The sequence below is a fragment of the Lonchura striata genome, chromosome 1A, assembly GCF_050655825.1.
Source record: "Lonchura striata isolate lonStrDom1 chromosome 1A, ASM5065582v1, whole genome shotgun sequence".
NCBI classification, from domain to species: domain Eukaryota; kingdom Metazoa; phylum Chordata; class Aves; order Passeriformes; family Estrildidae; genus Lonchura; species Lonchura striata.
The window spans coordinates 72,099,016-72,342,808 of NC_140741.1; the positions used below are offsets into that span (position 1 = coordinate 72,099,016).

Here is a 243,793-nt window from a genome sequence, read left to right on the forward strand (position 1 = left end):
CTCCTCATTAATTAAAAAGCAAATATTTGGATTTTGAAAGGGAGACATCACTCTGTCCTCAGTCTGAAGTTTCCATGTAGATCCTAATAAGTGCCCAACCAAATTTCTTCTTTAGATAGACAAATATGAGACAGAAAAAAGAAATAAAAGAGGGGGGAAACTGTGGGTGAAAATAGTCCAAAAACACATCCTCAGCTGATGTAAATCTGCTTGGTGCTAATGAAGTGTGCAGGGTTACATCAGCTGAGGGATTAATCCAGGTCTCACACTGAAGGAAAATTGAAAGCTGAGAAATGCCAAATACCATCATGATATGAACACATTGAGAAAATAAAAAGGTAACCTGAAATAATGAGGGAAATCAAGGCTCCACATTGAACAAGGTCCCATCACACACTCAGTAAAATCCAAGCCAAATAATAGATTCCAACACAGCTTGTTAGGAGCACAACAGTTTTCCAAACATTTACATTCATATTTTACTGGACAATGTATGGCCTGAGTTCCTATTAAGCCATTATTACATTTTGCAGACATCATTTTGACACATTTTTGAGCAGGCTGGAAGCCCTTGTTTATTCAGCTTTCCCCTTGGGCACTTCAAGAAGTTATTCTCCTGTAATTCCAGTTCTGCTTTGCCTAGGTACACCTTTTACAGTCATAGTTGTGTTATTAACTCAATGACTGACTGACAGAAGTGACTGGATTTTGAAACCTTGCCATCAAAGCCACTCCATCCACACAGCGGTGACATAAGAGCCCATAGAAGGGAAACATAAAGGGAACAAAAGACGTTTTAAGCAAGGGAGAAAATTTGCCCAGACCTTCAAAACTGACTTCTTGTCAAGAAAACAAAAAAAAAAAGTTGTAGATATACTACCAAAAATCCCATCAACTATGGTTGTTCCCACATAAACCATACATTTTCTCCCCTTGGTGCTTCTTTGTGCCTCTAAGGTAGAGACAGACAGACCATCAATGAACATCTGACTTCCACAGACCTCAGTCAGATTAGAATTCATGGTGCTTCAAGCATTGATAGTCATCCAGAGGATTTACTGCCATCAGTAATAGCTCAGAGAGACTTAAAGTCCAAGCACGCTGTCTGGAATGGATGAAGACAAAATAATGTGTCATTTCGGGTTATAAGATTTTAACTAATTTCAGCATGCGTACACAAGGCAAAAGTCTTGTTGAAGGCAAAGCCATGGCCATGGAATAAAAATGGCTGTGTCTTGTGAAACCCAAGGTCTAGCTGGCATTAACCCTGTCTCCAGCAAAGTTCAACTGGAAGTGCCAAGCAAAAGGCAGGAGCAAGGAAAAGTGAGACCTACATTCTTAGAGGACTTTTTCTATCCTTCTATCAAACTGGTTCAAGGCCCTCCCTGGTTAGAACTAAACAACCTCAGAAGAACTTTGATGGGTTTTTGAATCTACCATCTGCAAGATCCTGTGGAGGACACTCTCAAGGTTCAGCAACATGTTCTAAGAGTAACCTTTTATTTTTGTTTTTGTTGTAGTTGGCACTAACTTGTTTTATTTTACACAGTCTGCTTATTTTATTGGGAAAAAAAAATATATAAAAAATCCCCTATTTTCCTTCTCTAAAAATGGAGAAGTAACCTCTGTTATGTCAGCTCTTTTGAAGGATGAACAGTTTTCATCTAGTTATTCTAGTCATTCTATTTTCATTTTTTAGTTCTGTCATATCTTCTTTGAAATGAGGAAAACCACCACTGCACACAATATTCAAAGTGTGAGAGCCAGACTGGCTCAAGGCCAGGCTGGAGAAAGCCCTGAGCAACATGATCTTGTGAGTGGCATCCCTGGCCATGACAAGGGGTGAGATCCAGATGATTTTTGAGGTTTCTTCCAACCCAAATCATTATATGATTTTATTCCATGATTTTATGATTATAGATTTATTCAGAGACATACTGATGTTTTCTAGCTTATTCTCTGTTGTTTTCTTAGGAGGTATCAAAAGCTAAATTACTTTTTGACATCTATCAAGCTTTGATCTGATATTTTCATTGAAATACAGCTCCATATTCAGTATTTCTGAGTAACAAAAAATCAGTCTCAGGGTGGAACCTGAATATAAATTCTCAGCATACCCCAAAATCTGGGTCTTAATACAACTCTGAATTTCTCAGAGGAAGCATCATCACCTCCAGAGACAGAAAACCAAAATCCTAGATACAAAATTCAACAAATTAGTGACCAAATGCAAGATCTGCAGAGCTCCAGGTCTCAGTTTAAAGGCTCTTATCAATATTTTAAGAATATTGCTGCTGTCCTGTTGAAAACTAAGACACAATAGTAATAGTCAACTAAGGACTGGCAAAATGTATATTTCTCCTCAAAAGCGTATAAGCAGAAACTACCTAAAGTTTCAGAGTGAACAATTGACTTTTTACCTATATTTGTAATCCTCTCTGAGAAAAGTCATAGAAAGAATCTTCTGACTGACCTTCTTCCACAAGAAGTTTCCATTTTCCAGAAGGAATCATTAAAGACTATTCCCCACTATGCTAAAAACTCTGGGCTCAGTTATATTCACACTATGTCCTTTTTGATCTATGTCTGCAAGAAGACCTTGGAAGAGGTATAAACCTAGTGGAATATTTTCCTTTCAGACTGAAGACTATGCAAGACAGAACTTAAGAGCATCTAAAATAGGATTTTTTAATGTTTTCTGTTTTTTTTTTTTCTGATGTACCTAGCAATACTTATAAAACACTTTTATTTTTGTACCATCGAACCTATTCAGAAGCATGTGTAAAATTTTCCTTACCATTGCTTAAAGAGATTAGAAAGAAACTTGTTCCTTATGTTATGATACATTTTCCTGGCTGAAGTGGAACAGTCTTAGAACTGGAACTATCCTGGATGGTGCATATTCATCTTGATATCAAGGCAGAAAGATATGATGGCAAAGAATACTAAAACATTTATTAAAAGGTCTATGATGAGAATTAGTCTTCATGTGGCCAAAAGCAAATGTTTACAACAGAGGAATCTACAGCTCATCTAGAGAGTGTTTAGACTCCCTGGTAAATCAGTGAAGAGAATTAGGCACTTCCAGGCTGAAATTCATTGCATCATCTAAACAAGGAATCTAAAATTAGTGCTATGAATCATGCTCTAAAAATTAATATTTTTTTTCTCCAGTCTATATAAAGAATCTGAGAGAGATGAGCTCAGATGAGGGCCTCTACACAGGAAATACTTCAAGTAAGCTGGGATGATTTCAGTTCCTCTTTCCTTGCTAACTTAAAACATTTTAGATTGGCAGGATCCTGATTTAAAGAGTCGCACAAAATATTTGTGACAGATGATGTAATGGCATCTAAGTGATTGGAATTGCTGTCATTGACTTTAAAGGCACGAGTTTCTCCCTCCTCAGTGTAGCTGAATAGAAGTTCAATATTAAGCAAAACTAATTGAGATCCTTGTGAAGTCAATGGAGAAGCACAACCCTGATTCTGGTCACTCTGTATTGAAAAGCTGTCCAAGGAATGTGTGATGAATATAAAACTGCTGGTGCCCATGTCTCCCAGCAAGAATAGCAGAAATCCAGAGGACTAGTTTATATCAGACTCCTAAATTTTAGAAAGATAAATTCATTTGTGATTAATCCATACCTAGTCTCTGTTTTAGTCACTGAATTTCTTCTATTTCTTGTTTTAGAGAAAATACTGTAATAATAGTTGTAATATTTAGAAAGGAATGGAGTCATAAAATCACAGAATGGTTTGGGTTGGAAGAGACTTTATAGCTCATCTTCTTCCATCGTCCTGCTGTGGGCAGGGACTCCTTCCACTATCCCAGGTTGCTCCAAGCCCCGTCCAGCCTGGCCTTGGATACTTCCAAGGATGGTGTTTCCACAACTTCTCTGGGCATCTTGTTCCATTGCCTCACGTCCCTCACAATAAAGATTTTTTTTTCTTAATATCTAATCTGAAATTACTCCTGTCTTTCAGATTGCAGCCATCCTCCCCTGTCCTGTCGCTACATGCTCTTGTATTGGGAAAATGTTTCTCTTTTTTTTCACTAAGTTAAAATGTCTGAAACTGAAAGTCTCTGTAACTGCTAATTTATGCCATGTTTCCCACTGGGCTAGAATGTCACCCATCAAAGATACTCTCTCGTTCCAAGTGACCTTTAAAACTCTTTGTCATAAATAACATCCCAGCCCAGTGCAGCGACTGGTTCAGAAAGCTTGATTAGACATGTACACCTCTACAAATCACTTCATCTTCTTCCCTACGTCATGAACACATTTGAAGAGCTCTACTTCCTAAAGAAGTCATTCCAAGCTGAAAGATAGGTCTTCCATTATTTTTTTTTTTATTATCAGCCTGGTTTTTATTTTTTTCCTGTGTAAGTTTGGAGCACAGCCTGGAGGGCAACATACACTAGATGTAATATTCAGTCATTTTGTCTTCTCCTCTCACAGATAATATATTCAGCAAGGCATTTCTTCCCTCTGTCTCTTATAGATCAATATTTTCACTAATGCTAGAATTATTTTTTTCCCTAAATTCAGTAGCAAAGCTAAAGGTCCCTCAGGATTTCTTGGGATACTTTGAATTTTTTATTACTGTTATATTATCAATATACTTAATTTATTGTGCTGACATATTTCAAGATAAATGCCAAGATTTACTACAGGGGAGAAGAGAGGAGTATCAATGTAGGAGTTCAGTTTTTAATGAGAAAATATATTTTGGGTTTATTTATTTAGAAGGATTGTCTGTCCTTTGTAAAGACTGTTAATCTAAATTCTTAGGAAATATTTTAAGGGGTGTCAATTTGATTTCTTTAAGCTCCTTAAGAGGAAAGTTAAGACCAAGAAAAAAAAAATCAAAGATTTCAACAAGAGGCAATACATAAATGATGAGCAAATTTAGCTCCACAATTCCATAAGAAAGTTGTAGCATCAACCCAGAAAGCTGAGTATGAAGGGTTCATTTTCACACTCACCACAGACATTTTTGTGTCCAAATATCTTGCCTGTCTTTCTATAAAATGAAGATAAATATGCTTTGGTCCTTCTTGGAACCTGGAGTTAGCAGTTTTATCAAGTATTGTAATTAATGTATGAGGCACTTGGATATTTCTCACTCAACCAGCTTCAACACAGCAGACATTTGTTTTAAACTTCTCCACATAAGACAGATGGTTTATTTGCCATTCTTGGTTAGTGGCTGTCCTTTAGTTAAGATAATCCAGAAAAGACCCTCTTATAGCTGGGATGACCAGAGACATCAAAAATCCTTTCAACAGATGCAGAGTTAGAATAACACTTCTCCAGATTTTTAAGGGTAAGCAACTGGAATGTCCCTGCTAAGTGGGTATTGATGGAAGTGGTAGAAACATTTCCTTTGGGCAGATCCCATGAAGTCTCCAGTACAATGCAAGCAGCTGCTTCTCCCTGAAACTTCCCATGTTCAAGATAAAGACTGAAGCATCACAGCAAAACAGTTCCATGTTAAAACCACAGGACCACCTCTATAGTTCCTACAGACTGGAAACACACCAGGTCAAATGTTCCCATTTGCCTTGTTTTATTACAGCCAGTGGAGTAAATCCAAAATGTGAATTTGGCCTAGGAACCAAAGCATATGGCATTGTTCTATTACACTTGCACAAATCACTGGATGTTATTACTGAGAACATACCAGGCCCTTATTTGAGTGCTGGAGGAGAAAGGGTTTGAGCACAGGGCTATGAGCCAAAAATTCCTGAGTTCAGTGCTGGGGTCTATCAAACAAGCCACACAACTGCTTGTATTTCCTTGTGTGTGAAATACAGGGGTAGGAGGACAAGAATATCCAAATTATTCACATTCATTATTTTGGCCTAGAAAAACCATCACCCTGGGTGTTTTCCATAGTCTTTGCAGAAAGACAGCCTCCACCATAGCAGGCCTCATAGAAATTACCAGGTGTTGATATACCCTCAGTGATCAAAAGAAAGGATCCCATAAAGGAACATATTTGTCCTATCTGGCTAACTTTGAAAACTGATAGCATTCATGTTCAAAGAGCCAGAATGGCAGGATTTATATACCAGCACATTTCCACCTTAGCTTAAAGCTGGAATTGCTGTGAGAATGTGTAGGTGATCTTGCTAGCAGAGTCAGTATGAAAGTTCAGTTGAAATTTGTACAGCTCTTGAAAGACTGGAGACATTACTCAGTGTCAGAATTACTGTAGCCACATGTAGAATATTCATAGAGATCACGTAGGATAGTGCATGCTGGAGCATCAGCCAACATATTCAAGAGGTTTCCTAGTGCTTAAGGCCAGGCAGAACCACTAGAAGGGCTTGTGGAATCTCATTTCTTGAATCTTTCTCAGTTTTTTACAGTTGCCCATAATTAAGGCAAACAGATTCCAGCCTAGAGGGCTAAATGATGCTGTGGGTTACATTTCATGCAACCAGCCAGTGAATGTCATGTTTGACTCACAGGTCGGATTCCCCATTGCTCTCAGTGTCTGTCGTGGCAAAGTTCAGGGATGGCAAAGGAAGCAGCTGAAATTTCCAGCCTCAGACACCTGCACAGCCCCAGCCCCAGCACAATCTGTAGTAGCTCCAACGTGGTGTGGGTGGAATAATAAATAGGAGGAGAGAAGGGGGTGAGGCAGCATCTGCTGAATTTAGGAGTATTTTATTTGAGCAGGCCTGGACACCTACCCCAGGAGTCTGACAGGAACAAGCTAAAGAACTTTTTGAAGTATTACTGTTATTTTTTAGGAATTCTGAAAAAACTACAGAGGCTTGGATAGCTGGAAATGTAGCTCTAACATCCTTTAGAAGATCTAGCATTTTTGTACATAAGACAGTAAGAAATTTTCTGGCAGAGGCTCAAAGGCTCCTTTTTGCAGGTGTCAAGGGAAAAGTCATTCCATGAAGCCCCCCCAAAAAAATCCTCTTCCTTTATGCATCTTATGCAGTGTCAAATTCTGTTCTTTGTCCTCAATCCTCAACGTTTTAAACAGATTTGAAGGTGACGACAAGGTAAAGAATCAATGTGCAGAACTTCAGTTAGCTGACTTAAATAGTCATGAAGAATCAAAATCGCCACCTTTTTCCTCCTTCACTTAGGATGGATTGGAAAAGTTCTCTTCTGAAAATATCTATCTTTCTGAAAATAAATAATCCAGGTGTAGACAGCTCATCCACAGGCCAGTCAAGTCAGGTGCCAGGACAACCATCATTTTGCCATGCTGGCATGTGCCCAGGTCTCCTCTACCATTCTTCAAGGCACATTGGCTGCAGAAAATTATCCAGTTATTGAGGATGAATAAAATGGAAGCAAAATTCCTTGCAAAGTCTGAGCAGGGATGTGCTGACATACAGCAAAGGAAGCATTTGTGCACATTTCAGCAAACAGTTTTGCATTCAGCAGCCTGGACATTGCTGATGTGGGCCAAACATGCCCAACAAATGCTGCAGATGATGGTTCTCCAGTGCTGAGGAGTCATTTGTTTTATTTACAAGAGAATCATAGAATTGTCAAGGTTGGGAAAAGACCTCTAAGGTACTCAAGTCCAATCACGATCACAGCACTGCCAGGTCCAACATTAAACAATGCTCCCAGGCGCTACATGTATGTATGTTTTCTGAACATTTCCAGAAATGGTGGTTTCACCACCCCCCTGGGCAGTGTTTTCCATTGTTTGATCACCCTTTCAATGAAGAAATTTTTCACAGTATCCAATCTAACCTTTCCCTGGCAGAACTTGAGGCCAAAGATTTCTGCATGCAGTGTGCAAGGACAGCATTAGGGGAAACAAAGAGGCGCTCCAGGTTTATAACCAGGTTTATAACCAGGTTTATAATCCAGGGATCCTCTCCTATTTACCTCACCTCTGCCTGTTCATTTGAGGCTTTAGACCTGCTCAGAGTGAGGGACTGGCTACTGGGCCAGCCATGAGGGCAGCACAGGGCAAGTCAGGAGCAGAAACAGGTAGCAACCTGAAACACCAGCTGGTTTTGTTACAAGATACAGGCTCACTTTCATCCTGGGAGAAGATTCAATTCACCCTAACTCAAACCACACACACCTGGCAAGCTCCCAGCTGGTCTTCACCCGGATACCCCCAGCTCCCACAATATGCCTTACTAGGCAGTTTCACTGCTGCAAAATATCTGATAAGCCTTCCTGATCTTCCCACATGCTCCCTCACAGCTTCTGGTCCAACAGGCAGCTGCTGATGTGCTCCATCTGCCCTCCATGGCTCACTGCCTGCTCCAAGGAGGATCTGCAGGGAGCAGGTAGAGCCTGGAGTAGCTGTGGATGGGAAGAAATCCTTGCATCATTACTTCTGTTATTCCTAGACCACCGTGCCCTCCCCACAGATAACCCTCAGGCCGCTCTCCAGCTCAGTCTCCTCCAGCTCATGTGCCTCTTCTCCAGTTGTGTTGTGTCTGTGTATTTGAAGGGCTTGGGAAATTCAAACCTTTGAGATTTCTCAGGTGGGTGACTTGCAGCTTACCCTACCAGGAGCACAGCAGCACCGTGACCTTCCCACTGCTCTCTCCAGCATCTCCCCCACTGCCCACCCTGTCCACCAGACTCACTCCAAATCCAGGGAAAATTCCTGCTGAAGCTAACAGGTACATCACCCTAGCAAGGGCTACAGGGCTCAATTAATTATTTGTTAATTGCTGTGGAAGGCACTGGAGTGACAGATAACTATCCATTAGTGGGATGCAGGTTGCATTTTTTCCCCTAGTCTTCCACAGCTTTGTGAGACAGCCCAGATGCCCTGAATGTCAGCCTAGCCTCCAACAATGGGATTTGCGAGATCCCTTTGTTGTCTAAATTCCCTTAAGTGGAAATATGTTTTCTAACAGCACAGAAACTCTCCCCAAGGCTTCTGTTGTACCAGGTTAATCAACCATACATGACAGCAGAATTAGAGGTGCTAGTATTTTATGTTCTGCATCTAAAGTATGTTTCTTCGTGTGTACTTAACAGGCTTTAATTTTATAAAACATTGCGCAACAAGGCACCTTGGGGAAGAGCAATTAACTCAGATTATGTTTTCGTTTCAGTGAATACCAAATGAGAAACTCAAATACTGATTTATGTAGCCACAAAGTCAAATCATGCTCCTTAATACTGCCTGATTTTTCAGTGTGGCCGTCTTTGGTCACAGACAACCCTTTTAGTGCTGACATGCAATTAAGAAGTTGCTTAAACTGAACTCTCCCTTAAAAATATATCAAGATATTTTATAATCACGATACAGACAACCAGTCCTGTTTGAAGTTAATTATGAGACTCCTATCATCTTCAGTGAGAGCAGGAATAAACCTACTGAGGACATTTTGGTATAATTTTCCTGTTGATGACTATCACAGCCAGTTTATGTTAATTATGGATAGGGATAGGCACTGCTAAACAATTTGAAGGATGAAGGTACTAATTTAGGATCCAATCTAGCTCTCATTAAAGTCAATGGAAAGATTCCTATTGACTCCAATGGAAGCTGGTTCAAGCCCATAAAGACCGAATGAGCTCATGTGAACCTTCTCATCCAATTTCTCACTGCAGAAAAGAAATGATGCATCAGCACCCTTGAACCACTATTCATGCAAAGGGCTTAATTTGGTCACCTTGAGTCACACACAGCAGCTCCTTAATGCACTGGCCATTCCCTTGGGATTAAGAGGTCTGTGGACAGCATGCAGGGATTTGGGCTGATTTAGGATCCTGCTGTCTAAAGGATTTTTGATTGAAAATGCTCTATTGTGACTTGCAACAAGGCAGGAAAAGGAAAAGGAAAAGGAAAAGGAAAAGGAAAAGGAAAAGGAAAAGGAAAAGGAGGAAAAGGAAAAAAGTAAAGAAGTAAAAGGAAAATAGGAAAATAGGAAAAAGGGAATTTCTATCATAAACCCAGAAACAGCCTCAGTCACCATTCTCACATCTTCCAGGTGAGATGCAAGGAGCAAGCTCCTGATATTATTTTTCCCAGGGCACCAGGTGCATTCCTCCCCAGCTCAGCTGTGGGAAACCAACCTGATCCCAGCAGCCCAGCAGGAGGGGGTTCATGGACCCCACTTTTCTTTCATCTCCTGGCCAAGGCAGTCCAGCTGTGCTCCTAAGCACTGATTCCTCTGCTCCTCACTGGCAGCTGCCTGCCTGGCAGCCTGAACTGGGGAGGCCAACCTGAGGTTGAGGTCAGCAAAGCAGAAAACAGAGAATCCTGCCTCCCTGCCTGCAAGGTTTCTCTCAAAAGCCAAGCAGCCAGCAAGCCAGAAACTTTCATTCAATTCTCCCAAAATGGGGTATATTAGAAAATTGCTTTTCATGCAAAAGACATCCTTTTTTTCTTTTTCCTATGTTATAAATCCTATGAAGTAGGTTTTACTTTTTCTCTTCACATGATCCACAATACCAAGAATACCATCATCACTAAGAAAAATTTATTAATGAGGTATGTTCTTATCCTACAGTAGAAAAATAATTAATTCTTTCTGGCCAAATCAGTTGGAAAATGTCATTTGGTGTAAATAAGGTTGTCATTACTGCTTACTAAGAGATAGGGTTTCTTCAGACACAAATATATTTAGTCCGTGAAAAGTTCATAAAAATTGAAATGTGATTCCATCAAACAGAAGTCAAGATATATTTTCATAGCCTTTTCCAGGACACCTAATTCTTATGCATGTCCTTCTGTGACATATATCTCTTTAATAATGACACCGTATTACCTGTGTTCATTGCTCTAAATTTGTTGGGTTTTTTTCCCTTTTGCCTACCACACTCATTAATAAATGTCTTACTACTTTTAGTTTGAATGCCAGTGTGAGCACAGCCAGGAAAAAGAAGCTGGATTGCCATCTGTCTGCTGTATTTACAGAGGAATCATTAACTAATTTCCAGCTACCTAATTTCCAAATTTCTACCTACTGATAATGTTCCAGCCACAAGGAAATAAGATTGAATTTATGAATCCAGCCTGGTAATAATCATGATAAAACAAAATAACATTTTTGATACCAAGCAGTTCTGTTGTATTCTTTATAATATAAAATAATTGTTTCGTTTTAGGCTCTTGCAGGGCAGAGCTGATGGTTAAGCACAAAATGGAGAATTTGTTGGGCTTTCCCATTCCAGGTGCCAAAAAAGAAAAAAAAAAAAAAAAAAAAAGAAAGCTGCTATATCATGAGTACTTACTTCTCTGCGACAGGATATTAACTGTCAGCCAAGCAGCCCATCAGATAGCTTGGCTTGCCGTCTCTGGGCCAGGAATTAAGATTCCTATGGCCCTTAGTCAGCATTGCTACCAGGGAAGGCAGAGAGAGCCCTCCCCCTTGCCAAGAGAGTAGCAGTGCTGGTGAGCTCGTCCCTGACAGAAGTCACTCTTTGCATATCTTCCACCCATCAGTCTGGGAATTAAGAGATAAGGAGCATTTCCGTACATAAATAACCTCTGAGCTGTCTTTGAAAATAGAGCTCGGCGTTTTTCAGCTTACCACTGGAGATGGCATTCCTGCTTATGCAAGACTTGTTCATCACAGCCGTGACTCAACCTTGCAAGAAGAATGAAGGCCACCCCCGACCCCTGTACTGCCAGGGCGACTGGATCCCCAGGGCAGAAACCTGCCCCGCTCCTCCCTCTCCCAGCAAAATGCAGAAAAGTCTGAATTTTCTGCCTTTCCCAGGGGGCTGCTCTCTAATTCCAGCTGTGGGATCAGTTTCAGCTCTGTGCATGCTGGCTGAAGAAAATCTCCACTCTCATCTGCCATGTCACAGCTCTCCCTGTCCTGTGTTTCCTTCTTCCATTGCCTGGCTGCAGACACCCTGGTCTGCTCCAGCCTGAAAAACACCTGCTGTTTGAGCTGCCTACACCCACCTCGCTCCAGCGTGGATGGTTTGGCCAGCAGATCATATGGAGCTGTCATCAAAGAGAGCAGGACAAAGAAATGGCAGCCTGCTGTACCCTTGCAGCTGCCTGCATCCGTGAGGATCCCTCCTGAGATGCTGGGGGAGCCCTGGGGTGCTCTGTGGAGTGAGGAAGGGATGGATGGAGGGAAAAGAACAATGTCTGCTGCAGGTTTGAGTGTGCAGTGGTCACACTATGGCAGCATGATGAAGACCCATGAGATATTTTTGCACAGAGGGTGCCAAACCCCTCTTCCATGGCCCTCCTATAAACCCTCTTTCCTTCCCCTGCTGCACATCCCGAGATTCCTTTTCGGGATGTAGAGAAGCAAAAGCAAAGGGAGGATTCCAGCATATTTTGTTTCAGTTAGCATATCCTCCTGTATGTGGAAAAATGTTGTGTACTTAGAGCACTGTTCCACCTCCTCCTTATCACAGCCCTGTGGCACTTGCACAGAGAACCAGGGAGAGAGACCAGAGAAAAGGACCTAATCTGCAATTCTGCAAACTGGCTCAGGACAATGGTCAGAGAGACACAGATATCTTATCTCTCTCTGATTCCCCCCTGGCTGTTTCCAGGATGTCACTCACAAAGTAGCTGTTACCCCAAAATTGCTGGAGGACATATTCTGATCTCTGTTTTTTCTCATCTACACCAGCTCTGCTGGCTGGGAGGCAGATGGTCCCACATTGTGATGAGAGCAGCACACCAAATCCCCTGACACCGCCAGCCAGGTCACACAGTCCTTCCAATTACTGTGTGCCCACAATTCCTTCCATATAAACCTTTTTTTTTTTTTATCTCTGGACAGATACAATAATATCTCTTGTTTTTTGTTCTCCCCTGCTCTGCACTCTGGGCAAATGTGGGCTCTTCGGTTGCATCATACTCTCCAGGCGCTCCATCAACTCACACTCTCCAGGAAGGTTTAGGTTGAATATTAGGAAAAAAATTTTCACTGAAAGAATAATAAAATGCTGGAATTGTCTTCCTAGGGAGGTGGTGGAATCACCATCTCTGGATGTGTTTAAAAAAAGACTGGACTTGGCATTGGTGCTATAGTCTAGTTGTGGTGTTGGGGCATAGGTTGGACTTGATGATCTTTGAGGTCTCTTCCAACCTCATTATTCTGGGATTCTGTGATTCTCCAAGGATTTTCCTCTCACTGAGGTGGCCTTCATTTCCTGAGAAATATGGGTCTTACCATGCCACCACAGGCCTTATCTCGTGTAAAGCAGGTGTGGAAAAAATGAAATGCTTCCTCTGCTTTTTCTTTTTCTCAGCCCCTTCTCAAGCCTCACTGAGCTACTCCAGGGCATTGATTTTCTGTCCTCTCCCCTTCCCAATGTGTTCTGAATGGTCATTTCTGTCTAGAAAGGCCAACATACATTAGAGAACCATAGAAACTGCTCAAAACACCCACAATAATGAAAAACTAGAGCTGATCTTAGGGCAGTATATTGGGCCAAAGATAAATAATAGACCTTAAGCACTACAGAAATCTTATAAAATATTCTCATATTCAAAGAAATCCCAAGAAAAATGGGAATATCAACCCTCCTGCACTCCTGTGCTATGCCCAAAGAGAATTTTTACTCCTGACCTAAGCAGTACCTCTTTCCTCCCTGCCTCACCCTCACTCAGCCATGTTTTCCTATGCCCTCTGTTATTCTTTAGGGCAGAAGATAGATAGATAGAGGAGCACTCTAACCCAGGTGCATCCCATTCAATTTCCATGTCCTAAGAGAGATACCTCCATGAGGAACAAGAGAGGGAGTTCCCACTAGAGGAAGGTTGAGATCTTAGTTTTATTGACTTGACTCTTTCAATTCAAGACAATGAAAGGATCAGAAGATAAACTACCACCTCAGTGGGTATTTTGTTTTCATGGCTGAAGGCACTCCAAGATCATGATGAATAATGATGAATTTCTGGTTTTTATTTTGGTGAGCAAGGGAAATTTGCAATTCTATTCCAAGCAAAAAATTATATAAATAACCATTATCAGTAAAATAGGCAAAATTCAGGGTGCAAAATGCAGAAGCGTTCATTATCTGAATTTAGACTCCACTTCTAGCACTTCAAGGTAGAACCAATACCAATACTCTACCTCTCCCACCCACTTCTCTGAAATCCCATTACTTCAGCGAGTACTTACAGCACAAGGTGAGGTAAATTTTGGGTATTGTTAAAAGAAGACAAAAAAACTTTTGCTCTTAAAGTGCCCCAGTGAGGCATTCGCTTTCTTTGATGCAACACTCCTTGTCACAGATTTTGTTCTCCACAGTTTCCATCCCACAGAACCCAGCATTCCCAGCATAGCTGAGGAACTGGACTTGGCCATGCAGGCAAAGCTATAACTATACTTATGGTGTGTTCCCAGCTAAGAACAGAAACAACATTTAGGCTTTAAAGCAATCTTGTCAGAGAGGCAGATCAAATAATGATGGCTAACACAGCAACATCTTTGCCCACAAGACACACAACACACAGCGAGTGTTTTTGAAAAGATTTCCCACTGACTCCCAGAGATATGCATCATCACAGCCAGAGCATGGGTGGGGTGAGAAGGACAAGCCACATGAGGGTAAATATGTCCAAACGTGCTATCTATCTCTTAATACCACCAACAGCCATGATAAAAGAGCTGGAATCATGGAGGAGGAGGAGGAGGAGGCTGCAAAATCCTGGTGAGAAAGATAGAGAATTAGGGAGACAGGCAAGATGACTGATAGACACTTTTCATTGTTGTTCTGCACATTTTTAGCTGGAAGTCTCCAACCTGCACTGGGGCTTTCTGTTCTTTCACAGTCCCTGAAGGGTTTTGACAGGAGGGCTTTCCCTGAGTTTTCTGTCCTTCAGATCACACCAGGAACACGAGTGGGCACATACATATCTCCATCACACTCCAGTGTGGAAAGAATAAACATCTCAAAACCACCGGCAGAGTGGGAAAGATACCAGAGGTCAATCAGCCAAGGAAACAGGTTACAATGGAAACATTAACTCATGAGTTGCATGACACAGCGAAGGACCTTCATAACTTCCCCAGAAAGAATTTCATCACCTTCAACTGCAAAATATTAATGGCAACACCATTTGCTTTCCTACCAATGTGCACAGTTTCAGTTTTCTTGGGTCATTTCTCTCTACAGCCACCAACAAAAACGCCCTGGAGGAGGCCTTCATCAGCAAATGGGCACTCAGGACAGGAACTCAGAAGGTCTGGTGGACTTCCTCAGAAGGTCTGGTTTAGCTCTGGTCCTAATGAATCACTGAGAATCACTGCCAGTACATTTGATAGTGGAGTTCAGCCAACACTGAGCTCTTTGGAAAATCCCAACCCAAAACACTCTAAAGGGAGAGAGGGATGGGCTGAGAGCAGATCAAGTGGCTCCTCCTGAAAAGTCATCTTCAGCCATGACATTGGGAGATACCTCTTAGTGATCTGCTTTAGGAAGTCAGGTAATTTTTCATAATTTTTCACATACTTGTGAACATCAGTTACACCCACATGCCATGACAATATTCACTACATGGTGTTGAGAGACACCTAAACAAAACTCTGAAGTTTCTGCTGTAGATTATGATAGTGAAGTTTGACATTTTTTCTGCTGACAAATATGGCATTCCATATCCAAAATCTTGAAAGTTCTCAGGGTCAAGAAATCTCCATGGAGAAGAAAAGTAAGGACTTTTTGTTATTTTTATCCATTTCTAAAGAGGGATGCATGATCCTAAATTTAGGCCCCCACTTGAAAACAAAATTCCTGATTCAAGTGGTTTCACAAACACATTCGCATAAGAAGCCTGGGGGGGAAACAAAGTAATGCAGACCCACACTGGAATCAGGAGATGGCCATTCCACACTTTTGTTTTGCAATCTTTACTTGTGGCTGAAAGCAAAGCCAATTAAAGTAAGCAGGAATCTAGAATCTGTTGTTGACACCAAGGCCTTGGAACAAGAATTTCAGACAAAACTTTATAATGAATCAACATATCAAGGCCTATTTCAGTGAAATAAAATAATAATAATAATAATAAAACAACTTTTAAAAATTAAAGGAGGGGGGAAAAAAGATTATAAAAAGAGGGAAATTCTTAACTTGTGTGGCCAACCAGATTCAGTAAAGCAAGCATGAACGTGTGGTGGCTCAAATCAATCCCAGCAACAAATTCTGGAAACAAAGCATCTCCATCTCTGTCTTGACTGGATTGTCACAAGCTCTTCTCATAATCAAACTCGTAGTGGACACTTCCAATACAAGCTGGAGTGCTCCATTTGAATGTACTTCTACTTCTGAACTGATCAAAGATTAGGGCATTTTCAGATCAACTCTAACAAGTAACTTATTTTCAGCATCCAAGCCCCTTCTATGCTTTAATCTGCCCCTTCTAACTTTAATCTAGTTAAAAACAGAGTTACTATGCCTATATGGCTTTTTTGTCTGAATTAACTAACTTAAGAGCAAGAAGCACTTCATGTAATCCTACCTCAGCTTTATCAAAGTATTTACATATGCTCCTGTCTTTAAGCTCAACTATGAGTGTATTTATGTGCTTTCAGGAACTGAGACATACGGTTTTAATGACATGAAATCAGAGACTTCTTCCTATCTGAAACAGCACCTCTACCTTCCCCTGAGCATTACAGTTTAAACAGTAAATGACTTTGATCTCTGCTACCCTTTATTTTGGTTGTGGAGTTGCAAAATGAAAACCCACATGACAAGGCTATGCCAAACAAATTAACACACTGCTCTGCCCGTCTGTGCCGAACCCCCAGCCTGTGAATATGAGACAGAGATTTACTCTAAGTTCTACTTAAAGTTAAAATACATTAAATGGATCAGAATATCACACAACTAGGACTAGTGAGGCTTTTTTCTGTGTTTTGGTCCTTTACAAGGACATGCAGGCAGAAGAGGGTGTGGGAGATTTCTAAGACTGTTTTCCAAAAGAATTGGTGGAAAAGATCCCATGTTCTTCAGTACTACCCAAAATAAAATACAGCATAGTCTCCTGTTCAGAAGAAGTAACAAAAACAACCATAAAGGTAAAACTCATAGAAATCAAGTGTGAAATTGTGTTGAGGAGATCTTCCTCTGACTTTGTTTTTTATCAATTCCCTTCACTGTAGCAAAATGGAACATGACATGCTCCACTCCTGGTTTCCAAGCCCGATGCACAGCCTGGCATTTCAAGTACAGGTTTTTAAGTATGTCAGGCATCTGATAGATACTAACTGTCCTGCACACAACTGGAAGGTGGGTTGGAGGTAGGTCTTCAGCACAGTGTGCTCCATGACACCAGCAATTTTCTGTTGACTGTGTACAATGAAAAGGACTGCCTCAGCCACATCCATGGCCTCCTCTCATTCCCATCATCTCCCTCTGACTGAAAGAGGATCTCATGTTGACACAATGCTGAAAAAAAATTGAGGCTTTAGCGTTTTTTATTTGGTTTTTTTTCTATTTGTTTGTTTCTCATTTTTGCCCAGCTGAGTTTACGGCCAGATCAGTTCCCTGATCTGTATCACCATGCAGATCCATGAACATTACTGTAAGCACAAAGGGAATGAGTGGCTCTAGGGAAAAGGCAACTCAAAGGACACTTCCAGTAACTCTTTCCAGGAGATTTTTCAAGAACTATGCCAGATTAAAGCAATGACTTAATCACAGCATTAAATAGTCAGCCTTTACTCAGGCAAATTTTCCATTATCAAAGGACCGTTTATGTTAGTGGGAAAAATTCCTATTCTCAAAGGACTCTGGAAGTGCAATGACAAGAGAAGTGCAAGTATTTTTAACAGTTATCCCAGAATTTGGTTTGTACTGAAAAATATGACAAGTTTCATCTTGATTTAAGACCCCAGACCTTTCACCTGTGTTTTATGTACCATTCTTAGAGCAGGAAATCTACTCATCCCTGAAGGCTTTCCCAGGGCTGCTATGTACTGGGCCATCATGGAGAAAATAATCAGACCCAGAAAAACCTGTCACATGCTGCTGACCATCCGAGCTTCACCCTCCAAAAGGCTCCCAGCCCATCAAACATGGAGCCAGCAGAAATGGGAAAGTGGCTTTTCCTCACACTCCCAGTGAAGGGTTTTGTGCCATCCCTGACAAGCTGTGTTGTGTGTAATCCCAGGGCAAGCGTGTGTCATGGGACAGGAGGCTGTTTATGCCCCAGGACCATACGCGCTCAACTCAACCAAGGGGAAACTTCCCCACAACACAGGCAGCTTTTTTGTGGAAACAACAAAACAAAAGGGAGTGCTGGGACCGGCTGCCCCCTCAATTGGAGGAGTGGAGGATGTTGTTTCCAGCAATCCACCTGCGTGTTCATATCTGTCTCATTTGCATGCGTTTGTTTAAGCTTTTTAATTAGCAGAAGGCCAGATCCTGATTACATATACTCAATTGATCCTGACGCTGGCCCATCTTGCTGACCTTACAAACCATCTACCAACACCTTTCATTCAGCCCAGAGACAGAAGACACGTATCAGGCACATCAGAGAGTGAAGGGAGGGAGAGCAGCAGGAGTGGTTCGCCGAGGAGATAACAACAGCTCTTCTCCGTCTCTCTGCACCACTGTGGGATGGGATGGGGCTGGGCATGACCTGGCAAGTCCTGCTGATTTGCTTCATCCCACAGATTACCCAGCAGCCCAGCATCGCTGCAGTCCCACTGCCGATCACATGATATCACCCAGCATAAATGCACTTCAATTGCTCAAGAGCCATATGCAGCCCAAGAGCCCCCATGGGTATAAGGTATCTCGCTTTCCCATGCTGTGAGATCAGAATCAGGAGCAGCATTGGGTTAGGGAGCGGCAATAGTTGTTCCATAATTAACTCTGAAACCAGGTTCTCATTAGACCTTGCTTTTCATAAATACCCTTCCCTCCACACATGCCTAATTTCCTACTACTCATCAGGGAGGTTAATAGGGACTGAAGTCAGTCGTAAAACTCCCATGGGCTCCACTAAAGTAGATTCACACCCACACAAGAAAGGGCAGTGAACTGGGTGCATCTCTTTAACTATCTTCTTTTTTTCCTAGATATATGCACAGCACCTTGCTGTGTGTGAAGAGCAAGCCGGGCTGCTGCTGCCAATGAATGTTAAATACGTGTCACAGTGACACTCTGAAAGGGCAGGATATTATATCACCCTCCACATTGTGCAGAGTGTTTGCTCAGTGTCAGCTCTATTCAAAACTACTGTCACATCTCTCTTGGATTTTTTTTTATTGCCACTCAGTGCTGTTGTTCCTGGGGCACATGCATGCTCCCTCATTTATTCATGGTGCCCTGTATCTGCAAAACAATAAATGTGGGCAGGTGTCTTGTCCCATACAGAGCAGACAGACCTTTCTTATGTGTCAGGATCAGGCCCATCTTATCTTGCTCTGGGAGCTTTGCCAAAGCAAAGAGACTGAGATGGACAGATGCAGCTAAAGTGGAGGTGAGAAAGTGGGAGAAATGAGGATAGGATGCAGAGTAGAGCTCCTCTCCAGGAAGATAACTCCAGCTCCAGTTCCTCTTAGGGTGTGGGATTCATGTCACTGTTGAAGAAAAGACAAGCACTTCATTTGTCACCCAGTGCACCTGAACTGAGTGGACCTTAGCCCCTTGTTACAACAGGATGCTCTTCTCCATGAGGTGCCTGTTCCTCCCATCTGCCTGGGGAAGGTCCTACAACCCATCTGTTTTACCTCAGGTGTCTAAAATCAACCTGCTCAACATTAGGCAAACTGCATCCCACCCCTGGTGCCTGCCCAGTCGCAGGGTGCTTCCCACAGGCAGGGAGGAGCAGCAGTCAAGGAGATCACAGTTATGTTCCCAGTGCCTCTCCCCCTCCATCCAGACAGCAAACACACCCTGCTCACCAAGGGGGTGATTATATTTTTGAGCCTCCTGAAAATTAATTAACCCTCTACAAACTGAGCAAGTTTTACTTGAGGGATGGCTTCTTAGCTGATTTCCAGCCTAAGAACCAGTGAAGAGGGTCAACAAAGAGTTTGAGAGCTTGGCACAAAGCAGGAATGTCCTGATGAATGGAAATGGATATCCAAGGCCACCTTTCCAAGTTCTTTTGTCACCCATCTCATAGTCCCAGAAGAGGAAAGATCTTTGCCTCACTGTCATCACCTATAATGTATCTCCACTAACTAGTTTTTGGGACTTGTAGATGATTCCATCTTTCATTTTCCCATCTTGTGAGAAGCCTTTCTCCTGCTCCATCTCTGCTGTTCTCCACCTTAGCCCCTCTCCTCTCCAGCTGTCTCCTGCCCATTGGCCTGAAAATTGACCACAAAAATGTGAGAATTTCTCTGCATGGTGATGAGCAGCACAGCTGAGCGATTTCCTGGCTGTGGAGGGTAAAATGCCATTGGAGAGAGGTTTTCCCATTCCTCCTGCCAAAAGAGAAAAATTCAAGGGCAAGCTCAGAGAAATTATGTCCTCTGTCCAGTTTCAGCAGACATCAGCAACTGGGGAAGGCATCATCCCAAATGGGAATGTGACAGAGGTGAAAGAGCCTCTTTGGCCAGGGGTCCAATGTGTAAAGGGATGATGATCACCTTCTCAAAACAATGTACTCAGCAAGGACAGAGCGGAAGGAAAACCAGAGGTGAAATGACATGCCCCAAGCCATATGGGGAGCAAATGGCAGAGCCCAGCAAAGTGCCAGGAGCTGCTGTACAGTCACTTCAAGTCTCCCTGACACCCTCCAGGAAGTGAACTGGGGAATTCCCAGGAGTGCTGTCCCTGCAGTCTTCTCCCAGCCCCAGTACCTCACTGTGAGATGCTGCAGCAGCCATGAGCAGGTGTGGTTGTTTTGGGCACAGTTTCTGTCTCAGGATATCTCCAAATTATTCAGTGAAGCAAGGATGGCAGAACTCTTTGCACTTACAAGGAAATAACTGAGGTATTTAACTTCTGATGAGAACAATTGTTTGGCAAGAAGAGATTCCCCTTTTTTGTTGAACCAGACCTAAGGGGCTTCATTAGCTGTGCTCCACGGATCCAGGACAAGCGTTTTGGAGAACTGGTGGACTTGGGAAAGAGTCCTAGCATGTCTGTGAGGATTCCTTTGGACTAGGAGTCTCTAGCTGGGGAGTAGACCCATAGTCAGCTGCCTGCCAGCCCCTGCCAGCTCTCACCTGCCTTGGCAGCAAAGCCTGTCATGAAATGCCACAATTTCCAGCCGGTATCACACCCAAAAGGCCATCAGAACTAGCCAGGGCAAGTCCGAGCAGCCCTAAGGCTGTTTGATGGCATGTTTGCTAAGTCTCTCCACAGTGCAAAGGCACCAGCAGGCACCAGGGTGATTTAAAGCAGTAGTGGCTGACTCCAGACTGTGGCAAGGAGTGTGTGCACACATGTGTGTGTGTGAGTGAATGTATCAATGTGAAATATGGCTGATATGTGTGAATGAGTTTGGAGCCAACATTACAGCTTCGGGGGAGCCAATCCAGCATTGTTATTCATCTAATTCCAAAGAGCAGTTATTCCTTTTAGTCTAAGTTTTATTTTTATTTCAAATGTGATGTGGTTACAAACTCATTCCCTTGTATAATTTTGCTTTCCAAGTTAATTACAAGATGTTCTAATTAATTATATTTAATGATTAACGTACAAACTCACAAGGAATGAACATAGCTTAGAGAACATTTGCTCTCAAAAGATATGTCTAGACTAGTTTGGTTTATCAGGAAAAGGTTGAAAAAATTAAAATGAGCGAGAGCCAGGGAGACAGAGAGAGAGAGAGAGAGAGAGAGAGAGAGAGAGAGCAAGCAAGTAAAAATACACTGTGGAAGAAAAAATAACAATTAAAAAAATCAAATTATGTCCAAACAAGAGCATATTTTTCTTTGGAGTTCAAACACCACCTTTAACCATCTCCCCACCCAGGATCTGATTACTTTTAATGGGACTCCGCTTGTGATTTAAGTTGTTGTTCATTTGTACAGTAATTAAGTTGAGTTGAGTTGGTGTCTATTACATCATGGTTTATATTATGAATTCACACTGCAATTATGTACGTGTGTGCAAGGGTAAGTGAGCAGAAAAAGGACCTTCTAGTTAAGATCACAACTGATAACTCCATCAGGCTGGGCTTAGCTAAGCTCTCCCGATCTCTTCTTCTTCAGCCTTAACCATGTCACCTCCAGACACCCAAATGATACATACAGCAGTGAGGACTCTGCCTCCAGACACCCTAGTAACCAGAGAGAAATGCCCATCAGGAAGCAGGATCCTGAGAAGAAGCTGTGAGGCTGATCCTTCACCCCTTGGGCCAGATGATTGCTGACACCTGGGCACTCATCACTGAGCAGCCACATGTCTAAGCCCAGCAGGACCACGGTTTTAAACAGGGTCTCCATTGCCCCAGCAATCAGGTGATGTATCCACCAGTGATCAAAAATACACACACACATCTATTACACACACCTCTGTTTGTAATGCACTCACACACATCACATGCCATGTATACAGACACCTAATTTCTAAGGCAAGAAACTTAAAATTTATATAGGCAGAAATCTGCATGAAATAAAAATCAGAAATCTGAGTCAAAATAAGTTCCAAAGTCAGAATTTAAAAGCTGCCTTTTTTTTTTTTTCTTTTCTTTCTCTAGTACTTTGTCCAATTCAGCAAATTACCAATGGGCTGAGAAACTCCTCTAAAGGTTAAGGTCGAGAGGATTGCAGTGAAGATTTTTGAGCACAGATCCCCAATTTGAAGCATGTGGATGCTCTGTGGGGCTCAGTGCCTGTGGTGTCACATTGCTTGGTGAGCTGGCTGGGGACAAGGACACCACTCCACGAGGTGCTGCACAAACACAGGCTCCATTGTTCACCCAGGAAGTTGAGTGCTCGTGGCAAGGGATACCAATATACCAACTTTGATTTCATGCTGTGAGAATGAGCCAGTGTCATCTCCCCAGATTTATTCCCACCAGCACCACTGAAGTCTTATTATGACCTTCCACCCAATATTGCACTGGAGCAGATTGGAGGGAGTGAAAAATCTTGTTTCACCAAGTCATGACAGAGGCATCAAACACTCCTGACAAGAGCCTGAAGGAAAACACCAGAACACCTTGTTCCAGCTGAAAAATTCACTTCCATTCCACTATTAAATAACCCTGATTTGCTACCCCAGTTGTCTACATTCATACTGTTTTATGTCTACCTTCATGACTTTCATACTGTTTTATCTGGGAAGTGGCCACATGTGGATTATGATTGTACAAGAAAACAGCAGCAGCAGAAAAGGGCAATAAGAAATCTGATCCCTTTTAGGATTTCTAGAAATGAAGCTGTGCACAGCAAGTCCGTAGGAAAGAACTGGTTAATATTTGGAAAAACCAATCACCACTTTTATCCACTTTTTTTTTTTTTTTTCCCAGCACTACGATCCCATCCATGCTCTCAAGTCCCTATTTGGCATCTCAGGCTACATTCTTGGAAGCATTTAACTTCATCTATTGTAGTAAATAAGACATGCATGGGGCTGTTCTCTGGCCCAGAGGCCAATTGGCACAGCCCAGTTCTCGTCCGTGCTGATAAGCGCCTCTGCTTCCAAAACTGGGGGGCTGCATCTGAACCGCCTGTGGTGATGCTCCTTGGCCCAGGCTGTCCCTGGACCGTGCCCAGGCATTGTCTGGGAGAGTGCTAGTTGGAACAGGACAAAACCATCACCAGGGACGGTGCTAAAGGTTGGATATTTTGGGAGATCATGTGCCAGATCCTGGGCTTGAGCCCTGGCCCTATCAGCACAGCCATAGCTTTAGGTGTTTAAGTGCAATTATACAGGGACCTGATTGCCATGGATCTCCCTGTAGAATCCACCTAAAAACAGGTTTCATAGCAGTCTGTCTGCATGTGGTCAGGATCCTGCCTAAATTAGCCAATAGAGAATGCCAAGGGGGAAAGATAAAGAAATTGAATGTTTTAAGTCCTGTCTCACTGTAGGGTACAGGTACCATATTCTGGGCAGCAAGGGGACATCGCCCTTACCAGGTAATTCACAGCCCTGAGTCCTCTCCCAGAGATAAGCAAAGATTTTTCTCTGAGAAACCCAAGGAAAGGACATTCACTTTCCTCTTTTCCTCCTCTTTTATCTTTCTTCTGAAGGACTTGACAATAGGTGTGTAAGTATTGGGTGAGCTCACTTCTTCTGAAAGGAATTGAACTGCATTTCCAGGATAGTACATTAAAAAAAAAAGTGCAAGGAGGAAGTTCTGGGAAGATGAAGGAAGAGGACAAATAGAAAATGTTGAGAAGCACTAGCCAGGAGGGGTTCTTATTGACATGTAAGATTTTTTTATTAATTAATTAGGAGCAGGAGGGAGAAAAAATAAAGAGATTGGAAGAGAATCTAAAATACTGTAGTAAAAAAAAAAACAAAACCAACTTTGTTTTACTGCTAATCCCACTGAAGTCTCTAGCCTGGTGTTGTCTCAGCAGAACATATTCTGTGAGCAACTTGGGAAGCAATTTGAGTGTCTCTGAAGTCTTTCATTGGCTCATCCAGTATTAAATCATCTGGCAATGAAGAAAAGTGTTTAAAGTTAACTTCCATACAGAACAAATTCCTCTGGAAAACTCTTGTCATTCAGCCCAGTTTACCCAAAGTCTGGTAGCATTGATTAGACTGGGGCTGGGTTTGAAATTTTTTATGTGTTTTCATTTTTTTCTATTTTAAAAAAACGCATTTTAAAAAAAGAGTGCTGCAAACTTCTATGGACTTAGCCACTGAGTGAGAAACTTAGAAGACAAATCTGAGAAGACAAGTCTGAGTTGGGGAAGAGAAAGTTTGTGATATGCTTGTCTGTAACCCCTGGACAATGATAGTGTTATTGCACCTTCTCTGGGACACTGGGGATTAAAACCCTTGTGTAGGTGAGTCTGTAGACCCAGGGAAGCAAGGACCATCCCTTCTTGCTACTGCCTGCTAACCAATGGCTTTGCAACTCAGAGCCAGGGAAAAAAGCATCCTGGTACCCCCACTCAGGGGTGGTCTAGCGAGACTCATCCAGCTCTAATTCCACACATGGGGATTTTGCATCCACGCTTTTCTTCTCTACTTTTCTTCTTTTCTTCTCTACTTTTCTTCTTTTCTTCTCTACTTTTTAAATTTTTAAATTCCAGGGAGGCAGTGAAACCGTTGATATTCCCAGGAGTCCTGCCTCAGTGTCTTTATCTGCACACACCCACCAGCACCCAGCCAGCCCAAGGAGCTCCTCAGCTGCAGGCTGCGTGGTGTGTCCTCCCAAAGGGCCAGCTCTGCATCTCCACCTGGTCCCAGCTGGTCCCCTAAGGGGCTTGACACTTGCCATTTGTTCCCAGCTGCCTCAATCCACTTTAATGCCTCTCCAGCATTTTTTCACTTGTTTCCAACCCAATTCCCCAGTCTCACTAGCTATGCTGACAGTCCTGCTCACCTCTTCCTACCCGCAGGCTTGGGAAGCTGAAACACCCCATCAAGTAACACACCTAGTTAACTGTGTAATGCTGTACCTATGGGGCAATTCCATCCCAGCACCTGCAGGGATCCTGATTACACCCTAAAACATGGTATTTCAATTTCATTATCTGATTGGGCATTAGCAACGAGCACCACTAATGAGTATATTAGTCAGTTCCTTTATTAAACTAGCGGCAGCATTTGATGCAATGACCTCCTGATGTAGCTCTTTGATGCCATGTGATTTGATTTTTATTTCTTCTTTTTTTTTTTTCCTTTTAATTGAGAAAGATACAGCAAAGCAAATAGAAAAACTGTGAGGAGCAGAATTAGCACATTGGCAATGCAGGCAAATACATGTTCAGCAAGGAGAATAAATTTTATTGTAACTGCAGAAGAGACAAGTGGCGAGCTCCAGCTAGCTAACATTTGAATATAACCATTCATTATTCCTGCCATCATTATTATGAATTTGTTGTTGTTATTCTATTACACAGCCAGTCCTGAGGACTGGTTTTGCCATCTGTAACCTGGCGATCTTTCACCCTTAGCAATTGTTGTTTGGCCGTGTTGCCACAGGGCTCATTGTGCAAGAGGCTGCACAAGCCCTGAACAAAGAGGGGACACCAGCCCCAGGGCATTTCCAGTGTAAGTGACAGATGAGTGACAACAGGCAGATACTGATGGACAGAGGAGCATGAGGAAACAGGGTCACACATGTGGCTGAATCCAGGGTGAAGTTTTGGAGCAAGCTTCAGGTTCAGCCAGCTACCAACTCCACCAGTGAAACATTGCACTCAGGCACTTAAATTCCTTTGTCCTGGCAAAACTCCAGCCTGTGGAATAATACAGAATATCCTACCAAAACTGCCATTATTGTTTTCACTAGAGAAATCATCACAATTTTCCTTCCAAGAAACTCTGATACCGCAGTCACAGCCCTGGATGACTCCTGCAAGCTTTCCCAAACATGACTGCATTTTCAAAGATTTCATCTCAGGTCCAGTTCTAACCTGATATTTAATCATGAGAGTGTTCAGGACTCCTTCAGATAATTACTGGAGGCATTAAGCCATCCCAAACTGAAGCATCAGGTGCTCTGCACCCATGCAAATGGCTTGCATGGGCTTACATAAGAAGCATTTGCACTGGCCATAGATCATTTGTGGCCCTGCTGTGGCACGTTGTCCTGTTGAATACCATCATCCTATCCACCTGGCTTTGGGACTTTGAGGCCAGCCCACTCAAGCTGCTGGAAATAATATGGGAAGTACACAGGAGATTTTAACAGAATTATTTCTGCAGTCATTTTTCTTCAGGAATCCAAGAGCCAAAAGACTGAGAACATGGGGACAGAAAAAATATCTCTGTTGGTGTGGTAAGTGTTGGAAGGCCCAACCTGCTTACTTCCTGCATTATCTTGTATCCAACAAGGTTAAAATATTATTGCCTCTGTGCCAAGTATGTCTAAACCTAATAGTCATGTGCCACCGAGCTGTTGTCTTCTTCCCCACCAGTAGTAAACTTGATCCCCACTGCTATGGAGGATGTGCCTGCACTGGCTCTACTTAGAGTAACCAGAGGTGGGTTTCTGCTGGGTCCAGAGGGCTGATTCAGATTTCTCTTCAAGGGAAAGGGGGCCTGACATCAAGGTTCAGGATCAAAATGCTGCCCAGAAATAATGCCAAATCCTCAACAACTCAAGCAATACTTCCATGACTTCCCTTAACCAGGATTGTCAAGTGAGCCCTCACCACCCATCTTCACAGTAGCTGGGAACTGTGAGTTTCTGGGGGATTCCTACAGAAGACCAAAGAGGAGCTGGGGATCCCCCTACTCCCAGTATACTGGAGTAGCTCAGGCAAACTGGGCCCTGTTGTGCCTTTTCAAGCAGACCCTCTGCTGCAAATCTCTCACCTGAGCTGTGTGTCCACACATCCCTGGCAGGGCTCCCAGCATACCCGGGTCTGTAATGGGCCTGCCTCCGACTGCCCAGTTAACATCCTCCTGCTGCCTCCTTAATTATAATCCCTTTATTTTATCTAACCCCAATTGTAGCAGTTGGTGAGTCACCCGGCTCCATAACAAGATGATCAGGACACATTTCATATTACACTGCAGTTTTCATTCCAGGGCGTGGGCTGAAGGCGTTGTTTATTTATTTTAATTTGGTTCAGTTTGGGGTTTTCTCACAGGTGATGGAGTACAGAGATTTAAGCAAGGGGGTAGAAGAGTGGAAGGGGTAAAAAACAAAAACAACCTCAATCCATCTGGATCAATTAAATCTTGTTGAAAAGTTTTCAACCTCAGGGTTGCCTGAGGTAGGTCTAATAGTCACACTCTTTGGCATTTAATGAAAATGCTAATGATTTCTCCTTTGGAATATATTTTCACTTCTAGTTTGAACAAGATGCATCTCTCCTCCAATCAATTCCACAAGCTCTTAATTTTTTTCCTCCCCATTTATGCGCGTGTCCCTTCAGGGCAAATTAAGAAATTATTGCCTCTATCCAAAAAGTAGCTGAAATGTGCAGCCTTATGCTTCACGTCACAAGGGTGGGGAGGAAAAAATCTGTACATGGGAGCAACAATCCCGTTTGTATTTGACTTGTGTAGGAAAAATGTGGCATCAAACCTTTCTCATCCTGGTTCTACAGCTGTGGGCACAGGTCTCAGCCAGTGAAAATCACCACTGATCCAATAAAGCTGCATCTGGATTGAAGACCTCACCTAAAACATTCCATTTTCTTGATAGTAGTTCATTGAAGTGAGAATAAGAGTAAGCAAATAGAGAAGGTTGTTTAAATACAGGATGAGACTTTTCTCCCCCAGTTTCTAAGGGATCAGAATGGTGATGAGTGCTTCAGGACATCCATCAGCTCTGGAGAGAGACAGGTTCACCCCCATCCCAAAGCTGACACTGATATTTTTAATGGCTGAAATATGATGGCTGAAACAAAGGCATCAAGTGGAAGAATTGCCACAAGTCAAACTCACTTAGAATTTGCAAAGGAAATTCAAACAAATCACAAGTTTCCAGTAAAGGATGAGAATGCTGAACACAGGCTTAGAGGCACAAAGGCTAATGGAAAAGAGGGAGTATGAAGTATTTTCTTAAAACTGCCATTAGCTCAAGGGAAAACTAAGCAATCTCCCTGCAGAGGTCTGAGAAAAGGCACAAAGAATGATTAGTTTTGCCTAAACTAGCATATTAAATGAGGCCAGGGCATGTGATTGCCCTGCTCTTAGCTCTGTCCCTAGCATGCTTTGTCCTGTGGCACCTGACATGCTGAAGCATGGTTGAGAAGACATCATGTGCATTATTCCCAGCACAGAGTACCTATTTTTTTTTTTTGGTGGGAAGTTGGAATTTCAAGTGTAAGCATACCATCTCAGGCCAAGCCCTGCCATGATTTTTGGGATCAGAGAATGAACCCTGGAACATTTTATTTACTTGTCTGAATATAGGCACAAAATCTGACTGTGAATAACTTTAAAAGGCCTACAAATCCCTAAGTTGAAAGAGTTAAACTGGAAGACGTGGGCTGGCATCAGCAGTAAGTCAGATTATGGAACACATTCAACAATAAACAATAATTAAAGGCATGGATGCAAATGAAAATTGCAATAAAACACGTATTTTAGCAAAGATAGATCACTTTCAACTAGCTTAATAATTTCTTTTGATATATATCACTGATTTTCTAATGAAGAAAATGTAGCAAGTCTAATCTCTCTGGACTTCAGTAAAGCATTTGATATAGTACATCATGAGAAATTATTAAGTGGTAGAATATGGAGATCAGGAGAGGAATTTTATGATGGAAAGGGGAGTCACTATGTCAGAAATTACAAGAGGCATGTTGAGAGAGGATGTACTGAACGAGAAGGAAATTATGACTGCAGTTCAGAAACCGGTTTAGGGACTGAGTTTATTTGTGAAAAGTGGGATGCATGGACTATAGAATCATAGAATAATTTCATTTGGAAGAGACCTTTTAGATCACTGAATCCAACCATTAACGCAGCTCTGCCAAGGCCACCACTAAATCGTATCTCCACATGCTACATCTACATGCCTTGTAAATTCCTCCAGGAATGGTGATTCCACTGCTTGCCTGAGCAAACTATTCAACTCCTGAAGACACTGATGAAGACATTTTTCCTCACATTCAATCTAAACCTTCACTGGCATGACTTGAGGACATTTCCTCTTGCTCTGTCACTTGTTATCTAGGGAAAAAATCAACCCCCACCTCACTACAGCCACCTTCCAGGCAGTTGTAGAAGGCAATAAGGGACGCCCTAATTCTCCTTTCTTCCAGACTAAACAACCCTAGTTCTCCTAGCTGCTCCTTATGTGACTTACTCTCTAGACCCTTCACCAGCTTCTTTTTTCTTCTCTGGACGTGCTCCAGCACCTCAATGTCTTTCTTTATAGATTTACAGAGTAGTTTACCTTGGAAGAGACCTTTAAAGTTCATCTAATCCAGGAGCCCAAAACTTAACACAGGACTTGAGGTGGGGAGTTCAGGGGGACAATCACTGCCCTGGTCCTGCTGGCCACATTATTTTTGATCCAAGCCAGGATGTCATTGACCTTCTTGGCCACCTGGGCACAGCTGGCTCATCCAGCTGTCAGCCAACATCTCCAGGTCCTGTTCAGACACTCTTCCTCAAGCCTGTAGCACTGGAAGGGGTTCTTGTGACCCAAGGACAGGACCTGCCTCTTTGCCTTGTTGAACCTCATTCAATTGTCCTCAGCCCATGGATCCTGTCCAGATCCCTCTGAGCCTGTCTTCAGATCCCTCCAGACTGTCCAGATCCCTCTGAGCTTCCCACCCTCCAGCTGATCATCACTCTCACCCGACTTAGTGACATCTGTGAACTTACTGAGGATGCACTCATCCCCTCAGTGTTAAACAGAATTGGACCAAGTATTAAAAGAGTGACATGGTTACCAAAAATGTGCCTCATAAAGTATTTCCCATAAGAAGAGGGGAATTTCACTCTTGATCTGCACAAAACGCATGGAGGACAACCTCCAAAGCAACAAAACAGATCCTAGTTACCTGTACTTGGAAGAGATGATCTCATGGTACAAAGCTACAGTGTTGAGATGTGTCAGGAAATGGTGAACCCATGACATAGAAAAGGTAGATATATCTTGACTTATTTAGCTGAACAAATCAAAAACTGGGACAACAGTGCTGATTTATATATAAATACATCAGGAGAGCAAACAGAGAGAAAAAAAGATCTATTTAAACTAAAAGATAGCATGAACACAACAAATGGCATAAACTGAAACTAAATAAATACACATCAGTTGAAGAAAGACTAGGGTGAAAGACCTGAAGAACTTCCAGTTAGTGCAATGAGAGAAAAAACACACCAAGAAACGTCCTTCCACATGAACCATTTTCAGCTTATGGAAGAGTTTAAAAGAGAGAAGAGATGCAATTTGGAGAATCAAGAGATGTCCTCTAGTTTTGCTCATCTGTATGTGAGAAAGAAAAAGTAAACTTCTTGAAGACAGAAAAACCTGTCTGGTATGCTACACCAAAAACTGCCTTGTCCTTTTAGCACCTGGCACTTCCTTTTTCTCACCAGGCTGCTGGTGTTTCACTTGTAACAATACACTAATTGAATAGCACACTGACAGATTTGCATGCCACAGTCCTCCCGCTTCTGATTTCTTTGTTGTATTTGTGTACATCTAAGCCCAGAAAAAAGAAAAGGGAAAAAAACCCAACAACAACTAGCAAGAGAAACAAAGCAAACACACATGCACACAGCACTTCCAAACTGGTCTTGACAGCAAACAATAGTAGAAAGGGATAACTACCACTCTCAGGGCTCTCAGATGATCAGGTCAGCAAAGAAGACACAAGGAAAGGGGATTTCGAGAAACAAATAATACCTGTGTCTGAAATGGGATCTTTGCTGTAAAGAGAAAAGAAACATATGCTTTTCAGCTGGAGTGGATTTCTTATGTTGCTCAGAAGTGACTGGCTCATCCTCAGTGTAAAGGACCGGTGTTGTATTAACTGTTCTGTATCAGTTTCCCTCTCGAGTCCCCTGCCTGAGCCGCTGGGTTATTTCATTTCTGGCAGGCAGCACAAACAGGAGCCTGGGGTAACTCAAGTCCCTGATGGTGCTGAGCAGACATCCATCTGTGCTTCCTGGGACGCATATCTATACCCTGTCAGGGCTGGATTGGCTGGGCAGCGTTGGTCAGGAGCTGGGACAAGTGGTGACAGTGGACTGACAAATGCAAGGCCTTAGTGTTGACAGGGTACCACATCAGCTGGAGATTCTTCATAGGATCCCTGATCCCTTCTTCTCTGTGAGCTGACCATGCCCAAAAGGGAACAACAGAGTCTCAGCATCCTGCTCATTGAGGGCAGAAAGTCCCCTGGGAGCACATGGGCCTCAGGAAGCCCTGTGAGAGCCCTGGTTGTCAGAGCACAGGCAAAATATGTGCTCTGCAAGTAGTTTAACAAATTTTGGGTCCATCATCATTCTCCCTGTTCTCATGTGGTATTGTTTATGCTTAAGCCAGCATTCTGAAACAGGCACTGCCAGGTTCTGCATCATGACGGCAACAGAGCTGGCTCCTTTATTATGTATCCATTCCTAACTGAAAATAAGGCATTTGCCCCTGGGGAAGAGGGAGGTGAGCTACTGTCTGAGTTTTTCTCTGTACCACCCTCTACCTCACATGGTTTCAGAGCCAACATACACAAAGTTTCCTTTGCCTTCAACCTACGTACCTGAACACAGTCCCACTCCCAACTATTCCCTCCCTGCAGTTGTTTGCCCACTTCTCGGAATTGTGTTTCAGCTGTCTATGGCCCAGATCCAGTAGGGAAAAAAAAAAAATATCTCCCAACACCAGAGCTGTTATTTGCCTAGACCTAGATTCTTTTAGTACAGGAGCATTTGCTTCCTTGAAAGACCAAGACTCACAGCTGAAAGGTAGGAGATTTTCCTGAAACTAGAGCTGGGAATTATCCCCAAACCCTACATTTAAGTAGAATAACGTCAGGGGAGTCTGGACCTGCTTTGATCTTTATAGCATCAGCCCCTCTTTCTCCAAGCTCAAAGCAAAGCAGATTGGGACTTGCCATCTTGGCCCAAATGAACATCAAGATAGATGCTGAAGGCTTCTTTGTTCCTTGAATGTCAACTGTAAGTGTGAGTCATTGTGGCTTCAGGAAGGAGGGAACCTCTCAGACAAGGTCTTTCTGAGGGAGATGGGAATTGATAGCTGATGCAGAAGATCCAGCTTTAAAGATACGAAGCTGGATTCTCAAGGGCACTTGTCTCCCATTGATTCCTAAGTGCCTTATAACATCCAGTCATAATGACTGAATCTGAAAATAATTTCAAGGGAATATGAGTGCATCGTTCCACTTTGTTGCAGTGCTTAATAAAACTAAATATCCATGTATCACCCAGATAACACCTAAAAGCTCAGTTGTACTCTCCCGATAAACCTTTCTCCACAACCAGATCCACTTTCTTGGGCTGCAGGTGTGATCATTCCCCTCTCTGTACAGCTCTGTATTTTCTTCTCATTAAGTGAATTCATTGGGATTTCTTACATGAGGGTGGAGCAACTTAACAATGAACAACTTGGCAAAATTGGGCTTTATGTAATTACTTGAGGATTTGGCCCAACATACTGGTACAACATGAGATGTATCTCATGATCTTTCACTTGCGTAACCTCTTCCTCTTGTTGTTTATTGTCATCCTTTGCTGGGTTAGTTCCTTGGGGCAGAGACCTTTTATTTAATTAGTCTGGAAAGAGCCTGGCACACCTACAGAGCCATATTAATAATGAGAAACAGCAGTAACCTACCCACAAGAAGATATGAGCTTCCTTGCAAGATATGTGACAGGGTACAACCACAGTGATCAGTCACACTCTGACCAATAGGGCTCACCTTGGTTTGTCTTGGGTGGGAAACTTATCACTGCCATGTCCCCAGGCTTTTTTCTCCTCTTATATTCGGAGAAATGTCATTATGACAGATCATCTGCTGATTAGATTTACCTCAAATAATAAGCTAATAAGTGTTTCTTACACCTTCTGGAACTCCCTTTCCAAGCATTAGAAGAGGCAAAAATAGTAGGTGGACAGCAGGTCTCATGGAGCTCATGTCCAAGTGATTTTTATCTGCTGGTTGACTGACTTCTAACAGGGTAGCACTAAGGTTGAAGCAGGAAATCCCTTATTAGTGGAAAAAAAAAAGTGAGTGAGATATTAAGAGTGAGACAGAGACAGAGACAGAAAAGAAAGAAAAGAAAGAAAAGAAAGAAAAGAGAGGAAAAGAAAGAAAAGAAAGAAAAGAGAGGAAAAGAAAGAAAAGAAAGAAAAGAAAGAAAAGAGAGGGAAGGAAGGAAGGAAGGAAGGAAGGAAGGAAGGAAGGAAGGAAGGAAGGAAGGAAGGAAGGAAGGAAGGAAGGAAGGAAGGAAGGAAGGAAGGAAGGAAGGAAGGAAGGAAAGAAAGAAAGAAAGAAAGAAAGAAAGAGAAGAGAAGAGAAGAGAAGAGAAGAGAAGAGAAGAGAAGAGAAGAGAAGAGAAGAGAAGAGAAGAGAAGAGAAGAGAAGAGAAGAGAAGAGAAGAGAAGAGAAGAGAAGAGAAGAGAAAAATGAAAGAAAGCTTATGCATGTGTTTGTGACTTATTATGTGCCACAGACAAAACAGAAGCAGGCAGTTGTTTCTGTGGTATCTGATAGGGCATGAACCAATTAAAGGTGTTCCTACAGGTAGGGCATTCAAAATAATCCTTCCTGTATGGATTCTTTAATGTCTAACAAGGGTGGACCTAACATTGTTGTCTTTCTTCCAACAAAATCTCCAGCTCCAGTACTGTACTGTTTTCCAACAGCTCACAGGAGCTGCATATCTTTAAATCTACAGTCCTGCTGTCAAATGTGATTGAATTTGGTTAATGGCTTCCAAAGTTACCAGGCAGACAGACACACAGACATGTACACACATCCTGCCACATAGCATCATCTCATGAACCAAATTTCCATCAAAAAGGAAGCTTATGGAAAGCAACATGATCAACTCCCCCTTGATCACACCTCAGGTGTGAAACACTTGTCTGCACCCACATGGAAGGCCAAACTTTGCCAAGAGCCAGCGACAGTCGGCCCAGCAGCCTTCATTTATCTGTGCATCATGCTGTGCCAAAAGCAGCATGTTTTCTTTTGTCACTGCTTAAGGAAGAGTCTGCAGGTGTCATTGACTTTCCCTTTTTGTCCCATCCAGCAAAGCCAGCATGGCAAAACAAAACTGGAAGAGCACGCTACATGTGTGGTTTTTTGTTGTACCTATGGCACAGCCTGAATTTCAGAGGGCATGTTTGGGAGGCTTTCTCTACTCTCAGCACCTCGGAAAAGCAATTTGTGTGTTACATGAACTAAACACAGGTTTTTCGGTCGAATGTCAGAAGGAAGAAGAGTTGAATCCTGCTCAGAATGCAGGGGTTTGGGAGTTGGGGTTTTTTAAGCTGAAGAGAGACCCAAAGTTGTCAGACCTTCCCACCTGTCCTCAGTTCATCTGATTCTTTTGATAGCTCCCAGGCTGTGGATGTCAGCTTTTATCAGAGACAGAAGATAATCATAATGGCAACAAAACTATGCTGAGAATAAAACTGAAGTCTATTTAAAAATTTTAAAAAAACAGGAGGAGAAGAAAAAAACAACAATGCACACTAAAATATTCCATATGCTCTTATGGTGGGTTGCCCTCGGCACATAGAGAGAGATTGTAACTAGGCACAATCTGATAAGGCAGAATGCAACTGTGAGCTACTAGGCAACCACTAAAAAAAGACGAAGAAAAAGGACAGAATCAGCATATATACAAAAAAGAATAGGGTGGAAGACAGAGGTGAAACTGATTTTCTGTGCATAAAATATCACTGTTCGTGGAGGACCAGATGTTAATAAAACTTTGCAGAGGTTTCCAAGTGAGGCCATGACTGAGGCTGCAGTCTGGATGCTGCACAACAATGTCTGTTGTAGTCTAGCTGGTTTTCTTTCCCTTTTCCTTGCATGGTGGAGAAACACACGCCAACCACATAATCACAAGGCACCCTCAGCACCTCCTTCTCCTTCTCTTTGTAGGTCTCACCCTACTGTCAAGCCTTGTCATTAATAGAAGCCTTGATCCTGCAGCATGAAGCACGCGCAGGATGGCCGGTTCTCACACGGGGACCTTCTCCTTGCATGGAGAACAGCTTTTCACTGGGATGCCAAGGAAGGGTGTTGCACTGCAAAGATGTCAGCCAAGGTCTGCAAAGCCAGTTTTGTTCCCGTTTTATGGCTTCCCAATAAAACTCACGTGTGTTAGCACGTAATTAGAAGTTAAGCACTGGTGGATCTAGAGCTGAGATTGTGAAGGACAATTGTTGTTTCCTAGCACAATAGGTCTGGTTGCTGATTAGGAATTTGATGTTCTACTGCAATAGTAATAATAATAATAGGAATAATAACAATAATAATAATAACAAAACAATAATAATAATAATAATAATAATAATAATAATAATAATAATAATAATAATAAAATTAATAATAATTTACTAGATCAAGGCTTGCATCTCTGTTTCAAACAGAATTCTTACTGAAATTAAGCTGGCTTCCACACATCCTGAGAAAGTGTGTCTCCTTACAAAAGGGAAATGTGATCCTGCAGTCCTACGCTATGGTAGCAGTCAGGCCCAGGAACAGCGCCAAAAAGCTCAGCAAGATGAGCCTGTACAAGGGCCATTTTACATAAAGCAGGAGTAATCATGGAAACATGGCTCTCTGGATTGGAACCAAGCCCCTGAGTCACGAACCGGGACCCCCCTGTTGTAGTTTCTGTAAAAACACAAAGCAACGTGGGAACACAGCCTCATTTGAAGAGACAAAGGGCAAAATCCCTTATTCTGGATTTTTAAGGCAAGCGCTTTCACACCAACCTGCTCTTTGGCTTTGAGCAAATCACTTTGCTTGCTTAAGTTTGTTGTTTTTTTAAATTAGTACTGAAAATGGGTTTCGACACATTTTTCCTCACGGGAGTGTTGGGAGGCTGAGTTAATAAATGCTTGCCAAGCAGTAGGAGATTCTCAGATGAATCTCACTTCCCCTGGATGTGTACCATGCTCATTGTGGCCATGTCTGAACACTTACGCATGTATAATTAAGAAGGACCATGATAACAGAAAGTGCAAAGTGCTGCTCCTTTCTCACTGCATAATCATGTCTTGGAGGTGGGTGGCCCAAGAGGGAAGCATTGCATCAGGTGCAACAGAGCTTGCTGCTGAGGTATGTTCTGAGAACAGTGAGTTTTTGTCTTTCACCAAACTGGGGCTCGCTACAACCTTTAGATTTTTCACTATATGCTAATTAAACCTTCCCTGGGCACTCAGCTATTCCCTCCAGCCCCTGCTTGCTTTTTGTGCACAAACCCTCTACAAGCCTACACAAGCACCCATCAGCTTTCATTATAATTTACCTGCAAAATCCACACACTCCTGCTTTCATGTAAAAAAAAAACACTAAAAAAAAAAAAACCTAAGATATAAAAACCATCGTGAAAGCCAGTGAAATAATCTGTTGCCTACAAATCAGGACTGTGATGGTAGGAATTAGACCTCCCACATCACATTAGCTTGGAGGGCTCTCCCTTCCCCTTAGCCTGCAGTGGAATTCCCGTTCCTACCGCCATGGTGGAAGCCAGCCCTGGCCCGGTGTCTGCATACCACCCGTCCTGTAGCTGCAGCATGTTTACTTCAGAATTAAAAAATCAGGAGTGGGGGAATGGCTGTGAACTAACAGCAGTCTCTTTGTCATGTGTGGCAGAGTCAGGGCAGGTGGAAGAATCCCACCTTGGTCGGAGGCCAGGCTGCATGGCCTCCCCATCTATTGTCACTAGGAGCTGGGTGACCTGAGGTGAGGGCACGTTACAAAGAAGGAAAAGGCAGGTTGTGTAAGGCCATCCAACAAGGTGGGATTAATGCATCATTGGCCTTAAATACTCTATATTAAATATATTCCCACTTTTCTGTAACAACTGCTCCGCTGTCCCTGAGGCCTCACAGCAAAGAAGGCTCCATAATGAGTTATTATAATATATAGCTGTGACGCGGTATCCTCTCAGTGATGCTGGTTCCACGTTTTGCATTGACAAAGATAACCCCACACACGTGTAGACCGCTCATGACATAGTTATCATGTCAGTTATCATGATATACTTGCAAAGTGGGGACATCTCCCAGCCAAGTGGTACAATTCAAACCCACAATGTCCTCTCAGAGATGAGGGCCTTGCATGGGCCAGTGGCCGTCCCAAAGCTATGAGGAGCACGGGGTTGCTCTTGCAACATGGGTGTTTTTTCCTTTTCCTCATTCATGTCACCAAGATGGTCACCATCCCAAAGGCTCCCACCAGCATCCTCTGCCCTCATGCACCAGCCTCCTGAAGGATGAGGGGAAGGAGGAAAAAGACCATGAGCAGAATCAGTGCTCCAGGTTCTACCATTTGCAAAAATGAGGGCTTGAAAATACTGACTCAAGTCAGAGGGTGCCAATTCACCAAAGCCTGTGCCACACCCTCTCTTTTTGGCATACCTGTAGCAAACACTGAGGAGCCTTCAAAATGAGGGCTGTGCAATCATTAGGACCTAAGAAATGGCTTGCAGGACTCTGCCAAACTGGGTACTGCAGCAAGAGCTTGGAGAAGGCTGAAGTCAGCAAAGCGTTTTTGGAGAAAAGGTGCAGTAGGATCTCAGATATTTGGGCATTTCACACACTGAACTTCCTAGGGCGTCTGGCATGGAGTAGGTGGATGCCAGACCCATATGAACTCATTGCCCCCTGCACATTCATTGACCACAGATACAGCTTTGCAACAAAATCCCAAGACAGGTTTTCAGTGGTGAAGCTAATTAACCCCCCAGTATCCCTACTGCAAACACTTCCCTGAATACGCAGCCACTTAGATTGCACAGCAAATTCAGTAGTAGCTTTCCTGCTAGAATCTTCCTGAGGAAAGGAAGAAAGACTGAGAAAAGAAGAGCAGGAGCACAGAAAGAAGGATAAATGATTCCCTTTAAGAAGTGAAATGGTGTGCAGAAAATCCAGTGAAGGAATCGTTTAATCAGATTCAGGCTCCCTGAGGGGGACCCACTTCAATCAGGAGCAGACCATGCAGGGACACAGGCTCCCATCCAGAGCCATCTAGGATTTTCCTAGGGGCTGGAAGGGAATCTTGGAGAACATGCTACAAAAGGGGTTACAAATCTCCCGAGCCCTATTGTGTTCATTAGTGCAGTAGTTAATTAAGGAAATGTTTTGAAGAATCCCAAATACTTTCAACAGGACATCAGTATACCAAAATCAGTCAATTTACACTTTCCCACTGCACACGTTCACATCATGGGAAGGAGGACAGTGTCGCTATTGGACACGAAGTAAGTACACAAAAGCCTGGCATGTTCAAGGCCAAAAAAGAGAAGATTTTATTCGAGCATCTGATATTTATAGAATTCCAGAAGTGAGCGTAGATTGGAGAGTAGAATTACCACCTCTTCAGACACATTGGTCAAACCAACAGTCCATCAATTCTCTCCTCCCACAAAGAAGAATGCAAAACAATTATTATTTACATGAACAGTGCATAAGAACTCCAGTAGAAATATGTAAACAGATCAGAAGGCTGAAAAGGTTTTATGAGAACTTTAAGACTTTCAAAAGAACTATACAAGAAAACTTAACACTTTTAAAAATCAGGGCAACAAGGACAGTACACACCACTATATCCAGGAGAAAAGCAAATGGACGGATCTCCTCTCCTTGGAAACTCCTGGGCAGAGAGGATATACCGAACATGACCATGTGGAAAGTCACTTATGAAACAGGCACTTGTGTCTCATGAATATAATAGGCCTGCAAGGGCAAAAATGCCTGTTAGCTTTTTGTGCATAGCTAATTAATTTGGTAAATGATTATGAAGAGTCAAAAGCAGTATTCATAGACCTGTTGACATGGCAATGTTTTATAGTTCCTCCCATTAAAGATCCAAGTCCTCACTTGGCCTCACATTCAGAGTTCATATCTCATGGTCTCATTGGATATTCCATAGGGTAGGAGGTCAGAGGGCTGCCAGTGCCCAGCGGAAAAGCAGCAACCCCAGCAACGTACCCAGGTTCATGAACCCCTTGGACAGCTGCATGTTTTTCCCTTGTGGTTTGCCAGCAAAGGAGATAACTTCTCTGTGATTCCCAGCTATGAAATGGTTGGCAGTTCCCTGACAAATCAAGCTTCTTGCTTATAATCCTCCCCTTTTCAGTTATCCAAAAGTCAGATCATTATTTTCCATAATGGGTAATGGCTTGCCCGAGGGGCAACTTGTGATCTCCTGGGATTGCCATGTAACTAATAAGTAATTGGTGGTTTAGGGATACTATTAAGTATTCTGTTTTTCCTGGGAGCCATCAGACAAGACAAGAGAAATTACTTCTAATGGTGAGTGTATTAATACTGAAAGAGGAGATTTTAAGAAGTGCTGACAAATATCAACCTGTAAAGAGAAGAGCTGAACCTGTCTTCAGACACCTCAAGGAGTGAAGGATTCACTTCCCTCACCCATGAAGCTCCTTCTCATATTATTTTCATTTTCTGCATTTTTTTCAGGAAAATATTATACTTCCTTCCATTCTGCTCTCTACAGAGAGAGAGGTGAGGTGGTCCCTGTACCACCTCCCGCTGAAGGTGTTCAGACAGCTTTCAGTAACTCTGGGAGGACCATGACTAGTGTTTTGAGCCAGCAGCAAGCCAAAGGCAGGCAGCAAAGGCAGCTGCCTTCATAGATACCCAGCTCAGCAACCTGGGGGGCTCCCATAACCTGCAGCTGGAAACACTGCAATGCTTCTGAGCCACCCAGGACCTCGTCTGCAGGGACGGGCTTGCTACAGGTTTGCTGCGGTCTCTTGCCACCTCGCCGTACATAAATCAAACATAATTAAAGACATAATCAAACAGATTCCTGAAAACAAGCCCTGACTGTAAAGTTTTGTTACAACCCCTAACACACCTGCTGGTGCAGCTATCGCCCGGCTGTGCGCTATCAAAGGTGTAATAACACGGCCGTATCCTGCAAAAGCTCCAGGGAAAAGCTTGAACAGAAAAGCCTTCATAGTCTTAAGGCAAGGAAAATATTATTGCACTTCCACAAAGCAGCTTCCCTTCCTCCAGAATAACCACCTCAGGACTTTCATCTCAGTGAGCTCTTGGCATTTATTATCTTAGAGCTTTTTTGCATCGGGAAATGATTATTTTCTTTCTTGCTCCGAGATCACTCTTTATTGTTAGTTAAATAAATAAAATTGATGGAGAAAATAGCAAATGCTTAGCAAAAGTGTGTTTCATCAAACTGTCTGATCCTGGGGATCCCAGGTATTCATTTGACATGGAAAACCTACTCAGCTGGATTTATATATATATTATACACACACATATAAATGCACTCTTATATACCTCATAAGTGTGTGTACATTCATGTGATGGCTAATATCAAGTCTCTCTCTGTCCACTGCTGAATGTGATCATGTTTCTTGAGTACAGACCTAAAGTCTGTCTCTTTCATAGGTAACAAAGAGGGAAAGTCCCAGAGACTTCCATTGATTTCATTTCCCTTGAGAAATTTAAGTTTTGTCTGCAAGAGTGGCAAGCACTTCACTGGGAAAGGAAAGGAAATGAGATCATGTTCCCATCTGCCTCACTCTGTGCTTCTCAAGCAAAACTTCTCTGACAAACTCTGGGGAGATTTACATGGCTCTGGCAAAAAATAATGAACCTAGGTTTCACAAGAACTTAGAATAATCCCACACACATCCCTAGGTATGCCATCACTTCTGGAGCATCCTTTCATGCCAGGTGGCTCCCTGGTGCCTTTCAAACCCAAGGACTGCAGTTTAATGGAGCAGATGAATATTTGTTTTTTATTCACCCTTTGATCAAGACCAGCTCCAGCAGCAGCAGGCAGTGGGTTCTGACAGCTTTCCTTTTGGATCTGACCCATTTTGGGTACTGGTTTCTGCAGTAACTATCCATGCACGCTTTAAGGCATGTTTTTGTTCTTCATCTATCTATTCACTCAACAAATTAGCACAGTCTAGTCTTATGCAAATCAGAGGTTCGATTTCCTTGTGTACATTGAAACTCTTCCTCTGCCTCTACCAGTCAATGCACAGCTACTGTTATTTCCCTGCTCAGATGGGTTTTCATGGCTCGCTGCAGGCTGTAGAAATTAATACATGGGAACACAATCCAAGTAAGCTAAGCATGTGTTTTACCACATACAGAGAGTAAAACATGGGGACAACAAAGAGACAGGAGATGGGGGGAGAAGAGAAAGGGTCAGACTCATTTACGTTCAGGTGACAGAAAGCAAAACATAAATAAAAAATAAAAAATGTGATAGTTGGAGAGGAGAGGGTACAACCAATTACCCACACCTAAATTAAAATATAAAATGACAGCTCCACACTTGATGCCCTTAAACAGAAATGGAGGGTACCCTTCACATGCGAGAGCAGAGTAGGGGAAAAACAATTTATAATTTCCTTTCAGTAGCACCTAGAGATTGTAGAATGATATAGGTTGGAAAACACCTTTAGAATCATCAAGTCCAATGACTGCCATTCCCACAAAACCATGTCCCTCCATAAGGGTCACATCTACATGTGCCAAAGAGCCCATGGGTCAATTTTCTGGGCAAAAACAGAAACCTGTTTACAGCGCTGACAGAAGGCCTGAAGAGATTAGAAATTAGAAAACATAAGTGAAGGAAAACTTTATGAGGGCAAAAGAAGGATTACAAGGAGACAATCCAACAACAGACTTGATCCTAGCCCTGTAGTTCATCTCCAGACTCTGATCACTGGACGATAAAACCTGCTGCCCAACTTCTGTTTTCACTTGATTTCAGTCAAGGTAAACTGGAGCCTGACTTCCATGAAACTGTAATTGTGTCAAGGGAATTGTAATGTGTCCTTTGCCAGCAGAGTTAAAACACCCGAACAGATGTTATTCTGATGACAGACATCAAAATAAGTAGATAGATTAACTGACAGACAGAAAGAGATTGAAATAAAGAAAATACATACAGGGAGGGAGAGAGATGGATAGATAGATGAGCAGGAAGAGCTGGGAATATAAAAGATTATATAGATAGATAGACAGATCTTGGCATAAAGCACTCACATCAAGGTGCAGTTGGCAGCCCTGATTTAATGCATCATTTGCTCAAAGTGCTCATCTCCCTCCCTCTGAGTAAAACGAGGTTGTTTGTTATGTGTTACGGAACAAACCCGTGTGTGGGCTCCCTCGGGGTCATAGGATTGCATGAGGTGAAGGGCCTGATCCTGCCAAGTTCCCAGCACCCTCTCTCCCCTCTGAAGCACAGGGTGAAAAGATGATGCTCAGCATCAGCACCCAAAATGCCAAACACCCTGAGAGCCCTGGCCAGTGCTGGAGTAAGCACCAGGACACAGGGAGGAAGGAAGGAGGGTGGATCATGACTTACCCACATCATCTCATAACCTGCCTCAAGATGTATTCAAATTATAAATAAGTAGTAAGATTCCTTCTGTCAACACATTTCAATTTAGGACTTCTGGTTTGGCAAACAGTTTCACAAGAAAGCTTCTTACAATACCCAGGATGGTGTGAACACAGAGGACTCATGGCCACTCTTCTGCATCACAGAGCATCCTTTCCAATTTCACCTGAGAAATATTTCTTGTAATTTGTTTAAACTTTGAGGCTCTCAGGAGGCTGCCTACCCTTGATTTTCATTTAAAGCAACTATACCTAGTTTTTGCACTGCATTAAACCCCTGCATTAAGGTCTTTTTGCCAATCTGAGTCTGAAGTCTAACACAATGTTTTAACAAAGAAAGCTTTATGCAAAGCTTGGAGCTGGGGAAAAGAAACAATGCAAATAAAAGACTGTAATTCTCTTATTAAATAATTTTGGTTTATTCTCCCTGACTCCTCCGCTGTTGGTCCCTATCTGTTGGCTCACCTCTGCTTTGTTTTAAGATTGGTGTAAAATTTACCCTGTTTCAATGAGAACAGAAATTTTTGCATCCTCAATAAAAACTTGGCCAGGACTGAACTAACAGTAGTTCCTCATCCAGAGAGTGGTTGGGCACTGGAACAAGAAAGTGGTCATGGTCCCAAGGCTGCCAGAGCCCAAGGAGCTTTTGGAAAATGTTCTCAAGCACATGGTGGGGTTCATGGGGCTGTCCTGGGCAAGGCCAGGAATCTGATTTGATGGTCCTTGTGGGTCCCTTCCAACTCAGGATATTCTATGATTTTGCAGTTCTATTTAGGAATGAAGATTTTATTTTGCCCTCTTTGTATCCATAAACTAGACCCACTCTCAGTCACCCACAGCAAAGATCCAGTCTTTACACTTAGGGTGGCGAGGCTGGGGGAAGGTTTGCACTCAGGAGAAAGGTCCCACCTCCAAACCCACTCATGAACAAGAGCCATCCTGAGCCCTGCAAAAATGTGCTGGAAACCTCCTCAGACCAGGTCCTTTGTGGCATTTCAGCACATCCTGCTTCTTGTCCTACCTTGGAGGAGTGAAAATGAAAATATGAATATATTTTCCAAAACCTCAACATAGTTTTGGTGCAAGGGTGGAGAAGACAAAGCTGTGGTTTTGTTTGCATTTTGCATCCACAGAAAGTTCAGCTGGGTTGGGTTTTCTTTCCTTTATTTTTGCACCAGTGCATGATTACCCACTGTGAAATGTCCCAGACAAGGCAACACTGTGGCTTGGAGAGTATAATTTTTCCATATTAAAAAAATCATATTTTCTAAGCCATAGTTACTTGTGGCTGCATTCCTGACCGCTTTACATGGACAGACAACCCCAACAGTGGTGCAGAATCACCTATTGTGGTTTGAGGAGGAAACGCTCCAAGAATTTCAATTTTACTCCTTGCTTGGAAAAAATTACGGTCCTGATATCTCCAACAGGGTCACATAAAATCCTGCTTTCATTTTATGGTAATAGCTTTCTTCCCTTGGCACTGTGTGGCAATGCTTAATTAACAAATGCTCAGACCTGAAGAAAGATGTGAAAGATTGGAGATATTTGAGGTGTATCACCAAAACTATTTTCAAAGAGGTCACCAGTGGTGAATCACTTCAGAGAATTACTGCATTTTCCAGCAGCAGGGCCAAGCATAATAAATGCAGAGGAAAAAAAATGCAAGAGTCAAAGCAAAGCAAAACGGGAAGTTTGAAGGTTTTCATTTGGTTTTAATGAAACAAACAACAACAACAAAAATCGTTTGAGTCAGCTCAAAACATTTTCTCCATCAGAAAATGAAATGTTGAGTACCATTTGGAAGTCATTTAAAAGTTTTCTTTCTTATCTCTTTCTTTTGATGTAAATTAGGTCAATCCTTCAAGGAAAATGCCATTTGGAAATGAAGAATGCAAAAAGCTTCAAATAGTTATTTTACCCTAAAAATACCCATGTTCCATGATTTTTGAACACTTCCCTTATTTATTTTGGTGACAAATTTCTTCAGCAAATTCAATCAGTGTTTAGTCCCTGGTAAAAATATTCTGTTTATTAAAACATATATATTGCCCTCCACACCGTAGATTACAAAGTGCTAATTGCTTGTCACCAAAAGCTGAATTCAGTAAGTGAGCATGAAACAAGACAGTGTTCCAAATCATCACCAGTGCTCTGGAAAAAATACCCAGCACGTGACAGGCTCTGTATCAAACCAGACCAGAACCAGAGCGTGTTTTGTGGCCATTATCCTTGGGAAGGGGGTTATAGACAGCGTGATGAACGAATTCAGGCAGGAGTTCAGGTTCACCACTGAGTTTGTGCAGGTCTACAATAACATCTGCATGCTGAAAAGCTGGTCAAGTGTCAAGAGAAGGCTACAGCCCATGTCCCTCACTTTTTCTCTGGTGGTTCTCATAGCAGTAAGGGCCAGAGGGATGGAACTCCTCTCCTACAAGGAAAGATTTAGACAACTGAGTTTGTTCAGACTGGAGAAGAGGAGACTCCTGGGTGACCTTATTGCAGCCTTTTAATACCTGAAGGGGCTACAAGAGCTGAAGAAGAGCTGTTTACAAGGGCATGGAGTGGAAATGGCTTTAAATTGACAGAGGGAAGGTTTAGATATTAGGAGGTAGAAATTCTCTGCTGTGAGGGTGGTGAGACTCTGGCAAGGGCTGCCCAAAGATGTTGTAGCAGCCCCATACCTGGAAGTGTCCAAGGCCAGGTTGGACAGGGCTTGGAACAATTTGCTTTAGTGAAAAGTGGAAAGTGCCCCTGCCTATTTCAGGGAGACTGGAACTATACAACCTTTAAGAACCTTTCCAGCGCAAACCAATCTATGAATGTTTGGGAATGTGGCAAAAAAATCTCTTGTCCAATGGTCATATGGACATTTCTCATAATAGAAGCATCTCTCGGCTTAGCAACTGGGTATTTGCCTACCTGAAAAAGTGGTGATTGGTATGGGAAGTATTGGAGTGTTCAGGGGTTTTATCTTTTATCTTGAAACTTTGGTGTCAAATCATGCCTGTCCCACTTCTGAATCTATGCCATGAATTTTTTTTTTTTTTTTTTTAATACAAAATGATGTTACTCTGAGTGTTCCATACAAGGTTTATTCTTCCTAAAGGCTTTGGAGTACTTTTGGCTGAATGGTCACGTGCGTGTCATGTTGGATGCTGGATATTTTGCCCCCAGGGTAAGGGGTACAACCCACGTATTTATGCATGTGCTAAAGCACAGTAACCCTGACCACCCTATCAGCCTATCTCACTATCAGCACCTCCATCTGCCCGTATATTTTATCTCATCATTCTCTATTTATTTATATTGCCATGATATCTGAGATCCTGCCTACTCTCAGCTGCCAATGTCTCCAGCTCGTGTGCTGCACCGGAGGGGACGGCACGAGGAGGGGTGCAAGGCTCAGCCTGGCCAGACATAGTTGTATAACAAAGGCAGATTTGCCTCTACAAAGTGCAAAATCTGTGTGGGTTTACCCCTTTTTTTTTTTCTTTTTTTTTTTTTCTTTTTTTTTTTTTTTTTTTTTTGGCTGAGGTGTTGTTTTTCTGCATGGTGATCATGCGAGGAGGTGCAAAAAGGTATTCAGTTCACTTCCAAACAAGCTCAAATTCACCCAAGTGGTGTCAGAGTTGGTTGGGGTTTTTTCTCTCAGATATTTGTTTTTCAAGCGTTCGCTCCACAGCCATTTAGTTTGGTTGTCTCTGAGTGTTAAATACAGGGAGGCACCGTCTAATTGTGGTTTTCCTGAGGGTGCTGAAACACATAAAATGCACATGGGCTGGAGGTCAGTGTCCTGGAAGTGTCAGCTTTCTCCCTCGGAGGAAGCTGGTGCGAGTGGTACCTCGTGAATCACTCTCCCAGGGCTGTATACCTGAGATTCTCAAATTCTGCCTGAAGGAGGGGAGGAACGTGGCTCAAATTCTATTTATCACCCCTGTCTTTCAACAGCACAAGCGGAGTCATCCAACATCTGCAGCACTGCTGAAAGGCTCCCGTCCATGTTTGCTAGGAAGGTCATGCAGAGGTAACTGAGCACTGCTGCACTTAACCATTTCTCTTGACCTGATGGGTTGTTCCCCTCTTAAATCAAACTTTGGGCACAGCCTGCCTATGTTCCCAAGAGATTTACTCTTTTTTACTAATCTTTTCAGGAGTGGGAGATTAAAGGCAAGGTGTGAAAAATTTTGTGAGCTCTCTTCTAGGGTTCTCTTGTCAGGAGCCCCCATTTCCAGGCTGGCAAGACCTCTGTTAACAAAAATTAGAAATGTCAGCACTGTTTTTGTTACAGAACATTTGATTCACACTGTGTCTTACTTGTAAGACCCAGATGGCCTTACAAATGTCAGTGAGTTATGCCCCATGTCTAGTAGGTGGAGCTATTATTAGTAGTAGAACAAACATAACCAAGATATTAGATTGGGATTTACACCCCTACGTTCCTGGATTATGGGGGAGCAGCTGAAGGACTTGTGAAAATACACAGCTTTGGCTCGTGCAGGCTGACTTCTCTTCCCCCTCCAGTACCTGATGTCTTGGAAGAATCTGTTGTGTCAACCTTCCAAAAGTCTGTCCTAAAGATGTAAAACAATGCACATTCCATGAACTTGTCTTAGAGAGACTGTGGTGAGAGGAGAGAAGAGAGGGGAGGGGAGGGGAGGGGAGGGGAGGGGAGGGGAGGGGAGGGGAGGGGAGGGGAGGGGAGGGGAGGGGAGGGGAGGGGAGGGGAGGGGAGGGGAGGGGAGGGGAGGGGAGGGGAGGGGAGGGGAGGGGAGGGGAGGGGAGGGGAGGGGAGGGGAGGGGAGGGGAGGGGAGGGGAGGGGAGGGGAGGGGAGGGGAGGGGAGGGGAGGGGAGGGGAGGGGAGGGGAGGGGAGGGGAGGGGAGGGGAGGGGAGGGGAGGGGAGGGGAGGGGAGGGGAGGGGAGGGGAGGGGAGGAGAGGAGAGGAGAGGAGAGGAGAGGAGAGGAGAGGAGAGGAGAGGAGAGGAGAGGAGAGGAGAGGAGAGGAGAGGAGAGGAGAGGAGAGGAGAGGAGAGGAGAGGAGAGGAGAGGAGAGGAGAGGAGAGGAGAGGAGAGGAGAGGAGAGGAGAGGAGAGGAGAGGAGAGGAGAGGAGAGGAGAGGAGAGGAGAGGAGAGGAGAGGAGAGGAGAGGAGAGGAGAGGAGAGGAGAGGAGAGGAGAGGAGAGGAGAGGAGAGGAGAGGAGAGGAGAGGAGAGGAGAGGAGAGGAGATGCAAGCTCTCTTGTCCTTTACATTTTTGTACTCTTCTGGCAAGAATGTCTTAGAAATCTTCATGCCAAAAGCCCAGTGTGAATAGGTACAATTATTTGACAGCTGAATTGATAACTCCATCATTCAAAGCCTTTAAATTTTTATGCCCAACCCAGAAGTCCAGCTTCTCACCCTGCACATGTATGCATACACTCTTTTTACGTGGCTCCATTGTTGTTCGTGGTTCTGCCTGGACAGAAATGTGTGATGTCATTCATGGGTACATTCAATATGTCAGTCATCGATAAAATAAAGCTTCTCTTACACTGTATATCTCTATAGGGTGCCTAAAAAGAGCAGTAAAATGTCACAATCCCTGTTAATGATGGGATTTCTGAAATCAGGCTGTGTTGGCCAAGCTCGATTATTGATCACAAAGAGCACAGATTAAATCCAAGAATAATCTGGGTGTGTAAAAAAATTACCCTTTACTAGAAATGTCCCTCCTGTTGGAGGGATTCCATTTAGAAAGGGAATACAAAAAATTAAAGTTGGCTAAGATTAATTTTTCATTTGGTGCAGAATTATTTTAAAATGCATTATAGGTTAAGGCAAAATACTTTGTTCAACTTGACCCTAAAATTTTCACATTAATTTGCCTTATTAATATATTGTTTTGTTGGTTAGGGTTTTTTTTTAAGTAAATCCCTTTTTTATGCAGAGTGCTTTTACAAAATAAAATATCAAAAGTTTTTGCTTTTTAAGCATGAAAGTAAATACATTTCCAAAAGAGAAATATTTTGAAACTGTAGAAATTATATATTTGGGATTAATTTCCCCACAGCTTTTTTCTGTCACTTTCAAGTTCAGTTTTGAAATTAGTCTCCATCCCTTTCACATGTTATTTTTATTTAGTAAAAGCAACTTGAAAACAAAGCCCAGCTTCAGGGAGACTACAAACTTATTTGACTCACCAGGAACTTAGCTCCTGTTGAGAAGAACCCAATGGAGTGCAACAATCTAATAGTCTTTAGTAGCCAAAATTATTTTTCATGTTATTAATATCTATCTTTTTTTAAGATTGACAACTGAAACAACCACTGATTTTTTTGCACAGCCATGCTTTGTGTGTTGGCATGGTTGCAGATTTAGAAGATCTATCAGGATTTTAATCTCAGAAAACAATATTTCTCAGACAGAGCATCACCTTGTTCCTGCCATGGCAAAGTACTGCAATTGCAGGTTTATTGTAAAGGGGCTTTTGGCATTTCTGTGGTCACTGATTGGAGTTGGATGGGGTTAGAATTATTATGACAGTGACTTTACTCTTTTCTTTTAGCTTTGAAGCTTTTAACCTCGCCCTCAGAAGGGCATTGTTATTCTTGCATAATGAAGGTGATAACAATATTTAACATCTCAAATGCTTTCACAATGTTTGATGACATGAGGCTAATTAGCTGCATTTTACAGATGTACAAAAAGGTGAAAACCTAATAATTTGCAGAATTAGACATTGGAGCCTAAAGGTCTTGGCCACCATCCCTGATAAAGTCAAAGCTAAAGGAAAAATAAATATAATTTTATAATTTGAAAGGGCCACTTCATAGATGTATGTCTACATGGCCATAATATTGCAACAGGTTAAATGAACAAGTTAAAATAGGCCTCAGTAGTCCTGACTTGATTTTAGACCTTTAACAACGCTTTACCATGAAATAACATCCCCTTAAGATGTGTGAAGCATTAATTTTATGTAGCTGAGAATCAAAGTATTTATGTGTTTGTTTATTTACCTATATAATGGCATTTCAAGCTTCTTTAACATCATTGCTGTGTCTGGGTGCCCTCCAAATGCATGCTCAGATGTTAGATAAGATAAATATTAAAATAATTTGTGTCTATAATTATTGCTGCTGCTGCCAGGAGCCCTTTTGATACCAAAAAGAAAACCTGATTAATGCAAATGAGTTGATCATAATAAACATAAAGAAGAATCACTGCAGCACTGAGTACAGTTTTGACATAAAAACAAAGATGCGTAGATCTGAAAAGGTTTGGGCCTCAGAGGCTTTACTGGGATGCCATTTTGGGTGGAAGTTTTTAGGAGGAGCATTAGGAGTCTCTCTCCTAACCTATCCACTATATTCCTTGGAAAATCCCTTGCAGTCAAATAGTGCATGGCCAGAAAATCTGTGGGAAGGTCAAAGCCAGGAAAGTCACCCTTGCTTTGCATGCAGCCAGTTCTGGCTGGGATTTATCCCTCTCATTTCTAGATATTGGCAAAGCCCACATCTTCAGTGGAGCTACTCCATGGAAAGAAATGAGCCTTTCCAGGATGTGGATGGCATCCTAAAAAGGCTGTCTAAAATATGTATAACATTAAAACTTTAGAAGAAGTGCCTTTTTCTTTCTACTTGCTGTCGAGAAGCTCCAGACAACTACTGGTAAGTAAACTTTGCATTTGTATCCTGGGAAACCTTAACCCTGAGGACACATATTTTATTAGATATACCTGAAAATGTATTAGATATATCACCATCAGGACATTCAGCCTGGTCTAAGGAACTAATACCAAGCCTGGACAGTAGAGAAATATGCAAAATAGTCCAGGTAATGAACAGCCAGAAATTTGTTTCAAGAAACCTCAGGTTTTTTCAGTGTCCCAGTGAGTCACTGGCCAGCACTGATGCAGGTTTTGGGGATCAGAGGATTCTAAATAAAAGCCTTTTCTCAAAACCAGGAACATTTCTACTGGATACTCACTGCAAAGATAGTTTGAGCACAAATGTTGCTCCTGTTTCATGCAGCTCAACTAATAGGTATAATTCAGACATAGCTTCCCAGATTAATTCCAGCCTTAGTGTCACAGCTCTGACACCACCAAAACCAATTACACTGGTACAACTGAGGGCAGAGATAGGCTTCTCCTGACTACCTAAATTTTAAAGGACCAGCCCAAATAATGACTCCAGTCTAGGGGTAATTACACTTTCCCTAGGTATAAATGAGAAAAAAAATACTGGGATACTGGTACAAAAAACCAAACCAAAACAAAACAAAGCAAAATGAAACAAACAAACAAACAAAACAGTGACAGAGAAGGATTAGACAACTCTTTCATTTGTTTTTTCATTGCCTGAGGCACATGTGCTGTGAACATTTGGAAGGAAGGCTCCACCTTCATAACTGCCTCTCACTGAATGTCAACTGAGTGTGGTCAAGATTGCATCCCAGGCTTGAATCTCCTCCTGGGAGTTTCTTTTTGAAAAGCCTCACACACCAGAGCAGGCAATGGCATCTATTGATCACCTGTAAAAGGTTGTCTGTTCCTTTGAGGACCAAGAATGGCTGACAGCCCAGGAAATCCAGCCTTCACTCAGGGTCCTGCTAAAGCCGACAAATGAGGCAGGAGGCTTTCCATCAACACCTCCAGGGACAGGAGAGGGTTTTTTCAGAAGCCATCTCTTCCACAAGATCAGGACTTGGGTTGATTCATATTTCTGAATCAACTGCTGAATCAACTGAATCTATCCTGCTGCACTGAATGCTTCAAGATGCATTGCTGAACACAAGTAGCAAATCTAGCCAAGACTAGAGGCCTTAAGGATGGATTGTATGAGATGGGAGTAGACTCAGAAATTTAGAAGCAGACACTTGAGTACAGGGTCTTTTGAAGTGATATCCTGTGGTTTTATATACAGGAAAGTTTTCACTCTGGTTTAGCAAAAGGGATGCAGAATAAATTATTTTGAAAGCCAATGATAATGTTTGATAATGTGCGTGGGTGCTCACCCCATCACCTGATGTTTCAATGTGCTATAGCTCCTGTAGACTCACATGTGAGTCTCTTACACTGCTTCTAATCCTGTACTGCAGGTAACGGGAACATAAATATTTCTATATCCATAAACTGTGGAGAGGGCACATCCCTCACCTAGGTGATGTAAACTACCCATGTTCCTAAGCCATAGTCAGTCACCAAACTGAAAAGTTGTCAAAGATTATGTTTAAATTGCATTACAGAGCTATCTAAAAGCACCTGAAATCTTTCTGATTATCCTGCAACACTAGGAATATGTTTATATGGATCAATCTTGACCAGAGCACTTGCCAAAATCAATAAACTCCTATAGGCATGATAGATGTTTTCCCTTCCATATGCCTGGATTGTCAGTGACTACAGACTTCCACTGCCTTAAAGGAAAAATGGCTCATTCCTAAGCCAGGAGATTTATGCTGGAGAAGAGAGAAAATTTGGTTATCCAATAGCCTGAAAAGAGAATTCAGTAGTTCCTGAGAGTGAACAGAGAATGAGACCTGACAACTGATTTTAGCAACACTGACAGGAAGATCTGGTCATCAAAGTCTGAAGACACATTTGATTTGCAGAGTTATTCGCTCTACATGCACAGTGAAGATGCATGACATCATGTCAGAGAGGTGGATCAAGTAGACCAGTGGGAATGGAAAGAAAATTCCATGAAAACATGGGATTTCCTCATCTCTCTAAACATCATAAATCATGTCTGAGTTGCTTAGTCACTGATCTATCATACTCCAGTAAAACAAGCACTTAAATATTTGACTATCCTGAGGTCTTTGAGAATGCAGGAGGCTTGAAAATCTTGCTGCCTCCTATCTCTCTTCTATCTCAATTCTTAAAAAAAAAAAATAAATAAATCTTCCAGAGACCAACTCCTTCCACTCAGACAGGGCAGGAATAGTTTGGGCAGGTATTCTCTGCACCACAGGCAAGTGAAATCTGAGACCTGCTGCTAAAGCCAGAAGCAAAGGAAGACTGCAAAAATCTTACCCTGGGTGTTGTCCACTCCAAGGGCAAGAACCGAGAGACAGGGCACTGAAACAGCAACTCAGAGCAGAGATACAGAATTTGCTGCTCAGGGTTTGTGTGATAAAACTTCCAGTCAATTTTCCAATGAAGAGATAAGGAGAGTTGTCCCCACCAGAGCCTGCACACCAGTTTTACATCTCTTGATGCAAAAGGACAACTCTGTAAAACAAAAAATGACTATTCCCTTATGACATCCATGAAGTACCTATGCAGAGATGACAGGGCAAATATACATTATCAAATCCATAGGTTTTCACCTTCCTCTCCCATGACCTCTCTGGAAAAGGTCTCTAAATGTAAATAAGGTTGGCAAGAGCAGATGGAAGCATAACTCTTTTTGGATGTCCAAGATTTTATAGAAAAGTCACCTTACGGAAATTATTAGGCAAGAATATCCCTTTTACGTCCATGCATCCAGTACACAGAATGAAAATCCTTATAGAAAGGTTATCAGTGTCTGACAAAATTAATTGGGTTTTCATAAAGGAAAACATCCTGCCTGCTATTAATGGAAAGACCCTGGGTGACTGTTCAGAAATCCATCACATGTTCAGTCCCTCCTTTCTCATTTTTGGCTTTCCCATGGGTCTTGTTCAATTCCTACTTGAGGATCCTCCTTTCTCTGGGCTCAGCATAATTTGATATTCCCCTCCACTTCCTGTCCCATACTGATACTTTAAAAAAAAGTCTATTATGAAGCAGCTGCAATCAAGAATAACAGTTCAGGACCTGTATCTATTCATTACTGTTTCCTTAGAGTCCCTAAATATAGTTTAAAATTTATCACAGAATCTATAAATCTGCTCCAGTGCGACACTGCAGGAAGTAAATTCATCAGCCATCATTTCTGCATACGTGGAGAAGAGGGATGACCTTCTGTAACTGGCTTGAGGTTTTGCAAGGCAATTTCACCTCCTGCAGAGAGGGATCCTCTGCCCTCCCTAGCCATGGTCAGTCTTGGTATGGGGGGGAACAAACCACCAGTGTCAAAAACAAATCATCATCACCCCCCTGCATTCACAGCAGCCCGTACTGTGACTTCATTTATTCTGACTTCTTAATTTTTCACAATGGTTGCAGCTGAGAAAAGAAGCTCCTCTATGGCTGGTGAATATCAGGGAAGAGTGTAATTGAAAGCAGAACTGGAGCTGAAGGATTGTATTCTGACTTGGAATAAAGAAATGTAGGTCTGTAGACAGCAGTACTACCTGCAGCCGTGGGACCACCCTGAGTTATGCACTGGGTGATTTGTGATTTAGCAGGAAAAGAGTTATCCACTCAAGAAGTGTAAGAAGGTTAATATGATTCTAACACACAGTGAAATAAATAGTTGCACTGTAATATTACAATGAAATAATAATTGGGAATTAAAATGGTCATGGGCTAAGTCTAAGTACGAATGCAGGTGGTTCACTGATTATCCATGTTAGCATGAACACCAGCATTTTTGCAAGCAAAATTTCCCTGAGCATTTCAGTCACTTTTGTCTTCCCAGAGGACAAGTTTTCATTAATTATTTCAGTGCTTCTTCAGTCGACAGTAACCCAGAGTGGAAATGTAAAAGGACAGGTTAAATAACCAGGTGTTTTGTACCTTGAGAGAAAAAAATGAGTTGAGCTTCAGGTCAAAGCCTAAATTTAAACTTATAACAAGGGAAATATACTTCTACAATAGAGTGATCCAACATGCACCCGGGAGTCTGCATAGCCTCAGGGAATTGTGTGAAACAGGTATAAATTTGCTATACATTTGTGTTGTGCCTTGGTTTCTGTAGAGCTGTAGCTTAGGTATGCACACAGGAGCCTATGGAACCAGCACTGACAACCAGGTGACACAGGGGCCCTCCAAGTCTCTGGGTATGGACACACCTATGCACAGGCAGAATACACACTCCATTTCTTTTGTAACAAGGTAGGGAGTCCATACCACCCATAAGCTCCCACCTATAGCTGAATTAGAATTCAACCAAAAATCGCATTTAAAAAAAAAAAAAAAATCGTGTGAAGATTAAAAAATCAGCTACCAAGATGTTAGGAAAGACCAGTCTAAATTATTCACACTCTCTCTTCCTCTATTGCTCCTTCTACATATTACAATCACACCTGGTTTTTTTTTCCTTTGCCTCATTCAGGGCACAGGGAGGACATTGCCCTTCCTGAGCCATGGACCTGTATTTTACTTACTCCTCCCTCCTGCTTTCCTGCAGACATGTCAAAGCTGATGTGTTTTCCATAGTGCTCATCAGCTTGCATCCAAACTCTGCCCAAGTGATGGATTTATCTTCATATCTTCTCCCCAGATTTAGGGATGGGAGGAAGTGGAAGAAATTAAGCACTGGATTTTCAGTTTAGGTTGAGATGAACATTGTATTTTTAAACAATTTTATATTTGATATTCTGAAGGATAAATACAAGCATGAGACTTGCTGGTTTTAGATGCCACTGAGAGTTCTGCACCCAAAAAGAGTTCAGGGTGTGAAATTTGGCATCTTAAAGATGATCACACATTTAGTACCTGTTTCCTTGTGACAAGACTGGGTTCAGTTTTCCAATGCTATATAGGACCTCTATATAAGGGGTAGACAGGAAGAAGTAGGGGTAAATAGGGCATTTTAAAGGCTTAGTTTACAGGGTTTTGTTTCAATAAGGGCTTCTTTTGGTTTGTTTTCCCAAACACTTCCTAAGCTTTGCAAAAAACAAAGCAGGTTCCCTCTTGTCCCTTCATCACCCACCCTGATTCCTCCCCATATTAAAGCCAGTCTTGTGTGAATCAAGAGTCTCAGTGATTAAAAAGGAGTATGAGAATTTGTGGCCTATGAGTCTGTGGACATTAGAAATACAAATGATTCTGGAGAGGAAAACAACCCATGCTGAGGACTTAAAGACCATATTTTGGGGGTAACTTCAGCGTAATTTTATTGTGGCCCTGAGGACTGAGTTGCCATGAGTGTAGTAGGTGGACGTCCAAGGAAACCATGCTTCATGAGCCAAGGTAAAATCTCATCACTCCAAGGTAGAACTACCACCATGGAGGAAATCACTTCAATTACACATTGCTAATCTGAACCTAAAGGCAGGTCTAGATGCATCCTAACTCAACTTGTGATTCAAAAGCACAGGATAAAAATTTAAAATTTGCAGATTGCGCTAATTGCAATATTTCTATTTTCTTCAACCTCAAAGCACTGAAGCTGGTTATCTTAAAAATATCCCTTCAATATCACAACAGCTGTGTGCACTGTGTGTATTGCTATGGGAACAGTAGAGCTAAAGCATTAACTGAGATCCTGGAATCTTAGAATGCCCTGAGTTGGAGGGGACCCACAAAACTCATTGAGTCCAACTCCTGGCTTTGCACAGGACACCCCAGGAGTCCCAGCCATGTGCTCTGAGTGCACTGTCCAAACACTCCTTGAACTCTGTCAGGGTTGGTGCTGTGACCACGTCCCTAGGGAGGCTGTTCCAGTGCCCAAACACCCTCTGAGTGAAGAACCTTTTTCTGATATCCAACCTAAACCTGCCCTGACTCAGGTTCAGGCCATGCCCTCAGGTCATGTCATTGGTCACCAGAGAGGAGACATCAGTTCCTGCCACTGCACACCCCCTTTGGGTGAGGAAGCTGTAGATTGCTAGGAGGCCTCTCCTCAGTCTCCTCTTCTGTGGGCTGGGTAAATCAAAGTGAGAAGGTTGAAAATAATACATAGGATGTCTTGATTCAAGTCTCCTTGCATTACACATTAGGAATCTTTCCACTGAGTTCATTGGAGCTTTGTTTGGAGTAAAATGTAGCTGCAACAGACACAGCAGCACAGCAGCTATTACTCACTCAAATTCCCAAAAGGAATTTTGCCTGCAAAAAGACCACAAGATCTGACCCCACTAATGACTTCCATGGTGTTTTCTGCACAATATAGATTACCAAAGTGGAGCCATAACTCAGAGGGTTTTCCTGCTCCAACCTGCCCATCATCAGCTCTTCCCTGCAATCTCAGCAATGAAGAAAGGTAGAGTGGCCATTCACAAGGTGTTTGCCCAAGAATAACAGCTCTCAGCCTGCTCTGTAAACCAAATTTTAGTCATCAAAGCAAAGAAAAGAAGGAATAAAAGTCCACCCAAGCAAACAAAACACACAAACAAAACCCTTCAAGATATTAAAATCTGCTCAAAGAGAATACAATTTAAAAAAAATAAAAATTGAGAAATTGATAGAACACTAATGTTACTTTAGCATCTTATGTGGTAGCTGGGGGGATGTGATCTTAGGGATTCTGTTCATCCTCCTCCTGACATTGAAATGTAAGATAATTGATGTAAGAAGTCTCTAGACAAAATGTATATATTTCCTAGAGTATATGCAGACAGAGTGTCTCCATTTGTGTCCTTTACAGGATGCTCATTCTCTGGTCTGGCCCCAATCCTGCTTCATTTCACTCAATGCCCTCAAGACCTGTGAAACAACATCAGAAGGAAACTGCAAGAACGTATTTCAAGAACTTTTGAGGAAAAAAGGGTTAGAGAGAGAAACTCAGGAGCTAGTTCCATCTAAAGAAAATGGAAAAAACCACAATAATTGCCGACTGCAAAAATCTGCCATGCAAATCCGCCTCTAATTTTTGCCATTGCTGAGATCCTGGAATCAATATTTTAGTCCAACTGCAATCTGTTTATGAACGAAAGGAGGGAAAGGTTGTAGCATTACGAATTAAAAAATAATAATCTCTCAAGCTTAATAACAGCAAAGATGATTATTTCCTTTGATTTGTCAGGCTAATTGAAAATAGCTTTATAGTTCACAGATGATTAATTAGGAGCCAACAAGATCTCCATTTGCATCTCGGTAATTCTTCACTCTGTTTTATTTCAACATTTAGTCTTTATGCTTAAAGTATTCATTGAGAAAGTAGAAAGGTGATTAACATAAGATTCTAAATGTGTACCATTTGTTCTAATTTTTTTTTTTTTTACATATTTTTGTCAACAGAGAAGAAAGGAAAGAATAAACAACATTACAAAACGATTACTGCCTGTTCTGCTTCCATCTGCCAAATCTTCCTTTACGGTAGACATACTTTAACCAGGTTCACTTTGAAACAGGAGAGAAAGAGCCCAAATAAAGGTCAACCCTCTGCCCTTCCTCCCCCATTCCCAAATCATCAACTCTCTGACCTCTGTATAATCATCCTGAAAGTTTTGAAATGTTTTATTCCTTACATGCAACACCCTCGCGTGTGTGAACCATCCTGCAGCAGCAGCAGATTAGACCACGCCACTGTTACCCCTCCCTCCAGAGATCACCCGAGAGAAAAGTGGCTTCAAACAGCTGTGACAGATAGGATGATATTTTTCCATCCACCTGGCATTGACAGGCAGGACTGCACATATTTCTGGGTGAAATATTTCACTCAGCATTAAAAATATAAAAATAATTTGCCGGTCACATTTGTTGAGGTTTTCTCCATTTGGGGGTTGTATTTTTGTTTGGGATTTTTCAAGCATTTTCTCACAGCCTTGGTAACCTCTGTCTTATCACACTGAGCTTAAATCTCCAGCAAATGGAGTGGTTTGATAAGAAGTTTAACCCTTCATTTGGAAGGTGAATTCTCAACTCTTATGATAGTATAAAGAAGCTGGATTAGTAAACTCTGAAAACTAAAAGAAGGATGGAATCCTAAGGATTAAACAACCAGAAATTAAACAATAAAAGCCAAACTCAGCTGTTATCAATAATAATATTAAAATTGCACTGTTTCAAAGAGAGTTCTTGCAGGATGAGACTGGCTAATGGCCTTTGAATTTTTTTTATTTTTCTTCTCTTATCAAATCCAGCCTTTCATAATGGATTCTGCCTATTCCTCCAAGAGAAGGACAGACCTGGTCCATCCTGATTTCACATCAACATCTCAACTGTTGCTTATTTGATCTGTCACTGAGTACTCAATGAGAGAGAGCAGAATGTGCTTTTCCAGCTCCTCTCCAAAACCTTTGCTTTTTTCAAAAGCAACTGGGATAATGAGGACCCTGCTGTACCTTTGCACTTATCCCAGCCCCAAATTGTCCTCAACACCACTTTTGTCATGGTTGCCTGAGACCCAAAGGGACCCATCCCACCTGGGAGCCCAAAATCACACAGCGGCAGTGGCTGGGCTGCAATTCAAGGGACAGGGAGCACACACTGGACAGTGGGGTTACACTAACATGCAGTCCATTTATTTTTGAGGGTTTTTTTCCTTTGTTCCGTGATTTATCTTTTTTTTTTATCAAGCCACTGCAAACATTGCTTTGGCTGTCAGCATGAGCGCAGAGACAGACATTCCCGTACCCGTGGTAACTATGTAATAAATACCATCCAAACAAATGCTAAGAAAAATTAATAAAGAAAGAAAAATATTCCTTTTCCCACCCCCAAGCACAAAACACTGTTAAGTCAACAGAATTTAATCTAGTTTATTCTCAAAAAAAAAAAAAAAAGAGGAAAAAATATGAAAACAAAACAAAACAAAACAAAAAAGCAGGTCTTATCACTAGCAGTAAATAAATTTGTACAACCATTCAGTCTGTATAATAGGATGAAATAAATCTACATCTTCCTTATTTTGGTGCGTTGAATTATACATACAAACAACAATTACAGGAACTTGTTCACAATGCGCATAGACCTGGAGAATGGCTATCTGAAACCCCCTTGTTGGCAATGTCCGCATGTTAACACTGATTGCCTGACACCATTGGTACCTCCTATGTAAAAGGCCCGTGGCCCAAAATGAATGATCTCCCTACAGGTTTTATTTATTTAGTTATTTAGTTAGTTAGTTAGTTAATGCATCATCAAAACCGTTCTAGCCAGCCCCCTCCCCCTCCCCGGAAACGAAAAAAAAAAAAAAGAAACCAAAATAAAAACTAACCAAAATAAAAACCAAAATAAAAATAAAATACAAGGAGAAGACATGACTGGCAGTTGGTCCATTTGTTCATAAGACCGCGTTTCCTCTTGGTCTGCATTGTTTGTTTTTCTGGTTTTTAAATTGTCCTCCCATCTTCTTTTTTTTTTTCTTTTCCTTTAAAAAAATTCTCTCGGAGTCCTTCATGCCTTTTTCTTTACAGCTCCTCAGTTGCAATAAAGTCTTCCTCAAATGTACAGTATTTCTTACAATATAAGTTATATGCAATGTTCAGCGTTTTTTATTTTATTTTATTTTATTTTTTCACAGCACTAGAGATCCTGTCCAATAGGGAATGCAAGTTCTGAATGGCTTATTCACAAATGGTATCCAGATTCAGTGGATAAGAATACATAGACGCCATAGTGAGTTCCTTTAAAAAGTGGCAAACATCACTTTTTTAAAACTTTTTTTTTTACTTTTTTATCTTTTTTTCTTTTTTTTTTCTTTTTTGTTCTTTTTGTCGTTTTTTTCTGCATTTTTAAATTTTTTTCTCTCTCTCTCTTATGCCTTCAAATAACTTTTTTTTTTTAATTTTTTTTAATTCTTTTTTTTTTTCCCTCTCCCATTTGATTCGGGACGTCAGACCCATAACCACACGCCTGCAAAAATGCAAGTAGTATATAAAGTAAATCTCATTTTGAGACCGTAAGCATTCAGCAGGGGAGTCTCTTGCTAACCCATGGCAGTGACCATGCTGGAGGGGTGGTGAGGTCCGAAGGAGAGGCTGGATGGAGGATGCATCGGTGTCGGTGTGGTCAGCATGTGGCTGGAGTGACTGAAAGGTGAAATGTGGCTGATGGAGGACATGTGTCTGGAGAGGGCGGCGGGGTTAAAAGAGCTGCTCTTGGGAAAGTCTTCAAGGTTGTCATGGACCTTTTTGCACTTTTTGGATTTGCTAGACATCTTTCGGTTTCTGGTCTGAATTCCTTCTTTCTTCATAGTCAGGGGTCTGTTAATCTAAACAAAAATCAATTATTTTTTTGTGCTTCCATCCCTTCTCCCCAAATCACCACGGGATCCATGTACCCCATGCCCCAGCCCAGCAGGACCAGCTGGTCACAGACCCCCTCTTCCCCTGTACACACCATGTGCTACCCAGCCTCTCCATTTCCATCCCAAAATTCAGATCCCTCCAGGAAATCCCAAGCTCAGTTGAAATTTCTGAAGACAAGACAACAGAAAATTGCTGGCAGAGCCACACAGGAGGAAAACACAGGAATAATTCACAGCAGCTGAAAAATTTCAACTATCTGCACATTAGGTAATTGCATTGTGTTTAGGTATGAAACCAATCATTACCTCCTGGAAATATTCCCCACAGACACCGTCTCACCCTGAGGCTTCCTGTCTCATCTAAAACCATTAGCAGCAAGAACTGCTGGCATTTCTGTGCTGTGAGGGGTCTCAGGCTTTCACAGCTCCATTAGGAAGCTGGGCAGCTCTTCACAAAATGGACAGGATTTTGTCTTATTTTTCTTCTTTCCAAAGATTTTGCTCTGATCATCCTTTCTGGTTTTCTTTAGCTAATCTGATTTGATTTCTAAAGGCTTCCAGGTTTTTTTAGGGAGGCTGAAACAGGTATCTGTGCTGACCAGGAAGGCATTTTCTACATGCATACAAACGTTATCTGTAGGAAAAATAAACATTAAATTCTCCTGCTGAAACTACACAACAGAAATGATCATCCATGCATCCATCAGGGTTACGAAATGGTAGCAAAAGATCTGTTGGACACGCTGTAAGAAATTCTTATTATTCTTATTACTTAAGGCTGTCCTGTGCAGGGCCAGGGGTTGGATTTTGATAATTCCAGTGGGTTTCTTCCAAACCAGAATATTCCATGATTTTATGATCCTATACTGCGCAGAGAGTCAGCATCACAACATGCACTAGCACAGGTGACATGAAATTCCCACAAACTACACTTGGGAAGGGATTTATGCCTCCAATGTCCCTAAACAACTTTAAAAATCTGGGTTTGAGGATGTAAATGGGTCTTGCTCTGGCTCCTTTGCAGGATTTCATCTATAGCAGAAGGCAGTAAATCACCCTGAGGCAGAACCATTTTTATAATAAATGTGAGTACATGATGGTGCTGATGGACATTCTACAAAAGTTAGAAAAAATGGATCCTGCACCAGGATCTGCTGTGAAGGACAATGAAAAGATGTTCCTGCAAAGGACCTGAGCAACTCTTTGTCCATAAGACCTTAAATCAGCACAAGGAACAAAGCATTCCCTTCTTCCAGATCACAGCAAAGTTTCACTTGTTGCTCCTCAGCCCCTTTCTAGTCCCTTTTCACAGCATAAGAATCATTCCTGGATTCCTCTCCCCAGGGAGTCCAGGACAAAATAGGTCCCTGCTACATGTAAAGATGGAATTAAGGGGAGAGGAAGGACCAGGCTCATCTCTGGTTTGTCATTCCAGTCTGAACTTGTGACCCCAGGCTCTTGATACCAGAAGTGACAAGAGCCTTCACCTCACCTAAAAATGGGTGAACAAAAGGCTGATTCCTCTGTCTCTGGATAAAGGGAGCTGGAGAGAGCAGCCCTGCTTGCCAACAGCTAAAGGCAGGAAAGAAGAATCTGCCCATGAGCAGCCCAACAACAGCCCTGTGACAGCAACAAGCAAAGTTTAAAGTGTTGTGGGTTCCAAACACAACATAACTTGCTCCCCTGGCTTTCTGTCCTCACTGAGGCAATGAGGATGCACACACAAGGATGGCCCTTTGCTCCAGACTGGGATTGGAAAGCTTTGCCTGGACTGTTTTAAGTTTTTAATAGGGATGTGTTGCCCAGGTTCAAAGCCAGGAAGAAGTCCCAGGTGAGCCCCACCAGGCAGCAACATTAGAGGAGGCCAGGAGTGCCAATCCCTGATAAATCCAGCTGAGATTTAGGGAAGCACACACAGCCGCTGCCCCACCAGCTTCAAATGAGGATCTGGGTCACAACACAAAGGCTCAGGGGCAGCCAGAACCAATTTCCAGTTGAAGCAGCAAAGTTTCAAGCTTGGGAACTGGTTGTGGCAAAGTGACATAAGCCTGGTGGTAGGACTGGGGCTGTTCTGGGTCTTGGAACAAGCACAGGGTCCTGGCCCTTCCTTGATGTCGTGTCCCACAAGACAGTGAACACTTCCCCAAAGCAACATTCTCCTGTTTCACTCAATCCCTAAGAACAGGATGGTTCAGGCCACAATTTGATATGAAATTCAAGGATGGGAACACCAGCTGTGTGTCAGGAAGGTGACAAAGCCATGGCCAGCCCCAGAGCTGGGGTCAGAGCTGCCATCCAAGCTGTTGGCTGGCCACATCATCCCAGTGCAAATGGTCTCACACTCCGAGCAGGTAACTAACCCGAGAGCCAAACAGATAAAGACTCAGATAAATGTCAGGAACCAGCACAATCAAAGCAGCAAGCTGGAAATTTTTTTTCAGTGACTTCAAAGACCAGTCACAGCAGGGTAAAAGTGGTCCCCAAAACATCAAAGCCAAGGACCCATCTCTCTTTCTGGGGTAGAGAAATTAAAGACCCGGAGGGAAGACCTTCTCCGTGAAAATTCATTCTGATAAAAATGACAAACACATGCTAAATTAAAATTAAACCAGCCCAACGCATGTATATGAAATCCATTAATTTCAGATGGAGCCAATTAATTATGGGCAGGAATTATGCTCTTTGTTTTATCATATGCAAAATACTGACTGCTCTGCTCTCGGGACACACAGGCCTGCTTTAGGGTATTGTGAAAGGGGACTTTTCTGATGAATTTTACCAAAAATAATGGCAAATCACTCAGTTCTATGGGCCCCGGACAGCCTGCTGTGCACCTCCAGCAAGGTATACCCCCACCCACTCCTGAAGTGTGGGAAGGCTCATCCCACTTCTAAGGACTAAAGTAACAAGGATGAGAATCTCATATTCAACAGATCAAATCCAGGGGATAGTCTTAACCATTATAGGTCTGATCTTGCTCTGACTGAAGACAATGGGATTTTGCCATTGACCTCAATAAGGTCCTGTCACTGAAGTGGATTTATCCTTCAGACATAGTCATTACAACGTTGGGTTAATCTTCCAGGCTGGCTGTATCGTAGAAAGCACTCTGGGATGCCACAGGATGAAAGGCACCGTATCAATGTGAAATATTACTCATTGTTAATACTGGTGTTAATGGAGCCAGCTCTTGTTGAAGTCAGTGGGAGGAATGCCAACAGCTTCACTAAATGCACCCCAAGACTATTATGATTATTGCTTATATCCTACTGACAAATAGGTTTGCTTAAGCTGTGGGAATCAACAGTAAAACAAACTGATATAGCTCCATGAAAAAATTAACACCATGGAAAAAAAATTAGCCTTTTCACTGCAATCGTTCCCAGTGTGGACATAAAATCTGTGTAAGTTTCAACTGCAGATCAATCCATTAAAATATCCTAATGATGTTAAGGTCCCAGAAAATTTCATTAAATCCAAAGAAAAGAAAAAATGGGGAGTGGGGGTGGATAAAACAGCATACAGGAATTTGCTACAGCCTAGCCTGAAACAGGGTTAAGTCAACTTCCAAGCATCCAAAGACCTTCCACTGGCACTGGCACAACATCCATGCTGACAGCTGCTTGGGAGGGACATGCTACAATCAGCCTCTCTATTTCTGACCCCTCTCTTGATGGAAATCGGGAGATAATACACACACAAGGAGCAAGACCACACTTCTCACCACAGTCATAACTACATACTTTAGTAAATACTTCACTAAATACTAAATACTTTCGTAAGTACTTTAAGAAAATGAAAAAAAAAAAAAACAAAAAGGATCTACCCACTCATATCTAGATTTTAGTACTATTGCCTGGTTATTTTGTTGCACACAGGAGCTCAGTCCTCTGGGGGTTTTATTTAAGCAGGATCCATTAATGGCGTTGCTCATAAGGCAAGATACTACTTGACTTTGGTAAGTAGCTGTGCTGAGCTTTTAAGCAGCTGTTGGTGTTTTTAATGAATATGAAAATGGTTCCAATGTGCTCAAGGCCTGCCCCATGTCACAAATTTCACAGCTGGATCGGTGTTTCCCTAAACACTGGATCTAAAGGTCAATTCAGGCCAAGTAGGTTTGCAGTGTTAGTGCGAAAAAGAAAAGGATGTGTTCTTGCAGGCACATTTCTGGAGAACCTCAGCACTAAGACACCATCCTGAACACTTCAAGAGGGGATTTCTACAGTCAGATGTCTACAATGGAAGTAGACACATCATAACTCATCATCCTGCCATCTTTTGCAGGCATGGGGAGGAACTACGCTGTCTTCAAGGATAGAAGTCGCCCCATTGAAACAACAGGCATCCACCAGCACCACCTGAGAAGGGCCTATTTTCTTCAAAGGGCTTTGCTGGCTACAGGAGGAGCAGCTCCTTAGAGGTTTCCCAAATTATATTATTTAAGTCCTACCACTGGTAGTTACAAGGCCAAAATGGAAACAGAGCATGAGCATAGATCCCCTGCTCAGCGAAGCTGGCTGACCTTGATCCCTTCTTTCCAAGGAAATAGCAAACAGAATATTTTCTCATGATATTCTGAGAGTTTCACTCTGGGTCCAACCCAGTGTGTTTGCAGTGATCACACTGAGAGTTTGATGACAAGCTTTACTTGCTACATGAGACTCAAAGCGTGCTAAGACACCTGCCCACTAAAAGGTAAACACATTTTCCCTTTTTCCAAGAGAGATGCCTCCATAAAACAGGTGAAAAATTAGCCTGGTTGCTTGTTGGGTTTTTTCCTACTTAATCCAAACTTATTTACTCATCCTAAGAAACCAAACACTTTGCAATAACAATTGGAAGGGACTGAGATGCCACAAGGGTTGGATGCCCCATGAAACCCGATACATCTTTGATGTGTTTCCATGGGTGGACATAAGGGCAAAACATAGTCCCAGATTTCCAAACCAAACACAAAGCAATCAACCACTAGTGGAAAAAAAAATTATATCAAAGCAGAGAAATTGCAAGTCTTTTCCTTCTTTTGACATAATAATTATTCTAATGCCATATGTGGAATGAGAGGAACAGGAGTAGCCTTAAGTCTCCTTTATTAGCAGCATTATTCAGTAGAAGACTTTTCAGGCCCCTTTAGCTCTTTCCCTGGGGCACATATCCCTGGTTCCTGCAAGCTGGCTTTGCATGGAGATATTAGATTAAATCTGCCAGCCATTTCATTTCATTTCTCCTTCCACTCCATGACAGATGCTTTGAAATTCACATCACAGGTTAAGCAGACTCTGCAACCCGCTAACTAAATCAAGTCCTTTTTTGGTTTGGGATTCGTTTGCATCAACCAGCACAAACACAGAGCCTAAATAAATCATCTTTGGGGACAGGACAAAGGCAGCCACAAACCCAAGAATGATCTGGCACGTATTTCCTTTTTTCCAGAGTTTGTATTTTCTGGAGGAACCAAGCTACACATAGGAAGGGTACCAGCTTGCAGGACAGTGTGTTGTCTTTTCCAACTCTCTGAGCCCAGTCAGCAGCAGATAACGTCTCTGTGTTGACGTACCTCTCCTTTCTTGGCTCAGGCAAAGAAAAGCTCTAACATTACCCATGGACAGCCTTGTTTTATACCTTCCCAACCTGGATAGGCCACGTAGGAAAGGCTGACGACTCATCGCTCCAAACCCCAAGGTCCCCAAAGGGATAACAGAGGTCTCGGCACTGCCAGAGACTGGAAATCCTCAAGTTAAGGAAGAGTTTGGACCATTGAGCACCAAAGCTGAGGCCCCATTATTGAGTATTACAGTCACACTTACATTGTGCAGCTTGTAGTAGAGCCCACAGGCATTACAGACGGGATCGCCGTTGGCATTTCTCCTCCACAGGGTGGTAGTGGTGGTCTGACAGTTTGCACAGGACGTGCCCGCCCTCCTGGCTGCAGACTGTGGGAAGGAGGGAAAGAGAAGAGAGGAAGAGAAAAACACCCATGTTAAAATAAAAAAAATGCAATCAGCAAAGTTTCTGAGAAAGAAAACATCAACCCTGCAAGACTGACGCACATCAGCAGAGGCCTCCAGAAACTGACTTGTGAGAACAAATAATAATTGGGAAAAAAATCCCCAAGGTACTTTAATCCCAAATTATATGTGAACTGAATCAGGTGCCAAAGGGCATCCTAAAAGTGAGTACTAAACCTCTGATAGAACTCATCAAAATTAGCAGCGCTGGCACAGCCCATTCCAGAGGGGAAAATGTTATTTAAATGCCAACATGTCTTTCCATCTTAATTCTCCCAGACCCCCCAGGGGTCTAATTCTGCAGTCAGGGCCTGAACTGGCAATTGTTGGAGTCAAGGGCATGAGTCACTCTGGCTCCAGCGAGCTCCGGGTGAGACCCGGGTGGGCAGCTGCTCGCCCGGCCCGACCGCAAGCACAGCCCGGTCCCGTAAACTCAGCTCAGCTTCAAAGGAGGCAGGCTCCAGATCGGAAATAACACTGTGGCAAAGAGCAAGAATCCCAACTTTTTAATTACACCCTTTTCTCTGCCCAAACTTTCATGTTTATTTAAGGATCGGTAACAAGCCTGAAAGAAGAATTTACCATTTTATAAAAGGGTAGGAACAAGAAGAAAACCTACGTGGCAAAGTGTATACAGAAGCTTTTTTTGTTAGCTGCGATAATGACTTAGCAAAGTCAAATTTAGTAAAGCTGTTCTTCTTTCACATGCATAAGTTCGTACTTATCATTTAAAAACTGTAACTTTAGCAAACAAATTGTCCTTCTGCCTCTGAAGGAGGAACAGGAGTTTTCAGACTGCTGTGTGAGTGCGTATGTGGGTTTGCGTGTGTGCAAATGCCTACAGCTCCTAAAAAAAAAACCTTTAGATCCCCATCCTATCTATTCTTCATCAATATGACATGGTCCCAGAGCTCTGATTTCATCCCAATGCGTTGCTTTCAATGGAACTGCTCATGTGCTTAAAGTTAAAACATGTGCTTAAGCGATTTGCCAGATCATAGCAATGCTTGGCACCTTGCAGAACTGAGCCTTTAATGCTTTCCTTTGTGCTCTTACTGTTTCAAATTTACCCCTCACCCCACACAGCCGCACACTGTAGCACATCCAACATTTAAAAAAAAAAAAAAAGAAAATACCACATCTTTGGATACCGTACAACAAACCCAAAATGCAAACATGGACACTGGCACAGCCTTAGCATTAATACCAACTCTTGTTAGGTCATGTTGCAATTTTAATCATAATTGAATGCGGCGTAGGTGGAGAGAGGACGGGTTGGTTTTGCTTTAGATAGGGAAGGACTTTTTTTTCTTTTAATTAGCCAAAAAAGACTGTCTAAAAAATAAATAAGACAATGTCCATGAGCACTAGGAAGCATCACAAAGTGGCTGATCTGACAGCGAGTGGCTCTCTCAGGCTGCCCGTAGGGATAGTTCCATTTTGCCTGACCATAAACCACTCTGAACCAAGCCAGTCCCAAGGAGGCCTTTAGCTGACTTCTCTGTGCTGCTGACAAGCAGGAGCTGGGGACAGCACATGGGACTTGAAAAAATCCCAGGACCAGCAGAGAAGATGAAACATCCCACCATGAAGAGCAGAGCCCCAAACTGATGCACGCGCATCTCCTGAACACGCCATGGACCCAAACTGGGCTCCCTTCAAAATCACCAGGATAATGAAATAAGGAATGTGCTCCAAAGGCAGCATGGAGACAACAGCTTGCAAAGCCAGGTTCTCACTAAAGAGTTGGAGAAGAGTCTGAAGCTCTCTGGCCCCCAACTCCCGACACTCGGCATGTGTGGCTTGGAGGGGCACGAGGCTGGATTGAGTCTCTTGGTGACAGCTTTGCTTTATCAGACCCAAAAATCAAGCCTAAGGAAATTTCTAAAAACCAGTGATATTTGGCTCAACCCACACAGGGGAAACATCTCCTTTGAAGATATTTGGGGTTTCTACACAGCGCTCGCCGTAATTTCTCTTACAGCAAGCGCGTTCAAAAGACACGCCTGGTCACCACCTCGCTGCCTTCAAACACATTTTGACATTAAATAAGCAAATAAATCACAACATCTACTGTCTTCTCTTAAACTATTTCCAACTACTGTGTTTCACTTGCAAAAATTCAGCATCATTAGCTAAGTATTTTAAGCTCTTTCAGTCCCTGGCTGCACCTTTTATGCTGTACCAACTTCTACCGGAGACACAGGCAGCAGGCAGGAAACAATGAATAATAACGCTATTGTAAAGCTCCCAGCAATGGCATCCACTGACGCTAATCAACCACTCGGCCTGGCCATGTCAGTAATGGGATGACTAATTAGCTGCCCCATATCATCTATAAGGCCACAGCCCATGGCACAGCTGCTGGTGAGCAAAGGCACAGCTTCACAAGCGCTAGCAGTGATGAAAAGGTGAAATTGAGGAGGTTGGAGGAACCAAGTACTAATAAAGATGCTTAATTAAGGGGCACTTTCAGTGTCTGCATTTACCCACAAAGCTCCAAGCATCATTTTCCTAAAATAAGATTGCCTGTGTATGGGCCTGCTGAGAAATTGGCTGTAATCCTTCCAAAACCAGCTTGGCTTGACATGGAAACGGAGAGCTCTGCATCTGCATGACCAGGGAATGGGAGAAAAACTAAAGGAAGATTTTATCTCAGCAGCAGTGGGGCTGCCACTGCCTGTGACAGGGACAGGAAAGGCCTCCAGGAGGGCTGAAGACTTTTCAGGCAGTGATGGTGTGGTACCACCTGCCTGTTTTTGATCCCTCTGCCAGCATCTCCAGGTCTTTCACCTTCCCTCTCGAGAAGAAGCAGAGCTGTCTGAGTCCCCTCAGCTGGCAAGACCTCATCCCTGTCACCTAAAGGGCACCCTCACAAAGGCGCCCATTGAATTTAACAAGGCTTGGGCTGGGTTCTCAGCATATAAGAATTTCTTTGCCTCCTCTCTCCCACCCATCAAATCCTATCATTAGTTTCAGTGCAGCTGTGATCAGAGCCTATGAAACCAGCCCAAGGTCACGCAGGAAATTTGTGGCAGAGGGAAGGAGCTGGATCCCCACCCTGAGCCTCCATCCACAGTCTTGCCCAGCCTGCCTGCCTTCACAGCAGGAGTGATCCAGTCAAGCCACAGCTACATGCACGTCCACATCCAGGCACAGAAAATGCAAATGCAAGCCCAGCTCTGGTGCCTTCTGACTAATTTTTTTTCAGAGGTTAGCAAGGAAAATTAATATAGGTGCAAACAGCATCAGGGACATTTCTCTATTTTTTTTTTTCTTTTTCCCAGGCAGTGCCAGGGGTGGGGAGTTGGTGGGGTAGAGGAAGTAGAAAAATCAAATTTCACATTTAGCAAAGGCCACATTTAGAGACGGGCAACTTTTTGTAACTTTAACTAAAATACCCAAAGATTGGAGCGATAATACAAGACAAAGTCTCTCTTTACTTCTTTTCTTTCTTCCTCTTTTTTTTTCTCCCAAGAATGACCTTTTACTATGTATTTATTTATATAGTTCATTTTACATGTGCCGGGCTCAGGGTGACTCGGGACATTCTTTCGTGGTTCCATCAGACACTTTTTGAAAGCTCTCCCCCTCTTCCAGCCGCTTTCCTATTCTGCCTCCCCCTCTGCTTGTTTGGATATGCTCAAGCTCCTGTGTGTTTGGACTGGGGAAACGGAGCTGTTGTTTAGGAGTTATCTCCAGGGCTCAGATATCCGGCAGCTTTTTCCTAGGAAGTTAACCTTACACATAGAGAGAGAACGAGGAAAAAAAAATAAAGAAAACGAGGGCTGTGTGTTTAAGACAGAAGGGCTGGGGGGAGGAGGAGAAGAGAACAAGAAAGCTGCCCAAAAAAATCAAAATTCCAGCCTCTACTTCCCTCCCTAGAAAGCTTTTCCTCTTTTCTAACAAGGCTATGAAAAATGCGAAAGACAAACATTTTCCTATATGGGAAAAGCCCGTATAGGAGGGCATGGAGAGGTTTCACACACAGGAAGTTTGGCGGGGTAGAGAAGCAAACCCACATCTTCCCCAAAACTCACATGGCCAGACAGAGTTATTGCTGGTGCCCCTCACAGCATAGCCCTTCCTGGGAAGGTACCCTGCAAATGCTTCCCAGAGACAGAGGGAACAAAGCTGATACAGTTTTATGGGTGTCTCACAGGTAAGGAAGCTGATCCTGACCTAAGAGCTGTGAGGACTTTCAAGGGGAACACAAATGAACCAGCTCTGTCCTGCCTGCAGGGTCTGGCCATGCTGGGCACAAGCCTCACCAAACTGGCCAGATCCATCCATCAGCTCAGAAATTCCACAGAGAGTTGAGAGCCACTTTTCCTCCACATTTTAGACAGCCCGCAGGAGCCCTTCCACCTCTTCAATCCTGACAAAACCCAATGTGTCTTGATTCGAAACATTCAATAACTTCCCAAGCAGGGACCATAATTTTTTGCCCTGCTTGATATATTTTTTCCCCTTGTGGTCTGCCTGATTATTTGCCAAATACACTTTAACACATTTACAATCCATGCCCACAGCTTCCAGACCTTTTTGTGGCTTCGAGGGAAATTCATGAACAGATCACTGGGGATGCTGTAACGTATTGCCTGTGCTTAGAACAGTCACCAGCTTTGTAACTATTATTTCAAACATTTACCCACTCATTTTGTCTTCCTCCAGTTTCTGTAGCCTGGGCACATGCTTGGCTTTGTACACTCACCATCCTCTCTGCCTCGTGTCCTTGTGCCAGCTTTTGAGACCCAGATGGCACAGATATAAATGACCACACCATGCACCAGTGGCACCAGGACCTGATGGTTGCAGTTTTTTGCAGGACCAATGTCTGTCTGAAGCCCCAGTGATGCTCAGGATCAAGTTTGGGTCCCTTCTCCATGACACCACCAGCCAAGGGGGATGGTGACACATTAAGAAAGGGAGGGCAGAAGTTTGGAGAGCCCAGGAGAAACCCTGTATTCCTGATAATCTCTTTGGACACTAGGAAATTTTTATCCTGCCCTTAGGGCTTGGAACACATCATTGTCATCGGGTCACCATCCAGAAGCACCGTGTGGAATTGAAAACTCCATTCTGGTTTGCAAGAAGCCCTGGATATTGATTTTTAAACCTGTTTTGCAGTTTGCAAGAGGATCAGATGACTGAGGCCCACAGCAGCTGGGCCCATCTCTGCAAACATCTCTCCCTCCCAGCCCTCTGACACAGTGGGACCAGTGGGACTGGCTGAGGTTCCCTGTCATCCTGAGCAGCAGATAGAAAGCAAAAGTTGAAGAAGAAGAAGAAGAAGAAGAAGAAGAAAGAATAAAATAGAAGGAGACTCACCAGTCTTCTCTTGGGTTTGATCAGGGGCCGGTTCTGCCCGTTCATTTTGTGGTAGAGTCCACAGGCGTTACACAAATAGTGCCCAGTGCCGTCTCTTCTCCACAGAGGGGTTGAGGTAGCCCCACAATTTACACACTCCCTGCCTTCTGGAAACAAGAGAGCACATGGTTCACTTAGGGAAAACAGAGATAAAAGGGGCTGGGGAAAGCCCTCCCTCCCCAAAAAAACCCCACAACCTCCCAAGAGACCCAGCCATGCCAGACCCTGCCAGTCCCCCCCAAGCTCAGGATTTCCAAGCAAGGGTCCAAAGCCATGAGTGGACGATGTCCCTGGCACAGTCTGGTGGGCTCTGATCCTGTTCCCCTCCCCAGCGCCGCTCCACAGGCAGCATCAGGCCTGTGTCCCAGCAGCAGGGCAGGGATGGTGACAGTGACAACCCGATTGCCACGGTGGCTCAAAGGGCTCCCCAGAGAAGCTCTCACTCCTCCCACAAGTCTCTTTGGAGGAGAAGGGGAAGCTGACAATTTCCCCTCACCTTTGGATTAAGGGCTTCTACAAGTCTGGAGACCCCATGTTTCCATAGGCACTGGAAAAACCTTGGCAGGCTTTGCAAGAAGCCTCCAGCCCTCTACATCCAAAATAATGGATACAGAGTTTAAGTCCATGACTCCCTTTCTGATGTGTATGAGGACCCCAGTGTCACTCCTTGAGCACTCTTCCACTCCCAGGGGCACTCATGAGCCTGGAGGGCTCTTCCTCTGGCCTCAGGTCAAACCACATCAAGTATCCCCATCGCAAAACATCTCCCTAGCTCCAGCCAGTACATAACAACTCAGACAAATATCTGCTATTGATTAATTTGAAATTAAGCTTCCACCACCCAAAATTTTCAGAAAACCCTCTGGTTTTCCCATCACATTTGCAGCCTGGTGATCCATCCTGGCTATCCGAGATAGCAAACAGCCCCAAGCCTGCCTCATAAGTTCTTTCCCTCCTTCTTCTTCTTGTTGGGCACCTCTTTATCCTCTCCCTGGCTGTTGCAGCAGGAGATCTCCCCCTGCCCACCAGTTCCCATCTTGGAGGAAGGAACTGGGAGGGTGCAGACCCTGCCTCCCAGCTACTTTCAGAGGGTTGAGGGGGTATTTGCCGCGTCTTTGGTTTAGTGGGGGAAGTTTTTTGTACCTAAGGTCAGCCGTGGCCCACCTGAGAGCAGTGGCAGACCTCAGCCGGGCAGAGCAGAGCAGAGCCAGCCCAGCACAGAGCCGGCTCCCCGCTGCCCCAGCCCGTGCTGCCTTCGAGCAAGAGGCATCCGTGCTCTAACCACAAACGGCAACCGTCTTTCCAGAGCCTTCGCACTGAACCCCTCTTCTCTCACACCTCCCCAACAACTACAACAACAACAAAAAGACATTTGCAGCCGTCTCTCCCTCTTTTATCCTGCAAAATCACCCCCTTCCTCCTTTTTTCTCCAGCTCTAACCCTCTTTGTCTGAGAGGTCCTAGCTTGCTAAGATCAACTTCTAAAGGGGAAAAAAATAAGAGAAAGAAAAAAAAATAGGTGTTGCTGCTGGGTTTGGTTTATCACGAACCGCAGATGTCTTTCAAGAAGGTAAAGTAACAGAAAGTGGCAAAAGGAAAACAAGAGGGGAGGGTGGAGGGGGGCCGAGACGGTTTGAAAATACCGCGCAGCCGGTGGGTGCCCCGGCGGGAGCTGCGGCTCGGCGGGCGCCGAAGCGGCCGGGGGATGCTCAACACCGCCCGGAGCGACAATAAACCGGTCCCTACCCCGGACACAGCCCCCGGTCCGTACTGGGGCCAGGCGGGGAGCCCGTCCCGTTAATACCCAGGTCGTTTTGTTCCCCTCCGGTTAAACGGGGCAGCCGCTCCCGGGATGTTTGACTCTCTGTCCCTCTCTTTTGTTTCACCCCATCTCTCTCTCTCTCCTGCTTTCATGTACAAAACATACAGGTCTGGGTTTTTTTGTCACTCTAACCGCATCCGGACTCTATTAAAGTTCCTGGCGCTGGATAAACAATGCAACTGTCGCGTGCAGCAGTCTGAAAATAATTGGATTAGCTCAAACATATCAGCTAAATAGAGACAGTCCCTGCTCAGACAGACAGAGTAAATGTCACCCTGGAAAAACCCTGAAAACTGATCTCATTCATGCCAGGCAACCCCGCAGCAGCCTCCTCGGAAAAACAAAATAGAGAGAAAAAAAAAAAATAAAAGGGGGAAAAAGAGTTTTGACTAATCGCCCTTTCCTCTGCACACAAACACACTCCCCTCGGCTCACTCCCACCCCTCCGTGCACACAAGCGTCCGAGCCCGGTGTGTGCAGGCGCCGGGAGCCGGAGCCGCGCAGCCTCTCGCACCCCATTCCGCGGGGTGCGCACAGAGCTGGGGCCCTCCAGCTCCCCCCGGGAAAGGCGGACAGGGGGACAATTTTGGGGACTCTCCTTGTGGGTGATCCAAACTCCCTGGCACGAAGCTGGCTGGGGATGGGGGCTGCGTGGGCGAACTCTTCGCAGCGCCCCGGGGAAAACCCTCTCCGCATCCCCGGGAGCCGCATGGGAAGAGGCCCTGGGAAGAGCGAGGCGGAGGGCAGGCGGGGGAAGTTGGCCGGGATTTAGCACCATTATTAAAATACAGAGAGATCACTAATGCTGCGGTTCCCTCGGTTTCGCTTCCTCCCCGGGCGCCGCAGCTGAGCGCACCGTGGGCACTGGAGGGGCCGGGTCGCCCCCGGGATTGGAGCCCCGCGGCACCGGGTGGGTGGTTTGAGTTCCTGGGCCTGTTTCTATCCCCAGTCAGAGTTGGACAAGGGGGAATTTGGTTATAAACCTAGCAGATCAACCTGTGAGGAAGGTGAAGTGTCGTGTGCGTCCCCCACGAGGGCTTCAACGCCTGCTGCTCATCACACGGATGCTTGAGCACATGTCCTTGGCGTGCGGGGGGAGCGAGGAGTCAGCCCCATCCCTTTGCCCCCCACTTTTCCCCCACCACAGCTTCCTCTCCCGAGCAGCGGGAATGAAGAAGCCAAAAGCCCTACCTGTGCTTGACCGTGCTTTTGGTCGCGATTTACACCCAAACCCGGTTGGAGATCCTCCTAAGAGGCTACTGGGGGGAAAAAGTCCAGAGCCATATTCTGGGACATACGGTGGGTAGGTAGTGATGGGGTGATGAGCGGAGGAGGTGGCTCCTCCTAAAGAGGCCATGCTGCTCCGAGAGTGAGAGGACTCCAGCTTCATGGTATCGGCCAGGGACACCTGGTATTTGATGCATTCCTTCTCGTCCTGCCGGGTGGAGCCGGTGGAGCCAGGGGTGGAGATGGACGGATCCGGGGACACATCTTTAGGAGGGGTCGGCGGGAAGGTGAAAAGGTGCGGGCTGGAGTGGCCGGCGGATAAAGTGGAAGAGGAGGCGGGTGGGTAGACGGAAAGGGGTCCCGGTGAGCTGTGATGGATGGAGGTCTTGGAGAAGGGGCTGAGGTTCCAGGGGGAAGCGCTGTGATGGCTGCTCAGCGCCTTGCTCCCGTCCAGCCAGGGCAGCGAGCCGTGCAGCAGCGGGGGGCGGCACACCTGGCTCCCTGCTCGGAGAAAACACGGAGACACATCGGTCACATCCCTCTGCCACCCTGGCAAAGTCCCCCGTGGGGGTCCCGGGACGTGCTTCCCCCACCACCACCCCTCGTCCTTCCCAAAGCGCTCAGCATGCCGGGGGGAGCAAGGAAAATTACACCTGATGAGAAACCCCGTTCTTCATAAAAGATTAAATTCTAAAAGCTGCAGGAGCACGGGGTGGCAGCTCCTGTCCTGTTGAGGAACAGGTTTTGGGGTCGAGACCCTCCAAGCAGGGTGCCAGCCCTGTGACACGGGATTTGGCGAGCTCTGCTTCACTCTGTCCGTTTTCCAGGCAATCCCACGAAGATTTTGAAGCAAAGATCCTGCGTGAAATTGCCAAGTCCCGACTGCAGAAATTTTTTTTTTCTTAGCTAGAAAATTATTTCCCGAACAGAACTGTGAGCTATAAACCCTGGGAATTCTCTGGTCAAACGAAGAAGACCAGAAAATGCCCACAAACATGATAATAACCTTTGCAACAGGGCTGATAAACTTTGCAAACCACTCAGTTTGTCTTTTCTTCTTCCATGAGACTGTACAAAAATGTTAAAGGTCTTTTCACGATGATATGGTACACGCAGAGGGTACCAACTGCCTCAAAAGAAACGCTCCACATCCTTTTTGTGACAAGGGACACTTCACTTGTCTTTTAAAATACAGACCTGGACTTTGTGGGGAAAAAAATTCCACTAGATTTCTGCAGTTGAATATTTTTCTCTTTGGTTATAAATGTTCCTAAGGGATTGCACCTAGTATTTTTTAATTATTTTCGGCCCTTGCTAAACAAATACCAAAAAAAAATACATCCTAAGAATTAAATCTACCCAAATCCACAGCAACTTGAGCGAATGGCTGCAAGATGGAAAACACAGTTATTCAATTGGAAGGAAGCAAGTTTGTGTCTGATAATAAAGCCCTAGACAGTCTCTGACACCTAGAGATCCTTAACCTCTGTAGGCATTGTGATATGTGTATAGAGATTGCTAAATGTACAGAAGGAGAGATGCAAACACGGATTTAGAGAACCACAGATAGTTATAGAGTGGACACATATGTTTGCATGGGGAGCTTCTATGTGTCTAGAAAAGCTCCAAACTGGTTTTCACCATACCAAGCACTCGTGAACAATACTGAAAGTCGCTGCTCAAAAGGAAGAGAAGGTGGGTTATACGAATAGAAAGGGTCAAGATTCATTATCTTCTCCAGGAAGTAGCATAGTAAATAATATTCAGGCTAGATCAGAAAGACCGCATTTCCACTTTCTGCTGATATATTGGGAAAAAAAAGAAATTAAAAGGGAAGAAAAGAAAGAAAGGACAAAGGCTGCTGATCCTTAAAAATAATTGTTTTAAAGGGACTAATAGCAGAACAATGCAGTTACTGAGCGGAGCCTAATGCAGGCTCACACTCAACAAGTTGCTCAGGGTTGGGAGCAGCCTCCTCAACCCGCTCGGCTCCATCTCCACTCCGCTCATCCCATTTTCTCCATGATTTTGGGGTTATTTCCACTGCAAACCTCGGGGATTTAGATTTTCCCACGACAGAGATCACTGTCCGGCTTCACAAACCACCGCCTGCTCTTTTCCCTCCTTTTTTCCCCCCTTTTTTTTTTAATTTTATTTTCATTATTTTCTAAGCCACCCAGGTAAACTCCAGCTGTATATACTGAATCTCTCCACTTCTTCGTAAAAGATGGCACCAAAGTACTCATCACTCCGTAGACCTGGGCCCCATCGGCCCCAGGTATTTCACCTCCTTTCTAAGAGCTGTGACCCAGGAACAAGATTCACACTGTGGATCACTGCCTTCCTGCAGGACCCTCAGGACAACTCACCAGGTCTGATACCTAATTACACTACGGGCTATATTTTTTTTAGTTTCTTTCTTATTTTAAACCCCCGCCATGATGCTGCCCTGGGTATGTGTGCAAAAGTTTTGTACCAAGCCTAACAAGCTCACCAAGTGCGAATTAAATAGCCCAAGCGTGAGGACAGCGGGGTCATTTTCACACCCCTGCTCTCCAGCTTGCTTTGCTTCCCCAGAGCAGCTTAATCGTGCAAAAACTAAACACAGTATGAAAACACTAACTGTTAACCCAATTAAAGAGAGGGGGGAGAAACCACAGCGAAAGAGAAGGGGACAAGAGGAAGATGAAAAAGAAAGAAAGAGAAGGAAGGCGAGCAAGAGGGAAAGAAGATGTGAGATAAAAAGAGAGGATGAAAGAGAGAGAGAAAGAAAGAGAGAAAGAGAGAAAGAGAGAAAGAGAGAAAGAGAGAAAGAAAGAGAGAAAGAAAGAAAGAAAGAAAGAAAGAAAGAAAGAAAGAAAGAAAGAAAGAAAGAAAGAAAGAAAGAAAGAAAGAAAGAAAGAAAGAAAGAAAGAAAGAAAGAAGAGAAAGAGGAATAAAAATAAAAAAAAATAGAAAGTGAAAGAAAGAAAGGAAGGAAGGAAGCCTAAATTTTTATTTCTTTCCAATAAGCCAACCCCAAAATCCACCCGTGACGTAGTTTCCCCGGCGGCAGGAGAGGGTCTGCCCGACGGCAGCGGGGGGCTCGGGGCAGCGCGGAGCCACCGGCACCGGGGCAGGAGCGGGTGGGAGCCGGGGCTCGGCGGGGCACTCACCGTGGTGGGCCGTGGGGTATCGCTGCACCGTGGCTCTCACGGAGTTGCCGTAATACGGCGGGACGGGGTTGCCTTGTCCGTCGATATTAAAAAGTACATCCACTTCCTCGGCCAGAGGATACTGCGTGGGGTCCATGTAGGTATGGCCAAGCGAGGGGTGATGCGAGTCCGGGTGCTGCCCATTGAGCACGGCCGGGTGGTGGTGGCTCACCCACCGCGGCTGGTCCGTGGAGACCTCCATCTTCCGCGCTCGCTGCTCTTCCTCCTCCTCCTCCTCCTCCTCAGCAAGGCGCGGAGGGCTTGAGATCGGAGCGGGAGACGCTGCCGGAGTTATGCAGGGCGGGGAAAAGAAGTGCTCGGCGAGTTGGGGGATGTTTCAGGTTAGGTTTGGTTTAAAGTGGAGGGAGTTGGGGGAATGGTGATAAACGATCGATTCCAAAAAAAAAAAAAAAAAAAAAAAAGGAAATAATAAAATAAAAAGGGAGAAAAAAAAGGGAAAACAAAAAAAAAATCTCGGGGGAAAAATTTCTCTACGAAGCGAGATCCCCTCGTTTCTTCCGCTCTGTTGCAGATGTTTCTCTTCTTTGATCACCTGTAACGAGAAAGAGGAAAGGGAAGGAGCAGAGAGAGAGAGAGAGGGAGAGGCAGGGAGAGAAACGTACTTGAGAAGTTCTGAACTTTAGCACCTGACTTTTTAGGCAGGAGCAAACCCATCCCATCCCTCGGCAGCCATCCCTGGGAAGCGCCTGCTCTGCCCTGGACCCACCTCTCCCAGCGCCTCTTTCTCTTTCGCTCTCTCCCGGCTCGGAGCGGAGCCTAGCAGCTCCCACCGCGCTCCTGCCGCCCAGCTCTTACTTTTCCTTGGGTTTGGGGTTTTTTTGGCTTTTCTTTTTTCTTGTTTTTTTTTTCTTTTTTTTTTTTTTTTGTTCGTCGCGGTTGTTTGTTTAATTTTTTATTTGTTCCATTTGCACCTGAGAAGCTCCAGTGGCTTAAGCCGGTGAGAACTTGTGCCATTCGCTGCTGCGCAGCCCAGAGTCACTTTGATTGCTCATTAATTATTATGCAACTGAGAAAGGGGGGAACGGGGGGAAAAGAGAAGGGAGGGAAGGGGGCAAAGAGATGGGAGAAGAGAGTGGGGGTGAAAGGAAGGAGCGAGGAGAAAAGGCGGGTGGGGAGAGGGAGGAAAAAGAAAAAATTTAAAAAGCGACAAGTTGCTCAAAAAAATCCGCACAAACCTTGGTGGAGAAGCAGTATGTGACCCAGGAGGGATGAAGCTGAAAGTGCTTGATCAGATCAGATTGTGCTCGGTCGCACTATTTTTTTTTTCCCTACTTTTTTTTTCCTCCTCTCTCTCCCTCTCTTTTTTTTTTTTTCTTTCTTTTTTTTTTTTTTTCCTTTCTTTCTCCCTTTTTTTTTTTTTTTTACAGGGAAGGCATTCTTTCTGAAAGGAGCAGGATGGCGCCAGCCGGCTCAGTGCTTACAGACAGCTGTGGCGAGACGCAACTTAAGGAGGTTCCAGTGTCATAAGCCGGGGGAGGCGGAGCCTGAGCGGGGACAGCTCCGGCCGCCCCCGCGGGAACCCCCCGGCAACAAACTTCTCTTCAAATCCCCTCCACCACACACCCTCACACCCTTCTTCATTTTATTTTTGAAAACTTTCTACTGGTTTTGTTTTGAGGGGGAAATTAAGTTTTCCCGCTGTCCCGGGAACTCTGAGAGTGGCCAGCCCGGAGAGATGGGCATGGCGGGGACGGGGTGCGGGATGCCCGCGGGCTGGGAGCCCCCCGGAGCAGGGGTGTGCGGGCAGGTGCACGACCGGGGGGTCCCCACCGGGATAAAGCTGCCTCGTGCAGCGGCGCGGCTCGGATAGGATTTGATTATTGCTGTATTTAAGGGTTAAAGGGACACGGCAGCGGCCAAGCGCGCACACGCGGTCTGAGGGGGCCGAGGGGGCTCAGGGGTTTTCCCCCCTCCCTCAGGAAGCGCCGGCGGCTCCGGCCGGACCCCCGGGCGCCGCGCCCGGCCCCGCCCCCCCCGCGGGCTCGACCAATAGGCGGCGAGCAGGAACTGGGGCGCCGGCCTCGGGCGGTGCTGATTGGCTGCGGGCCCGCGCCCCGCCGGCCCCCGGCGGCGCTGATTGGTTGCGGGCCCGCGGGCCGGCGGCCGCGCCGGGCGCTGCGTTGAGCCAGGGCATCCCCTAGCGGCACCCCGGGGTCATCCCGGCGGGACGGGACGGGACACGGACAGGGACACGGACAGGGACAGGGACACGGGACAGGGACACGGGACAGGGACAGGGACAGGGACACGGGACAGGGACACGGACAGGGACAGGGACAGGGACAGGGACACGGGACACGGACAGGGACAGGGACAGGGACAGGGACACGGGACAGGGACACGGGACAGGGACAGGGACAGGGACAGGGACAGGGACACGGACACGGACAGGGACAGGGGGATAGGGACAGGGATACGGAGAGGGACAGGGACAGGGACACGGACAGCGACAGGGACAGCAGGACAGCGGGACAGGGACACAGACAGGGGGACAGCGACAGGGACAGCAGGACAGGGGCAGGGACAGTGACAGGAACAGCGACAGGGACAGGGACAGGACAGGGACAGGGACAGGAAGACAGAGACAAGGATAGGGACAGCGGAACAGGGACAGGGACAGGGACAGAGGACAGGGACAGGGACAGGGACAGCGGGACAGGGAGAGTCAGGGACAGGGGGAGAGGGACAGGGGGACAGGGGAGAACCAGGGACAGAGGATGGGGAGAAAGAGACACACAAAAGGCGTGGAGAGAAAGGAAAGATGAGGGGGAAAAGGGAAGAAGGGAAGAGAGAAAGAAGGAGAGAAAGAGAGAGAGAAAGGAAAGAAATGAGAGAAAGGAAATGAAAGAAAGGAAGGAAAGAAGTAAAGAAGGAAGAAAGAGAGAAAGAAAGAAAGAGAGAAAGAGAGAAAGAAAGAGAGAAAGAAAGAGAGAAAGAAAGAGAGAAAGAGAGAAAGAAAGAGAGAAAGAGAGAAAGAAAGAGAGAAAGAAAGAGAGAAAGAAAGAGAGAAAGAAAGAAAGAAAGAAAGAAAGAAAGAAAGAAAGAAAGAAAGAAAGAAAGAAAGAAAGAAAGAAAGAAAGAAAGAAAGAAAGAAAGAAAGAAAGAAAGAAAGAAAGAAAGAAAGAAAGAAAGAAAGAAAGAAAGAAAGAAAGAAAAGAAATGGATAGGATGATGGAGGAAGCGGGGGGAAGGATAATATTAAATTCTTTTAAAAGCCCTAGAAGCAGCCACTCACTGCCTGCTCCGCACGCTGGCCGGAGCGCATCACCCCGGCGCGGAGGGAGCGGCTCTCCGGAGTTTCTGTACCGGGGTCCCGTTAAAACCCGAGGCTCCGCAGCTCCGGGGCCGCCTCCGGTCAGCGAGACCGGGCTGGGCTCACCCTGAGGCCGGGAGCCGGCTCCTCTCCTGGACGGGCAGCAGAGAGCAGAGCCAAGCCTCTCGTCGGAGGCATGGATGGATGGATGGATGGATGGATGGATGGATGGATGGATGGATGGATGGATGGATGGATGGATGGATGGATGGATGGATGGATGGATGGTTCGCATCCTCGAGGACGCCCGTTTTAAGCCCGAATTTCAACCCTCGGTGCAGCCCCTCGCTGTTGGGTGTGGGGACAGAGGTTTCACGCGTGAAAGATGCGCTCTGAGCATGCACATAGATATTTTTAAAAAGAAAAAAAGAAACCGATCAGCGCACAAGAGCCGTGAAGCACCCACGGCCCATCCAGGGGGGATCCGTGGAAATGTGCCGGGTGGGGAGCGCCGAGGAGCGTGGACAGGGGGTGACAGGTCGCCCCCACCCAGAACTGTCCGGGGATCGGGCTCGGTGCTCCCCGAGCTGTCCAGCCTCGCCGACGCCGCCGGGACCGAGCGAGGAGCCCGGGGCAATGGGAACCGCTCCCTGCAGCCCATTAGGGGGAAGGGGGAGAGAGGAGGGGGATGCTCATGGCTCTCCCCGAGCCGGGGGCTTTAACCCACTCCGGGAAATCTCGTGTTTCCTCTCTCCCCTCAGAGGAGTCGCTTTGCCTGCAAGGTTTTACCCCGCGGGGTGTCCCCTCCTTTCCGTACTCCGGGAATTGGGGGCGCACCAGAAGGAGGAAACGGAGGGGGAGAACGGCGCGGTCTGTCTGTCTGTCTGTCTGTCTGTCTGTCCTGAGGCACTTTCCGGGCTGCCCCTCCGGCTCTCTCCGCACCGGGAGGCCCCACGGCCGCCCCCGGAGTGTGGGGCGCCCCAGCACCAGGGTGGTCTCCTGCCCACCCCTCCTCCTCCGATTCCCTGGAGAGGAGGAGGACAGTGAAGCGGGCAGCAGCGTTCAGGAGCACAAACTTTCCTCTTCCTGCCATCCCTCTGCCCAAATTTTAGCATTTTATGGACCTGTCTCCCCGGGGTTTTCCTCTTCATCCCCGCTCCCCAAATTTCCTCCCACCCCAAGCACATCCTCTGGGCCAGAGGGGTTTCCGACCCTTGGGAAAAATCATTTTGTGTCTTTTAACACTTGGGGGGACCTTAATGCGAGATGAGATCTTTGGGCAGGTGAGCTGAGATTTCCACCCCCGCTCCCTCCGGCACTTACAGCCCTGAGACCTACAGCCGTGGGATCACAGGAGGGGAATTTCCATCCAAAGGTCACAAAATTGCTAAACCATTTTAAAACGTGCCTTTAGCCCTGTCCGGAGGTAGTGAAGAAACCGCTTTCCTTCAGCTGTTTGGAGGGCAGGGAATTATTAATGCAAAATGAAATGGATAAAACTAAAAAGAAAAAAAAGTAAAATAATAAATCAACAGCTACGCCAAGTCTCATCGGTGGCAGGGGGGAAAAGAAATGGGAACAGCCCTGAGGGCTCCATCCTGCCCCGACAGGGGTGGCACGGCGGGACCCTGTTCCCGCATGTTCCTCGCAGCTACAGCCCCGGTTGCGGGAGGACAACCGCTTTCAAATTTAGTTTGTTTAGGCTGTCCCATTATTTTCAACCCGTCCTCGATAGACTCATCTTCCTATCCCCCTCCCAGCCGGGAGAAAGTAATGGTGGGGAGTGCAAAACACCCCCTACAAAAAAAAAAAAAAAAAATTAAAATTAAAAAGAAAAAAAAAAAAAAAGAGCAAACCCATCATTTCCCCCGTCTCCTCGGATTATCCAGTGATCCCCGGGGGTTTTGAGAGGAGCAGTGGCCTTGACCGTCCTTTTCCCAGGCTGTGGCTGCAGATCCATCACCTCGCCCCACCACGGCAGCCCCCAGCAGGGTTTCCAGTGACAGCTCGGCGTTAATAGGAGCCCATTGTTGGAGCAATTAGCCCCAAGCTCACCACCAGCCGCCTGATAAGGGTCGGGGACTCGGGGGTTAATTCTGCCGGGGGGGAGGGGGCTGCGGGGAGAGGGGCTCCAGCATCCCTCCTAGCTAGGGGAGGGATGGGAGGAATGGGGATAACTCTGCCTCTAAAAGGCCACGACGAAACGCTTTGAACACTTTATTTGTCACTTAGATACTCAAAAAGAGGGAAATACAGAGGAAAAAAAAAAAAAAAAAAAAAAAAAACCAGATAAAATCAACAACAAAATCCCAGACTTGGTGGGATAGGGCGGCCCCCCAGCCTACCGCTCCCCTAAAAGTGACCAGTCAAAGAGCACTAAAGATATCGCCTCCCTTTTGATTTTTTTTTGGGGTTTTTTTAAATCTTCCTTGGGTCTTCTAGTTAAAGTAGGTACAGACAAGGTTGTTCTGAGCCGGGACCCGGGGCCAGCAGCTCCTCCGTCCCCGTTGGTGCCCACCGCGCCTGGCACCTCGGGGCGGGGACAGGCAGCCTCCCCCTTCTCCCCCCTCTCCTTTAGCCCCTTTTTAAACGACAATTGACTGAAAGGGGATTAAGTTACGTTTGTCGGACTGGGCTTTTTTTTTTTTTTCCTTCTTTCCAGGGTACCAGAATAGTACAGGTAAAGCTGTACAAACAGCCGGGAGCGAGGAATCGGGGGGTTATGGAGAGGACACGGCCCAGGGCAGAGCTCCGAAGATTATTATTAATTTTTTTTTTTTTTTTTTTTTTTTTTTTGCCTGTGTACAGCAACTTGCTCTCGTTTTGAGCCCGTTGCCACCTCCCCGGCTGGGGCAGCCCCTCCCGGGGCACGGAGGCTGCCAGTCCCCGGGACAGCCCCGCCGGGAGGGCACCGAGCCCTGGTCAGGCTGCTGAGATAATCTCGGGTTAAACAAAGGCGCAGAGAAGAGGGAATATTTTGTTTTCCTCTTTTTTTTCTTTTTTTCTTTTTTTTTTTTTTCTCCTTCCCTTCGTGATTTAGGCAGGAATTACGATCCACTTCCCCAAGGCCACCCCCTCTTTGTCATTTAAACGGTAAGCAACATCCGTCCAGCTAGGAGCAGTAAATTATTATTAATAATACTAATAAAAATAATAATTATATCAAAGAGAAAGAGACACTGACATTTCTGCCTCTCCCCTTTCCTACCCCATATGAGTCTTCCCTTCCACTTCGAAACCAGCCACATGGGTGGTTTTTCTATTTTTTATTTTTTATCCCTCTTGCTATTTCTCTCTTTTTTTTTTTAAATATACTTACATATTTCCTTTCTTTTCTAATAATTCACTTATCTCCCCTTCGTGAAGATCGGGAGGAAACATAAACACGCAAACAAAGAAGTGCCGAGCCATGCAAATTCAAAGCGAGAACAAATCATCGGCTGATTACACCGGGTCCAATTTTTGATCCCTTCGTGCACCACCACCCACCACAGACGCGCACACTTTTTTTTCTTTTTTTTTTTTTTTTCAGCGCAAATGATGCTATATAATGGAGGGGTGGGAAGAGACGGGGGGAAACCCTGCTTGCCGTAGAAAAGAAATTCGAAGAATTAAAATTGGGAGGAGAGAAACTGAGACTTTTTTTCCCTCCTCCCCCCCCCCCTCCCTTCTTTGAAGCTGAGAGAAGGGCGACTGCCCCGGGACACTGCAGGAGTAAAGAAAAAAAAAAAAAAAGAAAAAAAAGGTCTGAGAAAGATCAAAAACCGGCTCCGCAAGTCCCAGGGGCGACCTCTCCCCCCGACACATTCCCCAAACTGCGCGGAGAGGAGCCGGGCGCAGGGGAGAAGGGGAGGGGGACTCGTGTCACCCCTGTCACCCCTGCTGCCCGTGCCCCGTCCTGGCACCCAGGCAGGACCCGGCTCCCTTCCCTCCTTCCTCCCCTGCCTCCACAGACCTCCAGCTCAACCCGGTGAGTCCCTTTTCTCCCTTCCCCCCCTACCCTTTTCCTTTCTCAGGCAGCAAAATTTCTCTTTGGCAAGGGGTTCTCCTTCTCCCTTTTATTCCACCTCCCCATTTCACCCCATTCTCCCCTTTTATCCCCTCTCCAAGCTGCGGGAGAGGCTCCCGAGCCTGGAGCGGCACCGGGCACCGCTATCGCTGCAGAGAGCAGGGCAGCGCTCCCGAAAGGCTTCGACCCCACAAATTAAAAAAATAAGAGAAGAAAAAGCCAACAAATCGCCTGAAGAGCCACTCCAAATTACGGCGAGCTTAAAGAAGCGCTCAATAGGGGAATATTTTTTTAAATTATATATATAAAAAATGAGGGACTCGGGTTGTTTCAGGTTTCTCGATTTTGCTTTATCTCTCAGGACTGTTTTGAGCGATAGATTGAAGCATCTTGCGGGCTTTAAACCCGGCAAGAGCAGTTTTCCTCGCACCGCACGGAGAAGGTGAAGCTGCCGACCTGTTTAAGGATTCTTTTTGTCTATTTTTTTTCCTTCCTTTTTTTTTTTTTTTTTTTTTTTTTTTTCCGAAAGCAGAAATTACCCCAGGACTTCGATAAAGAAAAAAAAAAAAAAAAGGCCCACAAATCTCCTGGCGGCTGGCGGGAGAGGAGGCGGCAGAATTAGCACCAGCAGGAGCATATCCCTGGATTAAAACCGGAGCGATTTACTCGGGCAGGAGCCCGGCTGCTGCCAGTTTAAAGCCGTCCTTGCACCCCCCAAAATAAAAATAAACCCCCCCGTGCCCACAGACCCCAGCGGCTGTAATCCCGCACGGTGACAACCTACTCCGGGAATGCCGGGCTCGCGTTTACCGTCACAGGCTCCAAAATTCAAACAGCACCGAGGGTGTCAGAATGCACACGGTGTCTTTTCGCCCTAAAGAGAGGGCTACCGCACCCCAAATTCCTCCGAGGAGCACACACGGGCACGCCGAGATGCTGTCCCGCCCCCGTCCGAGCACCAGGCGATGCCCTCCGCATCCCGGGGGCCGAGAGAAGCCCCCGGCCGGGTGCTCCCCCTCCTCCTCATCCCACTCCCTACCTGCCCCTGCCGGGAAAAACCTCCTCGTCTTATTTTCTGCCTTGAAATTAAAACGTTTCCCTCGGCTCTGTAAAAAGAAATTCACATCCCCGGGAGAAGGAAGCGCTTCGCCCCAGCCGGGAGCAAAATGCCGCGGCGGGGTGGGGGTAAAGCTTCCCTCTCCCCTCCTTCCTTTCCGAGAGCCTGTTTTTCCTTTCCGAGAGCCTCTTTCTCCTTTCCCAGAGCCCTCGGGTTGTTGGGACCCTCTCTGTCCCCCCTGTCTGGACTCATCCCGGTGCAGCCGGGGAGCCGGGACCGGTGTCCGCCTCAGCAGCCCCCGCCCGCGGCACCGACAGGTCCCGGCTCCCCCGCTCCGCACCTGCGGCCCATAAATAATGGAGAAAACAAGCAGGGCCGGTGGTTATTAATTATCCGGTTTCATTAAAATCCGTCACCCGGAGCCCGCTGCCTGTGTACGGACACGTGAAGAAGGTAAGAGGAGCTGGGATGGATGGATGGATGGATGGATGGATGGATGGATGGATGGATGGATGGATAGATAGATAGATAGATAGATAGATAGATAGATAGATAGATAGATAGATAGATTTATTTTCTCCCCTTTCTGCTTTCAAAACGCTCGTTGACAGATAATGTGGATTTTTTGACAGCACAAGCCATTCCCATCGCTCCCTCCGGAAACATCCTCCGCACGGTTTGGAGGGTGAAAAATTTTCTTACAAGGCGGGGAAGGAGGAGAGAGACTTAATGCAGGGCTGCCGGGAGAGAGAGGAATCTCTCCCCTCGCCCTTCGGCCGCCAGTCCTGCCGGAACCCACCACGGCCCGGCCCGGCCCGGCCCGGCTCGGCCCGGCCCGGCCCGCGGGTCCCCTCAGCGGGACAGGAGCGTGGGGAAAGTGCGTGTCCAGCCCCGGAGCGGAGCCATCTCCCTCCTCATCCCAGCCTGACTTAACCACACACCTCTAGGGTAGCTCTTTGCGTTTCTAAGGTCAAAAAAATGAGAGATATCTGCGTAAAATCGCCCTAAGTAGATTCTGTTAGAAGCATTCTTGTTATGCGTTATATATACAGATATTTTTAATCTGCAGAGATAGAGTACTACATGTGCAGGGTATATTTTATATTATACAGCACATATCAACCTAAGAGAATCAAATGGAATCGGAATTATTCGCGGGAAGAGCACAAAACCGCAGCCATCGACACAGGCTTGCCTGCATGAAAATCGCTGTACGCAGGGTGATACACAGAGTATGGGTCTGGATATACAATATAAATATACACAAATATATATATATATTCATATGCACACAGGTACAAAGCCAGGCACAGAAAGGCCCCGCATATCCCTCAGATATAAATTCCCGTTCTGAGATTAATATTTCTCATCCCAGCTGTGTCAATGTCCCATCTCCCAGCCCCCGCCAGCCCAGCCTCACTCCTTCACCCCCAACACCCACAGGTAAAACATCTTCTTCTCCCCGGCTTCCCAAAAATCGTTCCCTTACGGATCGGGGGGGCTTTCCCCAAGGTCACCGAGAAAACTCGACTCTCCCCTCCATCCACCCCAAGCAATAAAGGGGGATCGGGGCTGAGTTTCAAATCCTTGGACCCGAGCTCCCCGTCCCAATGCCCTCCACGTGGAGAAAAGGAGGATATATTTAAAAAAAATAAAGAAAAGGGGGAAAAATAAAAATTAAAAAAAAAAAAAAAAGGAAAAGAAAAAAAGGAGGACGGTGGGATGGAGTGACACACAAATCGGTGTTCACTGACCTGGGCAGATGCTTTTGATTTTGTCCGGTTCCGCTGGAGCGCTCAGAGCAGGAGTGCGGGAGGAGCGGAGCCGCTGCTGGCATGTCGCAAGCTCTCACCGAGGGGGAAAACCTGGGGGAGCCGCATCCTCCGAACGCCCACCCTTGCCCTCCTCCTCCTCCTCCTCCTCCTCCGGGCTGGGCTGAAGATCAGAGCTCTTCCGGGTTGGGAAAGGGCAGAGCAGGAGCCAGAGGAATATGATGGGCCATTTCTTTACACACCCATCGATGGGGCGGGGAGGTGGAGCTGGGGGGGACAGGGGCAGGGCCAGGGGGACGCGCCAGGTACAGCGGTGTGAGCGTGATGTAACCCGTCCCGGGAGCGGCTGTCAGCGCCGGGAGCCGGGAACGCCGGCAACAGAGGGGGAAAATGTAATTAAGCGTATGATCATACAAATAACGCCGGGGCTCGCTCCGCTGCGGCGAAAGCTTTCGAGGAAAAGTGGTGACATTAGCGACAAGGGGCTGGTTCTTCTGCTCCGTACTCCCTTCTCCTCCCGGGGGGATTTTTAAAGACCCTATTCTCCTGTATTTTATTTTATTTTATTTTATTTTATTTTATTTTATTTTATTTTATTTTATTTTATTTTATTTTATTTTATTTTATTTTATTTTATTTTATTTTATTTTACATATATGTCTGCGTAAGGCTCCACGACACATACAGAAAAAAAAAATAATAATAATAATGGACAGGCATCCTCTGGCGCTTCGAGGACGAGGATTGTTTCTCCTCTCCCACTCCTCCTCGGGACGAGGAAGGCTCCGAGCGCAGCACCTTTACAGGGAGATCGCAGGGCTCAGCCCCAGCTCTGGGGCTCCTGGGGGTCCCCCTCTCTGTCCCCTCAGACTCTCACGGGATTGAACCCCGGGGCCGGGGGGATCTGCAGCCCCCCGCCCGCTCCTCAGCCGCCTTTCCCCGGGAGCACCTGGGGGTTTTCCAGGGCTGAGGGTGGAGGGAAGATAAACACCCCCTGAAGTGCTGGAGGGGCAGCAGGAGCCGGGGAGCCGGGCTGTGGCCACGCCGCAGACTCCAGGGGATGCCCCAAATCTTCCAGCGACAGAAGAACCGGCGGGGGAAGGGGCTCGGGGCTCTGATTTTCCACATTTCACCCCCCACTCATGTCACTCCCACAAATCTAATGCTGCAGCCTCAGTGTTCTCCCCCGCTGGCCTCGATCCACGGGGCAGATTCGCTTACAGGAAAACCTCCCCAGGTTGTGGTGAGGATATTTTTATTCGCTAGGGCTGGGCGCTCATTTCGGAGTGGGTGGGTGGGTGTCCTGCCACCAAAACCAGACAAAACGTGGAGGACCAGCCTAGGACAGCGGGAGGGGGCTTATCCACGGAAAACACGGCCGGGAATTGCCACTCTCACCTTACCGGGATGGGCAGCCACCTTCGAGCGGGAGAAGTGGGGGGTACCCCCCACGCTGCGCATCTCCCCTTGGTGTGAAGATGCTTCCTCGGGGATAAACCTGGAATAAAGCTTTATTTCCAGGGCTAAACCAGGTGCGTGCGGCAGACGCCAGGCCCCGCGGGTGGAAGCCCCAGTGGTGCTGGGGGGATGCAGAGCTGCCCTCCCCTGCCCCGCTCCTGGCGGAGACCCCCAGGACACATCCCGGCAGCGCTGAGCCCCGACACTTCAGAAAGTGGGGCGAAAATTGGTCACCTAGGTGGGAAAAAAAATAAATATATATGTATATACACACCCTCCTGGTCCTGGAGGGATATTGTTGGGTTTTTCTGCTGACGTTGGGAGTTCGCTATCGCTGCTTCTAGAGTGACTCCCTGTGAGGTGAAAGGTAACGCGATCGCCTCCCAATTCTATCTTTAGAAAACACATTCAATTAAGGTAATAACTTAAAGCTCATTAGAGGCACGAAGGGAACCTTCCCAGCGCCAAACACCGATGGAAACAGCTCGGGTACCCCAGCGGCGGGGGGAGGAGGGTTGAGCCCATCTACCATCGACAAGAAATGTGCCTTTTGCTAAGGAAAGCCTTCGGAAAAGAGGATTTTAAAGCCACGAGGCTTGCGTGGTTTGGACTGAGCCGTGCGGACGAGCCGGGGATAAATCCTTGCTGGGTATGGGATAAGAAAAAAAAAAAAAAAAAATAAAGGAGAATACAGCTGAAATCACTCGGGGGGTGTTTTCCTCATCATAGGGCTGGGAAAATCCCTGCGGATTCTTCTGCTCCCCAAAACAGTGCTGCGGGAGGGAGACGAGATCAGCCTGGAAGATGATGCCGGATCCCTCCAAAACTGCCCAGAAAAAGGAAAAAAAAAAAATAAAAAGCGGGGGGGAGGGAGCTGGATCCGGGCTGTCTGAGCACATCGTGGAGCTGGGGGGGCGAGGTGGGGAAACGAAAAACCAAAAACCGCTTGGGAGGACCGCGGAGATGGAGTCCCCGCACTATTGTCTCTGTTCCTCCGGCTGGGGCTTGATGGGGGGCGGGAGGGGAGAGAAGGAATTTGGGCACAGGCGCAGGCGCATCCACACTCATCCCCACCCTCCCGCATCCACCCCGCACCGCGAAGTTCATTTCCAGCCACGATGGCCGGTGATTCAAAGGTTAAACATAACTAATGAGGCTTTAAATGGCACCCGGGGTTTATCATAAATATCACAGACCCGCCTCGATGCCTGCAGTCGAGGTCCGAATACACACTCAAAGCAATAGTCAGACACCCGGAGGTCATTTAAATAAATAAATACACGAAAAGAAAAAAATGCACATACACACATATTTAATATTTTTAAGTGTATATATATATATATATGTATATATATATATTATTCCACATATATATATATATTACGCATATATATATATGTGTGTTTGTGTGTGTGTAATTTATATATGTGGAATAATTATGTGGAGCGCGTGTACATATGCACACACACACACACACACACACACACACACACACACATATATATATATATTCCATATATAAATATTCGGAAAAATTTTTTCCCTTGTGTTTTCCAACTTGCTAGGGGATCCTGTGATCCTCCCGCTGCATGTGCTTGACCCCACCTCTTGCTCTCCTCCTGGCACACATTTAGACGGGTATGCACTGAAATAAATACCTACACATACTCACACACACAAAATCGATTTCGGCTCCGCCTGAACCAAGACTTGCAGCCGAACCCTCCCTAAATAAAATCCATACGTTATTGTTTGGGATAACCTCTCTGCCGGCTCCAGAGAGGAGGCTGGGGATGTTTTATTTGCTATAATTAAACTGCCTCTCGTGTTCTGCAAAGCAAACCCACCCTCTTTGCCCCCACCCCGGGGAAAAGTTACCAATAATCAATAATTTCCCCTTCTCCGGCTGTGAAAACACAGTCTCGGAGAGGTTCTTTTTAAATATCAGGGTTGCAATCTGCGTTTGCACCCTCCGTCTTGATGTCCCCAAATCAGGCGCGTTGGCATTGATCCTGCGCTTTGTGTGCGCGGAGTATATTCGCTTTAAAACGATTTCCATTCAGCGCGGCCGCCTACATTGGTGGCATCGACCCAATGACTTTGTGGGAGCGCTGCGGAGGGGCAGAGGGGCCGGGGGACCCTCGGAAATTCAAATAATCGCGGCCCCCCATCCTCATTCCCCCCTTCGTCCACATCTTCCATTCACCCAAATCAGGGAGTTGGGAATAAAGTCAAAGCCGGGCACCAACAAATAGCCGCAATTGTAAATTCCTATCCGTTACAAGCAAGGTGCAAAATATATTTATAAAAATATATGAAACACGTGGAAGAGGAGAATTTTAATTAAATCTTACTGCGGCTCTAACAACATCGAAGTGATATTTCATTCGGAGCCCGCCTCTTGCTTGTGTTTTATAGCGTTTTCTTGCCTCTGACTTTTTTTTTTTTTTTTTTAAATATTAGACGAGGTACAGAATTATAAATGACTCTTTCCTTATCTGTGCTGCTCACATATCCAGGATCAGAGGAGCTGATTAAGAAAGAAGTCAGAGGCAACGTTGGATTCATAATGATTCGGAATAATGAATCCTTATCTCTGCTTTCCAGATTATCACCCTTTCAGCTCCCAATGTTTTGTTACATGGGATAATTTATTGCATCTAATACATCACAATGAATCTGATGGCGGAAAGCGATGGGCAACGTTGGGGGAAAAAATTTCGTGGGTCCTTATTTTAGTTTAGTTTCATCCTGGGGGCAGCGAAACTGATTTTTTTCTTTTTCTAATTGGGAAAATATAAGGTAAATCTGATAATAATAATAAAAAGAAGTTGGAGGGGGATGATGAGGAGCTTTAATTAGTGTGTCACTTTCAGACTGAAATTAAGAAAATCGACCGGAGCTTCTCCTCTCGGTGGCTTCGAGATCCTAATTTTACATGATTTATTTTTTATTTAAGGGGGAGATAATGCATCATAAGCATTGAATAAAGCACGGAGCCGGGTTAAGATAAAATACAATTTGCATCTCTCTTTCTCCCCCACCCCCCCACTTTTTTTTTTTTTTTCCGAAAGGGAGGGATGCCAATAATGTTCTTTTTTTCTCCCCGCCCCGTTGCCAAATAAATACACGCATAGCAAAAAATCGATAAGATTTCTGCGAGGAGTCTCTCCCCTCTCTCTTCCTGCGTCTCTGCCTCTTTTTTTTTTTTTTTTTTTTTTTTAAGTCATTTCTCATAAACTGGAGAAACTCCGAGTGTTGCTTTGTATGCAAATGAACGCTGAGCTGTGTTTCTGGCTGCTGAAATGAAATAGGGGATGGAGGGCGGGGTGGGGGGAAACATCCACCTGAAATTATTGATATTCCTCTGCCTGAGGAGGGCAAGATCTGCTGATATTTTGCTGGATTTGAATGTATTCGTTTGAATCCTCGAAGGGAAGCAGCAGCCGGGCTCTGCCTCCTCACCTGCGCAGGGAAAAGCTGCATTTCAAACATTTTCTGTGGCGAATAAACCCCTTTGCTCCGTTCCGAAGGATGAGGGGAGGAGGGAGGGATTCCCACAACAGTAACAACTCAGCCCAAAACTTGATCTCAACAAAAACCACCGCAAGGGTCAAACCCGGTAAAGGGCTTTGGGATAACCCCCTGAAAACCCTGCGAGGGGCTGGGGGATGCTCCCGACCCGTGCTGGAGCATCCCCGCCTCGGAGAAAATGGTGCCTAAAATCCTCTTCGTGGTCAGTTTGTTGCGTCTCGATTGGTTTTTTATGTTGTTGTTGTTGTTGTTTTCTGTTTGTTTGTTTGTTTTTTTCCCATTGTGTGCAGCCACTCCTGATGCTAAAATTTCTGGGGACAGGTGCTGGCAGCTCTGTTCTGCCTTGGTTTAAGTTTCCCTTGCTCCTTCTCATCCCTTCCTGGCTCTCATGGCACAGGGACGGTGTTTAATCATTAACCAGGTCTAGCACGGTCCTTTTTTCCAGGAAGTGAGAGCCGCTTCTAAAATGAGGTTGAAAAATAACTTGTTTTTCCCCTTTGCCTAAAGGGAAAGGCTCCCACCTGGGGTCTGGAGTGGGGGGGACCCCACGCCGCCCCCTCCCCGCTATAGAATTCATCATTTCACATGCGGTGTGTCACAAATCCCATCCAAACGCTAATCTCGGCTTCCTTACTCTTCCTCCTCCGTGTATTCTGTGCAATATTTGTCAAGGAATTTCAAGTATCAATTATAACCGCAATTTTTGATATCCCCCCCCTCCCCCCCAGTCTGAAGTGGAGATGATTTGATAGGAATATACATATATATAATACCGGTTCTCCCTCAGATGAATTTATTGGACCGCGTCCCACCCTTAGCTGAACATTCAATATTCCAGCATTATCTCCACACTTAAACTCGCTTTCTCCATTTCTGTGCCAAGATAAATTTGCATAATATTTGCAGTTGTAATTAGCTGATGAACATCTCCCAGCCTTCCCCTTTGTTTTCCGCGCGTTTGGTCTTCAATTGATGCCACTTTTGATCTTTAATATTACAGGATCCCGATAGAGCATTTTATATCTTATCTGCAGCGCATGAAAGTCGCGCAGAAAGGGAGTGAGAAGGGGGAAAAAATGGGGAGAAAGGAGAGGGAGGAAAAGGCACCGAACGAAGCCGAACTAATCAGAGTTTCGAAAGGTTGCTTCAGATGCCTGAATCCGCAGTTACGGGCCAAATGAGATAAATGGTGAAATTAGAGCCATTTAAAATAACGCAGGGCTCGATCAGGTGAGGTACCGCCAGCATCTCCAGCATCTCCGCATCACCCGAGAAGGGCGCCGGGGGCTGCGGCGGCGGAGCCGGGCTGGGGACACGGGGTGCCGGGCTGGGGGTGGCAGCGTGTGCGCGTCCCCCTCCAGGCTTGGGGACCCCGGGGGGAGGCGTCCTGACGACTTTTAGGGACCCGAGCACCAAAGTTGAGCTCTTTCTTTTTTTTTTTTTTTTTTTTTTGGCGTGGAGGGGGGAAGGTGCGGGGAAGATGCTTTTCCTCACCCAACAGCCGGGTCGGGAGTAGCCGGTACCCCCCGACCCCCGCCCCCCGGAGCACCTCGAGTGAGCAGCCCACCCTCAGGGTCACCTCCGCTCGCGGAGCCGGGAGTAAAGGATGTTATCACATCGGGAGGGTTATTAAACCGCTAATGAATGAGTGTCTGTGAGACTCTGGACGGGCTGGAGAGACTGCGGGAGGGGGGTCGGGGGGAGAGGAGGCAGAAAGGCTCGATCTTCATGCCAATCTCTGGAACAAATAGCTAACATTTAACGTTTACACCCTGCTTGGCGACGAACTGGCGCTCCACGGACCCCTGATCCAGGCTAAAATGTCCAGAAAGCCTTTGGAGAGAACAAGTTCCTAGCTATCAGGTTCTTCTGATCTCTCTCCTCCTTTCATAGGGCTTTGGTTTCAGGCTGGACTTGTCCAATGTCTGCTTTACCGCTGCGCGCTCCTAAATGAGTGTCAAGGAGGCGAATATCAAATAGCAGAGAGGTCAAGGCGATTTGGTTAACCGCTGGCTGGGCTGATGGCTTTAAACTTGTGTGGGAGGCTGGGGACGTGGCAGGGGGGAGGGAAGGGAAGGGGGGAAGGAGTGGGAGTGGAGGGGAAATAAACCCGAGAGAAGTGAAAGCAAGGAGGGGGAAGGAAGAGGGTGGTGGCGTAGAGAGCCCCCAAAAAAGCCAGGGTCAAGGGTTTCACCCTGGTGGAGGGCTGTGGAAACCTTGAGTGGAGGGTTTAGTGGTGGTCCTGGCTGCTGTGGGGTGTCCCTGTCCATCAGAAGGGTGTGTGTGTGTTCGGGAGCATTTGGGAGCATTTAGGTGATGGATGAGTGTTGATGGCATCCACGTTTGGGCTTGTGCAGGCTGGATCCTGGGTGTTTTCTGGGGGAAGCTGCAGGGTGTGGGTGGGTGCACCCCAGATGAGTGGGTGTAGCCACAGGGGGTGGGGAACACGGGGGATTTTGTAGTGTGTGGTCGGGGGAGGTCACACTGAATTTGTGCTGGGGGGAAAACCCACAGGTGCATCTGAGAAGGTGCCCTTGTGCAAAGGGTGCAGGAGGGAAGGGCTGGGCCTGGGTGGGGTTTGTGGTCCTGGGGGTGATGCTGGGCACGAGGGCTCTGTGGGCAGGTAGAACAATGCTCAGGTAGGACAACACCATCAGGGTGTTGGGAAAAGAGGGATGTACAGAAGTATTTTCCTATCATGATGGAATAGCAGGACAAGGCAGGAGAAGAGTCCATGCACCGGTGGAACAGAAAGAGAAAGGGATGGTTGTAAAGTGACTCTGGCTGTAGCTGTAGAGTGTGGGATGAGCTGTGGGTGTGGGATGAGCAGTGCAGGGATGCAGGATCAATGTGAGGGGCCAGGTGTGAGAGGGACATGCTGGGTGATGGGCACAGAGTAAACCTGGGGCTATCAAAACTGGGTAGCCCAGCAATGTTTTCAGGGGCCAAATCCCTTCCGTGAGTTCTCTTTCACTGCCCAGCATGAGGGCACAGCAAGCAGTGAAGAAACCAAAGCAAAATTCTACTTTGTCTGCAATAAGAATTTACTCAAAATTAAAAAAAACAAAACAAAACAAAACAAAACAAAACAAAAAAAAATAGAGAAAGAATATCCTGGAAGAAAACTTTTCTATTGCCAAAGTGGCTAATGAACAGAACAAATACCCAAGACCTTTTCCAGCCACACTCCTCAGCTCTGAGGCCACACAAGTCCTCCCTTCCCAGCAACCACATTTTGCTCCCGACTTTAGCAGGAATCTCACTCTGGTCCCAGGTAATGTAAAGCTCGTCAGCTGAACCAAGGCAAACAATTGCCATAGGAAATGTGTGCACAGCCACACACGGCTGAGCAGCACCAGCCCCTGGAACCAGCAGAGAGTTTGCAGTAGGCTAAAACCAAGAGGGCTTAGTTCCCATGCCCTTGACCGACAAAGTTGCAGAGCTCAGGAGTGTGGCCCTGGAGGAAGAAATAGAGGTGAAGCCACTGGGACTCTCAGGATAAAGCTAGAGTCTTTATATTGCATTTTGGATTTTGAATTTTGAATGTGTTATAAGGGAAACTTTCCCTTTTGCTCTCCCTTTTGGAGGTACAAGAGAGTCTTCAGGGGGTTCAGTCCTCTACAAGAACAAGGGATGCTATGACAGGCATTTCAATGAAGCCTGGTAAGGACAGGAGAGAGGATGATAAAATTTCAGGATTTTGGATTATTAAAAAATTTAAAAAAAAGAAAAAAGAAAAAAAAATGTTATGGGCTTCATGGACTTGTCTGCTTGGGGCAGCGTGGACCCCAGCAAGTGTGGGCATCACAAAAGTGTGTCCCAGCAGAGAGGTGCCTCATGTGTGTATTTGGACACAAATGTACAGGGAATGTGTGTGCAAGGGCTTGTGCACGTGCACGCCAGTGATCTCAGCTATATTGTGTTTTATATATATATTTATGTATTCCAGAGGAGGCTGAGAGCCCTGGGTCTGCATGCATCCACATACATACACCCACCGAGGCTGCGTTTCCGGAGACATTCTCAAATAGAGCAGTGTAATTTCTCCGCTGATTTTGATTGACATGCTGTCCCTGGGATCATGTGTTAATCCCTTCTTCACTCAAGCCTTTTCATAACTCATTTCTCTCTGCTAGATGGAGACTCTGATGGTTACCGAGGCAACGATGATAGCACTAAGCCATTTCCCTCTCTGCACGGAGACCATTATTCCGCATGCATAGGCCATTTGCAACAAAGGTCGCCACAAAGTCATCCACAACACAGCACACGTTTATTAAACTTTTATTCTTTTTTTTTCCCTCCCCCTAACAGAGAAACTAGCCAGCATATGTACAATATCTCTCACTTTTTTTTTTTTTTTGAGATCTTTGCAATATAGGTAATAATAACTGCAGCAGATATTATTGTATCCAAAGTCTATATCACACAGATCAGGGGCTTAGAGTTCCTGGTCTAGAAAGATCATGCTTAGATGGTGAGGTTTTGAACCAATGATTCCTATTTGTCTTTTATTCTCCTATCAAATAGCAACTTTAATAGCAGTTGGAGGATAAAACAGCCGACAGCAATGATATGAGAGGTGTGAGGTGAATATTTGAATGTAAAAGCCACACAGAGCTTTGCCCTGCACAACCAAGCACCTCCCAAAACCAAAGAGCCATCAGCAGTGACCACCTCTTTTAATTGAATTTCTACCTGGGCTTCCTGGCGCTGGGCTTAAGTTGAAGGGGGTCTGTCTTGTGGAGCTGGTCCCAGGGTGTTAAAAGCCAGCTCTGGGTCTATGAGAACACAGTTTAAGTGCTGCTGGAAAGGCCCCCTGCTAACCTGAGGTGTCCCTCCCCACCAGCAAGGCTTTGCCCATATGGGACCACGCTGCTGGATTTTATTTCAGCCCCATCCTTCTCCACAGGAGACCGAACGCGATGCGACGCTTTGGGACGGCTTTTAGCGAGCAGCCCTTTCCCACCGGGAACGCCACGGCTGGAGGCACAAATGCCTCTTGGTGAATTCATGGATTTAGCACTGGAGTCAACCTCAGCAATGTTACAGATCCCTGGAGCCTGTGTTTCCCCACCCCCTGCTCTGGTGGGTCTCGCAGGCGAGGGCTGGGCGGCTGCTCGGACAGTCCTGCGGCACCAGGGCTGCTGCGGATGTGAAAGAGGAGGAGAAGATGGCCCACGGTGATAAGCTCCTAGGAAATTTCTATGGTGCCTCCTACTCTTCCCTGTCCAGACAGCTCCAGCTCTGCTCTGGGCTCTTATCTTACTGTATTGCTGCACCTCTCTAGCCTCCCTCCTACAGAGTCCTGCTCAGCTTGGTGCAAACACGCTCCTAATTGCACTGACCTGCCCCAAAGCCCTGATCCCATCTGCCCTCTCTGACTCCCATCACTGGCTTCACTGGTTTTAACACCTATTTCATTTAAATGCTCCATGCCACCTCTTCAAAGCCCAGCCCTGGCTATTCCGCTGCTCCTCCCTTTATCTTCAATTTGGAAATTTTTAAAAAATATATAAATAGATAACCTTTAAACATTCAGTTTACTTTTCTGGATACATGGAAATGCTGAAATGACTGGGAAGTCCACAAGAGCCCATCTTACTTCTGCAGGTACATGAAGTAAGTCCTGTGCTTGGAGATGCATCTAAAGGAAAACACCTTCAGTGAGTAACCATCACTTGGAGGCAGCCAGAGTGGTTTCCAAACCAGCCCCTGTGCTGGCTTACAAAGTGTCTGTTTTGCAAGATATCCGAGTAGTCAGAGACAAACAGGAGCTGGGGTTAAACCTCCCAATCTGCCATTTATCTGGAGAATCACTTTCCCACTGAGATACAACCACTGCAGGGGGGGGGGGGTGAGGCACCACTGGTCCAGCAGGCACACGGGAGGCTGGTTTTTGGTGGGAAGTGGCTCCTCTGCCCAGGGGCTGATTTAGCACAGGTGTTTGAAGAAAGCAGCTGCCCTGGATCCACGGGGGCTGGTGTGCAAAGCCTGTCACTTCCACCTTTGTGAGCTGACGTGGAGCCAGAGTGAGAATTGTTCCACTAGTGGGGGGATCTGAGAGGGATTGATCCTGCAGACACGGTCCTGCTCTCAGGAGGAGGCACTGTCTCATGGCACATTTCACTGAATTCCCAAACCATATCCAGCCATTCTGAATAAAAGCCTGTTACCTGTTAGACCTTTTCCCCTAAGCCCTGCACTATCCAGCACCTTGGCTGCTGTTGTATCACTCCTTTCATGGAAAGTCTCCAGCATATGTGCCTTGATACTAAAAAAAGGAATGAAAAAATATATTTATAATGATTTCTGCTCGTAATGAGCTTTCCTCTCTCATTCAGAGATGCTTGAGGCCAGGAATTGCACAAGGATATTCACTGGTGATGCAGCCCTGGGACGGTGCTGGGACTTTTGAGCGAAGCGTGGCAGGTATTTCCAAGCCCCCTGCACTAATTGATGGGCTCTCTATATATCATGCCAGATAAAGGGCTCTTGCACAGTAAATGCTGATGTTTAGAACATCCTGATAATGTTTTGTTAACAAGAAGATAACAGGAGAGCAAGATACGTTTGTTTAGCTGCCTATAGATAAACCAAATAGGGTCTTTGTTAAGTTTTCATGACTGATGGCAGGTACTAAGTGCGATAAATAATACCCCAGGTCCTGATTGGAGCTACTGTAGCACAAATTCCAACCCATGGCACTGACCTGTGAGGGGGAATGGAGGGGTTAAAGGCTGCAGGAGTGAAAACCTGGGATTTTTTTTTTTTTTTTTTTTTTGGGTGGCAACCCTTTTTTTCTGAACTGAGAGTGGCCTGCTATGGCTTTTGCAACATCCCAGCAAAGTGGTGCCCACCAGAAAAGCAGGGAATGAAAAAGATGTTGGTAATAAAGTGTTTATGGAATCAGAAGGGCAGAAAAAATACAAAAATTTACAAGGAGAGGGTGGCACTGGATGGCAGCAGTCTAAGAGCAGTGGTGACCTGTCCTCTGAGGCTCTTCAGCAGCTCATCCAGGATGCGATGCCCCAAGAATCTTTGGAAATGGAGGGTGAGCAAGGCAGTGTCGCAAAATCCCATTGAGCAGATCCCAAGCATCCTTCTCCCCCCACCCCAGGAGGATGCTGAGTCAAGGCAGCACCCACCTCCCTCCCAGGTTTGCCTGTCCAGGGTGCTTATTAGCACTTCTCCCCAAACCACCTGCTAATTGCAAGGTGGGTCCCTGCCAGCCCTCTCACAACAGCCAGAATTGTTATTGAGAGGTGATGGGGAGGCCCTGAGTCACTGGAGGAGAGGAGCCATGGGGTCTGCCCACCATGCTCCCCAGTGGTGTCCCAAAGGTGTCCCCACGGATGCTCCAACCTGCCAAGGCCAGTGACAGATCCCCAGCAGGGGGAGAGCTGCTCAGCCAGGCTTCCAAAGCCTACAGCTGCAAAACCTGTCCAGGTTTGGAAGCCAGGCCATGAAACACCCCAGTGCCACTCAGGTGTTGAAAAGGATTATAATTACAGTATCTTCAGCACCATCTTCCCTGAGAAGTCAGTAATTTGCTCCTCTTTTATTTGCTTTCTGCTGCCTGTCTCATGTCTTGTTCCTTTTTCTTGTGACTTTTAGGAGAGGAGGTTGCAGGAGCTGCACTGGGCTGATGCTAAAAGCACCCATGACCTTTGGGTTGGTGCCTTCCTGGTGCCTCCTGCTGAGGAAGAGGAGGAGGAAGGCTTCAAGCTTGGCTCCATGGATGAAAAACTCTGGGATGCTGTGATTCTCAGCTACTGTTCTGATGGAGGTGAAACCAAAAAGCAGCTGGGGCACCCCCAGGCTGCTGCTGGTTTTGCACAGGAGCTTTGATGCCCAGCTGGGTATCATGTTTTGGCTCCCTAGAAACTGGGAATGAGGAGCTCAGTGTGCTGCTTTTCACTAAAGAATGGGATGGGTCTGTGAGGATGTTGTGCAGCTTGGGTTTTGTTTTTCTATCCCAGCTGCTCACATGGGTATGTATTTGTCAGGGGTTTTTAAAACTTTTAAGGAGGGGCTGGAGAAGAAAGCACTGAACTGTGTTTTTGTGGTGTCACAAATTATTTTAAAAAATACCTGGACTAGCCCTGCTCCTTGCCCAGGGAAAGACCAAGAGCTGCTAATTTCTATTCCTGCTTCAGAACCAGGGCCATGCCAAACCCATTCCACAGAAAAATCTACAGCTCTTTCCAAGCAGAAATACTGAAAGAGGATAGAAAATTTGCACTCAAGGCTGGACTATACACATTTAAACACTCAAAGCCTGGAAATTGATGAATGAGGGTGGAAACTCTGCCCCATAACTCATGGGGAAGAACCTAAATTTGCATTTCACAACAACATGCAATGTGGGACTCTGTGCTTCCGAGCAAGTGCTGGGCTTCAGAGCCAACCCAGAGCGATGGAGAAATGTAAATGAAAAGCAAGTGGATCTTCCTGAGAAAACTTTGAACAGGCATCCAAAAATATGAATGTGTTTTCTTCTAATTAGGAGTGTTCGTTATATCTCGTGGTGATCTACAAAACAAGCCACATGCCAGTTATTGCTGGTACAAGCACAACAATTCTGACTGTGGGAAAATGTATTTCCAGGCATGTAGGACACAAAACGTACTAAAGGCATTTTAATGACACTTTAATTAATCTCTAGGCATAGGTTAAACAGAGAATATCTAAAAAGGTGTGTATGTGTGTGGGGGGTAATAACAAAAGTTAGGACTCAAATCAAAAGATGCTTTAGTACCTGCATATGTTATTAAATATAATTATATTCATTTAAAATATCCCCACGCACAAAAAATGGTAAACTGGAATGAAGGTTGCAAGCAAATCTCAGTAAATCAAGGCTTACAAAAAAATGCATCAAAAGAATGTTATGCTTATCATACGAACAAAAACAAACCTGAATAAATTTAGAGTTAAGGTGAGACTTAAGAAAAGAAATCCAAAGTTTCTAGGTATGGAAAATTACCCAGCAAAGGCAGCTAAACCACTTTAACTCAGAGATGGGTTACAACAACCTAAAGAAAAAGCAAGTGGGGATTTAGAAACACATTATACTCACCCAGGACCACAGAAATGGAAATGCCTTTCTCCGATATCTGTTGACTGATAGCGTTTATTGCAATGATTTGGGAGGCTCTCACTTCCAGGTTGCTCACCAGACCACAGTCCTGTCTGTGCAAACACTCCTGACAAAGCAACTGGGCTCTCTGCAGAGGTGCATCTTTTGGTTCAGGAAGAAATAAACCTGATTTTACCCCAAATCACCACTTCCTGCCCAGTTCTTGCAAGGGCTTTGCTGAGCTCTACTTGCAGCGTCTCCCAGCCGTGGTTAGAGGTGCGTCAGGCAGCCTCGGGGGGAGCCCATGCACAGACATCTCCCCATGCCTTTGGTTTGCAAGGACCTTGCAGAGGATCCAGACTTTTGCATGTTACAGGGAGATCTTGGCTGCTGAGCTCTATTTTTGGGATAAAAACCCAATGTAAACTTGTGCCCCCGGTGACATGTTCATATAAAAGTGCCTGGAAAAGGACCTGGACAGGTACCCAAGGATGAAAGAGCCTCAAAGGTGTATTCTGCAAGAAGCGTCACTATTAAAGCAAGGATTAGCTGCTAGAGGGGACATCAGGCTTAGAAAGCAGAAGAGTTTCCTTTCTTGTACCATCAGGTGACCCCTCTGCAGACCCTCCTGCCTCAGCCAGCTCTGGCACCAGTCATCAGCTTGGCGTCGATGGAGCTCAGAGGTGCCTGTTCCCACCCTGGCTGTGCCCCCGACGTGCTCTGTGACCTGCACAAATCACGTCACCGCCCTGCTTCGGTTTCGCTGCTCCTAACGCCAGCAGAAAACAAATCAGTCCTTGTTCACGGAAAGTGAGTGATGCTCGCCCGGCCCCAGGGTTTCTCCAGGCACATCTGATGGGAACTGCCACAGCTTTTGAGTCCCTAAGCCATTAAACAAATACCAACGCTGAGGAGTTACCTGGTTTTATTGCCCTCTCCCAGCAATCACCAGGGACACCCAGTTGCCTTGCCCAAATGCATGTATGGGAATGGCAAGGTGGGATGTGCTGCACCAGGATGGGAAATTTGACTGGATATCTCAGGTAATAGAAGCATAAAATGGTTTGGGTTGGAAGACAGTTTGAAGATCATCCTGTTCCAACCCCCCTGCCATGGGCAGGGACACTTTCCACTAAACCAGGTTGCTCCAAGCCCCATCAAACCTGGCCTTGGACACTTCCAAGGATAGGTCATCAACCACTACTCTGGGCAACCTGTTCCAGTGCCTCATCAACCTCACAGGCAAGAATAATACCCTAATATCCAAACTAAATCTACCCTCTTCCAGGACAGAAAGTTTGGAAGATTCACCTCCAGAAAATTATACCAGGCACTTGTCTTGCACAGAGAAACATGGTGTCAGGCAAGTAAAAGTGAGGGACCCATTGCAAGCAGCAGGACACTTCTGATTGAGAGAAGGATAACCCAAAATGGAAGTAAACAGCTAAATTACTGCGTTGTTGCAGAAAATCAGAATACCTTGGGGGAGGCAATGCCAAGAGCATGTTCAGCTCTGAAACTATTTTGCAACGTATGCATCCAAGGCTGGATTCATATCAGAGGCCTGAGCAATGTGATTTGGCAAGTATTAACTCCATGACCAGTGCATGCCATCCAGAAGCCAGAAGAAAAACAAAGATGTGATGCAGCTCTGCAGCCATTTAAGCATGGCTTTGGTAAACAGAGAGGGTTTAACACTCACCAGAGCCTCGGGCACGGGCTAAGGCACTGGCTCCTCCCTCCACCCACCTGCACACTCAGTGACTTGTACAAAACTTGGCCTAGTCGGAGCTCTGGAAATTAATTTGGTCCCCCCTGTGTCTCTGCACCGCCCTCCTTCCCTGACACCAAAGCAGCACACTTGGTTCTGCTCATAAACACCACCAGACCACCAACCAAGACCAACTGAAAACAAGGAGCCAGGTGGGTATCCCAAGATCTGTACCCTGTTAAAATCCCAGGGAATGCTTTCCAGTGAGCTGGTACAGCACAGCCTTGCCAACACGGGCACCTGGGTGTGGGAAGAATGCTGGCAGGGCGATGAACTCATTAAGGTGGAGCTCTGTCACCACCTCCTGCAGGAATCCGAGATGAGTCCATCGCTGCGCCGTACCCTTGTGCAAGCGGGTGTAGGACGGATCAGTCACTGGAGCTCTGCGCTCTACGCGCCGCAGCCAACGCCACCAGCAGAAACAGGAGCCCTTTCCATGTAAGCGAACTGATCCCGCTGATATCGAGTGACTCATTAAGGGCTTACAAAACTTAAGTAGACCATAGTGTTGCTCTCTAGTAGTGGGAACTTCTTGGCTTGAGAGGAGGATTTGATACCAGCCAAAAGCTCACCTTGGGCCTTGCCGGCATTAGCGGCAGTGGTTCTGTCCTGGGAGGTGCTTGCAGGAAGTTGCAAACTGCTCCTGTTTTTACTCTAAAGAATTAAGTTTTCCAAAGATGCTGGGCAGGAAGGTCTGGCCCTGCACTTGCAAATGATGAACACCAAAGCCTGAAATGGAGGTGAAGAGGGGTGAAGGTGGAATCAAGCCAGACAAATACATCTATTCTGTGTTTTCTCAGTAGCTTAAAACATTTCACTCTCTGCTCTCTCCTTCATCCTATTCCCATCCAAGCTCTTCGAAAGAATGAAAATATCTCCTGTTGATTAGAATAATTAGAGACAAACGTACGCACAGATAGTGATTGGACGTGGCTTTAAACTAAGAGAGGAGACACTTAGATTAGTTATTAGGAAGAAAATTCTTAATTGTGAGCATGCTGAGGCTCTGGCACAGGTTGTCCAGAGAAGCTGTGGCTGCCCCCTAGAAGTGTTCAAGGTCAGGTTGGATGGGGCTTGGAGAAACCTGGAATAGTAGATTGGAATGGATGACTTTTAAGGTCCCTTCCAATGCAAACAATTCTATGATTCTGTGATCTTCCAAATAGCTAAATAGTCATCTTAGACACATCTGAATTGGAATCACTTTGACTTGGGTGCACAAGGCAAAACCAGCCCATCCTTATGGCCCCCATAGAAGTGTTTTAGTAGCCAAAATTTGCAGATGAGAGAAACCGTGAACACAGAGAATCAAATGGAGCAGGATCTGCTTCTAAAGAGGTTGGTAGGCAGATGTTTTTCCCAATTCTAAGGGATACAAAGGCTTTACAAAATAGATCCTTGTGGTCTGATCAGTGTAAGTAAATGATGTCTTAATAAAAGTTAAGTGGGTGCACAGCAATGGCTGCTTGAGCTTTGCCATGTTTGCTATGAAATCTCCAGGTAGACTTAAAAATCACCCCAGACAGGATGGGCTTGTGGCACATGAAGTTACATTCAGTGAATCTGGAAGACACTTCTCCATTGCAAGTTCCCCCAAATTCAAGCATTTGGTCAAATTTTCATCTGACTCTCTCATGGCTCAGCTCAAGACATTGCACAAATCATGGTTATATTCCCTAAACATCATCTCATGTATTAGAGAGCTACAATTCCTTCAGTGGAGCCCTCAGCACAAAATCAATGAACATCCTTGCTTTGGGAAACTTTTTTTTTGGTCAGCAATCTTGAAAACAAAAGATGCAGCATTTAACCAAACAAGACTGTGAGGGCTGGAGGATTGTGGTTCCTCCTGAGCCGTGGCACTGCAAATCCAGCCTTTTAGAGAGTAAAGGCTGGGTTGACACTGAGAGCCAATGGTTGGGTCAGGTTATTGGATATCAAGGCAAAGTCCTGGATTTTGGGCTTGACTGAGCATCTGTCTTTGCAGAAAATACAGAGAACAACAGCATCACTTCATCTGCAGCATCTTAATACATGCCAGCTCCAAGCACCAACACAGACATTTCACAGCCCACAAGGCCCAGAGAAGGCAGCTATTGTACCAATCATGAGAGGCGTTTTTTGACATCCCTGGAGTAATTTTAAGCAAGAAGCTGCTTCTCAGATAAACTCCACCAGATATCCTTGGAAGCAAAGAAGAACTAGTAGGAGAATAAGGTCTTAATGTGAGCTCAGCTCAGCTCCTTTCACAGAAAAGCTTGAAATCAGTGGAGGAAAAGAGAGTTGGTTTCATGTTGGAAAAGTTATTGGAAGAGGGTCAAGTAAAGCTTGCAAAGTCAAAGGATCACTTTGGTTCTGGAGGGTTGTAGATGGTTTCTGGCTCCCAACCTCAATGAAAACACATTTTCAGCTGAGGAGCAGGTTCAAGGACAGTTCTGTTGCTGGGGCAGCTCCCAATGGCTCTGGAGTTTTATCCAGCCCTTGTGAAGGGTGTTATTGTTATTTAAACCATGGGAATGTCTGGGCTTCACAGAGAGGAAACGTTATCCTCCTCCTGTGGATGGAAAGTGGGACACGCTCTGATCCTGCACCTGAACACACCACGGCACAACTGAGAACTGTGCCCAGCTTTCTTGGTAGCAAGACCAAGTTTGTCCCTTTGAATCCATGCAGTGGTGACCATGTAGACCAGAAAAAACTCACAAGCAGATGAATATACCTAAAAAGACAATTCTTACAGCATTTATCAAAAAGTGCTGTAAATTACAACTCAGTTAAACAACTGCACACTATCTCCTGTCCCTATTCCTAATTAATTTATGCAAAAGAAAAATAAAAAATCAATTTTTTTCCAAATCTGGATGCCAAATTAAAAAAAAAATCCACTGCAAACACTGCCCAGTCTCACATCTGGGGAGGGATCACCTTGAAGGAAGAAGGATGAAGGTCACCTGCACACAGTTAAGTAGCAGTGGCATTGGAGGCCCCAGGTGACACCAGGGCTGGTGACATGCCATCACACTTGTCATTAGTCCCACAGTAAGCAAATGACAGGTACAGTGAGATGCTGGCTTAGGGAGGAATTGACAGGAAGGACTTTGGAATTTGTAAACCAAATTCCTGCTCATGATAGCTGATGAAACCTAAATTTTTGTAAATGTTTTCCAAGTCTACTTCTCTGTCATCCTCTCACTGAGGCAATAAAATGATCAAATTATTTTCTGTTTGGTTTTGTAAAGCTGTTTTGTAGTCATTATAGGAGCATTCATATTGAAAACATAACAGGGAGTTGTGTTCACATGAAATTATTTTTTCATTGTGTTTTACAAATTGCATGGAAAATCTTCCATCTATCCCAGGTTTACCTCACATTTTGTTTTCTGAAGTAAATCTGCCTTCTTGATCAAAGCTGGAGGCAGCAATCACTGAATAATAGAAAGGTTTGGGTTGGAAGGGATCATCTGTTTAAAGATAATCTATTTCCAACCAATATTGCATCAAACCTCAACTGTCACCATGGTGTCATCATGCTGGAATGGAGTCCCCACTTGCTCAAGACAGCCAGCACTGTGCTGGTGTTGGTACAGGCCACCAGACACCTGAGTTAAGGGGCCAGGACTCTGGAGCAGACAAGGACTAGAAGGAAAATATAAGGGGTGACTGCCAAGGGAGAACAGATGGTCTGGAAGCCCTCAGCTCTCCTCTCTCCCTGTGAGGAGTATCACAGGATTTAGAGTCCTGGTGCAAAAGGTCACCCCATAAGCGTCTTACAATCATAGAACCTTAGGATGGCTTAGGTTGGAAGGGACCTTAAGAATCATCTGATTCCAACCCCTCTGCCATGTGCAGGGACACCTTTCACTAGACCAGGTTGCTCCAAGCCCTGTCCAACTTTGACATGGAAAGTTCGCAAGGATGGAGCATCCACCACCCCTCCAGGTAACCTGTTAGAGTGTTTCACCACTTTAATCATAAAACCCCTTTTCCTTGCACTTACTCTGAATGAACTCTCCTTCTGTTTTGTCCTACCACCACAGACCCTGTTAAATAAAAAGTCTGACCCCCTTCCTGCACCCACTGCAAAGCTGGAAGGGAAAGCACCCTTGGCTCAGCTGCCACAGCTCACTATTAAAGGTTTCTGCTCACAAGAGGCAGGTACGAGCTGTTTGCTGGCTGTAAATCTCCCGTTACAGCCTCCTCTGCCATACAGCACACATGGATTAATAGCAGCTTTCTACTTTGGAGGTTACAGCTGATCCAAAAGTCCCCAGAAGAAAGGGCGAGTTTCCTAAGCAGCATGACTGACAAGACGGCAAAGAGGGAGTTTATTCAGAGCATTATCTAATTCATTCCCCAGTGAAGGAAACTCATCTACTTTTGAGACTTAAAACTTCTAAAGAAAACTGCTATGATCTAAAGAGATTGGCCATAAAACTATTTGTATTGAAAACTTAGCCAGCATGCCTTTAGTGAACTTCATTCATTAACATTCTTCCTGGCAAGGTTTCCATATCTCAGCGTTCATTTTATACTTTAATTTGGTTAGTAGGTCTTTGTTTAATCGTCCTATTGAAAGGAGAACAAAGAAGGTTTAGGTGATACAGTGAAGTAATACACTATATTTTATCTCTGTAAAGCCCAGACAAAGTCAGCAGGCTCTGATACCCTCCGATTTGTTTTTTTTTTTTTTTTTAATTCCCTTTCTCTTCCAGGACACTTGGAATCACAAATCAGTTGCAGAGCATAAAGATCCTCACTGTACTTAGCTGTGGACACCTTCAGAAGAGAAACACCTTGTCAAGCAGAGAAATGATGCTCTGAGCACAACATATAGCCCCAAAGGAAGATTATCTTGGGAAAAGGGCATTCCCATTACTTCAGGGATGGATGCTCTCTGCTTTTTATCTATGTCCTCCAATAAAAATGAGTAGTCAGGATAGTTTCTTCCAAATCTGAGCTTTGTGTTTACTGTCTCGATATCAACTCCATATTTTTTTCTGGATGCAAAACTCATTACCAAGCTGCAAATTTGCCTAATGACTAACCTGCTTCACAGCCAGCACCCAGCACAGCGACCCACAGGCACAGGCTACCCTGGGTAAAAAGGATGAAAAGGATAAAAAGGATGAAAATCTCCCCAAATAGAGCTGCTCCCCAGCCCCAACACTGGCTGTGTGAGTGGGCAGCTCCTGGGCTGCTGTAAACTGACACAGCTCCAACTGACTCCCAGCTGACTCCAGATAAAAATCTGGCCCCAGAGTAACAGCAGGATTCAACAAGCTTTTCTCACGGAATAGTTTTTGTGCTCTTTTCTTGAATATTTACGACCCATCCTCACTGTCCTCCTTAAATCCACTACACACAGTACATCCATAAAGGAGGAAAATTGTACCTGTCTACTCTTTATAGTGCAGCAGATGGTGAGTTGTCTCCTCACTGAAAACTCTTTAATTCTTTACTTTCTAAACTCCACACCAGTTTTACTCCAACCACCCAGATGCAGTGCCCCATACTGATGCTTCTCTTGATGAAGCTGCATTTCAAGGCAGGAAAACCATTCAAGGCTTGGTGGTGGCTCTCCCATGACATGCAGTGAGCAAACCAACCTGCAGCCCACTCACTGTGTCCCCTACTCATGGATGGCGGTGCCCAAAACACAAATCATAAAAGGACTCATAGCCCAACCCCAAAATCAAGCAGTGACTCTAGGGAGCAGTCCCAGCTGCTCCCTCACTTTCCATACACCAAGTTTATGGAGAAGACACCCAACCTGTGAAGTTGCCAGCAGCAAATACAAAGGTCTGGGGAAGGAGCTGGGCTTGCTCAGTGCCAGGGGTTGTAAAGAAGGTCCAGGCATAACCATTTCTGGAATGATTATTCATTTATGCCACTGATTCCTGATCCACAGCAGCATAAGTGAAAGGGAGGCAGGCTCAGCACCAAGCGTGGCTTCAAACTGATGACCCAGAGGTGAAGGGCCCCTTCTCCCGTTACTAATCCCCTCAGCCACACAAGCCTCCTGAAAATGATGCTTTGGTTTTATTGCCACAGGGGTAATTTATAAAATCATAAAAGCCAGATTAGGAAATCAACCCAGCAGCAGCAAGGCCAAGCATGTAGAGAAAGAGCTGAACAGCCATCGAACAGGGTAAGTTCAGCCCTCCCATGGCATCCTGAGTAATTCAGCTGATTAAATGTGAGAAGGTCTGACTCATGGAGAGGAGGAGGAAATGCATAAACAACTTATCAAAAGCTAATTTCTTTATTATTGCAACCAGAAATGACCAAAGACGGCGTATTTTGTATGTCTGCACATTACATGTGGAAAAAACCAAAAATCAGCATTGCAACATCCAACAATTCAAAATAAAATAGAATAAAAAATCAAACCCAAGAACTTTCTCAACTGGTAATTAACAGGGACGGAATATAAACGAGATGGCATTGAACAAAGCAGGTAACAGTGCACTTTTAATAAACCAATTTCAACCATATCTCCACTGATTTGCAATTTAACAGTTCTATCAGCAAAGCCTCATTTCCCTAACTAGACTGGTACTTTTGAAAACATGACTAATTCACTCTCATTAGTATCAATTTGGATGCATTTAAAAAATAACTCTTAATATCTGCACAACAGGCTAAAGGGTCATATTTCTCCAACATCAGACGTTCTCACTGCATTGGTTTAAAATACAAATATCCCCAAATTAACCAATGCAATCTAAAATTGATTAGAAAACAAAAGGCATAAATTGTTTTCAAGATTTATTCTTACTTAGCTCTGAGACCCATTGCACTACAATATCTAACACTTTTATTTCAGTTTCTTTGCACCTTCCCCCCAACATTTTCAACGGGGAATGTGACTGGGATCCAGTTTACTGGTCTTTCCAAGGGGATATACAAAGCAGAGGAACACACCTGCATCTCCTCTACCTAAATACAATGCTTTTGGCAAAGTCACTAACCACTTGTTAAAAAAAAAAAAAGGAGATAAAAAGGGGGAAAAAAGACATTTCCAGCTACAAATTAAAATGCTGTAGCTGCCACCAGAAGTGCAGAGCCCCCCTGGCCTAAGCTCCCAATTCAGAAGGCATTTAAGCACATGTATAACCAAGTGTGGGAACAGGCTCCTTGAAGGCAATAGGATTACTCACTTCTTAAGAAGTTACCACATGTTTAAGTATCTGAATCAAGGCCTAATTATGGTGCTGGCCACCTCCTCGTGCACGCACAGCTGGGGCAGAGCTCACCAATCCCTCACAGCCATGAGGACAGGCGTTTGTCACACGGGCTTTTAGTAGCTGCTAGGTTTGAATTCTCGGGCAAACGACAACAAAAATCCTCAAGCCCTAAAAAATAATTAAAAAAAAATTACTTTATAAATATCAGCTATTTACACGTGTGAAAATCTTTTAATGGGAAGTGTTTTTACACACTGATGAAATGTACAAGCAATGAGAAGTTATGTTGACAAAGACTTAAAAAAAAAAAAAACAAAAAAAAAACAAAGTATAAAATATATTACAGGTCCACTAAAAGAAATTCACACGGAAGAAAAAAATTGACACAATAGAAACTTTTTTTCTTAAAAAATAGAAGATATATCACAAAAGCTTGAACATGTTTATTTTATGTTAGTACTAAAAATCAAGGAAAAAAGCTTCATATATTCTTGTCACAAAAATATTTACCAGCCACTTTTTATTTCCACATTATGATTATCTGGCTCAGCAAGAGTCGAGGCTGAACTGTATCCAGACTACAGAAATCATTCCAGAAGGTTGTCTCAGTTTACAACTTACTGCAATTTACATTTTCTCCTCCTCTCAGCACCTTACTGCAAAGGTTCAAGAGGGATTAAGAACAAATGGAGAAAGAATAGGACAGATATCTGTATTTACAACATTCATCCGCGTTGCTGCCGAGCCCCAGGAGCGGGAGCGGTCCCAGGAAGCACCGAAGCCTTCACGGCGCTCTGTGCAAACTCCCCTTGCCAGGGGAAAGAAACAGCATCAGAATGTACCAAAATCCAAAGCCCTGGGCTCGGACGGTCTGTGAGACCCAACAGCCCCACCAAGGGCATCCCCTCGGCCCCGAGCCACCGCAGAGCCGCCAAGGGCCCTGGCGGCCGCGGGCAGGGTGGATCCCTCCTGCAGCCGAGTCGGGCAGGAGGCGCCGCGGTGACCGCACGGTTTCAGTCCCTGCCAAGCCTTCAGTGCGCCCTGTGCTTCCTCTTCTTGTGTTTTTTATCCTTCCTTTTGTTGGCACACTTGGAGCAGAACCACTGCATCTCTTCTGGGGGTGCGGCCGTAAGCCCAACGCAAGGCCTGCGAAGGACAGGGAAATATCACATCATCTCAGTGGAGTAACAGTGCTTTTGTTTCTTACTCTAAAAAATGCAACTTTCCAGCGGGAGACAGGATCTGGCCTTTGAATTAATACAGCAATTATCATTATCTTAACAAATATAATGATCAAAACCTAAAAAACAATGATCGAAACCTAAGAACTCTTGCTTTGAAACAAAGGAGAAATATCAAAAGGATACTCAGATAAAAAGTGTTATTTTAGTAGAAAATATGAGTGCACTTTCAGGTGTAATATACTAGATTTAAAATAATTTCAAATGCTTCTTTAACACATCTGCAAAAACCCTTATGATTTTATGTAGCTTTAAAAAAAAAATTGCCTAAAAAGTGATTAATATCCCCTAACCTTTTTATAAGAGCTGACATTTATATTACTGTTCATACAATGCTTCATAATTTGAACTGTCTATCTGTATACACTGTGCTCATAATCCTGTAGTTCTCACAAAATTACCGGAATCAGCAATATTTCCCAGCAGTTTCAAAAACAACCGTTATCGCCAATGCCCATTAATTAAAAAGTAACTCTCCTTCACAGCTTAAAATCTGCCTTTTCAAATTTCAGAGCAACAGAGATAAAAATATCTTCCAGATTATTAAATTGGACACAGTAAAGCTATTTAAATATATTCCCAACGTCATGAACTATTAGGAAAAAAAAAAGGTTTTTTAATAATATAGCCCCAATCTGCCAGGCACTGGCAGAGCAGGATGGATGAGAGGAACTTACCAGTGATACCAATCATCGCAGTCATCACAACCTATCATTGGACTGCCATCATCTGGCTTGTTACAGCCAGGACAGATCCAGATCTGGTTACCCCACTCGTCTCGGATCTGGTGCAAAGAAAAAGCAAAGTTAGCTGGTTTTCAGGGCTAAACAGGCAGGAAAATTGACATTAAAAAAAAAAAAAAAAAAAAAAAAGAAAAACCAACAAAAAAAGGTTTCTTGCTTATCTGGCTAAGCCATTCAGCAGCTCCTGTTGTTATGTGTGAATTCTCTGATCATGAGAGCTCCGTGTTACGTCTTAATTGATTTTTCTACACTGCTCATGACGACAAAATCATGTATTTTCCTACACTGTCCTGTAAACCAGTAAAGCCAGTTACACCACCCAACCTAAGCACAGGCATTCACACACAGAGCCAGGGCTTAAGGACACAATTCCCTCTCTGTCTATACTTTTAAAATTCGACCCTGTTAATGGCAAGCAGGAGCCACGGCAGCCTCCTGCGTAAGATAACAGTTCTTATGTGCATGTAAAATATACAGCGCCGTGTGTATATATTGCTGCATTACTTATTAGCCAAAGTCTTCAACTCCAACGAGCTGATAAGATCAGGATATAAAAAAAGTTGTTACTGAGTAACTTTCCATTCCCCTTATGACATTTATGTCGCAGTACAATTTACTAAAGGGTAAATGAAACAAGAAAGGCAGATCATTTACAGTAGTGGGCAGCTGCTCACCGGGTTCATCATATGCATTTTTTTAATGTTTATATCCTGCTCGACCATTTGTTTGTATTTTTAGATTTCCAGTGGTTCTTGAACAGCTCTTTGCTAAAAACATACACGCAAAATGTCACAGAATCCACCTAAAGGAGTGCAATTAACAATACAAAGTACAAAATGTCTGGGGCATTACCCTGACTCCATCACTCCTTTATGAAGATTTGCACATTATCGCTGAATCTCAAAAGCAGAAACTGTTTTGTTCTCAGCTTTTGTGCATTTACACATATCTCAGGCAATAACTTTTTGCTATCTGTACAGCTTACAAACACAATATTAAAAAGTAGCAGATGAAAAGCCCCAAATGTTCTTAGTAAAAAAAAAAAAAAAAAAAAAAAAGAAACAAGCCACTACAACACGGTGGTCTGTACATCTTACACCACTTCCTGAAAAATCAATAGGAATGTACCAGAGCTGCAACCAACACATCACTCTTCCCCGATTCTTCTTAAAGCCCTGAATGTTTTTGTGGTTTAAAACTCAAAAATACAAGTCCCAGGAATAGTTACCAGAGAACAATCCCCTTCCCAACAGAGATACAGAATAGGCACTATCATAAAATTAACTCAATTTCCAAGCTGACTGATTGCAATAATCATTCCTATCTACCATCTAATCTCACATCTGCAAAGTCATTTTAAGTTGCTAGAGAAGCATCTGCTCCCCAGGTGAAGTGTCTCGGCTCAGAGTGAAGAGGTGCAGAGGCATTTTGGTGGGATAGCCCTGCTGGGAAGAGAGGGGATGCTCTGCCAAGGTGCTGCAGAGAAAGGATGCTGTGGGATGTTGGGCTGAGGGCTACAAAACCTGCCTGAACACCTGGCTCCACCCCAATCATCCCCCAGCACGGGCACCTCATTTCTGGTGCTGCCTGTTTTGGGCACTGGCCCAGCCAGGTGTAGGGAGCACTGCCAGATGTTGCCCCATCACTAAAGAGACGCCCTAACTTTTCCAAACTTAGTTTTTCAGGTATTTTTTTCCCCTGCAGAATGCCTGCCTCAGGCTCTCAGGGGCAGGAGAGGGGCAGGGTGGTCTATAATCACAGAAACCTCTGCCTGTTTGTTAAACAAGAACTTGGGCCGCTGAATAAGGTTATTAAAAATATTGCATAACTTCTCATTCCTCAATGAGCCAAGGGTCATGCAAGGAGGCACAGAGTGGGATTGCTGATTGCTGTGTTAGTACAAACCACTGAGAACTCATGGGCAGAGAACATGGACTGAGATGCTATCCAACAGGGAGATGTGTATCCTTCCTTTTTTGAAATATAAAATCACTCTCCTCCCCTGCAGAAGGGAGTTGGGCACCTCTGTCACACTGGTTCCACTCTTATCTCTAGAACAGCTTTCCCATGTGATCTGAAGAAAATGATTTTGTCTCCTGTATTTCCTTCATACAACAGGCTAATAGTTATTAATAATTCTCTTCTCTTCCAACCTCTCTCTGAACATTTTGACTTACAAATCTGTCACATCAGGTGTCTCCCTGCATGTGCACATACTGCACCTAATGCAGTAGAGCCTTGGTTCCAACTATAATGTTGTAAAACATCATTTTCACAAGGGTCTGGAGTGATAGGACAAGAGGGAATGGTCTTAAGTTGAAGGGAGGTAGGTTTAGATTGCATATTAGGAAAAAAAATATTTACAGTAAGGGTGGTGAGACACCATACAGCTTGTTCAGGAGGTGATGCACTTCCTATCCCTGGAACTGTTCAAGGCCAGATTGGTGGCACTCTGAATAATCTGGCTGAGTGGAAGGTGTCCCTGACTGTGGCAGAGGGGTTGGATCAAGATGGTCTTTAAAGTTCCTTCCAACCCAAACTATTCTGTGAAAAGCAAAAATGACCTGAAGTCTCCATATCCTCTGAGTTCTCCATAAAGGTGCTAAGTGTGTTACCACTGGAAGTATCTTGGCAAAGTGCTAGGTTTTTTTTTTTATACTAACATAATTTCTCAATAATTTATTTTCATAGTTACAGAAAAAAATGGGATGTAGTAGAGCATTTAGGAAGCGATTCTCCCTTAAAGTAAATTTTGAAACCTTTGGGAACTACTGTAATAATAACAATGACAATAATACTAGTGACTGTAATAATAAGAGTGACTGTGGGTTTACACCTGTGATACCAAAGGTGAGGCTGTGTCCTGCACCCTAAAGATATGCAGAGCCTGTGTGACGTTGTCCAGTGCTGTAACTAACTCAGGAGTGAAATGTAGCAGCTGTTTAAATAGAGACCAGTAACATGATACAGCAGTTTAAGTCCATCAGGGAAGCACCTTTTCATTAGAAATGCAGGGTGGATTCATATTAGAAATCAATACCAAAACAAGAATCATAAAAATAAAAAAAAATCATGCATACATTGCAATTCAAGCATGGCAAACTCAGTAATAAAAGTAAGCTTTAGGTTTTAAATTGTGAGATTTTTAAACTGCAGCTAAGCAAGGTGTCACCAATCAAGCTGGAATTCAGCCAGGACAGGGAGGATAAAAACACTGCTACCCTTGTGTTGCTTTTCAAGCATCAGGAATGCTCAGGACTTCATTTCACACAGCATTTAAAGCAGAAATTCTCAGCAGCACAGCAAGCCTTGTCCTACCCAGATATATATCCACATTCTTTTAGGGAATGCAGTTCCTACACCATGCTACTCAAGAGACTTTTCTAAAAGAATGAAGAATGCTGCCAGACACAGGCCAAGTTCAGAGCATGTGTCAAACACACAAATGAAGTGTAGACCAATGAACAATCTACAGACTTCTGAGGTGCACAAACATTGCAATTTCTGTATGTCGAGGAAACCAGGAAAGAGATTAGTGGACTCTACACATTTCAAATGAGGGCTAAGTCAAGTTCTTGATGTTGTATGAGGGTTTTGTACTTTACCTGACTGACAGCAAAATCTATGGTGAGTCTGACATTTGAGGTTTCAATTCAGCACTTTTGAAAGCACCTATAAAAAACCTCCAACTCCAAAAATAAGTGCTCTAGCTCAGCTAGCAGAAAATATCATATGGGATATAACTGGACTAGTTAGAAGGAACTTAAATTTGGAACTGGAAACCAATGAAAAATTCATTCTAAGTCGTAGTGTTTCAATTAAGTTATTAACACCTCAAAATACAGGTGTGGAAATAAGAGCTGGATAAACAGCAGTTTAACAGAGAGCAACATCAGGAATCCAGGAACCATCAGTTTGAGATGATGAGCCAGCCAGGAGCTCACCAATTCCAGGGAGGAATGCCCCTGGCACTGGGACAGAGCACAGCACGTGTTACCTACCACGTAAGTACTGACGGTCTCGGTCACCACGCTCCGAACGGGAGCTTTGGAGCCTCCAGCTGCTGCCACGGCTGGGGAGGGTGGTGGGATCAGGACTGGAGAGATGGTGGCCTGTGGAGGAGGAGGAGCTGGAGCTGGAGGAGGGGTGACGTGCACGGGAGCTGGCACCGGTGACGGCACAGGCGGAGGTGTTTTGGGCCGCGCCGCAGGAGTGGAAGGTTTGGCCTCTGGAGCTGACACCACTTTGCTGATGACTCTGTAGGACCAATATTGAGAATTGTTAGAGCTGATGGGAGAGAAAGCAACAACTGATCACCCATTAGAGAGAAAAAAAATATAGAGCAGCTAATTCACGTCACCCTGGAGTCACCAAAGAGGTTGTTTCAAGCCCACAGAAGCACTGTTGTCATTGCTGCACCCATCCATTTACAGGATAAAGCACAGAGCCATTACAAAGTGAATGCCAGGACACCCTGAGCCAGTCTGGACCTCACTGTCGTATAAACATTCTCTGTGGCTTTACTAAACCTTGTTTCATTAAGTTTTATTGCATTAGCTCAATTTGTGGGAAATATTAGAAAGTTAATCAGCTGTGAACAGCACTGATTTTAATCTTCAACCTGAGAGACGATATCATCCTGTTAAGATCCTATATTAGGGGGTTCTGCAAATATTTGCTAGTTTGGTATTTCTTTCCCCAAATGTTTATGGAATCAGCAGTGGATCTAGTCAGGACAAATAAATGACGCACACTATACACTCAGCAGTTAAAATATTGCTACTTACTCGAGTAGCTGAAGTAGACAGGATGTAGCTCTAGTAAATACACTGTATAGCACAATCTTGCCCAGGAAGGGGGATACATAGAGGACCCAGCCTTTATTAATGACTGTTGATGCACAGTATTATTGATGTGCATGCAATTTCAGAGACAAGCCAGAAAAAGCCCTAACTACAAAGCTCCAGGTTAGAAACATAAAGAGAAGGAAAAGGATATTAAAAAAACAGAACAAAAACAACTCAAAAAACAACCAAAACCTCAAACAAAACTCATAATAGGTTGATTTGTTTGACCACATTTTCATAAATCATTTAACTAATTTATTTCTATTTGAATGGTACCTGTGGGAGTGTGATTGATTCATGATGTGTACGAAGAGGGTGATTGGAAGAAAGATTAGACATCCCAGGGACAAGGATCATTTAAGAAAGTAAAAAACTGAGACATCAATAGAGAAATCATGACAAAAATCAAATTGCAACAACTCCTGAGAACCAGGAATGTGTGGCTCCACTGTCAAAGGGAACTCTAAGTTCAACTTTAGAGTTTATTGCAACTCCAATGGCAGTATTATTATATGGAGACATTTTCTGAATTTCAAGTCAATAAAATTCCGAGTTACCATTTGAGAAAGGCTGGGAATACTACAGTATGTAATGCCTGTCTGAGATAATGGTGTTTTTTCTCACAAGATATGCCATTTGCACTACAAAATCAGAACTATGGCAAGTTATAGTAAAAACATACTTGGTAAAAGGAAAAAAGAGCAATGAGGTTGGTAGTCCTGCCTAACCCTCAGCTGCAGCATCACAACTTCTGTGAATGTACAGGAGAAGAAAATCCAAGAATGAAATCTGAAGGTGACAGATGATTCCTCCATCAGCAACACTGAAGACATTCACACTACATATGTACCAAGGATTGCTTCAGATACCTCTGTGGGGCTCAGGCTCTGTATACATGTCAGTAAAGTGCCAGACTGTGAATCAAAGTGCAGGAGTCTTAATTTATGTTGTCTGTGACTTGCAGAAGGAAGGAAGTTCTACTATCAGGCCATCCTGGGAGCAACCTATGCATCAAAACCAGGCTCCGTCTCCTGTTAGTGGGGAACATCCAAAACCCCACTGTTATCTCTCACCAAGGAAGTTTTCTCTTTGGCTGATGATGTGTTTCTGGTTCAGTGAAAGTCTCAGTGTGTGGCTCCTGGGGCTCCTGCCAGACTTGCCATACCAAACTCAGACTCTTCTCCTGTGTCTTCCCCATTCCACAGACAGCCCTGGCTCCCAATGTTGAATGCCTAGGACCTTGGCTGGTGCCAATACTTCCCTGGTTTGCAAAGTTATCCTCATGACTGGAGAGCCATCTCTCAATAAACAAACCCTTAGCTACAATAAAAGCAAAGACAGGGACTGACAGCAAAATATTGGCACAGCAAAAGTAATTTGTATGGGTTCAAACATCATTGCCTCTTGTTTCCATGCCTCCCCCTCTTACCTCCTGCAAGTAAACAAAGTCCTGCTAGGAGTTCTTCAGGGAGTCAACCATCCCCAAGTCTAGACTAGGAGATGTATTAGCTAATAGGGATTTAAACACAACTTTGCACACAGTGTAAACAGTTTGAAAGAGGTGTTAGCTAATACAATTTGAATAAGAGCGACCATGCCCAGCTAACACATGAAATTAAATTACAGAGTTTCTTGGTGTAAAGACAGGTTCTCCTCCTGCACAGGGTCTTCGAAGCCACTCTGCTAATAACTGCAGAAGCAGCAAGGAACACCACATGTGAAATCTTCCAAAACTACAAATATTCATTAGCGAGCGACACACGCTCATCGATTGGCTGGCATGCCTGAAGTGTGCAATTAGGACGTGTTCAGTATATAGGGCAGCTTGTTTATCTTGATTTTAGAGCTCAGTTATCAAAACAGGAGATCGGCATTTCAGAGCACGCTTGGGCCTACCACTCCCTTGGGCTAATGGAGTTCAGAGACTTTAGACTCCAGAGTGGAGAAATGAATGGTTTTGTGCTGCACCATTAGAGGTGATGGAGTAATCTCAGCGAGGGTGGTTTAGCCTGTCCTGAAGAAGGGGCTACACACACAGAATATGGAGGTGGCGAGAAATCAAAGGGAAATAGCAGTCCCACGACTAATAATTATTGTTACTTCAGACTTGGAGAGAAACCTGATATCAAAACACTATGTAAATGATGGCAAGATTTATGAGCTCTGTTTTATAGACAGGAAAATTGAGGCACAGAGCTCACTGCAAGTAGGCGGCTCCCACTGCAGCAGAGCCCCGATCCTCCTGGTACTTGAGTCCTGCTGGGATTTAAACTCTTCCTTGGGACATACACATATTGTTACCTTCTTTCCCAAATGTGTTTTCATGTGTCCAAAATCATCACTTAGTCTGCAAGTACAATACTACAGAAAACAAACTTTCACCTCTTTCTCCACACCAATCCAAGAACTCTAAAACTGAGGCTAAATGAGTATTTTTTGCAGAAATCAAACATAAATGAACATCAACCACCACCACCACAGAGTCCTGAGACAAGAACTGAATTTCTCTGCAGGCTGCTCGCCTGGCAATGTACCACAAACAGATTCTACGCTGAAAGATAAAAGGTCAATTAAAAGTTGTTTTTGAATCAAAACAGTTCCTCCAGAATAAAGGGGTGTGAGAAAACCTTTGGAATAGATGTGGTAATAAGATCATTGTGACTATAAGTTACCACTCCCTTTGAAAAAAAAAACCCTAAATTAATGTAAGTACTGTGTATTTGGTTGTGTCCAACCTAAATTCACTCTGGATTTCTTTTTAAATGCCAGCAGGAGCTGTCCTGCCCCCAGAACCTCAGTGTATTTATCATTGAACACATGCACTGATTTGTCACAGAGTGCCTGGTAGTAAACAAGAAAAAAAAAAAATCTAACTGTAATAAAAAGGGGAAATACCTGAGGGATGTGAAATTTCAAGAGGAAGGACAGAAGGACAGAGAAATCCTTAAATGCCATGATTACCAATTATTTTTCTATATTGTTTTTTTATAACCCCTTTGTTGAAAGAGCAGACCATAAAGCTTCCTGACAAAGGCATTTTTAAGTTATTTTTGTTTCTCACAATCTTTTCCAGTGCTAACACCATTTCAATGCAATAGGAGAACTTCATTCTCATTGCCATTTCTGCTCAACTACATCAAGGCTGTGTTGGGGTCAAGACAATAGTGTGTAAAATCTGAATCCCAGCTGAGGAGCCAGATCTCATGGAATCAAAGGATGGATTGGATTGGAAGGGACCTTAAAGATCTTCCAGCCCCAACTCCTCTGCAATGGGCAGGGACAGCTTCCTCTAGACCAGGTTTTTCAGAGCCCCATCCAACCTGATCTTGAACACTTCCAGGGACAGGGAGTCCACCACCTCCCTGGGTAACCTGTGCCAGTGTCTCACCATCCTTACAGTAAAGATTCAATACTTATCTATTGGTTTAAAACTGTGTCCAACACTGCTCCAAGGGGAAGGAGGAAAACTTCACTGAAGTTTTTCTGTTTCTCAAGAGGGTAGAGTGAATGAAAACCCATTTTAACCATCACTCTGGAGCAAGCACCCTGTTCACAGTTATAGTTCCAAACCCAAATGGGATGAATACCAAGTGTCAGCTTGCAGGCAAAGTGCAAATTCTACCAAGATTTGAAGTGTTGCAACAGGTCAGTTGGTTTCTAATCAGCTCTAAGTGGCAGGAGCTGTAACATGCTACACCTGGAGCAAAATGAAGCTCCAAGGTGTGAAATGGTTTCCTATTTTTGAAAGTAATTTATTTGATTTCATTCTGATCCTTACAGCAGAAAGCCCCATTGACTGCTTCACCTAAACACAGGGGAAAGATGTGCACCAGAAGGAAATGTCTTTCCAAAAACAGGATATGGGCCACAGGGTGGAATGAGTGCTATGGGCAATGAGCTCTAAAGAAATGCTGTATCAGCACTTGGAAAGATCTAGTAAAAAAATAACAGCAATCTTTGTTTTTCAGAGGCAGAAGCTGTTTCTCTGCTCAGAGGAAAATAACATTTGAAAAGTCCTAATTCTTTTGACCCATTTTTAAGCAAGGAGAAGGAGCTAAATGGGTCTCTGTGTCTAGGAAAATGACACAATCAACTGCACTGACATAACTGAAACTGGTGCAATTCACTTGGATTATCAATCATCATATTATCTATTAGCTTTGATATTCCCTTATTGATATAAATTTCTTGATGCTAGAAAGCAATGTAACTATTTTGTTTCTGAAAAATCTCACACCTGGAACTGAGACTGTTGCACCTGAACACAGAAAAAAACTTAAACACTCTAAGACCTCTGGGTAAGAGTGTCAAAAACACCTAAGGAAATCAGGAAATTTCCATATGGTTTAGATTCTTCAAAGATAAGAGGTGATTCTGAAAATTTTATTCCAGCCCTGGAGGAGAATCAGTGTGATTTAAGCTCTGTAATGTAGGCTAATTCCCATATTACTTTTAGAAAGGGAAATTTATTTGCTGTTTCATGCCCTGCTGAATATTTTATTTTGTGCAAACAAGTCATATTGGCAAACAGAAGCTCCACAAGAACACACTGCAAACAACTTGTGAGTTTGTGGAGTGCCAGAATGCACCAAACCTCCAATGAAGCCCCAAGCAATTTTGCAAGTGAAAAGACCTCAGCACTGTAACATCACCTGCCATGTGGTATTCTTCTCTATCAAGGAAAATGAACTTTGAGCACTAATTCCAAGATAACATCCACTTTTTTGGGTGCCTGCCTCTCCCAGGTAAAGCATGTTGACCTTCAGTGGTGCATGGGGAGATCAGCAGCTCATTCTCCATTTCAACAGAGCTGGGGAAGGGTCTGGAACAGAAGAAGCAGCTGAGGGAGCTGGAGGGGAGAGAAGGAGGCTCAGGGAGGACTTTATCACTTACTAAAACTCCCCACCAGGAGGTACAACCTGGGGGTTGTCTTTTCTGCCAAGTAACAAGTGAAAGGACAAGAGGAAATGGCCTCTAGTTGAGCCTGAGCAGGTTCGGATTGGGTATTAGGGAAAATGATTTCATGAAAAGGGTTGTGAAGCACTGGAACAGGCTGCCCATGGCAGTGTTGGAGTCACCCATCCCTGAAGGTATTTAAAAGACATGTAGATGTGGCACTTGTGTACACAGTGCAGTGATGGACTTTGCAGTGCTGGTTTAATGGTTGGACTTGATGATCTAAGATGTCTTTTACAACCTAAATTATTCTATGATTCTAGTATTCTAACATTATGGTAAAGCCCCACAAACAACTGGACATTCAGCCCAGCTGACATTTCCAGCTAACTCCTTTGCTTTATGGCCACATGCACTGTTGAAACTGAATTACAGATTTTCTACTGTTTATTTTCCCATTACTTTAAGTGAAACAGAGTTCTGCCCTTGGCCTTCACCCTCTGTATCTGTTACACCCAGAATATTTCTCCCAACAACCACGAGCACCTTTCAGTTGATGACTCCTAAATCTCCCTCCCATTTTCTCACCGTTCTGACTTACACCTCTGGATGGTTCATTGCCAGTCTGACAAAACAAAACTGAGCTGGTAGCGTGGCGTCCTGGTATCTTTCATCTTATTTTTTCCCTTATCATCAATAACAAACATCTTCAATCTTAAAACCACCTGGCACCAACCCCTTCTGCTGAGTTCTCAAGAGCAAAACCAGAACCTGGTAAAACATGTTTATGTCAATGAGCTCTTTGCAAACTTTCTCTTCTGTGTTCCCAGCAAACTGCCTTTTATTGTCATTTGTTTTGGGAAATGTTATGGGATGCATGATCTAGGAGCTTGCCTATAAACCAGTCCTATATCCACCCTTTTTAGTGAGAATTGGTATAGAACATGAATTGTATTAACTACCAGAAAGTTGTACCAATATGGGTTTAGAAAATACTTAAAGCTGTGATTTTCAGCTTGTTACCAAGCTTATTTTTGAAAGAATCAAGACAGTCCTGGACTGGGAGATTCTGTACAGCTGAAGATCAACTGCTAACAGGACAATTCACTGAATTCAGGTATGACCATCTGTTCTTTTGTGGCTATTTATTTATGGTCTTTTTGTCCACATCCAGCTCCCAGGAACCATCCCACAAATCCTTAGGTCTATGGAGTTTCCTCACTTTTGTTTAAATACCTCAGTAAAAGAGCGAGGAAAAAGAAGCACCTCTGTCAAAGACAAGAACAAATCAGTACTTTTCTCTTGCAGTCATCCTCTATGGAAAGTTTATTTTTGAAACAAATACCCATCTGCCTTTCTAATCTTTGACATATATTTGATCAGTTTCTGTTGTGCTTCATAAGGGCAGCTGCTCATGGACATTTACACAAGCAATTCCCTCATGTGTCTAAACCTGCCAAAAGTATTTTTTTAAATTGTGGTATACAGTATACAAGCTTTTTTTTTTTTTTTTTTTACTCTTGAGCAATAAGCAGCAAAATCAAAGAATCTCACACTAAGTTGTTTTGTTTTCTAATGACTCAAGCCTTTTTATGGATTCACTTCTGGAGTCATCACCAATGTGGCCAACAGCAAAATGAAAATAATTTGCCACAGACTGCTGCCTACCATAAACAGGATGAATAATTAGTTGGGGTGGCTTCAGTAATTAAATAAAATAGAAGGAAGAAAAAAAACTAAGGACGACATCTGAAGTTGTAAATGTAATTCATGCTAAAGGAAGAAAAAGCTGTGCTAAATCACCTCTAGAAATATAAACAAAAATGATAATTTACTTGGTTTGGTAAAAGGGATGTGTGTTCTTCACTTTTTTTTTTATGTAAAAGCTGCAATCCTGCAGCAAGGGAGAGGCTGGGGAACCTCCACCAAAGTGAAAGAGCATTTTGGATGGATACAGGACCACACATGGGGATTTGACAGCAGGATTTGGGCCAATATGTTACACTAAAAAAGAACAATTGGGAAAGGGATATGAATCATAGCTGAGACAGTATCTTCATTAAAATACATTCAGCATTTCAAAAGGCACCAAAAATCAGTCCTCCAGCTCTTATAATTTAAAAGACCACAGAACAGAGAAATGTGGGTATGTCAGTAAATACACTCACAAAGATTGATGAAAGCTGTAAAGATCACTGGAATTCCTTCAGCACACCTTGGAGAGGAGCAAGATCATTTTTCATTACTCTGCCTCCTCACTTAGGTGGTCTATTGATCATATCAAAAATGATTTCACCATTACATGCTCTTTTACAGCACAAGTTGGATTGACACCCAGAGCAGCAGTTCTGTCAACGCACAGTTAACACGGCCTCTCCCTGCTAAAATAATTGGGATGCCCATTAGCACAGCAATAAACACAGACTTTTACTGCTTGTGCCCTATTGTTTAATTTTCCCAAACGGTGGTTACCCCTTCTCCATTTTTCTCCCTCAAGTATCACTTTTTTTTTCCACCCCCTCCTCTTTAATTCCTCAATGAATTCTCCTCTGGAGCTTTCCCTTGAATAAGCAACGTCTCGCAGGGTAACCAACACCGCCCACAGCTGTGTCCCACAATGGCCCCATGCTGCTGCCACTCCGTCTGCCCAAGGCTTTGGTCACGGTGCCTTAACTGCTCCAAACACTGCCCTTATTCATCAAAACGTGCAGAAGGAGGGGCTTCCAGCAGGATTCCTTTACCTGTTTCCCCACCACAAAACAGTGCAATAAATGGAATGGGTCATGAGCTACTTGGCTGGTAATGCAAACCTAAGGCTTGACAAGTCAATAAAAAGCCAATCCTTCCCTCCCCAGCCACACGTAGGGAGCCAAGGCTGGAGGCAAACAATTTGGATATGCCTGTACAGGGAGTTTAATGAACTCCATCATTCAGCTTTTGTGGGCAAACACATGAAGACAATAACGTAAATTATCAAAGTCTGACTAGTGCACCACTAAATAGCACCCAAAGTTCAAAAGTTTCTTCACACCCTCTGATTTATCTGCATGAGAACAACTCTATTAAAAACTGAACCTCCTGAATATACACTAAGGATGATTCTGTAACCATCGGGTGCCTTCTTGGAAGCTGCATAGGGCAGGATTCTAGTTAACTCAAAATAGCAGCAAAGTCTTGGATATCTAGCTTTTTTCCCCATAACTCACATAGAGCTTGAACAGTTTTAAAAGAACATATATTCATGTTACAGCAGCAACTCAGTGAACTTTGGGGAGCACCAATACAGTCCTTGCCCAATTTCTTTCTTCAGCCAGGTCAATAAGAAGCATATGGATGTATTTGTTAAAACCTTCTTTTTTCTTCCATCCTTTCTTGGTGCCATGACCTTTTAAAGTCTGATTGTGTATGTGTGTCTGCAGTTTTCCCAAGAAAATTCAATCTCTGGAGAGTTTGCAACTCAACTCTTTTGTAAATTAAGCTAGTTGTAGATAGAAGATCCCTCATTAAGGCATCTCTTTTTGGTGGGCATACACTTGGTGGCACTCTGCATGCTACAGGTGAGATTGTGTATTTCTGTGGGATTTCAAAAAGTATGAGTGAAGAACTGATTTACTGCAACTTTGTGTGGCACTTAAAATAACAAATAGAACTGAAAGAGGGAAGGGTTAGATTGGATATTGGGAAAAAATTCTTCCCTGTGGGGGTTGTAGACGTTCTTAGATGGATAATCAAGAAACTTGGTGTAATAAACTAGGTTTGCCTATCCTCCTAGTCCCAAAAATATTCTTCTGGATCACTGATGTTACAAAGAGAGGTCACATCTATGATCACAGGATAATTTCTCTATCTTAACCCTTGGTTTTGAGATCCTCCACATAGGATGTCAATTGGTTCTGCTCATGGCTTTTGTCATGAGGGTACCGTGCAGCTGAATGAGCCTCCACACAAAAATAAGTTGGCCTTGGACTGATAATATCCTACCAAGTAATTAAAGATTTTTCGTGGGCTCAATTAAATATCTGGGTAACAAATTTTTCTTCACCACTTCATCCTTTTAGGATTTTATCTTACAATTCACAGGTTATTTAAGATACATTTTTATAGGCACACACACATACGTATTTGAGCATGTGTGTGATTTCTTTTTGGAGAAAGTCACGTATCTACTCACTTACAAAATATAGAAGGGGCAATTTCATTAGAGCAGCAGGTCAGGTTTACCAGTTAAACATTGTTAAAATGCCTGTCTTTCCCCTTCTTCCTGTCTGCTTTCCAGGTTCCCTGCTGATGGCAGAGTTATGATACAGGTCTGGAGTAGAAGTCTGAAATTTAAGGTAAATTTGGAGACCTGATTTCACAAAAAACATATATCCTGCTTCCAGGGCACAGAAACACTGAAACAGCAGTCAGTGAGTAGTACTGTGCTTTGTGGTCTGGCATTAGTGTCAGCAGCCATGTGTTTTTCCTTAAAAGCTGTATTTAAATGTAGAATAAATTTATCGGAAGTATCAAACATTACAGCATGTACTTTTGCTGAAGTTTATGTCAGCTGTAGTAGTAGCTGGAATGTCAACACCTTATCAATAGATATGATTTAAAAAAACTTATTTGTATGAAAAATGATAGTGCTTAGGAAAAATAACAAGACAAAAAGAAGCCATGATATAATTGAATAAAAGTATTAAACCCTACTCATCATTTGCAGTTCATTTAAAATTTAAAAGCCTGTGTTTTTTGTTTTGCTTGTTTTGTTTTGAAAAAAGATAGCATCAGTGGTTCCTTCCTATACTAACTCAGTTAGCAATCTACCTTGATAACACTGGAATGGAAAAAAAAAAAAGTGAAAAACCCTTCCAACATATCATTCAAATCATATCTAAAAAAGTGGTCATAAATATTTTAGAACCCAAGCAAACCAATAAGAGCAAGGCCCATTAAGGATAAGATCTTTTACAACAAATTAAATAAAACAATTTATTGAAGCCTGGACTTGAGATAAACTAGATTTACTAGCTGACCTTTTATTCATTTAAAGAACAAAATTAGCTCTAATTGCATTAGAATGGAATCCAGTAAATTTCTTCTAATGTGGCATCCATGCAAGTATTGCTGTAATTGTTTACAACTAAGATGGAAATGCTTTGATAATCATCTACTTTCTTCTTGTTTTACTGTGCAGTTAAAATACTTGCAAAAAAACTCTTAAGTAGGGCAGTTTTTCCAATATTGGTTTGTCCATCCTTCAGCAATAATACATTTTCATGTCTATTAACCCAATGTTGTTAATAGCCACTTCTTTTGAGCTGATGCATGTTGTAGGAACATCTGCACTCCAGACAAGCCTGAATGCAAGTATTACTTTGAATCTGGGATAAAATATGTACTTTTATTCACAAACACAAGAGAAAAGACTTTTCTGCTGTTGCTGTCACTCCTTTGTACACTGGTCCAAGCAGAGCAGTCAAGAAGTAAAATTATAAAATCACAGAATGATTTGGGTTGGAAGGGATCTTAAAGATCATCCAGTTCCAACCCCTGCCATGGGCAGGGACACCTCCCACTATCCCAGGTTGCTCCAAGCCCTTTCCAATCTGTGAAGGGATGGGGCAGCCACAGCTTCTATATGAAGCTCCCCCAAATAAATTAACTTCCAATTGAACAGGTACTTGAATACTTCCAAAAGCCTCCAAACAGCTCTTCTCTCTAACAGAGAAATTTAAATAACCAGTTTCTCCATCTAGTTTCTACTCATATCAAATTCTAGGAATCCCTAAAAATTTTCCTTGCACCTTTCCATGGAGAGTCATGATATCCTCAAACAATCCCATGCCAGTTAACTCCAGAGACAGGCTAATTGAAAAACAACATTTTTATATGATAATTGCCACATATTTAGAACCTCATTACCAACACAGAGGAAACATAACTTTAACTTTCCCTTACTGTAACACATTAAAAAGCATTTCTTTCTGCCTGTTATGAGATCCTCAGATGGGGGCCAAGGTGCCAGTAAAGATGCAAAAATTAATCTGGAATAAAAGTGAGTTTCCCAAAAGCCCATGAAACAAGATGTCAGACCCACTAAGGGCTGGCAGGGATGACAATGATGTACCCACATGATTTGTAGCAAACAGATGGAGCCTCTCAAAACAGAAGTCCCCTCTCAAAATGTTTGTGGGTATGAGAAACACTGAGGTGAGGTAAGGTTGGAAGATAACTGGTGCTTAAATATGGCTTTAGAACTTTAATTCAGAAGTTGAAAATATGACTTAATTTCCTCCATATAAACACTCTACAATCCTTTAAAAAGCAGAATTTCAAAGTATCCATGTCTCCTCAAGGAGGAAAATGGATCTGTGGGCTTTCAAGGGACAGCATGTCCAGCCATGCACATTCAAATCATTCTCAGCAGGACAGACAAGTATTCTGAGAGAGCTGGAACTTTGTACAGCAACCTGAGGCATAGAAATTTTAGATCACACTCAAATACTGCGAAAGAAAGAAAGCAAAAATGGTTAATAATTGGGGTGTGGGTGTCCCTTAGAAACCAAGGAATGAAGTCCCTTAGCAGCTTCAAACCAGTAAAAGCCAGGTTTACCTACTGGGGAGAAGTAGGACAGCAGAGAAAAAAAATAATCATCAAAATCTCATTTAACTTCAAGAGCAGAAAAATTAGTGATTAGGGGGTTTAGATCATAATGGCTCTATAGGAGAAACAACTGCATTAGCACTACTTAATGTGAGGAATGGAAATGAAAGATCTGTGTGGTGCTCATTTTTACCACTGGACATGAAAGTGTGCTTTGTGCCATGAAATCAACACGAAAAACCTGATTAAAATAAACCCTTCACATACAACACAGGACCAGCTTAAGAAGCCTGGTGACACATGGTTTCCCCAGCCTCTCCAGCCTCCTGTTTATGCTGGATGATCTCAGGATAGGGATCACCCTATTTATGCTCATCCAGTACAAAGTAACTATTATTTGTACAACAGCACCCAATAATTAGGGAGCTAATGAAGCAGCACTTGAAATGCGTTAGGTACGCTCATGAATAATCATCAACAGTTATAATAAAACAGATGTGTATAAAGGAATTCCAACTGTTATGTTTTAAAGCATAAAACAACTGTTAGCTGGGGAGTGTTGTGAAACTTAGCTGTAGGTTACACTCAGGATAAGCAACCATTACAGAAACCTCACTAAATGTCACTGGAGGCATCATACCAGCCTAGATGGAGTCCTGGAATCCATGCCTTAGAAAGACATGGAATGGGACACACAGGAGGATGGATGGAAGGTGATGGCTCTCACTTGGAGAATACACTTTGCTGCATAAATGTAATTTGCCACTAATTTTTAAGCTTTTCCCACTGAAAAGAAGAGCTCCCACAAGTGCCAGAGGATGGACTGTGGTGAGCATACACCTCACAGATGGATTTATTTGTACTTACATCTTGTCTTGGCCTGCGCCCACTCTTAAAGTCAGCCGAGGAATAACCGGTGATGGAGCTGGAACAACTGGTTCCACCTTTATCTGTACAGGGGAACACAATCATCAATCAAAGACTGCAAGCAGACTCCCAGAATATATTAATTACATGAAAGCATTGATGGAGTTAACCAGAGTATATCAACTTAACGAGACAAAACTACGACAGACCAATCACTGTTCTCTCACACTTCGTCCCATGGCATGGATGGGTCTCAGTCTGCAGGTAGCAGCTGAGCAATTCAAAAATAAATACTCTAAGCTAAAAAATCAACTTGAAATTTTGCTGCATTCGCACCTCCTGATACAATTTGTTAGCAAATCTTCCTGATTAAGTACTTTTCTAGACATGAAACTTCCCAGTTTGTTTCTAAACAATGACATGAAATGCTTTGATCTTAGTACTCAAACTTGTCAGGCACCCATTGGTGTTTGCATGTTTTTCTGAGATTTAAATTCAATTATTTCCTAGGTTCATCAAATAAATGCACCATGACTCTCTTGAATCAAAAGGAGAGACAAAGGAAGCAAATAAACTCCAAGCTGAATTCACCAACACTGAATACTTTATGAAAGTTCTTATCCACACAGGCATAACAGCCATTGCATTTTACTGCAATTAGGCTGAGGTTTTTAATGACTATTTCTCAAGTGGCCTGGGATTCCAATCTTGGTATCTGGTGGAGTTTGGACTAGTTTAGACTACTTGAATATGTCCTTGAACTTATGGAACCAGTATATGCCAAAATTACCAACTTCCATTGAGTTACTGGTTTGCAAAACCTGTACAGAACGACCACAGATGCTACAGCTGACACTAATGATTCTCCAGGCATTCATTACTCAACTTATAACCATATATGACAAGTATATATACATTATATATATAGAGAGAGATACATATGAAAAGAGAGATGGAGACTGATCTAATTTTGAGTATGTGTGTCACCATATTTAATAAAACAACCACTTGGCTTAATCTGCTCCAGGAACTTAAGAGACAAAACTAATATGCATACATTAAATGGAAATCTGATCAAATCTCCAATTCCATAAAGCTTTCACAGAAAAAGGGAGGGCAAGAAATCAATGCAAAGCACAGAATGTAGTGTGGGAGAGAGCAGGCCAGAGTGGGAGGGCTCAATGGGACTTATTTTGAGAAAGGTAATAACAAATCTTGTGCCACGCATTTTGGCAAGAGAATTGAAGCTGCTCTTCAGGAGATGTCTAGGCCAGAGAGAGAAAGAGAGCACCCTGAGTGGTGCTGCTGCTCTGACACAGTGAACTGTGCTTTGCCATACAGCAAAGATATGGATATGGATTAGCTGATTTCACAGGCTTCTCTGCACTCTTTGTTTATGTAGAACTATTTTTTGTTACATCACTCCTCTGGAGTGTTGCAAGAGCTTTTTTCCTCTGAAGCTTTTAATGCCTGCAACAATTTCACTGTCATCTTCCACAGGTGAGTCTTCTCTGTTTTCCCAGCATCTTAACCTGCAACATCACCCACTGCTTAGAGACTGAAACTGAACCCTGGTACTATGGCTCAGGACCATGGCTTTGCACAGCCTATCTTGCCTCTTTTCCTGCAGGTTTCTCCTCCTTCTTTAGTGCCTCCTTTGAATACAAAACGTCTCAGGACAGGTACTGCTGCTGCAGCTTCCAGCACACAGCACAGAGAGATGTCCACACCATTTATAAAGGTTCTTGGTCCATTCTAAACAATGGTGGTGTGGGCTCACGGGGCAGAAGAAAAGCACATAAACCACTTCTTTATGCTCAGATACCAACATCAGTCTGCTAGGAGAGGAAAACAGGGCTCCACCCAAATGCTAAATTTTATCCTTTGATACAAGAGGACAGGAAGCATCTTTCTACAATATGGGTTTGTGTGAAGGGTTTACATCATTAGACCAGGAGCATACACAGTTACATCCTGCAGAGCTGGGTCTTCCTCTACACTGATGACAGGATTTTGATACAGGAGCAAGGGCAGCTTACTTTGGGGCAGCTCTGGCAAGCCCTGCCCTGATGTAAGGATGGCTCCATTTCTCATGAAGCAGTTCCTCAACTACTTTAGTTTCCAGCTCAGCTTATTAAGGTTAGCTGAAACTGGGTCAGCAGCTGCTCCCTGAGCTGCTCAGTCACTCCTACAGCATGCCTGGTAATCTCTGGAGTACAAATGGGGTGTAACTTCTCCAGGTGTTTGCTTTTCATTTGGTGGAGCTCGCAAGGCAGTGCCCCAGATCTCCTTTTCTGGCTCTGTGGGCAGCAGCCAACACTACTGCAGGACATGGAGCTGCAGGCAAGCCGTGAGACAAAGCTTCTCCTCCTTGGTGCCACCACCAAGCACAAAGCCTTCAGCTTCTGTTTTCTGCCATTTATGCAGTGTTCAGTTTGTGCTCTGTATCTCTCAGCAGCCTGGGGCAAAACTCCAGGAAAAACTTGATAAAAAGCCTCAATCACCCAGCAGGATGGGATGCGCACAAAGGTAATAATTACAACAAGGCTCAAAAATGGGCATATTACAGCTGAGTCAGTTTTTGTTTAATACAGCAACTTTAGAAATGGGACTGTGATATTTTCTCCTGGCCATCAGGAGCTGAAACTGCAGCGAGCCCACAAACTCATCTCCCAGGTTGTGCTCACACCTCCGAGGCGGACGCGCTGTGCCAGATTAAATGTCCAGGCTGTAACTTGATCATTTGCTCTTGCAGCACAACTGCTGGCTAAATAAGTCATTGTGTGATCTAAAAGCTAAATTAAGGAAACATGTACTTTTAGGGGTTAAAACGAAAGAGCAGCATTCTGGAGTAATACTGGGAATTGGGGCCAGCAGAAGAGCATTTACAGTGGATTACTAAGCTTCCCAAATCACCAAAGAGGTAAAGTCCAGCAATATAAGACTCCTTTGTAGCTAACTAAAAATACATTGTCAGTGGATTTGTCCAGTTTTATGTATAAGCAATACTTCTTTCACCTGAACTAATACTAGTAGTCATATAAGCCCCTTATTGCCATGTGCTGCATTTTTTTTGCTAATCTTCAAGGATTTAGCTTCTTTGCCACATACCTCAGGGCACCAACTGATAAAGCTCTAACTCTCCATTTTTCCAGGACACCAGCAGTGCGGCCTTGCAAAAAATGAAAATCGCTCAAGAGATTTAAAGGGGAAATTTATTTTTAAAATCCTGACTTGCAGCAAAGAGGTGGATTTAAAAAAAGCTTATCTCTCAAGAATCAGTTTAAATTTTAATTCTATCTGGGGACTCTTTCATGCATTCTAGCTTTAAAGTTTATCTTTTGACAGGGACTTTTTGCCAAGGTAATGGGCAGTTTTGTCAGTTTAATTTGTCCAAGTTTTTCTTAGTGTTGAACTCCTCTTCCTAATATATACATATATATATATATGGTGAGTCTATACTGAAGTTTTACCAGTTTGTATTTGTTTATGTGTCTGTTTATCCCTCTAAAAGCAAACGACATAGACAACTGCAGAAGAAATGTAAAACTGAAAATATGGAAAACAAGCAACTCATTGCCTCTATTTTACATACACCCATACTTAACTTAAAAAAGAAATCTCAGCAGAAATTCTCAACAAAATACTGCCAAAACTACTCAGGCACAAGGGGCAGACAGATAAAATAGGGAATCTGTCTCAAATGCAGAATCTGTGTCTAAAACCAGACATGAAATTATCATGGACAACTGGGCCACCACCTTGTTGATCACCCACTCATCCACAGCAGACAAATGTTAGTTCTCCACATCACACAGATTCTGCATGGAAAAACCATTTGTAAACTTAAAAAAACATATCAACTTTTGAAATCAGCACTTTGTTGCAAGTCCAGCAGGTAACATAAGAGTAGCAACAAAAGGAGAGTGAGGAATGTCCCAAATCTGAGCTCATACAAACTGAGTATTACACTGAAAGCAGGATGTAAAGAGCATCTTGCTAAAACTGGAACTCACACAGTGCTTCCTAAGGCTAAGGATAGAGATTTAGGAACTCTTGAATCCAAGGTTATCACACAGGAAGACAATCTTCTTTCTTTTCTTCTTTCTTTTCAATATGAACAATTTAATGCGTATTATAAGGTGAGGTGACAAAAAAATTAGAGCAAATCCTGAATTAGGGGAGCTGCTTCTAATGGGATTTCAAATCTGATAACATGCAAATATGCTGGTTTCATTTCTTAAATATTAAATATATTCTCAAGATTAGGTGATATTGGAAAGAAGAAATTATCTTTGGCTGATGTAAATCAGTAAGAGTTACAGGAATGGAAGGAGCTCAAACCCCTTGAAAATTAGCTCTCCCCTTCTGTCTCTCAAGCATAAGACTTGAAATGAAAGGTGACATTTGAACACTGAGACCATAATTTGATAATAATTTTCTTACTTCAAACAAATTGGAGCAACAAGGGGGCAGATTTGCTAAGAGAAGACTCAGCAACTCTTCTGAGCATGCAAGATAACATTTCTTTGAAGGCAGTCTCCTTCTCATTTCTGTCCACCTGGGAATTTCCAGGCTTCTACAAACTTTGAAACAGCAGACTTTTAGAAACAAAATTTAAAGTTTATATGAAGGGTATAGGGCTGCTGTCCTTCTCGTAAAAACCTACAGAACAAACTTTCTGCATCACAACACTGTATCCCTTTGCTGTGTGTGTTGTTGTTGCATCTGAACCTCAGCTTTTTCAAGTGAAAAGAAGATTGACAAAAGCCAGGATGATCTCACATTTCAAATTCACAGAACTAGAATTCCACTGTTTTGCTTTCCAAAGATGTGGGACAATCTCTGAAGCTCTTGTTGGACACCTTCCTTGGAGGTGTTATTATTAAGAAACACCAAACCTGTACCCACACTTCTCCTCAAAGCTCTTAGACAATGCTCAGCAGCAAACACAGGAATCCATGTGGATTCTTCAAGCAAGTGTGCCATCTCAACTCATCCAACCAGCTTACCTTTTCATGTTTGTGTTTCTCCTTTTCTTTCTCTTTCTTTTCTCTTTCTTTCCTCTCCTTTTCCTTCTCCTTCTTTTCCTTTTCTTTGTCCTTCTCCCTTTCTTTCTTTTTCTTCTTCTCTTTTTTGTCCTTCTTCTTCTCTTTTGGTTTCTCTTTGTCCTCAAATAGTTTTTCAGGTAACATGGGAGACAAGGAAGGTAACATACTGGGAAGCCTCATGGCAGATGGTGTGCTGAACAAGGGCATAGACATTTCTTTGGGAGGTAACACAAGAGGTGCTGATGGCACCTTTATCTTATCTTCCTTACTCTTATCTTTGAGTTTCTCTTTGTCTTTTTTATCCTTGTCCTTTTTGCCTTTCTCCTTCTCTTTCTTTTTATCTTTATGTTTTTCTCTCTCTTTTTTGGTATTGCCATCTTTCAACTTTACTTTTGTGTCAGCATCTTCAAAGTCCTTTAGTTTGAATTTATATGGATCAGGATCATCCTCTTTAAGTAATTCCTTCCACTGAAACTTTGCTTCCTTGTTTCCTTCCTTGTCTTTATCTTTCTCCTTGTTCTTTTCCTTGTCCTTATTTTTCTCCTTGTTCTTCTCTTTATCTTTTTCTTTTTGCTTTTCTTTCTTCTTCATTTTAGTTTTCAGCTCTTTTTTCAATTTCTTTTTCACTTCTGTCGATGAAGCCAACTTGGTTTTCTCCTCATAGACTTTGAGAAGAGGCTCTGGAGTTGGAGGTGAAGCAGAAGGAGAGGAGAAATAAGTGAAGTTGGTAGGTGGATTAGAAGGTGTCCCCATGTTTGCCTTCCGAATGACCTCATCAATTGAGTCATCCATTGTCCATGAAATGTCTGAACTTGAAGTCCCACCTGAGGCAGGTATTGGAGTTGCTCCCGTCTTATTTGCATTACTGGCAGGAACAGAAGGTTTAGGAGTTGTAGACTCTGGAATAGAAAGTCTTTTAGGACTGGTAAAAATTTCCCCTTCTGATTCGGACCCAGAGGAAAACTCGAAGGGATCCGGCTCTCGCTCTGCACACGCACGAGCAATCACAGCATCGATTGAATCATCAATGGTCTTGTCCATGACTGGGACTTTCTTCACCTGATTGTCCATAACTGGCTTGGGGGCAGGCTCAGGTGGTGTCTGTCCCTGTTTCACTTGGATATTTTCCTTTCCTATCTTCTCACTCAATGCAGCCAGAGGGGTTCTACTCGGTGTTTCAGGCTTCACAGGTGGTTGCGGAACATGAGCAGGAACCTTTGGACTTTTGGGACTTTTTGGGCTCTTGGCGCGTCCTGGTGACTTTTTTTCTTTGGATCCAGTTTTTGGTGAACGAATGGGACTCCCAGCTACCACTGGTGAAGGTGTAGTTTTCGGTGATTTTGTCTTTTGTCCTGGAGAACTTGTTGTTTTTGACTTTGTTTTGGGTACGAATGGTTTTGCCTCTAAAGTTTTGGGGGTCGGCACTTGGGGTTTTGCAATGGGAGCCAACATCGGTGGCTCTGGCGAAGGGGGGGCTAAGTCTGTACTGTCCTGAACATGAACTGGAGAAAGCATTGGTGGTACTTTTTGTGTATTTATTGAGCTAAGAGGCTCACGTGTTTCTACAGTTCCATCCAAGGTGTCGCCTTTGGAGACAGACAGTTTTGGCCTTTTCACAGGTGGGAACTCCTCAGCTTCAGGACTTTCTAATGGTCTCTTGCTCAAGTAGTTCTCATCATTAATTGCCTCATCCTCTTCCATATCTCCTTCTTCTTCCAGTGGGACCTGCATGGCCTCTGCAGATGTACCTCCATCGGTAGGAACCTGCTCCTCTTCCTCTTCTGCAACAGAGAATATTTAGAAAAGCATTAGGATAACTGAAATGTGTTTTACAGAAACAAACAAGCACCAGAGCAAATATTCATGTGCAGCTCAGCCCAGAAGAGACAACTGGCCACCTAAGAGCTCCTTGGAGGAACATGTGGCAGCTCCTGTGTCACATCAGCCACCACTGGAACTGGCAGGTGCCCTCACTGCAGGGCTCACTGCTCTGAACCTATGAGCAAAGCAGAGGAGGGTAGAGCTTATCAATGGCAGAGCTTGCAGAGCAGGCCCAAAGTGTCAGTTCTACCCAAAACCAGCCTAATAACTCCTTCATTCATTTTTAAATTAAGGGAAAGAGGTTGAAGTATTTTTTGCTGTAATACAGCGTCAAAGCAAAGTGCCAAAGTAAAATTAACCAGAACTGTCTTTCTTGCTTATATATCACACGAGTTTGACTGCAGATTAACTACTAGGAAAACATCTTCCTAAACCTAGTTTATTCTTCCTGAAGCAGCACAGTCTGAAGGTTAAAGCAGAGGACTTAAGCCCTATCAACCTGCCAGGTTCTGTCTCTGATACCATCTTAAGAGCTGCTGCAGGTGGACATTATCTGTTATGACTTTATGGGAACGCCCCAGCATCGTGTGTGTGTGTGTGTGTGTGTGTGTGTGTTGGTTCAGTTCAGGAACATGCCTTTGAAATGCATTTTCCCATTATCTCCCTTACTGTTGTTTTGTTTGCATCGTGGGACAATCCTGGAGTGCATATGCCAACTTCCTGCAGCAGTGAAACCAAAATGAAGGAGGAATTCACCTAGCACACTTCAGAGTAAGTGGGCACTTGGGCTTTGAGATCAAAAAACAGCTTTTGAAAACAAGATAAACCTGAAATCTACACAGTGTAGACATCAGAAATCAACTATTCCAAACCAATGTGCATATCACCTGTGTGATTGTTCTGGTTTTTTTTTGTTTAATATCAATTATTTTTTTTCCCTACACCATCTTCAGACCCACATATGACATTATGGTGCAGAGCAAGGAGAAAATCCACTTGAGATCTCCCAACAAATCCATAGTAGATGTAAAAAGAGAACCTCTGATCTCCACAACCACGGCCAAGCACTTTATCCTTTTTGATACACTTCCTCACTTTCAAAATGGAATTATCCAAGCAGGAAAAAGGATTCTTAGTCCTTAATAAGAATGTCTACACAGGCATTAACCTGACACATTTGTATTTGGAGTAATTACATCATTACACCTCTGCTGGTTAACATTCCTATACAGACAATCTCATTTCACTTTACCCCAAGATTCTGTTTACCCTCCTGCAAAAACTCATGGCATTTTGTCTAACAGGGTTTCTAAGGAAAGCTGTCCAGTGCCCTGAGATTCTCATATGAAATATGTAGTAAAAAACATTTATGAGGACAGTGGCTAAAACCCAACTTCCTAATGAGCAAGTGGCTTTAATGAAGAAAGCACCAAGAAACTTGAAACTTTCCACTAAATGCTATTTAAAATTCAGTAAGACAGCATCTTTCTGAAACATCTCTTTTTAAGGAGTTTATTTTCAGGTTTTCTGCGCTGGTGTTTCTCTGCTGTAATGTGTCAATGCTCTGATTTAGGAGAGTTGAGTCAAGAGCCCTGGGCTGCAGCACAAATCTTGCCAGCATCACAAATTAAGTAAAATGAGCTAGCAAGTCTGGCTTTTGCCAGGGCCCAGAGGATTTACAGCAGCCAGCCCAGAGAGGAGACTTTGCCTGAGGATAAAGTCTTAGCCTTCCGTGAAAAACAGAAATGTTAGGGAGTTAGGTTTTGCCTGGCTGGGCACTGACATTAAATTTTTTAAACTGCAAAGTTAGAGTATAACTGAGAAATCACTGTGGACTGAAACTGCACCTGCTATGGGGGAAAAAAATCTGCTTCCCCATCATGGAAGTAATTTCAATCTCTGTTTAAGCTGCTGCAAAAATCAGCTGCCTTCACCCACTCAGAAGGTTTTGGGGATGAAGAATCAGCGTTCATCAGACGTCACACAGCACTGGTTGCTACTGAGCAATTCCCTCCCAACTCCATTCCACCTACTTCAGCACTAAGAGTTTGTTTTCATTTAAAAGTAGGAGATAAAATTTAAAACAAACATCATACTTTAAAATTGAGATTTAAAGAAATCTTCTGCCTCAGCCACAAGATGAAAAGTTTAGCCAAATTAAAATATTAGGAAAGACACGGTTTGATGATATAGACTTTAGAATAGAATAGGAATATTATAAAAGAGATAGGAATATTAACCACTTTAATACAATAAACATGGAGATAAAAATAGAAAATAAACTACTGCAACAGTAAAAAATTTACATTTACTAGAAAAATCAGAACATGTACTTGCTAAGGATTTCTGCCCAGTGTCCATTTAAGCAGCTCCCCTCTTACACTGTATCTCACAGAAGGGCACGGCAATATTTCATATTTTTATAACTCCTTCCCATCCCAAGGTGCTTCTCATGTTTTACCTACTCAGGATTGCAGAATACCAGCAGCTGCTGGATCAAAGGCAAAAAAACAATTTCAGAGGAGCTTTGGAGAACAGGGACTGGAGTTCTGTACAATAAAAAAAAGCAATGCTTATTTTTTTTTTAATAAGGCCAAGTAAAGTTTGCAGCGGGTCCATGAAGTTTCTGTGATCTTGTGTGGAGGTGCCAGGGAAGGGCAGAAAGGTTAAAGTGCAGTTTGTAGAGGTGAGACAAGAAATCGGGGTGTCTTGGCTCCAGCTTTCATGCACATTCCTGCAAGCCACAAAGACAACTTAGTAAGGAAGCAGAAGCATTACCATCCCTTTTATATGGACTTGGATTCCCCAAAACATCTGGAAAAAATTGCCTGGGTCAGTCCTGAACAATCCAGGGACTAAGGAAGTTCATGAGCACTTAACTACTGACACACATTCACCACTTTTCAGACATGCTCAGATGACAATCTGGAATCCTATCGTGGTCAAATGAAATCCAAATTTCACTTGGAACAAGGCCACAGTCTGATCCTCAGCAAGGACTGGTTTTCAGCCAGGCAGCGCTTTCAAACCTGAGCCACCACAGCTGTGGCAGAAAACAATGAAGCTTTTTTTTTTTATTTTTTTTTTGGTGGTGGGGTGGGTTAGTTAATTAGAGAAATTTCTATCTTGAGTTCAAGACCTACAGCTATTTTTCCTCCCAAAGGATTCACACCAGATCAGGAACTAAATATGGGAAAACATCAGCTTTTATGTGTTTGCTGCCTGACTTGGTGATGAGCATTTACAACCACGTGGCCACTTCCTCACCTTTGTCCATCTCATTTGCCACCCGGCACTTCTGGACATGCCATCCTTTGTGCACAAGATTGCTTTTTAACTCTCTTTACTGCCATTTCTCCCCATCTCCAGCCACCTTATTAATGATCCAGCCTGAGTTAGCATCTATAGGTCAAATGGATATCACCTCAACCATCTGCCCTCATAACTCTCCCCTGTAATGAAAGGAGACTGGAGCTGTTTGGGAGGTTTCTCAAGATAACAGATACATTTTTTTTTGGTCGTTAGAGAAGTCAGTGCTGGATCAATATTAATGCTCACATTACTAAAGCTATAGAGAGCAATTGTTTATTATGTCAGCAGGCCCCCTGTGCAGAGCCTGGGTTACAGGAGGGATGAGTTCTGCCACTGCAGCACTGAATTTGTCCATCACTGAAATAAAACAAGCTGTGAGCTGTCAGCATGCTGCCTATGAGAAATCTTGTTAGAAAAGCAGTGTTTCTTACTTGAGAATATTAGGCTGTGCCAGGGAAGTGGTGGAATCACCGTCCCTGGAATTGTTAAAAAAAAAAAAGTGGATGTGTCACTTGGGGACACGGATTTAGCAGTGTTGGGTAAATGGACTTGATCTCAGAGGGCTTTTCCAACCTAAATGATTAAATGGGTAACAAAATCACCTGTGTCTGTGTCAGAAGGCAAATTGACTTTTATGAAAGGATGATTTCAAAGTTAGGGGGAAAAGGAAATCACTCCCCTCTTGACATGGGTCTGCAGGGTGATTTGGGGCAGGTCACTCCACATCCTGCTGCCTTCCCATCTGACAAATGATCATAATTCCATCTCACAGAAGTGCTGTAAAAACTGAACTTGATAAATATGCAGCATCTGGACAGAAAGCATCAGAATCCCAAATACAAACCATGGGGATCTGTCACCACTTCAAATGCTGGAAAATTTTTTAAGCTGAATGGTTCATGCAAGAAACTGAAACTCCTGTACCTTTTTTAAGGAAAAAACACTAAAGAAGCTCAAACTCTATTTCTTGGTACATCATGTTCCTGTAGCACAGCAGGGAACCCAGACCAAAGGGTTATTTAATATATACCTTCTTAATTTAGCCACAGCTCAGTTTCAGGACAGCAATACTCAACACTTCAGTAATGAATTTCCATGTTTATGAAAACTGAGGGACTATTTGTCCCTAAAACTGACACAAGGGTACAAGGGAACAGAAATTCTGCAGAAAAAGAAATGCAATCACATGTACCACATTATCTTGCTCACCTGGCTGCCTTGTCAGAGGATGTAGCACAACGGGTCAGATAAAACTGAAGGCAAGAAAAACAGATGCAAAACTCATCTGATGAGTAAAAATGCATCTATGTATGGGGATTCTTCAAGCAAGAAAACCTACCATATATAAACATGTCTATAAAATTAAAATTGTCATCATCTTGGTTGTCACCAGACTTTTTATTTGGTAGCTTCAGTGAGAAAACACAAGCATTGTTGGCTAGATGGGTGTCCAAAGAACATGGCATAGACTGGGACAGACAAAATCTTTGCTCAGCTTCTGACCCTGCCAAAAACTTGCCCTGTCTGTTGGCTGGCATTTAATTTAAGTAAAGTTCCATTCTCTCTTCTGAGAACTGGATTAACATTTCACTCTGTCACAGGGTGGTGACAGGATAAAACCATCTGGGTAAGACATGCAGATTTAAGAATAAACAAATATTTCTTATGTACAAGATGAAGCAGAGTCAGACATGCTGGCCTAAAGCTGGACACCACTTGCTGAAGAAAGAGTAACTTGATTTTAGCAGCAGCAGCTCTTACTTCCAATGCTACATCTAATGTAATAATTGCACAAAGCTTTGGGAGGTAACAGTTCCTGAGGAAGCCAACTCTTGTTATTATAATAATGTAAGATTTAGGCATTTGGCATTTGATATTAACTGCAGTATGGCAGATAAACAGGATCAGCTATCAGAGCAAACCCATTAAGGATACAATTCTCAAAAAGCAGATGTTTCCATCCAACTCACACATGCCTATTTTCAACTATTAAATTTCATCCATAATACTTTTATTTTTAAACAGAACTTGAACATTTTATTTTCTAAGAGAATGCAAAATGACCAAGTAAGATCAGTAGATCACAGAATTCTTTCACACATAGTTCTGTTCACATCAGCCTCTCTACTCCTCTTCACTGCATGGTACCAAGTAGCTGAGAATGGAAGTTAGAAGCATTAGGGTTTTTAAGGAAAATTAGGATTTGGGAAAGGAAGTGATCTGGCAGTGCCTGCTCTGAAATCTTCAATCCATCTTCATTTCCAAGCATATTTGCCTTAGGACCACATGGATAGTAAGGCTGGTGGCTTTATACTCAGCCAGCTCAGCCTCTCAAATGTAAGGAAGGAAGGGATTGTTCCCAGCCGACATATGAAACATTTTAGTGAGAAAAAGATAGGAAAAAACTTCCTGCAGACTTCCAGAATAATTTTCCTATTGTCTAGCTAAAGCATGAGATGAAGCCAAAGATAAGTTTTTGGAAATTTTAAGTCATTAAGTCAAGAGCTTACATCCCTATCATATCCTAATAAGCAGGAGCTTTTGATTTCTGTTAAAATTGAAGTCTTTTTCTTGTGCCATGATATATTTTATCTCTTTAACTTGTAATAACAATGGCCTTTTCCCAAAACAAACAGAAAGTGTGCTTGTAGTCCATAAAGGAAATTAATGGAAGAGGGACAAAATTCAATCCTGATATCCTACAGGCCAATATCCTGATACCTTAATGCAAAATGAACACACTGAGATACCTGTGACACATGTGGGGCTTAAAATACTGGATTTCATATAGATACTCATGTGTATGTTACACATATATATATTTATAATTGTAAATATAATTTATCTCCTGTATGAACACAACTAATCACTGATGTGACCTCTTTACCAAACAGACAATAAAACAAGAGATTTTTCCATTACTTTATAAAGATCAACCAACCTATTACCAAACCCTGACATTTTCCAGTTGATACTTCCTATGGGAAGAGAGCTGGGAAGAGAGCACCACCAATGTGCTCATCTTCCTTGTGTCTCAGATTTTAACACTGACATTGTCAGCAAGCTCATTGCAGTGCCCTCTCAGGATGTTACCAAAAGCAAAAACCACCAATACATAAAAAAAAAAAAAAGAAAAAGAAAAAGAAAGAGCTTTCAGGTATGGCAAATGATTTTGCATAAATAACTAAAACACTGTAAAGGAGAAAGGTGCTTGAAAGTTAAACATCTCAACTTGGTAATCACACTGGAAAATGCTGCCCCAAATGGCTGGGTGGTGCCTTCAGTCCTTACTATTAGCCAGCACTGAATTTCGAGGTGTTCAGCAGGACTGAGACTTGGTGTATACATTTATCAATCCCTCCAGAAGCCTTTATTAACCTGCCCAAGAAGCTACAAAAGGTCAGCAAAACACCCCTCCATCCCTAATGACATAATACATCCAACCATCTGGAAACATGTATGATAGTAATAATCAGGTTCTGGCCTCAAAAGTTTCCAGATTGATTCAGTTACCTCTCCATCCTCCCCATCTTGGTATGAAATCCTACCAAAAAAATCATACCAAATTGGAGATGAATTCTTGAGCACCAGTACGAGAAGAAAGTATTGATAATTTTCCAGAAACAAACCATAACTCCTAAACCTGCAGTTCTACATTTAAATGGAAACTGTCCCGTCCTTTCTTTTGTCCTGGTTCAAACATTTGTGCAGGAGAATGAGGAACTAATCAAGGCTAAAATAAGGAAGATTATATGTTAGTTTGGGCTAGAAGTGACCTAATGGGATAACTCAAATGGAAATATATCTGAGGGTGGAAGGAAAAAACCCAAACAAAGATTAAGTATTTTTATGTCCAGCTGGCAAAGCAAAAAACCCACCTCAGGATCACACAGGCATAAGGGAGTGGAAAAAACCGGGGGAGTTGTGAGGAGCATCACTCTGGGCATCAGATCTTAGCTTAGGATATAATGTGAGATTTCGGCTTCCAATGCAGTTTTAGGGTACCAGATGCAATGAGTACAACACTCCTAAGTAGTTACTAGTGGCTGCCCTCATTCAAATACTTTTTTAAAATATGGAATTTTTTGAAGCCAAATTACACAGGATTCTTAAAATGACACAGCTAGTTCCCTGCTGAAGACAGAAAAACAGAGTTGGCAGATTGTTATCTGCTACACCCGCAATCTCTGTCTGACCTGACAAAATATTAGTCCAGAATTTGTGCTGCTACAGCAAGCAAAAACATGTTTCTGTCTAAATACAACAATGGAGACTTTATTTTTGCTTTGACTTTTAAGCAGCGGCCCAACATTTTTTGTAGCTCATGCACAGACACACGAACACACAGCAGTGCTGGGCTAATGGGTCTGGAGAGCAGAAACAACCCCAGAAGCATCTTTAGGAAGTGCTGGAATGAGAAATGTGTGAGATCCAGCCAGCTCCCTGTCAGCAGGGCAGCCTTGGCTCAGTCACTTTGGTGTTGCTCTGAATTACTTGGGATTGAATCTCTCCCCTGAACTCAGCAGAGTGTAATGTGAAAACCACTGCAGCTAGACCAAAACATAGAGCCAGGGACAGAAAACCTCTGCAACAAAATTTGGCTTTGTCTCCATGCTTTTTATTTCACTTTTTACTCCCTCTGGGATGCATGATCCTTAACAGCACCAAGAACTTGTCCCAGAGTATGTGTGCAGGCGCAGTGGTTTTCTCTTTAAAGGAACATTTTGACTTCTAAAAAATAAAATTATTAGCAAAGACAAGGTAATTAGGCAATGACAATTCACAGAGTACAACCAATCAATAACAGAGTACATTAGCAAGACTGACAGAGGTGTGAAGCTGGTACATTATAAATGGCTCTATACTGACCTGTAAAAATGCAGCGTTTCCCTAACATTCGGCACAACAAAAAAACTAAAATGCTATATAAGCAAGCCAACCTGAAATGACACCTAGTATTATAAATGGCCTAATCTATATGTTAATACTGTTGTATCACATAACTGCAGCAAGACTAAGATAACAATATGACTTTGGGGTTTCTATGGCTACATCCTGGGCTAACGTGCCTGAAAGGGCTTGCTGCTGACACCACACAAGCTTTCTGAGTGCTTCTCTTTGGTTATTTATGATATGATTTATGATAACGACAACATCTCCTATTTTCTCCCCTCGTCAGATACAATAAATTGCCATCGTTAATCACCCTTCTTGCTTCAGCTATGATTACAATAGTATAATAGGGCCTAGCTATGGTAATACTGTGCATTAAGGTGTTTTTTCCCCCCCTTTAAAGAAATATGCACAAGTAGATCTTTGTAGCCGATGTCAGTACCTGTAGGATTTTAATAATCTTCCCAGGAGTATTCCTGGATGAGAATTTCTGTTAGAACCGAGATTCAGCACCACTGATCTCTTGCACAGATCAAATTTACCATCTAAAGAATCAAAATAATTGTATTATCTGCATCTAATAATTCTCAGATATAATAAGAGGGGTTTATATGTATTTTTTCTTGAGAAAAGGAAAGCAGACCATCAGTCTTTTTACTTTGCACCTCTGTATCTAATCTTCCTGGCTGAGCTTTCCAAACCAGATTTTCAAGTATCGCAAATCTTACTAAAAACAAAAACACTGAACCTATATAAACATCTGGAAGGATTTTTACAGTGCTTTCCCTTTTCTATAATATGGTCTTGCATAAGAAAACATACTGTTCTACCTTCAATAAAATCCTAGGTTGAAAATCTGTAGGCTTTTACAAATATTTTAGGAAGCGACTATTTGTACCTCCTGGCAAACGAACAGACTAGGTATTTATTGCACTGGGGTATCTGTACTTCTTCCATATTAATAATTTTTACCTGGCATTGCAGAATTTTAGTACTTCATGGATTTGCAATGTGCGTGTATATTTGAGTACTTGGATTTGGCAGTGGGAAAATACTGTGATTATTTAATGTCTTATTTTGCAACTGAGTTAAAGAACTCCAGAAACGAGAAGGTCTAACCATCCCATAGACATCACATATTTCTTTCATTATATTACTTCAGATCCCACTTTTTACTCCCCAGAAGTTCAAAATTTAACCCCAAAGAGTTTGGGTTTTTTTGTGTAATGCACCTGTGGAGCAGAAATATGGTTTAAGGCCCTTAGAATTGAAGAGTCACATTTCTCATCCTCAGGAGTTCCAGTGACAGCAAGTAAGAGGCAGACATGATGGCATGATGGGCTATTTTAGATTGTACTAACAAGCATATTTGTGCTTATATTGCTGCCAAAAATAGCTCAGGTGTCCTTCAGCCCAGAGTGACTCGTTACTGGTTTTGTGGCCATGGCAGAGGAGATGGGAGGGGAGATTGTATCAATTCTGATCAACATGGGGAAAATGTCTTGCATGGAAGAAATGGCAACATGAAGACAGTGGTCTCCTATTAAATCATGAGCTCATCTCCAAATTCACAGGATAAACACAGACACTGTCAGGTGGGGCACAAAATCCACATGGAGAGAGAATTCCTCTGGCAGACAAGGTGTGTGTGATCAGCTACAATTACCTGTGTCTGCCTTTGACTCCTTTATTTCCTCAAAAGTAGACCTGGGCTATTTTGGGTCTTAATCTCTTATATTCTTATTCACACGAGGGAGCTTCTGCAAAAATGCATTCCCAGAAGGAAGTCCTGGCTCAAGTCAGCTTAAAGACCATCATCACTCTGGCTATGCAGGACAAAGATGCAATTTTGCTGTCATAAAAAAGGCTCTGAGTGTTTAAATCACCTTCAAGTAACTTTTTAGTTCAACAACTCATTTGGCCATTAATTGCCTTTCCTCTCTTCCTCCTCTTGTGCATCACTTGCATTGCAAGGGCATGTTTGAATCCCAGTGATAAGCTGCTCAGGGCAAGAACTGTATCTGTGTTTTCCAAAGTGCTTTGCTTACTTCTGGCACTATAAGAAAAACAAACAGAGCACGTATTTAAGAGACTCCTCCATCCATCTTTGTTCTTCATTGGGTAAGAAAGTGAAATTCAGTATTTTCTCAACAATTCAAAAATATTTTCTAAAAAATAGAAAGATTGGGATAGAGAGAAATTTATTTTCAACAGATTAATTGAGAGTATAGGAAAAGCTAACCAGGGCCTGTGCTCTAGAATAAATTGGAAAAGCTCTGTCTATTCTGTTAGGTGAAATCCTAATATGTGGTATTGATCCATAGTGGCACAAATTACAAGAAGTCACAGAAATTTAATTAAAAATAAATAAAAAAGCTCTGCAATTGACTGGAAAACTCTAACTAATGTAAATGAAATTACTTAAGAGTAAAAAAAAAGGCACATGTTCACCCTCTCCCTTAATAAATGAGTACACACCATGCCCCAAAGTGCTTACCAAACGTTCCAGCTGTTGGGAATATTTCAGATGCTGGGATCCCATTTCTTTAATGATACCAGCAGCAATCATGACTGCTTTTACTCTGCAGAGTAATGAGTTTATATTCACAACCACTGACTCAGAAACACAACTGCAATTACAGCTTCCAACTCTGTCTAAACAACATCCAAAGCCTTCAGGAAGATGCACCGACCACTTACCATGGGACTTCAGTGCTCTGAACTGGCACTGGCGTGTCCTGGTACATCTGTGAACCCCCCATTCCTATGCTGGGATGAATTCTGAGACACAATATGAATCCCATAACAAATACAATCTTCTTGATCTAGCAGAGAAGGAAATCACTGATGATAAGGTTTTAATAAAGCCTGACAAGCCTCAAAATTAAATTTGCTGGGAAGGGTTCACCCCCGAAACAGATACTTTCAAGCGGTCTTCACGAAAGAAGCTACGGAGACTTAAAGAGAGGAAAATGTTTACTTTAAGAGTTTTTTTTTCTTACAGCTACAAATCCAATTAGTGACTCTCTTTGTCTTCCAGCCTCTCTGCTTTATTCTGTATGGGAGCACATGTGTGTCCAGGCTCTCCCTGCAAAAGGTGCCCATAGGCAGAGAGAAAACTAATCAGGGCAGTGTGATCACCTACCCAGCAGCACTTCCCTGGCGACACTCCACAGCCATCTGAAACCTGACCGGGCGGCCCGACGCCACCGGGGTTCGAACTGCTGCTGTCAGCTCCGCTGGGGAAGAAGTGCTCTGAGAGCATGGGGTGACTGTGCTGAGCAATAATTCTGTGGCAGCTTCCCACTCCGGCAAGGAGCCCGATTCAGGAGGCCGTAGGAAAATTTAAACCACATCCAATTAAAAACCTCTGCTTTTTTTTCCGGTGACCTTATAATTTTTCAGGGACAGCTGCTAAAATCTATTGCTTCTTCCCGTCGGACATCATGGATCACAGCAACATCTTCAAATAAATCTCACTTTCAAGGGAGCTCAGAGGCTGAAAACACAGCACGGGGGTCAGTTAGATGTTCTCACCATACAGGAGCTTTTTGGGGAGACAACTGGAAAGATCTCATGGGCTTTTACAAGACAACAGCCACAAAACAATCTTGTGCTTCTGAGGTTGCAGCAAGACTTTGTAGGACAATTAAGCTAGGCAAAAAGCAGTGTAAAACATCAGAGCAAAAAATAAAAGGGAGATTCAGAGATACCATGGTCCCACATTTGTAGAAGTAGAGCTGGGCACGGATGTGAAATGATTGTGATACACTTCTCGTGGTGTCACTTGCAAAGGACACACAGTAAGAGAGGAGACTCTTTTACAAGAGAATGTAGTGATAGAACAAGGGGGAAAGACTTCAAACTGACAGAGAGGAGGTTTGTATTGGATATGGGGTAGAAAATGCTTACTGTGAGGGTGGGGTGCCCAGAGAAGCTGTGGCTGTCCCATCCCTGGAAGTGTTCAAGGCCAGGCTGGATGGGGCTTAGAGAAACCTGAAATAATGGAAGATGTCCCTGTCCATGGCAGGGGAGCGGCACAAGATGAGCTTCAGGATCCCTTCCAACACAAATAATTTTCTGAGTCTGTGACTTTTGTGGAAGCATTAAGCAAGTTTTAGAATATCACCTCTGTTTAGAAACATTCCAACCCATTTTTTAAAATAAAAACTCACAGTTTTGACAAGAACCTCAAGGCCCACATTGTGTAATGCTGCACTTCAGATTCAACTCCCTCTTTATGCTGCAGCCTTCATTTGAATGCAAGGGCTGCCCCTATGCTCCCAATGACCTTGGCAAAACTCTTAAAAAAAAAACAAAAACAAAACAGAAAAAAAACACACTAAAAAACCTTCAGGACCTCAGGCTCTAAAGCTATTTTAGAATTAGCTTTGAATAATTGTCCCACAATAGGAGTTTTCTTGATTAATTGCTTAAGATAAGGCCTCCTTTTCCTTGCTGGCCTCCAGTGACTCCCTCCACTTCCCATAATCACTTTTGTCTCAGTCTCCTGTTTACTGGGAACAGCTAAGAGAAAAATCAGAGATACACCAACTCCATTACCTGAGGATTAGCCAGAAGATAACCCTATGTATTCCATTACTGACCATTATTTGAGTAATTATTCAATCAAGTTTAGACCATGTGAAAGATGCACTAATTGTTTTGCAGAGCTTGCCCAAGCTGTTTATCTAAGGGATGCAACTTGTGTCCTTTAACAAAACAAAAATGATGTGCCGATTGCAAAGGAAAATGAGAAGTGGCTTTGTATTGAACTCTGTATCCTAATTAGGCTTAACCAGGAGTTAAGGATCTATTTTGATCAAGTTTCCGCACGAGCCGGATTGGGTACATACTTGATTACAGAAATTCTGCAGGATATTGCTTTTCCATCTGAATTATTTAAAAAATGGTACATGGCTATTATTTTTCTAGTTTGAGATAAGCATCCTGAATATAGGGAAAGCAGGGATAGTGGAGAAACAAACAAGCCAGTAACCAACAGGCTTAATTTAAACAAGAAACTTGTGCACACATCAGTACTAGAGTCAGATGGCTTGATACTCTGATTTAAACTGAATTAATGCCTTTTAGCTAAGTAATATTTTTCTTGGACACAGGGAAGGAATGAAAAAAATCCAAGGAAAACAAATTTAGTGAAGGAATTGGCTTCAGTAGGCAGTTTTACGTAACATTAACTTTCCACTCAGACATAAAAAAATATAACACCCCTTCATTTCAGAGTTGTCGGATTCCCCTGTAACCTTCCCGCTTCGTGGACCTCAGGCTGGTTCACTACCAGGTGACTCCCTGCTGAGAGGGAACTGCAATTCCCAGGGACATCAGACCCCCAAAAAAGCACAGACTGAAGACAACTTCTTCAACTTGAGATACAAAACTTCCCTTACTCGTGAAACCTTGCAAAAGCATTTGCAGCTGACACAGTTCATCCGTAACTTTATTTGCTCTGCTGCTTGTTGCCACTCTTGTTAACCCCCTGTTCCATAAAGCCAGGCCTTTACCACCTCTGCCTTTGTGAGTTTTGGAGAGTTGAGGGGAGATTTATCTTCAGGAGTGAGCACAAACTGTTGGTATTCTTGGGATTGAGGCAGAACGAAGCGCGCTCAGCCGTGGCAATGGAGCTCCTTCCAAACCCGGATTAAAGCCAGTGGTGGGGAAGCTCGAGTTTTAATGGATAAATTGTTGCAGAATACACTCAGCCAAACATCTCTGCTGATGAAGGGGACTCGGAATTGGGTGGGGAGGGGATTATCCTCCTGCTGTGCCATGTCATTTTTGAGAACACCCTCCTCTTAATTTAGTTACGTGCCAAAAAGGGAGCAGCAGTTGACCCAAATCCTATTAGCAACAACAATCTGTCGTTCTCTCCTCTCCCCAAAATGGAATATGCTCTAGGATGCTTTACAGAGAAATAAATTGAAATGAGGGAGGTTTTCCCCATTAATTTTTCCCACTTCCAAATTCAAGTTGCAAATTCATGGGACAGGGACCTGAATTAGATTTGTAAAGTAAGGACTTTATGCACACTGCTGCCCGGATAAATCTGGAACAGAAAAATACTGGAGATTTTCTTTCACATTCTTTTTCCTTTTTGTTCTGATTTTCTGTTTTCTTTCGTTGTTGTATTTTTCTCTTTTCCACCTCTTCATTGCAGGTGTCCCCGACTGTGCCAGAGGGTTGGAACTAGACAATCTTTAAAATCCTTTCCAAACCATTCCAGGATTCTGTGATTTTACAATTCCTTAACTACTCCTTCCAAAACCCAGAAAATCACAGGCTTTCTGTATTATAGAATTTTTCTGCTTTTTCCTCTCCCTCACTCTGAGCTTCCTGAGCTTTATCTTTGTCTAGCATTTAGCAGGAAGATAAAAACTAGAAGAGGGAAGAACACATTTGCTTTTTGTGTCACTCAAGATATTTTCATGGAGGACACTGATGGCCAAAGGCCAGACTGAAGCAAAAGGTAAAGGACAAAACACTCAAAAAGCCCATGAAATATGGAACTATAAGAAGTGGTAAGAAGAAGAAGAGGATGTAAAGAGGAGTTACACTAAATAAATATTTCCAGACCAAAATAAGGAAGATGGGACAAGTACATTTGTTGTGGACACATGCTCAAAGTGGCTGTGGGACAAGCCAGAATGTAAAAGGGCAGCAATTGTTTGCTGGTTTGTTTTTTTCCATCACATGATGCTAAATGCTGCAAGTTTTGGTCCTCAGGGTCTTGTTTAGGCAGAGTCTCTTCAGTCCTGAGTTTTTCCATCTCACACCTGTCACTGTAGTTACTGAGGATTCATTTCTTGTGCACATCCAGAAAAATAAAATAAATGCCTGAGGATACTTCTAGATAAAAAGCTACTCAGATGTGACGTAGCTTGGCAATTATTAACAAGTAGACTTATTCAGATCTCTGATTACTGACTTTGCATTATGGCAGAGGATTCTTTTTCCAGCTGGGCTAGGATATATATTTATTTCTCTTATATGACATCTCTGACTCAGCAGAGATTGCTCCTCAATTTACCTTCTAAATTTTTTCTTTTCCTCTCTTCCTGAGTTGGACTTTGATGCTCATTATGGGTCCCTTCCAACTCAAGAGTATTCTATGACACAATGATTATTTTTACACCATATTATTCTCTAATGAAGTGGGAAATGGCCAACCCTTTCCTCTCCATCCCCCACCACAAACCGTCACTGCTCCCAGTGGCAAGAAAGACAGCAGAGCTTCAGATAATCTCAATGCCTAGAAATCTCTCTCAAATATGAAATATCACTGAAATGTACAAAAACGGATCTGCCACCACTTCTTCTGCAGGGAGCTAAAGAGCCTCTTATAAGGAATTTCAAATCCAGAAACAGATCTGAATTTGTTTCAAGCTCTAAATAAGACTCTGGCAGACATCAGATTCTTCTTGTATTTTGGAGCTCCTCCCCCTCCTCCACCATTTCTGGGCCAGAGAAATATACCCAAAAGGTTGGTGTGCTCTTTTTACACCCAGAAACTCATTAAGTTCAACTAAAATGACCTCCAGAACTGTACGATGAAGTAACAAGAAAAATTATGCATGAGGAATTTTAACATGGTAACAACTTGTTTCCTTTCGCCACAGTCTGCTACCACAGAATAAGTATCTTGTATCCTGGCTAAAAAAGGTTTCCTACAAAAATTTAAGATTTACTAAGATTTCCTACTCACATCTAATATTTTACTTATTTGCACAGAGAGCTGTTCAAAAAACCTAGATGCCTTACAAGGAGAAAGAAAATGCAACCATAACAAGCATAAACATGGACACTGTCTTAATCCTCTAAGTAAGAAGGGTGTGTTGTTAGGACTTGCATCTGTACTTTCTGCAAATTAAAAAGAAAAAAAAAAGTCAGTGATGGTCAAAAGCATAAGGAACTGGGAGGAGAAAAGACAAGATACAATTTTAGTCAGGATACCTGAGAAACTGTAAAGATACTATTTCCATTTGCAATATGCTACAGAACCACAAGCGAATATTACCTTTGACATACACCAGACATGCTGACTGACAGAGTGGCCAAAAATATAATTTATCATAAGCAATATGATTAACAAGCTCTCAAAAATAGCAGGTATTTAGGGACACAAAATATCCAATTCAGAATAAAAGTTGAAATTCATTCATACTCAGGAGTAAAATGTTTGCCAAATCACTGTCTGGGGAATTTTCTATTACTGAGACCAGATATTTCAGGACAGCTTGCTCAGGGCATAGCCACATATTTTTACAGGCTCTTCATCCACAGATGAGAAAGAATTTGCACAGACAACCAAAATCATTGAATCATAGATTGCTTTGGGTTGGAAGGGATCTTGAAGATTATTTTGTTCAAATCCCTCTGCCATGGGCAGGGACACCTTCCACTACACCACAGGTCTCTAGATCTACAGAGGAAAAAACAAGCAGGGCTCAGAAATGTTATGTTATTGATGTATGGTCATTGTCACACAAAATACTGATGGCAAGGATGAAAATTCAAAGACTAGGATGTCTGGAAATCAAATTCTGAAACTACCAGCTTGCCTTTTACTTTAGAAAAGGTGTAATCTGGCTAATCAGATATTTTCAATAGAGCCAGAAGAGGAAAGAGTCCATGTTTCTTGCTGCCTGAATTAGGGGAGACACCTTGTTCATCCAGCATCTCTTCTGAGGAGAGGGATGCTCCTCCTGTCACTGAAACTGTTGGTTTCTCCTGCCAGAAAGACTAGTTTAATTCCTTGTATTGCACTTACAGCTGATTTGGGAATGACCATCACTTTATGGTTGATGCCCATCCAGAAGAGGTGTAATTTTTAATATCAAAACAAATCACAAAAGGACTGTGAGATTTTAACCTTTGGTTTTTGCACCACATCCTTCTCCTGGCCTCCATCCCTGCTCAGTGCGGATTAGGATGGGGAGAGGGATGAATTATCTCTGGAGAACTATAAAAGATAGAATTGATTTTTGGTAAGAACTCCAAGGAAGTTCTTAATACCTCCTTATCTTTGTGAGTAATACAGCAATGTTCCTCTGCTGAGTGAGCGCCTATCTTCGGAGCTATCCTTGCCAATGTTATCTCTACAGAAAAGCAGCTTTGAAGGACAGAAAATAATATGTGTTCCCCATTGGTTGCAAAGGAGTTGTGTCAAAACTTGTAATACACAGTTTAGGTTCTACACCAGGTATTTCTATAACTTAGGGGAATTCAACAAGTTTGCTGCTGTGATGCCGGCATGAGGCAGAGATAAGATTTGCCCATCTTGCATTGTGAAATTTAATAACTGGGAAGCACTTCCTAGCACCTGCACAAACCTAACCAAGTGACACTGTCCCAACTCACTGTCTTGCATGTCAGTATTTTTATTACAGTGCAAATTTGTGAAGCTTCTTTAAATAAATTTGAAAAATCCATCGTATTAAGTATTTATTGAAGAAAGGCAGCAAATTCTGGGTTTATAAGGGGAAGCAATTTCCTCTTAGACTCGAAAGGAAGGATGGAAAAACCAGACATCATTTTGGATGCACAAACTATTTGCCAGGACAGAGGCTCATGTACTGCTGCTTTTTTCCTGACCAGAATAATTTGTCTAAGAGGAGATCCTACCTCCTCTTACAAACCATCTGATCCTGGCTGCAACATTAACAACACAAATATTGGACTGTTCTACCCCTGATAATTTTGGGCAGTCCCCTACAACTTCTGAACTTTTAGATCAAATGGTTGATTTTTTGAGAAAGTGAAGTCTTTGATTCGAAAGTTCCTGTTTCTAAGAGAGATTCATTTAAATGTGGATGGATCTCTGCACATCACCTCTTTGGCAGTCCAGGGCTATGCCTATGTATAATAATTTCCTTTTTATTTTCAGCCCTTGACAACTAGCAAGGAGAACACATACAGATAGTCTTGCAGCTCCTCTAAAAACAATCCTCTACTGCAGCTGAACAGCCTCTCCTGAGAAAAAGAACTTTTTGGTCATCTACCGAAGCCAGTAATTCTGTTCTTCGGACTCCCAGGATTTCTGCTATCTGATGGAATATTTAAGTGGAGACTTCATTCCCCCGGTGGAGTGCTGACGGCTCAGCCACTCCACTCTGGTGTTCAATGAGCTCTTGTGTTCTATTACAGAATAAATGTGATTTTCTGCCCAGCTGGAAAATGATACTTCTTCCTAGTGCAGAGATTTGTACCCCACTCTAACCCGTCTAAATAGGTCACAGTCACATTTTCACAATACTACAAATATATCCCTTCAGAAAATGCAAAAGCTTGGTGCACCCAGGGCAAAGACTATCTAATGTTGTGTACTGCAGACTCTCTTCTTAGCAAAGAAAAATAAATCAAACTAAGGAACACGTTACATCTCCCTATAAACCCTCTCCTTGACTCGGAGGGTTGGAAGAGCCCTCCCATATCTCTCTTTCTCATCAACTTTCCTATTTCAAGCAGATTTGAAGGTCCTGCTCTATCAATGACCAGCTTGCCAGTGCTTGACAAGACAGAGCTCCATGCCTGACTCCCACCCTCTATCAAATGAGGATTATTGATACTTTCCCCAAGTGCCTTGAGCTCTCTGAGTGTACCAAGAAACCTTATTTATTCATTTGCCTGCTCTGTCAATCCTACCAGCACTACTCTACATGGTGCAAGTCTCCCAAAATATGGAGTCTGAGGTCTAGTGAGATGATTTGAGAAAGCAAGACGTATGATTTGTTGCTTCATTTCTTCTTCAGCTGCCTCCTCTACATGCTTTGCTTAGGCTGTTTTACCAGTCAAATAACAGTGGGATGTGATGATCTTAAAGGTTTTTTCCAACCTTAGCAACTATATGGTTCTATAAAGTAATTAAGCATTATGAATGTACCCTGCAAATTCACATGTTGTTTTCCACCACTGTGATATAGCCCTGGAGTAAGCTCAAAAAAAGCCAGGAGAGTCAAACCCTGCATGTGGGCAGACTGAAACTTTTGAGGTAATACATTTGAGGTAAAATGAATCAAAATGTGGAGAAAGGAGATGCTCAGAATTGATTTTTTTCCAACAAGGCATTTACAAGCACTCCAAACACGAGCTCCACTTCAAACATAAAATAGTCATTGTACTGATTTGTTACAGTATGACTTGCTAGCGTATTTGATTCCACATTATCTGAAACTCCAAGTTATCCAAGGTCTCATCTTCTTAATGGAAGGGAATGTACAAAAGCAGAGCACTCACTTGAACACACAATATATTATCTATACAAATTGGGACTCATTCAACAGACAAACTTAAAAACCAAATTATGTTTGACTATCAATTTGATACTCTGCAGGAGAAAGCACCACTTAGAGCTGATGGTTTATAAAGCCTTTTGCTACACATCTTGGCATTACAAAACATTGGATCTTGACCATATCCTAGAACTCACTAAAAAGCTCCCATGAGAAGAAAATTTTTGCTAGTTGATTGTTGTGGCTGAGACCTTACCAAATATTAAACAAATGCAGTGCTGTGGGCTAAGATATCAAATATTCAAAAAATGTCTCTTGGCAGAATACCCCACTGCTGTGTCAAAAGCAGATTCCTGCCAAAGCAACAGGCTGGATATCCCAAGAAATTCTGGAAGCAAAAAGCTCAGGACACTGCCTGAGACACTGATCCAGGAGACAGTGAATTTCATCTTTTATCTTTGCTTCACTAACAGCTACCTCTAACCTAAGTCATCTGCAAAATAAATTCAGATTCTTGCCTCAATTTCCCCACTTTTAGAGGCTGGAGAAGCTGCTTAAGAATGGTGAATTCAAAGCCAAACACAGAAACATAATGTGCCAAATACTCATGCAGAAATTCAAACTGCTTTTTCATTCAAAGTCAAATGCTAGAGATGTCACTTTTTATGGGAGAGATGTTTCTATGTGGTAATAAATAATACTTTCTAAAGCACAGGGAATTTTTGCCATCAGCAGAGATATTTTTGAACTCATACTTTCACTGGCACTTCATAGGATCTTTAAATTGACCTTAAAGATCCTCCTGTCATGGCCAGGGACACCTCCCACTAGATCAGACTGCTCCAAGCCCCATCCAGCCTGGCCTTGAACACTTCCAGGCATGAAGAAGAAATTTCTTCCTCATATCCAACCTAAATCTACCCTCCTGCAGCCATTCCCTATGTCATATCATTCTATGCCCCTCCATGGGGCAAAAGTCCCCCTCCAGCCTTCATGTAAGCCTCCTTTATGTACATTTTGTGGTATTTTAGAAAAAATCTCAACAAACATCAGTAAACTAAGTATTCCAACATTTTTCAGCAGAAATATTGCCTCAGAAAAAACCTTAATTTGTCAACTCCTTTAATTAAAAATTATTAAAAGCTCTAACTTGCAATCAGAATTCTGCAACAAAAATAGTAACCCCCACATCTCATTCTGCAGCTTTTCATCAGGGTACAAGCCAGACTTCAGCTGTATAGCACCAGACACACTATGAACAACAGCACAGTACAGTTCACAAAATAAAAATTCAGTCCACAGTACAGTGACAGATACTTGGATGCTACTGGGCAGTTCATGTTATAAACAGAGGCATTTCTCTTGAAAGTTCAATAAGGTTGAAAGCCAAAGCAGTGATATGGCATCAGGGATTTATCATCTAATAATAAAAGAGTGTTTGTTCCTCTGGATCTGCTTCGAACAAGTGGAGTCTCATGTTGAAAGAGCAGGTTCAGTAGGCATGCAGCTCTTCAATTGCACTCCTTATTGTATGCTTTATATTAAAGAAAGCAATTTAACTTTTGAAGACAAGAAAATTATCTTGAAACTGAAGTCCTGCCTAAGCTCAAGGCCAAGCTAGTAAAGAACATATAAAATTATTAAAAGGTCTTCAATTATTAAGATAGCTGGAACACTTGCAACAGCTGTAATTCAAGGTTCCTATACATTTTAATTATATCCCCCAGTGTCAGCAGGTTATAGTTTTCCCTCTCTATCATGCTAAAATTTATCAGGCCTGGCCTGTCATAGCCTTTAGGGAAAAAAGAAGTTTAGGCCACATTGTTCACTCCTGCTTAAATTATGGGAAAGCAGAACAGAAGTGGAAGTAACTGTAGTTTTGCTGCCCCACTGGTGATGAAGCAGAGATAAAAACACTTGAGTGCCTTCTCTTAATCGTGCTTTGTAGACGTTTGGTGAAAACTAGGTATGGTGTCACTGAATCCACTCATGTTATTTGATAAAATATAAAATAATGTGAGATTTTACATGACTGTCAAAGCAATGTGAAATAGAGAGGCACCATCCTCCAAGAATCCTAGAAGGTTTGGGTTGGAAGGGACATTAAAGATATCTCATTCCAACCCCTGCCATGGACCAGGCTGCTCAGAGCCCCATCCAGCCTGGCCTTGGCTGAAACTGTGCTGTACCATGTATATATGTAAATTAATTCGCCCCACTTCCATAAACAAACAAGGTTTCCCACTTCAAAAAGTCAAGGTTTTGGGATCTGTGCCTTGCTCCTTATCAAGCACAAGTGAACACAACACGACTCTGCAGAAATTATCTGGGGCAGCATTTTCTGGACCTCAAATTCCCACTCAAGGACTTTAATACAGTAGAAAACCCCTTCCCCACCCATGCAAACTTTGATGCAATGCACAACTCTGGCCATGTACAGAAGATAATCTGCTGGTGTGCAGCTAAAATGAATTCTCTCTATATATATTTATTTTCAACACTCAACAAATTTAAAGCTAAACCATCACAAGACAGTGACAAGAGATATCTGCTAACTCTTGAAAGATTGGGGGAGCTTTGACACTGAACTGTAAAGGAAAATGTAAATGTACATGTAAAGTACAATATCAGAAGTGAGTAAAATTGAAGGAGACAAAAATCTCATATATGCACAAGTACCCACAAAACTACGCCAAGAGCTAAAGTAGACATTAGGATGTAAATACCAAGTAAAACTAATACAGTGTAGTTTTGTAGATTCAGATTTGCCAAAGCAAGCTCCAGCAAATCACTGCCCTGAGTGCAGAACTTCATGCACCATCATTTCCTGTTTGCAGAGTTAGGATAAGTCAAATATTAATGATACAGTGCACTAGAAAAAATAAATTGTGATGGTAACACCATCATGCAATGACATTTTAGGATTCTATGTCCAGCCTCACCTGAACATTTTGAGTTCAACAAGTGCAACTTCATATGTGTCAATGTTTAGAAGATGGATGTAACATAGTAGTATGACTGAATTTATGATGGCTTTTATTAAAAGAGGCATCTTGGAAACCCCAGCTAACAACAGATCTCCGTTGTGGTAGATGCTGTCCAGACTTGAACTGAAAAGCCCTCAGTCAGAACAGTTTACAAATCAAATATGGAAGACATACCTAAGCTGAAGGACAGGAAATATTACTGTAATAATACTGATTTATGGAGGAACTGACCTAGCTAAGGTCACAAAGCAAGTATGACCCCATGTCCCGAATCTCAGTCCATTAACTGCAAACTGTTCTTTGTCTTCCTCCTGAGGTGAGGAGCTGGCACAGCAAGGAAAGCACAGCTCCAAGAGTCTGTGCAGGACCTCAAAGGACTTTTTGAATGAGGTACATTATCCTTCATGGGAGACTAAAAAGGTTTATTCTAACACAATACTTAAAAACACAACTGTACTGTCCCTTCTACACCATGTTCAAAAAATTTTGCATATGCCATTGTTCTATCACCCAACAGCAAATTCTCCCTACATAATATTCTATTCATTTGCAGGATATACTGGTGTACTAAGTACATTTTTAAAGTATTACATCACATAGGCTGTTAAAACACCCATTTCACAGGTGAACAAACTGAGATTAAATGATAGAAGAAGCATGTTTGCTGGATCAGCTGAAGGCTTGACACAAATTCAAGAAGCTCTTGAAGTAAGATTCTATTCACAATAATAAACTTGCAAGATGTGCAGAGAAACCTGTTTAAAGTTAATTTAACATATTCCACACAACAGAAAACAGTCACTGCAAATCTAACTGTTCCAAGACCTTCGAATTACACTGGCTGAAGCTGATGAAGAACAGCAAAACAGATCATGTCTAGGCTAGTGCAAAAGCAGCTGCCCCTTCAGTGGCTCTAAATTCTCCTGGATGCTGAGTAGAGTTTTCTAATATTTTAAATACATTTGTATTTAAAATACACAATTCCAAGATACACTAGGTCAGGAATTTAGATACTCAGTCCCAGGAATTTAGGTAGAGGTTTAGTTATGGTTTCACTGGGAATTAAGTGTAAATCATCATTATGGATGGCTAAGCCATAAGCATCACAACATCCTTTCAGCAGACATTTGGAAAACACCCAGAGCCTGGAAGCTGACAGGTGTCCTTGTTCACTTGTTTTTGTCTCAATCTCCCTGAAAGAAAGCAAAAAGCTCCCATTTTGGGTTAGCACAGGACCAGTTAAGAACCTATTTTAATTGGGTGGAAGACAAGCTTTCCTCCAGGGCTATGGGGCTTGTATTCACTGACCAGAGGGATTTCTCCCTTGTGTGACTCTTCAGGAAAGTCTCCTTGTGTGTGCACAGGAGCTGGAGAGGCTCAGATATCAAACCTTAATTGCTGGACCACGTTTTTCTTTAAGATGATTTTAGGTACCTTTAAACTTCTAATTTAAAGCACTAAAACCAAATAAAAGGTCAACTCTTCAAACACGGCCCATGTTAAACAAGAGCATTTATAGGGTTACAACCAAGGAAACAAGTGCATTTATAAGGCTGCAAGAGAAAAGCAACTTCAGCTTCTGCTAGAGGTGAAAGGGGTGGGAGGGAAGGGAACATAAAGAAAGTTTCTGGCAGTTTTTGCTTGACTTGTGTGTTCTGATTTCTGATTTTTCTGCCTATCAAACAGTCCACATACAGACTCAACAAGTAACTCTCAACAGGGATTGAAATATCTGCAGGAAAAAAGTCCTCAAAGTGCAGGCTTGTTATCTACTGTTGGAGCAGCTCGACTAGAAGGTGTTGATGGTGAGGGAGAAGGACAGAGCAGAGTTAGGAACCCACAGCAGGTAATGCCTCAACCTCCACTTCAGCTGCAGCTGCTCTGCAAGCCCCACACTTCCAGGAAAGCACCAGGATATCCTTCCTGTTACCTGGAATAAACCCCATTTCATCCAGGGTTATTACAGAACAAAACAAGGTAAAAACTACAAAAGCAGATGCATTGCTCCTGTAAAATCCACGAGGAGGAGTTTTTTTTTCCCTCCTGTGCCTGCAGCCTGGTGCCAGGGAACAAAACCCAGGTCCCAAGGACGGATGCTGTCAGAGACGATCCCACTGATGACACACAGCCATGAATGCCTTCTCCTTTTACTGTAAGGAATAAGGGGTGGGTGGGTGGTGTTATTGTTTTCCCCCAACTCCATCCTCGAGCCTGTCATCGGGTACAGAAGCAGCCTTTATGCTGCAGTTGTACCGTCCCGTTTCCTGGCTTCTGTCAAGCTTAACAAAACCTAAGTACTAAACACTTTTTATGCCTTGGAGTATCAAATGTTCTTTGCTATCAGTCGAAATGGAGCTCTGTTAATTTTTATTATTGCTTCATATGAAAATGTTAGCTCTATTCATATTCCATATTCAAGATGTTTAACCTGGGTTCGCTGTATGAAAAGTCAATCATGTGTGCATAAATTCAATATATTTTCCCCATTTACTGCAGTACAATGAATATCTTACAGAGAGTGATGTTTGTGTCCTGATTCAAAAATATTATCTCTTTCTTTTGCCCAATTTATTTTGTATTTATTTGAGGTGAGGCAGGTATAGTTGCGTTAAATAAGCTTTATCATAGCTCAGGGTTTATTATGTTTAGCAGAAGAAAGAAATGTGGTGTAAGAGAAGGAAATAAAAAATCTGTCTTCGAAGTCATGCCAGCAAGTGGGAAGAAACACTTTTGCTGATAAACAGGAAATCCTTTATTTCTAAAGTTAACATTCTTAAGTAAAAAAACAAACACTTCAGCTAAATTTGTAGGTTTTAAAACAAACTGTGGCAAACATTAAGGGAACTAAATAGAAACCATCTTTCAAGATGGTAAAATTAGGACAACTGCAAACAGGAGGTATTAAACAAGCCACAACAACCAACACATGCAGCAGCCAGTTTTAACACCAATTAAACATATCTGTGATCAAAACCTGGAAAAAACAAACTTAGAGAAATGCCAACCAAGTAATTATGTAATAATATAAAGTCTTTACTATTATTTATGTTTCAGGAAGTTACACGTGCTCCAACCAGTGTCCAGGACCCCACAATCTCCTCTATGCACCCTACAAGCTCCAAGAACAATAAATGAAAAGAGTCCTTGCTCCAGAAAATGTGGGACAAAGTCCATGACTACAGAAAGTGAGGGTAGAAGGGTGAAAGAACAAATAATTGATGCAGCTCAGCTCGGAAAACCAGCCAATATTGGCAACATTTTGGGAGGGTTCTACTCTACCTCTGCAAAAGCACCAGTTTTGTGCTGCTGATGGAATTTTTACACACTTTTCTAAGTTAAAATAAAAAAGTAAAAGCATTAAACATCAGGGTTTGACTTTCTCCTGTTTCCCCTTTCCTTTCTTTAAGTTTTCTCAATAATTTAAATGAGAGATCTAAAGGGAGTTTTGCAACTCTGTGCCCTGTACTGAAAGTGAAAGCTGGATTTCAGATGCTTTAATAACAGAACTGTAAAGTTGCCTTCCAAAACAAAAAGGCAATTTTGATGTATTTTTTTGGAACAAAAAAAAAAAAAAAAAAAAAAAAAAAAAAATCAACTACACACAGAGTTTCCTTTCATCAGCCTGTCTACTCGTCAAGTTTTTTACCTGTTGGGAAAGCAGACTGAGCCCAATTAGTAGATTAAAACACAACATGTGGTGACAGCAAGGACTGCCCATATCAGACACAGGTTTCATATGGGCAAACATGTTTTTTTTCTGCAGGTAAAAATAAGATTTTTATAGTTAGTGAAATATAACACGTGCTAGGGGATAATAAGCACTGCTGAGTAATGTCCACCAGGCTGCTACCCATCTGTGCACCCACTCTGGGCACGCTGTACAGCAGTGAGTAGTGGGCAGACTGGGACACTGGGGAGATCAGTTAATGTGTGGCAAGTGCTTTGAAGCTGAAAAGCAAGAAGTGCTAAGTATTATATCTTCTTTCAGCAGCTGATCAAACTTTTGATAAATGCAATGTATCTTAAAAAAAAAAAAAAGCACACAGGCAAGGAAAATGTAGAAATGCAGCCGCAGTATTTCTACCTGTAAAATACTCCCCATGGTGGCACACGTACCCAACTCCTACTGTACAGAAGGAATGCAAGCATCCAAAGAAGAATAAAACTTTCCTTCAAAATACCAGGGTTGAGACAGCAGCCGAGTGTTTCACTTAAGCGTGGAGCATTTAAAGGAACTTAATATTCCTGCAAAGAGGTGATCTGGAGGAAGCTCTGCTCTAATTTTTCTCTTCTATTCAGATTCATAAACCAACACCAAAACGCCGACAACTATATCAACGCCAATATTGGGCTATCAAACTATTTACCTTTGGTGGGGGGAAATAAAGAGTTTTAACAGAGTGAAAGCAAGGAAGAAAAACTCGACTTCAAAGCAAAAGCTAATTATGTGTTTTACTAATTACATTTTAGAAAGATACACAGGGCATTACCAACGAACCCTGCAAAACTGAAAACACAACGGTGTCTCAGGCTGCCTTGGCCTGGAAAAGAGCTCCTGAGAATTACCAAGGGATTCCTGCTTCCCGCAAACACAGCGCCACTAATATTCTCCAGATTTGCTGGCCCTGCTACGAACCATCTCAAGAAAATGTTTACATTAAAGTCGGGTTCAGCGAGGAGGTCAGCTAACTTTAAGGCTTTAAGAAATCAGCAGCCGTCTTGTCTCCTGAGCAGTGCAGGGGGATGGGGAAACTTTTTTTTTTAAAAAAGAAAATCATTAACTTGCTACATGGACAAAACCTCAATTTTTCAGTCTCTTTCATTTGCTGTCAGTGATGTGAAAGTTTTGGGGTTTTGCTTGGGTTTTTTCCCCTCCATCTTTTAGTGTCCATCAAGAAACTGTCAGACACACGGTGTGATTGTTGGGGCTGTCCTGTGCAGGGCCAGGAGTTGAACTCTAATGTTTCTTGTGGGTCCCTTCCAACTCAGGACTATGATTCTATGATTTCCAAAGTTTCTGTGTGTTCTGAAGCTGCTTTTAGCCCAAGCCACACCTCGCATTTTAAACCCCTAATGAAAATAACCAGTACTATCTCATGCAATTAGGCACAATTTTTATCAGGCTTCTGACTTTCAAACTGCACATGTACATCACATAAAGAAGATAAGGAATTTATATTGTACGTATTCAGCTTTTATTCTTTAAAAATTGCTTTGGTGAGCACTGATTGGCTGTCAGATGATTTTCCATTTCATTCTGTACCACACAAGAATCAATACAATCTGGTTTTATTTGAGCCAGGCTCCTAAGCTTACGTCTTATTTGCATCTCGCTACTGATAAATGATAGCAATAGAAGTGTGGCATTCCACAGGAAGAAAGTGAGATTACACTTCATCTAATTGTTTAAATAGGAGAAACAGTATTCCCACTCAGAAATAAATGCCTTAAAGGCTTCCACTAGTGTAATAGTACTGCAAAGGTCTAACAGCTCTACGCTGAGCGAGAACGGTTACAAATACAACAATAAAAAGTCAGTTTTTCCTGTTCTTTATTTTTTTATAGCTATGTATACATGTAAACACATCAGAAATACACAGTCTTGGTTAGAGGTTCTTATAAATAATCAAAAGCCCTTGATGGTGGTTCTGCATAGGAGACTTTGTGTGCGCTGTTAAATGAAATCAGCTGCGCCACTGCCAAGACTACGAAGGCAATTGGTGATATTTGCTTCTGCCACAAAACATGTTTAACAGATCAGGGTTATACACAGAGTACAAAAAACCCAGAACCAGTTCCTAACAGCACACAAATACAGGGAAGGTAAATACCTGTGCTGTGTTCCGGTTCTGTCTCATTAACTTTAATTTATCTCTGTACTAAATGCAACTATTTTACCAAGTTAAAAAGCACAAGCATGCATGTGAGAGCTACACAGGGAAAAAATGAGGTAGAAACAGATAAGTAAAACACAAATTAGAAATAATTGATTACAGAAATTATTTGATTAAGTTAAAAGTCTGAGTTAGCACTGGGAATGGATGCAGAAAACTTTCAGAAGGGAACTGCTGCTGTCCATTTTTAACTTGGGAAGCCAGCCTTTCTGCAGGGTCTGCCTCTTTCGAGCAACTCCTTTTCCTGCTCAGTGAATCCCAAAATGATTTCCAAAGCCTTCACTCATTTTGACACAAAGGATACAGGAGACTGTTTAGACTCCTAATAAGCCCAGAGCCGTTAAAGCTGCACAGTCCTGTTAAACACGGGATGGCGGCAGCCAAGAAAACAATTCCTTGGAGAGGAAAACAGCCAGCATGTGCCCTCATGTAAAAATCACATTCCAGAGGAAAAGAACTTACTTTGGGCTGGCGTGTGACGTGACTTTAAGATGCTTATTGTGCACGAAGGGGCTCCATTTCCCTGGAAAAGGGACATTTAGTTCACCCACCCAACCTGATCATCGTCACCTGCTGACGAGCTCCGTGCTTGGCAAGCGCTGGCACTGGTGTCATCTGGCAATGGTAATAAAGCTTAGGGATATATTAACATGGAATCTTCTGAAAATTAGGCAGGAAGTTTTTGAAATTCGACAAGAAATGTTTCTTTGCTTTTTTTTCCTTTTCTCCCAGAAAATGCTGGATACCCCTTATAAGCTCCTCAGAGGTAAAAATAAAAATGTAAAATCACACTAATGTAAATTCCAGTAATCTCAAACTATGCCATAACAAGGGAAAGAGCACAACTCAGTAATTAACACATCACCATGTATTTCTTCCAATTCAGTAAATTTACAGCTGAAAACAATTCCGCAGAACCCAATTTAATTACATTAAAAATTATGCAACTTATTTTATTAAAAGGGGATTGATTACTCTACAAAGAATTTAGATCCAACAATGACCTTCTGTGCTACTGTAAAAGGTGTTCAGAACCCAATGAACATACAATAAGGCTCTAAACCAGAAACTAATTAGCTCACACACAAAGTATTAAATCTGTTTCACAAATTATGTAAATCATATAAAAAATGAGGTATAATACCAATGGCAAACTTTATAGTGCCAAAATGGAATAAGCTGTATGTATACCTGCCTTCAAATTAACTAAAGCAATTATACTGTAAAATCATTAGCCCAAGACATAGTTTAAAGTCAAGCTTTAATAACTTAATGCTACATGTATTTTCTAACCACAGAAAAAGCATTACATACATTTACACTTCCCACTAAATTTAGAGGAGGTTATGCTGCATTAAACCAAGCAGGAAAAATAAAGTATTAAAAAAAAGACAAAGAAAAAAAAGGGAATACCAGAAATGTTTACTGCAGAAAATATGCACAAAATCAAACCATCATTTCCTCTGGAGCTTTGCTTCCACATATAAACAGTATATTATTATATTTTTTGTAACACTAGCACATTTATTCTAAATGTTACCACCAAAAAAAATTTAAATTAATAACTCTTATGAACAATGAGAAAATAAAGCATCATTTTATATGATCCTGGCAATACTTTCAAATGCTAATTATCTGGTTTCATGGTTCTGCATTTCCTATGGCCAAAAAAATCTCTTACTACTTCACTTCAGAGTAGGTGGAACAGCTGCTCTCTCAAGGAGCAGTGCTGCCTCCACAATCCCAAGGGCTGGACTGAAATGTTTAATTTTTTTGCTGCTGAGGAGTGCTTAGAGACCCTCATGTGGAAACCTAATGGGATTTCCAACCCGCTTTTCACCCTCAAGATAACTGCCCTAGGGCTTGATGTATCTATATAGGAGTGAAGGAACTGCAAATAAGGCATAAATAAACAAGTTTTCTCATTTTGCTCAAAATATTGACATTTTCACAGCACTGGGGTGTGTAAGAGAAAGTTCTTCCTGCCATTGTGCAGGAGGACAGAGTTTAGCAAAGGGCTGGGAATCATCTGCCTGTTCCTTTTCATAGGGGTGGCTCTGCTGTTTCTACGTGTAACCTCCTCAGGTGTGACTTTCCAGGTGCTTTGGGATTCCCTCAGATAAAACCAAGGTACTCTGCATGATTTATGCCTGCAAATGCACACATAAAAACCACCTGTGTAACAGTTCTCCTGGCCTGATGTGAGATGAATGCATTTTTTTGGGGTGAAATTAAAAGTTGAAACACAACTGAGATGCTGTGTGTGTGTGTTTAGAAATAAAGATTATACTTCAGCTTTAACAAATAAAGATTCAGACCATTTCAAATCTCTCCTAGCTGTTCACAGCCAAATCTCACTATCAAACTTTTGACAGAAACACTTTTTGCATTGTTACAATTTATTTTTTTATTAACATTTAAAGGAAAACAGGGTTTTTTTGTGTATTAGCATTGTTTGATACATCAAAGCTACAAAAGCTCAAATTTGGTGCCTCATACCCCTTCCAAATGATATCCTGTAAGAACACATAAAAAAACCTAAGCACTTCTATAGGAATGAACATGATTTTGTTGTATCAGACAGGAGAAATTGCAGATCTTTCAAAAATCAAGTGAGAAAGGTAAGAAATTTTCCTGTTTCCTGAATAATGAGCAATTTAAACTCACCTTTCTGAATTTGTTACAGAACTTTTAAAATTTACAAATCCAGTGGGAGACTGATCAGCAGCGAGGTCAAGTGGCCAGAGAAGTACAAAAACTATTTTTATGTGTCTGCATATCTGCAACCACTAATCCCATGTAACCAATACACACAGACTCCACATTTACTAAGGGCTGCTATAATATTGTTTTAATATCACCTTCCTACACACAGTACAGGTGTATCCAGGGAAGAATTACTTGGGATGAAGGAGGGAATAGAAAGAAGCACAGAGGGTAGAAATTGGGAAAATCTGGGCCATATCTGTGCTAACCTGTGGTGCAAACCAGTAACATCAAAGCAGCCAAGTGAGAAAGGAGGACTGCAAGGCAGGATCGAGGACTGAATCTTCTAATAAAATGCATCTGACTGGAAAAAGAATTTCCTTGCTTCAGAGTCATATTCCCACGGTGATCACGCTATGATAGAAATTGTCCCTTAAATATCAGCTGCCTCTTGATGTTTGCTGCATGACCACCTCCCTCCCCTCTCTCAGACAGAATGTAACCACTGTGGTAATTACAGTGACTGATGACATGTAAATATTTAATACAGTTTAAGTTTTGTCTTTAAAATGTGTTTTCGAAAGCAAAGTCAATCAGTCTCCAGATCTGACTCAGGAACTTATTTGTGGAGAGTAAGTACTGAGACAGTCAAGGCAAGTCAATTTGTCTGCCTGAGACTCCAAATTTGATGGAAAAAATATTTGCTGCATTTCTAGTTTGTCAAAATAATTCAAAATTAGATCTTCATCATGAAAACAGATGCAACAAAGCCAGGTCCCTGACAGTATTTAATCTGTGTCTTTCTGACTTACTGTGCCAAACGCCACAGCACTTGTGAATCACTTAATCTGCTGCCTTTGAAACCCATCATCAAATGCTCATTTCTGCACAGTTAAAGGCAGAGTCTTTGTAACCTGCTTTCTTTTTTAAATGTAAATCCTGTGTCTTGGGAAGGCTGGGTTTTTTTGGTTCAGTTTGTTTTTTTTTTTTTTTTTTAACACAAACCTATGAAATCTTGTTCTATGCTTTTAAACAGAAATGCTAAGTATAACACGTTAAAGGGAAAAGATGTCATGGACTTGAAAATTCCTTAGAGTGTCATATTACCTCTTTTACACACCTGTAATATATTTTTAAATATTTTAAAATATTTTTTAAAGAACAAAATTATATTTCTGATATTTCTACTTGTTGTTTCAGCAGCACTAAACCCCTTTTTATTGTCAGCTTTGAGAAATTCTTATTTTTAAGGAAAAACAAGAGACAGAGAATGAATGAATGAATAGGTTATGAAATATCCTAAAAACAAACAGCAAGAAAAACATCATTTCAACTACATTACAGCTCCAATTACTACTTACACCCCACTTTCCTGGGTTAGACTGTATCTTGATCAATGATATCCCAGCTGGTTTTAGTTGAAAAAGTTTCCATTTCTATCTCTACTAATGGTGCCACTGATAAAGAGGGAGAAATCCATCGCGTCTGCTGCAGAACTGAAACTCCATCGAGGGATATATATTCATTAACACACGCAGGAACTGAAACCGTCAGGGAACATATATATTTATGAACTCTTGCCCGTCCACATACCATTTCAGCAGTATAGAAATCCAAATGGGGAAGTGGGGAGCAAGAAGCATACCGGTATTAAAAAATACGCCAGGGAAAGGACAGCAGATCTGCCATCTCTAAATGCTGAATAAAAGATCAGAGGGAAGTGAAGTTGCACGAGAAACTCTCAGCTTTGCCCTATCACCCTGTGCTACCATATTTAATTCCCACTTTTAATTTTATTAAGAGCATGCTGGCTGCAGCTACAGATACACCAGTTAGACCACAAGAAAATAAAATATGCAAGGTTAAGTACCCTCAGAAGTTGCTGCTGTAGCTCAGATGAACCTTGCACTGCTCCTTCCCCTTGTTTTATTGCTTTTCCGATGCACACTGACATACAGGTTTAAAAACGCCCTTGGAAAGGCGGCAGGAGGATATTCTCACTCCCTGCTTCTGGAAAACTTCGGCAGAGAACGAAGGCACAGCACGAAATGAAAATAATGAAAATCATGGCAGCCTCTTTTAAACAACCAGTTCCCTCTACTACACAAGCTGAGAGCACAACTGAGCTGATTGCTGCTGTGCCTGGGGGACTGAAAGCCCAGCCAGGGACCTGCAGGCCGACGCCGTGAGTCCCAGCATCCCATCCCCATCCCCATCCCCATCCATGAGCCCACAGGGAGCTCAGCACAATTCCCTGCAGGCTGATCCAGCTGAAAATTAGCTACAAGACTGTCACATGAAAAAAAAAAAAAAACAAACTTTAATGAAAACTCATCCCAATTTTGCTCTTTTTGCTTCCCCCTCTGCTTGTATGGAAGGTTTTGTTCCCTTGTTTTGGGGAGAGGGCTCGGGGAAGGCTTGAAAATGGTATATAAACCACAAAAATATCCCAAGACATGCACCAAGGCTGCAAACTTTTTGTTTTCTTACATGTTGCTCCTTCATGCTTAAAAGACAAAACAGAGGAGCGTGAAGCAAAGCTTTGGCTAAAAGGAGTAACTGTAAAGCCCAATTCCTTTGACAGGGTCCTTTACAAATTCCCATTCATCTTCCAAGGGAAGCCAGTCTGGCATCAAGGATTCAACAAGTTATATTGTAACAGAGTCCTTGTGTGTTCTTAAAATAAACATTTCATCTCTTTGCGTGGAAATGGCATCTCTTTCAATTTACATCTTTGGAAACAAAAGGCCCTGAAAAAGTATACAGAAAAAGCTGGAAAAACCCCATCCTAGTTTGCAAAATCGAAGTAAGATATACAAAGGAAATGAACCTGTGATACTATTGCTGTAACACAAACACTCGCTGGCCACCACCACCATTTAATTCACATTACGTGCTTTTTTTTAATCCTGGGTTCTTCAATTTAGCAATGATGAGCCACATTAAAAACAAAAACTTAAATAATTACATTTCTGCAGATTGTGCAATGTTTAAGGCCAAAGCCATCTGCAAAACTAAGTAGGAAAGAGCTTTTTTTTTTTTTTTTAACTAATGGATTGGTATAAATGTCTGTTGGAAGAACAGGGTGGAGAAGTAAAGAGGGGAGAATCCAAGGTATTTATATAATTTTCTTTGAGCATCCAGTTTAGATATCCAGCATTTTGAATCATCTTCACTGAGGTGTCTGTTCAATGGATTTATAGGGATCTTTGATTCCTAATTGTTATGACTTGCCAAACAACTTCAATATCTGTCTTAGCCAGTATAAATATTCCCATATAAGGATAAAGTCGGTTCTGAACCAAACCCCTCCATTTTGATTCAATTTTTCTAATATTTAGACATAAAAGTCAGAGCTTAATTCTGCCTCCATGTTTAATTTTAAAAGTTAATGAGATTATAACCAAGAAATCATACCAAGGTCTCAAAATATACTTTGTAGCAGAAATTTCTTTGTTTTTGGTTAGTTTTTGAGTACAATTGCAACTCTCCTGTACTGGCAGCACATCCCCATTTATCCATTCCCAATTTTTGTGCTCTGTGTATGGCTCTTCCACAACCAAAACCAGATTTCCAGAGTTTGATGTACCAAAATCCATATTCATGCTACAACCAAAGAAGAATTTAACTTGTGGACATTTTATGAACTATGGAGCCAAATTAAAAGAGCTACCAAAAACCCAAGCCTGATTTACTGCCTTTTCTGTCTCTGTACTTCTACTGCACCATGTTAACAACCAATTTTCCCATTGGATTTCCTCCTGAGTAAGGGACTGACCTCTTACTGATCAGCTCTTCAGACATAATTTATTTGAATGGGCAACATGAGATTGGAAAGGAGGCACAGGCTCTGTCTGAATGTCTTCACACACTGAAATAAACACCGATGGGGAAAATTTTGGTGTGCTGAGCACTCCAAAACCATGCTCCCATTACACTAGAGGGGAAGATCTGAAAGGCTACATGAAAAGCAATTGCTTGGTGATAAGGGAAATAGGCACAATGAGCAACCTGTATAAGCAGTTTAGAATTAGTGAAAAACTGGCTAAAAATTGGAAAAAGCCACTTTTTAGAAACAGAAAGAATAAACCAATCCCATGCCATCAATATGTTCATGGAGAGGAGATTTTGAGGTTAATAATAAGGAAGTGGATTCCAAGTGTACTCCTTCCACCCTTCAAATAAAATCTTGCTGTCTTAAAAATACACTGCATAACAGGGTTCCTCCACCACAGTGACAGAACTACATTGCTTTGGCACAAGCCAGACAAGCACAGGGATGATGTAACAAAAAAATGCCTCACTTGGAGTTATCCCCAACTCCAAACTTCTGGGAATTGATGGACACCTTGTACTGCTACTGAAAAAATCCCCAAACACACAGACATATACCTCTTGCCATTCAAAGTACCATGAAAACCCAATTTCATGGTGAATATGCAGCTAAGATATTTTTCCCATTTCCATTCCCAGGCAAGATGCAGCTCCAACCTAGCTGATGGGGAGAGCAGGCACACACCAGAGCCACTGGAAGGGAATCTGTGGCAGCCCCTTGTTGTAATAGCTGCCAATATCACAGAACACCATCAAAGCTGGTTCATCTATTTTAACTAGGATTTTGCTTGTTTGGGCTAGAAGCTCTGACCAGATGACTGCCAAAATAAAAAAAATACACAATTTAGATTTTTTTTTTTATTAAAGTCTCTAAGAAAACACCAATTATTTTGGTCTTTAAGGTCAGGTGAGAGGAAAGGAACGAAGTCCATGCAGAGAACCCAGGTGGGGAAGAGAAGGCACAGGAGTCAACCCAGTAATATCACAGCAGCATTTCCAAATGGAAACTGGTTTCTCCTGTGAAAAGCTTTTGTTGTATCAATGTTTGGCAAACCTCACAATTTCCTGGAAAAAGCCGATATAATTTCCTCCCGCTCCCCCTCCTCTCACCCCACATGTTTTTAAATGCTTTAGGTTGCTGCTGCAAGTGGGACCAACAAGCACAGCTTCAGAGAGGAGGCAGGAAAGCACTGAAGCAGCTAAAGCTCACACTAGCAACCCTGGAGGCAAAAATAGCCTGGTATATATATTTTTTTTATTTCATTTTCTTCCTCTTCTAGGGTATGGAGAGAGGATAAAACAGCAAGGACCTTTTCTAGCTTTCAATAAACCTCACATAACAGTGATAGTTTAGCATTTCGTTTCCTTAGGAGTGGTGAGGAAACAGCTCTAAGTGGTCTTTGCTATCTCTGCATTTTGAAGCCCAGAAAAGGTCAGAAAATGGTTTTATGCAAAACCTCTTCCCTATAAGGAGAAAAAAAAAGTTTTCTGGTCTACCACAAAAAGGCAGTTTTCTACAGAAATGAAAAGCTGTTTCAAGGAAAGTATTAGTGCAATTGAGAACTTCATTTTCTGTTCAAGGACAGACGAAAACTTTTTAACCAGCTGTTACAGTTAAAACTGTTCAGAATTGGCCATTGTTTACTGTTTCCTGCATTATCAAATCCAACATCTGATGCCCCAAGACTGAGGCTTTCAGGGCCAAAACTGCCCTTTTCTGTGCACAAAGCACCCAGCAAACACTTCTGGAGCATTAAGTTAGGGAACTAATGAAGTTAGGGAAATATGGAGATAATTAATTTTCTCAAGTGCTATTTTAATATTTTTTCTTCCACACAAAATATCTATTTATGTTTTAGAACTCTAACACTTATAAGTCTAAGCCAAAATATTAAAGTGTTAACACTTTGTCTATACTAGAAGTCAGCTGCCTGTAATGAAAAATACACAGAATAGCCACTAATTTACAGTAAGAGTCTTCAAATCCTCACTGAAAGCTTCACCCTCTGAAGAAACACCTTCTGAAAAGCCAATACAGAATATTAGTTTCTATTTTACTGACATACCCACAGAGTGTAATCTGATGCATTATCACCTCAGAAACTAAATGTGGTGTCAAGTTTACTGGGCCAATTTAAATCTGCAGAAAACTGAACTCCATCATTATTATTATTACTTCATTTTGGTGCAAGTTTCGAGCTCTGTGGTGTATTTAAGATCCCTTCACACAGATCAACAGCAAATCCCTTAGGAAGGAGTCAATGGCAGAGAGAAGGTAGCATTTTGATTCCCAGGATATGCAAAGAGAAATTATTTAAACCAATGGAGTGCTGATTTCTTTGCGGAAACACCTTTACTTCTCTCTTCCCACACCTCCTTTGAGACACATTTGGCTACCACTGCTGTTGTCTGGGAAATTCAAGGGACATGCCAGCAGGGAGAGAAACATGATTTCATTAGTGGCAGCATTAACTTTACACCTGGATCTTCAGACATGGATAAAGGAGGTGTATCAACTGTCTAACCTTTTCTCCCCTTGGCAAATCTTCCCTGTGCCTTTGAAGGGAGCAGAGCAGAGGACCCCATGTCCATGCTTAGGTCACTCCTTCAAAAAGCTTCTTCTGTAAAATAAACGGTTATCAAATGCAACTCCAACACATCTCAAGCTGAAAAAATAATTAGTTCATGCTACAATTGCTACAAAAATGAAGAGGGAATAAATGGCCGAACACAGCTCTGCACATGCACTGCTCCAACAATTGCAATCATGAAAAATATTCCTCACACTCTTTAGTCCAGCATTAACCAGCAGCAGAAGAGGTAAAATGACAAATACTTCAAGAAAATATATACACTGAGGAAATAAGTTTCACTTACAGTGCTGAGGTGTTCTTATATGAATTTGATTATGTCTCTTTTTATTTGGAGTATGGGACTCTGGTCCTACTGCCAGAGGATCATTTAAGTGTCAAATGGAAACAAAACAGTCATGAGATGGTCTCATCTTGGTAACACAGTGATGTTGCACATGGTTATATATATACATGTGTGTGTGTATTTCTGTAACCACATGTTTTATTTTACCATGAAAGACTGGTTACACTGTCAGCCCATCTGGGGAAAGATCTAGTTCAAGTCACTCAAACTTCACATTTGGTATCTCAGCTCCCCTGCAAACACAGCAGGGCACAGCGAGGCCTCGGTGCTGCCTGCAGCCCTGGCCACTGCTCTGCTGTTGTTTTTTAGGAAAGTAAAACAACTGGAAAGTTGTTAATTCTCTCACAATTCATTTTTAAACACCCATGAGGCCAAAGGCCTATAAACACTAACGCAAAACATATCAAAGCAAAACCAAGGGGAGTTTGACTCAGATTCTTCTGCAGACTTTTACTCAAGGAAACATCCAATGAGCAGTTTAGTCCTTGAGGTGAGACTCCTGTGACACCACACCAGAGTGGTTTTAGGAGCTCAGGATCAGAGGCTGCTTGGAAACTTAGCTGGAAAATGAGATACAGAATCTCGACTGCAGGTCTGAACAGCGGAGCTGGGGCAGAGCAGGGAGCAGCTCCCACCTGCACAGCCCCATTTACCCAGCTGAGGAGGGAACACGGTACTGCACTACATGGCTCAGCTTTTTGGGGCTAAAAGACCCAAAATATAATTACCAAAGGACAGGGGAATGAAGAATGCTGTATATGGGTGGGGGGCGGTGCAGGACTTGGTGTATTTGAGCAAACTCATGGACCCAAGGAATGGTGCTGACGAGCTCCCAGAAGCAGCCTGGTGTCGCTTTCAGGCTCGGAGCAGGAACACAACGCAAAGGTGGAAAGGACCAGGAGGGGGAGAGGAGCCTTGAAGTCAGAGGAAATGAGCAAAAAATGAGAAAAAGCCAAACACATAAGGAGTAAACGACGGAGTCACTGAAGTGGTTTCAGTGGAAGGTGATCGCCACCTTCTCCCAGCAGCACCTTTAATCATCCTTGATGCAATTTCACTAAAGCAAATTCTATTTAATTTCATTGTGCCTGACCAAGCAGTGCAATTCCTACTAGCTGGACACTTCCTAGCCTTCATCAGGCTTTTGCAATAGCACTCATTCCCTTGAATTTATCAGTGCATTTATCACAGCGGTTCCAAAAGCGCCAGCTCCATGAGGCAGAACCTGGTGCTCAATACTTTATTTGTATTCAGCAGATCGACCTTTGCATTCTGTCCTGGTACGCTGATAATTTCCCCTGTTTCCAAGAGAACTCCTACTGCCCTGCCACACAATCACTCCCTCGTTTGACGAGCAGAGCACTTTCCTTCACATCAGCTTTGGCCCCTGCATATTTATATATCATTTAGCAGCTCAACCAACTAAGTTTAACCCACAGATATTTAATTTTGTTCTGCTACAAGAACAACAAAACTATTTAGTTTAATTACAAATTTCACACTGTTAGTGATCCTTTTGAGAAAAAAGAATTATGTACAACAAATAAAGATCAATTTGAGAATCTACATACTGGATGCACTTGAAAAAATTAATATGTATACTTACCTTGTAGCAGTGTGATTTTTATTGCCCATCTAAAGAACATCATGCACACAATAAAAATCCCAGAGAATCTTTTCCTTCCAATTGTTTCAGTACATAATCACTTGCTAGTAAAGCAGTAGGAGATTAATGATGAAAGGGGATTATAAATTATATCAACGTACACAGAAATAGGTAAAAGTTCTATAAAAGCACAGTTATTCAAGTTCTTCTCATGCATTATTCTTAAAATATATTTGTCTTCATGTCAGTTCTTCCTTCTGAAGTCAACATTTCTCAAAGTTTGGGGTTTACACTTGTACTGTTGGATATTTTAGCAGTAGAAAATGTGATCTATGTGGCATAATTCATCTGACTTGGACTGGATCCAGGTCAAAGAGCTCCATATTTTCAGCCCATTAGTCATGGGAATTACAAGTATTATACAGTTGCTTTTAATTGGTAGTTCATGCTCAACCACTGCGAACCAGTCTATGATTGCAAAACTAGCTAAATTATATTCTCAATAAAACATCATCCAGCCTAAGGAAAAAAAAAAAAAAAAAAAAAACTCAAACCAAAACCAACCCTGTCCCAAAGCAAATTACATCTCATATGCATAAGTAAATTATAACTAGCTCCACACTCAATGATCATGGGAAAAATGTTGATGACCAGCCCCGACTGGCCAGCGGAGCAGAGCTGCAGCCCAATGCCACGTTCCACCCCAGCTCCCTCTCAAAGGAAAGTCGTTCTCAATGCTCGAGTGGTCAAACACAACATTAAGTAGCAAGCACTAAAAAGTTAATTGAATGTTTGCCAGGAGACGTATGTCCCATTTTTATACTGGATAATTAATTTCTTTGTTTTTATAAGAATTTTAAAGAGTGACCAACATGCACCCTGAGGGTAATGATCTTCATTCAAGGGAGACTTCTGACTCTTTGTGGCACAGGACTTATTTGTAACTGGAAACACTCCAAGATTGCTCTCCTGTAGGTGCTCACTTTTAACATTACACAAACTCTTGCATCTGTTTTATTTTAAGCAGCTGGTATCTTTGCACACCTCTCCTAAGAGACGATAATTTTAACAAAAATAAATTTGTTCTTAACATTTTTTAGAAGCAAGGTGAGAGAGGCACAGGTGAAGCACCTTGGGCTGGAGGCTCAGTGGAAGGGACTATCTCTACTTCTAGTCATGTATTTTCAAATTACAAGACCTGTCCTTTCTCATCATGATAGTCTCTAAACCCTATTACACAAAGTAACAGGGCTTTGCTGTTGACAGTGTGAGCTACTCATTAAGATAAACTGCAGTTTTGGGGTTTAAAAATGTTTTTCTTAAGTTACTATCAACCCTGTCAGGATTAATCGCTTTACAGCATACTTAAACTGTCAAAACAGTTACATATTTAGAGACAGAAAGGAAATATGGACTATTAGCATCTCAAAACACAGGCCAAAGCTTCAGCTTACCTACAGACTTCTGGTCTACTACTGTTTTAGAATAAAAATGCAGAATTATCTTTACCACAATTATACTTTTGCTCTTTGCAATGAATGTTGCTGTAAGTTAAAACTTTAATCATTCCCATGTCGTTGCCATCTGTGAGTAACTTTTATTGCTTTTGCAAACAAGGTCTTTAAATAGTCAGCCCCCTATAGTAAAGAAAATACTGACAAGTAAACAAGCAATATTGTGCCTCTCTCTTCAAACCCCTCCTGTGACAATGCAGAAACTACTGCTGATTATAGCTGTCAGAAAACATACTGCCTACATATGTGGCATTAAAGTTCCTTGGGCATTGCCATTAAACATGACCAACTATAAGAATGACCACAGAAACACCAAACTCCTGAACAAGTGAGCTCTAAAATTTCTTAAATATTTCATCTGTTTGTATGGTTTTTGGACTGTGATTTTTGACTGTCATTCCAACTGCTGTGTCATCAAAGATTATCTGAGTTAACATAAAGAAATGTTTTTTATCACCAATAAAAACAGAAGTAGGACAGGAGTGTGAAAGAGTGACAGGGCGATTACATGGTTTAGCTGCTCACCTGGCTGGCTCCTGCAGGTCTGAGCATGTTCCCACTCCAAAGGAATCAACAGGCTTTCACTCTGCACAGCCACCTCCAAGCTCCTCACTGCTATCACTACTATGAGATCTTTAAAGAAGCTTTTTCATTGCCTAAATATCTGTATAAGAGCAAATTTTAAATTATCTGCATCATAAAAGATAATCTGGTGTAAAGGTGAAGCATCTTTCTACTGCTACCTGGACCTTCTTCAAACTCTCATCTGAACTGTTGGCAACAGTAGAGTGCCAGGAAAACAAACTCTGCCATCCACCTCCCTTCAGTCTGCTCACTGTGCAGGTTACCCACATGCTGTTGTGGGGTACAAAAACTCACACTGTCAGCTCACCTTTCAATTTGACTCCTGAATTGCAGTTTTCCTGCCTGAATGAAACTCAGAGAAACACAAAATAGTTTGGATTGGAAAGGAACTTAAAGATCATCCACTTCAAACCCTGTTCCATGGGTAGGGACACTTTTGACTAGACAGGTTATTCAGAGCCCCATCCAACCTGGCCTTGGAAGCTTCCAGGAAATGGCAGCCACAGCTTCTCTGGGCAACCTGTGCCAGGGTCTTGCCACCATCACAGTAAAAAATTTCTTCCTGGACACTGCAGCTCCAAGTAAGCTCCAATGGTAAGACTCAGGTGAAGGGCACAAAGGCTGGTGTGGATATTTCAATAAGAAAACTTATCTTTGTGACCATCTTTGCATCTGGAAATGTACTCCACAGTTTTATGTGTTGAGAGTTTAGAGCTCCTGCCCAGTCAGCAAACTCAGCTGAGGGGAACTTGTTTGTCCTCCAGGGAGAGCACTGGGGAGACACTGGAGCATCACCAGCATGTGGATTGCTGATCTCAGCTGGAGTGAGGGCAGCACCTGCCCCTAAGCAGAGCAGCCTAGTCCAGGGTAGAAGCACCTACAGATCAGACCTGCAGGTCTTCTGCAGGTGGATGGCAGCAGATTTCACCTCTGACCCAAGCAATGCAAATGAGAAGGAAAATCTCCTCTCTTCACACTACCAAAATGACAGAGAAGATGTAAAGTGAGTGCTCTTTTTGCAGAGCAAGAAAAACCTGTACTCCGCACTCTCCCAGATCTTTGTTGACATGATGACAAACAAAAAAGAAAACCTACTGTTTCTTGTATAAGTGAAAATATGTTTAACAGCATGTGCACACACAAATATTTAGGAGCAGACAAAGCTGTGGTGATGATGAGGGGCTCCCCATATCCCAGCAGCAGCCCACAGCAATAATTCACTGTAACAGATCAACTGGAAAGGCTGGAGAAGCTCTTAGGAGCTGAGAGGATGGCATGGAGATGTGTCAGGGGAGATTCGGGTTGGATACTATCAGAAAGATTCTTTCCCTTGAGGGTGGTTGGGCACTCATGAGGCTCCCCAGGGAAGTGGCCAGAGCACCAAGCCTGACAGGGCTCAAGAAGCTTTTGGACAATGCTCTGGCACAGGGTGGAATTCCTGGGGCTGTCCTGTGCAGGACCAGGAACTGGACTCAATCATCCATAGAGGGATCCATGATCCCTCCCAACTCAAGATTTCTATGAATTTAAGCTAGTGGGCTGATGCTATCTTCTGCCTGAGGTTGTAATAAGCTAGGTTTATATCTCCCTTCTGTTCTAAAATAAAGCACACACATTTATTGATCAAATATTAATTAAATGGAAATGATTTCACAGCTGTAGCCTCCCCAGACCATGTACCACCATGCTACAACAGTGCCATAGTCGAGTCAAAGCCAATATTCCACTCACACTGGCAATTTTCCACTAACAACAAATCCAAGTCTAGTAGATGCAACATTTCAAAATGCATGTAAACTATTTAGATGAATTCTTTTTATTGACAATCCCAGGGGAATGGAGAGAAAATGATTTGTTTTACCCTCAGAGCTCAATGCTCTCTTGGGAGGTAATTCAATTGAAATTTCACATTCAGTCTAGCCAGGCAGTGATAAACAGATGCTTAAATTAGCTGCATTACACCATAATCAAATATCTTAAGGGGGGGGGGGAGGAGGGGGGAAAGTTTCCAATAAACAATGGGGGTGGAGTGAACTTCCCAGTATTTTTAGAAGGAATGTTTTTCATACCTCTCTGAAGCTCCTGCAGCAGCCCCACTCCTACAGTCACAGAAGCATCTGACAATGCAGGGAATACACAAACCAAAATACAACTGCCATTGCTCTGAGATCACTGGCAGATTAAGTGACCTGCACCCCCATCACTTCCTTTACCTACAACACTTAGAAATTTCTAGTCTGATGTCCTGCTACACAGCACTACCCCTTCTCCAGCTTTACAAAATGCTGCTTTGTTTTCATTTAAACAAACTGTTGCATAAAACACCTTCACACAAGGGAGGCAGAAGAAGTAACCAGACCGGTGCTGCTGTTGAGCATTTGCAGCTCAGATCCAAGCCCTCCCTGAAGCCACACTGAGCATCTCCATCCCCAGCTCCCAACATCTGAGCTGACTCCTCTCCCTCTCCTTCTTGGTCCTTTCCTATCCTGTTCAGCAAAAAGGCAGCAAGAAGCAGAGGACCTGTGTTTTGTTCCTGCTCCAATAGTTGGAAAGGAGAAATTTCTCCAAAAATAACAAAATGCTTTGTCCGCCCAGACAGCTGGGTTGTCCACCCAGGAGGGTGGTTATTCCTGAGAAATCCCTGGAAAGGTGTGAATGGTGGTGGTCACCATCCCTGGAGGTGTTTAAGGAAAGACTGGATGTGGCAGTCAGTACCAGGGTCAGTTTGATCAATCCTACATTGGACTTGATGCTCTCAGAGTTCTTTTCCAACCTAATTAATTCTCTGATTCTGTAAATAGTCTGTTAGAATATTACAAATACAAGTCATATATAGTTGTCCCAACCAAATTTCCTAATTCCAGAAGTTAAGGAAAATAACAGATGGAAAGAAAAAAAACATAGAAGGCATTTTCTATATTTTCCACTTTCTTTTTCTAAAAAGGGGTATTTTGCATTTCACTCTAGACTTTCTGTGCAGGTCTGTGACACTGAATGAGTGATGCTGGCTGTCAGTGCACTTCCCAGTTCTCATAGTTATCAATTATCATAGTTCTCATAGTTATCAATATCAGGAAGTTTAAAAAAGCAAGACAAACAAAATAATCAAGATATTTCCCAATAATCAAGACTTAATCCCTGAGAAGTTTTCAGTTATGAGGTTTGGTGCTCGCTCAGTGCTGCTGCAGACCCACAGCCACCCCTTGGCATCCAAAACAAACAAAATGCCCTGAAACAGAGGGTCAGGTTAGCAGAGGTCAGGCTTCCAAACATTGTGTGTTTTAGGAGTTGATGTTTGGTTTCTTTTGAAGTTCACTGCCACTTTCCTCATCTAAGTGCTCCTCAGCCTGCCCTGCCAGGGAAAGCATTTGCCTGCTGCAAGGAGTTCACACAGGCAATACTAGAGGGGAAAATAACATTTAAAATTCCAGACATCCTGGACTCCATAAAAAGCAAGCTTATGAAAAAACTACAGCCTGTTATACTGAAAGTTGAAATAAATGTCATAATGATTCCTCTAGCTCAAAAAACAACCCCATGATACCAATTGCAGGATAAGTCTGATTGAACCATCCTGTGTATTATCACAACTGTAAAATCCAAAGTGTAAATGCCTCCTTGGGTTTGTAATGTTCAAAATCCAAAACTCGTATTTCACAAAAAATTATTTTTTTAATTTGTCTTCTTTTCTAATTTAAGTTTTAGGTAAACCCAAATAGCAATACTGGGGGAAATTCTTAAAAAGACAATTTGTCTGCCCTCCAGGCCAGCTACCACCCAAGTTTTTCAAGTAAGTTTTTGAACAAAGGATGTGTTTACTAAATGGATGCTGTAAAAGAGCTACTCCTACAAAGACTAGATTGTATTTTAAAGCAGTATGGAGCACCACAATCAGAAGAATGAGGCTAAGAGCAGACAGTTACTTAGAGAAAGCTGATTTGAACACTAAGTGAGCACCAAAAATGTGTTTGCTGGATCAAATAAAATGTGAAATGCTGCATCTAGTTTTTTAGCCTGTGATAAAAACAGGCTACAATGTTAGACACTAGCAACTCCCATGGTAACATATACCTGGTATGCCTAAACATCTCTCTCTTTAAATGGCATTACTTCCATCACAACAGCTCAGGAAAACTTGTCAGCAGTGTGAAACAAGAAGGTAAAAGCTCCTTCTGCCCAGAGAAGGCAAATCCAGTGGGTGATGAGTTTCCCTCTTCTCTTCCGTGCCAAACACACCAGGAAGGAGCTGTTTGGAAAACTCAGCAGCAGCAGCACAGGAGCCCCAGGGAGCAGCTTGGGGAGCACCAGCTCACAGGAAAAGCTTGATGGGCTTCACAACAGCCCTAATGCTGCAGTTCAAGTTTGCCTGACCGCCAGGTTACCACCACGCTGCAGGTGATGCTGGGGTGTCTCTTGCTGAAACCCAAGGCATCAGAGTTGCTGATTTTTTTTTCTTTTTAGGGGATAGTTGAGTTTCCAATTTGTTTTTACTTACAGGGTTAAGAATGTGCAGTAAGTGCAGCAGATGAAAAAGCAGTAAGGAAAGGGTCTTGAATCTGTCTTTCATGACTTACATCTTTGCTTTCATAAACTAGACAGATTCATCTCCTAAAAAAAACAGTAATAAAATACCCTAAACCCACAGCTTTCAGGCACCCAATGCTTTCTAGTGCTAATATTTCCAAAGAGAATTCGTGAATTAGAATAATGCCATGAAATCAGTAATTTAAACAAAGTAATATTTTAATTGATTCTGACATTCTGAGACATTTCTTAGCATTTCCACCTCTTTCTGACCTTTCACCCTAAGTGGGTTTTGCTCCAGTGATGGGGACCAGAGGTTTATTGTCATCTTTGAAGTTAGAAATACACAGTAGCAAGATATGCCCCCAAAGAAGTTAGGGGGACATTTCCTACTAATCTTACAGAAAACAAGATTTGACCATAAGAAGTGTCATAAAAATTACTCAAAAATACTAAAGTAACATATCCAACACAGCCAGGGAAAGGGCTGCAGAATCACAGGCCACTTCAATTATTGTAGTTTCTCTTTATAGGAGGGTCAGGAAAAAAATAATAGGTGACTTTTACACAACAGTAGAAAAGAGGGCAATAAAACAGGTTATCTTACATGCTCACTAAAAAAAAAAAAAAAAAAAAAAAGACAAAAAAATAGCTGTATAGGTGGAGATACAGAGAAGATAATGCAAAATTAGGCATTTAATTCCCAAAGACAAAAATATAAAAATGCATCTTTAATTCCCCCCATCCCAAAAGCATACTACTAAATGCAGGAAATGCATTGCCAAAAACCTCTAAAGTTCATTAATAACTTGAACACAATTTCAGATATTTAGTAAGATCAGCCAAAGCTCTAATAAAAAGAAAATTTCTAGGTTCTTATGATCCAGCAAGCCTTATAGAGGAAAACACTAGTATTTTGGGGGGTAAGCTCCTCTACAGTTGCTTTCCAAAGGACATTTCATACTGTTCTGTGATAAACCTGGAATTTACCTATCACACAGAAGGTAACACACCAAATCCTCTATGAGGATAGAGACCCAACATTACAACACCTGGATTTCTGCATTCTTAAAAGCAGTTAAGAGATTTCTGTCATTCCAGCTCCTGATGACTCCTATTTTCACTTATGTTTTCACCAAATTCTAAAGAACTTGTTTGCTTCTGACTCATCCTTCACATCCTACCCCTCTTCCTCCTCCAACCTTCACGCAACACACCTTCTTTAGTTCTGTCTAATGATCTATCATTTTTCTAATCAGCTCTCTGGAAAGCACAGAACTATCTATATAATCATACACAGCAGTATGAACATTTTCATTTAGTAGCCTGTATGTACAAGATTTCAAGTGGTTCAGGTCATAACACAGTAACACCTTCAGCAGATTATTCCCAGAACAAAATAACCTAACAGACAAATAATGTTCCCATATTTCCCAGAGTGAATGAATAAATATTTCCTGAGTGCAGTGCATTATTGGGAAATTGGACAACAGGGGCAAAAATTCAAGCAAAATGTATGAGAGTGTGAAGAATGTGAAGGTCTATCTGACAAAACCATGAAAGCACAAGAATATGTGAAATGTGAGAAGCTCCATGCAAAGCTTCACAATCCTCCTTTGCTCTCACTTAAAAATAAAAACTATTTTGAAAACTTTGGGGTTTTGTACTATCTGTTGTATGTATGATCAATTGTTTATTTAAGCAATAGCAAATTATAATAATTTATCTGCAGCCACTAGAGTATTTTTATAAACTTATTATTTACAGTCCTACTTGGTTTTCTTAAACTTCATTTTCCAAAGCTTTGCAACATACATTTTAAATCAAGCACACTTAGTGTCATGTCAATTAAATATAAGCAGTCCTGAAATGAATAGCTGAGCACAGAAAACCTTTTACTCCTACCACACTATGACTGATATAACCACTGCTGAATGAAGAAGAAAGTTTCTCACCCCATCATATTTCTACCCTGTTTCTCCCCGCTTAATTTTAAGAGTATCACAAGTTGTCCAGTCTATTCAAGCAATACCAACACATTCATTTCCACAAATTTGTGACCCAAACAAGCACTTGAACAATTCTACTTTATATTTCTTTTACCTGAAACTGCTACCAGCACGCTTTTGAAACACAGGATTAAAAACAACCGTCCAAAAGAAAAAAATACAATGCAATTTATTTGTACATCCCATCCACATGACAACGTACCTCCTTTGTCTAATCGACTCCCGCGGAAAAAAAAGGAGGTCAGGAGGTGAGATCTGAAGAGAGGATGGAGCTCAGTGGGACAGAGGAGAGCAGAAAGCTCCCCAGACCCAGGCAACACAAGTGAGATTCTGTGGAACCACAGGAAGGGGAAAAGGAGAGACTAGAGGTCAGATCCTGGTGGTTTTGCACATCAAACTCAGCCAAGGCTGGTATTTTGTGCTACCAGTGTCAGGCTGCAATCCCGGGACACCGGAGTCGAGGCTGGGATTTGAACAAGGCACTGGGCTGTGTTAGGGGAGTCGAGTATCTCGGGGGCTGCCCGAGCCTGGCCCAAAAGGGGTCTGCAGCCAGGGTGCAAAAAAATCAACAAGAAATCAAACAAGGATGAGAACGGAGAAAATGAAACACAACAGCAGTTTGGCTCTTGCTTTCTGGCCTCATGAATCCTCAGTTGCAGAAGAGAAGTCAGATGGAACAAAGCATAAATAAAGCAGGAGGTGAGTTTTAACCATTTTTCAGGGCAGGGAGAAGGAAAGCTAAATAGACTGCACCTCTACACTCTCATTGAGATGCAAACCACACAAAGGCAAAAAACTCATCTTGATGCACTGGTAGTTACGCATGTAAATTCCAGCGCAGGGAGCAAGATAAGCCCGAAGAATGCAGTTTCTCTCACCAGAAAGATTCAGCTTTGTGTATAATGCTGTAGTCTAAATACTGTAACCATCAGGACAACTCTGTTTAATATCAATAAAGTGAGCAATGTGTTCACCTCATGCTAAACGAGCTGAAAACTCGGAGCAACCAATTCCCACAACCTAGAAACACCCATACGTGAAACAGCATCCAACTTTGCTTTGATACAAAAAAACCTCCTTTCCACTTCAGGCTCTTCTTTCTTAACCGGAGCTGAGTGGCAGAGAGGAGTCTGAAATGAGAGCCCACCTGTGCAGCGCAACGTGAACTTCAGTCTCCTCTCCTAGTGGAAATAAAGTTTTATTTTAATAAGACAGGTCTGTGACGTGCCCTTGTAGGAGCCCTGTATGGCAACGCTGACAAAATTACTTGGCAACCTCTTTTTCTTTCTTCTCCCTCATCTCTAGCTACATTTTTTAAAATTTCAGTTATTTTTGCAGCTGCAGAACACACAAATCTGCACACTGCAGAACACTAGTTTAGTTATCTAGATGCGCATTTTTTAATTTTTTTTTTTTTAATCATTAACAGCAATTATGAAGCGTTGCTTTTGAAAGGCCATAATTAGGGATCCACAAACAGTGGATGTGGCAGGAAAAGATAGTACCAGTTCTTTGATAGTACAAAGCAAACCACCAAGGCAGAGTGATAGTACTAGTTTCATTCCTTTTGGAGTTCATCAGTTGCGAGCGATTGAATTCTGCCTTGTGACTGATAAATGCATATTTTGATTTGTTTCCCCTTGAAAGCCAAGTACTCTTTTATTGGCAGGCTGATTAAAGTGGAATTAAAATGTTCTCTGAGGAAAGAGGTGAAAACTTGTCACCTTTTCTGCAGTGCTCTTTTTTCCCCCCTTAGTAGATAAGGGTTTTTCAGAGTCACAGACACCGGATACTTGGGGGTAAATTAACCAAACTAGTCATGTTTTAAAAGGACAATTGTTCTATTTTTAAAGCTGTCATTTTCTGAATATTTGATTAGGGCTGCTTTACAAAAGATAACTTTTGCAAACAGTCTGCTGTCCCCCAACCCCCCCTTATTAATTTTACATTAGAGTTCCACTCTGTTCCAGCAAAGCCCGTGGTGACTCCCTGCTCCACTGAGGCTTCCTTCCTACAGCGATCTCTGCAGGATTTCGGCATGGCAGAGTTCAGCTACATCAGCAAACAGGCAGCCAGAAACCTCAGGCCCTGAGCTGAAGTGCAGCTAAGCTTGAAAGAAATACAAATATTTAAAGACAGTGCAGAGAACCAATAAAAAGAAGAAAAAAAAATATTCTGCGAATCATTTACATGACATAAAGCTACTCGACCAAAATAAATGTGACCCTGGTGAATTTGCTATACCAGAAGTTTATGCTTCCCTCGATTTAAAATTTTCAAATAAAGAGACTAAATACAAAGCCCTGGAGAGAAAAATAGTAGAAAGTAATACAGTTATGAGAGCAACAGCAGCCATTGCAAGTGATATTGTTATTCTCCATCAAGGAAGCAATAACTTTGATGAATAATCCCCTTAATGAACACCAAGATGGGGTTCTGCCTCCCTAATTAAATTAAATTAAAAGTGTCAGGTATCAAACCTCCGCGGTAAAGACGAAGAGAAGCTACACAGCAGCTTCCCAACATGGTATTATGAATCCTGATTTTGAATCTCAAAGTATTAACAGTAAAAATAAGAAGCAGTCTCTGGTGCTCTGGAGACAGGAGGGGTAGAAAACAGACCTATGAAAGATGACAGATTAATAAAAGACCCAAAAGTAGGTGGCTGTTATAAAGGTGGAAACTTTCTCCTTAACTTAGCCCTTACCATGGTTGTGTCGTGTGGTTTAAAAGATCAACTACAGAAAGCAGAGAAAGCAAAATGAGTTCAAGCAAGCCATGAAGTCTTATCAACAAATTATCTTTACCAGATAGAATGCAGATCTTCATTATTACTTTAGCAGGATTTTTTGTGGGTTAATTTTCTTAGTCTCTATCTGATGCAACAGAAAAATACAAAGCCTGAAGGAAAATAATCCCTATAATTTGCATTTTTAAATGCCCCTACATAAAATACATATTTAAGCAGATGCATCATAAAGGCTAGAATTATTAAGTTACATAAGTATTTAGAGAGATTATGAAATACTTATTGATTTAACTGCATAAATATGTGCCTAGGGAAATTTATATCACAAATGAAACTGGCCAAAGCCACTCTGTCAAAGCCAAAACAAAGACAATTATCTTGTCAATAAAATATTGAAGGTAAAATTCAAAAAAACCCCTATTAGTGTGCTAAAAATAGAGCAATTTTATAATCACAATAAGTGAGTAGGGGACAAGCCTCATAAATCCCTATAGAGACACCCAAGTGAATGGAACGTAAATACTTATTTTGATGGAGTCCTAAGAATTTGTTAGGTTTTTGGTGAAGAGATGTATAAAGCTTTACCTTGTCAAAAAACATGAAGTTGTACAATTTTTTATTTTCAGAAAGTATTTAACTGTATAATTATATAGGTTCTGTTATAAACAACCATTTAGGGCATCCTCATTCCACTGACAGAGTCTTCCAAGCTTTAAAAATTCATTAGGATCTTGACAATAAATATTGCCAATGTATTTTACTGTAACTGTATTGATCCTAATGCACTTGACTTATCTATAGAGATAAAACTTATCTTGACCTTGTTGAATACTAACAGTCTGGACTAAAAACCTGCGATAGCCTCTCGTGGGGAAAACACACTGCAGATAACAGCTACAGGGATGATACAGGAGCAGAACATCAGTATTAATGTTTCAGACAAAACAGAAATTTGCCTGAATATTACCCTACCGAGCTCATGTAAGGAGACACTAATAGGAAACGATATGAAAGAAGGCTGTAAAAAACAAATATGTACATTTAATTAGAGTCTTCTTGGGCACTGTATTAGTCCCCTCAGAAAATACATGACAGACGTGGTTACAACCCACTGCAGTGCAATATTACTGAGTGTGCTTTTTTTCTGGAGGCAACCACCTCTCTTTTTGAAAGTCAAAACCAGTTTCCTTGGGCTGCACTAAGAAGGAATCTAACCAACTTTTGCCTTTGTTATTTAAAGTTGCTCTTTCCAGCTGCAATCCCAGTGGTGACTGCAGACAGCGGCATTGGCCTTGAGACATGAATCCCACTGCAGGCAGGGACAGACCCTGCACTGCCATCCCTACGGGTCCTACAGCACCAGCAGGACACAGATCCCACAGCAGATCGGGATCGGGATTGGGATCGGCATCGGGATCGGGATCAGGCTGCAGCCCCGGGATTTCCCTGGAAGCCAAGAGCCGTACGGACCCACACCGAACACTTTCATTTCATTTCAAACTCTTTGGTGCTCCTTCCCTTGCAATCTGCGTGCCTTCAGCTGCCGATAACTTAATTAACATTTCCAAATAGGGGGAAAAATAATTCCCTGCTATTTCTAAGGCAATAGAATTTTTTGGAGAAGATATCTTCTGTGGTTGATTTTGAAATTAATGCAAGAGTGTCCTGCCAGTCAGCAGCAGAGCGTATCCCTCGATCTTTAATGCAAACTTCTCTGGGTTGCTCGTGTAACTCAACCAGTTACGGACAAAGAGGCACTTTCTGAAAGAAACCTACAACGTGTTTTTTGCAATTCATGTTCTGTGTATTTGCCAATTCAAGAGCCAAACACATCAGACTTCCATCCTTTACAAGTCTAATGTAACGTCAGTGTTAAGTACTCTAGTACCTCAGAAAATTTCTTTCTGACACAATGTTTTGTAGCTGGTCCTCATAAATTATAAAAAAATTAGGATGTTTATAGGAATTTGGACAAGAGAACTATTTCTAGGTCACAGCAATTACTTTGCATTTGCAATTAATGAAAAATAATTATGCCTGATCACTCTAATTAGTATTTCAATATGCTAAACGGCACTAACACAAGACAAGTTCTTGCAAAGATCCAGAGGAAAACAAACTAAAGAAAAAAAATCTGTCAAATAAAATCAATAGGTCTCAAACAGAGTTAAATATTACATGTTTCATATATATTTTTGACAAATTGCAAGTAGTGACAATTCAAAAATACTATAATACACATTCAGATACAAATGTAAAATTATTGTGGTGCATTAACTCTGCTCCTTCCCAGGCAATGAGCAGGAATTTTAAAGGTTTCCTATTTACTCTGAGCAACTAAATTAATGTAACTCCATAGTTTTCTATTTCTACCTTTAAATATTGCTTAGCTTTGGGAGATAGCAATAAAACTTTCTACCTTTTGATAGGCAACAGTATTTTGCATTGACTGAGGGCAAATAGAGACAAAAATAATACTATCCACAGCAGTGGCACAAAGAATAAGGCTCCATTGCTAATTATACAGGGAACTGAATTTAATTACATGGAGAACATTAAACACTTTCCAAACAGGAAAAAAAAAAATCAAGAAAAGCTGGAGATGAGCCTTTCAAGTGCCTTTAATGCTCCAACAGTGCCCTCTGCCGAGGCTCCCAAATAGTGCTGGATTAGTGCTCCAGCACCAAGCACCACACACAACCAGGCATCGCTAGTTTGGGTCATTTCTGCCTAAAATTGAGCACCTCACAAAACCCAATTCAGCCAAATTCCTGCAGGATGAATATGTCACATATGCAGTGGAGCACGGCAGCCAGGCTGCATTTTGCAGTGAGATGACTGAGATGACAACTAATAATTTCAAAGCCTTCTGTAGTTGTTCAAACACATCCAAAACACAGCATCTGAGGTCTGAATCGCTTTGGTCTCATTCACAAGATCCATCTAACGAGGATATTCCCAAAGATGAATCTGTTTAGGATTCAATAATAAAGCACTGCTATTCTTAAAATCCAACTCAGCTTGCTTTTGCATTGGGACAGATATGACCGGGTGATACCAGCCTCTGAAAGCAAACAGGCTCCGAAATAATCTAAAGCAAATAACAAAAAAATCTGTTTTGTTACTCAATACATTTCAGTATGAATTTTTTCAGATGGTAACTATATCCCAAAATATTGCTGTCTGGCTCCTGAAAACAAACCAGTGAACTAATACCATCCTAGGCACCGAGGAAAGACTGGACGATGTGTTTCAAAACTCCAGTTTCAGGTGGCCAAGTGAGAAAGGGAAAGGGAAAGAAAACAGGAGGCGAAGGATCTTAGCACAACTGAAAAGCGTAGCACAGAAATTCCTGACAGCTCCCTCACCCTTCTTTTTTTTCTAAAGAAAACACAGTTGTTTTTTTCTTAACTCACCCCTTGCCTTTCCTATATTAACCTGGGAGAATAAAAATAGTAAAGAGTTATTTATTTCTACTTTAATGTTTTCTTTTTCTTTGACCAAATGTTTAGAATTTCCACTAATATAAATGAACCATACTTTTGAAAGTCCGAGCCTTGCCTTTTCCCCAAATTCACAAGTTATTCTATAGCTCTAATGATTAACTGGCAAATAGTTTATCACCTGAACAAAACTGCAGCCACAAGCGCCTAGATATTTCAGATTAGATTGTAGCTATAGAATTTAGATAATTTTATGGCTGCAGGAAGAAGATGATGCCAAAATAGCCATGAATTGTATAAGCCTGTTTCATACCAGCAGCTGCCTGAAACTCGGCTCCTCAGAGTAGCAGACTCTGTGCTCTCCGTGTACTCAGAGAAGCAAGGGGCAAAGAGACTCAGTTAAAACTCACATCTTTCTATCTCAGTGACACCTTTTAGAAATCTGGAGGCTATCTTCCTTTCATTCAAAAATTAGAAATTCAGAAAACTCCCCCATTCTTGAGGAATCTTAAATTTATGTGGTTTAAAATAAGAGGGAGCATTCAGTGTAAAAACTAAATTTTTACACTGGCAGGCTGGAAATCCTGAGGTGAGGTATTTTAGCACATCCTGCAGGTTACAGCAACTTTTCCCACCACCTCACAAGTCCCCTGGGAAGTGGCAAACTATAAGAGTCTCATCCAGCTGGTGATGCTGGAGAATGGAAGTGGGATGCTCGCTCAGCTGTTGACACAGACACTGATTTCCCCATCATTTATTGAGCATAGCAGCTTGAAATCAGGCTGCTAAAACTAGGTGCAAACATCCAGGGCTGAGAGTACCTAAAGGTGCTGCTAATTTTGAAGAAATATGCGTGTTCTTAGCAATCCAAACAGTCTTTTTATTTACTGCACACTGTGACAAACCTTGGGCTTCCTCCATCCAGCTCTGCCTCCATTTGGCCTCTGTTTTATTTCAGCAAATCTGGAATATTTTGTTTAACTGTATTGAAAAATTAGCTGCTTAAACACAGTAGTATAGAAAAGGCTGAGATCAAAAGTGAGTCTTTTTCAGGAGCCTGGCACCTTTCCTCACACACCACTTCAATTTCAAATCTATATCATGAGCCTAATTTTTTATAAATCTCTCTACCCTCCTCAAGAGAGACGACGGCACAGATGTTGCAGGTGAGCCTCCACTCACTTCATATATTTAAGTATATATAAGAATATATATATATATATATATATATATACACACTCACATATATCAGTATATATACTGAAGAGTAATACACACCAAAGGTTGCATGGAGGTGATAAAATTACTTCAAGCCACATCAGTGCAGTAACAATAATAAAAAAGCATATATTAATAAAGCAATATCAAGGATATGTAATATTACCCTAAGTTCAATCTAGACAAAAACATTTAACAACTTGCTTACTCAAAATACAATGCAAATTATGGAAGATTTACTGCTGCAGTTGGATCCTACAGGTCCATTTTCTGCCTGTTTAAATCTGTAGCCTTAAAGCAATATTATGCTTGTAGGTGGCTTGGTTTTGGCTTTCTAAAAGGAATGTTAATTTTGCAGGACAGTTGTACAATCTAAAATATCAATTCATTGCCTTCCAGTTGTTTTAGACAGGTAATGCCAGGAGTGATTAACTACATTAAGTTATTTCTTTTAATTTCCCAAAGGGAGACTTTTAAATTCAGTATGTATTTCTAAGAAAACCCAACACATTGTGATTCACAGAAGTTCTCTGGCATAAACTCATCTCCTTGTCAACAAATCTTCAGAGATGACTGCATAATCTTCTGAATAATCACAATAACGAAGACAGTTCGGGATGCAAAATACACAGATGCAGTAGGTAATAAAGGCAAAAAACATTTTCTTCCACTTGGGGTTAAATTAGGAATTTTTTAAGCAAAATGGTAGCTAAAAGTGGGAAGATGTGCCCACCTTTTGTCCCCACAGAGAGTACAGTGAACAAATAATCAGTTTACTACAGATCTATCCATTCGCTAGACTGAAAATCCAGATTTTCAGGAATTTTCAATTCAGATGCCAGAGAAGGACATTTCCTGGACTTTGGAGATCCATCTCGGGAGACACCAGGCTCTCTCCCTTCCTCAATACAATAAGGAGAAAAGGAATTCTGGAGGCAGCAGAGGGGAGGAAAGGGGAAGGAGAATGAGGAGTGCCTGGTATCCCCCAAATGATCAGTACTGCCCAAACAAACCTGCAGCAATCTGCAAATTCAAGTCATTTCTAGAACAAAGGAGCCCATTTCAGGAACATTTGTTTTCTTTTTCCCCCAACAAACACAACTGTATTGCTTTTAAATCAGGGGAAAAAAATGAAACCATATTTTACTCAGAAGCAATCTGTCCACAGATTCCTATGAAAAGGCAGAGAGGATGCACAGATGTCAAAGCCAGCTAAAACTGGGGACTACAAATCAACCTTCCCCTGAGTGTCCCACATACTCTGCTGCACGTACAGCACAGATTTCACAGCACACAAAAGGCACTTTTCAAAGTAATTTACTCCCATATCTCAAAAATCCTGGCCTCTGCCCTAAAAGTAGGGTTTTTTTAGCATTAGTCAAAGTATTTTGCTCTCTGATCAATGAAAATGAGAAAATCCCTTAATTTCTGTGTGTAAGCTATCACAATAAACAACCAGTTGCCAACAACTGGGATGTACATGGTAGTTTTTGTGCTTAATATTTACTGGGATGGAAAATTCAGGCTTAAAAATGAAAAGCAAGGTTTTTTTCCACAAGTAAATTTAGGTTTTTACCAGATATTATGCATTGCCTCAAACTATTTTTTTTGTTGCATTTTCTATAACATGAAATACTTTTACAATATTTAATACAACATCTGTATTAGATCTGATCTTCTAGAAACCATTTTGCATATTCAGTAAAAGAATATAAGAAACTTTTCCTAAAACAGTGTATCACTAACAAGTACTGCAAGGAGAACTTTTTACTCACAGATTGCTCCTGTAAAAGGTAATGGAGTAAGCACATTTAAACTTTGGTCAGTAAGGTAAACAATGTTTTCTATATGCATGTAATATTTTAGCCCAAAAAGATGCTCTAATTTGGCCGATTTAAAAAGTATTGAAATGCACTGAAATTTCACCTCTCGTCCCTCTAAAGAAACTCAGCTTAAAAGAGGACATTTAATAAAAAGGAACTAGAACAGCTTATTATTTTCAAATTAAATTCTTAGCTAAATTCAGGAAATAATGTAACTCCAAAAATGCTAATTTCAGAGTATAAATAATTTGCATATATAGGTAGAAGACTCTTGCCAAATAGTGATAGCTAGCAAACAGATCTAAACTGCATCATTCTTCTGTGAAAGATTTCTACAAGGTTCAGAAAAAAACCTGAAAGTTGAGAAAACAGAGAAGAATTATCACAAATATTAAAAAGTAACTGGAAGAGGGAAAACTAATCATGACTGTGAGAACTTTAAGAGGCACTTACCAGGAACATTTTGCCTTTTTGATACCTTAGTATTATATCTGTCCTTTTAGATTTATACACAGCAGTAACAAATGCTGTTAACAGTCTGTTCATCAGAGCAAACCACTCTCAGCACTGCAGATGCAGTGAGAACAGCAAGAAAAGATGGTCAGGGAAGATCATGAGCATCAGGGTGAAATCAATCTTTGCAGGACACATCCAGCTTTTTGCATTCTTCTATCCAAGTATCAGAAAGCTCATCTAGGACCTGATCAAGGTGATTAAATACGCTGCTGCACTGGCAAAGTCATCACGTTTTTCTTTCCTTCTACCCATCTGCACAAAAATAGTTTATAAAAATTAAGCCAGATGTTCATTTAAAAAAAAACAAATCAAAACAACAAGAAAACAACAAAACTATCTGCTGCTGTAGCATTTTATTTCCAGCAGAAATGACATTACAGCATTTTCAGCTATTCTTCGTTGTTAGTTTTGTTCCTTGTATCCTCAATATCTGATATCAGGCTTTACTAAGGAAATGGATGAATCTTACTGAAAGAATAAAGGGTATGTAAGCCAAGATAAACACATTTAATAGGGGAAAATAATAGGATATAATAGTAAATCTGTTATTTGATTTAAAAAAAAATGCAGCTAGCACTGATTCAACAGTGTCAACATCCAGTTCAAAACTTTTTTCATGTTAAGGAAACATAAATTTCAAATTTCTCATACCTGGGCCACAGCAGGCATCAAGTTTGGGTATAAAACCAGACAGAACAATTAACATCCAAAGACTCTTGCACTGTCCAGCTCTGCAAGGAAAACCCTTTTGCTCAAACAAACACAAACTAGGGAAATAAAATGAAATTCTAATGAAAATAGACTGAAAATTATTTTCCTTTTATTCTTTAGCAAGAACTTTAGAGAAAAATATTTCCATGTAAGGGCAGCCACGGTTTACAGCCACACACAGCTGGTCCCAAGCACAAAGCCAGGGCAAGCTTTCCCAACAGCAAACAGGGATGGAAATACAAACTGCAAACACCTGAAGCCTCCTTCTTTCCCTGCACCTTATGCTGAATTTTTAGAACTTCTTGAACAATTTCCCTTTTCGTAAGAAAAATGCTTCTGCTTACTTAATAATACCTTTACATTTATGTAATTAAACTTGTAGAGAAGAAAAGCTTTTTCAGTGATATAAAATCAACATTTTTTATTTCACCTTTTATTCACTCTCAGTAGCTTCAGATTTTAACCACTATCAAATTTTAGAATTATGAACAGCCAGTTGGTATTACATGTGTGTAGCCCAAACACAAGAAACATGCACATAGCATAAAACAATCCTTTAATACTGAAACAAAGAGCATCTGAATCATTTTGTCTTTCTGTTTGAGACAATTAATGTCTCCAACTATTGTGCTGTCTCTATCAGGAGTTCACTAATTACTAAAGCTACTTGTTATTACATATATCTAATTACTACTATCAGTAAGTCCAGAATATAGTCACACTTCAAAAGAATGACCCTAACAACTACCACTTATACCCATAACAGATTAGGATGCATTAAGAAAAAAAACCTACTACAAGATTAGACAAGAAAAAAAAGACAACTTGATCAATTTTCAGATTGTTCTGAAAGAACTACAAAAATAATAGATAACTGGAAACCATAATAGAAGCTTTAAAGTTCAACATCTGACAGTATCACGAAATCTTACTTGAAAAATCTTGGACAAAAAATTAAACATGCTGAAAGAAAGCAGGCAAGTGGTAATGAATAAGTGGGGAGAACTAGGAAGGAACTGAAAGAATATGATTTAGGCATGGTTTTATTGTGGCATATTCCAAAAACAAGGGTGATCCCACTTAATGGAAGTTCAAACGTGGCAAAAATATTCACAGAAAATGACAGCTCTGAGAAACAGATGTATAAATAAATTACCATGCTTAAAACAATGTAAGCAGATCTTGGCATGCAGGAAAAAGATATTTAGTGTATTTCAATAAAATTGTTTATTAGGAATAGAATCATGGAATACTTAGGAGTGAGAACTACTGGTACAAGGCTCTGGCAAAGACAGAACACATTTGATCATAGCATTTAAGTCAGTCCTAGTATTAGAATACCCACAACAGAGCATGGAAACAGCATAGAACTGTTAAAACCAGGCTCCAACTGGGAAAATGGCACACAAACTGGAAGGGGCTTAGGAAAATTAAAAATTCCAGAATGATGGAAAGACTGAACTTTAAGGAGGAAAAAAAAGCCCCTAAACATGCTAGTTGCACAAAGTAATCCATGAGCTGGGGGAAAGAATACATGAGGTTGGCAAAAACACAGGTTAATAAAGAAACCAAAATTCACAGAACCAACAGGATTTAGACTCTTTAGTTCATTTCATTAATATCACAGGCACATATATAGTGCTCTCTTTGCATTAGGAGAAAAGCACATTTAAACAGAAAGGCTGTGAGATCCTATCTGATAGCTCCACTGAATCTATTTCATCTCCTTGAATGGTTTAACTCTACCAAATTATACAGTGACACAACAGTGAAGGCTCAGATGCCATTTCCACTTTTAGTCATGATTTAAACATTTGTATTTCTCGGAGGACAAACCCAAACACAACTGTATCAGAAATACAACATCTTAGGCCTGGATTCCACTTAGAAACTGAATTTCTGGGAGAAAGCTACCATAAAGACTTAAGTTATTCGAGCTCACAAAATATTTCCTCCATATTCTTTTTTTTTATTACCAGAATGCAGCTAAAATATAAAAAATGTTTTAAATCAAAGATTATTGAATATATCATTGTGCATAATAACCAGGCCTTTTGTTGCATGTGAAGAAGGGTTTAAAAATAGCAGAACTTGCAGCTGTCTGAAAATTCCATGTCCAATAGCCTTAAGTCATTAACTTCTCTCAACTTGAGGCTTGGAACGATGCTGTAAAATTTTTGCACGTGTGGTATCTGAAGGGAGAAGAGTGATAGAAACCTTTTGGGCTTTTACACCTTGGGATTTTCTAGCTCATAAAAAGCTCACCACACTTTCAAGTTGGAAATTCCTCTGAAAATAGAGTGCAAACTTACACCTTTCTGCAGTGATTTGTAAAATACTACTGTTAAAACACTGATGTTAAAACTCAGTGAATAAGAATGAACAACTATGATTGCTGATTTTGCATTAAGCAGAAAATCAGATATAATAACTAGGGTGAAAAAACCACAGCTGTGTCTTTGGAAAACACCTAATCTCATCTGATTGAGTTTTAAGAGGGAAGAGGAAAACATCAAATTTTCCAGGATTTCTAAAAGATCAATGAAGAGAAAAAAATAGTGGAACATAGATTTTCTGTACAACAGGCTCATTAACACTCCTAACACTGACCAAATCCCTTATGTTGAGGGAGAAAGGACATCTGCAAACCCATTTAAACTGAGTAGTGTCCCAGTAGCCTAAATTCTTGTTCAGCTAGCAGCCCTTTAACGTGACACTCCACTCTGCTTCTCAGTAGAGATTCCTGCTCTCCCTTAGGTGACCAGAAAGGAAAATTGTGCAATAAATGTGGATGTAGTCTCTGAATGATGAGGTCCAAGCAGACATCCTCACATGCACTACTGTAACAAGTTTGTGGGAAGAGCTTGGCTCTTTCCAAGGCTCTCTCATCTCCTGTCACCCAGCATCTCTGTGTCCTTGGCACCCCAAATTAATGAGGGTGCAGCTGGGGACAGATTGTGGTGCCGTGCTCTTCCCAGAGCTGCAGAAGGAGTGTCAGCTACACTGACACTGCCCTGATGGCTCTGGTTCAACTCCACAGTGTGGATTAGTGCTCTGGTTACTTTCCTGTTCCCCAAACTCTAGCTCCTGCTAAAGCCCCTTTGTGGCTCCACTGTTGTGTCTCTTTTTTTTGTTTCCCAAGGACTGCCAGGAGCAAACCCCTGGACCTCGTGCTCCAAACTGTGCCATGTACATCACACACTTGTTCTTGTTCTTCAGTAGAGATCACTGCAGAGGAACTACTAATACCTCCTCCAAGAAGAGACACCACGAGTGTAGTTATCTGATCTCCACTGCTCAGACTGTCCTGAAACATTTAATTTTCCTTTCATGTGCTCATCTGGCTCCTCTCGGCTTCCCTCCTGAAGTTTCCATTCTGAAAGCAAGTAATCCCTCCCTCTGGATATATGCTCCTTTGTTTTCTTTTTGAGTGCTAGTAAGCAATTTCAAGTAAACTTAGAAATGAACACATCTAATTAATTTTAATTAAAATGAATTAAATATTACTAATTTTTTAGTGCTTCTAAATTTTTAAAAATGGCTAATAATTTATTAATTGCATATACATAATAATTTAAAATATTCCACTTGTGCAGTGCAATTTATAGCCATATAACATATAGAAATATAAGATGCCACATGGACTCAGACTAGGGAAAGCCTAGATTTTTCATTTGTATTATTTCCTTTGCCATATGTAACCAGATTATGCTGTTGTTATTTAAACAACACATATTTTGCTGGAAATGAGACATGAACATAAAAAGCAAAATAAAAACTGGAGAGGAATTACTTGGGTTTTGCAGAATAAAAGTTGCAGCTTTGATATAGCATAGTGAAGGTGGGTAGGTGGCTCAATACCAAGAGCTAACATTAAAAAAACATAAATTCTCAATAAGTATAGCAATAATATGCTCTCCATAGAAATGTGAAGAAAAAAAAAAATCTTGAAAATCTCCCCTTTTATCTCTAGCTTTCCTTACATTACATGAGAAGGTGTGATGACAGGACAGCTCAGGTGCCTCACTCTGCAGCAGGAGGCAATGAGGCTGAATATTGCCCTGGATTTTTGCCAAATGTCATTCTTTGTCAGCTCCGTGGTAATTAGGAATCTGTCTCTTTGCATGAGGAAGCAAGTCTCCTCACAGACTTACAGAAACTGAAGTGTCTTAGATATTTCATGTACCATGTACCTCTGACCAGGAAAGCTTCCAGGTTTAACAAAGCTTTGGCTCATTAAAATGACAAAGTTACAGTTCGTTCCTAATGCCACAAAAAGGAATGACCTACCCTTCACAAGAGAATGGCACTAATGTGGCTGTTCAAAAAGCAACCCTGACTTCTGCAGAATGCTAGGACAACAAATGCAGGGAAGGAAAGTCATCTAATTCTGGAGAAAAGTGTTTAGGTGTTACCTGATCACTGTCCTGTTCTCTCCCTGTTAAACTGATACTAAGTGGACACAATTTATTGCTGGGTTCTCTCCCTCTGGAACTCGCTTGTTCCCTCATCTCATTTGTCCTTTCAGAAAAAATTATCTGGGAAAGCCAAACTTACACCAATTAAGGCAGCAAAGAAACTGCAAAACTGGACACACAGAGGTTGCAGTAACTCCGAGGAGTGTGAGCTACAGTTAGCTTGAGACAACCAAAAAATCAAGCAGGTTTTTAATCCACATCTAAGCTTTTTCTCAGAAAACCAGCATCTAGAGTCTTCCCCTTGAGACACTACCAGTATATTTCATCTCTTCCAAATGACATTAAAAGGTAATAACAGCTTAATGCAAAAATGTGCTGCACTGAGAAACAGATCTAAGACAATGAGACTGTAGCAGAAAGCTCCTCTGCCACTTAACAATAGAGTGAGAATACTTTCATTTCTTTTCACATAAAAAGGAAGTCAGAGTCCTGTGACTGCATTGATAGGAACGATGTACACATACTTCTTTGCCTTGAACTAAGGAAAAAGGAGCTGGTTCTTTCAGATGGAGTGGCAGTGCACAGAAGTCTTCAGCTCTGCCTCCCTTTGCTCCCGATAAAAGCTTGGAGGAATGAACTCTCAGGAGATTAGCGCACACACACGCCAGCTCCAAAAACTTTAGGCAGCATACATGTTCCTTTGAGTCTTGTACATGTGTTGTGTATAATGTGCTCTTTTTGATATTAAAAAGTTGCTAAGTTGTTCTCAAGCTGGAAAGGGTTTTCCATTTAGATAAGGCCAAAGCCGCTGCACAGCACAAGCACATGGGTAACACTGGAGTCTGAGAACAGCAACACAAGCGTTGGAGGCTCCACCAGGGGCTGATAAGAACGATTCCATTTTACACAAATCCTACTGGAAGTTATTTAACCCCAACATGCATTCTTCTGGTGACACTCAGCATCACCTTCCCACACCTTTCTTTCACAGCGGATTGTAACCAGTTGTCGTGTCCCTCTGCTTGGCTCTTTGCATTTAATTTTTCTGTAAGTCCACACCTTTTCTATACATTGGCTGCTAGAAACACTACATGGACATTACATTACTCTCTATATTATGTACAGAATCAGCCCTTATATATAAGTGAAAGAAAGAAGGAAAATTATTGAGATTAAAAAAATAAACATTTATATTTGCCTCAGTTTTTTCACTGTCATGGCAGCATCTTTGGATCAAACATGGTTCTCTCCTCTGTAAACACAGATTTTACACCAGGATGGGCTCTACTCCCTGGTGTTAAAGAACGTAACAACCTCACACTTATTTGTCTTCATTCACACAAAGAGGTCTAACACCAAGTTAGAAAACACATATGCAGTGATGGATTTACCCTGAAAAAATAAACAGAGGCTTGCTAGATGCTTTCAGTGAATGGGACTGCCTTTAGCACAACATCCCTTCAATTGCTGCTGAAACACAGGAATTGTGGTGGGAGGATGTGGCGGCTACTTAGCGGCACAGAACAGCACCGAGCTGTTTCTCCTCCATGAATTTGAAACTGCTTGGGGCATTTAGGTTGGCAGAACTCTATAACCCAACTGGAATCATGCCAGCACGGTTCACATGCTGCTCTTGAAAAGTGAGCCACTGAGGCTTTAATCACCACAAGTGGCAAGGACTTAATTTTTCATCTCATTTGAAATATGCCAGGCTTGACAGCAGACCGAGCCTCTTATAGACTGCCATCTATTAATCAACAGTTTCCTGCTTCTCTGGATTGCCTTGGGTGTCTCCTGTTAGAAGTTCTGCAGTAGCCCTGCTTGGCTTTGCCTGTGACCTAGAAAAATCTTAGCCCACAACAGCAGGGCACAGGAGATATCCCACACACAGAGTATATGGATTATCGACACTACAAAATTCAACCCCCAGTTTCATCTGACATTCTTCACTTTCCACAACAGTGGGAACTTTTTGCCTTGGGCCAGGCAGCAGGGCTAGATTTTAGGACTACAGCTGTACCCAGGAATCCCATCCATGTGACATTCCACCAGGGGATCCAGGAGATGTGATGGGAGCTCATCTCAACAGAGATGGTCCAAACATACCTGCAAGGAGCTCAGCTCAGTGAGCTCATGTCAGAAGGATTATCTGTGTGAAGGAAAAACTCCCTAACTAGATGTGCTCCTTGTAAAACTGAGCTTTTGAGGAAATTCAGTGTTTCAGCCTGAATCACTGGAAATTCTAAACAGATACTAAGCATAAACTGTACTCTGTAAAAATCAGCTCATCTGAGGGAAGTTTGTTGTTTGTAAGCATTAAGATACTTATCACTTTTTAATTCACACAAAGGTTACTTTCCCAAGAGTCCTGAAAAAATACTGAATTGAATCAATGGACACAATACTGTGCCAAACCCTTCACATGCTAGAGTTTTTAAGTGTAACTGAACTATACAGCAACACTATGACAATAAAATTCCACCTTGTTTTTTCAGCTCATCACTACCAGTTTGATTTAATATCATGGTTTTAAGGACTTTGGAAAGAAAAGTTAAGGTCTGATGTTACAGGAGGATAAACAGATGGCTAAATCACACCAAATCTAAAAAGATTTTCACTTGTAATTCTAAAGCTTCTTAAAATCCCCCACAAAATATCCCAACTCAAGATCCCTGTCCAAGGATATTTGATTTCACTGTACCTTTTATATTAAAAGACCCCAAAGAACATATGTACATGTTTTGATCACACCAAAAATATTTGAATACATATGTAAATATATAGAATATTTTACATACACCCCAATAAAAATAAAATAAATGTAAACTTTGATTTTCTGAACATGGTAAAGCCTGTAATACAGTAAAGTAAAACTATGGTAAAAATCATCTAATTTCTTTAAAACGGCAAAAGAAACAAGCTATTTCTGAAAGACTAGAGATGAGCTATCACCTCTGGCAGTACTGTGATTTAAAATACTCAGAGCAGAGAGAAAGCCTCGTGAGTGACTGTGTTAAAAAGTTTCCCATGCAAAACCCAACACATCCTTGTTTCATATTTAATTTGCAATAGGATCCCCAGCAGCTGAGCTGTGAGAGCTCTCCTGGCTGGTGCCCTGCTGCCTGCTGAGACGGCTCCACACGAAGGGAGCACACGATTGAAGCCTAAATCCTCAGAGCTGCACCTCAGCTCCCTTTAAAGTTAATCTGCACACACTGGACTCCAAAGGAAATGAGAAGTGAGTTTCTCTACCTTCCTATGGCACCAGGACTTCCTGTGTTTTAGTGATTGGTCAAGAACTATTATTTCCTCCATGCTATTCCCAGTTGTGACTGTCAGACGTAATTAGCGTTGTCCGCATGCCAGTGTAAAATATTTGTTTAAATAAGCCTGGAACCCAAGTCCCACATGCACAGAAACCCAGAGAAACATGGAGAAACTCAGGGAATATTAAGATTCAAATATGCTGTGCCTGAACGAACATGCTGCTCTAAATATTTAGAAATGCAAAGTTCGTTTGCTGAGATGAATATCCATAAAAATCTATGCAAGATAAGGGGTATTAAAATTATTCACTCTCCAGTTCAGGATGGATTATTTGGCCAATCTGTTAAGCTGCACTGCTCAGACACCCAGAAACTGTACCATCCTCCTCCCCTCAGGGAAAAGAGCTTATAACGTTTGAAGAAAAGTATGCTCCATCCCAACTGTAGGAATACACATGAAACACAGAGTCTTCCTTTAACACAACCCTTTGGAATGGGAAAGCAGCAGACATCAACAGTGAGAATGCAGAGGGCAAACAAGTTCACCAAAGAAAATAAATTAGGCAGAATGTTGCAGATTGAAAAGTGGCCAGAAGAAAGGCCATTTAAGTTGTTATCGACCTCTTTCAAACACACATGCAGAGCTGAAGTTCAGTTTATCTCTCCATATAAAATACCACCCATGGCAGCGTGGCGTCATCGCTTATAACCATCACCAAAAAATTAAACTCAAACCAAGTCAGAGAAATTTGTGACTTACTGTGTTACCACCTGAAGGCCCACTGTTTTCCAGCCTTGGGCTAAATACAAGCCAGATCCAGCCCTGCTCAAGTTTAACTGCTCCTCAAAAACACAGGTATGCTATGGTAGGCTTTGCTTAACCAACCCAAACAATGCACACTTATACACAACATGCACACAGGGTTACATTTAACCCAGTCACGCTGTTCAAAGAAACAGAATCCAAACTAGGGAAATACAGAAAAATACTGTCTTGTCAAATCATCAGAAAACCATTAATGCTTCTAATGAGCGCAATTACGAAAATGAAAGATTCTGAAAAAACAGAGCTAAAGATGAACTTTAATTATCCAAGCATCTGGCTGCATGAACCAGGGTCATGTCTTCAAATGCCTCTGCATTTGAAGTCTCCCTGTTATCCATCCAACTTTGCATTTCTCCAAGCCATCCAGAATTAACTGGAATTGCCTACACACAAAAATGAGTTATCCCTTCCTAATGACTTACCCAGTCACTAGCATTCTCTTTAGCTGAGAGCTGGAGTAAACAGGAGCATATAGAAAAGGTGAAGACGGGAAGAAGATGATCTTTTAGGTCCCTTCCAACCCTAATTCTAAGAAGTCACTGAAGTTGAGAGCTATATGGTAAAGTGCTTATCTGTATATGGCAATAGACAATAATTCAAATGAGCTTTCTTAGTCATAATTTTAAAAATTAGACGGCAGAATTCCTTAGACTTAACATGGACTGTACCACATGCAGAAGTATATAATGAGTCATTCTCCTGATTAATGCAAGAGAGATATGGGGTCCTGGAATCCACTCATGATCTTTGTCTAGACAATGTTTTTTTCTGATGCTGAGATCAAGGCTAGGCTCAGCTATGCTTGAAAATGTGCACAAAACACCAAGCAGTATCTGTTACCAAACAGCTACAAGCACGGGTATTTTTCACAGGAGGTAAGAAACATTTTAGACACTTCAGAGGTGTTAAACTGAGAAAAGTTACCCTACAAGCAACAGTTCTCTGGGCAGTTGTGTTATTCAGAGCAACTACCTGGAGGGCCAGCTCCTGAATTCCAGGTGTGAACCATTCCATCTGTCCATGTAAATGCCACCGTTGCTAATAAGCAGCAGGAGGATGCTGGCACTGCTTAAGGCCACGTCTCAAAATCAGACACACACAGGTCTCAACCAACATCTTCTACTTCTACATCCTAGTACAAAATTAAGGCTTGCTTGGACTGAGGCGATTCTCCAGAAGTTTGGCACAAATTCCCATGCAGGGAGGTAAAAATGAAATTTGTGGCTTTGCTCCCAGTAGCTAAAATTATTTTTATTTCTTTTTTAAGAGCCAGGAATTGTTACCAATCACTAACATGTTCATTAAGTTAAAGCATCCTTGGTGACAGAAGACAGAGAAAGAAAAACATTTGATTTAAGAAAAATAGGAAACATTCCTGCATAAAGTGAAAATACTAAAAAATAATAAAGTTACACAATCAGCCCCTAAAATAGGCTAGTTGTGCTTCTTTTTTATTCTGCTTAAAGAATCAGGCAGACTTTCCATTTCCAACTCTCTTCCCTCAGGTTCCCAAAATACTCAGAGCAGTTAGGGGAAGTCTGAAAGGCCCAAGAACAGTAACACCCGGCTATCAGACGATAACCTAATTTGAAACTTATGCTTCCAAAGGCACAAAGGTGTCTGATGATCCAGCTGAAATAAAATCCTCAAGCATAGCTGCAGTAGACAGTGCAGGAAGCAACACAGGCACTAAACAAAGTCACACATTGTCAGAAAAGGGAAAAAACTGATCTGACGTGACGAGTCAAGACAAGTGACAAAAGTTTTGCTGAAAAAGGATCAGTAGGAAATTAAAATCATGACAGCATTTCTGTTCAAAATACACAAGACAATAGAATCCTTTTATCACAAAGTCCCATTTTCTCCTCCAGTTTTATTCGAACCAAAATTGCAATTTGCACATCACAAAGCAGTGAAAGGATCCATGACTTTCATTCCCATTCCATGTAAATAATTTACTGCAAAAGGCTGGCTTTTATCAGGCAACTTCTGTGTTTTGTAGTTTTTATTTTTGAATCCTTAAGAATCACTAACTTGTAAGTTATCTAAACAGGTCTGGAAAACAGAAAAATCTTTGTGAGAAGGTTTTATAAGGATGCTATGTCCTTGAAGTCACATTAGCTTAATTTCAATTTCTATATGCAGCAAATAAAACTAGATAGCTTAAGAATCTAAACAAATAAATTTTCACAATGCTGAATTTTTGTAGTTAGTTTTACTAACTTCTTGCTATTACTTGTAAAAAAATGGAGGCAGCACCTTTACAAAATTTATTTTCTGACTTGCTTCTTCATGTATAGCCAGGTTGCACCTGGTTTATTTATTTTGAAGGATAAAACACTTGAAAGACCCCAATAAACAAAAACATGAAAATTCATCACAAGCCTCTTCTACAATGAAAAAAACCAAACATTTTTAATCCGTGTCCTCCATTCCCCACTTCCAGCTGCCATTAAGTTTCTTAAAAAATAGCAAGAGTTTTGGGCCTTTTTTCCAAAGACATTAATTATTAGAAGTAAGGTACTAGTCTCCTAGAAAATATAAAATAGTGCATGTGTCTGTCTCCACAGTCTACAGATGTGAGTTAGTTCCTGCCACAGAAAAAGTTTTACTATGGCACTTATTACATTGAGGCATTTTTTCCTCTATGTGCTGCAAATTAAAGAACCTCTCCTGTAAAAATTTATTTAACTCCACATTTTTTTAAAAAATAAGCTTCATTAAATTCTTTTTTGCAGGATTTCACTGGAAATTATGCTTTTGATTATGATACAACTTCTTAAGAATAGGCAGAGATACAGTTGTCCTCCCAACTACAGCTTTATCAGCACACCTTGCAGAAAAATTAGTTTTCTGTCTAAGGGCAAGATTTAAACCAGGCACATTTTCTGTACACTTTTTTTTTGTTCCTGTCTCGTATTTTCCTCTTTTCCTTTGAAACCTGCCTCTCTTATTGGCTCCTTCTCAGTGCCTTTCTTCTGGCTGCATCTCAAGCTTGGCTGCTTTTCTCATTTTGTCTTTCTCCTGTTGCTCCTTCCTTGCCGGGCTGCTGCAGACATGAGGATCTCTCCTCACAAAAGCAATCAGAGTCTGACTCTCAGGGCACTGCACACAGGTAAAGGATGCCTGTGAGTATCAGCAACCAGGCACAGGGAGCAGCCAGGAGCAAAATCTTCACACTCTGGCAGGGCTTTAACTCTTCAGACTGCTTGAATACACAGTACCTGTTTTTTGAAAAGTGGTGGTTTCCTAACCAACTGTACTGGAAAAGCTCTGTTGAAAAGATCACTGTTGCTTTAGAATCATTGGTGCAGCTGCTAGAATAAGGGAGAGTTAATCTGTGGGGTTAAACTAGAGTTGGAGAAAGGCAGAAAGGTCAAAAAATGACAACAGCAAGACCAGTGCTACCAAAGTGGCAAAGTGGAGAGCCCAGGATCCCTTTAAAAGCCATTCATATTCTGATTTACAAAGAGGGATTGGTTTTGTCTAACCCTTGGAGAAACCAGAGACTGAAATCACCCTGGTGTGAGATCCACAGCTTGCTACATTCCCTTCTGGACCACGGCCACAGAAAGCACTGCCAGCCTGAAAGGACAGTGACAATTTTTAAATTCTGATCTATTTCCCACTGGAGCTCAACACTAATGCTTTTTGTCACCCTGACGCTCAATGCTTTATACAATTCTAGCACTGGCAAAACCTAAACACAAAAATGTGTTCTTTTTATTAGCACCTTGCTTCACCAGCACCCCCAATTCTCATCAATTCAAATGAGATTTGCAGCAGCTACCATGGTATGAAAAAAACAGAGATGTGCTGAGATGAGCTGCAATTTGACAGCTGGGTTTCCACGCTTCCAGGTGGCTGGAAGCATCAGGTTTTGGTAGGTAACAGGTCCTAGTATCACATCAGCAGCAAAAAGGGAAAAAGGCAGGATTGTAAGAAGATCAGCAATTTTAGGCTTTGATCTGACAGGGAAATAAAATGCTCTGACAGAAAAGGCTACAAATAAATCTGAATTTGTAAACTGTGCCAAGAACTTGTCCTGACTCAATGATCAGAAATACAATGCCACTCTTGAGCACACATTCCCAGGAATTAAAGACAACAAAATTTAATGCCTGGTAAAAATTACATTTGTTCTCAGATCATTTTCAAGGGAAAGGAGCTGAACCTCGAGGAGTGGGAGTGAATGGGTATGAAGCAGAGGACAGAAAAAAATGCAGCTGGAACTGCAGAGAAAATCTGACTCTCTAAAAGCTACCCTTCTCCCCACAAAAAAACTAGTCTATCTAAACTAGTGGGAAGAGACTCTCGTGTCTTCTCCCTCACATCCTGCTTACATGCACCAGCACACCTAGAGCATAACAGCAAGGGTCTAATGCAAATACCACAGACTATGAACAGCACTGCACATACAAAAACTATGTGTTTTCTTCAGTTTTCCAGACAGAACAGCAGGGATGGACTGCCTGAGACTTCAAAAAGTCACAAAAAGAGAGCAGTTGACATAAAGTGGCTATTAAAAAAAAAAAGATATTTTTTTAAAATGTAGTGATAACAAGAGGCAGCAAGCACAGGTAGAGATTAATTCCAGGAAGCTTAAAAATAAGGATCCCGTGGCACATGCAGGATTCAAATCTCACTTTTCTTTGTTTTAATCATGGAGAATAGTGCATGTTCTTACAACATCAAGACTCAGGCCTCTCAACGTTATCACAAAATGTAACAGTGATTATTAGTAGCTGTGGAGAAGTATCTGGGCTTTCTCAGCTGGCCTAGTTTCAGCACATACTGTTTTGCTTCAAATACAATCAACAAATTCTATGAAGTTGATTTATTATTGCAAAATGTATGTTCTCTTGCATTAAAGCACAAGAAATAAAGCATGACCATCATGTTTTGTAACTAATTTTTTTCTCCTTTTTTAATCTGTCTTACAAGTTTACCATGACATTTTAGTGACAACAGTGCTAAACTAACTCAAAAACAAAAAGGAGACTAATTAAAAATAGGCAGACAGTGAACATCATGATACATTGGCATAAAATTATCCCTTCAGTGTCCTTTGTAAAAATACTGCTAAAAATCCAGCATTTTCCATGGCAATACTGATTCAGATTGTCTTATAATATATAGAATTATATATACAGATCCTCACAGCTCAAGCATTTGGTTAGAGCATGCACTCCATATTTAAGGCAAGAAAACATTTACTGCTTTCTTGGAACAAAACTTGTGTCACTGAACTGAACTTCTGGCTGACACAAATTATAGATCTTGAAAACTTATCTGCCTTCCTTCCTTTCCCTCACAACTTCAGGAGTCACTCAGAGTTCTTTCAGAATTTCTTACTGCTGAGCACAATGAAGGAGATGGCTCCTCTCAGGTTGGAAGGGCTTTCTGCTCTTGTGGATTCTCTGGCAATGATAACTAAGACCTCTCTCGAGCTGCTGGGCAGCCTCTGCACAGCCTGAACCACCACCAGGTCTGGAGTAAGTGGAAATAAGTTGGTTACATGTGCAGAACTAAAGGAGTTTTGGGAAGGAGGGCAGCAACACCTACTGGTCATGGTGCAGACTGAACACTGCTTTGGTTTTTAAATTAACAATACTGAAAAAAGAGTTTTTTCTTACTAAAAGTCATGGCTATATTATTGCTAAAATATACCAGCACTCGTAATTTCTGAGCCCAACAATAAATAAATATTCATAACTCATTCATAATGAGTTGAGCTCTGGGCTCTGATATAAAATGGGACATAAGGAGTCTTGCTGATGATTCCTTAAAGTCACTGTAAGATTTACATCACACACCCTAATGTGCACAAAGCCTTTTTCCATTTCTAATTGTTGCCTACTCAAAGCAATTCAAATATTTTGGACTGAACAATCTGAGCAGCCTCATTTTTTTCTACACTATAAAATATTGCAAAGTCTTTAAATGGCTTCTGCAATTCTTCAGTATTTTTACCATGCATTCCTTTAATCTCCAAAAGTAAGTTTTTCTTCCAAATTTTACTTTGAATAATATACAAAAAAACATATACAGAAGTTTTATGATCCACCTCATCCTTTTCAAAAATAAACCACAGAGTACAAACACCACTTTCAGAAAACATTTAATTCAAAATTTAAATGTTCTCAACTGTAAGCATTTTAAATCAACTACAACAAATCTGCATTCAGCAACTGTATTTAATACTTCCTTTAAATTTCCATTTAAAAAATATTTTATTCATTTATTTCAAGTTGTGTGTGTCTATAGGTCCTCTGATACACTACCCTTAGGCATCAGAAGTTTTCCTGGTTCTCATCCAACTTTGGAAATAATATCTTCTTGCTTCAGGTGTTAAAAGGATTCATACATTATTTATAAGGACTGCTAAAATCTAACTCCTGGATCTAACTTGCAGGAGAAAGAGTATAAAAAGTTACATATAGAAAAAAAAGAAAAAGCACAACTGTCCCCATTTCAATTTTTAGCCTCTCTTTGTTAGTCGTGTATTGCCAGGCTGAATCTGTAATTCTCCTCTCTCCCTCCCCACGCTCAGATTATTTGTCTGCAGCTGCTTTCAGCCTCGCTGGATTTGAATTTTCTTGCATATTTTAAAATATTATTTTCCCAGGGAAAAAAAAAAACCAAACAACTGCAACACTGCTGGGCAACTTCTTACACTTCAAAGATACCAGATTTCTCTGACAGAATGGTGTTGGTTTACCTCCTGAAGAATCAGGCTGAAGCAAGCAGTCAGAACAGGGGAGCTAAAATCCTCATTCACTTCCTAAAATCTTCTTCCTCAGTACTCTTCTTTTATATATGCTGCCTACACATATGATATTTACATTTTGTTTGCCTCTTCCTGGTTTGAGAGAGTTCATTGTTAGATTTTTAAAACAATCCTTTTAACAAACTTCACAAGGGTGAGCCTTTAGGACCTCCTTACTAATTTAAGAAAGTATTTCTGTTTTGAACAGCAGTTTCATTTCCTGGCTTGTATTAAAGCAAAAAACACTGAAATGCTATTGATCTATAAAACACAACTAAAGGAAACAGAAAACTAAAAGTCTACAGAGCTTCAGAAATACTCACCAGGATGATTAAGTCCTTACCTCATTACTGGAATGAGCATATTTGTTCAGAGCACACTAAACCCAGTACCTGCTCCTTAGATACCTGTTCCTGACCACAATTTCACTTGCTCTAACTGGAGTACACAGCAACTACATCATTAGCTGAACATAATGTAAGAAAGCCTGAACATACACTTCCTACAGCTTGCTAAATCACTGGAATACTGCCCCATGCCACGCTTGTAGCAGCCCAGCAATGGATTTATTTGCCCTACAAGGTGATGTTGCTTATGTTCATCCTCACATGGGCAGAGTTTTTACACCTATTTTAACATGCAGACTTTGAGCCCTTACTTCTTAAAAAAGGAGCATGATATCCCTTCTGTCCCCACAAAAGTCTAAATTAAGTTATCTTGTGCAGATTGCACCTGTTCATTACACTCCTCTAGAAAATTAAGTTCTTCTGTCTGGAATTTTTATACCCACAACCTTACATATATTTATTTCCACACAAAGTACAGTTGTGTGCTGTTCGCTACTCAAAGGGCAAGTCAGACTAGGTCATGTTTCTTAAAGGTTTATCTTACTAGCAATCAAGTCTCATATAGCTTAAAAATAGACAAAACAAGTATGCTTTTTCCACTGCCACAGTTAAAATTCTCACGTCAGTTGCATCTCACAGCACTTGTATACCTGGTTTCACTGTTTCCTCAAGTGAGACAAAAAGGGAAGGAGCAGCTGGAACAGTGATGAGGAAACCCTAATCAATGTTAGCAAAGAGACTTAAAAGCCAGTACAATGCCTCTAAAATACTCTTACTTCCTATATCTTAAAGCTGATTTCATTTTAATTGGAAAATTAGGTTTTTCTATTTGATTTGGTTTGGGTTTTATGGTAAAATTTGCTACAAGGAGAAACAGTTATCAGGAGCAGGAAATACTGTGCCAGTTTCACTAGCCTTCCTTCTACCTTTACCAAATTACAGAAGCTCTTGCAGGATGCATAAGGGGGAGGCTAACACATAAAAGGTAATGCTAAACATTTATTCCTATTGTCATCTGAAAACTTAGAATTTAAAATGCATTATTGAAATATGGCGTAATGTGAATTTTTGGCACGAATTAATCTGGAAGGAAAGCAAAAACAGTGGAGAAGAAACCTGCCACAGCACTGCTATCTGTTTTGCAACCCTGCTTTGGTAACACCCCAGGGCCCCTTCCCAAGCCATTGCCACAGGGTAGCACAACTTGAGCTGCTGGGGAATGCCCACAAATACCCAAATACACCAAAAGTGAAAGGAAAGGATTGATTTCGCACCTTCTTGAGAGGAGACAATAGGTGGCAGGTAATCAGGGATGTACTCCTTCCTCTCTTCTGCATCCTTACTTCCCAGCTGGGGGAATTGGAGGACATTGTTCTTGCTGACAGGGAACGAAGGGATTTGATGTGCAAAAGTGACAGGTTCAATATTGTGTATGTAATCTTCCAGCTCGTGCAGGTTAACCCCCATAAGCTTGAAGGCATCGCCTACGTCATCCAAAATTGGATCTGTGCGGCCATCTGGAACAAGAAAACCAACAGAAAAACAGTATTTTCACAGAAATCCAGGTTAAAAAATTCAGCCTGAAAATGCTTTGAACTTACAGCCCCCCAGCTCACCACCAGTAAGAGAGGTGGATTTACTGCCCCACAGTTCTACCAGGTTTACTTTCAGAAGGGTTTTGTTTTGAGCCATCACTTTGTTTCAAACTCTACCACTGAAGAATTGCACTCCAGGAAGCAAATCAAGCCCAAATGAGGGAGCAACAACAGGCAGCTTTACCTGGCAACAGTCAATTAACATCACACATCCCATAACGCAGAAAGTGCTCTTTATCAGTTGGAACAGATCAAACATTATTTCTCAACCTAAAAAAGGATAAATTTCATTTTTTTTTAACTGACTGTTGTTTACAGAGAGAAAAGAAAAAAACAGTCTCTTGATATAAAAAACCTTCATAAACTATCTTTCCACCAGATGAAATCTACAGGCTTCATAAACTATGAGCCACTTCATCTACTGGTTAGCTACACCTCCTGGATAAAAGAGAGGAATATTAAGTAGTGGTCTGATGAGGACAGAATATTTTATACTATACTTCAGGGGCTTATTTCCTGGGGGGCAACTTAAGTTTGATTCTACAGCAAAAATTTTACTTTCTTAACAAAAAGTACAGTGAAATCTCTCTGGCCAGGCAGTTGGGATCTTTATTTAATAGGACTTCCAAGAAAACAGTCCAACAGAGGATACAGTTTGTGCTATACAATTAATTTGGCTCAAAGCTTTAAATTACACATGCAGAAGTCCAAGTCCCTCAGTTTCCCTGACTTGACAGAGGAAAATCCCTCAAAAGGCCTCTGGAGGGAGAACTGGGCACCTGGCTCTGGCAGCAAAGGCAAAACTTCGAGTCTCTTACTGACTTTTCATAACAAAAATAACCCAAAACCAGTGCTGTAAACCCCAAACGTGATTTTTAATTCAATAAAATGATATACTGAATTATTACAATTCTGTAGAATTGGCTTATGAAGATATTACATCCCTATATGATGATAAGCTGTGATTTACTTTAAAAAGTAATTATTGAAAAGCAGCCTGTGCTTATTGAAGGAACACAATGGCTACTGTGGAGGTCTGGCTCCAGAGAATGGGGAGATGCTCTTTTGTTTGTCCTTTAACCTAATCTCTTCTTGGTTTATCTTGAAGCCAAGGCAGCTGAACGAGATGGTTCTCACATCACTGCACGAATTCCAACCCCCAGCCACATGCCTGCAGGTACGTTTAGAAAATGAGAATTTTGTTCTAGAATTTCCCTTCTTAAGTCTTGTGGTGAAGATAAGGATAATACTCAGATTATGGGGTTGATTCTCAGCTCTCCAACACTGGCCTCTTGTGTGACTCTGGGCAAGACTCATTTGTGTTTTAATTCTTTCCACAGCTAAAAGGGAGATCAGACCAAGTTACTGCCAGTTTTACCCTCCTGTGTTTGGAATGTGAACTCTGCAGGGTGAGAAGCATCTCACAGTTTGTGTTTGTGTAATATCTGTGTAAGTGCAATACCAGTCTGCTTTGCAAACTCCAGGCTTGCATACACATCATTATATGAGGATATCACCAGTTCAGAGTAGTTATGAAAGCCTTATATACTTATTAGGTGGAGAAAAAAGTGTGCTTTATGCTTAAAAAATTAAATTCAAGTAATTGACGCCACTAAGAAATTTTGTGTTGCTGCTTTTAATTGCTCTGCAGGCTATGAAAGTACCTGTGAACTCATTGAAGCATTTTCTAAGCTGTCAAGATTTAAGAGGTACAACTTTGACAGAGAGCTGAAAAGAAAAACCTGGGGAAAACTTTTCAAAGGTCTTTTCCTAGATCTGCACATGATCTTTTTAACCTCCAGAAAAGTGTGCTGACATGATTAGCAAGTGATAAATGCTAAAAATGAATTCTTTCTACAAGTGCTTTTTAAGAACACGTGGCAGAGAAGCAGCTACTAAGTGTAACTGAAGCATGGAAATATTTAACAACTGTATCACGAAACAATTATGTGTATTAGAAAGTGGGTTCAAAAGGTGACCAAAAAAACCCCAAAGAAGATTCAATTTTCCCAGAGCTTTGACATTTGCCTCCAAAGAGACAATGCCAAGTTTAAAGTTCGATTGAAAGCTAAAAATAATGTTTAAACCTGCAACTGTCAGAAGGATGAAAGGATGGAACTGTTAACCCTTCTTTTCAAGAGAATGTCCTCAGTGATAAAAGGGTTTGAAAAAACTTTCAGGTTTATATTCATATCTGCATTTAAAATCAAACCAGTTATCAACTGGATATTATCACAGCACAAAATTGCATTAAATGTATTTCCAAGTTATTAATCAAATAAAGACTTTACACTTTTATTTCAACAGTTTAGCATTTCCCTTCTTTCTCTGGCTTAATAAAAAAATCAGTAAAATAGCAGAAGCCAGGCACATGAAACGGAATGCTGACAAACATGCAACATACTCTCTCCTGGTGTTTCATTTAGTCTTTTCTTCTGTGAGCAAATGATGCCAAGAAAAGAAGTTTAATCTGTGGATATTGAACTTATCTCAATATTCTTCATGTATCTGTGCTATCCTCAGTTTAAAAATTCAGATGCTGAAGCCTCCCAGTGAAATAATTAATCTAATGTCACACAGCAAGTCAGTGCCAGATCACAGACACTTCAGAGCTTTGGTTTCCAGTCTCTTGCTGTTCTTTATACCACAACACTTTAAATACTATCATTGTTCAGGGAATGAGAAGGAAGGAGGTGCAAATAGTTTATCCAGCAAGTTACAACTCTCCTCCTTATCCCCTATGAACAGTGAACTACAAAAACACCTTTCTCACAAGATTTTAAGCTGCACTATCTCCCTGAATGGGAACTGTGCCCCAAAAGTAGTAAAGCTGTGCCAGCAGCAGAGCTAAATTAAGACCATTTGGTCTCAAAAGAGCTCACCAGAAGCCTGTGGGAATGCCCATGCAGCTAAGATACTCTCAGCTTCCCTGGGCATGAGAAGGAGCACCAGGTGAGGAGGAATCTGCATCCCAAAAAACTGAAGTGACTGGCAAAGTCAGTGATGGGCAAAGAGAATCCAGGCAGAGCAGAGTATTTGTGTGGAATGTTATCCAGCCCTCAGCCCCACCGCTCAGCATCACCTGCAGATGAACCAACCCATCCACAATGAAAACCAAATCAAACAGAACAAGGATTGAACACTAAACTCCCCTACAAACAAGGGTTTGGGATGTGGGGAAAAGGAATTTTTAGAAGCTCCTAAAGCTGAGTTATTTTTGTAAAAGTCACAAGAATTCCTCCAGCAAACAAGCTGGCCAGTGCTCATGTCACCCAAAGGCACTGTGAGGGGCTCTGTGGGAGTTAGGGAACTGTCTTGCCTTAAATTTAGTCTCAGAAATAACTGATTTCCTTTTGTCAAATTCACCCCCTCCACCTCCTCCTTCCTGGCCCAAAGTTCGTATGAATGAGTGAAAATTTAACAGGTGAGTAAGTACAGAACATAAGAGCTTTTAGTTTCATGCCAGGTTTCTTAAGGGAAGCAACTACAATTCTGTAATAAATATACTGAGAAAAATTAATGAGTCACCACCCATGCAACATGCACATGTGTTATAAATAGCTCAGCATTCTCCCTCACGGCTGCTGTAAAAGAGATTTTTTTTTTTTAGATTTTATTTTAACCAGCAAATTATTAGGTATAGCTCCTTGGTATTTTAATTACAGGCTCTATCACAGACTCCTTGTGCTCCAGCATGTCACACAAAATTACTCCAGGATAACTGTTTCATAGAGACAACACAGCTTCTATCCAGCAAAGTCATAATCATGCACAATAGGTTATTTAATAAGTTTAGATGCCTTACTTAAATGCACTTAAGTGGGGAAAAAAGGGTCCAATCAATGTAGTTACCAGTCAGGCAAAAGCATCTTCTTGCTATTGGTGCTCCTCCTCCCAGTAACTTCAGAAACGTCAAGCAAAACAAACCACATTGTCCTTCTTTATATTAGTAGCCAGTAAGAAGTTAATTAGCTTAAAAGCATCAATATTTAAGGTTACCAGGACATAAAACACACACTTATAATGAATGTTACAGGCCCAGGATAGATCCTCGTTACAAAATTCAAGGGCCAGCAGAGAGAATCATCTCATTTAAACTGATCACCAACAGTCTAATCCTTTGATAGAGATTATTACTGTTTAGTGGTAAGAGTGAAGTAATTAAAAAAAGAACAAAACCAAAGAAAACATACAAGGTAAATCTGACATTATAAAGAAATAAAAAATTGGCTGATGCCAGGTGAATTCTCTCCTCTGTGGTAATTACCAATGAAAATACTGGTCTGCTGTTTGCATTCTCCTTTTGTCATAATTAAGTTTACAGGAGACTGTGCAGACCTTGGAGCAATTTTGGAGCCAGCTCTGCCTTGGAAAACATTTTGCAATATCAACAATTTTTCCTTCCAGTTATAATACTGTGCTCCCCAGATCAGAACCTGCCTTTCAACAAAAATTCAGCTGCATTAATAATACCAATTTCAATATAGTCATTAATATTTTTCTATGTATATATATCATTAATATGTAGTCCTGAAAGGAACAGGGACTTGGACTCAATGATCTATGTGGGTCCCTTCCAACTTGAGATATTCTACAATTCTGTGTTTGCATTAAAAAAATCTTTAAAAAAGTAGTCGAACAATATGAAACTAAATACCAACTTTGAAATTTTATTTCTTAACTGTTAGCAAATTTCAGGAGGAAAAAAAAATCACAGTATATAAGCTCAACACTGAAAATTGAAGGAAAGCTAAGGAAAATCCACTTCTAAATTCAAAAAGTTAATTATCCAGTTTGTTACACTTCTAGTTGTAGCAGCAGGTAATCTAAATTTGTCCAGTTGAAATATGCCCAGATGTGATAAAGTTAAGTAGCTTCTATCTGACTGTTTTTTAGAGAAATGTATCACAAAAAGGAGACTTTAGGAAGTGTGAACAGGTCCCCTCCTCATCCCTCCCATGAACTCCATAATAGAGCACCACTCACATAAATAGACTGGAAACTGAACTCCCTCACTGGATGTGTTAAGAGGTAAAACATGACATATTCTGTGTGTCTATAACACACTACTCAAGCTACATCAGCTAAATTCATGGCAAACAAAGCAGATTCTGATCTGTCCTCATGGACAGCTCCCCAGCATAAAAAAACCCAACCCATACAATCCAGAGCAGGTAACTCAAAGCACCAGCTCTGTCACCCCTCTATCAAACCACGTGAAACAGGACTGCAAAACAAAGTGGCACCTAACAGGGAGCCTTTCCCTTTTCACCTCTGCTTAAAACCAACAACAACACAGAACTCTGCTCTCAGAAACCACTCCACATCAGTTTGTTTTGTAGCCCGATACGTTAATTACATACTCCAACACTGGTTTTCAAATATTTAGTTTAAATTTTAGGATAAAACAGCTCACAGCATATTGAATGGTGTTCCTTTGACAAGCTTTCCACAAATTTGAGCAGCATAATACGGTGTACTTCAAGAAGAAAACCCTGATTTTCTCCCTGTAAGTTCAGCCTCTCCTCCAGCCCCCAACACAGCATTCAGAAGCATTTCACGGCACCAAAAACATCTCAAACCCGCTTTGCAAATCCTTTTGCCTTCTCTTTGCAGCCACAGAAGCTCCCATCAACTACAGCTCCTGCAAATGCAAAGAAACAACAGCAGAAAAGTAATGAAAATCTTGAATGTAGCTCTCCTAATGGGATGTAACAGCTGGAACAAAGATCTAACCCAGCTGGGAGAGCCATCATTTTCTTCTGCAAGTGAGAGGACACGTGAGCAGCGATGACAGGCTTTTCACAGCGATACCACGGTGTCTCAGCTACGTCAGAGTAAATCCATTCAGTTTGGAACACAAAGATTATGTCCCTCAGCTGACAGCCCTGCTAACTCAAACCCCACTGGTCTGACTCCGAGATAACGCCCTGACAATGAAGATGCTACAATTGGAATTTAATTAATTCTACTTATGCAAAACCATGGCAGAATTAAGCTCATTCATCCAGAGCTGGGTTTGTACAGTAACTTATTTCAGGAGCAAAAGGAAACAATTCTGAAATTGCAGGGAGATGTCAGCTCAGTATTAAGATGTCCTTTTACAAACCTTTTTAAAGAAAGAAATACAGGGATTGTTTTAAGAGACGTTGTACAAAAAATAGTGCATCACAGGCACAAACAGAGCACATTCCCCTTCTCCTCAAAGAAAAAAATTACAAAAAAACACCAAACAAGAAGACTGTGATACTTGTGGTGCTTCCTTCCCCATTCATAGAGTGGAAAAATGCCTTTCCCCACTTTCAGTAAGCAAACACAAAGCAAGAAAGGTATAGCTGAGCTCTGCAAACTCCAATCCTCAGCACCAAAATATTGCATCATCTTTATGTCTTTTCCTCCCAGTCTTAGAAACACTGCACCACAAGCATCTTCCAGAGAATTTGTAACAACCCTATGAAAGGACAGCTCTGGCCAAACCTAGGTGAGCATCTTTTTCACCCCATAACTCCACTCCTAAACCCTCTCTGTTAACTCCTTTAATCGCTTTAAAGATAATTTCTGTGTGGACAGGGATACAAACTTCAGAGCTGCACTTGTGCTGCTGGGATATAGGGGTTAATATTGCACAGTCCCATTTCTAGACTAACTTGCTCTCAAACTTGGGGAAAGTTGTACAAGTAAACCTATTCAACCTGAGAAATCCAGTCTGCAGCACACAGTTGTTCCTAAGCTTAGTTACACTGGCACTGTCAGACTTGATCTCAATTATTCCTGAAATGATGAAGCAGAGCCAGGACCAGATACACTCAGCTGATCACTTTGCTTCATGGGGGATCCCTGCAGCAGTGAGAACTTCCCTTCTTCAGAGAAGGAGCACAACCTCCAGCAGCAGCACTTCCAGGCTGTGGCTGCTCCTCTCCTAACCAAGCCACTCACGGTGCCCCTCCCAGCTCTGCACACTCTCCAGATTCACCCCTGCAGAGGAATCCAACACACCCAGCCCTCACAGTTCCTTGGATCTTAATGCTGCATCCAATCCAGCACCAGCTGACAGCAACATGCCTCTGATGCTCCTCTCACCTGCGGCTGACACCTCATTAGCACAGTTCCCACAGAACAGAAGTACTGGCAAATATTCCCAGAGGTGCATTTCAGGGCTCCCACTCCCGTTACCTCTCCAGCAACCTCCTGCAGGTCCCAGCAAATTCTCTGAACTGGTGGTGGCTACAGTAGCCCTCAAATCCACCACCAGTGAGTCACCTTCTCCCTACCCTGGACTTCAGGCAATCAATTATCCATCCCAGCTCCAACCCCTGCCAGACCCAACTGCTCTGACCTCTGCCCCAGGGGCCCTCCAGGATTTCCCCATCACTCATGGAGCAGCAGCTGCCTACAATGCCACAGCTCTCCAGCATGCCAGAGGAAGGGGGAACATGTCCCTCCTGGCACAGGAGGCACAAGCAGCCCTGTTTTCCCAGGCATACAGCCTACACCCACCTCTCCGGAGTACACCTGCTCCCCAAAGTCCCTCTGCTATGGAGATCCCCCTTCATCTCCTTCCTAATTCTCACAGATGCAGCAGGAGCACTGGCAACCCCATCTCTGCATACGAATCTCTGCCACATGACACCCTCCCTGTCCCACATGGAGGGCAGCAAAGGCCTCCACACACAGACCCATGACCCTCTCACCACACCCACAGCCTGAGCCTTGCTCCTCATTCCCCACATTTCCTGTGTTTAGAGCTGGCAGTGACCCTGACAGCCTCCCTCTCCCTGCAGATTGTCACCTCCCCACCCCTTCCTGACCCACCCAAACCCAGCACACCCCTACCACCCTCTCAGCCCCACTGGCAGCATGACTGACCAAGCAAGCAACTGGACATCCCACCCTCCAACCCCCCATGTTCTGCAGGTACAGCAGGACATCCAACCCCTCAGTAGCTCCACTGCAGGCTCTGCAGGGACACAACACTGCATCCTCTACCATACACCCAGACCCAACAGTGCTGCTCCCTTCCCAATCCCATTCCACATTCCTGTGTGTGACCCAGCCAGCAGTCCTTGGCACTGATTCCCAGGCTTCTCCTCTTTCTCTTCTCCCACTTCCTGTAAACTCAGCCCTTCCATGCTCCCACCCCAACACAACCTCACCTCAAATCCAGTGAGGCCTTGGGCATCACTTCCACTGCCCTCCACCATCACTTCCAGCTCCCTCTGTACCACCTCCATGGCAGAGTTGGCTAACTCCAGTCCCCCACACATCCAGCCAAATCTCTTCCTCTGCCTCCACACAAGGACACCCATACCTCATGCCATGTGCACTAAATTATCCCCAGCCCAAATCCACCCTTTCTGCACTCCACAATTCCCATGTGCAGCCATGCCACACTCCCACATCCTGTGCACTACAGCTCCACTTCCCCCAAAACACATTAGGGCATCCTTGCCTTCCCACATTCCCCATACACATTCCCCAGTCCCACAGTACCACTGCTTCCCCCCTGTACACAAACATTCCCAGAGCACCCCAGCAACAGGACTTCCAGGCACACCACTCCCTCCCCATGCAGGAGGGAGTCCAAGCCTTCCATCCTCCATCCTCAGCACTTCCCCTTGGGCCAGAATAGGAAACCCCACACACATCTCCACCTGCAGTGGGCCCCTACAGCCCCCTCAGGCACAAAAGATGACCCAAAGATGAGCCACGACAACACAGCACCAAATCCTCCCATGTATACATCCCACCAGGAAAAGAGGCTGGCTGCCTCTTCTCCTTCCAGTTCAATCTCTTCCCAGCAATAGAGCCAAAACTCCCCTCTCCCCCTCCCATACTCATGTCTCCCCCTTCCCAGCACGCTGTAGCCAGAGAGAGTGGGACAGCACCCCCATGTTCCCACATTCCAGACCCACTGCCACAGAGCCTCCTTTCCTCCAACCCCAGCCCCACAGTCCCAACTCCTCACTGATACCCAAACCCACTGCCCCACAGTCCTCCCTGGCACCAGGACCCCCTTGCCTCAGCACTGCCCCTATGGCTTCCCTCCCCATCCTCCCAGTCCTGTGCACTGCCCCACGGCCCAGCTCCCCTTCCCCAGAGCCCCCAGCCCATGGGCTGATCTTCCACAAACCCACTCACTGACCCAAAGACCCCAGCACTGCCCAAATCCCACCTCCCCGCACTCTTCTGCCCTGCCCAAATGACCACACCTCCATGACCCTCCTCTGCCAAGCATCCCCAGCTCCTGGCACTCTTCAACAAGCAGCAGCTTCCAGCAGCCCTCCCCACACCTCCACAATGCTACCCCACAGCCTTTCCCCACAACCAGGGCCCCAATGCTGCCCAAACTCACCTCCTGTGCCCTCCTGCCCAGTCCCCCAGACCCCAATGCTGCCCAAACCCACCTCCTGTGCCCTCCTGCCCTGTACCCCAGACCCCTGCCCAATCTCACCTCCCTGTACCCTTCTGTCCTATCCCCCAGACCCTTGGCTTGCCCAAACCCACCTCCTGTGCCCTTCTGTCTGTCCTATCCCCCAGACCCCTTCCCAAACTCACCACCCTGTGCCCTCCTGCCCTGTCCCCCAGACCCCAATGCTGCCCAAACCCACCTCCTGTGCCCTCCTGCCCTGACCCCCAGACCCCAGCAGTACCAAAATCCCACCTCTCCGTGCCCTCCTGCCCTGACCCCCAGACCCCAGCAGTGCCCCACAGCACCTCCCTGTGCCCTCCTGCCCTGCCCAAGCCCCAGCAGTGCCCCACAGCACCTCCCTGTACCCTCCTGCCCTGTCCCCCAGACCCCAATGCTGCCCAAACCCACCTCCTGTGCCCTCCTGCCCTGACCCCCAGACCCCAATGCTGCCCAAACCCACCTCCTGTGCCCTCCTGCCCTGCCCAAGCCCCGGCATTGCCCACACCACGTCCCTGTGCCCTCCTGCCCTGCCCAAGCCCCGGCATTGCCCACACCACCTCCCTGTGCCCTCCTGCCCTGCCCAAGCCCCGCACCCCGCGCTCCTGCCCTGGCCCGCCAGTGTCCAGCGCTGTTTCCTTGGCGGGATGGCCGAGCCCGGCAGGGCTCACGGAGCTCACTCAGCCCGGACCCTGCTCAAGCAGGGCCACCCACTGAGGCCTCCGAGGACCGCGTCCAGCCGCATCCCCCCGGCCCAGCCCCAGCCCACACTCACAGAGCTCGCAGTAGCGGTGGCAGCCCCGGCCCAGCCCCTGCAGGTACCGCTGCAGCACGTCGGTGAGCAGGTCGCAGGCCGAGACCTGCACGGAGTCCCAGCCGAGGGCCTGGCAGATCTGCGCCACCGACACCCGCAGCAGCCAGCGGGAGTAGGTCTCGCACATCCCGCCGGGGCCGGGGGCCGCGGGAGCTCTCACGCACCGCCCGCCGCCGCCGCCGCCATCTTGGCGCCGCCCCGCCCCCGCCAGGCAGCGCCGCTCCAGCGCCGAGCGCATCGAGCGGGGCGGAGCGCGGGAACGCCGCCCGCAGCAACCGAGGCCGCGGCCCGCAGCGCGCGGGACACGCCGGGGTCGGACACGGAACACGGGCCACTGTCGGTACGCAGCGGGACACGGTACATGGGTCACTGTCGGTACGCAGCGGGACACGGTACATGTGTCACTGTCGGTACCGCAGCGGGACACGGTACATGTGCCACTGTCGGTACCGCAGCGGGACACGGAACACGGGCCACTGTCGGTACGCAGCGGGACACGGTACACGGGTCACTGTCGGTACCGCAGCGGGACACGGAACACGGGCCACTGTCGGTACCGCAGCGGGACACGGTACACGGGTCACTGTCGGTACCGCAGCGGGACACGGTACACGGACCACTCTCGGTACCGCAGCGGGACACGGAACACGGGCCACTGTCGGTACGCAGCGGGACACGGTAGATGTGTCACTGTCGGTACCGCAGCGGGACACGGTAAATGTGCCGCTGTCGGTACCGCAGCGGGACACGGTACATGTGTCACTGTCGGTACCGCAGCGGGACACGGTACACGGACCACTCTCGGTACCGCAGCGGGACACGGTACACGGACCACTCTCGGTATCGCAGCGCCGCTGAATGTCCCCCACTGCCCCAAGGGATCGTACAGAAAGGATGCGACAAGGCTGTTTACAATGGCTTCGAACTGAGAAGGAGTTTTTGATGGGATATGGGGAAGAAATTCTGCACTGTGGGGGTGATGAAGCACTGGCACAGCGTAGCCAGAGAAGCTGGGGATGTCTCATTCGTGGTGGTATTGAAAGTCTGGTGGGATAGTGAAGTGTCCCTGCCCATCACAGCGGGTGCAACAAGGTGATCTTTAAGGTCCCCTCCAACCCGAACCATCCTGTGATTCTATGGTCTCTATAAATAATCTCAATATCTCTAAATAAATATCTCAGAGAGCTGTCAAAAGGATGGTGTCAGACTTTTCTAAGTGATGAGCAGTGACAGGATAAGGAGCAATGACCATAAGAAAACCAAATCACAAGGAGTTTCACCTCCTCAGGAGGAAGAACTTCATTACGCAGAGGGTGGCAGAGCACTGGAACAGGCTGCCCAGGGAGGTTATTTTTCTCCTTTTTTTTTCTTTCCAGCTGGATGGAACACCAAATTGGCAGCAATAAGGAAAAAACTGTTTCTCGATGACTTGTTTAATTGGGGAAAAAAAACAAGTAGGGAAAAGGATGGAACTCCGGTGGCAAAAAGGATCCAGAAACAAAATTTACAGTAACTGAGTGGTGTAGGAGGTGCAAGAAGGAGCAGCGCAGCTCTTACTCAGTGGTACCTGTGGAGATACACAAGAGCTAAACTGTAACTCAGTAGTTGTGTGTAACTAATCAAGAGCATGGAGGACAGAACTGTAAATAACAGAACTCTATTATACTATATTATTACTCCAGTATGAAACCCTAATTAGTTCATAAATTAGCACTTTAGTTTATGAGTAGTCTGTTGTGTCAGTCACACATCTCACATCTGCTGCCTGAAGAGCAGGACCTGGACCCCGAACAAAGTCCTGAAGCTCCTGGTTTGGTTAACAGCTCAAGGTCCTGAGGGTGGTGCCCTCAGAGCTCCATACTGGGACCAGTATGAGCTTCTCTGGGCAACGAGTGCCAGGACCTCACCCCCTTCACAGTAGAGAATTTCTTCCCAACATCCAATCTATCCCTGCCCTCCATCAGTTTAAAGCCATTGCCCCTCATCCTGCTGCTCCATGTCCTTATCCAAAGTCGCTTTTCAGCTCCCCTGGAGCCCCTTCAGATGCTGAAAGGTCTCCCTGGGACCTTCTCCAGGCTGAAAACTCTCAGGGTTTGAGAACAAACTCTCCTCAGGAGAGGTGCCCCAGTCCTCCAACATTTACATTTCTATACACACACTGACCATGCAATAAACTGTGCATTCTAAATAACCTCTGTAGTGACTCAACCAATCACATCACTTAATTTTAAAAATTCAACATCTGCAAACAGTAGCAATACAAAATTATAATAAGAGATATCAGTGTTCTAGCTGTGTGATGCAGAGGTTATTCCAGTCTTCTCCTTGAGCCCACAATACAATGTACCTCTCAAAGTAGATAATTTCATTTTCAAAGTCAGGGTGAAGTTAGAAAATCTCTTCCACTCTTCAAAAGAAACATCCACTTACATGTTTCACATGGCAAATAAACAAAAAGTGTAGAGCACAGACTTCTAAGAAACAAAGTTTCAAAGCACACCCAAGCCCAACCCAGATATTTAGACTCCAAGAGCATTTGCTCCACAGACAAGCAAAAGGATCTGTTTCACGGAGGTCGTTTATTGTATGAATTTACAAATTTCTGGGGCTTTTCCACTTCTTCACAAGATAACAGAGCAGTCTTGTTAACACAGACACAGGCAGGCTAAACCACATATGCTCAGAAGAGCTCCTCTTCACCTGTAAATAAAATTGAAACAAATCAAAATCCTTTCATCTATTTATTTATTTTAAACTGCTATTTTCCCCAATTTGAATACTTCATTAATATTCCTCACCACCCCCCAACGATTCATCACATCTATTTTTTTCTTACATTTTAAATTTTGAAATTTTCCTTACATTTTAGATTTTGAATATGTTCATGTTAATACAGAAACCTCTTTATGTATGTCTGACATACAGACACCTTTAAGTAATTGCATAAAGTCAGACCACTATACAAAAATTCAAACAGCAATTGCAAATGAATCCAACAATAGAGAAAAAAAACCCACAGAAAATTATAACTCATCTGGGATTATGCTACCATGGACATATTTTCCTTAAAATTACTGAAAAATAAGAACTCTTTGGACAAATTCAAACTAAAAATGTCCAATTTCACAGCTCTTTAGGAAGGAAAGCTTCTGTCTGACCAAGACCATTTAATTCTGTCTTCCTCATCTAACTTTGTATTTTCTGTGTTAATTATTTTTAAAACACAATCCAACTTCTATGACATAACTTTACCTCTTGGATTTGGCTGAACCGCTTTTTCCGATTAATCCCTGGTTATGGTATTATGAGAAAAAACAAAACAAGCAGGTTAGGAAGCAACTCATGCAAATTCAGGCAAAACTGCACGGATTTATGACCACAAATGTATTGTGAGGAGCACAATACAGCACCAAAATAATATAAAGTACATATTCCAGGCATTCTGTAAATACACAGGATATGAACACATGTATTTCTGTACAGAGCACAAATTTTTAACTGTTACAGTAGTACATGTGAGCTACATGCAGTTACAAATTGTGGTCTAGCCCCACACATTTGTAACCTGCAGCACACACCTGCACAAAGCCTCATCCTCAGGCAAACAAGCAAAATACTAAATTTCAAGTAAAATACATATTCCATATAAAAGATTCCGGAAATTCCCTCCTTGTAAACCCAGACCCAAACTCTCAACTTCTGAACACCTGATTTATCCAAAAGCATTTCAGTCACATCATTTGCTCTCCCCCACTCAACACTACTGGGCTATTTGACCGGGCAAAGCAGGAAATGTCCAGGTAAAAGGGAAGAGGGGGAAAATCCACCAAAGGCCAGAAGGAAAATCCTCACCTCTCCAGGCAAGGATGCTTGGTGAGGCTGAAGATCTATTTTACCAGCTTTTAAACTGTATTTGATCAGAAAAAACTGCCAAACTTCGCTCTGGTTAGTAGAACTGCGCAAGCTGAAAAGCTTGGGAGCCATGCCAGGGACTGCCTTCCCTCTGGTTTTAGGACCTACAATCCCAAAGTTTGCCTGTTACCCTGGCACACAAGAGCACATGACTGCAACAGCTCTGACTGCACGTTCATACAGATACTCACAGAGCAGCAGCACCAGAGATGATCTCAATGAGCTCCTTGGTGATGACGGCCTGGCGGGTGCGGTTGAACGTCAAGGTCAGCTTGTCAATCATCTCGGCTGGAATAAGGCCAGATTGGAGTTTAAACACAAAATGAGTGTATAAATGCAGATACAGAGAAGCTCTATGGGCACAATATCCAAGTTATTTGCAGTGGTTTACAAGACACAAGAGGTTTAGTGCACCTGACATTTTTTCCCTGCAGGTAATATTACCAAGAAACCATCTATAAACCAGCTTGAGAACTAAGCTTGTCAGTCAAACATCTGCAGAACAGCTGGCAGACTTGTAAATACCAGGCCTGACATTGCTTATTGTAACATAACACAAGCAGGCATCATTAGCTTTGGAATTAGATTTCACTGTCAATTAACTGCATTGTTATTTCCTTCAAGTTGTGGCAAAAGGAGAGATTTTTCTCCATTATTTTTTTCTCAATTATTTCAGGTATCACCTCTTTCTCTCAAGTTGGTCATCAGAGCCATGCCCACCATTGCAGGCAGCCCAATTGCACATCACATCAGTTTCAATCACCAGTATCCTTCCAAGGAATACTCATATATTCTCTACTTGCTCCATGACAGGTGGTATTGAACTACTGTTTAAGTTCCTCCACCTTTAAATTGCACTGCACTAATTATATTTCCTGAATGAGTAAGTAAAGATTTATAAGAATTCAGGAAATTCTCAGAGCAGCCACATGAGAGGAGCATAGAGAATATTTAGCCATTGTAAGATTAGTTTAGTATTTCATATGCCTTTTAAATAATCTGTTATTTCACTTCCAGTCCTAGGCTTGTTTCTCAACAGCAATCCCTCTTTCCAGAGTCTACATACAGCTCACATTTGAAACAGAATCTCAATTGTACTGGCTAAAAAAAACCACTCAAAGTGGAATTAAGACAGGAAAAAGCTGATTTTTGAAGGAAAGGATTACAGAAAGGGAGGTCAACACTTTGTTGCTGAACAACTGAAGTCCTGGAGAACCCAGGGAGCAGCTTACAAGCATTCTTGCTAGCGTTGTCCATGGCAGTCATCCTGGCGCTCTGCTCGCTGGTGGTGGATTCTTTCAGGGAGTAGTACAGAATGTTTGCTAGCGTGAACTCCTGGTAGTTTCTCAGCACGTCAGCATCAAGATCATCATAGATACTTAGGCTTTCTGCAAACCATGGAGGAGCAAACTTAGACACATCCAAGATTTGCTACTTCCAGCAAAATACAATGACACAGAGAAGATTACTTGTCTGGACTGTTTCAGTACTTAAGGCAGTACAGAGAGACTCCCTGAACATATTATGTGTACCTTCAGAATCTCTATGCTACTTATAATTCTGTTAACTGTTTTATGTGTTTTAGTTCAATTTAATATTAGGAAAGTCAGACCAAAGCAAAATACATTATTACCATATTATGTTTAACTTTCCCTTACAATGCTGCAGAAACATTCTCGGAGAGCACCTTTCTGAGCCAGCCTTGGACTGATCTTGGCCAAGACAAAACTATCTGTTAAACTATGATACAAGCACCATAATAAGATGTTTTAAAATACCATAGTCCCATTTTCAGAGTACTTTTCTTGTGATTTATCACTGCATGTAACTGGTGGTTTCTAGCTCCCTACTTACCAGAGCCAGCCACCGTTTCAAAGGAGAAGATTGGTTTCTCATCAGTCTTGTAAGAGATGACAGACCTGTACAAAAAGAGCAAAACAGGTTCTTCAGTTCAACTGAACTGACTCTAAACAGAATGGTTCAAATCAAATTAGAATAGACAACTTCTGGCTTTGCAATGCCACAAGGTTTTGTGATAACACTGATGAAAAGATCTTGGATACCACATGGATATAATGATGTGCTGACTGTAAATGTTACAGTGTTCACTACACACAAGTCAAAAAGGGAGTTCTAACCACAGCTGCTAGAAAAAACAGCCCAGTTCTTGACACACAACAAAATCAAGAAGTGAATATGCCATATATTCCCTTTCATATTCCCTTTCAGTTTTCATACAACTTCATCAGGCCAATATACTCTTGGAAGCATTCTGCCAAGTACTTTTCCAGTGAAGTTTAGTTCAACCTTACCTGAACCGATTGTAGATGACAGAGCCTTCATCAAATTCATACCCAGAGTTTAACAGCTCTAAAGCAATGGCTGAAGCATCTCCAAAACTCGGAGGTCTCCGTCCCACCTCTTTGAATGTCAGCAGGAAATAGTTGCCATGTGTCCTGCAGCAACACAAAAGTCTGCTAGAACCAAGTGGATGCTCTAAAATACGAGCAGTAAGACTTACTAGAACTAACTGTTTGTAATTTAGGAGTGTTCAGAATGAAACATTTTACTGAATTAGAGTCTGAAAGAAACTTTGCCTTTAGTTAAACTACACAATACACACGTGTAACAGCATCAGTTGCCAGCTTTTATTTCAAGAATATAATAGTGCTGTGCAGCAGACTCTCAAATTGTGACATTATCAAAACCACTTTTAAAGTATTTGCAGGTTTTTTTTTACAGGAACTCGAATTTAACACAGTTCCCTTAAATGCAATTTCCTGCCAATGGCACACAATCCTACAGTCTTGAAATTTCTACCAGAGACAACAAAACTCTAAACTAAACTTTTGGACCCCATCCTTTTTACCTTTGAAGCAGGCCTCTGATCTTGTCACCTACTCCAACCACCATAACCTCCTTCCCTGCATTTGAGAGGTTGGTAATTTCATTCTTCAAGGTTTTAGCAATAGATGTATGAATAGCACCACACAGGCCTCGGTCAGAGGACACACCAATAAGGAGGTGTTTCTTCTTGTCCTCAGGTGGCTTTATTTCTGCTTTCTCATACAGAGCTGAAAAAAAAAAAGATCATAACATTTTTCAAGGGTGCCAAAAAAGCTAGTAAGTAATAAAAAATGCTCTGAAATATTCTAACTAAAACCAATACCAAAGGGACTCCAGATCTCAGACAGATTAATTTTATCTCCTTTGCAATTGTTCCAAGTTTGCACACGGTCAGACCAGAAGTGAGGAATAAACAATTCAGAGCCAGTCACAGCTCTGATCAGATGTCACTCAGTGAAGTTCACTGTGCAAATTCTTTTGGAAACAGACTACTCGAAGGTTAAAAAGCCTTGGCATTTTATCACCACTATGAAAACCTCCTCTTCTACTCCCCCATCACTAAGTGCAAGATCTCTCTCTCACACAGAGCTCCTGTTCCATAGACCCTCGCAGGCTTCAGCTCCCTCTCAGCTCTTGCGTATTTGGCTGCAGAAACCATCTTCATGGACTTGGTGATCTTCTGGATGTTCTTGATGGACTTCAAACGCCTGGTGACTGCAAGGTTAAGAGTTGAAGGTCATGGGCTGTACTGGGCACTGTGACTCAAGCCCAAACAACAAAATGCCAGCAAGAGCCATAAAAAAATATTTTGCCATGTTCCTCAAAGAAGAAGAAATAAATAAACAAACATCACAGAAATAAACCTCATGAAAGACCTCGGTACTTGCAGTAAGACTAAGAATGTAGCTAACACAGATTCATCTTTACAATAGAGATGTTATCTCCTTCAGATATAACATTCATTTAGTATTTATCCCAACATGAAGTCTATTTACTATTCTCTTTGCTTCCACCTCTACCTGTTTCACAAATATATTATTTGAGGTATAATGTCATCTTTCACAGATGACAAGCAGAGGAAACAAACAAACAAAAAAGTCCCCATAGTGTGAAGACAGAATAAATTTCCTCCTCTGTTTAGACTGTGGTAAAATGAGATCTGTAAAAACACTAATAGAAAAAGTAACCAAAACAGGTATCCCATTGACAAGCACAATTCCAAGGCAATATCCCTATATAATAACTATGAGGGATGGCTTAAGGAAGCATTATCACACTGAAACCATTCAGTCAATCCTTTTTCCCCCCAAATGCTGCACAAAAGCACAAGGAAATAAACATAAGAGAACTTAACTCTTATAGGTGAGCAGAAATCTGGTTTAGCACATACAATAAAAATATTTTTAAAATCTATTTGAGTAAAACTATAAAAAGACATTTAAATTACTGCCAAAGCCACTTCAAGCAACTCCTTTTCTGAAGGACACTTGTTTAATGTGATTAGCACTGCAGGCCTATATATCATTGTTATACATCACAATCATACCCAACAGAGGCTAAACAGTATGCTTTAACATATGGTTTTCAACATATGGCTTTCCTGCAACATTTTGCCCCTCTCAAGAGCAGATAAACCCTTTACTTACTGTCTTTTAGCGTTGCCATATTCCTGACTTGGCCCCTGAAAAGGAATGCAGGAGAAATTAGGATAATTCACTAGCTCTCCAGCAAACCAACACCTGCCAAGGGCAAGTCCCTTTCAGGGTGATGTTGCTGTTTCTTACAAAACGTGTGGCAGAGAGAAGCCACTCTTACCTGTGGCTTGCATGCACACCTTCATCCTTCCCTACCTTATATAATTTCACAGAATCAATTAGGTTGGAAAAGACCTCTGAGACCATCAAGTCCAACCTATGACTGAACACCACCTTATCTAAGTGGTGCCCTAACTAAGCCACGGGCACTGAGTGCTACATCCAGTCTTTCTGCAGATACCTCCAGGGACAGGGACTCCACAACCTCCCTGGGCAGCTCATTCCAATGCCTAACCACGACTTCTGTGAAGAAACTGTGAAGAAACAACCTAAACCTGTGTTGTCATGTCGCTGAGAGGAGGCCAACTCCCACCTGACTGCGCTGCGCTGTCAGGGAGCTGTAGAGTGATAAGGTCACCCCGAGCCTCCTCTTCTCCAGGCTGAGCTCTTCCAGCTGTTCTTCAGAGGACTTGGGCTCCAGACCCTTCCCAGTTCCCCTTCTCCGGACTCGCCCCTGCACCTCCGAGTCCTCCCTGAGCTGAGGGGCCCCGAAGCGGCCCCAGGACTCGGCAGCGCCGAGCACAGAGAAAGGTTTAACGCCTCGGCTAAGGGCACGGGGCAAACGAGGGCATTAGAAGGGCAAATTAGAAAGAAATATTTTTAAACAAAGCTTCGTGCAATGCAATTCATTTCTAAAGGCTATTAAAACGAAGCAGAGGAGGCCAGAGCAGGGTCTCCTGCCATGTATAAACTTGTCCCTTTAACCCTTGCCTGTCCCATTCTCCCACCCACCGAGGACGGAGCCTCCCTCCCTGCGGGTCCCCGCTGCCCTCATCTCCCGGCACCGGCTCCGCCACCTCCCCTCAGAGCCCACAGCCCCTCACGGGCCGCCCGCGGCCGCGACCCCGCCGCCCCCAGGCGCCGCACGGCCAAGGGAAGCCATCCCCCCCTCACCCCGCAGAGCCGCCCCGGCCATCGGGACGCGTTCCCCCGTGCCCAGAGCGCCCGTCCCAGCCCGTGCCGGTACCATTGCGGCTGGACCAGCGCGACCGCGGCGCCCCGGGCGAACATGGCGGCGCCTCCACCACAGCCCCGCTGAAGGTCAGCGCGCCCGCAGCGCGCCTGCGCGGCCCCGCCGGGATCCGCTTCCAGGGCGCCGCCGCCATTTCCGGAGGGGGCGGGAGCCGGACCGGGACCGGGATCAGGAACAGAACCACGACCAGGACCTGACCGGCGTCATGGGGAAGTCGGATTTCCTCAGCCCCAAGGCCATCGCCAACCGCATCAAGTCGAAGGGGCTGCAGAAGCTGCGCTGGTACTGCCAGATGTGCCAGAAGCAGTGCCGTGATGAGGTATCTGCGGGCGTTGCGGGGGTCCCCGCTCCTTCGGGTGGCTCCGGTCCCCGTCTAAGGAAGGAGTCCCGGTTCTCCTGGGGTCAGCTCTTGTGGCAGCTCCGATCTCATGGAATGGCTTGGTTTGGGAGGACCTTAAAGCTCATCCACTTCCAACCCCCTGCCATGTGCAGGGACACCTTCCGCTGTCCCAGGATGCTCCAAGCCCTGTCCAGCCTGGCCTTGGACACTTCCAGGGATGAAGCAGCCACAGCTGCTCTGGGCACCCTGTGCCAGGGCCTCGCCACCCTCCGAGGGAAGAATTTCTTCCCAATATCCCATCTAGCCCTGCCCCCTATCAGTCTGAAGCCCTTGTCCCTCGTTCTGTCAATCTCCCTTGTAAATGTCCCCAGTACTATCGAGGGGAACATTGTGGGAGCTGCGATCATACTTGTAGGAGTTTATTTGTAGTAGTTTATTTGTAGGATTTTTAGTAATCTCTTAATCTGTGAGTGTTGCAAAATGAGACGAAGACAAGCCAGGTATTTATTTCTGCTTCATAGAATGGCTTCAAATGTCACTGCATGTCTGAGTCCCACCAGAGGCAGTTGCTGCTGGCTTCTGAAAATCCTCAGCAATTCATGGATTATTTCTCTGAGTAAGTTTTCTGTATCTTCTTACCCAGATCTTCATGCCTGTGTCAGGTCTGCACAGCCATACCCCTAAGATCCAATAATGCCCCATTGAAGACACTTTATTTTGATACATGTTAGTGTCAGGTCTTCTTGTAATTGAAAATTACAATGCCACCTTTAAACTTTAGATAAGAGATTTCATGATTTTATTCAGTTTTGTCTCATGTTGTAATCCTGTTTAAAGTTGCTCTGTGTTAAAAATACATCACTTTTCTGTCCCTGCTGAATGACTGCCACACACACACAAGCTAAAAGAGCCATAACAATGAAAGAGCAAGTCAGGGGAGGGACTGATATCCCCCAGCTTCTCCCAGGCCTTTGTCCAGCTGACTTACGTGACAGCTGGGATGACTGGAACTGTCCTCAGCACGAGTTTGAAGTGAGGTTTTATGCTGCAGCCCTGGAATTAGCAGGGAGATGAGTGATCCATCTGCTCCATCCACTCCTCTGCCCTTTGTCCTGCCCTCTGCTCTGTGTCTGTCAGCCTGGGAAGACACCTGGTAACCAAACACCAGCAATTAGTGGGAGGTGTTGAGATTCCTTTGCTCCATTTTATGCCTTTGAGAGGCTGTTACTGTCTTGTACATTTGAGGTGTGTGCATGTATCATATTGTGTTTCATCCTGTGTTTGATCCTGGTCTGCTGCAAAAGGGAAATGTGTCTGAATATTGTCACACTCAGCTCAAAAGAGTATTCAGATGTTTAATTCTTAATGACAACAGAAAATTGCTTCTTAGTTGTTAAAGCTTACTAAAGATATTTTTTTTTTTATTTCCTTAGGGAATTCCGAAATGATTTCCTAGAATTGCTCAGAAGGCGATTTGGTAAATATTTTGCTGTTTTTTTGTTTTTCTTAGTGTCTTTTGTTGGTTCAGTGCAAGCTACATAATAGTAATAATAATTCTGTATTTTAGGAACAAAGAGAGTCCACAATAATATTGTGTACAATGAATACATCAGCCATCGAGAACACATCCACATGAATGCCACACAGTGGGAGACACTGACTGATTTTACAAAATGGCTGGGGAGAGAAGGTAGGTGTACCTGCTCAGGGAAGTCTTAAAATTATTGGGTAATTGAATTCTTGGTAATTGATCAGTAAATATATTAGTTCTTTTTTCTTTCTTCCCCTCTCCTCCTGTATATACAAAAAAAGATTTCCAAACATATTTCTGTGCTAACCATTAGGAGTTTGCTTGTGGAAAATGTGAGACGTCTGGGATGAGTACATCACTTGTGAGCTTTTCTTTGCTTCATCTGCTGGTCTGTATTTACTGGATACACTGATAAATTCTGAATCAACTGCTAACAGTTGCCATTTAAAAATTACAGATTATTTCCATGTCTGAGGTGACAAGAAGCAAGCAGTGACTTTAATTCCTGGCCTAGTGGAAGGGTTAGAGCTGGAGATCTGCAGTTCTGTGTTTAGTGGGAGGAAGAGAGATTTAATGGCACTGTGGTGTGACAGAAAGTTTACTTTGGCTCTGGATGCCCTTGCTCTGCAGGATACATCCAGCAGTTGCAGAGTTTGGAAAGTCTCTCTTGCCAGAGTCGGTAACAATAGCACAGTACTGCAATATTTCCTTTAGTATGGTACTGTGAGTGCATATCATTTATACATGCTAGATTTCTGTCTTCTTCCTTGTTAAAACAGTGGGAAGGAAACATTTTCTTCAATAAGGAAAGTCTTGTAAAACACTTCATGCCCTTTGTAATGTACACTGGCCTGTGTCCAAACACATCTGGGTAGCTGAGGGCAGAAACACATGGTACAGATAATTCAAAGTCAGTTTTAGCAGCCCACTTGTCTCTGGTGAAGTATCTGCATTGCTACAGTGAACATGGACTAAAAATGATCTTGATATTGTTAATTTTACTTTGTTTTTGCTTGACCTTTTAGGTCTTTGCAAGGTTGATGAGACTCCTAAAGGCTGGTACATTCAGTACATTGACAGGGACCCAGAGACCATTCGCAGGCAGCAAGAACAAGAGAGGAAGAAGAAACAGGACCTTGATGATGAGGAAAAAACTGCTAAATTCATTGAGCAACAAGTTAGAAGAGGTTTGGAGGGGAAAGAACTGGTGAGAAAAATTGCACTCTGTGTGAACCTTCAGCTCAAAGCTCTTGTGGTTAAGTCAGTGGGGAGTTTGATGCTCCTGGAAGCCTTGCACTGGTATTTCCTTTGCTTCCTAACTTGGATTACATTGTACCCAGCTTGCAGTAGTACTAAAGAAGAAATAATTACTGCTCTTCTAGTGATTAGTGATTTAAAAATCACTCTAGAATTTACAAAGCAGGAGCAAATAATCCATTAAGCTGCATGATGTCTTCATTTGTGGTATTTCACAGCTATGTAGGGCTGCAGATAACAAGTACCTGGTGCATTGAGGAGGCTGAGATAAATAACCAGGGGGATCTGGCATAATCAAGTTCACCTAGTGAAAAGTTCTATTTTGGTGGTTATTTGGGATCTGTTTACTTGGCATCATGCTATGACCCCCATACGCGTTGCCTGGGGCTGAAATCTCCCATTTGATCCTGGGTATTGATAGTTACATTTAAATGCTGTTGTAAGCAATTACCTGCTTCTTAATTTAAAATTAATTGAAATTTAAATGGTCTGAGTCTTCGGTGCCAAAAAATTGGAAAGATACCAGAATTTCCTTATTTGAATTATTAGTCTTTCCAGAAACCAGTCAGATCATGCTGGTTCAGATAGAGGAAACTGATGCATCAAGGCTACTTGCCTTTTATGCTGAAATTGAGCGAGTTTAGGCAGCATCTCTATTAATTGGAGAGTTGCACAGGAGCCTGTAATGAGATGATGTTTTCAATTTTAATCTTTTACAAATCAAGCCAGGTTGAATATTACAGTTACTGTCTGTAAAACTGAGCTGATCAATGATTATGATACCTTGACTCAGTTTTCTGTTTGATTTTTTAAATGTGCTTGTTTTTTTTTATTTGGCAGGAAATGCCAGTCTATACTGAACTGAATAGAGAAAACGAAGAAGAAAAAGGTAACTAGATTTTGATGGATGTAATTTTTGTGATTCAGATGAAATGAGCATTGAAGCCTGCTTGGTACTTTGAGATCAGTTATAAAGAGCATTGGAATGTGGAAATGCAGAGTATTCTGTATTACAAAGTTTAATTGACTTTAAAAGCTAAACCAAAGTATAGATTAGTAAATATTTTCAAATTTATGATTCTTTTCTATTTGCAGATTTTAAAAATTGTTAACATCCTTCAATGCAGTTATTTTAAAATATAGAAATAGAGTAATGTCTCTTTATTTTTTTAGTTACATTTAATTTAAACAAAGGAGCAAGTACTTCAGTCGCAGCATCTTCTAAAACAAGGTGAGAAAAGAATTTCAGGCCAACCTTTACTGTTACAAAGCACTTCTATGACAATGGTATTTGTATGAACAGGAAGGATTGTCTTGTCCTGATATATTTGGAGTCTAACCTCTCATCCTCTCTTGGTATTCAGAAGGGTGACTAGGTGACTTCATGGTTGGTTTTGTATTTAAAATGGGTGAGTGGGTGTAGCTTAAATGTGAGCTGTGAGGAGCCTTCTTGAATTCTCTGTGCTTCATGGCAGATGCCCATACAGTAACAGGCAGTCACAGGTTCCTCCATGGAGGGTGGAAAAGGGATCCAGCCAAGCTTTTGCAGTGATGCCATCTAGTCCCAGCTGCCTTCTATGAATAGATATTCCTGACTTGTTAATTTTAGTTCCTAAAAGGTTTGATTGCCTTGTCTAATTGGAGGCAATGCTTTCTTTGGTCATCGTTTAAGCAGCTAAATCTACCTGAAATAAATCTTCCCAGAGCTCTGGAATTTAATTGTCATCTTGTGACCACAAGCAGTGCAGGACAAAAGGGATCAATAATGCAAATAATTCTGACTTACAGCAGTCTGGGGAACTGTTTGTTGAACAGTACATCTTCTCATGTGAGGCAATATTGTAATTAAATGTATTCCAGGTAAAAAGAAAGCTTTTCCCTCATCTCACTCAGCTCTTAGATAAGGTATCTGATGGGATATGTGCCAGACAGAAAATGAGACAGTAAAGCAGTTCTTTGCAATAATAGAGACAGATTGCAGGCTTTAAGGAAAACTTGTAAATTATCCCTAAGCATTGAGTTCTGCTTAAGATGACTCTGAAACTTAATTCAGACTCTCACTTGAATAGTTTCAGTGAGGAATACTTCAGGTCCTTGCTAAAATTTGGCCAAGTGTGAAATCATATATCAAGTAGTCTAATTTCTTCACAGCATATACAAAATACTTATCTGTAAACTTTGAAATGGTAGTATAGTAAGATCACAGCCAGATATGTTTGTCTTTTTAAATATGGACACTGCAGTTGTTATCTTTCAATTTTATGTTGCCCTTTATGAGATGCTTTTTAAATACTTACTATTTGATTTGTGATTTAATGTGCAGTTTTTTTCTCAAACTCCATGATTATTCAGATTTCCTTTGAAATACAGTTTTTCCCTTAAAGTTGCTTCTACTGCAATTTCTGTCGTTTCATTCCTGTGGGGTATCTTCCCTGTGGGAGTGTATCCAACATCCTTACCACAGGCGGAACATGCAGTTTGTCCTAAGGCCATATTAATTATTGCATCACTGTTCACCTCAGAACAGCTGCCTTCATCTTTTAGGTTGAAACAATATCTCAATTTTTTTACTCTGTACAATGTCTGTTATAAAAGTGGCTGAACTGAAGCTGCCCTGGGTAGTTTGCACTTTACCTAGATGTTCCCTCATCCCTGAGATGTAACTTTTTCTGCTGATTGATCTTTATTTTCCACAATTCTTAGGCTGTTTGCCTATTTTGAATATTGTTGTGTAGGTGACATTTGTTTGCTGAGTGTGGAGCTCTTCTCCACAGATTCCAGGGTGTTTTCTCCCATTGCCAGATAGACTCAGTATCTCTGTCTGGAAGGAATTCTAAAATATCTGTTATGTCTGAGAGTTCGTCTGTCCAGGTGGCTTCTCTAAAGTTTCTCCTTTCAAATTTGAAAACCTTATTTGCAGATCAATTTTTGTTTTCTTCACTGAACTCAAGTCCTTGATCAACTTTCTGCTTGTGCAGTGGTGAATTGGTCATTGGGCTGTGTCCATTCTGCTGGAATGCCAGCAGTGACCCTCAGTGAACATGGAGTTTGCACCCCAAGGAGACCAGCTCTAGAGGAGGAGCTGTGTAGGGTCTGCAAAGGGACAGAGACAACTGAAATCAAGCAGACCAGCACAGCAGTTCTTAAAATGCATCTTGGTAGAGGAAAAAAATTGTAAGATCTGCTGTGAAAACACCATCTTACTTTTGCAGTAGTGTCCTTGGACAGAATGCACTGAAGATGGTGGAGGGAGCAGTTAAAAGAAAAGAAGCACCTCATAGCTCTGGGCAGTCCAAAGAGAAAAAGAAGAAATCTGCACTGGATGAGATCATGGAGGTAATAATCATGCAGGATCTGTTTCTGTCTGCCCTTGTAGCTGTGACAATGTCTACTTCACCAGGGCATCCTTTTGAAGTGACCTCAGACCTTCAGTTCATATGGAATTCCAACTTTCACATCTTACCAGGCAAAATAATTTCATTTCCCCATAAAACTGGTTTCGTTTCTTCATAAAACTGGCTGCTCAGTTCTCCCTATTCCCCAGATGACTGAGGTGTTGGGAAGTAAAGGAATACAGATTTTGCAAGAGAAGAAAATACCTAGAAACACTTGCCAAAAATAATACAGATCACCATCATTTTATCATGAGTTCCTGGATTCATCAAATTGATTTATGAGGCAAGACCATACTGACTTATCCTTATTTAGGGTTTGGGGATTGCTTTTGTTCCCTACATGACCTGGGGTGGAGAATTGGTTCAAAGCTGTTCAAAGCCATGGGGAAGCTGCAGTGGAAGGAGGAAGTAAATGGTGATTATTTGTTGTTGTTCTTTAGCTTGAAGAGGAAAAGAAAAGAACATCTCGAAGAGACTACTGGTTACATCCTGTAAGTGATTTTAAAATTATTATTATTATACCAAATACAGCCAATTCAGCATTTCTAAAGCCATTGTTGATTAATGTAAAGATCCAAAAGCAGGTTGCAAACTCAATTCACAGTTATTTTCTCTTTCCTGCTCTTGACCCATTGTGGGCTGTCATATTAGATCATGAATTCAAGTGTAACTGTATTTGTCAAAGAAACCCAAAAAAGTCTTGAGAGATGCTGCTTTGAGCCAGTTATTTGACAATATACACAAATTCCTGAAAGCCACATCTTTACTATTGTTACTTCCTGTACTGTTAATTTAGTTTGTAGAGTTGTTTGCATGTTTTAGCACTGTATTTTATTTTTTCTCTCCTTTCAAATCTCCCAGGAAATTATTGTAAAAATTGTAACAAAAAAGCTCGGAGAGAAATACCACAAGAAGAAGGCAGTTGTTAAGGTAAGGTGGGCCGTGGGAAACATTGGTTTGGCTTTTCTGGAATTAGGTGACTTAGGAAGATTTGTTTCATTGCACAGGTTGTTCAGCCTTAAGACAACAATGTTGGGGACTGAAATGTCACCTCACCTCTATTGGGACTTATTCTGGACAGGCAGTGAATTAGTTTCATGTCATTTATGAAACCTCTGAATTGGTTTCATGTCATTGATTCAGTGGTCCTTTCTTAAGCACGGTTTTGACCTGTGTAGTTTGTCCCTATTAACACATCCATCTTGGGGAATAATCCCTGTGTCCATGGGATGTGACCAAGACCAATGCAGTTATATTTTAACCCAAGACTAGTCAGTTCTACACTGATATTTTAAGCTGCAGGATCTCATTTGCACACAAAATCTCCAGGCTGGAGCCCTCGCGTTTTTCTGGTTTTGAAAATGCAGAATTGCAGAGTCACAATGCCAAAGTTTGTTAACTTGGAAATGTAAATGTAGAGAAAAATGTTTGGTATTTCTGATTGGCCTCTGCCTTTCAAAACAGGAAGTGATTGACAAATACACAGCAGTTGTGAAGGTGATTGACTCTGGGGACAAGCTGAAGCTTGATCAGACACATCTAGAAACTGTAATACCAGCACCAGGTACAGCTGTTTCCTTCTGTTTTCAGCTTCTGCCACTGCAAAATTTATATTTCAGTTCTTTTTAATTATAATTCGTCCACTTGAAAGTGCCATAACCTCTCCTGAGAAGACAGGTTGAGAGAGTTGGGGTTTTTCAGCCTGCAAAAGGGAAGGTGCTGTGAAGACCTTAGACCACCTTAAATACTTAAAGGGGAAAGATAAGAAAGATGGGGAAAAACTTTTCAGCAGAAGTTTGGAACCCTGTTGTGTAACTCTTTTCCTATTTTTATTTCAGGCAAGAAAGTGATGGTATTAAATGGTGGCTACAGGGGAAATGAAGGCATTTTGGAATCCATCAATGAGAAAAGGTTTTCAGTGACAATAACCATTGACTCAGTAAGTATCAAACATTGCAAGCTCTTGTTTGCAGAGAGCTTTCCATCTGTACATGGAGAGCTTTCACAAAGAACCATGCTATCCTTAATCCTACAGGTGGGATTTGTGGTGTGCAGAGTTCAGTGGACACCCCCCACCTATCAACCACATATTCCCACCTGTTGCAGGCTTAGTCTTTGCAGAGAATCTTCAGAAAGGTGCTAGGGTGCTGAATTTAGCAAGTTTTGAAATTGAAGGAGATTTTATGTGTTTGTGAACTTGAAAATATTTTGTGTGTTTATTTTGAGCATGGCTGTTGTGGTACTGTTTTGTGGGAAGGTAAAAAAATGCAAAATATGCAAGGATGTGAATTTTCTTCTGCCCTTTCCAGATGGAATGTGGGGCTTTACATGCTCATTTGTTGTCTTGTTTATGGTTAACAGTTATGGTTAACAATCAGTCCATGCTATGTATCTGTGTGGCTCTTTCTTTGTTCTGCTTTGCAAAACCAGTCTTTAAACTGATTGATAAAGCACAGAGGACATTGACTAAAAGTTAAACTCTTAAACAACAGCTTGCAGTTCAAAGAAGGACTGCACAAACTCAGCCCAGGTTGGATTCTGGAGGATTTGGGTAGAGACTGTGCAGATTCCCTGATGAGAGCAGGAACTTTGGTACTAAAAGCAAACTGAAAGTGAAAGGATTTCTGGGATGGTGTTGAGGCCCTGTCACATTCTCTGGTCAGGCTGAAAATTATTAATCAAGGAGCATTGTATTATGAACAAGTCCCCCTTACCTCTCCTACTGTTGGGAATTCAAGAAACAAACAATTTTATATTGTGGTGTTGTTTTTTTTTCCTGTCATTCTCCAGGGACCTTTAAAAGGGCGCAGAGTCGAAGATATCCAGTATGAAGATGTTTCCAAACTTGCCTGAGGTGCTAAATCATGCATCAGAGAAGATTTTGATTCTCAAAACCTTCTTTCTGACATCTTTCAGGCAGACACAAGACTCTACCATGTCAGGGTTTTAATTGTGTGTATATGTATTTATAATGTATATAGACATTAAACACAACAAACTTGATTTATTTAAAGATAGCCATCAATTTGTTACATAAAATGTTTATGGAAATACTATCAGTGGAAATTTTTCATCTGATTTTGTATCAAAGTTATATTTGCTTTAATTTTCTTTTGTAAAATGCAGCAGAGACCTCCAAACTGGGGTATGTGGGCAGGTCCTGAAGAGAGAATTACCTATAGGGAGGCAGTGTGTGTTGGAGCCAGTGGAGTTTAAACAACACACTTCTCAATCCAGAGCCAAAATGGACTTCTGAGTGCATGAACAAGGCAAGGGATTAAGGGGATAGCAGGAAGATAGCAGTGCTGCAAGGGGTTATCTCCTTGGTGCTGTAAGAATGGTCTGGTTATTATGTGCAGTCGCCAGTTTATTTTTGATCAGCACATCAGTGATGATAGAATGCAAGTTGTTACACCTCCAGCAGGTTTGTCAGGGCTCCTGATAATACTGATATGAAATTTATCTTCATATGGACTCCATATGGAGCTGCTCCATGGGTGTTACTTGTGAAGTGTCTTGGAATACCAGCTGAAGCTTGTGCAGATACGAATTTTGGGGGTTGCTCCTTTGGTTTTCCAAAGCCTTTTCCTTTCTTCCATTGTTGCTCTGCTACATGAGTAATGTTACTCGTGCTAAATGATACAACATTATTTGTTTTATTTTTTTTAAAGTGTCACATTTTGTGCAATGTTTAATTTCTAAGGCACTTCAGGAATAAACAGAAACCTTTTTTAGGCCAGTGTGGTTCTTACCAACCTTTCCAATTTGTGAGGCAGGTGCTGATTTAAGTTCACCAAAGAGCACAGTGAAGTGCTGGGTTGGTGCACCACATTAGTTGGGTAAAAAAAAAACAAACGTGGGTGGTCCTGGGCAAAATAAACCCAAGACCTGGAGGTTTTGTATCTCTGGAACCTTTTCCCTTTCCTTGCCTAGAAAGGTCT

General features: G+C 42.5%; 4 protein-coding genes across 10 annotated transcripts; 1 reads left to right on the forward strand and 3 right to left on the reverse strand.

Moving 5' to 3' along the window:
• Window positions 1–59,506: 59,506 nt before the first annotated feature.
• GATA3 (GATA binding protein 3) lies at window positions 59,507–88,995 on the reverse strand. 5 transcript variants are annotated; one of them, XM_085569112.1, is made up of 6 exons: window positions 88,731–88,995; window positions 78,598–79,189; window positions 75,407–75,943; window positions 72,356–72,501; window positions 66,824–66,949; window positions 59,507–60,980 (listed from the first exon to the last, which is right to left on the reverse strand). In XM_085569112.1, the coding sequence occupies exons 2-6, from the start codon at window positions 78,836–78,838 to the stop codon at window positions 60,696–60,698; spliced, it is 1,335 nt and encodes a 444-aa protein (XP_085425238.1). In that variant the 5' UTR covers window positions 78,839–79,189; window positions 88,731–88,995; the 3' UTR covers window positions 59,507–60,695. The 5 variants fall into 5 exon arrangements, with proteins under 5 accessions (XP_085425238.1, XP_085425240.1, XP_085425239.1 ...); XM_085569114.1 differs by having other exon boundaries at window positions 72,356–72,498; window positions 88,731–88,897; XM_085569113.1 differs by lacking the exon at window positions 88,731–88,995 and adding an exon at window positions 79,833–80,091 and having other exon boundaries at window positions 72,356–72,498.
• Window positions 88,996–110,836: 21,841 nt separating this feature from the next.
• TAF3 (TATA-box binding protein associated factor 3) lies at window positions 110,837–223,989 on the reverse strand. Its single transcript, XM_021530948.3, has 7 exons — window positions 223,745–223,989; window positions 213,243–213,485; window positions 135,976–137,795; window positions 130,964–131,046; window positions 117,766–118,021; window positions 113,699–113,805; window positions 110,837–112,926 (listed from the first exon to the last, which is right to left on the reverse strand). Exons 1-7 carry the CDS (start codon window positions 223,908–223,910, stop codon window positions 112,812–112,814), a joined length of 2,790 nt encoding a protein of 929 aa, XP_021386623.1. The 5' UTR covers window positions 223,911–223,989; the 3' UTR covers window positions 110,837–112,811.
• A 2,354-nt stretch (window positions 223,990–226,343) lies between these two features.
• Window positions 226,344–233,400, reverse strand: ATP5F1C (ATP synthase F1 subunit gamma). Of its 3 annotated transcripts, XM_021530945.4 has the most exons (10): window positions 233,324–233,400; window positions 232,189–232,223; window positions 231,125–231,256; window positions 230,565–230,769; window positions 230,008–230,151; window positions 229,550–229,614; window positions 228,928–229,083; window positions 227,887–227,983; window positions 227,036–227,073; window positions 226,344–226,483 (listed from the first exon to the last, which is right to left on the reverse strand). In XM_021530945.4, the coding sequence occupies exons 1-9, from the start codon at window positions 233,365–233,367 to the stop codon at window positions 227,067–227,069; spliced, it is 885 nt and encodes a 294-aa protein (XP_021386620.3). In that variant the 5' UTR covers window positions 233,368–233,400; the 3' UTR covers window positions 226,344–226,483; window positions 227,036–227,066. The 3 variants fall into 3 exon arrangements, with proteins under 3 accessions (XP_021386620.3, XP_021386622.3, XP_077639813.2); XM_021530947.4 differs by lacking the exon at window positions 227,036–227,073; XM_077783687.2 differs by lacking the exons at window positions 226,344–226,483; window positions 227,036–227,073 and having other exon boundaries at window positions 227,883–227,983.
• Window positions 233,401–233,469: 69 nt separating this feature from the next.
• On the forward strand, window positions 233,470–243,591 carry KIN (Kin17 DNA and RNA binding protein). Its single transcript, XM_021530944.3, has 13 exons — window positions 233,470–233,648; window positions 234,191–234,285; window positions 235,103–235,146; window positions 235,237–235,359; window positions 236,226–236,407; window positions 237,298–237,346; window positions 237,631–237,688; window positions 239,670–239,793; window positions 240,293–240,343; window positions 240,714–240,782; window positions 241,317–241,416; window positions 241,691–241,791; window positions 242,643–243,591. Exons 1-13 carry the CDS (start codon window positions 233,535–233,537, stop codon window positions 242,703–242,705), a joined length of 1,173 nt encoding a protein of 390 aa, XP_021386619.1. The 5' UTR covers window positions 233,470–233,534; the 3' UTR covers window positions 242,706–243,591.
• Window positions 243,592–243,793: the final 202 nt, after the last annotated feature.

Coding starts and splice junctions, on each gene's coding strand:
- GATA3 (XM_085569112.1), bottom strand. CDS start 78,838: ATGGAGGTCTCCACGGACCAGCCGCGGTGGGTGAGCCACCACCACCCG. Junction 75,944..78,597: donor ATACCCCACGGCCCACCACG/GTGAGTGCCCCG, acceptor TTCTCCGAGCAG/GGAGCCAGGTGTGCCGCCCC. Junction 60,981..66,823: donor TCTACTACAAGCTGCACAAT/GTAAGTGTGACT, acceptor ATTTTTGTTTAG/ATTAACAGACCCCTGACTAT.
- TAF3 (XM_021530948.3), bottom strand. CDS start 223,910: ATGTGCGAGACCTACTCCCGCTGGCTGCTGCGGGTGTCGGTGGCGCAG. Junction 137,796..213,242: donor TATTGTCTCCTCTCAAGAAG/GTGCGAAATCAA, acceptor TCTCTGTTGCAG/AAGAGGAAGAGGAGCAGGTT. Junction 113,806..117,765: donor AGACCGTCAGTACTTACGTG/GTAGGTAACACG, acceptor TCTTTGCACCAG/ATCCGAGACGAGTGGGGTAA.
- ATP5F1C (XM_021530945.4), bottom strand. CDS start 233,367: ATGTTCGCCCGGGGCGCCGCGGTCGCGCTGGTCCAGCCGCAATG. Junction 230,152..230,564: donor ATCAGAGGCCTGCTTCAAAG/GTAAAAAGGATG, acceptor GTGTTGCTGCAG/GACACATGGCAACTATTTCC. Junction 229,615..230,007: donor GTCATCTACAATCGGTTCAG/GTAAGGTTGAAC, acceptor CTTTTTGTACAG/GTCTGTCATCTCTTACAAGA.
- KIN (XM_021530944.3), top strand. CDS start 233,535: ATGGGGAAGTCGGATTTCCTCAGCCCCAAGGCCATCGCCAACCGCATC. Junction 236,408..237,297: donor GTTTGGAGGGGAAAGAACTG/GTGAGAAAAATT, acceptor TTTATTTGGCAG/GAAATGCCAGTCTATACTGA. Junction 241,417..241,690: donor AACTGTAATACCAGCACCAG/GTACAGCTGTTT, acceptor TTTTTATTTCAG/GCAAGAAAGTGATGGTATTA.